General features: G+C 49.7%; 11 protein-coding genes and 2 long non-coding RNA genes across 22 annotated transcripts; 6 read left to right on the forward strand and 7 right to left on the reverse strand.

Moving 5' to 3' along the window:
- Positions 1–8,725: 8,725 nt before the first annotated feature.
- LOC130607946 (uncharacterized) lies at positions 8,726–9,563 on the reverse strand. Its single transcript, XR_008974396.1, has 3 exons — positions 9,518–9,563; positions 9,207–9,369; positions 8,726–8,962 (listed from the first exon to the last, which is right to left on the reverse strand). It is a non-coding gene; the product is annotated as an uncharacterized LOC130607946 (long non-coding RNA).
- Positions 9,564–16,478: 6,915 nt separating this feature from the next.
- Positions 16,479–39,741, forward strand: COPG2 (COPI coat complex subunit gamma 2). Of its 3 annotated transcripts, XM_057425444.1 has the most exons (24): positions 16,479–16,552; positions 18,162–18,214; positions 19,847–19,927; positions 20,952–21,023; positions 22,161–22,240; positions 23,352–23,427; positions 23,867–23,959; positions 25,073–25,159; positions 26,221–26,378; positions 27,268–27,401; positions 28,090–28,157; positions 28,991–29,179; positions 30,084–30,179; positions 30,588–30,831; positions 31,361–31,436; positions 32,112–32,215; positions 33,079–33,204; positions 34,522–34,584; positions 34,702–34,841; positions 35,401–35,572; positions 36,841–36,938; positions 37,625–37,763; positions 38,133–38,231; positions 39,229–39,741. In XM_057425444.1, exons 1-24 carry the CDS (start codon positions 16,516–16,518, stop codon positions 39,357–39,359), a joined length of 2,616 nt encoding a protein of 871 aa, XP_057281427.1. In that variant the 5' UTR covers positions 16,479–16,515; the 3' UTR covers positions 39,360–39,741. The 3 variants fall into 3 exon arrangements, with proteins under 3 accessions (XP_057281427.1, XP_057281428.1, XP_057281429.1); XM_057425445.1 differs by lacking the exon at positions 16,479–16,552 and having other exon boundaries at positions 18,200–18,339; XM_057425446.1 differs by lacking the exons at positions 16,479–16,552; positions 22,161–22,240 and having other exon boundaries at positions 18,200–18,339.
- A 1,185-nt stretch (positions 39,742–40,926) lies between these two features.
- MEST (mesoderm specific transcript) lies at positions 40,927–53,085 on the reverse strand. The gene is made up of 7 exons (XM_057425501.1): positions 52,932–53,085; positions 51,924–52,103; positions 50,625–50,724; positions 50,019–50,120; positions 49,821–49,955; positions 41,408–41,458; positions 40,927–41,060 (listed from the first exon to the last, which is right to left on the reverse strand). The coding sequence occupies exons 1-7, from the start codon at positions 53,083–53,085 to the stop codon at positions 40,943–40,945; spliced, it is 840 nt and encodes a 279-aa protein (XP_057281484.1). The 3' UTR covers positions 40,927–40,942.
- A 467-nt stretch (positions 53,086–53,552) lies between these two features.
- On the forward strand, positions 53,553–66,655 carry CEP41 (centrosomal protein 41; the record flags this gene model as incomplete). Its single annotated transcript, XM_057425480.1, has 10 exons — positions 53,553–53,640; positions 54,598–54,645; positions 59,580–59,641; positions 60,749–60,818; positions 61,266–61,407; positions 62,431–62,582; positions 62,893–62,960; positions 65,050–65,164; positions 65,359–65,574; positions 66,465–66,655. Coding segments are annotated over 10 exons (1,110 nt in total), but the record flags the coding sequence as incomplete, so codon positions are not given.
- A 775-nt stretch (positions 66,656–67,430) lies between these two features.
- Positions 67,431–70,489, reverse strand: LOC130607934 (carboxypeptidase A1-like). Its single transcript, XM_057425466.1, has 11 exons — positions 70,332–70,489; positions 70,064–70,145; positions 69,718–69,852; positions 69,536–69,637; positions 69,314–69,415; positions 69,122–69,223; positions 68,868–68,978; positions 68,603–68,693; positions 68,101–68,300; positions 67,825–67,909; positions 67,431–67,694 (listed from the first exon to the last, which is right to left on the reverse strand). Exons 1-11 carry the CDS (start codon positions 70,394–70,396, stop codon positions 67,507–67,509), a joined length of 1,263 nt encoding a protein of 420 aa, XP_057281449.1. The 5' UTR covers positions 70,397–70,489; the 3' UTR covers positions 67,431–67,506.
- A 668-nt stretch (positions 70,490–71,157) lies between these two features.
- LOC130607939 (carboxypeptidase A1-like) lies at positions 71,158–76,461 on the reverse strand. Of its 2 annotated transcripts, none has more exons than XM_057425475.1 (11): positions 76,376–76,461; positions 75,447–75,528; positions 74,038–74,172; positions 73,793–73,891; positions 73,215–73,316; positions 73,038–73,139; positions 72,819–72,929; positions 72,270–72,360; positions 71,931–72,130; positions 71,470–71,554; positions 71,158–71,384 (listed from the first exon to the last, which is right to left on the reverse strand). In XM_057425475.1, the coding sequence occupies exons 1-11, from the start codon at positions 76,438–76,440 to the stop codon at positions 71,197–71,199; spliced, it is 1,260 nt and encodes a 419-aa protein (XP_057281458.1). In that variant the 5' UTR covers positions 76,441–76,461; the 3' UTR covers positions 71,158–71,196. The 2 variants fall into 2 exon arrangements, with proteins under 2 accessions (XP_057281458.1, XP_057281459.1); XM_057425476.1 differs by having other exon boundaries at positions 71,470–71,584; positions 76,376–76,449.
- Positions 76,462–79,844: 3,383 nt separating this feature from the next.
- LOC130607935 (carboxypeptidase A2-like) lies at positions 79,845–89,952 on the reverse strand. Of its 3 annotated transcripts, none has more exons than XM_057425467.1 (12): positions 89,779–89,952; positions 89,401–89,489; positions 87,327–87,408; positions 86,350–86,484; positions 85,151–85,249; positions 84,501–84,602; positions 84,250–84,351; positions 83,275–83,385; positions 82,516–82,606; positions 81,929–82,128; positions 80,863–80,947; positions 79,845–80,633 (listed from the first exon to the last, which is right to left on the reverse strand). In XM_057425467.1, the coding sequence occupies exons 2-12, from the start codon at positions 89,463–89,465 to the stop codon at positions 80,446–80,448; spliced, it is 1,260 nt and encodes a 419-aa protein (XP_057281450.1). In that variant the 5' UTR covers positions 89,466–89,489; positions 89,779–89,952; the 3' UTR covers positions 79,845–80,445. The 3 variants fall into 3 exon arrangements, with proteins under 3 accessions (XP_057281450.1, XP_057281452.1, XP_057281451.1); XM_057425469.1 differs by lacking the exon at positions 89,779–89,952 and adding an exon at positions 89,576–89,594; XM_057425468.1 differs by lacking the exon at positions 89,779–89,952 and having other exon boundaries at positions 89,401–89,540.
- Positions 89,953–90,317: 365 nt separating this feature from the next.
- LOC130607945 (uncharacterized) lies at positions 90,318–94,075 on the reverse strand. The gene is made up of 3 exons (XR_008974395.1): positions 93,893–94,075; positions 92,853–92,913; positions 90,318–90,674 (listed from the first exon to the last, which is right to left on the reverse strand). It is a non-coding gene; the product is annotated as an uncharacterized LOC130607945 (long non-coding RNA).
- Positions 94,076–97,686: 3,611 nt separating this feature from the next.
- On the forward strand, positions 97,687–108,072 carry TMEM209 (transmembrane protein 209). 2 transcript variants are annotated; one of them, XM_057425462.1, is made up of 14 exons: positions 97,687–97,844; positions 97,958–98,016; positions 98,577–98,708; positions 99,655–99,890; positions 100,188–100,392; positions 100,906–101,081; positions 101,734–101,805; positions 102,530–102,626; positions 103,071–103,196; positions 104,306–104,403; positions 105,895–106,009; positions 106,714–106,811; positions 107,442–107,515; positions 107,687–108,072. In XM_057425462.1, exons 1-14 carry the CDS (start codon positions 97,705–97,707, stop codon positions 107,739–107,741), a joined length of 1,683 nt encoding a protein of 560 aa, XP_057281445.1. In that variant the 5' UTR covers positions 97,687–97,704; the 3' UTR covers positions 107,742–108,072. The 2 variants fall into 2 exon arrangements, with proteins under 2 accessions (XP_057281445.1, XP_057281446.1); XM_057425463.1 differs by lacking the exons at positions 106,714–106,811; positions 107,442–107,515; positions 107,687–108,072 and adding an exon at positions 106,302–106,441.
- A 2,966-nt stretch (positions 108,073–111,038) lies between these two features.
- Positions 111,039–117,694, forward strand: LOC130607928 (uncharacterized). Of its 2 annotated transcripts, none has more exons than XM_057425450.1 (20): positions 111,039–111,113; positions 111,696–111,842; positions 111,918–112,039; positions 112,150–112,258; positions 112,357–112,473; positions 112,601–112,668; positions 112,773–112,886; positions 113,032–113,217; positions 113,318–113,420; positions 114,047–114,188; positions 114,271–114,454; positions 114,564–114,663; positions 114,746–114,864; positions 115,012–115,049; positions 115,258–115,370; positions 115,464–115,612; positions 116,035–116,129; positions 116,401–116,479; positions 116,731–116,839; positions 117,189–117,694. In XM_057425450.1, exons 1-20 carry the CDS (start codon positions 111,053–111,055, stop codon positions 117,260–117,262), a joined length of 2,229 nt encoding a protein of 742 aa, XP_057281433.1. In that variant the 5' UTR covers positions 111,039–111,052; the 3' UTR covers positions 117,263–117,694. The 2 variants fall into 2 exon arrangements, with proteins under 2 accessions (XP_057281433.1, XP_057281434.1); XM_057425451.1 differs by having other exon boundaries at positions 113,035–113,217.
- Positions 117,695–121,229: 3,535 nt separating this feature from the next.
- On the reverse strand, positions 121,230–141,839 carry KLHDC10 (kelch domain containing 10). The gene is made up of 9 exons (XM_057425471.1): positions 141,697–141,839; positions 128,934–129,155; positions 128,283–128,437; positions 126,984–127,132; positions 126,283–126,367; positions 125,204–125,270; positions 124,573–124,620; positions 122,999–123,138; positions 121,230–121,790 (listed from the first exon to the last, which is right to left on the reverse strand). The coding sequence occupies exons 1-9, from the start codon at positions 141,815–141,817 to the stop codon at positions 121,581–121,583; spliced, it is 1,197 nt and encodes a 398-aa protein (XP_057281454.1). The 5' UTR covers positions 141,818–141,839; the 3' UTR covers positions 121,230–121,580.
- A 247-nt stretch (positions 141,840–142,086) lies between these two features.
- On the forward strand, positions 142,087–153,939 carry ZC3HC1 (zinc finger C3HC-type containing 1). Of its 2 annotated transcripts, XM_057425464.1 has the most exons (10): positions 142,087–142,356; positions 143,781–143,891; positions 144,211–144,362; positions 146,454–146,537; positions 147,045–147,172; positions 148,458–148,615; positions 149,944–150,160; positions 151,034–151,243; positions 151,911–152,120; positions 153,480–153,939. In XM_057425464.1, exons 1-10 carry the CDS (start codon positions 142,232–142,234, stop codon positions 153,546–153,548), a joined length of 1,464 nt encoding a protein of 487 aa, XP_057281447.1. In that variant the 5' UTR covers positions 142,087–142,231; the 3' UTR covers positions 153,549–153,939. The 2 variants fall into 2 exon arrangements, with proteins under 2 accessions (XP_057281447.1, XP_057281448.1); XM_057425465.1 differs by lacking the exon at positions 151,034–151,243.
- A 2,443-nt stretch (positions 153,940–156,382) lies between these two features.
- UBE2H (ubiquitin conjugating enzyme E2 H) lies at positions 156,383–207,815 on the forward strand. Of its 2 annotated transcripts, XM_057425478.1 has the most exons (7): positions 156,383–156,512; positions 183,175–183,251; positions 183,911–183,985; positions 195,865–195,904; positions 196,362–196,414; positions 201,101–201,229; positions 207,541–207,815. In XM_057425478.1, exons 1-7 carry the CDS (start codon positions 156,460–156,462, stop codon positions 207,663–207,665), a joined length of 552 nt encoding a protein of 183 aa, XP_057281461.1. In that variant the 5' UTR covers positions 156,383–156,459; the 3' UTR covers positions 207,666–207,815. The 2 variants fall into 2 exon arrangements, with proteins under 2 accessions (XP_057281461.1, XP_057281462.1); XM_057425479.1 differs by lacking the exons at positions 156,383–156,512; positions 183,175–183,251 and adding an exon at positions 194,963–195,099.
- The last annotated feature ends 13,406 nt before the right edge of the window (positions 207,816–221,221 follow it).

Here is a 221,221-nt window from a genome sequence, read left to right on the forward strand (position 1 = left end):
GGTGATGCAATACCCACCTGCCTTATGCTCCCTGACCCATAAAAACGGCAGCTCACTTTGTTATTAGCAGGTTTACTACAGTTAAGTTCTCAAAAGCAGAAGCAAATAAGACAAAGTTCTTCCTGGGACCTCAGGCTGCTTTCGTGAGTTATTGTTTCACACACTAGATTTTCCAAAGACATCTGTAAAACTTTCCTTTATTACTGTTATTCACACTTACAAGAAACTCCATTGGATGTAGAATCCCAGACTGGTTTGTGTTGGAAGGGACCTTAAAGCTCCTCCAGCTCCAACCCCCTGCCACAGGCAGGGACACTTTCCACTAGAGCAGCTTGCTCCAAGCCCCTGTGTCCAACCTGGCCTTGAACACTGCCAGGGATGGGGCAGCCACAGCTTCTCTGGGCACCCTGTGCCAGCGCCTCAGCACCCTCACAGGGAAGAGCTTCTGCCTAAGAGCTCATCTCAGTCTCCCCTCTGGCAGGTTAAAGCCATTCCCCTTGGCCTGTCCCTACAGGCCCTTGTCCAAAGCCCCTCTCCAGGTTTCTTGTAGCCCCTTTAGGCACTGTAAGGATTTGTGGGTTTGGAAAGGAAGGAAGGAATAACTTCCTCTGTCTGTTGTCAGAACTCCAGCCCAATCTCTCCCAGGCATTTGTATTTCTGTTTATTGTGTTCATGTTATCACTCATGGAAATACAAGTCAGATCTCAGGAAAGTGCCTGGTTTGGGGGCTTGGAGGCAGCAAAGGCTCCTTCAGGATTCTGAGAGTGTCTCTCCTCAGCTGCTCAGTAGAAGCTACAATGGGCTTTGACTCCCAAAGTGATTGCCCCATTTTCTGCTCTCTTTGAGCCTCACGCATGTTTGAGGAAACGTGTTTAAGCTTTACAGATAACCACCATAAATACTATTTTTCCTCTCTGCTTTTATATGCTGTTATTATGTGCTTCTGCAATTAAAGCCACGCATGCCAGGGTTCTCTTGGCAAAATGCTGCTGCCTCTCTTTGTCTTTCCCTTTCTAAGATGAGGATCATTTCTCTAACTCCTCATATTCTGTAAGTCTGAAATCTCCTTTGCTTTTCTGTCAGTTGGAATACCTGGAGGTGACCATGTCTGATCATATTCAGGTGGTTTTAAAGCCAAACTTTGCAGCAGCATGGGAAGAAGTGGGAGATGACTTTGAGAAAGAAGAAACCTTTGCACTTAGTTCCATTAAAACCCTTGATGGTGAGATGATCTCTCCTCTTGTATTGGTGACCCACATAGTAATCCTGGTAAATCTGGCATGCTGGGGATATATTTGGTGTGTAGGAGGAGAATTTGGTGCCTTCCAATGGAAAGTCATGTCCCAGCAACAAGGTTTTGTGTTGCAATGCTGGGATTATAGCGAGTGGAACTTTGGCATTGCTCTCCTGAAGCTGGGTGGAAGAAGGGGTGGGTTCCTAGGCTGTGCAGACATGGCAAAGTAGGAATATTGATGGGGCTGTGGTCAAGCTGCTGAATGGAAATGGTTAACCCACATGGGTGCTTAGAGGAGAAGAAAGCTTGGCACTAACCTGGAGGTAATTCTCTTCCTCAATCTCTGCATGCAGAAGCTGTCAATAACATCATCAAGTTCTTGGGCATGCAGGCCTGTGAGAGGTCAGATAAGGTGCCAGATCTGTTTCAGGAACAGCAACTTTCATTGTCCAAGCAGGTTGTTCCTTTATCTTCACTGCTGTAAAGGTGGTCAATAATATCTGGTACGGTCCTCTCCACTTCTCCTCCAGAGGTTCTCCTGAAAAATTCTTAACGTAAACCCAGTCTCCGGATCTAAAAGGGTGAATTGGATAATCCAGTCCTCTTACTCTTGTTCCTAATATTCTCTTATTTATTTCTTCTAAGTGTTTTCCCAGATTGACGAGAAACTCTAGGAGATAACCTTCTCCCACCTCCAGAAGACTTTCTCCTTTAAACTGGGACTGATAGGGTCTTCCATATAAAATCTTACATGGGATAGTCTCTTCTTTCGACCGAGGTTTAGTTCAAATTCTTAATAGAGCCAGTGGTAAGGCTTGGTATCAATATCTTGACATATTTTACTAATCTGTTGTTTGATCAGATGGTTCATCTTTTCTACTTGCCCACTGGCCTGAGGCCTGTACGGAACATGTAGTTGCCAACCCATTTGTAATTTTTGCTAATTTCTTGTAACTATTTTGCACTAAAGGGTGAGCCTCGGTCGGAAGAAATTGCCTCTGGTACTCCGAAACAAGGTATTACACTGTTTAATAATGTTCCAGTTACTTGTCTTGCATTATTTATTCTACAAGGGAATGCTTCTGGCCACCCGGAAAAAGTATTCGTTAACACCAACAAATATTGGTCTCAGACAAATTCAGAAAAATGTGTCAGTGCTGTCCCAGGTAACTTCCTCCCCAGATTTCTATTTTTAATTTTAGGATTGTTCTTGAGACAGAGCTGACATTGTCACTAATTGAACTATGTTACATAGATTCCTTCCTTCAATTTGTTCATCTAAGTATTTATACAAAGAGTTGCTACCCCAATGAGTTTTATTCTGTTCCTCCTGAACTAGCTTCCAGAGTTGGTTATAGGGGATTACAATTCGCCCATCAGGTATCTGAACCCAATCTTCTTTGTTTTCCTCTCCTTTGAGATCTCCAATCAATTTTCTATCCTCCTTTGAATATCTAGGTTTAGATTTCCCAATTGTTAGTTTGCCGTCAGGGATTAAGGGAATGAGTTTAGATTGTTCAGCTTCTCGTCTGGCTTCAAAATCGGCCAAATTTCACCTTGTTGATGCCCTCGACAATACATAATAGCTACTTCCTCAGGTAGCTGAACAGCTTTCAGTAGCCATAGAATTTCTGCCAGATGGAACTGTGTGCATGGACCACACCAAATGCATATTTAGAATCAGTCCAAATATTTATCCTTTCGTCTTTAGCCAATTCCAGGGCTCTCATTCAGCATGTTCCAGAGGTTTCGTTCAAATCTGTTCCAGGACTGCTGATACAACATGGGACACTAGCACAGTAACCTTTTGTCCCAAGGTAAATATGCGGGTCTCTTCAATCTTCATGACGACTGCTGCCACAGCCCTTAGGTATCTGGGCCATCCTTTGCTCGCTTCATCCAGCTGTTTTGAAAAAATACACCACTGCCCTCTTACAGGGTCCTAGTTTCTGAGCAGGGACCCCCAGAGCTATTCCTGTTCTTCATAGGAATATAGCCAAAGGATTTAGTCACATCCAGAAGTCAGAGCTGCAGCTCTCATTAGCTCTGTTTTTAAATTTCTAAAGCCCTTCTCTGCTGAATCAGTCCATTCCAAAGAGAGAGGGGTCTCTTGTAACACTTCATATAGGGGTCTTAACCAGAACACCATAATCATGCATCCAAAGTCTGCATCATCCAGTCATTCCCAGGAACGTCTGGAGCTCCTTGATGGTCGACAGTCATGGAGTTTGACAAATGGCTTCTTTTCTAGCAGCTCCAAGTTCTCTCTGTCCTGTTATTTCATATCCTAGGTAGGAACCCCGGGTTTGGATTAGTTGGGCCTTTTGTCTGGTTACCAAATAACCATTCACCCCAGAAAATTCAATAATCTCACCATTCACCAGACACATTCTTCCTTTCTTTCTGTGGCAATTAATAGGTCATCCACGTATTGTAACAGAGTCCCAGTCTGAGTGGGTGGTTTCCATGATTCTAGTTCCAGTGCTAACTGATTTTGAAAAATTGTTGGACTGTTTTAAAACCCTTGAGGTAATACTGTCCAAGTTAATCGGGTTTTCCTTACTGTGTCAGGATTTTCCCATTCAAAAGCAAATAAATTCTGGTTTTCTTTGGCCAACGGTAAGCAAAAGAGTCTTAAATCCAAGATGGCAAACAATTTCTGATTCAATTTAGTCTATAAGGTATACGGATTAGCTATTACTGGATGAATATCCTCTAAAAATTTGTTGATTCCTGAGATCTTGAACCAATCTGCAACTTTTCTTTATTGGCAAGATAGGAGTGTTATATTCCAATTCCTATTCAATTAATAATTTATATTTTAAAATTTATCAATTTTTTTTTTTAATTCCCTTTCCCGCAATTTTAGGGGATATTGTTTTATTCTAATTGGGCAGGCCCCTCCCTTTTTATTTCTATTTTAACAGGCAAAGCATTTTTTTGCCTTACCTGGAACTTCCATGCTCCCAGATATACCTGGATTAAGGATTTCTTCTATGTCAGGGAGGTCCTCCTGTTCGCTTTTTCTGTTGAATTAAAGATAAACTCAAAACTGCAATTAATTGATCGTTTTTAACTCTTAATTCCATTTTGATTTCTTTAAATGTTGCTTCTTGCCCTAATAAAGATTTCAAAGACTTTAGCATGCATAAAAATTTTATGCGTTCCTATTTGTTTTCCCATTTTGTACTTTAAGGGTTTCAGAAAGAATGCCTCTTGTTGCCTTTTTTGGTTTCGGGTTTTGTTTTTTTTTTTTCTTTTCCTTGGTGGGCAGTAGCTCCCCCATCTGTAACAAATTCTTTTCCCTCTGATTTAACGCCGAATAAGTTGCTCCTGTATCTGTAAGCGGCGAGGAGAAGCAGACAGGCCAACCCAATATGGGTGATAAGCAACTTCTACTTTATTTGTGACGCAGTTCACACATATATAGGAGTGGTATTCAGCCACTCCTTCTTGGCATAACAGTATTGGTTAGCCCCCACAGCTTCCTCCACATTCTCCTCCCAGGTCCGGTCTCCGGCCACCTGTGGGGGCCACCCCCTGCCTTGCTTGCACAGTCCTCCAGAACTCTATGGTCCTGCTCTTAGAGTCATTCTGCAACAATTCCCCCCTTTTTCTTTGTGCAAGCAAGGCATTATGGGTTATTCTGTTCACCTGTTTTATCACACAACTATAAACAAGTCTAACAGCTACGATGATTAACCTAATCCATGATACATAAGTGCAATACTTTAAACAGCAGTGTTTGACTCAACCTGTAATGCCCCGTGAAAACAACCATCTAATTATTCTTAGAATACTGCTCATTTACTATTGCTGGGTAAGCTGAGCCAGGGTTCTCAGCTGTGCGTGCATCGAATTAGCATAATCAGAGAGACTCATACAACACATTCCATCAAACTCTTCACATCCATGTCCCTGTTCCAACAACAAAAGGTTCTGCAGTGTTGCATGTCTTACAGAGTCAACATTAAAACAAATCAGGAATTGCCTTCGATGTAGAGTTGTCTGCTTAGCAACTCAGCAACCCAGTCTGCTTAGTTGAGCTGAAGCACTTACAGTGATTTGGCATATTATGATTGGATACATGTTTTGAAGACCCTTAGTGACTAACATATAATTGGTTAAACACAGGTGTGAGAACTCAACCTTGAAAGCTTGCCAACAGTCCACAGTTCTCATTAACTTGGTGAATTCCAGCCTCTTATCTTGCTTGCTTAAGCTTCTTCAGGCCTCTCATGGCCTTGCTGTATCTTTCAGGACTATTCAAAGTTTATGTACCAATTATGCATTCTCCTGTGAGAACACTGTCTCCACATCTCCCCCCTTTTGTTTTATCCAGTAACAAGTCGCTACTACAGCAAGGCGCACACACATTTACATTAGCAGAGTAACTATTACAGGGTGCAGCAGCATGTTGAAGATGCTGATGGCAGTGAAGGACTAGCCAAAGAAATTTCTTACCAGTGGAATTCTCCCCCCCTCTTAAATTTGTTCCATCACCTGCTTTATAACACTACCATTGTATTAAAACTTTTCTAGCTTTTGCCTTAGCATTTTCTAGCAGCTACTGCAAATTTCCATACTCTAACATCTCTTTTACAAGTGACAAATCTATACAATACAAGGTGCAGTTTCTTATTAGCAACTAGCTAGTAAGTACAGGTGGTTTTATACACAAAATCACAAGCTCTAATAATAGCTACTTTACAAGCACACGTATTCAGGATGTTACTTTTCATCTGCCCCCAAGTGATGTTTTGCAGTCATTCGTTTTTCTCTTTCTCTATCTCAGTCTGCTTGGGGTATTCACGGTCAGCTCCTGTAGCTGAGGCATCAGGTTTATCCATTCGTCTGTCCAGCTCATGGCAAGGCTTGACAAACTTTGCAGGCAGTCACCATGGACCTGTAGGCAGGAGGGCACAAATATACCCCCTCCCCCAGGTTATCAGTCCTTCAGAAGTAGACAGGTTAAAGTTAAATGTAACATCATTACTCTCTCTCTCTCTCCCCCCTCTTTTTTTTTTTTTTTTTTTTTAGTCCCTGCAAAAGCCATCATTACTCCCACTACAGTCCCACGTACAGAACGTGGCACAAGGACCCTGTGGAGACTAACAGCAAACCAGCTCCGAGAAGCATCACTGCAGTACGAGGTGGCAGGCTCAACCTTAGCAGGCATCCCCGCAGAGGCTCTGCCTCCCCCACATCGCATGAGGCTTGGGCTTTTATACTGACCAAAATGCACACTCATTCCGACACAGGTGGCCAGCCTGTGCTGGAAGAAGTGGCCAGCAGTATCTACAGAGGTCTCCAAGAGCTGATAGAAACCTGGACATACTTATATTTACCAACTTCTAGTACATGAGTATCACAGAGAAACTGTATGGGCTCTCCCTGTCAATTGCAAGAAAAAATCATAACATATACAGCTTGAGTATAAGAGGATTTTAACGCATACGTGGTCACTGTTTATCAGGCCTCCTTAACTATTTTGAGATCAAGAGCTTCCCACTGTTTAGCCCCCTGCTGTGTAGTAAACACACGATATGCAAAGATGCCCATTGCAGAAAATTCCCCAGTAATGATCAAATATTTGGTTACCCATTGTTACAACCGAGCGTCTCCAGGGCCAGTAAGTCTGAGCAGACCGACCCGGGAGACAAAGAGTCAGGGTCTGGAAGCAGAGGATATAAATCTGGCTCGGATTCAGGGGATTCGGGGGCTGATCCTGCGCCGAACTCGGGGTCTCCGTTGCTCGCAGCTGTGTCTTTCTTATCAGATGTCTCTCGTTCGGTATGTAGCCATCTGCAGACCTGGCTCCTCCGTGACTGAGTTACAATTTTTTTTTCACTCTAGGGCGTAGTGGGTTGGAGAGGCTCGCGGTTCCTTTAAATCTCCCGCTAGCGCATGATCCCTATTTTCTACTGCGTGCTTCACAGTGGCGCCGCAATCGATCGGGCGCCGAGGCACCGCCCTCTTTCTTTCGGATTTCTCGACATTTATCATGCGTATACCTTCTAATATACTTTCTCTGTCCTTTTCAAAGTCCCTACTTTCGGAACTGGGGTGGTGGGGGAGCAGGGGGGTTACACCTCCTCCGCGGCACCTTCTGATGGAGGGGGAGAAAAGGAAGGGGGGGGGGGCGGGGGGGGGGGGGGGGGGGGGGGGGTGCGGGGGGGGGTTGGGAAACCCTGTGCTCCCGCGAGTTGGGGGGGGGGGAACGAGTTGTAATCTTTCCCCGGTTTCAACCGACCGGGGACGTCTGTTCCTAGTTTCTCCGTTGCTACCGCGGCAGTTTTCTTTTCTGCCTTGTATCTTTTTATACAGTTCATTACTTCCCTCCGTGGTTTACCGAGTTTCTTTGCCTTTTTATAATCATTAAGCACTGAGTCAAATAGTTCATCACCAAACTTTCGCCACTCACTCTCCTCAAATATTGTATTAGGATCTGCAAAAAAAATCTCTTAGCCTTCCCTAGCCACTAGCTAGCTGCTTGAGAGTCTCAGGCTCAATTCCCCGCTTTTATAAAAAGCACTGTAAAAAGTTCAGGGCTCAGTTCCCCGCTTTTATAAAAAGCACTGTAATAAGTCCAGGGCTACCTCTCGGTCCATTTTCATGGCCAGCCTTTTCCGGATCGTCTTCTTCTGGGTCGTCCTGTAACCTCGGTCTCCGGATCGGCCTCCCGACGCAGCAGTGTCTGGTACGCCCCAGCGGCGGATTCTTTCGGTTAGTCCAAGCACCCGGGTCCGTCACGCCACCGCAGCAGCATTGCCCGCGCACCGCCGTCCAGCAGCATTCCGGGCCCGCGTCCCGGCCACACACACGGGTCCCCGCTACTCGGGGCCCGGTATCCCGCGTCCCCGTCTGCCAGGGCCCTGTATCCGGGTCCACGTCGACCGGGGCCGTGTATCCCGGGTCCCCGCTAGTCGGGGCCCTGTATCCCGGGTCCCCTATCCGGGTCGGGCCCTGTAATCCGGGTCCCCAGCGACCAGGGCCCTGTAGTCCGCGTCCCGGGCGCCATTTGTAAGCCGAGGAGAAGCAGTCAGGCCAACCCTCCTTTATTTGTGGGTTCACACTGGTATTCAGCCACTCCTTCTTGGCATAACAGTATTGGTTAGCCCCCCGCTTCCTCCACAGTCCCAGGGGCCCTGTATTGCCGGGTCCCAGAACGCTATGGTCCGGAGCCAACTGTAATTTCCCTAGTCCCCAGTGGACCAGGGATTCCCCAGGTCCCTTGTCAGTAGTCCGCGTCCCTGTTGCCCAGGGCGCCATTTGTACAGCGCAGCGGTCCCGAGGAGAAGCAGTCAGGCACCAACCCAACATGGGTGATAAGCAACTTCTACTTTATTTGTGACGCAGAAAACTAGAACTAATTGCAACAGATAGGTAGCCGCTTAGATTGAAGTCAGTTGTTTTACGTTAATTAAATATAGAGGTCCGTGAATTACACAAACATGCTCTAACCAACATACAGGCAGAGACGAGCAGTGGGGGGGGAAACGAGTTATTATTTATTGGCCCAAGAAAGCAGCCACAACAAGTGCAGGCTGCAGCATGACATCCTCAGCACAGCTCCCTTGGGCCTGGCGCTGGCAGCAGGGCGCTACTCCTCCACACGTGGGGTGAGGCATGAGCAAGTGAAAGCCTTGCGCAGAGCCCTCAGCACTCTCCTGAAGCGGGAGAGTCGTCGCCGTGGGGCCGCTCCTTGGTCTGGAAGAGTGGCAATGCCTGTGGAGGAAGAAGAGCTGTAGGCAAGGGACTTCCTTTGGCAACCCGTTCCAGTGCCTCACCACCCTTACAGTAAAGAACTTCTCCTTAACAGCATCCTCATTGGCCTCCTTCAGATACTGGAAGGTCTGCTAGGAGGTCTCCACGCAGCCTTCGGCCCATGGAGGGGAGGCTGGGACACACCCGAACTCACGCAAACACTGCTGCCGGTCTGGCCTGGGTGCCACCCAACTCGGGCAAGTACCTGGCTGGTTCTCGCTGTCCTGAACTACAGCAGGCGACGTTGACGGTGACTCCACATCCAAGCTTTGTGCCACGTCTGGCTCTTTCACCTGCTGCTGCCTTGTTCCCTGGATGACAGTCACAGCCTTGCCCAGGTGTTTCCTCACAAAGCGTCTGAGCCTACCCTGCAGGGTAGCAAGAGCACAGGCAGGGGATGGGGGCAATGTCAGTGGGATGACACAGGCAGCACCAGAAATAGCCCTGTCACAAAACCTGGGAGCTGCCGTCCAAGGCCTTGGGATCCCCGGTGCCAACCACACGCGCCTCACTCACCTGGCGCCGAGAGTCCCGACACAAGGGAGAAGCTGCTGCATCTCCACTATCATCTGCTCCTGGAGGAATGTGGGATGTTCCAGGCTCTGTTGCAGGGATCTCAGTCAAGAAAGCAGCCACTTCATCCTCAGGCACTGTTGGGGAGGCAGCGGCTGCACTGGCCTCTCCCTGAGGCTCCGAAGCCACAGCAGACTCAACGTGCTCAGGTGCTGCAGGCGTCAGTGCTGCCATTGACACACCCAGGATTTGGGTCATGTCCTGATACTCCACCAGCTGTTGGCTGGTTCCCTCTCCTGTTGCGTCCATGCCCATGCTGGTGGGGCAGCTGGATCCCTCCTGGGGATCTGCATGGGTGTCCTGGAAGTGGTCTGGGACTGAGAGGTTGACCCAGAGGTTGCGTATGGTGATCTCTTCCACTTCAGAAAGCTCTTTGTCCATGGCCTCTTCCCATTCCTCTTCTTCCTTTCTGTCCAACTCCTCATCGTCAGCTTCCTCGCCCAAGGTCCCTGGCGCTTCCTGTAAACACACAACAGGGATGCAGAAAATGAGTTGAGGGAGCAGTGGCTGGCCACAGGCAGAGGAAGGCTCATCCCGCTGTCCTGTCCCATCCTGTCCTTGGCACTCACCTGCCTGTGACTGGGCATCCGTCCCCGCCGCAAGGCGAAACGAGGCCTCTGGCCCTCCTGCTGCTGGAGCTCCCTTTCCACAGAGCTGCCCAGCAGCCAAGGCAGGCTGGCTCTCCTTTGCATGTCGAGCCTGTGACTGGTGTGGGCCATGCTGCTCCTCTCCGGCTCCTCCAGAGGCTCTGGCATAGGGAGCAGCAGGAATCTCTCTGCCACAGGTAGCCCATGCGAGACTCCTGCTTGAATCTCCACAGTATCTCCGGTGCCAGCCATATGTGCCTCGCTCACCGGGTGCCCAGATTCACGATCAAAGGCAGAAGCTCCTGCTTCTCCTTCGTTGGCTGCTTCTGGGGCAGAGTGGCATGCTCCAGCCTCTGGCACAGGCATCTCAGGCCATGAAGCTGCCACTTCCTCTCTCTGTGTTTCTGGCAAGACAATGGCTGTTTCAGCCTCTCCTTGATGGTCTCCACACACAGGAGACTCAGTGTCCCCAGTCCACACAGATGCCATTAGTGCCATTGCCTCATCTGAGTTTTGGGACATGTCCCGATGTTCCGCCAGCTGCTGGCTGGCTCCCTGGACAACGGCCAGGCTCATGATCAGGACCTCTTCAGAGATGGTCCTGGCCGTTTCTTCTACAACCACCTCACAGGCATCAGGGCTGAGCAGGGCAGGTACCTGCCTCTGTGCCTGTGGTGCTGCCTCCTGCTCGACGCAGGCAGGAGAAACTGGTGCCGGTTCCACCTCCTCCTGTGCCACTGGAGTGAGACGTGCGCGGTGCTCCTCTTCCTCCGCAGATGCAGCTAATGTAGAAGCTGTCGACTCAGTGGCTGTGGGTCCGGCTGGGATAGGAGACGTGTTCTGCAGGTCTCCACCTGCCTCCCCTGTCACTTCAATGTCCATGCTGCTGGGGAAGTCAGACCCCTCCTGGATATCGGCCTGGGGGTCCTGGAAGAGCTCTGGGACCGAGGGGTTGACCCAGAGGTTGCGTATGATGATCTCTTCCACTTGGGACAGCACTTTATCAATGTCCTCTACCCACTCTTTCTCCTCTTTGTCCACTGCCGCATCCAGCATTTGGGTCATGCCCTGAGGTTCCAGCAGCTGCTGGCTGGTTTCCTGATCCACTGCCACAGCCTGGACCAGAGGCTCCCTTGTGCTGAGCAGGGCTGCTCCCTGTGGAACCAACTCACAGGCATCTGGGCTGAGCAGGACAGATGCCTGACTCTCTGCCTCTGGTGCTGCCTCCGGTGCTGCCTCCTCATCACCATTGTGAGAAGAATCTGTTTCCTCTGCCTCCTCCTCGATCATATTCCAGAACTGGGAGCTTGCACCGACACTGGGTGTGACACGCACTTTTGCATCTCTTACTATGATGCTGTCGGAGGCAGGTGCATTGCACTGTGCTTCTGCTGCCAGAGCTTGACTGTCAAAGCCACAAGAGGCTGCGGTCTCTGCCTCCTCCTCAACAGCATCTCTGAAATGGACCTTCCTGAGGATGCTCTTGGGTGTGACCTTCATATCCATGTTGCTTTCTTTGTGGCTGTGCGGGGCAGGTGCCCGGCCCTGTGCTCGTCCTGCTGCAGCCTGCCTGCCGATGGCGGGAGAGGCTGGTGCCTCTATCACCTCGACACCAGCTCTGAAAGGAAGCTTCTTGACGCACCTGGATGGGAAATTCAGATCTGCGTCATTTTCTGCTGAGCTGTTCATGGCAGGTGCCTGGCGCTGGGCTTGTGCTGCAGCAGCCTGCCTGCTAAAGCCACGAGATGCTGGTGCTGGTGCCATGGGAACGAGAGGTGCCTGGTACTCCTCTTCCTCAGGAGCTCTGGCCAAGCGGCTCCTCCTGGCGTGTTGCAAAGCCTCGATGTTGCTGCGCAGGGCGGGCAGAGGCTTTGCAAGAACCTTCTTGTGCAGCCCCAGCAACTTGTCATTGAGGCTGCCCTCTCGCCCCGTCTTCCTGCTCTGGGAAGCAGCAGTGCTCGCACGGGTGTTAGGATCAGGAGCAGGCTGAGTGGCGGTGGCTTTGCTGCCGTTAGGTGCCCTGACAGTGTATCTTCTTGTCATTGCAGCCCTGCTGTATGCTGGGTCCTGGCATGCCACTGCCTGCTGGTAGGGTCCCCGGCTCTCAGCGCTGTTGTTGCGCAGGACCGCGCTCACATTTCTTGTGCCCTGCGCTGTGGCACAGGCTGTGGGCCTGTGTGGGGCAGGCTGCCAGCTCCGTGGCCTCGCAACAGTGCTGCCATGTGCGGGGATGTGGTGCTGCTGGGCAGCGGTTGTGCAAAGCTGCTTTTGGCTGTTGCTTGTCCTGCCGATGGCCATGTCAGTGAATCTGGCTGCAGGGGCAGAGGGTGCCCATGTCGGGCGAGGCAGCCTGCTGGCTTCTCTCACTGGCCGAGGTGGCGGCCGAGGTGTCCTTTCCACCACCACTGGCCGAGGAAGTGTCTGCTCCTCTGTCCTCATGCTGCGGGGCAGCACCGCTCTGCACCTCACGCTGCCCACCTGCAAGAGAAGTCGAGGAGAGAGGCTCTGTGATAGTGTCTCTTGCGCCCGTATCCCAGCTGTTGGGAGCTCATGCAGTTGGGCTCCCCTGCCAGCCCCACGGCAAGGCTCAGGCCCACAGGTGGCTGCTGCCTGCTCCCAGAGCTGGCTGGGGAAAGGGCTGGCCACCCGCCGGCCATGGCCCCAGCCCACAGCAGCCCCGGCATGCCCGTGGTTGGGAAGGTGTTTGGCCCTGTCTCCCTCGGGGTCCCTACCTGTTCCTGCTGGGTCTCGATGGGCTGATACCTTCGTTGGTAGGGCAGCTGTGGTACCGTGATCCCACGCCGCCCTTCCTCAGGCTGTGGCCTGTGGCCCACCTGCGGGCAGGAGGAGGAGGAAGAGGTGTGTGATGGAGGCGGCTGCCTTGGCACAGCAGCCCCCGCAGTGCCGGCAAGCCCGGCCCCGAGGCAGCTCCATGTGGCCCCGTCCCACCACCGGCCTCTCACTCCTGCCCCAGCCCTCACCTGGCGCCTCCTTTGCACTCCTGGCCTGCCCTCGGCAGGCTGGGAGCGGGCGTTCGATCCCTTGTCCACTGGCATCTTCTGTGTCCTCGGATGCAGACTTGCTGTGGATTCACAGGGCAACTGCCACCTCTAGGGTGCGCCAGGGCCTTAAATACCCCACATAAGAGTCGTAACAATGCCCCCGTGGTTTCCACGGAGACGCCGATGCCCTCACCAGTTCCAAAGGGTCCCAGCTCCTCATGGGCAACTCCACAGCAACCACTGAAGCTTTGTGACAGCGGCAGCATCGTGCCCATGGCCACTGGGCAGTCAGGGATGCACTTTTCTCCTCCCTGTTTTTTTCCTTGACAAGAAGAAAAGGGAACGGAGAAAAGAAAGACCGGTAAAAGAAGGAAAAAAACAACAAAAATAATGAAATCATTCTTGTGAGACCTCACCTGGAGTACTGTGTGCAGTTCTGGTTTACTCAACATAAAAAGAACATGAAACCAACACCCCCAAGTCCTTCTCCGCAGGGCTGCTCTGAATCTCTTCTCTGCCCAACCTGTAGCTGTGCCTGGGATTGGTCTGACCCAGCTGTAGGACCTTGCACTTGGCATGCTTAAACTTCATGAGGTTGGCATCAGCCCACCTCACAAGCATGTCGAGGTCCCTCTGCATGGCATTCCTGGTCTTCCTATTTCATTCTGCTTTATCTACCAAAACTATATTAACCCCAAAGCCTATCTTCTTGTGTATCATCTTCTTGTCATTGCACCCATGTGGGTTAACCATTTCCACTGCAGCCCCATCAATACCCCTACTTTGCCATGCCTGCACAGGCCAGGAACCCACCCCTTCCTCCACCCAGCTTCAGGAGAGCAATGCCAAAGTTCCACTCGCTATAATCCCATCATTGCAACACAAAACCTTGTTGCTGGGACATGACTTCCCACTGGAAGGCACCAAATTCTCCTCCTATGCACCAAATATATCCCCAGCGAAGACAAAGAGAGGCAGCAGTATTTTGCCAAGAGAACCCTGGCATGCGTGGCTTTAATTGCAGAAGCACATAATAACAGCATATAAAAGCAGAGAGGAAAAATAGTATTTACGGTGGTTATCTGTAAAGCTTAAACACGTTTCCTCAAACATGCGTGAGGCTCAAAGAGAGCAGAAAATGGGGCAATCGCTTTGGGAGTCAAAGCCCATTGTAGCTTCTACTGAGCAGCTGAGGAGAGACACTCTCAGAATCCCGAAGGAGCCTTTGCTGCATCCAAGCCCCTAAACCAGGCACTTTCCTGAGATCTGACTTGTATTTCCATGAGTGATAACATGAACACAATAAACAGAAGTACAAATGCCTGGGAGAGATTGGGCTGGAATTCTGAAAACAGACAGAGGAAGTTATTCCTTCCTTCCTTTCCGAACTCACAAATCCTTTCTCCCTAGGGCACAACAGGAGGAAGGTTTTGGGGAAGGACCTAAAGTTATGAGCTACAGTATTGTTGGTGTTTTGGGCAGGTTTGCTGCTCTCTCTTTACAGATTTAGATCTGAAAGGAAACTGTCAGCCCAATGGCCACCTGTATGAAACTAAAACAAGTTCTGAACTTACCACATATTCATCATCATAGCCATCCCCAGGTCAAAGAATTCACACTAGTTCTAATCTTCCCTGGTATTAAAGGGATAACCAAGAGACCCCCTTGCTAATGAGCTGAGTCATCTTAAATCAACTGCAAATGGCCTGACAGGCTGAGAACATTGAGGCTCTTGAGCCTGGAGAAGAGAAGCTGGGTGGAGACCTGGGAGCAGCTTCCAGTGCCTAGAGGGGCTACAAGAAATGTGGAGAGGGGCTTTGAACAAGGGTTAGAAAAAGAGTGAAATTTTACGTTAAAATAATTATGTAGAGCAACAGAAATGACTATATTTAAAAGTTTTCGAATCAATAGTAGACTTCTGTATATTAAAAGAATGTTGTAACTTTGCTGTGGTAGCCTCAACAGTAGAAACTAACATAACAAGGAGAAGGACACAGGATATCTGGCCTAAGACCTTGTAGTTTAGAACAAGGAAGCTTTGTCTAACTGTGCGTCTTGATAATACAGACGTTCATAATTTTGTATTGCTTACAAGGAAGCTTTGTCTAGAAATAGAAACCATGTATCTTAAGCAGCAGAAAATTTAATCTCTGCAATACTGGTAGCTTTGTGAAATCATTGCAACATAAAAGGACAAGCCAAGCGAGGAAGTGAGAATGCTGACATCCACATAATGGTTGGGGCCTGTCCAACGAAGAGAGAGGTGAAAAGAATAAGGGGAGGAAGATTCCTTACTTCATCGGACGACCACCAGAGGGGGCTGCACAAGCGTAGAAGAGGCTGATGTCGTAATGGACTAATAAAGTAATCCTTGATGCATATGTATTAGTCAATGAAGTAATCTGTGCTGAATATGTATTAGTTACGAAATTTTTAGTGTATAAATTGCGAACGCGATGTGACGGGGTCGAAGCCAGATTTGGGCGCGTGCAATAAGGCACGTCATATAACCATTCCGGTGGTCATGTGTCAGTTCTTACGCTAACATAGGGACAGGCCAAAGGGAATGGCTTTAACCTGCCAGAGGGGAGACTGAGATGAGCTCTTAGGCAGAAGCTCTTCCCTGTGAGGGTGCTGAGGCGCTGGCACAGGGTGCCCAGAGAAGCTGTGGCTGCCCCAGCCCTGGCAGTGTTCAAGGCCAGGTTGGACACAGGGGCTTGGAGCAAGCTGCTCTAGTGGAAGGTGTTCCTGCCCGTGGCAGGGGTTGGAACTGCGGGAACTTTAAGGTCCCTTCCAACGCAAACCATTCCATAATTCTATGATCCCTGTGCCCGGCAGTGATGGTTTCCAGCACGGCCAGTGGCTGCTGAGCAGCTCAGTGGCACCCACAACCCAATAGACCCCTCTGGTGCCTCATGGGTCAGCCATCGCTGTGAGGAATGGTACCACAATGGGGGATCCATACCAGCTCTGGGGATTTTCAGGGATCCTATCCCAAGTTTTCTGCTCCATTTGTAAGAAAGACCTGACCGAGGTATTAATGTCAACTACCTTCCACCTTTATTATTTCCATAAAGGACAATTAGGAGGGAAGCTGTGACCACCTCAGGGCGCAGCAGGAAGGCGCTACCACCCCCCTACAAAATGGCAACGCGGCTCCTTTAAGGAACGCCCTCACCCCCGGACCTGCCTCAGCCCCCATGAGGTCTTCCCTCACCTCCGCAGCCTATGGGCGTTGAGCGTCAGCTCCGCAGGCCAATCAGAACGCAGAGCGTGCCCTGAGGCGGCGGGACTTCCGGCGGGTGTCCCCGTGGCGGTGCGGCTCGGAGGGAAGAGGGTGACGGGCGGCGCCATGATTAAGAAGTTTGACAAGAAGGACGAGGAGTCCGGTATGGGGCTGGCGGCGGCAGGGCCGAGCTGAGGGGAGGGGGCACGGCGGCACCGCCCTGTGCGGAGCGATCGGTAGGCGCTCAGAGCGTCCCGCGGCTTGTAGCGGCCGCTGAGGTGAGGGAGGAAGTAAGTAAGTAAGTCATGGCCGCTGAGGTGAGAGGGGGTAACTGCTGGGGAAGGAAGCACCGTTTGCTTTCTGTGCCCAGGCGTTTGAGCCTCCCCCGGCTCTTCGGGACGGTCTGCGGGGTGCAGGGCCCGCACCGGCCCCTGGGGTCACGCTTGGAGGGAAGCTGTTCCCCGCAAGCCTGCGGGCTGCGGCTGGGTCTGTTCCTCCTTCATAGCATGAGAAGGAGAGGGTTTGGTCGGGGTCTGCACCTCCGCCTGGTAAGCTGGGCAGCAGCTGGCTGCGTGCACTGGGGTTTAGGCTGCGTTAGCACCGGCTGTAGTAAAGTACCCTGTGGGCGGGATAAAACCATCCCGTCAGGCAGAGTTGTTGTGGATGAGGCCATCGCTTGCACTTTTTCCCTCCATGAAACCTCCTGGAAATTAAGTTTAGGTTCCTGTAGTAACTGATGCTGCAGGTTGTGTGGAGAGCTGACGCAGAGCATCCCTGCGGAGAAGGATTTGGGCGTATTGGTCCATGAGAAACTGAACATGACCCGGCTTCAGTGTGTGCTTGAGCCCAGACACACACACCCCCCCCCCCCCCCCGTGCTGGGCTGCACCCCAAGAGCATGTGCAGCTTAAGATGATCTTAAGGTCCTTTCCAACTCCAGCCATTCTGTGATTCTGTGCTGTCTTGAGTTATATGTTGCTGCTGCTGATAGGTCTTCTGAGCCCAGCTGGACTGAGAGACATTTCGTTCTCAATTTCCTTTTGCTTTGGATGTAAGAAGTGAAGAATAAATGAGCTGAAAAGGAAAAATCTCTGCTGAAGGAAAAGGGTTAGAAGCAGTAGTGAGGGTTTGGAGGGGGTTATGTATCTGCAACAGTGGCTGTTAGGGCTGGTTTCACTGGGAATGGATTAGAAGGCTGCTGTCTGCAGCTGACAATAGCAAGTGTCATCACCAATAAGTTATTACTCTCAAGGGCTGGTTCTGGCCTGTTGAAAGGCTGAGGTGTTACAGGATGATGATACTCTGCTGCTAATGATTTTGTGATGTGTGGAAGCCAGACTCTATTTAGAGCTTGCTGAGTAGCCCATTTTAGTGGATAATTGATTGATGCACTTCTGTTTGAGATCCAGATCATTAGCTCTGTCCTGATGCCTTCAGTGCTTTCTGTGCCTGAAGGAATAAAAATAGGGGTACTAGGGAAAAATAGAGTAAATGGCTTTATGTAAAGAGGGAGTATTACACTGTTCTTCCTTGCCTTCCAGCTACGTTGGTACTGCTTCCTCCACACCTTTTCCTCCTGTACCTGTGAATATACCGCTGAGGAAAGTGGATTCAAAGCTCTTGGTGGAGAACATCAGGGATTTCACTGTAGCATGGGGTGGTTTTTTAAAGTTTAGGGACTGTTCCTCCAGTTCGTTTTTTTTGTTTTTTTTTTTTTTTTTTTTTTGTGAGGAATGCATTTCCTTAACTGAGAGGTCTCTTTTGTTCCTCAGGTAGTGGCTCTAATCCTTTCCAGCATTTGGAGAAGAGTGCTGTGCTGCAGGAGGTATGAATGGTCATCAGACTGTTGAACTCTTTTCCTTCAGAGTGTGTTAGCAGCTTGAGGAAGTTCTGCGCTGCAGCTCCCAAATTTGAATGGCTGTATTCAAACAGTTAATTTAAAAGCACGGGGTATGTAAATTAAATGCACATGGCTTGAGAGCAGCCCTGAGGGGAAGGATTTGGGTTGCTGGGTGACAAAGCTCTCCATGACCCGACTTCAGTGTGTGCTTGAGCCCAGAATCCCCTCTGAGTGCTGGGCTGCACCCGCACAGTGTGAGCAGCAGGTCAGGGAGGGTGCTGAGGTGCTGGCACAGGGTGCCCAGAGAAGCTGTGGCTGCCCCATCCCTGGCAGTGTTCAAGGCCAGGTTGGACACAGGGGCTTGGAGCAAGCCTCTCTAGTGGAAGATGTCCCTTCCTGTGGCAGGGGGTTGGAACTGGATGAGCTTTAAGGTTCCTTCCAACTCAAATCAGTCTGGGAGTCTATCAAGTTAGTCTCTGAGGGGTTTATCTGTAGTAACCCAGGCACAGCTACAGGTTGGGCAGGGAAGAGATTCAAAGCAGCCTTGCGGAGAAGGACTTGGGGGTGTTGGTTGATGAGAAAATGAACATGAGCTGGTAGTGTGCGCTTGCAGCCCCAAAAGCCAGCCGTATTCTGGGCTGCATCAAAAGGAGCATGATCAGCAGGAACTCTTGGAACAAGTCCAGAGAAGGGCCATGAGGATGATCAGGGGACTGGAGCACCTCCCATATGAAGACAGGCTGAGAAAGTTGGGGCTGTTCAGCCTGGAGAAGAGAAGGCTGCGTGGAGACCTCATAGCAGCCTTCCAGTATCTGTAGGGGGCCTATGGGGATGCTGGAGAGGGACTCTTCATTAGAGACTGTAGTGACAGGACAAGGGGTAACCGGTTAAAACTTAAACAGAGGAAGTTTAGGTTGGATATAAGAAGGAAATTCTTTCCTGTTAGGGTGGTGAGGCACTGGAATAGGTTGCCCAGGGAGGTTATGAATGCTCCATCCCTGGCAGTGTTCAGGGCCAGGTTGGACAGAGCCTTGGGTGATACGATTTAGCGTAAGGTGTCCCTGCCCATGGCAGGGGGGTTGGAACTAGATGATCTTAAGGTCCTTTCCAACCATAACTATTCTATGATTATCTGTGGCTTATGCCCTCCATGTGGACATGTGAGATCTCGGGGTGCTCTTACTGGTGTCTTCCATGTTTCCCTATGTTCATTCGACCTACTGTGTGTAGCAGGTTTTCCTGCTTCTCTTTGTGTTCTCCAGGAATAATTGCTAGTGATGAAGTGACTCTGTTGTGAAATAATGCTGAATTTTGTTGGTTGCAAGTAGCTAAAAGAAGTGTTCCTACTGTCAAGTAGTGTTTGGGCTACAGATGCTGTTGAAAGATGAAGTTGTTAGTTTGCTAGTTCCAGAGGGTACCAGTTGTCATTTGCTCAGGCTGCTGCCCATCCAGCAAACTAAATATGCCTGAGCTGGATGACAAGAATATGTTCTCTGGGACACATTTTTAGAATGAAAAGCTACTTGGTTGAAAACAAACGGCTTTACTTTTTATGATGAAAGAGAAATGATGATTGTTGAGTTACACTGTAATACTCTCTTTATGCTGTGTCTGTAGGCTCGTATCTTTAACGAGACCCCTATAAATCCACGAAGATGTCTGCACATCCTTACCAAAATCCTTTACTTGCTGAACCAGGTAAGTGTTATCATTTCTTCCCAGCCAGAATGAATATTCCCAAGGCTAATATAAGGAAGAAGTTCTTTACTGTGAGGGTGATGAGGCCAGAGAAGTGGTGAATGTTCCATCCTTGGCAGTGTTCAAGGCCAGGTTGCACAGAGCCTTGAGAGACATGTCTAGTGTGAGGTGTCCCTGCCTTTGGCAAGGGGTTGGAACTGGATGAGCTTAAGGTCCTTTCAAAGCCAAGCCATTCTGTGATGCTGTGATTCTAATTTCTGATAGCTTTCAGTGTGAAAGAAGTTTTGTACCTCTTCCTGACAGATTTGGGAGGTAGCTTTTTAAGGAGATCCAGAATGGGGTGTTTATGCTTTAGTATTATGTTCTTCCCTCTGACTTGCTGCTAACTGGAGTGAGATACATATCACTGAAGCATTTAATACTTTTTCCATGAGTGCCAAGTGAGAGCTGCTGCTTGATCTGTGGCCATCACAGCCCTGTGCAATGAAAGAGACACTTGTGTTTGCCCAGCTAAAGTGGGAATGGCTGAGACGAAGTGAAAACATAGGCCAAGAAGTGATGAGGTAGAAGGGTGTCTTTTTGTCTGGGGCTAAATTAGAAGCATGATAAGAAAGATTTTCTTCAGATGTTTATGTAGATCAGGTTTCGTGTGTGTCAGGTTGTATTTAACATCAAAGTAGGTTGGACCTCTGCTGTTCAGTCTTAATTCAGGCAGCAAGTAGATCCCTTTTAGGTAAGACAAAACCAAGGATGCCAGAAAAGGGAGCACAGGCTACTTAACAAACTGTTCCATTGCTGTACAGCTATGGATGGCATTTGTTGAAACCAAGTAGCTAGTAGTGGTAAATTTGACAGGTACTCCTCAGGAAACACGAGGTGAGGGAGGGATGGTTTCTAACATGAGAAAAAGCCTCAAAGCAAAGATCCTTGGTGTGTGGGTAGGTGTTAAAAATGGAGGCTGAAAGGTGGAGGCAGCTCAGTAACAATGGTGATTTTTCTCTTGCTTCTTATGTGCTGTTTTCAGGGTGAACACTTTGGAACCACTGAAGCCACAGAAGCTTTTTTTGCAATGACCAGATTATTTCAATCCAATGATGTAAGTACCTGGTTGTTTAGCACTTGCTGCCTCCCTGCTTTTGTCTGAATTTGTGGTAACTACAGATTACATCCAACTACAGTTGGATGTTGGGATGTGGGAGGTGAGCACTTCAAAGAACAAGCTGTGCACGCCAAGTACTAGCTGGAGGCAAGTCATGGTCTGGAAACAAGTGACTGAATAATAACACACAGTTACTTCTGCAGGTTGTATTTGGTGCTGGGTTTATTCTTTTCTGCATTGAATTACTGTTCTAAAGCATGTGAATCATGACAAAAGCCTTTAATATACAAATCAGTATCATTTTATGACTGTTTCTTACACTTACAAATAATCACCATCTGCTGAACTCAAAGTAGAATTTAAAAGTTGCCTGTAGACTAAATCCAGCTATTCCCTAGAACAGCTTGCTCTATTCAGGAATCACCATGGAGTCAAGGGGTGAGAACATCCTAAGAAAGCTAGATTAAACTTTGGATTTAGCCCAGTGTAAATTCCTTCTCTGATCTCTTTTGCAGAGTGTAAGAACTCAGAAGAGTTTTTATTCATTAATTTTTGTTCACTATAAACTGGCACCTCAGGTGTTTAGAGATTTGACTGAGGAATGTTGAACATGGAACTGTGTTGGAACTACAGAGTGCTTGGGACCTTTCTCATATCCATGTGTTGGAAGGGCGGGAGGGGTGGTTGATGTAAATGTGTTATTTGCTTTCCAAGAGTTAAAGTGTCAGTGCTCTTTGGATATTTGCTTTACAATAGCAAATAGATCAGAGGAAGTTGGGTTTAAAGCTTTTAAGTGATAACTGTGAGGCTTCTGCATTCAGATGTTTCACTTCTATCATGATTAACGTGGATTTTTGGTTTTAGTCTTATCTTACAAGATAGAGATATGTTTATTCTCCTGATTTGTTTGATAACTGACAGTAAGGCTATTCCCCAGTTATCAAACACAATTTAACTTGTGTGCTTTGTACACCACTGCTTTATCTTTGTATAGAAGTGGGGAAGAGGGTGTTCTATTTAAAAGCTTGCTCAAAATTTAAAGTTGAATATTTGAACTTTTATTTAACTTCAAAACTTGTAGGAAGTGTTTATTTATGCTTGCCATTAATAGTTTTCTGCACTACATTTTCACAGCAAACCCTTAGAAGAATGTGTTACTTTACCATCAAAGAGATGGCCAATATTTCTGAGGACGTCATCATAGTCACAAGCAGGTAGTAGAACCACAGACAGCACAGTATCAGAGCTCCTAAACAAGTAGCTCTATCTCTGTGTTTCTTTTAGCTGCTGTAATTCTCCGTTATGAAGGATAATAAAGGAAAGGAAAACAAACTGTCCTATGATACAGAGTATGTTACCACATGAAATGTTGATTTCTTCTTCCTGTGGTGTTACTCTTTACTAAAAAGGGAAGAGGCTTGCCTGCAGTTTCTCAGTTGGATGAAACTTTGGTTTCTTGTGGGTTTCTTGATAGGGGGGGAGTTGGTTTTGATTCCTTTTAACTGTTGGTTCTTGATGTTTTTTTCACACCAAGGCTGTGATATTCTGTTTTGCTTTGCTGTCAGAGCAGTTAGGGACAAGCAGAGCAAAGCCCAGTTCAGTCCTCCAGCTGAACTGTCAGGTTTTTGGACTGCAGGATAGATGTTATAGTTGCTGGAGAGCAAAATGGGATCTCTGATGTGTCTGTTTTATTTTCTATATTTTTTAAAGCTGCTCAGCAGCTGAAACTTTGCTGTTACCTAACTCAAAATGTCACGTGGTAGAAAGCAAGCACTTAGGAGAAGAACAACTGAGCTGAATGAACCAGGCATGTGGCAAAGGTGTATTATGAAAACTTGAACAAATTATTTTAAACTTAAACAGGGGAAGTTCAGGTTGGATATAAGGAAGGAATTATTTACTATGAGGGTGCTGAGGCACTGGCACAGGGTGCCCAGAGAAGCTGTGGCTGCCCCATCCCTGGCAGTGTTCAAGGCCAGGTTGGACACAGAGGCTTGGAGCAAGCTGCTCTAGTGGAAGGTGTCCCTGCCCGTAGCAGGGGGCTGGAAATGGAGGAGCTTTAACATCCTTTCCTACACAAACCAGTCTCTGATTCTCTGATTCTATGAACTGCGCATTTTGTAATGTTCTCTGTTTCCACAGAATCCCATGCTGTTAATTCTTAAGTAGCTGATTATTAAGAGGTTGTTTCTAGCCAGTACTAGAGCTCAGCAGTTAGGTGGTAACAGCTTGACCAACAGCTATGTGAGATGAGGCAAATGTCACAAAAAGACCAGGCATTGGGATGTTAAAGTGGTGTTAACAGAGTGTCTATGATTATTTCAGTTTGACCAAAGACATGACAGGGAAGGAAGATGTGTACCGAGGCCCGGCCATCAGAGCACTCTGCAGGATCACTGATGTAAGTCCAAATCACATCTCTGTCATGGGAGAGATGAGTGTGTTTAAAATAGAATAAAATAGAAAAGTACTAAAATAGAAAATTAAAATAGAAAAGCCCTCTCTTGCAGGGTGTATTCTTGTAGTGGTAATGGAATTTCTGCTGTAGGGAGGACAGCTCTGGAGCCTGCTGCAGATGCGAGGAGCTCTGTGGAGCTGGAGCACTGTAAACATGGAGTGAGAAGGCAGGAGCTTTGGAGCTCTGGTTTCTGATCTAAGATTGCTTTGCTGTAGACTTTGTTTCTGTCACTAAACCTCCAGGACCAGGCAATTGATACTAATCTCTCCCTTGCAGAACAGTTCATGATGCATTTTGAATATGCTGTGTGTGTATTTTTGCCTCATACTGCTTTTATGGTCTGCTTCCTAAGTATCAACACTTCTCTTTTTCCCCCTCACAGGCTACAATGCTACAAGCCATTGAGAGATATATGAAACAAGCCATTGTGGACAAAGTCCCCAGTGTGTCTAGTTCTGCACTGGTGTCTTCCTTAGTAAGTAAAGCAGTAGATGATTGGGAATCTGTGTGTTGTGTTGTGGGTAGGAGGCTACTCTGCTGCATTTGTAGCTCTGCTTGGCCTTTGTTTTGTTCTTTCTTCTTTTCCTTTTGAGATGTTTCTTTTCTTTCTCGTCTTCATCTGCTCACTGGAAAACAAGAAGCAGTGGTAGTGGAGTTTTCCTGTGACTCAGGCAGACTCTGTCCTCTCAAACTCCTTCCTTAATGTTCTCTTACCTTAGAGTACATCAGTTATAATAGCTAAGTGCAAAGTGCTCAGTCATCTCTCTATGCAGCCAGTGTAGGACGAGTTTCTCTGGGAAAGAGCCTTTAGAGGCTTGAGTTTAGAGTACTCAAGCACAGTGAAGACCATGAAAGTGTCTCTTGGTTTGGTGAGAGTAACTAAGAAACAGCCTGTGCTGTGGAAGAACTAACACAAGTGACTGTGAAGAAGTGTATGAATTCTGTGACAGGCAGTAAAAGCAGTTGGCTTTGTGCTCTGCAAAAGAAAAGATCCATGAAATTGCTGCCCTGCTGCAATTCAAGATCATTTTCGCTAATAGATAGAAGGGCAAGATGAAGTTCAGTCTGAAGGTGTTCCTCCCTTATTTGGGAGAAAAGGCTGGAAAATACCTTGCTAGGTTAATTCTTTAATAAAGAGGAGAATACAAATGAGAGCATGGGTAGTCTAAGACTGAGATGTAAGAAAACCAGTGGTTTATAGCTATACAGACGCTGGCTGCCTTGGTAAATCAAGAAGGCAGGAGGTAAAAGGTCCAGCTGAGGTGGAGTGAAGCCTCTGTTAGGACCCTGAGGGTGCAAAGTTGCATTAATACTAACAACTGAATTAATACTGACCTACTGGGATAACTGTAAGCAGGTGCATTCTCCTCCTATTGTCTTCAGTCCTGTTTGAACATAACTCTCCAAGTTACTTTTCTCTTCATTGAAACAAGTGCATCCATATAAACTATGGATGTGAGTTACTCTTTGTTACCTGTAGTACACAGCAAAGCTCTCAGTTCTCTCAAAGCCGGTAAAACAAGGCTTGTGGTACCTCACTGCTTCTGATTTTAGTTTGTCACCAGTCTCCATTTGTGGTTTCTTCCAGCATATGATGAAAATCAGCTACGACATAGTCAAGCGGTGGATCAATGAAGCTCAAGAAGCAGCTTCTAGTGACAACATCATGGTGCAGGTATGTTAGAGGGTGGTTGCTTCAGGAAGCAGTTAACACACTGGAGGGTTTTCACAGCATTCTGTGAGTTCTTAAAGTAAATTAAGGAGTAACTGGTTTTCCTTTTTTCTTTATTCTTTCAAAAATAACAGTGTTCAAGGCCAGGTTGGATGGGGCTTGGAGCAGCCTGATCTAGTGGAAAGTGTCCCTGCCTGTGGCAGGGGGTTGGAACTGGATGGTCATAAGGTCCTTTCCAACCCAATTCTATGATTCTGTTAGAATCATTGTATGATTCTGACTGTAACTTGAAGGAAACAACTACTTCAGAAACTCACAAGTTTGGTGATCCCAGTGCAAGATTCTTTTGAGGAGCTGGCTTTTCAGTACAGTGCTCTTGCCCTTTCCCTGCCAACCTTTTGATGGCTGGGATGCCACTGACTGTTTCACAGTAGTTGTCACAGAAAGGCTTTGAATCTGAGTTTTCAAAGAGCTTAAGAAATTATCTCTCTGCCACCCACAACACCAGCATCTCTTGCCTTGGCCTTCAGAACATTTGCAGTTACTATAGGCCCATGGAGATTAGCCCAGATATCAGTAAGATATCCATGTTAGTGAAATTATAATTGGTACAAATACTCTAAAGAGCTGTGGAAATGAAGGTGTTCTGTGTGTTCAGTCAGTGTTACAGACTAACCATCAAAACCAAGTCTGTTCTTATCCAGTGAGCAGCTTCATTAGTCATAGAATCCCAGACTGGTTTGGGTTGGAAGGGACCTTAAAGCTCATCCAGTTCCAATCCCTGCTACAGGCAGGGACACATTCTGACATTTAGTGGGGAGAAAGGGGAGTAAACTCCCTTCTTGGCTCTTTTAATCTTCAGGAATGCATTGAGCCTGTCTTATGGTGGACAGGAAGGGGAAGGAAATACTGCAGATACTTGTAACTTGTCAGGTTCATTTGAGGTTAGAGGGTATTTCAGCTAGGAAACACTAATTACCAGCACTCTTTTAGGTCTTGCAGTCTGGCGTTTCCCACTGAAGGGTGTATTCAATAGCTGCACATCTTTGTTTCTCATTTCCTAGTATCATGCTTTGGGGCTGCTCTATCACCTTCGCAAAAATGATCGTCTTGCAGTTTCCAAGATGCTGAATAAGTTCACTAAATCTGGCATGAAATCCCAGTTTGCTTACTGCATGCTGATCCGAATTGCAAGCAGGCTCTTGAAGGAATCTGAAGAGGGGTAAGTAAGAGGCAGTGTGTGTTACAAAACCTACTTATTATTTTGAGGTAAAGGGTAGCTAGGAAACTTGTGGGGTTTGAAGCTTGTGGAAATGTAAATATGGATAGAATCATAAAATCATAGAATGGTTTGGGTTGGAAGGGACCTTCTCTGTGCTGGAGAGGGACTTCATCAGGGACTGTAGTGATAGGACAAGGAGTGATGAGTTCAAAGTGAAACGGGAAGTTCAGGTAGGAGATAAGGCAGAAGCTCTTCCCTATGAGAGTGCTGAAGCGCTGGCACAGGGTGCCCAGGGAAGCTGTGGCTGCCCCATCCCTGGCAGTGTTCAAGGCCAGGCTGGACACAGGGGCTTGGAGCAAGCTGCTCTAGTGGAAGGTGTCCCTGCCCGTGGCAGGGGGTTGGAACTGGATGATCTTTAGGTCCTTTCCAACCTAAACTGTTCTGTGTGATTCTGTGATTTCAAATGCAATAAGGTTCCACCTATATTTTTGGGGATGTGAACAGAAGGATCTCTCCTATCCTGCCCTCATATTAGCAGGGGAGGATACAGTTATCTGATGAAATTCTTTTATCACTGGATATTTGTTGTAGAAATAACATATGACATGTGATAATATGATATATGATTCATGGTAAATGACACATGATTAATGGTAATGTATTTATATGTAGAAAGCAGCATTTCTAACCCAAAGAGGATAATGTCAAGATGAACAGTTTAACAATAAATAGAATAATTAGAGCTCAAGTATGAGTTGAGCAGTCTGATGGCCTAGGAAAAATGAAAGCCAGTGCATTAGCTGTGCGAGTGAAGTTCTCAGAAATGCAGTTTTAGTGGTTTGTAAGTAATTCAGCATTATTCCTGCTGTGAATCCTCTTTTGGTTGTAGCCATGAGAGTCCACTATTTGACTTCATCGAGAGCTGTCTGAGGAACAAGCATGAAATGGTTATTTATGAAGCTGCTTCTGCAATCATCCATCTCCCAAACTGCACAGCTAGGGAGCTGGCACCCGCTGTTTCAGGTTGGTCATGGAGTCCTTAGTATCCCTCAAGCAGCTGAAAGGGTGGTAAAGCACGTAAGAGACAGCACAACGTAAATACTGGACTCAAACTGTGAATTTCCTGTTTCTTCCCCAGTTAGAGGGCTTTGGGATGAGAAGCACAGTGATCCCTTTTCCCCATTTCCTTCAGAGCTTTTGGGAACAGGCAGTAGCGGTGGCATTTTCCTTTTTCCAGCTGCAGGAATTTGGGGTAAAGGGAAGGTAGATGAAAATTTGATAGCCCAGATGTGCCACAGACAGCTGTGCAAACCACCTATTACTGATGCAAGATTAAAACCAGGAGGGTATTTCGAACTTGCTTGTGAAGCCAATAATAAGTTATGGGTAGAGCCACATGAATGTTTAGCAGTGTGTAGCTGAGCATGGGTACGTTGGACATTCCTCCCTATTCCATTTCTTTCAAAGAGACATGATCTGATTTCCTGCTGCAGTGAGTTCTGACTGAACTATTTGCATTGCCAATATCAAAGTGCTGGCTCAAGGCAATTTCCCTTTCCTTATCTGGTTGCGAGGGCTCTCCCCTTCTGCTCCCCACACATTCCAGGTGCCTAGAGTTGCATTACTGGGAGCTGGCATTTGTTAAACAGTCTCTGCTCTGTAACATCTTGTTGTGAGTGACTTCTCTTATTTTTCTCTTCCTCTTTTTCAGTGTTGCAGCTGTTCTGTAGCTCTCCCAAACCTGTGTTGAGATACGCAGCTGTACGGACCCTGAATAAAGTGAGTGCTGCCAAAGCCATCTAAACAAGCAGAAACCTCTGAGCATCAGAGGAAGCCAGACTTCAGTTCCTAAGGGTGTGTTACCTACAGTAGAGTTACTGCTCTCATGATTACTTGCAGATACTCCATGATGGAGAATTGGTTTGTCCATGCCACATCTCCTGGTGTGATGGAAATGTTCTCTGCATCCAAGTTCTGTTTGCTCATTTCTGGACCACAGAGCTATGTGTAGGTTGATAACTTGTGAGCTGCAAGGAAGCAAAGTCTCAGATATTTAATAGTGCCAAAAGTGTGACTAGGATGTGTGTGAAGGAAATAACATTCTGATGTAAAAGCTGCACACAGCAGAAACAGTTTGTGACTGTCAAACTCATGAACTGTAACTTGGAGTTCATTTGAAACACTGAAACGAAAGAACGTGAGCTTTGATTGCATCCTGCCAACAGCAGTGTGATGTAGGTTTAGCTGCAATCCTTCATCCTTGCCTCATGAAAGTTTGAGTTTTAGATTTTATAAGAGCAAGTAGGACTAGAGCAAGGGGGAAAGGCTTTAAACTAACAGGGGAGATTTAGATTAGGTATTGGGAAGAAGCTCTTTAGGGGTTATAAGGCTCTGAACAGGTTGCCCAGAGAAGCTGTGGCTGCCCCATCCCTTCCAGTGCTCAAGGCCAGGTTGAACGGGACTCGGAGCAGCCTGCTCTAGTGGAAGCTGTCCCAGCCCATGGCAAGCGGTTGGAACTAGAGGAGCTTTAAGGTCCCTTCCAGCACAAACCATTCCATGATTCTGATCCTACATTATTGCTCCCATCTAGTTTGGAATTGCATTCCTTGCAGGTGGCCATGAAGCATCCATCTGCAGTCACTGCCTGCAATCTGGACCTGGAAAACCTCATCACTGACTCCAACCGCAGCATCGCTACTCTCGCCATCACCACCCTGCTGAAGACAGGCAGTGAGAGCAGTGTAGACAGGCTCATGAAACAGATCTCTTCCTTCGTGTCAGAGATACCAGATGAGTTTAAGGTGTGGCACTGGAGGCCTCTGCTCTTTCCAGCTGCAGGTTTTTCTCCCATTCTTGTTATTATGAAGCTTTTCCCATTTGTTAATCCTTTAGTGGCTTAGTCTGATAGAGCAAAGCCAGCTTGAAATTCAGAAGGTGTAGTGCTCTGCTTTCCAACTGAAATATGCTGTGTCATTTCCTTCCATCACTCCAAGGAAGGATAAATGTTTGGTCGATTTCTGGCTCTTGTGCAGTGTCTTGCAAACCATTGTACTGCCTTCTGGTTGTTCCTTTGGAGAGGAAGAGGGATTTTAACTGCTCTGATTGAGTCTGTATCACTTCAAGTGTGATAGTTAGGAAATAGTATGAATTACATGTTCCTATATTGACTAAACTTGGCTAAGAACTTGGTTAAGGGTGGTAGTTGACTTGTACTCATCCCTTTACACCACAGAGTTGCCTTGAGGAGCATGTCTCTACTAATTGAAGGCATGTAGTAGAGGATAGTATGTCTCTACCAAGTCAGTTTCCACTAGTGCACAGTGGCCGTAAGTTCTTGTGTTTATGAGAAAAGGAAATGGGGATTAGAGAAATTCCAAATTGCAAAGAGTTTTAATGAGAAAATATAACTACTTCAGGTAGAATTAGGTCAGGATCATCACTGGACAGAGGGAGGAAGTGAGGGGAAGCTTTGAATAAATGGAGTCTATTTTAAATTACGGTCCTCTAATAGAGCCAGGTCTTGCACCATGCCAGCCCAGGGGACTTAATGCTCATGCTGAGACTCCACCACCTGATTAGGATCCTTGTACATTAATTTCATCTGTCACTGTGACAGCTTGAGCTAGTGAGAAGTGTGTGTTCTTCATAGACTTCGTTCTTCATAATAAATGCATGTGACTAATGTCCTCCTCTATTGGTTTGCAGGTGGTGGTGGTACAGGCTATCAGTGCTCTATGCCAGAAATACCCTCGGAAGCACAGTGTCATGATGACCTTCCTCTCCAATATGCTCAGGGATGATGTACGTGGATGATGCACAAACTTTTCTTTGTGTAGTGATGGGGGGGAAGCTCTGATAATGTGTCAGGTGGAAGGAATAAGTAATCTGCAAGCATGAAGGGTCTTTTCTGTCTTATGTCAGTATACAGCAATGATGGGGTCTGAGTGATTAAGTAACCTCTCTTATGTCATGGGTCAAACTTGTCTGTACATCAGCAACTGATTGGAATTGATGCTCAGATGTGCCTTTGTGGGCATGGGGGCACTAGGAAGACCCTGTTAGGTCAACCAGCACTGCTCCTCTGTTCTCTTGATGCACAATGGTTGTTCTTCTTAATGGCAGGAAGCAGTTGAAGTGTGAGGGGAACTGAGCAGCACTGATGTCTGAGCTCTGCCTTCTGGGTCAGTGTCCTTGATTTTCCTTTCCCAGGGTGGCTTTGAGTACAAACGAGCCATTGTGGATTGTATAATCAGTATCATTGAGGAGAATCCTGAGAGTAAGGAAGCAGGCTTGGCTCACCTCTGCGAGTTCATCGAGGACTGTGAACATACTGTCCTGGCCACGAAGATCCTGCACCTCCTGGGCAAAGAGGGGCCGAGGACTCCATCCCCTTCCAAGTACATCCGTTTCATCTTCAACAGGGTGGTGCTGGAGAATGAGGCTGTGAGGGCTGGTGAGTTCAGTTTATGTTTGATGTTTTCATGTCTGCTGGAAATCTCGGGGCTGAAACTGGGTTTGGGAATGGGAGGCAATGGTTATTCCACAGGCATTGTGAAGGTCGAGCTCTTGAATGAGTGAGCTGTGAAGGTGTTTTTTTATCCTGCAGTGTGTTTCATCTCTTCACATAGAGTCACAGAATGGTTTGGTTGGAAGGGACCTTAAAGCTCATCTAGTCCAGTTCAAACCCTTTTCCAGTTCAAAAAGAGAGTTCTCATAGAACAGAGTTGCAATGCTGCTAAGCTGAAAGAGCTGGGCTGTTCATCCTGGAGAAGGCTCCAGGAGGTGTTAGAGCAGCTCCAGTGCCTAAAAGGCTACAAGAAACTTGGAGAGGGGCTTTGGACAAAGGCCTGTGTGGACAGGACAAGGGGAATGGCTTTAATGTGCCAGAGGGGAGACTGAGATGAGATGCCTTGAATCATGACTCTGAGGATGTGTTTGTGTATAGCTCTTGCACCTCTGACATCTTCCTGTTTTCCTCTCAGCTGCTGTCAGTGCATTGGCCAAGTTTGGTGCCCAGAATGAGAATCTTCTTCCCAGCATCTTGGTGCTGTTGCAGAGGTGAGTGGACACAGCTGTACCTGTGCTGAGCTTCTTGGTGACACTTGGTCTGGCTCCACAGAGGAATCAAGGTCCGGTCTGGTCAGAACTTGGACTGGGGTTGCCACAACATACCAGTTGAGGAGTTGGGAGATGGTTCCCTTCAGCCTTCCTGGCTGGGGGCAGCAAAGCACTGCCGGAGATGAGCAAGTGAATAATGTGATTGGAACACCTGATAGTAAACTCTGAGAACATTCCTCTGCAGGTAATAAATCTGCGTTCCTATAGGCACACATCTTTTTGCATCCCTTGAGGCAAGAAAACGTATTTCCAATGTTACTCATGAATAACATTTGTTTATGGCTGAGTAGTGATGCCATACACCATGTCACAAGTTCCTGTACCTTTCAGTTGGCTTGGTTGAACTTCGTAAGGTTTGGAGGTGTATATTTTATAACCTAGCGAGTGTGCATGGTGTGAACAGCTCGCACATCTCCTTTAATCTTGGTTTTCTGATGAGACACATTTAAATTTCAACTACTGTGTTGTAGGAACTATTTTTTTGTCTAATTAGAATAGCTGTTGAGGGATCTCAGAGCATCATTGCAGTATCAAGTCCAATCTTGATGCCATTTGTAGCTCAGCTCTCCTCATGTCCTCAGCTGCTGACTGCTGTCCTCTTGTTCCCCAACACAGGTGCATGATAGACAGTGATGACGAAGTTCGGGACAGAGCAACCTTCTACTTGAATGTCCTACAGCAGAGGCAAATAGCACTGAATGCTGCCTATATTTTCAACGGTCAGTGATGGAAAGGGTTATTTTATGAGCTGTTATTTAACTTTATTATGGGGGGGCTTTGCTGTAACAATTTTCTCTAATGTAACTTGGGTCAGAATAACTACAAAGGACACAACTTTTTTTTTTTCTGACCCAAGTTCTTTCCTTTTGAGGTACTGAAAATGGCAAATTTGCCAAAATATGGGAAGGATTGTGTAGGAAATGGAGGAAAAGTATGAATTAAGCTTTTTTCATCATTGCTTCTTCCATCACTCACCTGGGACAGGTTTCTTAATCTTGGCTTCCTCGTCTCCATTACAAAGTGAGGATGCCACATCTTGTTGCCAGTTTTGGTTATAAAACTGGATTATGGTCTGTAGTTGAGTCGATGGGAGCAGAGTAGTCAACACACGTGAGAGGACTGCAAAATGACTTTTCTGGAGTGAACTGTTCAGACTGCAGTTCAATCTGGAATAACAACTTCCTGTGTCATCTGCAGAGCAGTGTTTTTATCCTATCTAGCACTGTGAAGTACTTAGTGTGTGTTTGTGGTTACTGAGACACAAACGTGCTTTTGTTAGTTTTTTATTAGCTGAAGTCCAAACTGCATCTAGCTGTAAACTCTAGATTTCTTACAAGAGTTTCTCTGCAGCCTGATCCAGTTGACAGGCTTCAGAGGAGAGCTCTTTAAATAATCTTTCTTGCTTATATCTCAAGGCGGATGTAACTAAGACACCGGTAAATTTTCAGACTCGGGCATCTTACTGCTTTTGTTGCAGTGGGCCCTCCAAAATTCCCACTCTTCACATGTAAATCCTATTGCCATGGGCCTCTGACAGTTCCTGCTGTTAGAACTGACTTTTCTTGCCTGTGTTTATTTGCAGGATTGACAGTCTCTGTTCCTGGGATGGAGAAAGCCCTGCACCAATACACACTGGAGCCTTCTGAGAAACCTTTTGATATGAAAACAGTTCCACTGGCTACTGCACCAGTCTTTGAACAGAAAGCAGGTAACACTCAGGCTAACCAAGGCCAGGTTGGACACAGGGGCTTGGAACAAGCTGCTCTAGTGGAAGGTGTCCCTGCCCGTGGTGGGGGGTTGGAACTGGAGGAGCTTTAAGGTCCCTTCCAACACAAACCAGTCTGGGGTTTGATGTTTAAATAGGCCATGGACAAAGCTATAAGCATTTATGTTGCCATAGTGAAACTTCATGTCTGTAAATTGGCTCCATCCCAGTAGGCTCAGGCCAAGACATGTGGTGGCTCAGCTAAACAGGGTGCAGCATCACTGGCTTTGCCTCCTTGGTATTCGCAGATAAAGGAAGAGAGCGCTTCTTCCAAAGAAACATGTGTTGGCAAGAATGTGGTTGTTCTGTTAGTTTAGTTGTTAGAGAGGAGCTTGTACCTAGATCAACATTGGTTGGTGGATACATTCCAGGAGTGCTAACTCACTTCACTGGCTTTCTTCAGTGTTCTTGCTCAGTTCTTCCATTCTGACTTTGTGCAACTTTAATAAGAGTTTGAGGGGGTTTTCCCCCTTCTCCTCCTTCTTCCAGCTTTTTTTCTGAATATTTTGCACTGAAGTGTGCCTATGTCATAGAATAATAGAATCCCAGACTGGTTTGGGTGGGAAAGGACCTGAAGATAATCCAGTTCCAACCCCTGCCATGGGCAGGGATACCTTTCACTTGACGAAGTCTCTGTCCAACCTGGCCTTCAACACTGCCAGGGATGGAGCATTTATGACTTCTTTGGGCACCCTCTGCCAGTGCCTAAGCACCCTCACAGGGAAGAACTTCTTCCTTATATCCAACTTTAAATTTTCCCCTGTTTCAGTTTGAACCCGTTACCTCTTGTCCTATCACTACAGTCCCTGATGAAGAGTCCCTCTCTAGCATCCTTGTAGCCCCCTTCAGACACTGGAAGCTGCTCTGAGGTCTCCACACAGCTTCTCCAGGCTCAACAGCCCCCATGTTCTCAGCCTGTCTCTGTGTGGGAGGTGTTCCAGTCCCTGATCATCCTCGTGGCCTCCTTTGGACTTGCTCCAACAGCTCCATGTTCTTATGTTGGGGACACCAGAACTGCACACAGTGCTGCAAGTGGGGTCTCCTGAGACCCAAACACCTCTCCTCTTTTCTCCTTACAACCCAGTATTGCCTTGTGGTAAAGATATCTCAGTATGTATGTGTGAGGAACCAAATTGGCAATGGTTCATAGCAGGATGTGTGCAACACTACGGGTTAAGGAGTTTTTAGTGGAGTTATAGCAGCATTTAAAACTCCTGAATGATGTAGGTGACAGCACAAAGTCTTTGTTTCTTCTTCCAGAGATTGCCCTTGTCACCAGCAAGCCTGAGAAAGTTGCACCTTCACGGCAGGATATATTTCAAGGTGAGACAAGAACAGCGGGTCTCCAGTGCTTGAAGTGCTGGGAGGATGTTAACAGGTCAGGAGGGAGCAATGAACAAGCCTTTCACTAAGTGTCACCTTCTTTTCCTTTCTGCCTAGAACAACTGGCAGCCATTCCAGAGTTCAAGAGCTTGGGCCCATTGTTCAAGTCTTCAGAGCCAGTGCACCTCACAGAAGCAGAAACAGAGTATTTTGTTTGTTGTATTAAACATGTGTTCACAAATCACATTGTTTTCCAGGTAAGAGAAGCTACGTGCTTTTGCCTGGGTGCAGTTGGAGTTGCCCTTTAATCATAGAGTCACATAGTGATTTGGGTTGGAAGGGACCTTAAAGCTCCTCCAGTTCCAACACCCTTCCACAGGCAGGGACATCTTCTACTAGTGTGGGTTGCTCCAAGCCCCTGTGTCCAACCTGGCCTTGAACACTGTCAGGGATGGGGCAGCCACAGCTTCTCTGGGCACCCTGTGCAAGCGCCTCAGCACCCTCACAGGGAAGAGCTTCTGCCTTCGATCTAATCTAAATGAAGCATAAGCAGTGCCCTGGGGAGTACAGCTTCTCTCTTAGGGGAACTGCAGTGTAGAATTAAGGGTGTGTGTGCTGCTTTCCTCAACAGTCAAATAAGGATGGGGGTTATGATCCCATGTGTTAAGGATTTATAGTAAAACTGGAGAGAAAAGCTGTTTTTGTGAACAGCAGCTTGTTCAATGAAGTGGGAGTCTGCTTTATACTGTGGATTTGAGGGCAAAAGTCTTGATTAGGAATGTTTCTTCTCTAAGTCCTTTTCAATATGTTCTGCAGTTTGATTGCACAAACACCTTAAATGATCAGCTGTTGGAGAGAGTCACTGTGCAGATGGAACCATCAGATGCTTATGATGTGATCTGCTTCATCCCAGCACCCAGCCTGGCTTACAACCAGCCAGGCGTGTGTTACACCCTCGTCCAGATCCCGCAGGATGACTCCACTGCAGGTACCTGTTGGGAAGGAGTTGTTCTGCCCAACACTTCCCTCAAAGGAAGCTTTGGGAGAACAGCATGAAATGTTGAGGGGGTGGAGTTTGGGGAATACATTGAGATTCCGGAAATGACTGTTTGTCATGTGTCATGTGCTGGTTTTCATGTAGAACCTGTGTTTGTGCAAAATAATATACACAAGTTTTACAACATAGTGTAAACATTTTGAAATAATCAGCAGTATTTCTGCAAATGGGATGTTGAAGAGGATTGGAGAGGTAATAGGAATTGGTGCAGGTATTAGGAAATGGAATTTACTGCCTTCAATCAGTGAAAGGAGCAGATTTGAAAACATGGATTTTTGTTGTATTCAAGAGCAGAATCATTGAAAGGAAAATAAAATATCAGTAGTCTGGGCCTGCATAAAACTTCTCTTTATTACTGTTATTCACACTTACAAGAAACTTCATTGGATGTAGAATCCCAGACTGGTTTGTATTGGAAGGGACCTTAAAGCTCCTCCAGTTCCAACCCCTGCCACGAGCAGGGACACCTTCCACTAGAGCAGCTTGCTCCAAGCCCCTGTGTCCAACCTGGCCTTGAACACTGCCAGGGATGGGGCTGCCACAGCTTTTCTGGGCACCCTGTGCCAGCACCTCAGCACCCTCACAGGGAAGAACTTCTGCCTAAGAGCTCATCTCAGTCTCCCCTCTGGCAGGTTAAAGCCATTCCCCTTGGCCTGTCCCTACAGGCCCTTGTCCAAAGCAACTCTCCACATTTCTTGTAGCCCCCTTAAGTACTGGAAGCTGCTCTGGGGTCTCCATGCAGCTTATCTTCTCCTGGCTCAACAGCTGCAGTGTACTCTCAGCCTGTCAGCCCATTTTCAGTTGATTTAACATGCTCATCAGCGAGGGGGTTTCTTTGTTATCCCTTTAATACCACGGAAGATTAGAATTAGTGTGAATTCTCTGACCTGGGGGGTTGGCTCATGATCCGTTTCTCAGAAACCCTTTGCAGAGTTTCTCCTCTCAGAGCCGGCACTCTGGGAGGCCTGAGCTTGTTACATTATGGCCCTGGCATACACCTCTTCTGTGATCCTCCTTTGGTCTTCATCTTAAGCCTGGGGAGCCTGGTGGAAATACATATGCAGCTGAAGAGTGCTCTGACCACATCCGTGTCTCTATCTTCTGGGGCAAAGCTGAGGTAGATTCTTTCAGGTCTCTTTTTTGCTTGAAGAGAAGGAACTGCAGTACCCCTAACCTACAGGCTTTTCTCTCCTCCCCAGTTGCTTGTACTTTCAGTTGCACAATGAAGTTCACTGTTCGAGACTGTGACCCAAACACGGGTGTCCCAGAAGAAGATGGCTATGATGATGAATATGTGGTAAGTTCAGAACTTGTTTTAGTTTCATACAGGTGGCCATGGGGCTGACAGTTTCCTTTCAGATCTAAATCCGTAAAGAGAGAGCAGCAAACCTGCCCAAAACACCACAATACTGTAGCTCATAACTTTAGGTCCTTCCCCAAAACTTTCCTCCTGTTGTGCCCTATGGAGAAAGGATTTGTGAGTTCGGAAAGGAAGGAAGGAAGAACTTCCTCTGTCTGTTTTCAGAATTCCAGCCCAATCTCTCCCAGGCATTTGTACTTCTGTTTATTGTGTTCATGTTATCACTCATGGAAATACAAGTCAGATCTCAGGAAAGTGCCTGGTTTGGGGGCTTGGAGGCAGCAAAGGCTCCTTCAGGATTCTGAGAGTGTCTCTCCTCAGCTGCTCAGTAGAAGCTACAATGGGCTTTGACTCCCAAAGTGATTGCCCCATTTTCTGCTCTCTTTGAGCCTCACGCATGTTTGAGGAAACGTGTTTAAGCTTTACAGATAACCACCATAAATACTATTTTTCCTCTCTGCTTTTATATGCTGTTATTATGTGCTTCTGCAATTAAAGCCACGCATGCCAGGGTTCTCTTGGCAAAATGCTGCTGCCTCTCTTTGTCTTTCCCTTTCTAAGATGATCATTTCTCTAACTTCTTATATTTTGTAAGCCTAAACTCTCCTTTGCTTTTCTATCAGTTGGAAGACCTGGAGGTGACCATGTCTGATCATATTCAGAAGGTTTTAAAGCCAAACTTTGCAGCAGCATGGGAAGAAGTGGGAGATGACTTTGAGAAAGAAGAAACCTTTGCACTTAATTCCATTAAAACCCTTGATGGTGAGATGATCTCTCCTCGTGTATTGGTGACCCACATAGTAATCCTGGTAAATCTGGCATGCTGGGGATATATTTGGTGCGTAGGAGGAGAATTTGGTGCCTTCCAGTGGGAAGTCATGTCCCAGCAACAAGGTTTTGTGTTGCAATGCTGGGATTATAGCGAGTGGAACTTTGGCATTGCTCTCCTGAAGCTGGGTGGAGGAAGGGGTGGGTTCCTGGGCTGGACTTTTGCACATGGCAAAGTAGGGGTATTGATGGGGCTGCAGTCAAGCTGCTGAATGGAAATGGTTAACCCACATGGGTGCTTAGAGGAGAAGAAGAGCTTGGCACTAACCGGAGGTAATTCTCTTCCTCGATCTCTGCATGCAGAAGCTGTCAATAACATCATCAAGTTCTTGGGCATGCAGGCCTGTGAGAGGTCAGATAAAGTGCCAGAGAACAAGAATTCTCACACACTCTACTTAGCTGGTAAGTACTCACACTGCAGGACTCCATGGCCCTGTGTCCCCACAGGGCTTTACTAAAGGGAGGGGAATGGGTTGGGAGATTCTGCTCTTACTTTGAGAGGTTTTTCTCTGTGTTGATCAGAATGGATGTATTCTGCCTATGGGAATGGTAGTGAATCCTTTGAATGAAGAACTTTCAGAGCAGGCACCTGACTAAGTTCCTTGCCTGTGCTTATCTTGGAAGGAGGTTCTTAGGACCATCTTACAGACACATCCTGAATTGACCTGCAGTAGCCACAGCTTCTTACGGAATCCTAGAGTCATTTAGGTTAGAAAAGACCCTTAAGGTCATTGAGTCCAACTGGTAACCCAGCAGTGCCAAGGCCAACACTAACCCATGTCCCTAAGCACCACGTGTACACATCTTCCATATCCCTCCAGGGACGGTGACTCCACCACTGCCCTGGGCAGCCTGTTCCAATGCCTGAGCACCCTTTGGGGAAGGAATTGTTCCTCATCTCCATCTAAACCTGCCCTGGTGCAGCTTGAGGCTGTTTTCTCCTGTCCCATCCCTTGTTCCTTGGGAGCAGAGGGAACAGAGCCCCCTCCTGGCTCCATCCTCAGGACTATTTCTCCCTTAAGGGCAAGGGCACTGAGCCAGTGTACTAGCCTTGCAGTGTGTGTGGCCTTCTCAAACCAGAAGTGAGCTTCAGCTACCCACTTTTCTGCTTTTTACCTGTTTAAGTCACCCAAGCCCTCCAGCAGCAGTTGCTGACTCTCTTTCATTACAGCATTATCTGTTATCTTTGGTCTTGGCCTCAAGAGCTTAGGAGAAATTGGGGGTTTGGGTATTTGTTAGTCACTTCCCCCTTCTCTGCAACTGGCATAGACTCAGCATGTCTGTTGATGGCTCCTGGGTTAGGACTAGATCACTGAGCCTCTCCTGAAGTGGTGTCTACAAGAAAATCTCTTCAAGTCATCTCCTAAAGCCAATCTCAAACATTGCTTTGTCCCCTCAGGTGTCTACAGAGGTGGCTGTGATGTGCTGGTGAGGTCCAGGCTCACGCTCGGAGACGGAGTCACCATGCAGGTGACTGTTAGGAGCAAAGAAGAACCGCCTGTAGATGTCATCCTGGCTTCTGTAGGCTGAGTGTTCCAGCACAACTGTGGTGGAAACCCCCTTAGCAAACACTGGTTGGGTATTTACCAGCCGTCAAGCAGCCTGCCTGCCCTTCTGCATGTAGTTTTTACTCCTCCATTTGGTATATTTTGTACGTTACAGTAGTGGCAATAGGTGGCTGGAACTGAGCCTTTCCCATGTCCCTTCCCTTGTTGTCACTTACCCATTCCCATCTAATTTATTGCACCTCTGGCCACTTGCAGTAGAGCAGGGAAGGGAAAAGAGGCAGGTGGGAAGAAAAATGGCATCAGACTTTTGTCAAAATTGCTTTTTATTAACAGAAAATAAACCCTGGTCCAAGTGGTGGAATTCATCTGAAGTACTGGTAATAAAATAGACATTTCTTGTTCTAGTTCTGGCTGTTTCAGTACAGAAAAAAGTAGCCCATGATGGCTGCTTACTCAGAAAAAGCCCCTTATTCCTAAAGGGACACTAAGAAAGTTCAAACATAAGCAGTTAAAACCCACCCAGCCTCCAAGTTTATGGTATCCTGATGCTCATCTCCTCTGTTCCACACGGAAAAATCAGTGTACAGAGAGAGATTAACCTTCACCTCCAAAAGCATAGTCAGTGGCGAGCCTTACATTAATAATCCCAAACACTGGTGTGTGAAACATCCCATATCAAAAGCTGGGAAGAGACAGGGAAGGAGGGACCTTATGGTAACTTCCTTATGAGGGAAGTTCTGTATCTCTCTGCTGGTCTGCTGTTTCTTTAGTTATCAAGCCAGGGTGAGGAAGGAAAGAAGGAATAGCGTTCCAATACCACTTTAATTACCTGTCCTACATCCCTATGGCTTCAGTAGCTATTGCTCACAAGAGCACTGGCTTTTGCTAGGCCCCAGAACACTGCTTCTTCAGCTTGCCCTAGTGAAAGAGGCATGAGCCTGCCCTGGTGGAGCTACAACCAGGCTTCAGCAAAGCTCCTGGGTAGTCCCAGGGGTGCAGCATCACTGAGCAGCTCTGCTTGTTCAACTGAAGAGCAGAGAAACAAGGGAAGTAGTAAAACCGTTGAGGTTTAGAGCTTGCCTTTGGGTCATTGGCCATTAAAAAGAGGTTACTGAAGGTAATTACAGTCTTTAAATGCTCCTTTATGTGTGCAGGGCGTCATTGCCAGTACTTGGGGGATTACAGGTCCAGCTCTCCTGCTGTAGTTAGTGTAGGCAAACTCTACTTCAAATTCTTCAGGCCTGACAAGGTGGTCAAGTATTACAACTCTTAGCAGAGGGATATCATTTCAACTGCATCCATGGTGGGAGTGTAAGCATCAGATCTTGACTGCAAGTGGTCCTGGCTACCAGTGACGTGTAGCATGGCTTTACAGTGACGGCAAATAAGGACTCTTGCAACAGACATGTGTTCCTGTTGTCCTTTGAGCTCATCTGTTATCCCAGCCTCATCTTTTCTGGTGCTTCAAGGATTTACCTGCATCAATGCAGCAGTTTGGTAGCCAAAGATGAGGTTGTTAATGCAAAGTGCTGGATCTGGAGATAATCAATGTTTCTTCCTGTCCCCAAAGCCTGCCATGAGGTGCAAGAACTGAGGTGCAGCAGCTCAGAAGGAGTTGATCAAGTCGAGATAAGCATTCAGGAAGCCTGTTGGATCCTCCAGCTGTGGATAGTGGCTGATGTGGTCGTCCAGCACAGACACTGTGGACATGGGAGGCACCTTCCTGGTGGGAGAATACAGCAAGGTGCCACCACTGAAGCAGGACATTACCCACTCGTATTCTGCCTGTAACATGGTTTGGGGACAAAGCCTGTATCAGCTACATATGACCACTCTTCCAAGTGTTGGATTTACTTCAGGGTAGTCTGAAGGAGAAGACTACCTCAAGTCAATACATTTTACCTCTGTCTGCTGAGGGTTTCAAATACCTCATTGTTTTGACTGAGAATTCTGACTTTGATGCCTAAAAACCAGCCTCCCTGAAAAGGGAATTGAAAGCCCCAAGACAAAGTCCTCCCTCAAAATGAACCCCAGTTGTGCATTCGCACTTTGTGGTGGGCGTTATCTTACTTGTAAAGCTGAAGGAACTCTGGGTGTGGATTCACAGGGGGTGAAATCAGTCTGCTGAAAGCCCACACAGGGTCTTATGGGTTTGTGATGGCTCTGAAACCATTTCATTACCTTACAGAAGAAGAGTCAGCGCTGAACCACTGCGTGTGGAGGAATCTGAAAGGTCATCAGATTCACAATTTAAACACCAGATTCGAGTCCGTTGGGTTACAAGAAGCTTTCCAAGGACAGGAAGCTGCACTCAATAAATGTACCAATACTCTGACACATGGCATTTAAGGGGTTAGAGATATTTGGGCACTGGCTCTGCTGTCAGCAGAGGTGACGCTGCAAAACTGTGCCCCAAAGGGATGTGCCAAGTGGGGAGTGCATCAGCCAGTGCCTCCGTTGCTGGACTTGAGTGAGCATTCTTCATTATCAAGAGGCAATCAGTGAGCACCCACTGGAGAGGCTGAGCTCTGTGGTGTGCTTTGCCTGGAGGTTGTTCCCACTGGGAGCAGAGAGGAGTTTCCACGCTGGGGGAGAAGAATGCTTACAAACCCCACCAGATGCGGATACTGAGCTCACACCCACCAGCCCAAAATCCTTCCAGAGGCCCTGGAGAGAATCAAGTTTAGCTCCAGTTGTTAACAAAAGCCTATAAATTGCAGCCGCTGAGCTCCAAAGAAGCAAACTAAACCCCATGTTGTACATCTCCAGCATTGTCCTTCTCACACCATGCTCAGATCCTCCTGACTCCAAACTTGGGCACCTGCCTTGCATCACCCAGGCAGGAACCCCTGCTCCTACATCACACCCCAATGCTCTTTTGGGATGCGGGGATGATCCCAGATCCCAACAGAAGCAGCTGAAAGGTCTGGGGAGCAAGGATCTGTGGGGAGTGAAGGCGATAAGATTTGCATGAAAAAGTGTTTGGGAATGAGCTCTGAGGCCTTGGTGCTTGACAAGCCCTGGGTCGATGAGCTGGAACCTTGAAGGCCAGGGAAGGGAAAGGAAGCAGGCCTTGGGAGGATGGGCCAGGATGTAGTTGTGGGGGGAATCTCAGGTGGAGGCCACAGGCTGTGGGGGTTGTGAGAGGGTCTGCAGCATCGTGATTGGACTATTTACCTGGAGAGTTTTACAGGGGCCAATGAGATTGAACGTTGTCGTATGTGCAGGTTGGGAAAGTACCGAACAGGTGCACAGAAAGGGCTTGGTGGTAATAAATGAGGATTTGATTCTCTGCATCCCTTGTCGTGATTTAAACCCTAGCCAGGCAGCTTGCTCACTCACTTCCAGTGAGTGGTGCCAGGCTGAAAGCAATAAAGGCCCCCCACCCCGGGCCTCTCCCCTTTCCCACTCCTGGAGGAACGGGCAGGAGGATCGAAAGAGTGCAACTCCCACGGGTTGAGACAAGAACAGTCCAGCAACCAATGTACAACACAGATCACGACTGCTACTACCAACGACAACAATGATAAGAGAAAATAACAAGGAAAGAGAATACATTACCACCGGCCGAGAAACGAATGCCACCCGGAAGCCCGTGTCCTTCCGGGTAACTCCCAGTTACCCCCCACCCCGGGCATGACGTGCTGTGGTATGGAATACCTCCTTGGCTAGCCTGGGTCAGGCGCCCCGTCTCTGCTTCCTCACAGCTTCCCCTCCTCCCTGGCAGAGCATGAGCCTCACAAAGTCCTTGGTCAGGGTAAACATCACTTAGCAACAACCAAAAACATCGGTATCGCAGGCACTGTTCCCAGGCTGGAAGTCAAAACACAGCACTGCACCAGCTACCACGAAGGAGAAACATGACTGCTACTGCTGAACCCAGGACACCCCTTTAGGCACCGGAAGGAATTGTGGGTTTGGAAAGGAAGGAAGGAAGAACTTCCTTTGTCTGTTTTCAGACCTCCAGCCCAATCTCTCCCAGGCATTTGTACTTCTGTTTATTGTGTTCATGTTATCACTCATGGAAATACAAGTCAGATCTCAGGAAAGTGCCTGGTTTGGGGGCTTGGAGGCAGCAAAGGCTCCTTCAGGATTCTGAGAGTGTCTCTCCTCAGCTGCTCAGTAGAAGCTACAATGGGCTTTGACTCCCAAAGTGATTGCCCCATTTTCTGCTCTCTTTGCGCCTCACGCATGTTTGAGGAAACGTGTTTAAGCTTTACAGATAACCACCATAAATACTATTTTTCCTCTCTGCTTTTATATGCTGTTATTATGTGCTTCTGCAATTAAAGCCACGCATGCCAGGGTTCTCTTGGCAAAATGCTGCTGCCTCTCTTTGTCTTTCCCTTTCTAAGATGAGGATCATTTCTCTAACTCCTCATACTCTGTAAGTCTGAAATCTCCTTTGCTTTTCTGTCAGTTGGAATACCTGGAGGTGACCATGTCTGATCATATTCAGGTGGTTTTAGAGCCAAACTTTGCAGCAGCATGGGAAGAAGTGGGAGATGACTTTGAGAAAGAAGAAACCTTTGCACTTAGTTCCATTAAAACCCTTGATGGTGAGATGATCTCTCCTCGTGTATTGGTGACCCACATAGTAATCCTGGTGAATCTGCCACGCTGGAGATTTATTTGGTGCGTAGGAGGAGAATTTGGTGCCTTCCAGTGGGAAGTCATGTCCCAGCAACAAGGTTTTGTGTTGCAATGCTGGGATTATAGCGAGTGGAACTTTGGCATTGCTCTCCTGAAGCTGGGTGGAGGAAGGGGTGGGTTCCTGGCCTGTGCAGGCATGGCAAAGTAGGGGTATTGATGGGGCTGCAGTCAAGCTGCTGAATGGAAATGGTTAACCCACATGGGTGCAATGACAAGAAGATGATACACAAGAAGATAGGCTTTGGGGTTAATATATTTTTGGTAGATAAAGCAGAATGAAATAGAAAGACCAGGGGAACATGCAGTATGTGAAGGCAGACATATTTTTCCATCCCAGCATTCCCGGTCAGTTGCCAGTACCGATAATAAATGCTCGGAGCAATGTAGGGATATTGCAGCCACTCCAGCCGAGGAGCCGGCTTCATTTGGAGCTCTGCTCGGATGCCTCTGTACAAACACCCATAGTACGGGGAACAAACGAGGAATTAGGGATGTGTGCACGTCTACGGGGATATGATGTAATAGGCATCGCAGAAACCTGGTGGGATGGCTCCTATGCCTGGAGTGTTGGAATGGAAGGTTAGAGACTCTTCAGAAAAGACAGGCCTGGCAGATGGGGATGAGGAGCTGCTATTTGTTTTAGGGATAGGCTGGAGAGTATGGAACTCTGTCTGGGGACAGGTGAGCAGTCAACAGAGACTTTGTGGGTCAGGCTTAAAGGGAATATAGCTATGGGAGACATTAGTGTGGGGATCTGTCACAGAGCGCCTGATCTAGAGGACTCTGCAGATGAAGTGCTCTGTAGACAGATAGGAACAGCCTCAAGCTCTCAGGCCCTTGTCCTCACGGGGGACTTCAACCACCCTGATACCTGTTGGAGGGATGGTACGGCCCGGCACAAGCAGTCCAGGAGCTTCCTCGATTGTGTGGAAAACAACTTCCTTCTGCAAGTAATAGAGGAGCTGACAAGGAGAGGTGCCGTGCTTGACCTCGTGCTCACCAACAGGGAAGGGCTCGCTGGAAATGTGACGCTCCAGGGCAGCCTTGCTCATAGCAATCATGAGATGGTCGAGTTCGAGATCCTCAGGCCAGTGAGAAGAGCGTGCAGCAAGCTCACTGCCCTGGACTTCAAGAGAGCAGACTTTGCCCTCTTCAGGAGCCTGCTTAGTAAGGTTCCATGGGACATAGCCCTAGAGGGCAGGGGGACTCAAGACTCTTGGTTGATATTCAAGGATCACCTGCTACAAGCTCAGGAGTGTTGCGTCCCAGCTAGAAGGAAGTGCAGCAGGAGGGCCAGGAGACCTCCTTGGATGGATCAGGAGCTGCTGAGGAAACTTCAAGTTTGCCGATGACACCAAGCTCTGTGGTTCGGTTGATACGCTGGAGGGAAGGAATGCCATGCAGAGGGACCTCAACACGCTTGTGAGGTGGGCTGATGCCAACCTCATGAAGTTTAAGCATGCCAAGTGCAAGGTCCTACAGCTGGGTTGGAGCAATCCCAGGCACAGCTACAGGCTGGGCAGAGAAGAGATTCAGAGCAGCCCTGCGGAGAAGGACTTGGGGGTGTTGGTTGATGAGAAAATGAACATGAGCCAGCTTCAGTGTGCACTCGCAGCCCAGAAAGCAACCGTATCCTGGGCTGCATCAAAAGGAGCGTGACCAGCAGGTCGAAGGAGGTGATCCTGCCCCTCTACTCTGCTCTTGTGAGACCTCACCTGGAGTATTGTGCGCAGTTCAACCACAAAAAGGAGGCGGAACTGTTGTAACAAGTCCAGAGGAGGGTCACGAGGATGATCAGGGGACCGGAGCACCTCCTGTATGAAGATAGGCTGAGAAAGTTGGGGCTGTTCAGCCTGGAGAAGAGAAGGCTGCGTGGAGACCTCAGAGCAGCTTCCAGTGTGTTCACTTGAAGATGAATGTGGGATGAGGAGGAGAGGGAAAGGACCATGAGCTCCAACTGGCAGCGGAGCTGATGTGTCTTGGCCACAGCACCCTGACACCACGTTTATCCATTTGTAAGGTTGAAGCCGATACTTGTCCTCGTAGTCAAACTGCAGTGGAAAAGGCAACGGAGAAGGTCTGGTGTCAGCTGGAAGAGCTGCTAAAGCTGACCATAATACGGAAAAGTGTCCACAAATGTACTATTTAATTAATTCCAAAGTGCTTTTCTGTCATGTTATTCTCAAGATATCGTGCTTGCATCTATTGGCAAAACTTGAAAACCTGTATGAGAAAGTGCCAGTTACCAAGTAGTTTATTATTGTGGTTGTTTTTTTCCTTCTTTTACCCATCCTTCTTTTCTCCGTTCCCTTTTCTTCTTGTCAAGGAAAAAAACAGGGAGGAGAAAAGCGCATCCCTGACTGCCCAGTGGCCATGGGCACGATGCTGCCGCTGTCACAAGGCTTCAGTGGTTGCTGTGGAGTTGCCCATGAGGAGCTGGGACCCTTTGGAACTGGTGAGGGCATCGGCGTCTCCATGGAAACCACGGGGGCATTGTTACGACTGTTATGTGGGGTATTTAAGGCCCTGGCGCACCCTAGAGGTGGCAGTTGCCCTGTGAATCCACAGCAAGTCTGCATCCGAGGACACAGAAGATGCCAGTGGACAAGGGATCGAACGCCCGCTCCCAGCCCGCCGAGGGCAGGCCAGGAGTGCAAAGGAGGCGCCAGGTGAGGGCTGGGGCAGGAGTGAGAGGCCGGTGGTGGGACGGGGCCACATGGAGCTGCCTCGGTGCCGGGGCCGGGCTTGCCGGCACTGCGGGGGCTGCTGTGCCAAGGCAGCCGCCTCCATCACACACCTCTTCCTCCTCCTCCTGCCCGCAGGTGGGCCACAGGCCACAGCCTGAGGAAGGGCGGCGTGGGATCACGGTACCACAGCTGCCCTACCAACGAAGGTATCAGCCCATCGAGACCCAGCAGGAACAGGTAGGGACCCCGAGGGAGACAGGGCCAAACACCTTCCCAACCACGGGCATGCCGGGGCTGCTGTGGGCTGGGGCCATGGCCTGCGGGTGGCCAGCCCTTTCCCCAGCCAGCTCTGGGAGCAGGCAGCAGCCACCTGTGGGCCTGAGCCTTGCCGTGGGGCTGGCAGGGGAGCCCAACTGCATGAGCTCCCAACAGCTGGGATACGGGCGCAAGAGACACTATCACAGAGCCTCTCTCCTCGACTTCTCTTGCAGGTGGGCAGCGTGAGGCGCAGAGCGGTGCTGCCCCGCAGCATGAGGACAGAGGAGCAGACACTTCCTCGGCCAGTGGTGGTGGAAAGGACACCTCGGCCGCCACCTCGGCCAGTGAGAGAAGCCAGCAGGCTGCCTCGCCCGATACGGGCACCCTCTGCCCCTGCAGCCAGATTCACTGATATGGCCATCCGCAGGACAAGCAACAGCCAAAAGCAGCTTTGCACAACCGCTGCCCAGCTGCACCACATCCCCGCACATGGCAGCACTGTTGCGAGGCCACGGAGCTGGCAGCCTGCCCCACACAGGCCCACAGCCTGTGCCACAGCGCAGGGCACAAGAAATGTGAGCGCGGTCCTGCGCAACAACAGCGCTGAGAGCCGGGGACCCTACCAGCAGGCAGTGGCATGCCAGGACCCAGCATACAGCAGGGCTGCAATGACAAGAAGATACACTGTCAGGGCACCTAACGGCAGCAAAGCCGTTGTCCAGGGAGCCAGCCAGCAGCTGGTGGAGTATCAGGACATGACCCAAATCCTGGGTGTGTCAATGGCAGCACTGACGCCTGCAGCACCTGAGCATGTTGAGTCTGCTGTGGCTTCGGAGCCTCAGGGAGAGGCCAGTGCAGCCGCTGCCTCCCCAACAGTGCCTGAGGATGAAGTGGCTGCTTTCTTGACTGAGATCCCTGCAACAGAGCCTGGAACATCCCACATTCCTCCAGGAGCAGATGATAGTGGAGATGCAGCAGCTTCTCCCTTGTGTCGGGACTCTCGGCGCCAGGTGAGTGAGGCGTGTGTGGTTGGCACCGGGGATCCCAAGGCCTTGGACGGCAGCTCCCAGGTTTTGTGACAGGGCTATTTCTGGTGATGCCTGTGTCATCCCACTGACATTGCCCCCATCCCCTGCCTGTGCTCTTGCTACCCTGCAGGGTAGGCTCAGACGCTTTGTGAGGAAACACCTGGGCAAGGCTGTGACTGTCATCCAGGGAACAAGGCAGCAGCAGGTGAAAGAGCCAGACGTGGCACAAAGCTTGGATGTGGAGTCACCGTCAACGTCGCCTGCTGTAGTTCAGGACAGCGAGAACCAGCCAGGTACTTGCCCGAGTTGGGTGGCACCCAGGCCAGACCGGCAGCAGTGTTTGCGTGAAGTTCGGGTATGTCACAGCCTCCCCTCCATGGGCTGAAGGCTGCGTGGAGACCTCCTAGCAGACCTTCCAGTATCTGAAGGAGGCCAATGAGGATGCTGTTAAGGATAAGTTCTTTACTGTAAGGGTGGTGAGGCACTGGAACGGGTTGCCAAAGGAAGTCCCTTGCCTACAGCTCTTCTTCCTCCACAGGCATTGCCACTCTTCCAGACCAAGGAGCGGCCCCACGGCGACGACTCTCCCGCTTCAGGAGAGTGCTGAGGGCTCTGCGCAAGGCTTTCACTTGCTCATGCCGCACCCCACGTGTGGAGGAGTAGCGCCCTGCTGCCAGCGCCAGGCCCAAGGGAGCTGTGCTGAGGATGTCATGCTGCAGCCTGCACTTGTTGTGGCTGCTTTCTTGGGCCAATAAATAATAACTCGTTTCCCCCCCCACTCCTCGTCTCTGCCTGTATGTTGGTTAGAGCATGTTTGTGTAATTCACGGACCTCTGTATTTAATTAACGTAAAACAACTGACTTCAATCTAAGCGGCTACCTATCTGTTGCAATTAGTTCTAGTTTACACACAGTATGCTAGAGATTGGAAGAGACCTCAAAAGATCATCTAGTCCAGTCCCGCTTCCGGAGCAGGAACACCTACATAATGTTACACAGGAATGTGTCCAGGCGGGTTTTGAATGTCTCCAAAGATGTCACAGTCCACCTCACTACCTGATCATCCAGACCACACTTCCTCAATTTAGCTGTGAAAATAGTTTGATAATTCATTGCCAATGGATGATTAAGAGTCGTTTGCTGAGGTTTAGCAGCAATCAAGACATGTACCTAGTACGCAGGGGATTTACTATGCAGTAACTGGGTTGTTGAATTAAATTCTTATTGGAGACCTTGAAAGTGTGACCTGAGAAAACTTCTCTGCAGCCAGTGGGTCCTCTAAGGGCTTGCCCGTGCCCTCCTGGATCTGCTGCCATGGGAAGGGTTGTTCCTAAGAGGGGGAGGCAGTGTGGATCCTCCTGGCTCCCTGGGGGGAGTAACTTGCTTCCATCTGCAAGTTGAAGGTGAGGAAAAGCAGGATCTCAGGTCTTGGCTGTGTTGGTGGAGCAGCTCTGCTGACACAGGCTCCCAAATACTGTCTGTCTGGTCTGACAGTTGAGCACCCACTGGAGAGGCTGAGCTCTGTGGTGTGCTTTGCCTGGAGGTTGTTCCCACTGGGAGCAGAGAGGAGTTTCCACGCTGGGGGAGAAGGATGCTTACAAACCCCACCAGATGCGGATACTCAGCTCACACCCACCAGCCCAAAATCCTTCCAGAGGCCCTGAACTGGAGAGAACCAGGTTTAGCTCCAGTTGTTAACAAAAGCCTATAAATTGAAGCCGCTGAGCTCCAAAGAAGCAAACTAAACCCCATGTTGTACATCTCCAGCATTGTCCTTCTCCCACCATGCTCAGATCCTCCTGACTCCAAACTTAGGCACCTGCCTTGCATCACCCTGGCAGGAATCCCTGCTCCTACATCACACCCCAACGCTCTTTTGGGGTGCGGGGATGATCCCAGATCCCAACAGAAGCAGCTGGAAGCTCTGGAGAGCCAGGATCCAGGGACTGGGCTGCATTCTGGTTACCTTCCAGGCCACTCCCATGGCTCTGCCTGCAGACAGAGGGACACCAGAGGCATAAACCAAAGCTTATGCAGGAAGTAATGGGGATGTACCTGTCAACGAGGACATTCCCGTTGTTGGTCTGCACAGCCATCCACATATCCCAGTACTCTGCCTGTGAAGGCTGTGTGTAGGGCCCAAAGACTGCCCCGAGCCTGGACAAGAGGGAGTTCAGAGCAGCAAAGCAGTAGATCTGTTAGTGTATGGATCAAGAACTAGCCCTGAAAACCTGAATACATCCACTGGGGAAAACGGGGAAGTACAGCAATGCAAATGGACCCCCGAATGCACCCAGAGTTGGATTTTGCAGGCTTTTTTTTTTGGGGGGGGGAAAGGTGGTTTGAAACATCTGATAAAAATATAGAGGGATTGGGCACTGTATGTGCTGTGGTTTGGGATTTCATGGCCTCTGGAATGTGCACAAGCTCAGTACCCAGAGGACAGAGGATTTCAGCATACCGTGAAATCTGTGTCATTAATAGGTGCCAACCTGGAGAGAGAATGGCCTGCAGGATCAAAGTCACTTAAATCCAGGGGCAAATTCCTCCTGGGACAGCACTGGGGGATCTGCTCATGTGCCAAACACCCACTACTCCAATTCCTATGTGGCCCCCTCCCCATGTTGCTCATACCCCCTGTATGGGCTGTGACCAACTCACCCTCTGGAGAAGACAAAGAAGTTCATCAGGCACGTGATGATGGGGGACAGCAGCCCCCCATCCTTGAGGATCTTGGGCACAAGGGAAAAAGGAGACAGTGCTGCTCAGTATCATGAAGATGGGCAAATCCTGCTACCTTAGGGGGCTTTCCTCCCAGTTCCCCATAAGCTGAGAGAACTGGGCTGGTTCAGCCTGGAGAAGAGAAGGCTCCTGAAGGGGAGACCTTAGAGCAGCTCCAGTGCCTAAAGGGGCTGCAGGAAAGCTGGAGAGGGGCTTTGGACAAGGGCCTGTAGGGACATACATGTCCTGGGTTCAGCAGTAGCAGTCAGTTTTTTTCTCCTTCTTACTAGCTGGTGCAGCGCTGTGTTTTGACTTTCAGCCTGGGAATAGAGCTGATAACACCGATGGTTTTAGTTGTTGCTAAGTCATGTTTACTCTGACCAAGGACTTTGTGAGCCTCATGCTCTGCCAGGGAGGAGGGGAGGCCGGGAGGAAGCAGAGACAGGACACCTGACCCAAGCTGGCCAAAGAGGTATTCCATACCACAGCACGTCATGCCCAGGGAGGTAACTGGGAGTTACCGGGAAGGGCACGGGACTCTCTTTTGGGGTCGAACTTGTTTCGGCGGGTGGTATCGTATTCTCTTCCCTTGTTATTTTCTCTTATCATTATTATCATTGGTGGTAGCAGCAGTGATTTGCGTTATACCTTAGTTACTGGACTGTTCTTATCTCAACCCCTGGGAGTTACATTCTCTCGATTCTCCTCCCCATCGCCCCGGGAGCGGGGAGGGGTGGGGGGAAGGAAAGAAGGACGGAAAGAAGGGGGGGGGGGGAGTGAATGAGCTGCCTGACTGGTTTTAAACCACGACAGGACAGAACAAAGGGAATGGCTTTAACCTGCCAGAGGGGAGACTGAGATGAGCTCTTAGGCAGAAGCTCTTCCCTGTGAGGGTGCTGAGGCACTGGCACAGGGTGCCCAGAGAAGCTGTGGCTGCCCCATCCCTGGCAGTGAGAGCAGAAAGAGGGGACGTCTGTGGTGATGCTCAGCTATGGATGGCCACGGTCCCTTCCACTGTCACAGAAAGCACCTTCCAGCTTCAGGAAAACTGCAGGAGCTTGAAATATCCCAATAAACAGCAAGATCATCCCCAACCATAAACAGTTGTGAGTCCCTTTCTCCCACTTTGGGCTGGAGAAAGGGAAAGGATGATGCAAATAGAGCTTGGCTCCTGTGTAAGATATTGGAGAGGAACAAGGCTGATATCCTGGAGCACGGTGGTACCTCCTCTGCAGCATCACCCACCCCAGGCTGTCTCCTCATCCCCATGGAGGGAGAAGCCATGGGGGTTGCTGTCAGCATCCAACCCACATGCCCTCGCTGCCCTCACCTTGTACCAGTCGTACCTGGAGGTCAGGAATCCATGCAGGAGCACAATGATGTCAGAGCTGGGAAGGGAATGGGGCACCTCAGCATCAGCTTCCCCCGATTTCCTCCTATAGGAGACACACTTTGCTGTTTGATTCACTAGAACCCGAACCAGCATCATGATGTTGTCTTTCCCACTGCTCCTTTAAAAACCAAGGTGGGTTTGACTTGCACCACAGCTTCGGAAACCCAACCAGATGAGGAACCACTGGTACCAACTGCTTGATGCAAACAGGGATTTACTTAGCACAAATCAACTGCAGCTGCCTCTAAGATGCTACAACCGGTCACAACTGCTCCAGCAAAAAGGCCTTTCCTTGCTGTGACCATCAGAGGCTCTTGGGATCCTTCCCACTGGGAACAGAGCTTGTGCAGGGCCTGGAGCACAAGTGTGATGGGGAACGGCTGAGGGACCTGGGGGGTTCAGTCTGGAGAAGAAAAGGCTCAGGGGGGACCTTATTGCTCCCTACAACTGCCTGAGAGGAGGATGGAGCCAGGAGGGGTTGGGCTCTGCTCCCAAGGAACAAGGGGTGGGACAAGAGGAAACAGCCTCAAGCTGCACCAGGGCAGGTTTAGATGGAGCTGAGGAACAATTCCTTCCCCAGAGGGTGCTCAGGCATTGGAACAGGCTTCATGATCTTGAAGCTCTTTTCCAACCTGGTTGATTCCACGATCACCCCATTATGTGCTCTGATAATGAAGACCCACAGCACAGCTGGATCCACACAGCAGCTCCCCTTAAAGCCATTGTGGTCTGGGAGGCATTTGCCATCACTTTGCCTTGGGGACATCCCTGGGTGCACCGAGGGTACCAGAACCACCACCCCTCTCCCCACTGTGATGGACGACGTGTCCCTGGTATTGGTGCAGCCCCATCACCTCTATAGAAGATGTTCTGGTCCCGGTATGTGAAGTACCCTCCAGAGGACCTCCAGGAGAGGAGAGCTGGGGATAGCCCAGGGGGCGGGATGTGAAGGTACACGGTGAGGAGGGGCATAGTCAGCAGCCCCACCTGCACCCACCACTCCTTCATCCCGTGGGAATGAGGCACCACTCCATAGGGATCTGTCCCATTAACTCTCGTATCCCCTGCAGCGGGGACTGTGGTGGGTTGCTGGAGGCCGGGCCCCTGCCCTGAGGGGATGTGAGGGGTAACGGGAGGGTTGGCGGGGGGGTGTCGGCAGCTTGCAGAGGTGTGAGTGGGGATGGGGGGGTTTATGGGGTTAGAGCCGGGTGAGCTGTGGTGGAGAGAGGAAGGGAAATGGGCTAGTGGAAGTTGTCCCTACCCAAGGTAGGGGTTGGAGCTGGGTGAGCTTTAAGGTCTCTTCCAACCTAAACCGGTCCATGATTCTATGATTCTGAGAGCAGGGGATGTCTGAGAGGTTGCTTGTGGTCTTGCTCCTCTTTTTACTGTCTCTTAGACCTTTTCAGATTGCTTTTCCTGTTAATGGGAGAGGTTTTTTGTCTTTAAAACAAATAATAGCTGTATATTGACTTCCTTGTGTATTTTCTTTTGTAAACCAGTATTTAACCAGGCGCATCCCTCAGAATCCCAAATACCAACATATAAAAACCCGTCTCAATACTGGTAAGTGAAGCTGATGCTAGTGAGTGACGTTGTAGTGTAACAACACCAAATGTGGATGTAGGAGCATAGAAAAATATGCTGATTGTCTTCTGACTCTGTCCTGAGCTGCTTTACCCCACATACCAGCTATATCAGAACTCGCATCCTGATTATGATGTGTTACAGCTTAGAAACTTGGGCTCTGCAGTGACAGTTCCCATGGAAATTGCTGGCCTTGGAGTTTATTATTCTTATATTAGTTAATATCTTGACAATGGTGTAAGTCAAGATGGTTGTTTGGGGGGTGTCTTCAGGGAATGGCCAGGTTGGACGGGGCTTGGAGCAACCTGCTCCGGTGGAAGGTGTCCCTGCCAATGGCAGGGGGTTGGAATTGGAGGAGCTTTAAGGTCCCTCTCAACCCAAACCATTCCATGATACTTCTGCCCCCCCCCCTTGCTGGAAATCCTATAAAATGCACTCAGGTACATCTGTAGAACTGAAGCAGCACTGTAGGTATGTGTAGAAGATTTGAGCTCCTCCTGGTGTGGAGCATCTCTAGTGACTTTCACCTGGGCTTTAACCTAAGGGCCACCTCCTGTTCCCTGGGGTTCAGCAGGTCCTTTGACTTTGCTATTTAGTTTGGCTTTTCTTTGTGAGAGAAAATTTCTAGGAGGACAATTATGCTCTTGTTTATGGCTGCCTTGTGTTCTCATGGTGAAAGAGGATCTGCAGCAACGTCTGTTGTCATAGGCTGATCTTCTTATTTAAAAAATCCAAATTTAAGACTTAAAAGCCCTGAAGAAAAGCACTAATAAAATAAATCAAACTGATCCCTTCCCCCCCCCTTCTTTTCCCCCCATTTTCCCACCCGTCCTTCTTTTTCCCTTATTTTTTTCCCTCTTCTGCTTTTCCTCCATATTCCCCCCCTCCCTTTTCATCTTTTTCTCTTTATTTTTCCCCATTTCCCTCTTTTTACAGGGCACAGTTTGACAAAATACACTGAGAAGTTGGCAAAAGTCAAAAGAAGTGAGTGTCTGAGAGGAGCAGAATGTAACTGGTGGGTTAGTTCCAAACAGGAAGAGCATCAAGGAGCAGGGATTGAATCCTGGGCCCTCTATTTGCTTGGAAATCTCTACTCCGTTGATTCCCACAGCCATTTACAGGAAGGAATAGCAGAAACATGCAGCAGTACGATACAAAGATGCTTCTGCCTTGATTTTTGGATGCTTTCTGCTTTGTCTTGTGCCTTATTTCTCTGTCTCTCTTACTGCTTGACAGATATAACTTAAGAAACCAGGCAGGCAGTTCTAGGAGTCTTTCCAGATCCTTCTTAGTGCAACGTCTTGCTATTGAATGGAAACCAGATAGGAAGAAGTTTTCTGGACTGAGAAAACTAGACTAGATCCATCTGGAAGACTCAGACTGTGCTCCTGAGGCTTTAGTTTGCTTTTGGGTAACAAATTGAGATCTCTTACCTCTGTTGTTTTAACATGCTTGGATTTCTGTCAGAATACTCCAAGGTTCTGCTTATTCCTGTGTAACTCGTTGATTTTACCAGAGCCAAAGGCTGATGCTTGGAAGCCTCTGGCTTGTTTAGGCTGATGAAAACCTGACTGATTCTTATTTCACTCTCTTCTTCCACTGAAAACAGGCCTTTAAGAAAAACTCTTACTAAAAAGCAAAATTTTACTACTATTGTCCAGATTATTCTCTCACAGAGAGCCAAGAAAGCTCTTAAACCTAGAAAGCTGCATTTCTTTCTGTGGAAAACAAAACCCATCCCTGTTAATGAGGATTAATTTGATTTGGAACATTCAGGTTTAATTCTTGGACCCATTTATTCTGTCCCTCTGAGCTGGTGCTGTTCGCATTAGAAGGCAGGTCACTAATCTGTCACATGAATATATCAGAGCTCAGCTTTTTGCAGAATGGTCCTTTGTTGCTGGCTTGTTTGTTGTTTTGCTGTAAGCACCACAGGTCTGTGGGGAGAATCAAAGGAGAAATGACTTTTCTATCCAAAATCCTGTGTTGCCTGGCTAAGATTTCAGTGCTTGGCACTGGCTTGCCATCACTTGTTCTCTGTGCTTCAGATCTTGTTGTATGGCTCTAGTTGGTTTTCAATCTCTGCTCTGGGTCTGATTTGGTTCCATGTAGGGCTTCTTTTGTTGAACCACAGCTCTGGAACCCAACAGAAACTTTCCCATTCTCTTTGGGCTGAATAGACACCTTCTGTTCCCAGGCAATTTGGAAACTTCTTCCCCTTGGTTTCTCATGAATAGATGACACCATTTGGACACAACTTTAAATACCCACTACAGGCAACTCTCTGTCTCTTGTGTAATGTGAGAGAGAGGAATTTAAACCTGTGGAATTAAAATGAAGAGAGCTGGAACCATGATGATTTGTTCCTTTTGGAGGATTGACTTGAGGAGAGGCACCGAGTCTTTTCCTTTCCGAAGCCCTGAGGAGCACATCCTTGATTCCACAATAATTCCAGCCCCAAAGCAGTTCACTGAAGGGAAGAATGTCAGAAAATTCCAGTGGATCTTCCAGGACAGAACTGGGTACGTTGTGTTGCTTCTACAGGCAGGAGCAGCACTTCCTGCGACCTTCCTGATCACTGCTGGGATGTTCATGCAAAGCAGTCAAATTAGTTTGTTGTAATAACACCAGCTTTGGGCTGGTTTTCCTGTTGATAGGAATAATTTTGGGTGGTAAAGGTAAGATCTAGGTCATAAAGAGATAAATAATCCTCACTTGAGGTGGGCAGAAAGCATCCAGCAGCTGTTTTGTGTGAGCACTGTGATAGTTTGGTCAGTATTCATAGGCATCCAGCTCTTCATAAACTTTCTGCTTTTCTTTATCCTTGTAAGTTAAGTTGATTTCTTGCTCGTCACATGACTGAAGGGCTCTTTTTGCCCATGGCTGGGGTGGTTTAACCGTATGGACATGGGCTACATGTGGGTTTTGTGTCCAGCAGAGGAAATGGGCTGAATTATTGCTGGTATTTTCCTGTTAAAGTGAGACTTTAGCAACCTGAACCTGAGGCTTGAAGCCAAGTTCATTTTGAAGTGCATGGATGTTCTGAAATCTAGTTTATGCATAGGTCTTGTACTTGATTCAGCCCCATAGTTTGAAATGTATAGCGCACCCTGCAGTGCGCAGGGATGTTTTGGATGGGCTTCTTTTCCTTAGGTAAGCTGTTGAGTAGCAAGTAGGCACTTGCTTTGCTGCCTGATAAACATTGTATAGCATAAAATGTTGAATTTAGGAGCTCTGCTTGGTCTGAACACTGAAAAGCACTTGGTCTGCCTCTTCAGGAAGCACATTTAAGAAGGAAGGGATAAGAATAAGACCAAACCAGAGATTAAAACTCGCAATTTCTCTTTTTTTTTGTCTCTGTTTTGCTCTTATAAGGTTCCTTAGGTTGTGTATGGGGGGAATCTTGTCCAAGCATTGTCACCACTTGTATTGAGAAGAGATCTCAGCCTCCAGCATTCATGTGGCTCCTTCTCTAAACACATGTCATCTTGAGCATTTCCCTAAGCTAATCTGGCAGTAATTTTTGGTGTAGTGGATTCAGGTGTATGGATTTGAGACCTTCCTCCCCCTTTCTCCACCTTGCTTAAGCTAATGGAGCATTCAGCAGATGGTTATAGAGGATTTAAAATTGCTTAACTGGCTGGATTTGCTGAAGGTCCTGTTCTCTGTTGTTAAAGTCTGTTCTCTGTTATCTCTCTTAGCTGAAGAGAGACCACTTTGCAATCTCCTCCAACAGTTAGAAACATGCAAAGGATTTTTCTTTATTAAATATAAAAATCTCTTTACTTCAGAGCTGGAGCTTCATAAGGGAGGAAGAGGAGGAAAAGAGAGAGTTTAGATTCCTTAGTGTGGCTTCAAGAGCTTCATGCAGAGCTCTGTTAGAGCTGCAGTGCCTGACACAGGAGGAATTTTGTACATCTTTGCCTTTCCCTGCCAGTGCAGTACTGACCTTTCTTATTTTCCCTCACTTTTCTTTCGTATCTTCTTTGTAGCTGTAAATTTCCCAAAGGACAAGGCTTCTATTACTTCCCATGGGAGGCTTTTTTATATCAAGATGTTCCTACAGATACTAGTCTTTGCTTCTGTTTCCTCCTACATAAACCCTTTTGTTTCCCATTAGAAGGCTCTTCTCTCCCTTGTGTTTACACATCTCAAGTATCTGTCTGCAGTCTGCCTCTTGTCATTGCTTCGTTAGGGCTGTTAATCTCGGCTCTGGTTGTCTGTCAGTCATTCCAGCAGCTGTCTGGCTTTCCTTGCTACCTCAGCTTTGTCTTCAGGCTTAAGATTAAATTAGTCCAGTTTTTCTGTAGCAATTGTGTCAGCTTTGAGCTGGTATCCACACTGAGCTGCTGCTTTCTGCGTGAAAGAAATTCTTTCATTTATCTCTCCCTCTAGATATCCATATCAGGGAATTGTAGGGATTGGAATTTGACAGCTAAAAGTAAGAAAACCTGGAGCATCTGAAGATTAAATATGCATGTTTAGCTTAGTACCTGACAAGACAGAGTCTGACATAAGATGTCCTTGTGCTCTGATCCTCCTGTAACTTGCACAAAGTAAAAGTTCAATCCAATATCTAAAGGGGCTGCAGGAAACCTGGACAGGGGCTTTGGACCAGGGCCTGTATGGACAGGCCAAAGGAATGGCTTTGATACCGGGAAATAAAGGGTTAACATTGTGCCTGCTTCCTTAAGCAGTCGCTGTGCTTAGTGAAGCAGAACCTTAGGAGTCAAAGTTGCTAGAAAGGTGAATTGTAGGAGTTGCAGCTGCTAGGCAGAATTGTAGTAGGTAAGATTCATAGCTTAATGTTTAAGACATTCTTGTTCAAATAGTATCTTTAGAAAGAAAAGGAACAAAAGATAACCAGAGTAACAAAATTGGCAAACTTGACAAGTTTCTGCTTTAAGATACATAAAACCAGCTTGTACCAAACCTGAAGTCTGGACAGGAGCCGAAACCCTATTGAGTCTGCGTGAAAGCAAGAGGTTGCTCGCAGTGATGAAGAGGAACTACAGGCCTTCATCCCCACGACCCCCTAATGACCACCACCAGGAGGCCCTGCGCAGGCGCATCAATGGGACGAATGCCAGAAAACTAATTATAATACTAGACGGGAATAGGTTTTGCATATGTATTAGGTGTGAAGCAATCTCATGTTTAGGTAATCATTATATGTGATGTAAATGCACTGAGTGGCAAAGGAGGGTGTGCATGCTTTTGGAGGAGTAGCCCCCATGCGCCTCAGCTGAATAAAGCATACCTACTTTACAACTCTAACGAGTTGTGGAGTCAATCCGTGTATCAGCTTTAACCTGCCAGAGGGGAGACTGAGATGAGCTCTTAGGTAGAAGCTCTTCCCTGTGAGGGTGCTGAGGCGCTGGCACAGGGTGCCCAGAGAAGCTGTGGCTGCCCCATCCCTGGCAGTGTTCAAGGCCAGGTTGGACACAGGGGCTTGGAGCAAGCTGCTCTAGTGGAAGGTGTCCCTGCCTGTGTTAGGGGTTGGAACTGGAGGAGCTTTAAGCTCCCTTCCAACCCAAACCAGTCTGGGATTCTATGATTCCAGTAAACTTAATCTGGTTTAAGAGGCTTTGTGACATAGTGGGCTTCAAAGAACAGCAGACAAAGGTGCTAAATTCATGAAACTTTCTCCAGCAAGAAGAGAAAACACACAGTGATGCACACTTGACCCTAAAAGCAACTAAATCTGCCTTCTCCACTTTAACCATATCTGGACAAGATCTCTCTTTATAACTGGTATTACTTTTCACAAAGTCGTCAGGTTTTGGTGCCCCAAAATCCCGCTGCATTGGTGAAGAGAGTCTATGAGAATAGCTGGGACTCAGCCCATGAGCTGGTACAGCAAAAGGTGGGAATTAACTGAAAACTGACCTTGTTTTTCTTATGTTTTCTCTCTGAAGGTTACAGATATAGAAAGGATGAGCTGTTTAAAAGGCTGAGAGTGACCACTTTTGCCCAGTTGGTATGTATGGTTCCCTCTGTGGCCTCTGAAAGTTGTCATCTTTTAGGAGCAGCATTTTTTGTCTCTCTAAAACTTTCATGTTGTTATTTCCTGCAGTGTTTTAACTCGCTGTACCCTGTTCTCTCCCCAGTTACGTGGCCTTAGTAACTCCTGTACTGGCTTTGTCCTGCCCTTATAGATTGCCCTTAATACAAGGAAACCATTTAGGCCAATATTTTCAGAGTAGTAGAAATGGTTTTAGTTTCAAATTCAAGTTTTTGGTGACTCTATCTTTGAAATGTATTCCCTATTTTTTTTATGTCCCTTCACTTAAGAGGATTTTTAAGCCTCTTATAAGAAAAGAGGGCTACGTAAAGGAGGTTCAGATCTGATCTCCTCAAGCTTTATGTCACAGCCTGAAGCCCTCCCTACCAGGGGGTTTTGCTGCACATGATGGAAATGTTCTTGACTTCAAGGCTTTCTGTGTGTTTTTAAATCAAATGAATCCAAATATTAAAGGCTGGTAAATTTGATCTGTAAATGAAGAGCTGAGTGGTGCTTATGTGTTAGTTCACAAAACCTAATAAAAACTAGAAAAATACAAGCTCTCTTCTAAGGAGAGAATGTTAAAGTTGCAGATATTAAAGGACTGGGTTTAGCAGACTCCCATCTTCAGTTCCCCTGGATTAAGACCAGTCCTGTACCTCTCACTGGTGCAATGAACTGATTTACTATGAGAACATCCCAGGTCTTCTCTGTGGAATAATCCCATGTGTGATTTTAGCCAGTGCAGTGTATGCTCTGAAATGTTTTAGTGACTGAACTTGATAAGTTAGACAGCATTCTGGTATTTGATGTTACCTGTGTGGCACATGTGGCTTTTCTTTCCTCCAAAGTTGAGTGTTCTGGGGGTTTTCTTTGCTACAACTTCCACTTAATAAAAGGACAAACTTGCTGTACAAGCATCATATACACACCTATGTGTGACCTTGAAGTCCAGTAGAAGTTGCAATGAGTTAAATGCGTCTTGGCTTGAGGATTGTTTTTCCTTAAGCTGATCCCTGCTCTCTCGCAGTGACATCAGTGCATGTGTATCAAGGTATTGTTGCTCTCTTTTGTCTCCCGCAGGTCATCCAGGTTGCCTCTTTATCTGATGAAATCTTAGAAGTGACAAACGAGGAGATCCCCAAGCTGGAAGGTAACAGTATTTGTTGTAAGCACAAAGAGAGGGAGCTATAGATCACTGTCATGTGGTGAGCTGGGTCCTGACAGACAGAGTTGGCTATTCAGCAGGGGAAAAATAACTTCACTTTTGGCCTTCAGCCACTTCACTTTGTGGACAGCAACACTCCTAAACAAGAAAGGCTGCAAGTAAGAAAGTCCTCATGCTGCCAAGTTTATTGTAACTCAGTAGATATCATGCCTCAAGAACTACATATTCATTCTTCAAATTAGATCTTCAGCTCTTAAAAATCCTATGGCTCTTTATTATTAATATGAGGCTGTTAGTAAAACATCCTTATAAGAGGATGAAATAAGGCTGTCTTTGAGAGACACACTTTCTCCTAAGACTAGGAACTGGCTTAAAACCTGCTTGCTTATTTCCTACAGCATTTTAACTCTTTGCACCCTGTTCTCTCCCCAGATGGTGATTCTGCTGCTCCACATCCAGATGCTGAAGTCACAGAAGGGACAAATGGGAAAGGAAGCCCTGATAGGACACCCAGTCCAGTCCTGTTCCTAAACAATGCAGGGGCTGGGGTTTCCTATCGCTCCACACTGCAGAGGTGCCTGACAATAATACACCATTTCCTTCCTGTCATAGCAGATAATTCCTTTTATCCAGCTAGGTTTTTTTAATTGCTGTTAAATAGCTTTATATTGTATTTCTCATTAAAGCCTGAGTTTGGAGGTCTGGAAGTGTGAGCAAGAGAGGGCTTGGCAGATTTTCCTGTCTGAGCTAGGTTTGAGGCTGTAACCCAGCCCTCTGGCCACCTGAAATGGGTGACCAGGAAATGTATTTGTGGGATTTGATCCAGGTCCCTGGGTTGAAGAATCCACGTTATAAACTGCTCTGGTAAACTCAGTAATGTGCCTTGCTGACGATAACACATAGTTCCATGGTTAGAATAAAAGGCCAGTTTCCAAACCCACTACATCACTAATCAAGGTCAGAGGTACCAGAAAGACATTGTAAGAGGAAGCTTTGTCTGGGCTCTTCCCTTGCAAACGCTAACAGTTGAGATGCTCACCTGACAGACCTAGTGATCATGTATTCAAGCTGTCAATTTAGTGACCACTAAGGGCATCTGGAGGTTTCTCTTCATGTCCTGTACCCAGTGTAGTGGTGAAATGGGAAACCTCTGCATAGCACTGGTGCCTGACAGTTATTCAGTGTGTTTGACTTGCTGAGATCTTGGGTCTAGTGTAAGGTATCCCTGCCCATGGCAGGGGCTTGGAACTGGATGATCTTAAGGTCCTTTCCAACCCAAACCATTCTGTGATTCTATGATCTTGGTGTTGGCAGTTTCTTAAGTATCATTCTCCCTCGCTTTATGATGTAAACCACCAGTAACTGATTGATCCAGAAGAGTATGGCATTTCACATAGCAAGGCTGTACTCTGTTTCATATCATGACAAAAGCAGTCTCTTCTGATGTCCTGGAAAGTGTGAAATAGAGCCTCTCCATTTCCATGTGGTGTATGGTGGTACTGGGATGGCAATGGACTATTGGAACTGTGACTGGTGGCGAGGTATGGAAGCATTCAGAGTGAGAGCTGGTATCATAACCTCCTCTTTCCTCTTGCAGTGTGATAAGTGGTATTGGTGAACTGAGTATACAGGAGGACACTCCAAAGAAAGAAGAAACTGAGGCTAAAGACACACCTTATCCTGATTGCCCCTTCCTGCTTTTGGATGTACGAGACCGCGACGCATACAACCAATGTCATATTATTGGAGGTGAGGAGACTACAATCCCACAGCAGGCTCAGCTGGGATCATCCTGCTCCATCTCATATCCTGGCTGGCTTCATTTTAACCCCCAGGATGGGACATTCTTAAGTGCAGAATGCTCTCAGCACTCACCCAGTACACCCATCTTTCCTGGAAAGGGATAAGGGTGTGGAGCTGATGCTGATCCCTTATTCAGTGGATTTCCGTGTCTGCTGAACCTCAACAAGTCATTGTCACTTGTACTGCAGGTTGTGTGATGGTTGATGTTCGGCTGCTGTATGATTTTTCTCTCTTTGTCTTTTAATCTCTTCTGCAGCTTATTCCTACCCTATTGCAATGCTGTCTAGAGCCATGAATCCATACTCAAATAGTATTCTGGAATATGTATCCTTTACATATGAAGAGCTGACCTAAAACAAATAAGGGGGGGGGGGGGATGTTGGGGGAGGCTTTCAAGACCAGTTGGGGCTGTAGCAGTTGCTGTCACTGGGACAATGCTCAACAAAATCCAGGGATTTCAAAAGGAAGATGGGAGAGGAGGTCCTTTATGCTGACTGTGTTTACTTCGTGAGGCTCTGCTGCCACCATCAGATGCCAGATTCTAGTTCCTCAAGGCTGTAACACCTCTTGACTCCCGTGGGAGCTGCCTGAATTTGGCATTTCATGGGGTTTTGGCTGCTGGAAGGCAAAGCCATACTTGGGCTCCCACCCCTGCAGTTGGTCCACATTCATCAAATCTTTTGGCTTCTTCTCAGCACATTGATGGGGATTGGCTTTTCTTTGAGGTTAGAAAGAGGATTATCAGGCAGGATTAGGCTGATAATTGTTCTCTTGAGAGGGCTGCAGGGGAGAGGGGAGGTTGTAAATGAAGGTGCTTCATGCTCTTGCCTGTTACTAACCAGTGTTAGAACAGTGGTGGACACTTGCTGCAGGGGCTGCACTCCAGTGGGGATTAGGCTGTGTCCTTTGTGTCTGTCAAGCCTCATCACCCAGAAATCAGATTTAAATCACAGATGCAGGGAAGACTTGATTTAAATACTGATACTTGCAGATCAAGCGGGGATTCTCTCAGTCACAGTATCACAGTATCACAGTATGTTAGAGATTGGAAGGGACCTCGAAAGATCATCTAGTCCAATCCCCCTGCCGGAGCAGGAACACCTAGATAATGTTACACAGGAATGTGTCCAGGCGGGTTTTGAATGTCTCCAGGGAAGGAGACTCCACAACCTCCCTGGGCAGCCTGTTCCAGTGTTCCGTCACCCTCACTGAGAAGAAGTTTCTTCTCAAGTTTAAGTGGAACCTCTTGTGTTCCAGTTTGTACCCATTACCCCTTGTCCTATCACTGTTTGCCACTGAGTAGAGCCTGGCTCCGTCCTCGTGACACTCCCCCTTTATATATTTATAGACACTTATAAGGTCACCCCTCAGTCTCCTCTTCTCTAAACTATAGAGACCCAGCTCCCTCAGTCTTTCCTCATAAGGGAGATGTTCCACTCCCCTAATCATCTTCGTTGCCCTGTGCTGGACTCTCTCCAGCAGCTCCCTGTCCTTCTTGAACTGAGGGACTGGACACAATATTCCAGATGCGGTCTCACCAGGGCAGAGTAGAGGGGAAGGAGGACCTCTCTCGACCTACTAACCACCCCCCTTCTAATACACCCCAGGATGCCATTGGCCTTCTTAGCCACAAGGGCACAGTGTTGGCTCATGGTCATCCTGTCGTCCCCTAGGACCCCCAGGTCCCTCTCCCCTGGACTGCTCTCTAACAGGTAGTTTCCCAACCTATACTGAAACCTGGGGTTGTTCCTGCCCAGATGCAGGACACTACACTTTCCCTTGTTATATTTCATCAAGTTACTCCCTGCCCAACTCTCCAGCCTGTCCAGGTCTCGCTGGATGGCAGCACAGCCTTCTGGCGTGTCAGCCACTCCTCCCAGCTTAGTGTCATCAGCAAACTTGCTGATAGAACACTCAATTCCCTCATCTAAATCATTGATGAATATATTAAATAATACCGGTCCCAGTACTGACCCTTGAGGCACTCCACTAGTTACAGGCCGCCCCATAGACTACAACTCTCTGGCTTCTCTCCTTCAGCCAGTTCGCAGTCCACTTCACTACCTGATCATCCAGTCCACACTTCCTCATTTTAGCCGTGAGGATGCTGTGGGAGACTGTGTCAAATGCTTTGCTGAGGTCAAGGTAGACCGCATCCACCGCTCTGCCATCATCCATCCACTGTGTTATTTCCTCATAAAAGGCTAAGAGATTGGTCAAACATGATTTCCCCCTGGTGAAGCCATGTTGACTGCCCCTCATAACCTTCTTATCCTTGATATGCCTTAAGATGGTACCAAGGATAAGGTGTTCCATCACTTTTCCCAGTCTCCAGTCCCATTTGTCTCCTTTTTCTCTAAAAGGGTATTAAGAGTTATGTGAAGTTTCCAAATGAATCCTTAACTCTTAGCAGAAAAATGCCCATGGGAAGATGATAATTCTGTATGACAATGATGAGAGATTAGCCAGCCAGGCCGCAACATCTATGTGTGAGAGGGGCTTTGAGAACGTCTTCATGTTATCTGGAGGTAAGTGGGGATGGGCAGGACCCCTTGAGACCTCAGGAGGGTGGATCAAGAGCAGAGAGCATGGCTTTGTGTGAGCTGGAACTTGGCAAGAGCTGGATATTCAGCTCTGCCAAGTGTTTTACTTGGCACTGGTCCACTCACTGATCCCATCCTAGCTGGTGGTCACTGGTAACATGTGACATGTCCATCTGCAGGTCTAAAGGTCCTAGCACAGAAGATCCCAGAAGGACTCATCACAGGCTCGCTCCCTGCATGTTGCCGCGTAACACCTCCCTCTGGATCTGCCCGGAAGAAGACCTCTCTGCAGGTGCCATTCACACCAGCTGAGAATAGATGGAGATTTTCTGAAGATAATCTACAGAAGATTAAATACTACCTTGAAGAGGAGCACATTCCTTCAGACACTACCAGTAAGAGTCCGGAACAAACGCTGCAGCCCCTTGCTGTAGCTCTTGAGCCTGCCCTGCAGCACTTTCTCTGTCATAATCTTCCCATGAGAGAGCTGGGAGAGGAGTTTGATTTCTAAACAGACTGAGAGGATCCACTAAAACCTGTGCTATGCCAATCCCAGAGGATTTAAATCTTGCATAGCTACACAGTGGTAAAATTCTGGGACTGCTGGGGGTTGGCATATGCCATTTTACCCACTACATTTAAATGTCTTTAGGTTTAAATGGTGATTAATAGGGTCTTCAGGTGCTTAGGCCTCCGTAGTTAGATAGAAACTCTGCCCAAACCCTGCACTGAATTATCCATGGGTCTGTATGTTTACAGGGACAGCTGGAGAGGCAGCAAGGGACAGCAGATCATAGAATCCCAGCCTGATCTGGGTTGGAAGGGACCTTAAAGATCATTCGCTTCCAACCCCTGCCATGGGCAGGGACACCTTCCACTAGAGCAGCTTGCTCCAAGCCCCTGTGCCCAACCTGGCCTTGAACACTGCCAGGGATGGGGCAGCCCCAGCTTCTCTGGGCACCCTGTGGCAGCGCCTCAGCACCCTCACAGGCAAGAACTTCTTCCTTATCTCCAATCTGAACTTCCCCTGTTTCAGTTTGAACCTGTTGCCCCTTGTCCTATTACTCCAGTCCCTGATGAAGAGTCCCTCTCCAGCATCCTTGTAGCCCCCTTCAGACACTGGAGGCTGCTCTGAGGTCTCCACGCAGCTTCTGTTCTCTAGGCTGAACAGCCCTCATGTTCTCAGCCTGTCTGCATATGGGAGGTGCTCATCCATCATTTGTGTGTCCTTGTGCTCCATCCCACACTCAGCTCCTGACCTTTGGGTTGTTTCTTTTCCCCACAGGCCGTTTTAGCAGTGGCTCTTCAGGATGCAGCTTCAAGGCAACAGCCATGAGGAGCAGCCCCAGTCTCCCCAGCACTGCTGGCAATGGGGGAGTCCTCAGTGCCCACTCGTTCGGCAGGAACAGCGTCCAGAACAGGCCATGGAAATAAGCAGCAGTGTCTTATGCCACTGAATAAATCTGGAAACAAGAGCTGGGAAAGTCCTGATTTTGCTGTGGGAGACTGATCCAAAACCCACAACTGCTCAGGGCTGTGTGAAAACCTCCTTCTGCCATGGGCAGACCAAACTAGCCTGAGGAATTTGAGATTCTCCAGATCCAGAACTGAATGTACTTTCTGGTTGTCTTGATGGATTTGTATGCTTTGGGGCTTCTTGACTTGATGTTCTTTGGAGGATGAAGTCAAACTCTAGGAGTTTTAGTTGTAATTTAGGTTTTATTAAATTAAACACCTTGTGGTTGAGTGCTTCTTTCAATTTGAGAGCTATCAGAGAGCCTGGAGTGGAAGCTGGGAGTCAGCAGGGGCTTGGCTCTCCCTCCCCTAAGGATCACAGCAGGTGAGGAGGGACCTTTCTACCACAAATTGATGTTCAACCACACAAAGACACAGAATCCATCATGTCCTAGGTCTCTGCTTGCCCAGTAAGTGTCAAACTGAATATCTTCCCCTTCCAGAAGCAGAGGGCACCTTCCTTTCTCTTGTGTCCCACTGTTTCCATGCCAGGCTTTAAGGCCAGGTTGGACAGAGCCTTGGGGCATGGCCTAGTGTGACGTCCCTGCTTATGGCAGGGGTTGGAACTGAGTGATCTTAAGGTCCTTTCCAACCCAAACCATTCTACGTTTCTATGCCCATTTAATCCCCCTTTTGGGCCAGCACACTACTCATGTTGGCTGATTAGCACCAAGCTGGTCTCCAGAAAGGCTTTTTACCATGATCAGGGAAAACAGAAACGAAGGAAAGGCATTGCTCATCCTTCTTTACATTGATTTATTGCATTTTCCCCCCTCCAGCTCATTCCATCACCACTCAGGACCTGCTCCTGCTTAGTAGGGATGATCCAGCGTGTACTGCATGATGACCTTCAGCGCCAGCCACGTCTCTTGGGCCGTTGGGATGATTTGGCTGGCAGGGAGCAGGAATCCATAGCGCCCTGTGTCCCGCAGCTCGAAGGTGAAGGAGTATTTAATGCCCTGGCTGTATGTCCAGTCAACAGTAGATCCACTGGCTTGATCTGGGTGGAGAAACAACAGGAGGACACTGCTGGACAGGTATTTCATGGGATCTTCTGTCTAAGCTGAGGTGTGAGTGATGATTTGGGTTTATTATGGGAGAATCACTGCTGTCCCCTCCCCGTTACTTACAGATGGTGGTGTAGATGCTGCCATACTTGTAGCTAGTGCCATACAGAGAAGACAGAGCTGCAACTGCCTTCTCGGATATCTCATGCTAGGAATACACAGAAGGGAGAAAGATGAGCCAAAGAAAGGGTAACTGTGTGGGATACAACCTGCAGGAGAGGCTTTTCCTCATGCCACAGGCAAAAAGGATGTCAAAGCTCAATAGGTGAGTTCCTCCTAGGAGGAAAAGAGCAGCTTCACATCATCCCAGCCCCCTTCTGCCCCCCACATCAGCCCTACCAGTTCCTCGTGGTCAGGCGCTGGGGTGTTGGTGTAGCCATAGGGGTAGAGCAGGAGCTGGGAGTAGCTGTGGATGGAGATGAAAGCCTTGATGTTCCCGTGGTTGTTCACAAAGTCCACGATGGCCCTCACCTCGGGCTCCGAGTTGGCGTAGGGTCCGTGGTATGTCTCTGAGCAGGGGTTCCTGCTGGCCCCAGCCTCTGTGGAGCAGAGGACAGGGAGCACAGGGTAAGTGAGTGGCAGCTGGGCAAAGGGTCTTTTCCATTTCCAAGCTTCTCCCACCCCTCAGCCAGCAAGGAACACTCTGGGGCTCCTCCTGGATAACTCTATGATGACTTTCAGTAGTGATCCCCATCAACACCCTGGTGCAGCCCAAACTCTCATCTGCCACAAACCAAATCACATCTTTTCTCCAGGGGCCATCTCTGGATCTTTCTGAGCCAGAGAAGGCCTCAAAGCTTCCACCTTGATGGTGGAACCTAATAAGTGGGAGGGCTCTGACCTCCAAACCCTGCGTTCCAGTTGCGGTTGGGGTCCACACCAACACAAAGGGAACCCGAGTTCCTGGACCTGGTCTTGCGCCACATGCGGTTCTGGAATGGCAGAGACATCTCAGCTGGGGGCCGGGGCTGCAGCTCCACCAGCACTGAGAGAATGGGGAGGATAATGGGTTGTGGTGGTCCCCTTCCATCCCATGGAAACGTGGACAAGGAGGTTTTGATGTGCAGCAGCCCCATCCAGCATGGCTGTAGGGGCCAGGGCAGTACCTGTGTGTGGGTGTAGACAAAGCCATCGGGGTTGGTGACGATCTCCAGGAAGATGTCCAACTGGTTCAGGATGGAGGCCAGACCCTCATCATTCTCATGATCCTGGACAATCTAGAGAGTGGATGGTGGTTTATGGTCCCCATTGCTCCCAGAGCACCATCCTCTCTATGGGGTTAGCCCTCTGGCACCCATAGTTGGCTGCAGGACCTTGTGGCCCATTGGGGACCTCAGCCATGTCCTGGGGGTGTCTGTACCTTCTTGGCAAACCAGACCCCGCTGGCCTGTGTCACCCACTCCCGGGAGTGGATGCCGGTGTCAATCCAGATGGCTGGGCGGTTTGTGCCCCCTCTGCTGAACTGGAAGAGCAGAAAGGGGGGTGGGGAATGTTGGCTTTGTCCCTGGCCCCATTGCCCCCTCGGGTCACCCCATGGACTCCAAGCCCTCACCCTGAGCACATAGAGGGGACGGTCCTCTGTTGACCGGCCGATCTCAAGCTTGCTGACCAGGTTGGGGTTCTCAGCCACCAGCAGGTCCATGAAGGCATAGATCTGCAGGAGAACAATGTGGGGGTCACAGCCAGCTCCCCACCTGCTGCACATGGAGCAAAGAGCAACCGCAGAATGTGGGGTTTTTACCCCCAAAATGCCCCAAATCTTGTGCTTTCTCACCTCATCCAGGGTATGGTAAGCAGCAAAGTTGAAGCTGTCAGTGGAGAGCATCAGTTGGCGGGGGCGATGGAGCATCTCCATCTGCTCGTGTTCCACCAGTGCCTGGGAGACAGGGGACAGGATGAGACCTTGTCCCACATCAAGACCCACATCTTCCTTGCCTCCCCTCCGCCAGCACTGACCTGTACGTCCTTGATCATGACAGAGTAGGAGATGTCGTTGTCCTCGAGGTGCTCTTTGACAGGCTGGAGACTGGGCAGGGGTACACGGATGTCCACGGGGTGCCCGGGGCCACGAGGTGCCAGCCAGAAGTCCAGCTATAGGGGGAGGGAAAGAGATGGGGGGTCAGATCCCACCTCGGGCTGCCCCACAAGCACCAGCTTCTGTCTTGCTTTTCACCATTTGGTCACCATCACCCCACATCCAGCACCCCCAGCCCTGCTCTACAGAGTGGTTTCGGGGTGCAAAACAAGGAACTTGGGGGTCTTAAGGGTGTCCCTAAGACCCCCGCTGCCATTGCACCCATACCTGCAGCTCCTCCACATCCTGCAGCTCATGCACCTTCTGCAGCTCCTCCTCAGTGGTGGGGATGATGCGCAGCACTTGGTGCCTGTGGGATCAGTGGGCCACCGCCATGGGTCCAGCCTAACCACCTCCCAACCATCCCACCACACTGGGGTTTGCTCTGAGCCTCTTCCCAGGAGTATTTGTGCCCCTTTGGAGCTGAACCAGCTCCTTCTGCCCCAACTGGTGCCACCATCCCCATCCCAGCCTCCCCTCTCCACCCAGATCCTACCCAGTAAATGTCTCAGTGCTGGTGGCCACTGCCACTAGGGCAGCCAGGAGCACGAGGACCTTCATTGTCAGCCTGAAGAGCCTCTCCCGTGTCCCAGCAGCACCACAGAGCTCTTAAATCCCATGGGAATGGTGGCCCCACCCCGGCCCCACCAGCTGTCCCCTTTCCCAGGGCAAGGGAAACCTCCCCTTCCCAGGGAAGGTTCTGGCTGGCACCAGACAAGGTCGGGCACTGCAGCACCATTGTTCCCTCCTCCACAGCATTCCCAGTGCCAGCCAGATCTGTTCTGTGAAGTGGGTGAGTCACCCATAGGCAGGGTTGAGAGATGGGGAGGTGCCAGAATCCCACCCCACTGGCTGCAGCACATGGCACTAGGGTGAAAAAGGGTAAATTTGGGTTGAGAAAGTGCAAAATGCAAGTTTTTGTGCAGAGGACTCGGTGCCCTCGATGCCTAAACCATGGTTGTGGTGGTGGCAGCAGCAGAATTGGTTTGAAGCCCAGCACAGGACAGAGATCAGAGTGAGTGATGGGCATCCCAGGTGCCTCAAAGCACTTTGGCCCCACCTATGGCGCTGAGGGTGCCCAAAGTCCCTCCTTGCAGCCCCCAGGGAAAGGATAATGGAGCAGTGCTGCCCAAAACCCCACAAATTTGGGTTTGGCAGCCCCAAAACCACTCATCTCCTCCCAGGTTCTTCAGGGCTGTTGGCTCCAATGGATGGGACATGTATGGCCAAAGTCACGAGGAGGGAAACAACTGTCTGCAGGTCTGAGAGTCCTTTTTCACCCCTTTTGGGGGGTCTAGCACAGAAACATAAAGGTGCCAGCCTTAAATCCAGGTCTGTTTATTGATATGAGGGACATGGGTTCAGTATGGATGCTCCAGGACATGGACCATGATGTTCAGCAGCGCTGCCCAGGTCTCTGTAGCAGTGGGGATGATCTGGGTGCTGGGCAGGAGGAAGCCATAATACCCCATGTCCCTCAGCTCCAATGTGAAGGAGTATTTCACCCCGTGGTCATAGGTCCAGTCAATGGTGGTGCCATCGGCCAGGTCTGCAGGGAGAGGAGGGGAGGTGTGATCCCAACACCGAGCATTCCTGATGGACACAGCACTGTGGGATGGGGAAGGAACACTAACAGATGGTGTTCACGATGCTGCCATAGGTGTACTTTGTCCCATACACAGCAGCCAAGTCACTCACTGCCTTTTTAGCCACTTCATTCTGCAAGGGAGACCCCCAAAGTGGTGAGACCTGGGGGAGCAAGACCTTGGGGCAGCAGAGCCTAGATCCCAGCATTTTTCCAACCCCTCTGCTCCTGCTTTTCCCCAAAACACTCTAATTTTTTGATGGATGGGAGGTACATCCTGTTATCACCCTCCCTTTTTTTTAGTGGTGGCCTTGGCAGTGCTGGGCAATGGTTGGAATAGATGATCTTAAAGGTCTTTTCCAACCTGGTTGATTCTATGATTCCAAGAACCAACTGATGGGCTTCAGGTCGGCTTTAACGAGAAGAGCAGGGTCCTGGAATGATCCAACCGGACTTTTCCACCAAGGCTGGTGCTCACAGCCCCGTGTCTACATGTTGGGACCATCTCACCAGCTCCTGGTGGTCGGGTGCGGATGCTGTCTTGTAGCCATAGGGGTAAAGCAGCATCTGGGAGTAGCTGTGGATGGAGATGACCAACTTCACGTTCCCATGACCAAGGATGAAGTCTGCAATGGCTTTCACTTCCCTCTCGGAGTGGGCATAAGGACCACGGTAGGTCTCAGAGCAGGGGTTGCTGCTGGAGCCAGAGCCTGGGGCATGGTGGAGGAGGCACCATGCAGAGAAGCTCCCCTGGGGAAGGGCTTTAGCCCCCAGGTTTCTCCCCTATAGCAGGGAGCTTTGAGGCACAAGTGATGCTCAGTGTGGGGACCTGGTGGCCCCAGCTCTCACCTCCAAACCCAGCGTCCCAGTTCCGGTTTGGATCCACACCGATGCAGTGGGAGCCAGCATTGATGGACCTCGTCTTGCGCCACATGCGGTTCTAGGAGCAGATGGGGTGAGACCATCGCAGGGACGTGAATCCCACCTCCTTGTTTGGACAGATGCCACCCTCCTGCCTGAGCAGCAAGAGGAAACGGCCTCAAGCTGCACCAGGGCAGGTTTAGATGGAGCTGAGGAACAATTCCTTCCCCAGAGGCTGCTCAGGCATTGGAACAGGCTGCCCAGGGCAGGGCTGCAGTCACCGTCCCTGCAAGTGTTCACACAGTGTGGAGACGAGGCCTCAGTGCCATGGGTTAGTGGTGGCTTTGGCAGTGCTGGGAATGGTTGGGCTGGATGAGCTTAAAGGGCTTTTCCAACCTGGTTGATTCTATGATCTTCAGGGAGAGGAGGAAACCACCCATCCACCATCCCACACGGAAGGAACATTCCTCCCCTCCCAAAAACCCTGCCCAACCATGGTTGCTGGAGACAAGCATTAGGACAAGTCCCTGTACTCACAGAGCTGTGGGTGTAGGCAAAGCCATCCGGGTTGGTGATGATCTCCAAGAAGATGTCCATGCTGTCCAGGATGGCAGTGACAGAGGGGTCCTGGCCGTACTCCTCAGCGATCTGCATGGGAAGAGGAGCAGGAGCTGCCTCAGTGTCCCTTGGGCAAAAGGGATGTGACCACAGGGAGGTGTGAGGATTGATGTCCCATATCCCAGGGCATGTGGGTACCTTGTTGGCCGTCCAGGCACCAGTGGCTTGTGTGATCCATTCCCGGGAGTGGATGCCAGTGTCCAGCCAGATGGCCGACCGGTTGGATCCCCCGGTGCTGAACTGCATGGAAAGGGAGGGATTTCATCCCTGTGTTCTCCCAGGACTGGGCAAGGAGAGGATTCCCCCTGTACCCACCTTCAGCACATACAGGGATCTGTTCTCATAGCTCTGCCCGATCTGGAGCTTGCTGACAAGGTTGGGATGATCAGCCACCAGCATGTCCATCCAGTCGTAGATCTGAAAGGAGGAGCTGCTGAGGCTCACCCAGGCTTTCCCTTTGGGTTTTAGAGTATCCAGCACCAAATGGAACATGCAGAGAAGATGTGGTGCTTCCCTAGAGGCCAGGTTGCTCCAGCCAGGGAACACTGCCAGGGATGGGGCAGCCACAGCTTCTCTGGGCACCCTGTGCCAGCGCCTCAGCACCCTCACAGGGAAGAGCTTCTGCCTTATATCTGACCTGAACCTCCTTCAAGCACAGACTTTGAACCCCAAAACGATATTGAAGTTGTCTTCCAGCAAGCTGGGAGATGCCAGGAGAGCCCACACTGCTCATGGAGGGATTCCCAGCCTCCTGGCTCAACTAAAACCTCTGTCCAAGGAGGAGTTTCATGTGCTGGGGGGCACCTACCACCATGAACATCACTGCATGGATGCAAGCATGGCCTGAGTGTGTCCCCACCAAGGTGAAGTGAATGCTCTACAGAGCAAAGTACCTCATCTATCGTGTGGTAGGAGGCAAAATTGAACGTGCTGGTGCTCTTCTTTGTCCTCCTTGGCTTTGCCATGGCTTTCTTCTCCTCATCCACTAGTTTCTGTTCAGGAGGAGAAAAGCCATCCAACAGGCTACAGGGAGCAGGGAGTGGGTTCTTCTTCCATCTCCTGCTGGTTTCCAACTTTCTGGACCTTCCATTTGGGATTGAACTGCAGGAATTCATCCCGCTCCCACCGCAGCTCTCACCTGCAGGTCCTGGATCATGATGCTGTAGGACATGCCATTGTACTCCAGGAGGGTTTTGACTGCCTGGAGGCTTCGGAAGGGCACCCGCAGGTCGGCCGGGTGGCCAGGGCTGGCGGGGTGGCGCCAGAAGTCAACCTGGTGCGGAGGAGAGAGCTCAGCCTCATCCTGTGCTGGTGCTCATCCACTGAGCTCCACAGCACCAAAAGGGGTAAAAAGGTCTTGGGACAAGTTTTGGGGACACATGAGACAAGGAGGCAGAAAAGCACAAAATGGAATCAGTTCTCAGTAACGTTAATTTTGATGGCTTTGTAATAGAAAATAACCACAGTGCTTGAAGGTAATTGACATAGTTTTAGGACCTCAGTACAAAAAGTGTATGAAAAGCAGAATAGAAAAACTGGACCTGGGGATGGGGAGTATTTGGGACTAGCAGATGTCCAGGATGGGCACAGTTAAAACTAACTGGTAAGTAGAAGGACGGGATGATTGCTGTCTGTGGTGTTAATAAAGCCATTAAGCTGGTGTAAACATCTACTGGGGAGTATCCCGGACTAGCAGATGGCCAGGATGGGAGCAGTTTAACTAACTGATAAGTAGAAGGACAGGATGATTGCTATGTCTGTAATGTTAATTAAGCTGGTTATGAAGATTGTTGGGAAAAGTAAATGACCCTCAAAGACCACCACCACATTTCTGTATGCAAAATCTCTGGGAAATAATGTAATTCAGGTGTAGCCTCATGAATATGTATGTATGCCCAGTGACCATATAAGGATGGCCTGAGGGGGACACACATTAGGAGGAGCTATCCCCAGTGTCTCAGTGTCAGTATAAAGAATACCTGCTTGTCAACTTGAAACTCTGCTGGCGAGTTTGTGCCTGGAGATTTCTCCGAATCACACACATGGGTATCGGGTCAGGGGCATAGAATCATAGAATCCCAGGTTGGAAGGGACTAAGGATCATTGGATCCAAGCTTTCTAGGCAAAGCATGACCAAGACTGGGTGTCCCAGCACCCTGACCAGCTCAGTCTTCAAGTTCATTCCAGTCAAAACCAATGCAATGACATTTTTGACAAGGATTCTCAACGTGGAGGTGACAGTGCTGCAGGAGCCGGGGTGTCCCTGCTTCATGTGAAATATGGTTAGTGGTGGCCTTGGCAGTGCTGGGAATGGTTGGACTGGATGAGCTTAAAGGGCTTTTCCAACCCAGCTGATTCCATGATTCTATGAAACAGAACGGCCAAGCTCAAGGTCCCCCAAGCTAAATATTATATTTATATAGTTATGAATTCTTTATATATATAAAATGGGAAGGAAAATAGGATGTGAAGTCATAAGGAGGTCCTGGGTGTCACCAGGGTCTCTGTTTCACATCAGGGTATGCTCAGGGCCCCACCACAGCTCACCTGCAGCTCTGTCTGCTCGCCCAGCGCCCTAAGCAGGGCAATCTGCTCCTCATTGCTGGCCATGATACGGAGGACCTGGTCCCTGCAGGGAGACAGAGCCATCAGCACGGGATGGAGTCACTGGAAGGGGAAAGGAGCTAAGCTTCCAGTGTTGATGTGGTGCCATTGTGGTCTGGGTGGAGCCTGTGAAAGGTCTGCACTGGCTCAGTAGGTTGGAAAGTCCATCAGCGGTTGGAGGTTGGAGGTTGGAAGTGAAAAGTGCAGGTTCAGAACAGCCAAGATAGGGAAAAGAAGCAAGTGCTGGAGAACCTGAGGTGGTCTCCATCCTTCTTTTGATCATAAGAATGCCCAAAGTGTTAGGAGATACCCTATATATCAATATATTCTGCCTATATCATAGTATCATGGAATCCCAGACTGGTTTGTGTTGGAAGGGACCTTAAAGCTCCTCCAGTTCCAACCCCCTGCCACAGGCAGGGACACCTTCCACTAGAGCAGCTTGCTCCAAGCCCCTGTGTCCAACCTGGCCTTGAACACTGCCAGGGATGGGGCAGCCACAGCTTCTCTGGGCACCCTGTGCCAGCGCCTCAGCACCCTCACAGGGAAGAGCTTCTGCCTAAGAGCTCATCTCAGTCTCCCCTCTGGCAGGTTAAAGCCATTCCCCTTGGCCTATCAGAGGCTGTTGATATGTTTAGGTACTTCCCAATACAGCTTCCACTCCAGCCTGGCTGGGCTCCACAAGGGTGGGTTAAGCTACACCACTGCCGGTGTCCCTATAGCAAAACCTGCTGGATTTCACCCCTTTGGGATGTCATCCTTCCTGTCTGATCCCAAAGGAGAACAGATAGGTCTGGGTATCTCTCACCCTGGTCCCCATCCCCATCCGTGGTGTCGTCCCCCCCCCCCCCCCGGCTTCCAGCAGGACTCACCCCACAAAGAGCTGCTCACTGCAGGTGGCTGCCACAAGGGAGGCAAAGACCAGGAGGATTTTCATGGTGAGCAGACACAGACGAGCCTCAGCCGTTCATGGACCTTCTCAGCAGGGCCGCATCTGTCCCACGGCGCCAGCAGTGACAAACAGGTTAGGAACAGCTCCAGGAGCCCAGATGTTTGCTTTAGCTGGACAAGAGCAGCCAAAACAGGGAGGATCTGGTAATGTCTTCCTCAGTGCAGGCAGCCAGGGAGGATGTGTACCCATGCACCCAGTTTGGGGTGAGTTGCTGTCACACCAAGTGTGACATCCCATGGGTGTGGGATGGTGGCAACAGTGAGGTCCTAGAACCCCGGGGTACACAAGGACACGGTGCTTTGTTCCCATTAATTCCTTTATTACTGATCACTATCAGTAAGTCAGTTACGGTGAGTAAAGCGAGTGTGTATTACAAGTTACTACAAGATTACTACAAGTTACTACAAAATTACTACAAAATACCAGCAGAAAAGCATATAAACATAATTTATATTTACGATTAACTACTTATATGCACACATATATATAGACATACATTATAACTCAAAATCTACCATTCAAGTTATTACCGGTGCCGATCCTCCAGGAGTGGGGCCAGCTGATGATGGATGAAGTCTCACATCAAAGCTGATGGATGTCACAGAGCCCAAAGCCAGACGTCCCCAGTGAGGCTCCAGGGGTCACACAGGGATGATCACCTGGAGGTAATGCTCAAAGAGAGAGAAAACAATGAGTTGGTTTTGGGTAGAAAATGAGTTATTTTATGTCTTCTCGTTTAGATACAAGAGTGGGTGCAGGACAGCAGCTCCTGGGTGCCCGTGGCTGACTTCTGCTGCTTCAGGAGGTCAGTTCCTTACAGAGGTTTCTTTGTTCCTCAGGTTATAGTAGCCTCTTTGTTCCACAGGTTACAGCAGGGTCTTTGTTGTGCGTTTATCTGCAGTGTCCTGAGCTCCTGTCTGTGCTTGTCAAGGATGCTCTGGGTTCCTGGGCTGGCTTCCCAGCCTGGCAGACGTCACCTCAGTGAGGTTTGTAGCTGGCATCCGTTGTTTTTCTCAATAAAACCAGGTTGTTTTTCCAATTGCACCAACAGCAGTGTGTGCGGCAGGGACAGAGCCGCAGCCGGGGGGTCCATTGCGGTTTCAAAATGCAGAACCAGGACAGAATCCCAGCCTGGTTTGGGCTGAAGGGACCTTAAAGTTCATCCAGTTCCAACCCCCTGCCATGGGCAGGGACACCTTCCACTAGAGCAGCTTGCTCCAAGCCCCTGTGCCCAACCTGGCCTTGAACACTGCCAGGGATGGGGCAGCCACAGCTTCTCTGGGCACCCTGTGCCAGCGCCTCAGCACCCTCACAGGGAAGAGCTTCTGCCTAAGAGCTCATCTCAGTCTCCCCTCAGGCAGGTTAAAGCCGTTCCCTTTGGCCTGTCCCTACAGGCCCTTGTCCAAAGCCCCTCTCCAGCTTTCCTGCAGCCCCTTTAGGCACTGGAGCTGCTCTAAGGTCTCCCCTTCAGGAGCCTTCTCTTCTCCAGGCTGACCCAGCCCAGCTCTCTCAGCCTGGCTCCAGAGCAGAGCTGCTCCAGCCCTCGCAGCATCTCCATGGCCTCCTCTGCACTCGCTCCAACAGCTCCAGGTCCCTCTTGTGCTGCTGCCCCAGAGCTGGATCAGGACTGCAGGGGGGGTCTCCCCAGAGCACAGAAGAGGGGCAGGATCCCCTCCCTGAACTGCTGCTCATGCTCCTTCTGATGTTGGTGAGCTGGTCCTGGCCAGTGGTGCCAGGTAAAGGTCAATGTGTCCCATTGCTGGCCTGTCCTCCCAATGGAAGAGCATATTCTCATGTCCAGCCTGTCCCTCTCTTGTTTCAGTTGATGCTGTTGTCTCGGTTTCATGTTCTCAATAACCTATTTCTATGGATGGGAGCGTTCTCATTAGGTCCCCCCACCCCAAAGCTGTCTCATCTCCAGGTCTCATCTCCAGCCCATCTCAGCATCCCACCAGGGGACACATCCTCCTGTTCCTCTTGGTGATCCCCACTGGTCTTCCTTCCAGTCTCTTTGGTGCCAGGAGCCCAAAAACTGGATGCAGTTGTCACCAAAGCACACATTTAGTAGAAGAGGGGCTGGGTGGCCTCAGACCCGGATGATTGGAATAAGCTTTAGGTCTACAACACCAGCTGCGGCTCCTCAGGCTCTGCAGCTCCTCCCCACTTACCACAAAGTCCCTGCTCTGGTGGCAACAGGTTGGCCAGGACCAAAAGCCAACATGGGCCCTGGACCCTCTCCACCAGATGGGATTTACCAGTGTTGGTTCTAATCCCCATCTGGAGGACGGGATATCGGAAGTGTGGGTCAGTTTGGGAAGCAGATGCCAGGAGCAGAGGGGATGGGGACACACATGGGGAAGCTCCAGCTGCCCCGTGCTTGGGTTTGCTTTTGAAAACATCGGCACTTAACCCCAAACCAAACCCACGTGGCTCTTCTCAATGCCTCAGACTCACCTTCACCTTCCTTTCCCTGCCATAATCTCATGTCCTTCAATCTGAACCAACATTTCACCCACTACACCAGGTAGTTTTGCCTCCTGCCAAGCTCACGGAGCAGTGAGTAACTCACCAGCTGCTGGGAGATCACAAGACATGGAGATAAACCTGTTAGAGCTGATTGATAATCACTGCAGCAGCAGCAGCAGGGATTGCTAAACTCTGCCCTTTCCATGGCTCCCGTGCACAGCCCTGAGCTGTCCGCTCTTAATTCCCAAGAAATGAGCAGCATGAAGAGCAGGATGAGGGGGACTCCTGAGGGATTGCAAACTGGCTGTGCTGGATGAGAGCAGGAGTCTGCCCATCTTCATCCTCCTTCTAAGCATGGGCAAATCCAGGAGGGAGGCAAGGGACAGGACAAGTATTTGGGGGATGTTAGGCCAGGATTGCTCCTTCCCACCAGGCAGCATCCTGAGGCTCATGACAGGAAACAAAATTCCTTTAATCAGTCTCCTAACCTGGATTATGCTGCTGATCATCATCATGTCTACAGCAGCTTGTTCTGCTTCCAGAAGTGAGCTCTCTCAGAGCTTTGGCTTACAAGAGCAGCAACGTGGAGCTGTTATATATGAAATAAATAGAGACGTTCTTCCATGTCCTCTCTAAACACCACTGGAGCAGAGCATGAGGCAGGCTCAGGTAACCCCCCCTGTTCTCCTTGTTTATCCAGGTGGGAAAGACCAGATCTCTTCATCTCACTGGAGGTCACTCCTCTGAAATCTCAACAGCCACACAAGTGCTCACACCATCCATCCTCCTCTTGTCACTGTTCCTACTGCGTCTCACTGAGGTGGGCCACAACTGCATCCTAAAATCTTCTAATGGATCTACCATGCACATACAGTGGGAGTGAACACGACAAGCATTAAATGCTTTTCATATGCAGACACGTGTTGCTGTAGGAGGAATGCACACAGGGGTTTTATTCAGCCAGATACCATAGTGCCATGTGAGCAGATCCAAAGGAGGCCACAGAGATGCTGTGAGGGCTGAAGCAGCTCTGCTCTGGAGCCAGGCTGAGAGAGCTGGGCTGGGTCAGCCTGGACAAGAGAAGGCTCCTGAAGGGGAGACCTTAGAGCAGCTCCAGTGCCTAAAGGGGCTGCAGGAAAGCTGGAGAGGGGCTTTGGACAAGGGCCTGTAGGGCCAGGCCAAGGGGAATGGCTTTAACCTGCCAGAGGGGAGACTGAGATGAGCTCTTAGGCAGAAGCTCTTCCCTGTGAGGGTGCTGAGGTGCTGGCACAGGGTGCCCAGAGAAGCTGTGGCTGCCCCATCCCTGGCAGTGTTCAAGGCCAGGTTGGACACAGGGGCTTGGAGCAAGCTGCTCTAGTGGAAGGTGTCCCTGCCCATGGCAGGGGGTTGGAACTGGAGGAGCTCTAAGGTCCTTTCCAACCCAAACCGTTCTATGGTTCATATCATTACAGCTGTCACAAGCACAAAAAGGGAAGAGGATTTATGAGCTTGCTCCTTACAGAAAGCTCAATCCCACCCCAGATTTCAGTAGGGATTGTCTCGCACGTGTTCCATGATTGTTTTCAGGCCCAGCCAGGTCTCCTCTGCAGTTGGAATAATCTGGTTGGCTGGCAGGAGGAAACCAAAGCGACCTGTGTCTCGCAGCTCAAAGGCAAAGGAGTATTTGATGCCATAATCGTAGCTCCAGTCAATGCTGCCTCCACTGGCTTGGTCTGAAAGAGAAAGGGAGAAGATTCAGAGGGTGAAAAGAGGATTGACTGAGTTCTGGTGTCCTATCTTTTATATTTGTGAGGGATGAGTACTGGCTTCTTATGTGAAGCTTCAGCTCTAATGTTTGACTGATGGTGCTGCTCTACAGAAGCATCACTGCTTCCAAGAGGGAGAGACCTAGAATGGGGGACAGAGATAGCCCATAAAGGCTCAGACCAGCAAAATACTCACAGATAGTTTTGCAGATGCTCCCTACTTTAAAGGTGGTGTCATAAATGGACCGGATAGAATAGGCAGCAGCTCTTGCCAAGTCATCCTGGAGAGGAGGAGATGAAGGACAAGTCAGAAAGAAGCCACACGTAATGAGACTAAATGGTAAAGAGTTCACCAACCAGAGAAAGCTCCAAACTGCTTTACAGCCTGTTTTCATCCCCCCAATGAACTAGTGCCAAATCAATCCACTTCTTAATTACTCTTACTGCCAACAGCAATTAACTTCCATAGTATATTTAGGAGGCGCCATTGCAGGTGAATTAGATCATGGCAGGCTCTGTATCTTACCATCCAGTGTTTCATCTCACTGACTGTCTCATCAAGAAAAGGTTCAAGAGGTACCAGAAAAATTCCAAGGCAGTTGGAGATCTCCCAGTGCTCAGTGATTGGCTTTGTGCTCACTTCAACTATGTAATGGGTGGTTGTAGAGCCAGGCTCTGCTTGGAGTAGGGCAAAAGGACGAGTGGCAGCAAACTGCCACATGGTAAAGTTGTGTTTAGCTATTAGGGAAAAAGAAAATCCCCACGAGTGGGGAAACTTTGGGATGGGCTTGAAGAAGCTGTGGGGTTTGTCTTTAGAAGTATCAACACAATTAATCAACCTCAGCTGGGCAAGGCCCTAAGCAACCCATTCCAACCTCAACACTGCCTCTGACTCCAAAGCCTGCCTGCTTCCAGCAGAGGGTTAGACTGAAGACCTTCAGAGGTCTTCTCCTTTTGTGTTATGGTTGTGAAATCCATAGCATGTCAAAGATACTATTTACAGCCACAATGCTGTCATTAAAGGAGAAAGAAGGAAATATGGATGACCAAAGAGGGCTGAGAATGGGTGGAGATGGCACGTGTTTGGATATGACCAATATTTCTCTTTTAAAGGCATTGCATTGCACCAGGTTTTTGTTCCCTCTCATGGATGGTTGCTGGTGTGGATCATAAAGTTCAGCCTGATATCTCACTGCAATACTCGAGACTGGAAAGCTGGCTGGACAGAACAGAGGAGCTGAAACCACAACACTGTGTCTCACCAGCTCGGCGTAGTCTGCTGGTTGAGTGCATTTGTAGCCATAGGGATACATCAGAAGCTGAGAGTAACTGTGGAGGGTGAGGAAGGCCCGGATGTTTCCATGATTCCTTATAAAGTCAACAATAGATTTAACTTCCACCTCCGAGTTGGCACTGGGCCCACGATAAGAGTCAGAACAGGGATTATTACTGGCTCCAGGACCTGTTGGTGCAAAGAGGGAGCAAAGGCAAACCTGTAAGAACTGAGATCCATGAGAAGTCAAAGCAGACCAACACAAAGCCAGGCTTTCCTAAGAACAGGTCTTCAGGCAAAGGCAAAGCCTTAAATGCCATTAAATACTCAAATAGCAGTGACAGAGCATGAGTACTCAAGGGACATACTCCTAGATGATACAGATTATTCCCTTCATCTTGTGCTCACTGGTAATTAATCAATGTGAAATTATCTTTACAAAAGATAGCTCCCACCCTATGTGACCATTTTCTTTCTGAATTCCCTGTATTAAGGCAATTGCTGGTCCAGGATCCAGGGACATGAAAGGGAATTTTCTTCTTAGCGACAGCCAGAATCCAGAAACTGTATTCGTACCTCCAAAACCTGCATCCCAGTTCCGGTTTGGATCAACTCCAACACACAAACTGCCTTTATTCCTGGAGCGGGTCTTCCTCCACATGCGGTTCTGCAACAGAAAGACAGAGACTTCTTACAAGGGCCTGCAGGGACAGGCCAAGGGGAATAGCTTTAACCTGCCAGAGGGGAGACTGAGATGAGCTCTTAGGCAGAAGCTCTTCCCTGTGAGGGTGCTGAGGCGCTGGCACAGGGTGCCCAGAGAAGCTGTGGCTGCCCCATCCCTGGCAGTGTTCAAGGCCAGGTTGGACACAGGGGCTTGGAGCAAGCTGCTCTAGTGGAAGATGTCCCTGGCCGTGGCAGGGGTTGGAGCTGGAGGAGCTTTAAGGCCCCTTCTAACACAAACCAGTCTGGGATTCTAAGATGCAGAATAAAACACTATGGCTTGAAAAGGGAGCAAATCTTGGTCCTTGCATTAAAACCGCTCCCCAGAAATAGTTGCTATTCACAAGGAAGCAATCCTAGGCAGGAGCCTAAGATTGTTCCTGATGGGCTGACTTCCAAGATGGATTTATGGTCAAAAAAAGGTCTGGTGAACTTCAAATGGGTTAAGTTGGGTTAGACAAGTAATTAGTATCTTTGGTTGCCCAACTCCTTTGTAACCCCTTCTTACAGCGTTAAGAAATGGACTTTCCAAGCCTACTTTCCTCGCATTTATTGCTTGTTTGGAAGAGCATGACAGCTTCCTAAATCAGCTTAGACACACAACAGCTTACTCACAGTGGTGTGAGTGAATACATATCCATCAGGGTTTGCAACAGGCAGCAGGAAAATGTCCATTTTGTTCAGCAGAGAGGTGGTGGATGGATCCTTCCCATAGTCAGAGGCAATCTAAGCAAAGAAAAAATAGTGCACTGTGATTATCAGCATATTTCTTATCCACTCAAGTACAGAGACAAGTCTGGCTTTCAGGGCAGGGAAACAAGAAACATGAATTATCTGCTGGCCATAACTGTTCCTTGTTAAACTTGGAGCTTGGAGAGAGCAATGAATTTGTTTTATTCTGAAGATAGGAAGGTAATGGAAGAGGGAAACAAAATCTTCTCCTGCCCATCCCACAAAATGGGTCAAGGCTGACTCTAAGATTGAGACGGATTAGCCAGGCTGGGAATAGCCAATTGTGCTGCACTTCTCCAGTAGCTTAGTCATTGTCAGCAGAATGTAAATGCTCATTTATATAGAGCTGGAAGCTTGGGCACTTTCGTGGAAGGTAACTAACCACTCAAGGTTTCTCTGTGTTGGCAAACTAATCTCAAAGTCCTCAGTTACTATCAGCCCTGCAGTCCCCAACAATCTCACCTCAACTACTACAGTTTGGCCACAGACCTGTTAGAGTGAGTCCAAAGGAGGCCACGGAGATGCTGCATGGGCTGGAGCAGCTCTGCTCTGGAGCCAGGCTGAGAGAGCTGGGCTGGGTCAGCCTGGAGAAGAGAAGGCTCCTGAAGGGGAGACCTTAGAGCAGCTCCAGTGCCTAAAGGGGCTACAGGAAAGGCAGAGAGGGGTTTTGGACAAGGGCCTCTAGGGACAGGCCAAGGGGAATGGCTTTACCCTGCCAGAGGGGAGACTGAGATGAGATTTTAGGAAGAAGTTAAGGAGAGTTAGAGAAGCTGGGTGAACACATATAGGTGTGATACAGTTTTAAATAGCCCCAGGCATTCCCAAAACAGAAGAAAACCCAATCCCTGCTGGATTAACCTGTTTAGCTATCCACATTGCACTCGCTTGGGTAACCCACTCCCGGGAATGGATACCAGCATCAAGCCAGATTGCAGGTCGGTTGCGTCCTCCAGTGCTGAACTGTGAAGCAAAACAGAGTTTTAACACTTCCACTGACACCTTTTAGTCAAGAACATCCAGCATAGCCTGGGATGCTTCTAAATTGTGCTGTCTGTAACACATGTGTATACTGGTGTTATGTCACATGTGTTCTGTGATGTACGTCACACCTTAAGCACAAACAAAGGCCGCTTTTCATAGGATTCCCCAATCTGGATCTTCTGGACAATGTCGTTAAAGGCAGATGCAAGATGATCTAGTTCTGCATAAATCTGAAATGAGAAGTCAAGAAGACATTCTGATTCCATTTATGGCTAGTACTGATCAGAACAACTGTAAGACCTGATGAAATCTACTGTTCTCCCTTTTTGACTTCATTACTGACCTCTTCAAAGCCCCATTTCACCTTACATCAGTGTAGCTGGTGCCGTTCCTAACATCACAAAGTATGTCATCACTGCTATGTCATCAAGACTTCAGGGATAAATTTAGACCCCTCTTTTAGAACTTCTGGTAATAAAATACCTTACCCCCTGCACTGTTTGACAGCTACTGGTCTCTTATATTTCTCTATTTCAAGATTCACTTATTTCTCAATCTCTTTTGAGGTCAGAAGAAGGGTTTTGACAGAAAGAGTATGACCAACACTTACCTGTTCAAAGACTCTGGCTCATTGTTCTGACCACAAAATCAATACATTTAAACCCAAACCCACGTGCCAATAGAAGCCAGAAAGCTATTTTAGCTCCTCATACAGGACATTGAAGACATCACGAAAAAAGGCCAGATAAAAGAATCCTCTTCCCCAAAAGGTACTCACGGAATCTAAGGAGTGGTAAGTTCCATAGTTAAAGGTGGCAGTGCTGCGATCCTTTTGCTGACTTTGGGCCATATCTTGCTTCTCTTTATCTAGAACAACCTAAAAGAAACCATTCAAGTGTTGAGAAAAGCCTGTTTAGTTTGCAAACTTGTGACCAAATGTTTATCTCAAATAAAGAAATGGTGGCTCTGGAGCAAAGAGGTGCTTCTGCTGAATGTATCTGTAGCGAAGTGGGCAAGAACAGCAGTGTTTGAACAGTCAGTTTAAACTTTAAACACTTCTTAAGATGAATAAGAAAGCTTTAGGGGGAAGGAGAAGGAAAAAGTCAGTGTTTCTGCTCATATGTGGTATTTTAGATGCCATTTGGGGATTACTGCTCACAAAGAAGTGTCAAATTAGTGCCCAGATGAGTGCCTTTTCTCTCGCACAGTGGAGTACAGTTCTTGCAGAGTATGAGTCTGAACCACTCTTAACACACGTCACTGAATTATGAGTAACTTCAGTGTTGTGATTCCAAATGTTTGAGGCCAAAAGAGCACATGGAATTCCTCAGGGGTTATAAGAAAACTATTCAATACAGTTTTAGATGTCATCTGCAGAGTGATCCCCACAGCTTCCCAGCACAGCAGTGATCCACAGAGTGCCTCTGAGAAATTAATTCACAGACTACAAAAATAAGGGGAGGACTCATGGAAAGCAGAGTATGGAAGAGTGTGTTAATGAATGAGGCCAGACTGTGGATCACTATTTGTTTTCAAAGGATATAAAAGCTAACAGGCTGAGAAAGTTGGGGCTGTTCAGCCTGGAGAAGAGAAGCTGTGTGGAGACCTCAGAGCAGCTTCCAGTGTCTGAAGGGGGCTACAAGGATGCTGGACAGGGACTCTTCATCAGGGACTGGAGTGACAGGACAAGGGGTGAGGGGTTCAAAGTGAAACAGGGGAAGTTCAGGTTGGAGATAAGGCAGAAGCTCTCCCCTGTGAGGGTGCTGAGGCGCTGGCACAGGGTGCCCAGAGAAGCTGTGGCTGCCCCATCCCTGGCAGTGTTCAAGGCCAGGTTGGACACAGGGGCTTGGCGTAACCTGCTCTAGTGGAGGGTGTCCCTGCCCATGGTAGGGGGATTGAAACTAGGTGATCTTAAGGTTCTTTCCAATCCAAACCATTCCATAATTCTATGAAATATGTGTCAATGGCATTGCCTACTTGCAGGTCTTTTATGAGAACGGAGTATTCAAACCCATGGGATTCCAGGAAGGCTTTGACTAACGGGACTCTTTTAGCAGGGATTCTCACATCCGCAGGGAAGGATGGGGCAGTGGGATTCTTCCAGAAATCAAGCTGAAAAAGGAAAAGGAAAATGGATTTGGTTTGGGGAAACCGTTCTGCAAACTGCTCTTCTAAAGCTTTAGAAATGCTGGCTGCTCCCAGACTGAATGTCTCCTGCAGAACTGTGCTTACAGCACGCTCCATTCTTTCCCTTGGCCTTGCCACAACCTTGTAGCAGTGAAAGTAACAAACTCACACAAAAACCCCCAACAAAGGTCCACAGGAGACTAAAATAAGCATTTTCAGTGACTTCAGAGCCTCAGTCACATAAGGAGGAAACGTTAATCTTCTATGATGATTATTTTACTATCCTCCATTTTAAGATAGTTTAAAGAAAATCTCTGTATTACAATACTAGATAACACTGGTTTTATTTTTCCTTTTATTTCCCCTTTGGTAGGTCTTTTCTACATTTTCATTCCGATACTATTCAAACCAATAGTTTTCAAGATAACAATAGTAACAATTCTCACCAATGGCAATAAGAACAGCAATAACCTGGAATTTTATAGTGTGTTTTCCTGCTTCAGTACAGTGTAGACTAACTAATACAGTCCTCCCACAATGCTGGGAGACAAGTACAGGAACATTAGCATCCCCACTTTAAAGACAAGCTTTCCAATATTAAGAGCAGATCACTTCAGTTATGACTGTAAGCCCAGTAGGAAGAAAATATGATAGCAGGCACTCCTGAATACCAAGCTGGCACCAGAACCTGCAGATCAAACACCAAGTTTTGAGGCAGTAAATCCGTTTATTACAACTGCCACAGTATGGCACAGACCCTTCACGTGTAATGCAAAGTCCTACCCCTAACTAAAGCATTAACAAATGTCTTTGTGGCAATAACATACCTCAAGGTGTCCCATCGTTTCCAAATGCTGTAACTTCTTAATCTCCTCCTCATTTTTTGGCTTGATTCGGAGAACCTGGTGCCTGCAATAGAGCACTAAGACTTCAGAAACAGGCTAAAAAAGGGGTATGATTGAAATAGCTGCTTGTTGGCATCATGGATTTGGTGGGTAGTTACTTGAATGTCACCAGCTGATACGAACTTCTTCAATGCACTTGACTTAAGGTCACCCAAGAGTTCAACCAACAACCTGCTAGACATGCACTAGATTAGTAACTACTTAAATGACAGTATTAAGGTTTCATCATAAGTCATCAAGTGGATAACTTTTTAATTGCTAAAAGGATCAGTCTTGCATCTATTAGTTATTTTTTGTCAACAATTTGCAGAAAGACAATATTCTGGTTGGGTTTGATCCAAATGTTTGGGGAGCACTATTCAACCAAGCAAAGCAAACACTAAATAAAGGATTAGTTTCATCTTTCTTCGGTTCAGATGAAGACTGTTGACAAACTTCCCTGTGTTGTCAGAAGCTGGTATCATCAGAGGGTGGCCTGCACCATTCCAGGAGGAATGAATCACCATCAGGAAGTTCCTCACTCCACTTAACTGTGCATTGTACAACATGCAGTGACCACAGCCTACAGTCTCCAGATAGTTTGATATCCCTAAAAACATATGTCCCATTCAAGTACACAATGTTGCAGGCTGCTTGGTAAAAAGAGGTACAAGAAAACAGTACCATGAGGACAGGCTGCTGAGGTCAGGGTTGTTCAGGCTGATCTAGCTGCAGCCTACAACTGCTTGAAGGGAATTACAAAGCAATTACAAACTCTTCTTGGTAAGGGTGGATGATAAAAAGAGGAAGCAGCTCCATGCCCTGAACAGAAGGATGGACTGAAAACTTCTGGAAGCCTCTTCTACCCAGTGCTTTTATGAAATGACAAAAAGATCTCTAAGAACAAGTGTATGCAACAACTGGGAGACAGAAGATCCTATTCTGGATAACCAGGGGGGATTCTGAAGGAAACCTGGAAGCCAGAATGAATTAACAACTGAAAGTAGAGCCTGGGGTCAATGTCGTAGCCAAAGTACCAACGTGCTCCTTAGCTGTAGAGCCTGAGGGGTTTTGTTGAATCAAGTTAAATCAACACTGAAGGCACTTTACCACAGTAGTAACTTATTACTAGATTCTCCATCATCATAAGCTTTATGTCTGGATTGGATTCTTCCACAAAGAAATGAGGCTCGTTCACCACAGCTACTGGACATGACTGAGGAATTAATTCATGAGAATTAGACTACATTATGCCAAAGCCCAGATTAAATGGTCAAAATAGCTTTTCCTGGTTTTACAAATCCCAGAGTTTTAGTAAATTATGTATATTACTTCTTATTCTTAATCCTTACATCTTCATGTACAGATTTACTCACAGGAATCTAGTGCTGACTTACTACATCTCAGGGAGTATCTATTAGTTTTTTATCATCTTCTATTAAGGTTCTTACATGGTCAGTAAGGCTGTAAGGAAACACACCAGGAGGTAAGTTTTGCAATGCAACACAAGGATAAATCTTTAGAATATAATCATTGGAAATAAGGATCTGAATTGCTTAGCGCTCTGAAGAGGATAAAGCATTTAAAAAGAAATAAGAAACTCTAAAACCAAAGGGAAACTAGTGAGTTTTCTGACCTGAAACCAGGTTCTGGGCTTTCAGCTCTGCTTTGTGCCACACCAAATCTGTCAAGCTGCACACTTGAGTTGCGCAGTGAGGTTCAGCTCCACATCAAGGCTCCAGATGGCTCCCATGGCACAGTCAGAGCCCCAGAGTCACAGCCTTGGGTGGAGAATAATTTAGGAGCTCAGCATGCAGACAGACCCTTCTCCTCAGAAAACCCAAATGAAAGTAGAGAAGGGTCCTGTCAGACACCAAAATACTGAAGCAACAAGAGAAGTCAGCCATAAATAACAAAGAATGTGCCCCAAGCAGATTTCATAAAGCTAAGACGATGAACAAATACAACTGGGTCATAGAGCCTGAAATGAAAAGGCTTCCACAAAAGCATTACTCACCCAACAAAAGTTTCCAGGCACAAGGAAACCCCGAAGAGGGCACTGAAGATCAAACCCAGCTTCATGTTTGATGAGGAGCTCAGCTCAGCCTAACAAAGGTGAATTTAGACAAGACTTGTTAAAAAAAACCCACCCTTCTTCCACATGCCTGCATTCCATGTGACTGAGTTCTCACATTTTATCAGAGCTTTCAAGGCAACCAGCAGATAGGAGGCTGATTTCACCTCCAAAACGTTTCCACTGACACACTCAAACCTGTCAGGGAGGAGTTGTTTTCAAAGCTTTGCCCACAAAGCTCCTCAGTGTCCTTTTACACACTTTACTAGGGAGAGGAAAATAAGAGTCAAACCAGCTCCCACTGGGGGTGAGGAGCTCTACCTCATGGACTTTTGGTCCTGGGTTTTCCTCCCATAGATTTCTAGTAGCTAATTCCTTGTTCCAAAGAGGCAGCCAGCAGAAAGATCCCTCTCCAGCAAAAATACTCTATTTGAGTGCTTGTTTTGAAGGACGAACTCTGCGTCCTGCCTGTGATGCAACAAGTTCTCTCTGATAGACAAGGCCATGCTATAAATTCACTCTTACACACAAGTTACACATTCTAGATACAAGCCAGATGATAGTTTAAATATTCTTTATTGACATTACTAGCACCCCCTCAACCTCCAGATGGGATGTTCCATACAGATCCAGCCACTCCTTCAAGCGAGTTAAGGTTGCAGCAAGGTTCACATGAAAGCATGTTTATTAGGAGCAGGAAAAAGCCTTTGGTGAACAGGAACTTAGAGGAGCTCCACTCTGCAGCTAGACCCTCCTCCTTGGACAGGATTCCTCTCCTAATGAAGTAAGCTTCTCAGGAAGAGCTGGCACAGGTTGGAAGAAGTGCCGGGACAGCCACTGCTGGCTCCTCTCAATTTTACAATGCCCACAGGGCTCTTCCCTGATCCAGCAGCTCTCTGAGTCCCTTTGCTCTTGTCCTGGTCTCTGTCTACGTCTTGCTCCACAGGGAATAGCCTTCCGCTTGTTTACCTTCCGTGAAGGTGCCAAGATGTTTGAGCTCCTGTAGGAGTAACGGTGCCGGGCAGGCTTCTGGCTGAGCTTTGGGAACCATCTCTCTTGCCTTTGGCTGCAGGAACACCCAGCTGTGGGTGTCCCAGAATGCCTGGGAGGACCGGAGAGCTGCTGGAAACACCTTTTGCTTATCCCATGAAAAATGTTACTGAGGAAGAGCCAGGTGCTGACCCTGCTGTAATAGCTGCAGATGGGGTTCCTGGGAACTAAAATGAGGCAGAAGGGAAACGGTTCAGCTACTCTGGAATCAACCTCAGGACACCAAGGGAAGGAAGTCTGACAATCCCCAGTGGAAGCTCTCAATAACCGTCTCCCCAGTGACAGCTCTCACTGTCAGGGTTTGTCAGCACTTCCCTGAGGAGCTTCCCCTGTTCCCTGCTCCCACCCTACCCTTCCACAGCCAGGGCTGGGGCTTCCTGTCATGTGTTCCAAGCAAGTGTTTTGTAAGGCTCATGTTTTGGGAACAAAGGGAGCCTCAGGCAGGGATTCTGCCTGTTCTGACATACAGGAATTAGTCATCCTGCAATTGCTGTATCTTGGGGGCACACTCTGGAGAACATATGCTCTGCGGGAGGTGAGGTATGTTCCTGTAAGTGCCCAGGTCCTTGAGGCTTAACCTAACCCAGTCTTTGAGAAATGAGAACATCTCCACTCTCCCCAACTCAGATAACACAAGTGGATCCTAAGAGACAGGAACCACCATGAGAACTTCCTGCTTCTAGCACTGCAGTAATTCTGATGGAAGACATTCCACCTATAGCTTATGGCCTTCAACATTTCACAAGGAACCAACACAGTGTCCACACCACCTCTTGTGAATCGTTGAAAACAGGAAGGAGGGACTTAATTTAGGGCAAAATTACAGCTTGCTTAATTACTCATGTTACACCCTACATGGATTTAAAGGCTGCCAAGACATCCCGCCAAGCATGATGTCAAGGTCTAAAGTACACCAGACAAGCTTCCAGTGTCCTGACCAGCATCATCTTGGGCCTCCACCCACTGATTTTAAGGAACTGCATTTAAGCCCAAAGCTCTGTACCCAACCCTAATGCCCATTAAAGGGCCTACAGAGGCTTTGCAGCACTGTGACCTTCTCCTGTAGCCATGAGGTCCTGCAGGGTTTGGGGATCAGCCTTGAACTACCAGTAAGTCTAATGGATGAAGATGAAAGCCTCTTAGAGTTCAATTCAGTGCCCAACACCCAAGCACATTAGAGAGCAGCAAGAGCAGGGGTGCAACAGCAAGTCAGAAGCCAAAGGTGACAGCAAGGCAGGGCAGGCAGAGGACTCACCACAAGCAGCACAACCCCACAGGACCCAAATAAGAGGAACAGAGAGGTTTAGTGGCACTGACCAGGAACAGTCACAGTCCAGATCCTCAGGGATGTCACACAGTGGGTCCAGAGCCAGGATGTCAAGAGCTACAAGTCCATCGCGCACCCACTGCAGCTTAGACAAGGACCAGATCAAATGGCCTCAGCTTAAATGCAGCTTCCGTGCCAAGGGGCGGAGGGTGCCTGGGTGGTGGCCCCACATGAGGCTGGTCAGGGTAATTAGCACTGTCAGGGCCCTGGCACACTAATGTGAGCAGGGTGGGACAGTCCTAGAAGCTGTGGTATCATGGAGTGACTCAGGAACACCATGGTGACAGGTTAAGAAATGAAACGTTCAATGAATCTCATCTAACCATAGAATCATGAATTGTTTGAGTCGGAAAGGACCTCAAGATAATCCAGTTCCAACCCCTTGCCACAGGCAGGGACACCTTCCACTGGACCATGTTGCTCAAGGCCCTGTCCAATCAACCTTTGTTGCTTAAAATCACCATATTAATAGTAGAAAATGGCTTTAACCTGCCAAAGAAGAGACTGGGATGAGCTCTTAGTCAGAAGCTCTTCCCTGTGAGGGTGCTGAGGCGCTGGCACAGGGTGCCCAGAGAAGCTGTGGCTGCCCCATCCCTGGCAGTGTTCAAGGCCAGGGTGGACACAGGGGCTTGGAGCAAGCTGCTCTAGTGGAAGGTGTCCCTGCCTGTGGCAAGGGGTTGGAACTGGAGGAGCTTTAAGGTCCCTCTCAACCCAAACCATTCCAGGATTCTATGATCCTATCCTGTGTAACAGTCTCTTCTATCACACAGAAGAAGAGGCGGCCGAGACAAGCCCCTTGTCTCCCATCTTCTCAAAACAAACATTCAGCAATTCCATAGGAATAGGGAGGAGGGAGGAGATAACCTGTAATGGACTGAGCTCTCCTTGTGCTCGTGTGATCCCCTTGTCCCCTCTGCCCTCTCTGTGTTCTGCATCTCCTTCTCTCCACCAGGGTCCCAAGCACTTTCTAAACTGATCTTTTGAGCCTTGGGCATAAGGTCACAAAACTCATATTTACCTGTTGAATTGCTCTCCCTTTTGTCAGAACATAACCATTTACTTTGGACTTTCTGGAGGACCTGTTTCAGGGAAATACCATTGTACAGATGTTACTCAGACCAACATGTAAATTTTAATTCCTTACATAATGCTAAATTCTCACTGCACAGGTGAGCTTGTGCAGAAGCTCTGGGACATGAGGCTGACTGGTCCTTGCACAGCTACAGCACAGGGAGCAGAGCCAGCTCCTGCCCCAGGAACACACCTCCAGGAGGGGAATGCTCATGTCTTCCATTTATACCAATCCCCCATTCGTCAGAAATCCCATACCCATTCCACCTTTGGATAGAAATGTTTCTTTTCTCATCTTCTAATCACACTGACACGGCAAAGGGCTTCGTCACAACTCTTTTGGCTGATCAAAGTTAATTGTCTATAACACAATTCATTTGGGATTACTGCTGAGAGAACTATTATTTCTGTAAATAATGGATCATTCCCATGTTCCTAATCCACAAGGCACCTTGGGAATGCCCTGGATAAAGAATGAGTAGGGATTTCAGTATGTGGCTCACCATTTATAGATGCGACTGGCATCATTGTAGAAGCAGAATCATCATTTTGATTCTCTCTAGAAAATCTGTGGAATAACACTGGCTGCAATGGAGTTACTTGTTCCCAACTCAAATTTCCTTATATTAGGAAATGGAGACCTTCAACTGGCCAGGCTTATTCCCAGATTTTACATGTTGAGTCATGTAGCACCACACACTCCATCGGATCATGTTGGAGCTTTGCATTTTAGGACATGGATGAATAGTAACTGGGAATAACAAGAAGGGGATGGGAAGGGTACTGAGAGAGATACAATCAGTTACGTACACCTGGGGATTAATGACTGGTTCTAACAGTGACATCATCCCATGAGATAGTTATAATAACAACAACTTCCAAGGTTGGGAAAGCCTTTTAGGCAGGAAAGTTGTGTAGAAGTCAAATATCCTTGTGCTGAGGGCCCATAGGTGTCAGCAGAAAACACGGAATTTATGGATATCTTACTTGAGCACAGCAGACAAGGCAGATGACCACAATACCAGTGCAGAAGCAGAGCAGCATCTTCCCTTTGATCCCCCCAGAGCTTTCCTCATCCTCATCATATTCCCACTCATCTGTTTTCTGACTAGTGCCAGAGACAAAAGGGTCCTTTTGCCAGTGGCACCGCCACAGAGAGGGAAAAGGGAATCCCATGGAGCCTCGTTACTGACCATGGAACATGGGGCTGTTTACTCTCCAAGGGGTGAACTGCAATGTTTGGAGCAGTGCCTTGGCAACCCCATTGTCCAAGCGACACTGCAGGAAGCACCGACATGTCGTGACTGCTCATGGCCTGGGTGAGTGGGTTAAACACTGGCAGATGACACTGGGCTGGGTGGGAGTGTTGGTCTGTTGGAGGGCAGAGTGATCTGGACAGGCTGGATCTATGGGATGAGGGCAATGGGATGAGGTTCAAAAGGCAAAGTGCTGGGTCCTGCACTTGGGCTGCATCAACCCCCTGCAACGCTCTGGGCTTGGGCAAGAGCAGCTGGAAACCGCTCATGGGAAAGGATCTGGATTGATGGAGCTGAACATGAGCAGCTTGTGCTCAGGCAGCCAGGAAGCCACCAGCATCCTGGCCTGTACCAGCACCAGTGCGGCAGCAGGGCCAGGGCAGTGACTGTGCCCCTGCACTGGGCACTGGTGAGGCTGCACCTTGAATCCTGTGTTCAGTTCTGGGCCCCTCACTGCAAGAGAGACATTGAGGTGCTGGAGTGGGGCCAGAGAAGGGCAGTGGAGCTGGTGCAGGGCCTGGAGCACAAGTGTGATGGGGAAGGGCTGAGGGACCTGGGGGGGTCAGTGTGGAGAAGAGAAGGCTCAGGGGGGACCTGATGGCTCCCTCCAAGTGCCTGAGAGGAGGATGGAGCCAGGAGGGGCTGGGCTCTGCTCCCAAGGAACAAGGGATGGGACAAGAGGAAACGGCCTCAAGCTGCACCAGGGCAGGTTTAGATGGAGCTGAGGAACGATTCCTTCCCCAGAGGGTGCTCAGGCACGGGAACAGGCCGGAGGCAGACATGAACCATCACAGAATCCCAGACTGGTTTGTGTCGGAAGGCCCGCAGCACCCGCCATAGCCGCCATGCCTGCCACTCACAGCCCTCCCCCCGCGCCACAACATAGCCGCCGCTTCGCGCCAAAACACAGCTGCGCGCGCATCCGCCGGCGCAGGCTGTGGCGTCACGGCGTTGCGACGCTGCCGGCGGTCGGGGTCGGTCGCGTGAGGGAGGCGGGCGCTGCTCCTCTTCCCGTGTGGGGAGCGGGAGGCCTTGCGCTTCCTGAGGGAATTCCGTGCCCGTTCAGCTCCGCCGGCGCTCAGAGCAGCGGCAGGTACTATGAGTGATCCCCCGCGTCGGGCTGCGAGGGGCGGCGGCCTGCAGGCGGGCGGTGTTCGGCGGTGAGGGTCGCTCTGTGTGGTATGGGGCTGTGGGCAAGAGGCCGCTTCCCTTGCAAAGCCGTGTGGATGAGGCCCTTAGTGACATGGGGGACTTGGGGTAAAGGTTGGACTTGGTGATCTTAAAGGTCTTTTCCATCGCGTTGGGTCTGTGGTTCTGTGAGTGATGCTCAGAACGGGGGGGGGGTGGAGGGGAAGTAGGGCCGCTTTGGTGTGATGGGGTCAGGATGGGGGGCAGATGCGGTTTATGAGAGCCGCCCGTGTATGGCAGGGCGCTGCCTGTGTGTAACGGTGAGGTCGGGGGGGGGGAGCCCTGATGGTCCCTCTGTGTGTGGCAAGGGGAGCTATGGGGGTGCAGAGTGAGTGTCAGTGAGATCTGCATGAGATCTGGATGGAGAGGGCTGTGGGGTCTTGGACAAGGGTTCTGTGTGGCAGGGGCAAGCTGGGAGTTTGGGTTAGGGGAGAATGTGGGGACTTCCGTGTGTGGCACTTAGGGGTTGTCGAAGTGAGACCCCACTTGCAGCACTGTGTGCAGTTTTGGTGTCCTCAGCATCAGAAAGACACGGAACTGTTGGAGCAAGTCTGGAGGAAGCCACGAGTATGATTGGGGTTGGAGCACCTTCTGTATGGAGACAGGCTGAGAACATTGGGGCTGTTGAGCCTGGAGAAGAGAAGCTGTGTGGAGATCTCAGAGCAGCTTCCAGTGTCTGAAGGGGGCTACAAGGATGCTGGACAGGGACTCTTCATCAGGGACTGGAGTGACAGGACAAGGGGTGAGGGGTTCAAAGTGAAACAGGGGAAGTTCAGATTGGAGATAAGGCAGAAGTTCTTCCCTGTGAGGGTGCTGAGGCGCTGGCACAGGGTGCCCAGAGAAGCTGTGGCTGCCCCATCCCTGGCAGTGTTCAAGGCCAGGTTGGATGGCGTTTTGGGTGACATGGTTTAGTGCGAGGTGTCCCTGCAGGGGTGTTGGAACTGGATGATCTTAAGGTCCTTTCCAACCCAAACCATTCTATGATTCTGTGATTACTGTGCCTCAGAAGAGGGCAGGGGGTATGGGAGGATATATTTCAGTCTACAGGTGATGCCCTCTTAAGTGAGTAGAAAGGGACCAAATCTCCCTTTTATTTCAGTGCCCCAACAGTGCAACTTCTGCTTAAGCAGGAGGACATGGTTCAGGGAGAGAAGTTGGGAGTGTGAGGATGGCAGAGAGGATTCCTCCTTGGGGCTGCTACTTCCGTCAGCATGGGAAGGGAGGTTTTGGGGCTCAAAGTGTATGAAAAACCAGTCAGAAGGATTGCCCGCAATGTGTTCTTGTATAATTTTTCCAGTACCCCTGATGTTATTTCACCATTGAATCATTGTGCCAGGAAGAAGCAGATTATGTGATTTGGGGTTTGTGTGTTTTTTTCCCTAAAAGAAAACTATTTATGTTCCCATCTAGTGAAGAACGATGTGACAAGTGTTGAAGTGAGCAGAAGGAAGGGACAGTAACATATTTTGATGATGGCAGTGGAAGAAAAAGTCGCCAGGATTAGTTCTTTGACATAAGGTGTTACTGGGTATAAAAGCTACTACTTTTCAGACGCACTGAACCCACAGGAGGTGTTTGTACACTCTCAAAATCCTGTTGGCTACTTAAATGACTGGGAATGTTCAATAAAAATACTGCAGAATAGTGCTAGGCCTTTCTTTCTTGTGGCTTCCTTTGCCTGGAGAAGGCAGGAACTTTTCCTCTCGCTTCTGAAGGAGGTTCTTTTTCAAATATGAATCTCAGAATCACAGACTGCTTTGGGTTCTTCTGCTTAAGAGCTCATCTCAGTCTCACCTCTGGCAGATTAAAGCCATTTGCCTTGGCCTGTCCCTACAGGCCCTTGTCCAAAGCCCCTCTCTAGCTTTCCTGTAGACCCTTTAGGCACTGTAGCCCCTTTAGGCACTGGAGCTGCTCTAAGGTCTCCCCTTAAGGAGCTTTTTCTTCTCCAGGCTGACCCAGCCCAGCTTTCTCAGCCTGGCTCCAGAGCAGAGCTGCTCCAGCCCTCGCAGCACCTCCGTGGCCTCCTCTGGACTCACTCCAACAGCTCCAAGTTCCTCTTGTGCTGTTGTTGCCCCAAATGAGGTTGGAATCTTTCTCTGGCCTCTTATTTGCACCTCCCTGGAGAAGATGGGTGCTGCTCCTCAGTAATGAGGTGACAGAAATGTCATTGAAGAAATAACACCTATTTTTGCCGGTGAAAAGAATCTGCTTTCTTTTATAATACACTGTTACTTAGTGCCTAAAGGTAAACCCTGTTTATAGAGTTTTGGATAACTGCTTTTTCTTTCATCTTCTACTGACCAAGATTTACTCTATAAAAGTTGACAGATGTTGTCTCTGTGTTTGGTATTACAGATGATGACATCAGAACAGAGTCCAGAGACTTCCCTCATCGACAAAACCTTCCAGATAAGGAAGGAGGTTGAAGCCCGGAAGGTCATCTTGGCCTGGGGCCTCCTTAATGTGTCTGTTGCAGGCATGATATATACTGAAATGTAAGTTAGTTGTTACATCAGCTTCAAACAGGCAAAGCATCCTACTTTCTATACCCCTGAATATTTCCTGGGGCAGAATTATTGCAAAATAACTTCATTTTTATTCCTTTTAGGACTGGGAAACTCTTAAGCTCCTACTACAACATCTCATACTGGCTACTGTGGTATATTGGTGAGTTGCTGCAGCATTTACAGGAGTTTTTAGGATTCTTTACTTTTTTTGCTTGCCAGTTTTTTGTTGGTTTTTTTTTTGGGGGGGGTGGTGGTGTCATTTTTCAATGAGATTTTTTTCTGTTTAAATTCAAACCAAACCTTTGGTTTACTTTCTGTCATCTTCCTTGAAACTGTTGGAGTTTCATCCTCTTTAGTGACAGATAAGGAGTTTTATTAGCTTTCCTAGATAATATCATGAAAGGGCATGAAGAACTTGTTTGGAGCATTGAATCTGAAATGTGTGGAGTAAGGCTTTGTAGAACACTCTGGGTTTTACTACCACATTGTACTGTGGGTGTAGATGCCATTTCACAGTACTTAAAAATTGTTTCAGAGGAGTAGACTCCACACTGACTGTAAGGAAAACGAGCTCCAATGGTTCTTGCATAAGAAGGGGAAGAAATCCTAGATAGTTGCCCAAACTGGTGCTCACTGGTAGCACTAATAATGACCTGGTTTTGATTCCTGATTTTGCAAATAATGCACCTTCATTGGTAAAACCATCTGTGTCTCTTCCAGAACTTGCCTTTGCATCTGTGTTCAGCCTGAATGCCTTGTTTGATTTCTGGTTGTACTTCAAATACACAGTGGCACCGACAACCGTGGTCATGAGTCCTGGCCAGAGGAGACTGCTGGGCTTGCAGAATGCAGGTGGGTGGGATAAGTATCTCTGGCAGTCTTTTTACTTTTATTCCTATTTTTTTCTCCTGTTTTTCCCTTTATCGTACTCTAGTGCAGGATTCTTTAGTTAAGTGAGTTCTGAATTACCTCTCCGATATGAGTAAACCTGAATTACCTGCTGTGTATTAAAGTTCACAACATCAAGTGTAGTGTGTAATGTCAAGTGGTAATTTGATGAGTGCGTGTGGGGAGAACAGCGGGGAAACAAACACTCCTGGTGTAAAAGGACTGGGTAGTGAGATACTTCAATGTCATGAGGTTGGGCAAGGAATATGTAGCCTATAAATATAATCATAGAATCAATCAGGTTGAAAAGACCTTTAAGATCATCAAGTCCTGATCTGAAAATGGCAGCCTAGAGTGCAGTCACTCTGAAAGCTTTTGAGGATCACAGCAGAGTTCTAACATACACCAGAACCTGACAAGGTAAATACACCAGCAGCAAAATGCTGGCACAGTAGCACTGCACTTCATGAGTCTGCCTCAAGAAAATGAGAGGCAGACAGGAGTAATGCTGTATCACCAAAGTTCAGGGATTTTATATAGAATCATAGAATGGTTTGGGTTAGGAAGGACCTTAAGATTATCTAGTAGGTGATGCTTGAAGTAGGCAGGTAGAGTAAGTGAAGAGATGAGTTAGAGAAGCTACCCAGGGTCATGCAGGTGCCTGTAATATTTAACTGAAATCCAAAGCTGTAGGATTTGTACTGAGTCTTGTGCATGTCTCTCAGTCTCTTCCATCCATTGCTTGACCACTGAATTCTGTAGGGACCAGATTTTTCTCATGTCCTTTCTAGCAGCTTTATAAAAGAGCCATAAGATAGCACCATGTATGTGTTTTGTTGTGTGTTTAAAGCCTGAGGAGAGTTTGGGGCTGCTCCATCCTCGGTGCTAATCCTATTTTTCCTTCTTGCAGCTGTACAAACAACTCCACCACGTGAGCTGGCAGCAAAGAAGGACCCATCTTCAACACCTTCTCCTCCAATCCAGGGTCAAAGTGTGCTGAGTTACAGCCCATCCCGCTCCCCTAGTGCCAGTCCAAAGTTTACTACTGGTTGTATCACAGGCTACAGTCCTCAGCTACAGGCTCTGTCAAGCACCAGCAGTTCTCACAGCAGTATGACCTATTCACCAAGTGGCAGCTACAGTAAGGTAACGACCAAGACACCTCCCAGGGGTACAGTTTGGTCTTTGTTTTGTGTGCTGGGCCGTTGAATGGGAGCAGCAGCACTTGGAGAGATTCTGTTGGGAGACTTGTGCATTTGTGCATTCACTCCTGTTGCAAAGTAGATGTAAATGTGTTGTATTGGGATTTGCCCTTTCTCCCTAGTGACACTTCCTTTGGTTCAGAGCAGCTCATTTGTTTCAGAACAAAGCAAAACTAAGAAACAAAAGTGTAAGTGCAAAGTCGAAGAAAGAAAATGATGTGTTTGGTTTTCTTCACCCAAGGTTTCTGGCTCTAGCCCCTTTCCTACTGGATCCATGTACAACACGAGTATTGGGACAATGGAAGGTGGTGGTCTGAGGTCTCGTTACCGCTCTTCACCTGTGTTCTATAGTTCTCCTACTGGCAAAGAAGACTACATGACAGACCTCAAGTCCCTGGATACCTTCCTTCGAGGTGAAGAAGAGAAGCAGCAGAGGGTTCAGCTAGGTAAAGAAAACTGATTCAGTCAGAACAGCTTGGCAATGAGAAGGTGACGGGTTTAATCACATTTAGCTTTTGTGGGTGGGGAAAGCTGCAAAGGATTCCTGTGTACTCGCACTAGTAACCTGTGACTAGTAAGTTGGCTTAGGATTCTCAGAAAGTTTTCCTCCAAAGTATTCCTTTGAATAGGATACATGCCTGTGTGGAAATGGGTGCTGATAGATTGTCTCTGTAGTGTTCATTGGCTGTAGAGGGCCATGATAAGATAACCTTGTCCTTGATGAGAGGGATATCCTGTGGAGAAGGTATTTCAGATAAAGGGAATTACCTGCAGGCAGTTTCTGTCCTGGATAGGGACAATCAAGATAAGGGTGATTATACAGACTGACTTCTGCCTCTATTCCTGGTAATTCCTGTTCCTGTCTCTTATCAAAGCCTTAAAAGCCCAGTGTGCCTGTACTCTTGCTTCCAGAGTGACTTGGTAGTAATTCTACGTGACTGTTTAATGAATTCTTTCAGGAAGTTCAGATTCGAGCTCTCCTTCCAGCAGCCCGACTTTCTGGAACTACAGCCGTTCCATAGCAGACTATGCACAGATGCTCAGGAAGTTCCAGTATCAGCTGGCTTGCAGGTCCCAGGCTCCATCAGCACACAAGGACGAAGCTGATATGAGCTCAAAACAGGCTGCAGAAGAGGTAAATTGGGCAGCAAGGTGGACAAGAGGGAGAAATAGCCTTTAAAATCCACAGCTTTGTACAGAGGGTTGGACTTGACCTGCATCAGAAATGAGGGAGAGACGATTCTTCAAGCATTTAACCATCTTTGTACAGCTTGAAAGACTCTGTGTCGCTAAAAATGGACATTTCATATTATGAGTTGTAATCGTAGAATCATGGAATGGTTTGGGTGGAAAGGCACCTTAAAGCTCCATCCAACCTGGCCTTGAACACTGCCAGGGATGGGGCGGCCACAGCTTCTCCAGGCACCCTGTGGTACCGCCTCAGCACCCTCACAGAGAAGAACTTCTGCCTTATATCCAACCTCAACTTCCCCTGTTTAAGTTCAAACCCATATACCCCTTGTATACCTCTTACATCAAGCCTAGAGTTCAGACCAGTTTTAACCTAGTAGAGCAGAGAGCTTAAAACTGAATTTGGGCTCACACAAGATGATTGTACCATGAATACAAGTGTTGTATGTGAAGCTGCTGCAGAAGTCACACAGAATGGTTTGGGTTAGAAGGGACCTTAAAGCTGTGATGTAGTTAATGTCAGAACTTGTCATAGACCCCCAAAAGTCTTGGTATTTGATTAAGTTCTCATATGTGCTTACTAAATCTTTCCATAGGTTTGGGCACGGGTGACAATGAACCGACAGCTCCTTGATCACATGGATTCCTGGACCGCCAAGTTCAGAAACGTAAGTGCCACCTTTGAGGAATGCCCAGTTTTTGAGAACAAGGTGAGTTTGTGAGAACTCCAGCAGAGTGGAAAAGCACCTCAGTGTCCCATGGGTGCTGGAAGAATTGCGGTGTCTGAGTCTTGGGGTGGCACACGGAGGTAAGAACACAGGAAGAAGGGATTGCAGAGGTTCCTTTTCCACCTGATCTTGGTGGTTTGTATTCCAAAAACTACACAGTTGTAAATTTCATCTACCTTTGAATGACAAACAAAAGCATCTTGGCCATGACAAATTACATATGAGGACAGGCACATGACATATGAACAGATATGTCAGACATATAAGTGGCATATGAAGAGAGAGACTGAGAACATCGGGGCTGTTCAGCCTGGAGAAGAGAAGCTGTGTGGAGACCTCAGAGCAGCTCCTAGTGTCTGAAGGGGGCTACAAGGATGCTGGAGAGGGACTTTTCATCAGGGACTGGAGTGACAGGACAAGGGGTGATGCATACGGGAGGTGCTTCAGCCCCTGATCATCCCTGTGGCCTCCTCTGGACTTGCTCCCACAGCTCCATGTCCTTCTTGTGTTGAGGACATCAGAACTGTACACAGTGCTGCAAGTGGGGTCTCACCAGAATAGAGGGGCAAATGGTGACAATTAGTAGGATGTAAAACTTGGGTTGGAGTTTTTAAACATTTTTATTGCTTCTGACATCCTGAATTTTCACCTTTTCTGTTCCTAGTGGATTAATGAGACTATTCTAGTGCCACTTGTCCAAGAGATTGATGCTGTGAGCACTCAGCTGAGAAGAATGGGGTGTCCAGAGCTGCAGATTGGAGGTAAGAGCTGGCAGTAGCTTTGGAGTTCCTGGAGGTGGATAATGGTGGTGTCAATGGGTGCGTGTTAACCTACAGTACCTTTGTTGAATATTGTTCCATTTCCACTCTGTATTGGTGGGGTCACCTTTTCGGGGCTGTTTCATCTGGTGTCTCTTCAAGAGCTGTATCTGTTGCAACACCCATATTAAAACAGGTCAGTGCTGGTCTTGTCCCCGCTCTTCTTCTGCTCTTCAAAGTGGATATTGATTCCTTGTATCTTTTATGTTCTGTGATCTAAAGGAGACATCTGGTACTTCACTGTAACTGAAATGAGCATTTGGGGTAGTGTCACCTCTTAAATGCTTTGGGGACTTTAAATGGTGCACCAGAAAGGACCAGGTCCTCTTTGGAATGACACTGGAGGAACAGCTTTGGCTGACCAGCTCTTTCTCTCTTGTGTTGCAGAAGCCAGTATCAGCAGCCTGAAGCAGGCAGCACTTGTTAAAGCTCCTCTCATTCCAACCCTGAACACTATTGTGCAGTACCTGGATCTTACACCCAACCAGGAGTACTTGGTGGAAAGGATCAAAGGTAACACGGTGCCACCACACTGACTTCAAACCACTTCTGTTACTGCAGTCAAGTGATGGTGGTGTCAGACATTTCCTTAGTGGAGATGTTTGAAGAGTCACACAGGGATGAGAGCTACTCTTCAGCTGGAGAGATGCTTCTTCGCAACTTTATCTTTTAAAAGTGATATAATGATGCAGGACTTGGATGTAACCTTGGGAATGGTTTTAAAAGACCTATTTCTCAGTTTCCTCCTGCGTGCTCAAGGTGCAAAGTGCTGGATTTGATCTCTTCATTCACTACAGATAAAAATCATCATTTAAATTTACCTCCCCATATCGTATATCAGTATCATAGAATCCTAGAATGCTTTGGATTGGAAAGGACCATAGAGCTCATCCAGTTCCATAGAGCTCATCCAGTTCCAACCCCCTGCCATTCCACTGGAGCAGCTTGCTCCAAGCCCCTGTGTCCAACCTGGCCTTGACCACTGCCAGGGCTGGGGCAGCCACAGCTTCTCTGGGCACCCTGTGCCAGCGCCTCAGCACCCTCACAGGGAAGAACTTGTGCCTAAAATCAAAATCTGCCTTCTTTCAGTTTAAAGCCATTTCCCCTTGTCCTGTTCTTACAGGCCCTTGTAAAAAGTCCTTCTCCAGCTTTCTTCTCATCCCCCTTTAGGTACTGAAAGACTGTAATAATGTCTCCCTCAGCCTTCTCCAGGCTGACCCAGCCCAGCTCTCTCAGCCTGGCTCCAGAGCAGAGCTGCTCCAGCCCTCGCAGCATCCCCATGGCCTCCTCTGGTCTTGCTCCAACAGCTCCACATCCCTCTTGTGCTGCTGCCCCAGAGCTGGATCAGGGCTGCAGGGGGGAAGGGGGGGGGTTCTCCCCAGAGCACAGCAGAGGGGCAGGATACCTTCCCTGAGCTGCTGCTCATGCTCTGGGGGTGCAGCCCAGCACACGATGGGGTTCTGGGCTCAAGCACACACTGCTGGGCCATGTCTTTACAAGCATTTAATTAGTTGGATGTTTCTGATTTTGTACACTGGAAACATACATGAAGCCCCTGAAATTAGCACAAAATACCTCTCATACACTTTGAACCGCCATTAACTGAATCCTGTTGCTTTCAGAGCTTTCCCAGGGAGGATGCATGAGTTCATTCCGATGGAACAGAGGAGGGGATTTCAGGGGCAGGAAGTGGGACACGGACCTGCCCACAGACTCCTCTGTGAGTATTCAAAGACATCTTGAGCTGACAGCTCAGAGTGGGCTGCCTTTGAGCACAGGGGTTTGGAGGGAGTAACCAAGAACTGTTGAGGAACACAGTGAAATCCTGTTTGCATCACTTCCATGGATAATCCCATTGTGGGTGGTGAAATTCCCTGGGGAGTAATGCAAATGGGATTGGACATTGCATAGACCATAACAATGTAATTGTATATCTTAGTCTTAGGCCAGGCTTTTACTTCAGCTCATCTGAAACATCTGTCAGGTAACTATAGGGAGCAGCCAGAGACGAGGGATCTTGTTGGGGCAGCTCTTGCTGTATGTTTAAACCCAATAATTCTATTCAACTGAATAATTATAATAAATGATTTTCAGTTACTTGGGAGAATAAAACCCAGGAGATCAGAATGTCAGAGGTTCATGCCTCTCCTGAGAAAGGTGTAATGAGACACAGTCACTGGGAGCTGAAGTTGTACAAAATCAGTCTTGAAATAGGATTTGATGTCCAGTTTGTGAAGGTGATTAAGTACGTGGTAGTGACTGGCCATGGAGCAACTTGTAGTGTCTTGCAGTGCAGCAGGGCAGACAGCTCAGAGGTGTAAATACACATTTGGGAAGTTCTGACGTTAACTTAAAACAGTTACTATTAGCAAAAAATAAACACAATTTCACATTTGTGTTAATCACACTGTAGAAAATAGCTGTGATTTCCAGGGTGCATCTCCCACATTTCTTGACTTTTGGCATTTAGTCTGGAAAAGCTCTTTTGTCTGTTAAAAAGATCCTGTTATAGTCACAGAATACCAGACTGGTTTGTGTTGGAAGGGACCTTAAAGCCCATCCAGTTCCAACCCCCTGCCATGGGCAGGGACACCTTCCACTAGAGCAGCTTGCTCCAAGCCCCTGTGTCCAACCTGGCCTTGAGCCCTGCCAGGGATGGGGCAGCCACAGCTTCTCTGGGCACCCTGTGCCAGCGCCTCAGCACCCTCACAGAGAAGAGCTTCTGCCTAAGAGCTCATCTCTCAGGGTGCAGCCCAGCACACAGGGGGGTTCTGGGCTCAAGCACACACTGAAGCCAGGTCATGGGGAGCTTCTCCTCACCCCGCGGCCCCAAGTCCTCCTCCTCAGGCTGCTCCATCCAGTCTCCCCCAGCCTGTGTTTGTTCTTGGGATTGCCCCAACCCATGTGCAGGACCTTGCACTTGGCCTTGTTGAACTCCATGAGGTTCACACAGTCCCACCTGTCCAGGTCCCTTTGGATCCCATCCCTTTGAACACAGAAGTATCAGATCACAGAGAATTGGTGATGTTGCCCCCATAAAGTATTGAGAAGTCTCCATGAAGGTTTAGAACACAAAGATGCTGAAGTGTGGTTTTCTGAATACTTATTTTAGGACTTTATTTCACAATTATGGTATTCTTAATAAGCTAAGCATGGGAAGTAAGATCCCAAACTAAGGAAGCTCAAGTGGGATTTGGTTTTGTTTGCCCAGATCATTATGCATGTGTTCTGCACTTACCTCGACTCCAGGCTCCCGCCTCACCCCAAGTATCCCGATGGCAAAACCTTCACTTCCCAGCACTTCGTTCAGACACCAGATAAACCAGGTACCAGCATCCACATTGAGCTACTCCTTGCCTCTTGGCTCACATCAGTGCCCTTGAAATCATAGAATCATGGAATGGTTTGGGGTGGAAGGGACCTTAAAAGCTGCTCCAGCTCCAATCCCCTGCCACAGGCAGGGACACCTTCCACTAGAGCAGGTTGCTCCAAGCCCTGTCCAGCCTGGCCTTGGACACTGCCAGGGATGGGGCAGCCACATACTGGGGAAAGTTTAGCTAAATGTAGATACTTCTTTTGTGCTACTCATTCAATTCTAAGCTAATTTGGCTATTTTAGCTAATTTAAGAAGGAGGAGCAGCTCATCTGCGTACTCCTGGCAGCGTTACGGTCATTCAAAGAGAGTGAAAAGTAAGAGAAAGGGAGAAGAGAAGGGAAGGAGGGGAGACTGGCAAGGGAAATAGGGAAAGGAAGAGGGAGTGGGTGGGAGAGTCTGGGAGGAGAGGCATTGGGTGGAATAACTGGGAGGGCAGCTGGGAAGCTGTATGATGAGTGCCAGAGAGGAGAGTGGTGTGCAGGGGAGAGGTTTGGGGAGTGAGTGTGTGTTAAAATGAATTTCAACCCCAGAAAAGCTGTCTAAAACGTGTAACTAAAGCAAGACAAAGGGAATTTTTAGTTGCAAAAAGATCTGGAGCTGGGGAACCTTAGGAAAAATGGGAGTTGGGTGTAAGCCAGCACTTCCTCCTCACAGACACTTCAAATGAGAACGTCTTCTGCATCTACCAAAGCAGCATCAATCCACCTCACTATGAGCTCATCTATCAGGGCCAGACCCACAACCTGCCCAAGGTACGATGGTGTGGGTGGTCTCTTTCCATCAGGAAACCATCCCTGAATCAGATTTGGAGTAGGATTTTCATGTCCCAGCCACATTTATGGACTGTTTACACATAGGCTGAGCAAGTGCTCATAAACAGGAGCTTGGTCTTTGACCACAATGCACTACTTTGGCTGTGCTAAATAATACCTTTAGTATCTACTTAAGATACATAACTACCTCAGTAGTAGCTTCCTTGTATCTCATTTACTGATAGTTTATGTTAAAATACCATGTTGTGTAGTTGCTGATGCCTGTTGTCACCCCAAAGACCAGCAAACCCTGTGTTGTTCGTAAGGATTCCAGGGCAGAGGAATCTTCCAGTCTGAAACCAGCAAAATTCTCCTGTGACTTTTAATGCTGGATATCTGTGTTCAGAAAAAGCTCTGGAATTTAAAGTATTTGGAGATGATTTTCCAGCCCAAATCCCAACATTTGGTCTATTTCTAGTGTTCACCTCATTGAAAAATGGGAAGTATTGAGGGGAAAAGCACAAGGAGCCATTTCATGACATCTACAGTTGCTTATTCCGCCTGAAATAGAGCTGTGATTGCTCATCAGTGACTCCATTCCTTAATTCTTCCCTCTTTCCATGGATTCAGGGCAGGAACAACATGTTCCACACCTTGCTGATGTTCCTTTATATCATAAAGACAAAAGAATCCGGGATGCTGGGGTAAGTACATGGTAGTATCCATCAGAGCATGGGGCACAAGTGGAGCCCTTCGTCCCTCACTCCTTTAACCAAAACGGCTCCAGTGGGATAATATTAATGGTGCTAAAATCACCTTCTCATTGGGAACACCAGCAGCTTTTCCATAACATTGGGTAAATCTTGGTTTTGCAGGCGAGTAAACCTGGGATTATCGGGAGTCAACGTCCTGTGGATCTTTGGAGAGTAACCCTTCTGGTGGGACTCTGCATCCGAGGAATGATGCTCCTCTGGTGAACTGAATCACTACCTTGTTGATTTAATCATAGACTTAGTAAGATGGGCTGATTTAAGCTCAGCTTTGTGGGCAGAGAGGGGAAGATGTGTAATTCCTACCTTATTTTTTTAAGTTTTTATATTCTTTTATTATTTAACACATTTTTGCTGTTGAAACACTCATACTTCCCAGTGCCAGGTGGGGTTTCCCTTTCCTTCACTGAAGGAATCCTGGTTCAAACTCCTGGTCTGCTGTTCCTGTTTCACATACCCCGTGGTGTCATCACCTGAGCCTGGGACTGAACCACAACTGGACTGAAAACCACAACCACCTTTGAACTACAGCCTTACGAGAGGCTGTGTGCAGCCAGGAGTGAACCCTCGCCCGGAAACAGGAATGATTTAACAACTTTGGGATCCAGGAAATTCCAGATGGGGATAAGAAGCGCCAAATCTAAAAGTTAAGACTCATTTTGGTTCCATTTAGTGCATGTGAGAAGAAAAATGTTACTGGTTTCAAGCCTGGCTCTTGCTGTAAGCAGGCTTTCTGCCCCCAGGAGATGGAAAAAGGAAAGACAAAAGTCTTTGATTTGTTGGTGTCAGTAAAAAAGAGTTTGTAAAGTTAGTTTTAGTTTTAATTTTTAAATTATTTGCAACTTTAATTTGAAATCTGGGGGTTGCTTTTTTATTTTGTGCCTTTTCTTTGGCTTTTCCTCTTCATTTTGAGCTTTGTTTTCTTGGCATTCACCTCTGGCTGTCTCCTGAGCACTGACACACCATCCACCTCCCCAGCATTACCCTGCCTTTGCTTTTAGCTGCTTGTTACTCCTCCCATCAGCAGTTTCTCCTCCAAACCCCTTATTCCAGGATTCTTAGGGGCTGCCACGTGGCCTCAGCACCTCGGGGGGAGACTGGGCTGCATAAACCCACAGCCTCCTCCAAGTCCTGGCTTTTGGGGGCATACCTTTGGGGAGAAACCACTTGGATTTGCTTTGGAAGAGAAGTCCCTCAATATTTGCCAAAAAACTGCTTATTGAAGGGGCAGGGAGGGAGGATCTGCTCCAAGTTCTGAGCCTGGAGTGTTTTAATCGTATAAAACCAGTGTTAGAAGCTGTTTGCTTTTAAAGGGGTATAAAAGCTGAAGATCCTTGAAGATCATTCCCCTCATCATAAACTGCCCCAAACCCCACTCACGGGTGGGAGGAGGACACTGGGTTCTCACCAGGGCCACCACCACCCCCTGAGCAGGGGGTTTTGTGCCCTGTTCCCATAGATGGGAAGGAAAAGAGGAATTGGGGCTATGCTTGGGACAGAGATAAAGCCCCTTTTGGGGAGGGGGGGTGGTGGTGGTGAACTGACTGCTTTGGGCGAGTGGGGCTGGTACCAAACTGGCTCCTTTGGTTCCTGTATGAATGAGTTTGGTTTATCCAGCACTTGGGTGCGGTTTTGCCGTGGTTCAGTATCGGAGGTACCGAGGCGGGATGTTCATAAACCAGGTTTAGTTGGGCCCTATCCCAAATCTCACCGCAGGAGGTCGCCTTTCACCCCACAGTCTCCAGGCTAAAGGCTTCTTACATGCAGAAACTACTTTCTTTGACCCAAAATTGGGTGTTTCTCTAGAAGATCCCAGCCCCCAGGGCACCCTCAGGCCCTGTGCACCCCAATACACCATGAATCCCAGTCTTTGTGCATCCTGGATTCTTCTGTCCCCTGGTGCACCCTAGATTCCTGTGTACCTCAGTCCCTGTTCACATTGGTAACACCACAGGCACTGGTCCCTGTGCACCCAATTTCCTGCATAGCCCAGCTGTGTGCATGCCCCCCACGTATCCCCGTGCTTGCATACCCCATACACCACATGCTCTCATCCCCATGCACCTCAATATACTGCACACTGGTTCCTGCATAGTGCCCCAGTCCTTGTGCACCCTGATGCACCATGCATCTGGTCCTTGTGCACCTGAATTCACTGGGCACCCCAGTCACTGGTCATGTTGATACACCATGGACCCTGGTCTCCATGCACCCCCATCCTTGTGCACCCCAGTACACCACACATCCTGCTCCCCATGCATCCCAGCTCCTGCATGCCTCAGCCCTGTGCACCCCAATACACCATGCTCCCCAGTCCTGCATCCTCATCCTTGTGTACCCCAGTACACCATGCTCCTTAGTCCTGCATCCTCATCCTTGTGTACCCCAGTACACCATGCTCCTTAGTTCTGCATCCTCATCCTTGTGTACCCCAATACACCATGCACCCTAGTCCCGAATCCGCATCGTTGTGTACCCCTATACACGCCATGCACTGATCACTGTGCACCCCTATCCTTGTGTACCCCAATACACCATGCACCCCTATGCACTGTGCACCCTGGTTCCTGCATGTCCCAGCCCTGTGCACCCCAATACACTGCACACCCTGCTCCCTGTGCGCCCTGAGCCCCCTGCACCTTGCTCCCAGTGCAGAGCCTTAGGTCCCTGGTGCACCCCAGGTTCCTGTGTGCCCCAGTCCTTGTGCACCTGCTCCCTGTTCATCCCAGTCTCTGTTCGCACTGGTACATCATGGACCCTGGTCCCTGCACACCCCCATCCCTGTGCACCCCAGTTAATGCATACCCCAGCCCTGTGCATCCCAATACACCACGCACCCCAGGCTCCTGGGGCAGCATCCTGTGTGTCCTGCTGCGCTGTGAGCCCCGGATCCTTGTGCACCGCGTTCCCTGCACACCCCAGTTCGCTGGGCACCCCAATCCCTGCTCACACAGATACACCGCGCACCCTGGTCCCTGCGCACTCCGTTTCCTGCAGAGTACAACTCCATGCACCCCGATGCGCTGCACACCCCGGTTCCTGTGCACCCCAAAACAGCGCTCACCCCAGTCCGCGTGCACCCAAACACACCGCACACCCCGGTTCCTACACGCTCCAGCCCCGTGCAGCGCGATACACGACGCACCCCGGTTCCCGTACATCCCCATCCCCGGGCACCCGGACGCTTTGCGTGTCCCAGTCCCTGTGCACCCCCATTCACCGCACCCCGCGGTCCCTGCGCACCCCCGTGCACCCCGGTTCCCTCGCACTCACCTCGCTGTCTCCGCACCGCAGCTCCCGGCAGGCGAGGCTCCGGTCGGGCCGGGGCGGGGCGGGCGGGGGGCCCTCCCGGTGTGAACGGGGCGGCTCCCGGGGGCGCGCCCCGCGCATGCCCGGCACCTCCCGTTAAATCCCGGCTGGCCCCGGTGGGGGGAACCGGCCCCGAGACCCCGGCACCGCCGCTGCCCCGTCATGGCCAGCGAGACCGAGCCCGGCCGCCGCCGCCGCTGCTGCTGCGCGCAGGACGCGTCCGGTGAGCGCTTGGGGGGGGGGCGGGTCCTTCCCGCCCCGTTCTGGGCACCGGCGGGGTCCCCCTTTCCCGAGCATCGCTCCGGGCACTGGGGGTATCCCCGTTCTCGGCACCGCTGGGGTCCCTTTCCCAATCCCCGAGCATCGCTCTAGGGTCCTCCTTCCCTTCCCGTCCCGTCCCGGGCACTGGCAGGGTCCCTCCATCCCCAGCATTGCTCTGGTCCTGGGGGCTCTTCCTGTTCTCAGCACTGGTGGGGTCTCCCCCAGCTACTTAGCATCACATTGGGGTCCCCCCACCCCATCCTGGGTACCAGTAGGGTCCCCCAACTCCTGAGCATTGCTCTGGGGACTCTCCCCATTCTGGACACTAGTGGGGTCCCCCATCCTGAGTATGGCTCCAGGAACCGGGGTCCCCCCTCCCCATCCTTGGCACCAATGGGTTTCCCCTTCCCACCCATCCCCTGGGAGCTCCATGTATCCTCCTTGTGTGTTCTGGGGGCCAGGGGGATATCCCCTCACAACATCACCCTGTGACCCAGGGTGCTGAGCCCAGGCCCCTGTGTGACCCTGTTCCACCCCCCCACAGATGGCCCTAAGGCCACCGAGCCCCGGGGTGACAGCGACGGCCCCCGCCGGGGCTCGCTCTGCGACCGGCACTGCTCCACCATCAACAACGTGCAGGGAGACGTGAGCGACCTGGGCTGCCACCTGCACCGGCCCCGCATCCCCACAGGTAGGATGGGAATGGGTCAGGAATAGGGGGGGGGGGTCACCCATTGTCACCCGTTGTCACCCATTGTCGCCGTAGCTGTGTCCCCCCTGTCCTGCTGCCACCAGCACTCAGAGGAGGTCTGTGAGAGCTGCATGGTCAAAACCACCCTCACGGCCGAAAATGCTGTGGAGGCCAACAAGCTCTCCAACAACTACAAGGTGGGTGCCTGCGGCACGGGAGGGGGCACCTATGGGTGCTCCTGGGTGGCTGTGTTGGGTCCAATGGGTTTTCTTTTCCCCCTTTCACCCCCTATAATGTCCCTCTACAGTTTGGCTTCAAGAAGTGGAAGAGCCACGTGACGGCACGGCCATGGGAGGACCGCTCCGAGATAGTCAAGGAGCTCTACTCCGACCTCAACGTTATCCGGGGCTCTGGAGGTGGGTGCCCATGGGGACAGCCCTGTGGTGGTGGTGGCAGCGTGGGTTTGGGTTGGTGTAGAGGAGAATGGACCTATCTTGTGCCTGCCCTTCAACAGGGTCCATGGTGACGTGTGGGAACATCCTCTACCTGCTGCTCTTTGGCTGGTGGCTCTGGCTCTTCTATGGCATCGTGGCTGCTGTGATGTTCATCACCGTTGTGGGGGCTCCTTATGGTGAGCCCCAGATTGGGACCCCCATGGGAAGGGCTGGGTGAGCTGCGGGCCTTCTGGGTCCCTTCTCTATGAGGTGGCCCTGGAGCTGATGGTGTCCCCACCAGAGCTGATTCTCGTGTCCCCGCAGGGCAGCTCTGCTGGGACCTGGCTGGGTATTTCCTCTGGCCCTTTGGCAAAGTGATCCAGAAAGTGGAGGTAATGGCACATCCCGATTGGAATCCCATGGCGGGGGGGGGGGGGGGGGGGGGGGGTGGTTGGGGTATCCTTTTATGCATCCTGACATCCCCATCTTCCCCCAGGCCCCCAAGTCCCACCGGGTGCGTGAAGCTGGCGCAGAGGAGAGCTCACCCCTGCTCGGTGGCCCCGTGCCCCACCGCTGGCACCCATGGTGCTGGGGGGACACTGGATACTGGGTGAGCCCTGTACTGGATGTGCTGATACCCCCTTCCTTAGCATGGGCACCCCCCTCATGGTGTGGATAGCACCCACAGGTGCTCCCCTAGGGTAGGTGTTTGGGGTGGAACCCCCAAACTAAAGCTGTACCCCCCCCATCTGCAGCAGCGCACAGGCACCGTAGTGTGGCTGTGCCTGGGTTACCCGGTGCTGGTGGTGGCCCATGGGCTGGTGAGCGTCGCCGCGTGGCTCCTCGTGTTCCTCATCCCTGTGGCCAAGCTGAGCGCCCGCACCGCTGCCTGCGTCCTGCTGCTGCCCCCGGAGCGGGTGCTCGTCCGGCGCCTCCGCATGGTGGGTGCCTCGGGGCAGGGGTGAGGGTCCCGCATCCCTGCTCCAGGTGGGGTTTGGGATGGGGGGATCAGATCAGTGTCACCCACTTCTGCCTCTGCAGACGGAGGCCCCACTGGAAGGGGAGGTGATTCTGTGCTGCTACAGCGCGGTCAACCCCTACTACTACAAATATGCAGTGGATGGCATCAATGTGTTTGCTGTCAGTATCCTTCCATAGAATGGGTTGGAAGGGACCTTAAAGCTCCTCCAGTTCCAACCCCCTGCCACAGGCAGGGACACCTTCCACTAGAGCAGCTTGCTCCAAGCCCCTGTGTCCAACCTGGCCTTGAACGCTGCCAGGGATGGGGCAGCCACAGCTTCTCTGGGCACCCTGTGCCAGCGCCTCAGCACCCTCACAGGGAAGAGCTTCTGCCTTATCTCCCCTGTTTCAGTTTGAACCCCTCACCCCTTGTCCTATTACTCCAGTCCCTGATGAAGAGTCCCTCTCCAGCATCCTTGGAGCCCCCTTCAGACACTGAAAGCTACTCTGAGGTCTCCACACAGCTTCTCTTCTCCAGGCTCAACAGCCCCGATGTTCTCAGCCTGTCTCCATACAGGAGGTGCTTCAGCCCCTGATCATCCTTGTGGCCTCCTCCAGACTTTCTCCAGCAGCTCCGTGTCCTTCTTACATTGAGGACACCAGAACTGCACACAGTGCTGCAAGTGGGGTCTCACGAGGGCAGAGGAGAGGGGCAGGATTCCCCCCTTTTGATGCAGGGAAGGGTGTTGCAGGGGGCAGGGAGAGGATGACCCCAAAGCCCGCTTCATTCTCCTTGACCAGCCACCCCAGACCTGCTGCCACTGGTGCTGGTCACACTGGTGCTGGGTTACGTGGACAGCCACAACCGCCTGACCAGCTCCTCCGTCAAGTTCACACTGGCCTTGCTCTCCATCATGCCTCTCTCCTACTACATTGGGATGGCCATCGCCAGGTGAGTGGTGATGGGGGGGAACCTTTGGTGATGGGAGACACTTGTTGGCCCCACTGACACCATCTTTCTCCTCCTCCTCCAGCATCTCGGCCCAGAGCACCTTCGCGGTGGGAGCGGTGGTGAATGCCACGTTCGGCTCCATCACGGAGCTCACCTTCTACATCACTGCCCTCATCAAGGGCTCTCGCGAGGGCAACCGCTGTTACACCGAGATCGTCAAGTCCGCGCTGACGGGGACGCTGGTCGGCTGCGTCCTCTTCGTCCCGGTGAGATGGGGTGTGTGTGGGGGGGCACAACAGCCCCTGGTCCCTGCAGGGAGCTCGCTGCAGAGCACTGATGGGGTCTGGCACTGATGAGGGCTTTTCCACCCCAAAGGGCCTGTGCATGGTGATCGGGGGCATCCGGCACCAGGAGCAGCGGTTCAACAGCCGCTCAGCGGGTGTCAGCTCAGCCCTGCTCTTCCTCTCTGTGGGAGGTGAGTTGGGGATGGGGTGTCCCCAGGTCTGGGGAGGCCCCACCACTGCGGGTGCTCACCCCGTGTCCCTCCATCCCCACAGGTGTTTTTGCCCCTACGCTCTTCTCCAAGGTCTATGGGAAGCTGGTCTGTGGGGAGTGCCACAACGTCACCCAGAACCCACTGGGGCACTACCTGTGCCACAACTGCCACTTTGACCTGGTGAGTGGGGACATGGGCCCCCAAACACAATGGGTTGAGGTTGGGGATGCTCTGAGCCCATCCAGCTCCTGCTACCATGCTGGGCGGTGGCACCGGGGCTGTCCCTTGTCCCCTGCATCCCCAGTGACAGGCACTTTGTCTTTGCAGATGGATAACAACGGCACCCTCTACTACAGCCACGTCCAGTGAGTGCCCATTGGGATACGATTGTCCCCACATTAGGGTGGCACCTCCTGGGTTTGGCTGTGGTCCTGCACCCATCCCAGGTCCCCTCTTTGCCCCCAGTGAAGGGCTCTGATCCAGCATCCCACCCGCTCCATCCCAAGGGAAGCCCTTTGGGGTCTCCATGCCGGACACTGGTGGCACTAAGTGTGTGTCACCCGTGTCCCACAGACCCCTGGTGTACACCGTGTCCCTACTGCTCCCCGCTGCCTACCTCATCGGCCTCTTCTTCACCCTGAAAACTCACTCTCACATCTACGACATCCACATCAGCGACTGTCACAGTGAGTGTCCCCAAGCTGGAGATGCCCTGGCTGCAGGGGCTGACTTTTGTCACTGTCCTGGTGTGTCCCACCATGTCACTGCTCTGTTCCCAGTGCCTGGCCACCACCACAGCGCTGTGGTGCACTGGTCCCGCTGGCGGGCCCTGGTCATCCTCCTGCTCTCCACCCTCTGCATGTCAGCCTGTGCTGACCTGGCCACAGAGCACATCAGCCCCATCCTCACCAACTCCACCATCTCGCAGGTGAGGATGGGGATGTGGCAGGGTTGGGTGGTTCTGAGGACTAGGATGTGCTGGGAGCCTGTCCTGGGTGCAGTTTGAGCCCCAAAAGCAGGGAGGGAAAAGGTGCCGAGATGCTCCATGCACTAAGGAGCTTGGTCGTGCAGGGTTGGGATGTGGTCAGGATGAGTGCTGAGGGTGGACTGAGATGAGCTCTTAGGCAGAAGCTCTTCCCTGTGAGGGTGCTGAGGCGCTGGCACAGGGTGCCCAGAGAAGCTGTGGCTGCCCCATCCCTGGCAGTGTTCAAGGCCAGGTTGGACACAGGGGCTTGGAGCAAGCTGCTCTAGTGGAAGGGGTCCCTGCCTGTGGCAGGGGTTGGAACTGGATGAGCTTTAAGGCCCCTTCAACCCAAACCATCCCATGACTCTGTTGCCTCTCCCCTGCAGTACTTCATCGGTGTCACGGTGCTGGCAATGGTGCCTGAGCTGCCAGAGATTGTCAATGGCATCCAGTTTGCTCTGCAGAACAACCTGAGCCTGAGGTGAGGTGGCTCAAAGGATGGGGTTTGGGATGTCCTCTGGTCCCATAGCTGTGCCCTGGTGCCAGTGATGGGCTCCCCGGCTTCATGCCACTGGTGGGTCAGATCCTGCCAACTTCCCTAAAAAAGACTTAAAGTCACCCCCAAAATGGGGCCAGAACCAGGTTGGACTGCGTGGTTTGGTTCCTTAAGTTGGGTGTTTCTTACCCTGAGCAACCCAAGGACTGCTGAGGAGCTGGCACTTGGCAGCTCCTAATTCCTCTGTCCTCTCCAGCATTGAGATTGGGAACTGCATTGCTGTCCAGGTCTGCATGCTCCAGATCCCCATCCTGGTGCTCTTCACCATCTTCTATGTGAGTAGCCCCTGGGTGAGCTCCTGCAGTGGGCTTGGGCACACAGAGCTCTCCATGAGACGTGACAAGGGTGCAGCCACCGTCCTCGCTGCAGGGAGCAGTGGGGTCAGATGCCTCCTACCTTGGCTGATGCTGTTCCCAGCCCTAGGGACATGTGGCACAGGGGGGCTAAGGGGTGACATTCAAGCCCCAGCCACAGTCAGTGCAGGGCTGTCCTGGTAGACCATAAACCCCAAATCTCTGCTTTGCAGCCCACCAACTTCACACTTGTCTTCAGCGACCTCCATGTCTATGCCAGCATGTTCAGCGTGGTGCTCATGAACTACATCTTCATGGATGGCAAATGCGACTACTTCCAAGGTGATCACTCACCCATGAGGTTGCTGTGGGACTTGGTGTGACCATGTTCCTTGTGCTGGATATGGCCCTAGGGTCATCTTCTTACTGCAGCTCTTGGCCTGTGGTGGCTTGAGCAATTCTGAGGTCTTGGTTGACCATGTTGGAGGTGCTGGGTCAGGGATGGAGCTGCCACCCTGCAGTAGCTCCGAGGGGGATCACTCCCTTTCCATCCCCTTTTAATTGAGGCTTTAAAGTGGTCCATGGAAGTCCTCTATGGTGGGGCTAATCCAGACCTCACCAGAAGGTTTTGAAAGCAGCCTCCCTCCTTGCTCCAGGTTGTAACCGTTTCACCCTTCTTCGTCTCCCCTAGGCACGGTGCTGGTGATGGTTTACTTCATCCTCCTGGCTGTGTATTTCTTCGCCCCATCGCCCAGTGGTTGCTGAGGTTTGGACTCTGCTCTCTCCCACCCTCTCATTGGGTTCAGCACCTCTCAAGGTGTGATCCAGTGTCTCAGGGACTCGGCTGGGCTGGCTCCAGGCTGGAAGCATCATCTGCTGAAGCTCCTGCTGCTGTTTGGCTCCCCCCCGCTGCTGTGGGTGTCAATGGGGCTTCAATGATGGGAAGAGTGGTGGCAATGGAAGCACTCCTGATCCAAGAAGGAACTGTGATGTCGGAGCACTTCACAGGGGTATTTCCAGCCCACACTGGTGTGGTTGGAAGGAAAATGGTCCTTAGTGGAGGGTCTTGAAGGGGGTTTATGTGGTCTCAAGGACAGATCCCTCCCTTAGGATGTGTTGCACTGGGAGAAGGTGACTGAGAAGAGCCTCTTGCCCTTCCATGCAGTTGGTGATCTGAGGCCTGGAAGGGACTTGGGTCTGGGGCCCACACGGGGCTTTTGGTGGCACTAGAAATGCACCAAAAAGTGGTTTTCAGCTCTTTTGTCACTAAAGCAGTTTTGTATAAATCAGGAACAAGTTTGTTTCTTCTTACGTGAGCCCTTGGTCACTTGTCCAGGTCCCTACAACCCAGGTTAGGAATGGTCTTGGGTTGGTGGCCACTTGGTGCACCAATGATGTAGTGGGCACTGGGCAGCAGTGACAGCTCAGTTGGAGCCAGCATCTCTGGGAGCAGAGCAGGAAGCACTCAATGTCCCCCCCTTGCAGCACCCAAGGGAGATCCACCCTGATGCCATGGGGACAGGGCCAGCAGTGGGGTGGCTTTGGGCTCCAGCTCTTGTTTCCAGCCTGGTCCAGGGTCATCCTTGCTCAGAGGCCTCTTACAGGCTCCTGGGAAGGGTCAGGGATGATACCTGAACACAGGCACTGAGCTTCCTGTGCCCCTTGTCCCTCCCCAGCCTAATGTTGGCATAAAAACCAGGAAGGGGACCACTGCTCCGTGCCTCCAGTGAACACTGGACTCCAAAACATCCCACAGTCAAAAGTGAGACAGGACTAGACATGGAACAGCCCAGAGAGAGGTGGGCAGCAGCTTGATAGCAATCAATGGTGCTGCTTTATCAAGCTCTTTTCCTGGTAGAGCGTCAGTACGGACAATCCAGATGGCTGGGAATGTTCCTGGGTGAGTATCCAAAGTTTGGCTGATGGCTCAACAGCAATAGGAGATGGAAAAGGTGTGGAATGAGAGGGCAGAGGATGGCACTGAGCAGGTTCTCCTACAGCTCAGCTGAGGCCAAGCAGAAAACATCTACCCAGGGCTGAGGGATGCTTTGGGAGTCTCTTAGAGCCAGTCTTTGTGTCTATGGAAGCAGGCCCAGCTCAGCATTACCTGCTGGTTGGCTACAAGGATGCCCTGAAGAGGGCCCACATCACCCCAAGCTGCTCTGCTTGGGGCTGGCAGCAGGGATAAGGTGTGGGTGAAGGCAAACCCCTGTTCTAAGGTGGATTTCTCTGTCTTAGTGTGTCCTGTCCCATCCCCAGCAGCTTTCTGGATGTGAACTCCTCTCCCTCTATGAGTTGCTGCAGATGCTGAATCCTTGGTCCTCTCCCTTAGGGAAATCATGGTGCTGCCCTGGCAGAGGCAGTAACTGCTGGTTTGCTTTCACATGGAATTGCACAGAGAGAATTAACTTGCCTTTAAAAGAAACTAGCACTTGGGCATCACCTGGGATGCAGGTGAAGACAAACAGGAGATGGAGCAAGAAACACTGGAGCCATGTATCCTTCAAGCTGCACCCAGAGCAAAGCCTTTGCCACCATGAGCGAGAAGTAGCTTTAGCTATTCAAAAGCTCAACACAGAGTGGAGCAGCAGGAACTCAAACCCTTAGAAGGGGGCTGGGTGCTTTGCAGTGCTTAAAACAAGGCAGTTTTAGGAAGGAGCAGCCTCTGAGGTCTTGTACCCATCATACAGGTGACTGGGATGGGAGAGATGGGCTCTGGGCTTGCACTTACAGTGGTCCAGCACCTTGAGTGTTTGGGTGACCCAGCAGTGACTTGGTGTGTCAGAGGGATGTCAAGGGTTGTATCATCCTCCCTGGGTGGCTAAACACATTCCATGTTAGGCTTTGAAGGTAAGATTAGGGGACAGTGTTACAGGTGTCAGTATAGAGCCATGCTGAGGCCAGATGTGTCCTTCCCTGTGTTCACATCTGGGGGAAAGCTTCTGTTGCCCCCATAGCCCTGCCAAAGTGAGGAGGACACAAGAGCTCAAGGACATACTTGCTCAGAGACCCAGGCTTGGATGGATTAATATCGCCTTGGTGCTGATGGGAGATGCCCTTTAAGATAAGTGAAGAATCAGCACATGTATGATCAGGTTGTTGCAGTACAAAGGTCCCAGTAGAACTGGAGGCCAGGAGGCAAAGCTGAAGTGCAGATATTCAGCCTCTGCAAGAAGTGAGAACCACTGAGCTCAGGTCAGAAGATGGAGAAAGGACCCACTGGCCCAATGTGGTCCTGCAGAAGATGACACCCCAAACCAGGGGCAGGAGAGCAGGTACCCTATTCCCCAACTGCCTGCAGGGTCTGGGCTCACAGCTGAGCTGCAGCGAACAGTCAGGCGGCTTGGAAGGGTTGCAATAGGGTGATGACACTCTCCAGGAGCACAGAAACTAGCCCAAATGCAGACTGGGGCCTGTCAAAGCCATGTGGCACAGCTGAAGTTCCCAGCTCTGCCCTTTGAGCTGCAAACGTACAACAAAGGGGACATAAACCAGAGCTGCAAACCACTGCCACCAGTTTGGGTGGTCCAGAGCACCAGCGAATGCTTCAGGGGGATGCCCAACCTTTGTTTTCTTGGGATTTGGAGGGGAAAAAGCAGCAAGTGAGGCTATAATGGGGGGAAAACTATCCCCAAGAACAGGGAAAGCTTAATACTGGGGTAAATCAGTAGGAGAACTTGACCCCTAATGGTCAGTTGGGTGCTCCCTAAGAGGGGTAGCAGGGATGGATGAGGCAGTGCTGTTGAAATAACAACACAAAGCCAATGCTATGGTTTATTTAAATGTAATCTCTTCAAAACCCCCAAGTGACCCCTTTGTCTCTGATGGGAGGAAGGGGAAGGGACTTAGAAAAGCTGATTTAAAAGAAAAGGCACTTAAAAATGGTCTTCAACTGAAAAGGACTTTGCACAAATGTGATGCCAGCCAGGTGGAGCTGCTCCAACAGCCATTAGTGTGGGCTACAGAGCCAACATCACTGTATATGGAGCACAGCAACACAGGGGCCAGCCTCCTGCCTGTGTGGCCATGACCACTGCTTACAGCAAGAGGGAGAGATCTTCCCTCTCCCCTTCTTTTGATGCTGTGTTTCCTGGGATAAGCAATCCATGAGCTTCCAGGAAGCCACCTGGGAACCTTGGTTAAAACCACACACAGCAATAACATCCCCACCCCAGGGGAACATGAAGCCGAGTAGAAAAAGGCCAACATGTGCTATATGGGAGGAAGGAAAACACAAAGCTCACACCCAGGCACTGGGTCTGATGTGCTGCAGGTTAAAAGCGAGCTCTGACAGCTCCAGGGTGAGTTTTTGCTGTTGCAAGATGAGCAGCAAGAGTTAAAACAGCTTCAGCACAAACCTTTCCCTCCCCTCAGCACCCTGAGTAAACTACACAATAGTCCAGGAAGTGGCAACTTTTAAGCAGTCTTCCAAGCAAACATTTCCACATGAATAGGTGAGGAACACACAGACAGGGGGTGGTTCAAGTCACTGCACTGGAAAAGCTGCACAGGCAAAGCTTCACTCGCTGCCCCATGCGACGTTCCAGCTGTCTTCTGAAGCTCCAAGAGATGGGAACATGCCCATGGAACACATGCAAAGCCTTCAAAAGCAGGAGCTCTTGGGTTTAGAGAGTTCAGCTGGGTGGCAGGGGATGAGTGTTCTCCAAAGCAAAAGAACAGGGTGGCTGTTGCTCTACACTGAGCATCCTCTGTTAGATACAGCCTGTGGAAATAAAAGTGCACCACATGTAAGCATGGGCTTGGACATTCCCAAAGCTCCCACCCTCCCCAGTTTAATTGCAAGCATGTGCTGACACCAGATTGACGGCTGGATGTTATGAAACAGTACCAGAGAACAGTTTTTTGGATTAATGGTGTAATTTAGAGATCCATAAATAAAAAGTGGCTTTTCAACAACTGAAAGTAACAATCTCTAGGAAGGCATCGATGTAGTTGCTGAATAAGGCGCTGAGCAGGTTCCTCCATGTTCTTAGCAAGACCATCCATGGTATCCATAAATAAGGGGAGGTGGGAAGGGGGCTTCTGGAACGTAGTATGTCTTGGACGGAAGCACGAGCTGGTCTTATTTTAGTCGCTCAACAAGTCCCTGTGTCAGTCCAAGGTGCAAAAGCTGAGATCTGGAGAGGATTGCTAAGTGAGGGAAGTATTCCAGGAGCTTCTCCCAGGACAGTTCCAGCAGGCTGGGCACCACCAGCCACATTTTAAACAGAGAGCCAGTTCGTTTGTTCTCATGGATGTTGACCACCCCTCCATGAACGTACATGCAGCCAGCCTAGGTGGGAAAAGAGGGAGTTACACAGGGCACAGAAGGTGCTGAGGGGTAACACAGGTAAGAAAAGCAGGATTTAGCTCTCCAGATTCCCAGATGGTTAAATCACAGTGAGATTCAGCTCACACACCTCTGTGTGCACATAGAAATGTCACTGCCTGAGCCAGTCGTGCTCCTCTCATAGCCAAGGGGAGGAATCAGTGCTGAAGGGCTCATCCCAAAGCATGGATCTGCTATTCTGAGAGCTCTGCTCCATATTTAGGTGAATTCTACCCCCAAAAATACATTTTAAGAGTTGGGCAAAGCATTAATAAATTAGTATGGAACCATGCTTGGGTTTCAGCTAAAAAGAATGTGCTCTTTTAAACTAAACCCCCACCATACATATGCTGCATTCCCTCTGCTACCTCAGCACAGGAGTGACACGGGAAATGGGAGAAGCTCAGCTGCTAACCTATTTTGTGAGTGGCATTTCTTCAATATACAGGAAAACAAAGGGCATTCCAGGCACCCACCTGCAGTTCCCTGCTTGGGAAACACCTTGATCAGACCAGTTTCCCAAGAAGCTGCATTTATAGCTATATCCAAATGAGGTGAAACCTGCACTTACAACCAAAGAACCTGATTTCTGCCCTCACCCACTGCCCTAAGGTGATGATGAGCTGAAATCACAGCTAAATGTCTTTCTTGCTGCCTGCAGCCTATCAGTCACAGGTTTCTAAGCTTCTGGTTAACACAAACAGCTCTGGCAATACCTTCCTATACTTTGTTATATATATAAATACTTCCTATACTAACCTATATTTTGTTAGCAGTGTCTTCCAAAGAGAGCTACTCACCTGTAATCCTTCACCTCAGGCTGTTCTCAGTAAGCAAAACCAGTTTACTTAGGGCACTATTTGTCCTTTTTCCTTCTACAAACAGGAACTGCTACTCATACATGGAATTAGTCCTCAGAGCCGATACAGTTTAAAAGCTAAAATGCATCACTGCTTTTAGAGAGCAGAACATACTGCGTGTTCCAGCTCTTCAAACAGCAGCAGGAGTAAAAGCAGTCAATGCAGTGACCTCACACAAGCCTTTAGCTCCTAAAGTGGAGGTCACCTCCTTGGTAACCCTGCTTCAGCTCTATCTGCAGCCCACACAAACGTCACAGTGGTTGGATGAATAGTTTGAACTTCAGATTCGTAGGAAACAAATGAGTCACTTACTGGTGTGACAGCAGCACAGTGAAAATACACTGGCTCTGGCATGGCAGCCGGCAGCTTGACCCACTGGAAAGTTTGTAGATTCAACTTCCAAACGTCTCCCAGAATCGCTTCTCCATTGTAGCCTCCACAAACAAACACATCTGTAAGAGAGGAAAGCCAAAGTGCTTACAGACCCAGCCATCCTTGGTGCAGTAACTGCAGAACATGCTGGGACTAAGTCAGTGATCACTTTTCCAGAGGAGTTTTAGGATCAACAATTGTTCTACCTCAACAGAAGATCTCAGAACCTCCCAAACTGGTCCCAGCACAGAAGCCACTTACAGAATCCCAGCCTGGTTTGGGTTGGAAGGGACCTTAAAGTTCCAACCCCTGCCACAGGCAGGGACACCTTCCACTAGAGCAGCTTGCTCCAAGTCCCTGTGTCCAGCCTGGCCTTGAACACTGCCAGGGATGGGGCAGCCACAGCTTCTCTGGGCACCCTGTGCCAGCACCTCAGCACCCTCACAGGGAAGAGCTTCTGCCTAAGAGCTCATCTCAGTCTCCCCTCTGGCAGGTTAAAGCCATTCCCCTTGGCCTGGCCCTACAGGCCCTTGTCCAAAGCCCCTCTCCAGCTTTCCTGTAGCTCCTTTAGGCACTGGAGCTGCTTTAAAGTCTCCCTGGAGCCTTCTCTATCTTCTGACATTGATCAGGAGAAATCATAGAATCATAGAATAGTTAGGGTTGGAAAGGATCTTAAGATCATCCAGTTCCAACCCCCTCTACCATGGGCAGGGACACCTCACACTAAACCATGTCACCCAAGGCTCAATCCAACCTGGCCTTAAACACCGCCAGGGATGGAGCATTCACAACTTCCCTGGGCAACTCATTCCAGTGCCTCACCACCCCCACAGTAAAGACAGAATCACAGAATAGTTAGGGTTGGAAAGGACCTTAAGATCATCCCTGAACAATCTCATCTCAGAACTTGGATTCCAGGACTTGGCCTCACTTTGACTTTCAGTAAAGACTATACAGCCCTCAAGCTGTAGCAGTAGCATCATTCATACCTGTTCAGGAGCTTGTAACCAGTAAGTTGCAAAGCACCACGGATACTCATGGCTAATACGTGGTATTTTACACTGAGGTGGCCATATGAGCTTTAGATGTTGCATAAAATACCACAGAATTCCAGGAAGTGACTGTTCAGGGCAGAAGTAAATTCACCTACAGCAGCAAGATCCCTCATAGAATCAAGGGATCAGCCAGGTTGGAAAAGACCTTTAAGAGCATCAAATCCAAGCATTCCCCAGCACTGACAAGGCCACCACTAACCCCTGGCACTGAGGGCCTGAGCTACATGGTGTGTGAACGCTTGCAGGGATGGTGGCTCCAGCACTTTCCTGGGAAGCAGAGTGGTGCCAACTGGGCAGCTTAAGGCCTGTTAATGAGAAAGAAATCCTCTTCCAGAAAAGACACATGTGCCCTGCAGTAGTCCCAAATGTGTGCTGGAGGCCAGCAGCTCTCAGGCTAGAAGGATGAGGTTCTCATTGCTAGGTTGTCTAAGACACACCAATACTCAAGGTAGCTCTTACCATTTTTGATCTGAACACAGCTATGGCATCTTCTGGCTGCTGGGAAGCCTGAGGAGAATGAAGAGAAAAATCTGTTATAGTTGCTTTAAAGTGCTTGGGCAAACTGGTGATTATATTTCAACACATAGTCATGGATAGGAGGCACTTGCTTCCTTTATAAGGGGCTTCTTCCTACAATCCCAGGTGTAACATTTCTAATTGAGCAACTGCTGTTTCAGGTTTGACTCCTACTTGCTCTCCAGAGAAGGAGGAAATGTGCTGGAATCTCATTCCCCACAGACTCCAGCTCTCAGCTCTGGCCTGGTGAAAGCAGCAGCCAAGGTTCCAGGGAAACCCTTACTGCTACCCAGGCCAGCATGTGGTCCCTCAGAGGGAGCAGAGGTGATGTGTATCTTCTTCTGGGAGGAGAGCCAGCCACTGTCATCCTTCCCAGCCAGGGAGGGAGAGAAGCCAGGCTGCTAAATATGCTTCAGATGGGTTTAAGCTCTAAACAAGCAGGACCTTGAAGCCAGTGCTGTCACACGCTGTACAACAAGGTTATGAAGAAGGCTTTTAGCCTGCCAAAAAACTGCATCTTCAAGCATCTTGGCCACTCTCTAAGGGAAATTCCAGGGGGAAATTCCAGACTCACCAACTTTTTCATGAGGTTTTGTGGCAATTTCCTCCCAGGTGTTGGTTTCAATGTTGTAGGCATGGATCTGAAGAGATAAAGAGGAGCCATTAGTTCCTCCTGGCCCTCCCATCACGCCGATGACGCAGTTTCAGGCTCTGACCCAGGAAGCCACTATAAATACCACCTCTTTCTCGTTAAGTGTAAAACCAAAAATAGCTAATCTCAGCCAGTGACTAAGCAGGTATAAAATCACCTTCAAAGAATAGCAGCTTCCTAAAGTTTTCATCTCAGGCTTTGCTATTTGAGCCCTACAGCTGAAGAAAAAGAACAGTGCTTCTAAAACCTGAAGACATTAAACCCACGCCCTCCAGTTCTCAGAAGTGTTTAGAAGTGCCTAGTTCATACTGCACGTAAGGAGAAAAGAAATGCAGAAAATGGAGAGATAAAAAGTCATTTCCCTGCTGCAGTTTCAGCTTATTTGGAAGCAGAGCACTATTTGAAGTGTCCTCATTTATCATTTTGGTGCTCAAGATGATTTTGTTCTTCCCTCCCCAAGTTGTATCAGAGAGAAACGTGTACCACAAGAAAGGAAATTAAAGCTTACAGTTAAGGGGGAAGAGAAGAAAAGAGTCACCATATCAATATATGAACAAGGAATTTCTTCATTTTAGAATCATGGAATGGTTTGGGTTGAAGGGACCTTAAAGCTCCTCCAGCTCCAACCCCCTGCCACTGGCAGGGACACCTTCCACTAGAGCAGCTTGCCCCAAGCCCTGTGTCCAACCTGGCCTTGAACACTGCCAGGGATGGGGCAGTCACAGCTTCTCTGGGCACCCTGTGCCAGCGCCTCAGCACCCTCACAGGGAAGAGCTTCTGCCTAAGAGCTCATCTCAGTCTCCCCTCTGGCAGGTTAAAGCCATTCCCCTTGGCCTGTCCCTACAGGTCCTTGTCCAAAGCCCCTCTCCAGCTTTCCTGCAGGCCCACCTTTAGGTATTTGCACTTTCCTGTTTTGGCACAAGTACAACATTTAGAAAGATGTCCTAAATGTTTTAAAAGGAGAATCTTTGATAACAGATGTGCAAAATGAAGCTGATTACCTTATCTAAGGAATAAGCTGTCCAGGAAGTTCCACCTCCCAGGATATAAATCCGTTGACCATCGTGGGCTATTTCATGTCTGTACCTGGAAGTATCAAAAAGGACTTTGCAGCACAAGCAGTCAGTGCAACAACAAAAGCCTTCTGTAAAATACCATTACATTGTAGTGGTTTAAGCAGACACCCCAAGCCTGGCCATGCTGCATCAGCCCCTCAGGTTGAGAGCATTCAGATATGGCAGCTTTCAGGAGCAATCTAAGCTGCACCCCACAAGCCTGAAAGGCATCTTCTGAGAGCAGAGCACCACAGAACTTAAATACAACGATTTATGGAGCACCATGATAACCATCAATATTCCAACCTAAGATGGTCACAGATTGGTCTCCCTGCCCTCCTTCCTCCACGCCTTGGTACAGAACAGGACAAGGGACAAGGAGCAACTGGAACCTCTTCCCTTCCTCAGCACTCACCAGCTGCTGCAGGTCCCCAGCTCTGTTCTGGCACCACAAAGTCCAAATCAGCATCCTGGCAAAGGCTTCACATCCCCTTGCACACCAGACTGCTGGAGCACTGGCTGTGGCAGGTTCACAGCCAAAAACACTGCTCTAAGAGCACCCTGCCTGTGTGTTCTCAGCCTCTCACTCCCAGTAAAGGTGGTGAGTCCCCAGTGCAAAAGCTCTTTGAGACTGCCCAGCTTCTCACCTCTCCTCTGGCATGTCACAGGACATGTTGTTTGGTTTCAGCTGGATCCACTCTCTAGTGTTGAGGTCAAGCTTATGGAGGTCAGTGCTGTAAATATAACCAGTTGTTCCTCCAAACACATAGAGACAACCATTGATGATGGCCATGGCCTGGCAGGTAACAGAGAGAAACCAGTTAGAAAGGACACGTGACATCCTGCGTCTGAGAGAGGGTTCCTGCCCTCCCAGAGCAAGACACTGCCTGAAAATCTCTACCTACAGTTCACAAAGTGAGCAACATGAAGAGCAAACAAAGATGATATACAACAGATGGGGGGCAGGAGGTGTTTGTAAGAGTAGAAAGTTAACTCCGTGATCACAAGATGAAGACCTAGAAGTGGAGCTGCTGAGTTTTAGGCATCACACAAGGCAGATCAGTGCAGCAGGGGCTCTCAGGAGCTAAACCCAAAGCACAGTTAACCCTAAATCTCTTCCATGCTGACCTTATATAGATACTGTTACAGAGATTCTTATAAAACACCTACCAGATAGCCAGTGGCATTAAGGGTAACAGGGGAAACCCCACAGTGGGCAATTCAGACTCAACAACAGAGAGAGTGTGCAATTGGAAAGCACACAGGACTATTACCCTACCGAAACTGTGAAGGCACCATTCCCTGGTGCAGTCCAAGGTGGAAGCAGAGACATTCTGCTCCCACCTACCTGTTTGCCCAACGCCAGCTCAAGCTGAACTGAGAAAAGGGAATGCTGCTTTCTTTATCCAACCATCTGGTACGCATCTGAAGGAGACATTAGATGGGTTATAAATGTCTGCACCACAAGTACATTGGGAGTATTATTGGAAAGCACAGCAAAAGGTAGCAGCCTCCTGTGAGAGTCAATCTGTTGTTTTGTACATCATGTTTACCCAGGATATTATGGAAAGTCCTCAAAGTTGTTATTCTATTACAAATAAGATCTACTGGCCACTGTTTTCATTTATAATTTGAGTTTTAAAGGCTTTAAGGAGGCTGCAGCGCAACTCTAGAACCTACCTAGAACTCTAGAACCATTTCTTAAATCAGGCATACTTTTGCATTCAACTGCATCTGGCAGCTAGTGAACAAATTCTGGCTTTTCTAACTACAAGAAAACTACTCCTTTGAAAACCTAAAGAACCAAGGCTGCTCTATTTATGAGTGAACCTGCCTGTATTTACATACACAGAGAACAACTAGCAGAGAAGACAGCTCTGTGCTCTGTGGCACACAGCCCAGTGTACACAGGCACAAAGTGCCTCACAAGGCTCTGTCCTTCATACCTGCCCATAGATTCGATTTGGTTTCTTTCCTCGGCAGCTGAGTAGAGCCCATCTTTTGTACTTGACATTGCAGACATGGACGTCGTTGCCATTGCTCTCCCCAAAGGGGATCCCAGTACCCCCAAACACCAGCAGGTTGTTGCCATGAAGCACAACTAGGGGAAAGAGACAGAGCAGTGAGAGTCGTTGCTGTGAGATGCAGTGAAACAGAACAAGACTGCTCTGGAGACAACAGAGAGTTCAGTATTGTTCAATACCCTACAATTCACACTCTGCATTTATGGCTTTGAAATGCCCTAAAGGAGAAAGAAAGCAACCTAAAACCATGGAAACCAAAGGCCTACTTTTAAAAATGGGTAGTGAACAAAGAGATCTATTTTGGGATGCTCTGGGATGTCTGAGTGCACTGAGCATCAACCTGCTGGAGGTGCAGGTGCAACGCAACTGTTAAATACCTGAGGACAACCTCTTGCATTTGAAATTCTTTGCCTTAACCTGAGCAAAGGGGGAAAGAAAAATCACAAAAGCAACCCAAACTCAAGGCCTACAGCTGGAAATAGGATCCAGATTGCCCAGTTTTGCATTCCACAAGGGACACCGATTAAAATAGCTTCAGGAGAGGGTGCACAGGAATTGAGTTTCCATACGTACGTGACATGGAGGCCAGTTCCCTGGGCATGTAGCCTTCAGTGCTCATCTGGTGCCAGGTGTCTGTAGCAAAGTTGTACCGCCAGAGTTCCCTGAAGAGGGGGTAGTCCTCATTCTCTGGCCCTCCAGACTCCTCGTAGTCAGGGTTGTAGCCTCCAAACACATACAAGTTGGCATTATCCGCCACACAACGATGGCCACTTCTTGCTGGTGGAGATCTGTTGCCTACAACAAAACAAGAAGTTGAAAGATCTTCCACAAATGGACAGCAGGGGAGCTGAGCTTGCATGTGAGGGTCAGGAATACATCAGCTAGTGGCTCTTACAGGCACTGGGAGCTGCTCTAAGGTCTCCCCTTTAGGAGCCTTCTCTTCTCCAGGCGGAACCTGCCAAGCTCTCTCAGCCTGGCTCCAGAACAGAGCAATTCCAGCTCTCTGGTGGTCCTCCAACAAGAGTGTCTGGTGTTTAGCCACAGGGAAGCACATCTGCAGCCAGGAGGACACAGCTCTGTAGTGACAGATCCACTTCTCCAAGTAGAGCCTTGGGTGGCATGGTCTAGTGTGAGGCATCCCTGCCCATGGCAGGGGGCTGGAACTGGATGACCTTAAAGTCCTTTCCAACTCAAACCATTCTGTGATTCTATGTCGCCATCTCATTCATGTCTCCAGCCCCTGGACCACAGCAGCCTAGAGACCTGCCTGCAGGGTGATGCACAACAAGCCTTCCATGAGACCAATTTATGAGCTATCTTACAAATTCCCCTTCTGCCACAATCTGTGGCAGATTTCACTTAGGAAACAGTTCCAAAATGTTTATATTTGAGCTGCCAGATGGGAATAAAGAAGAAAAGTAATGATTTGCTCTGCCCTCCTACAAAAACCTGCTCTTAGTTTCTTCTCGTTTGCTCCTGGCACCTTGTATCTCAAGTAGGCTCTTTCACCTTGGACACCCTTCAGCTACCTAAACATTAAGCAACACAGGTCTGATACAGCAAGTATCTGGGACAACAGCACAAGAGGGACGTGGAACTGTTGGAGCGAGTGCAGAGGAGGCCACGGAGATGCTGCAAGGGCTGGAGCAGCTCTGCTCTGGAGCCAGGCTGAGAGAGCTGGGCTGGGTCAGCCTGGAGAAGAGAAGGCTCCTGAAGGGGAGACCTTAGAGCAGCTCCAGTGCCTAAAGGGGCTGCAGGAAAGCTGGAGAGGGGCTTGGGACAAGGGCCTGTAGGGAAAGGAGAAGGGGAATGGCTTTAACCTGCCAGAGGGGAGACTGAGATGAGCTCTTAGGCAGAAGCTCTTCCCTATGAGGGTGCTGAGGCACTGGCACAGGGTGCCCAGAGAAGCTGTGGCTGCCCCATCCCTGGCAGTGTTCAAGGCCAGGTTGGACACAGGGGCTGGGAGCAAGCTGCTCTAGTGGAAGGTGTCCCTGCCCACGGTAGGGGGCTGGAACTGGATGAGCTTTAAGGTCCCTTCCAACACAAACCATTCCATGATGAAAATCTGCTCGTAGACAAAGGCACTTTCACTGGGAGGATGCATAGAGGGAACCCATCTAAGATCCTACAGATGCTTCACTACAGGCAGACACAGCCCTTCCCAAAAGGGCTGCCCACCCTCTTTACTATAAGCCAATGGGAATAAAAGCAGGGAGGACAGGCTCAGGACTCAACTGGAATAGACAATAAAAGACTGATTCATCCCAGGAGAACCTACAGAGCAATATTCTTGTCGGAGAACAGCAATTGATCCAAAAGCAATTCCAAGCTTGCTCAAGTTCGATGCACAGCAAGAGCCAAGCAGAGTGTCAGACATGGATGTTTTCCTACAAGATACAGGTCCACATAAGGAATTAAAAAGATGAAAGGAACAGAAAATTATCAGGTCCCGAACAAAGAAGCTGGTCTGAGACAAGTGTAGAAAACAGGGAAGTTTCAAAAATCATGTTTTCTATGCAATACAAGTATTATGGTGAGAGTAACTCCAAGCTTCATCTTGAGAATACATAATAGTCCCCCGAGCTGTACAACTTCAGTGCGTAACCATCACTCCCTCAAGCACATCCTCTGCTTGTGGCACCTCAAGACCTGCTTTGGTTCAGTTGACAGTAAAGAGAAACCCCCCAAAATCGTATCCGAGGCTGGTTCGTGTTAGAAGGGACCTTAAAGCTCATCCAGTTCCAACCCCCTGCCATGGGCAGGGGTAACTTCCACTAGAGCAGGTTGCTCCAAGCCCCATCCAACTTGGCCCTGAACCATCAAAAGAAGTTCATGGAAGACTCTTCACCCAAACAAACCAGAGATCTTCACCACCCAATTGCTCCCACAGCTCTTTTACACACTTCTAGGATGGAACAGGACCCAGAGAAACATCAAAGTAGGACCCATGTTTGCTTCTTAGAGGCTGTTACAATTCTCAGCAACAAATCAGACAACAATGAACAAGGCATCAAGAATCTTTCCTACAGCAAAGGTGAAATAAATGCTTTGTCCAGACTCAGTAATAAACTTTAACTCAGCACAAACAGCTTTGCTTCATCATGTTCCCCATTTGCTGCTTTAAGCCCCAACTCTTGTCCAGAATTCAGCTGCTCTGCAGGGTTCAGACAAAGTCCTTGTGCCTGTTTTGACAGATTTGGGTTGTTTCCAGTAATAATTGTGTCTTGCAGCAATTCCCACATTAGAAAATTAGCACTGGCTGAAAGAGAGGGCAAGAAAGTTTAGGAATTAGTGGAAAAATCTGGAGTCTTTGGCCTGGCTACTGAGACAGAGCAGTGCCATCAGACACATGGTGTGGCATGGACACTGCAGCACAGAAAGGGTGGGTGTTACATGTACTCATAGCGGCAGCCAGGAAGCTACTGGCCTAAACTATTAAACAAACATTACGTGCTTTAGAGGTGATTCACAACTGGAAAGAGAAACATCCATCCCTTTGGAACTTCTTTATTCGAAACTCTGAAGCTATCCAAAGAGATGGATTCAGTTTGAAGTGAATACATTGACAATAAAGGTATTTACAGTCAAGGTGATCCTTCAGACTCTTGAAATTGGAGATGCTTCAAGAGGGGAATTCATCTGATGTTGAGGATCTGCAAACAAAACTGTGTTTGAGAAGCGCCCATGCCTCTCTGCAGCCTATAGAGGATCTCACGTGTCTACACTTGGCCACAGGCAGCTCCTCCTCCTTGTTTCTTCTTCTATGTTTGCCTCGAAGGTCTCAAAGAGAAGACTTGGAAGAACTGGAACAGGAGCTTAATTCCAGCAAGGATTAGGAGCACTGATGTACATGTTTTGCAGGGGAGTGAGGATTTAATTCAGTCACTCACTGAATTTAAAAGGTGACAGGGAATGAGGAGTTCAAATGTTACATCAACTATAGATCCTATTTCCCTCTAGTTATAACCCTTGCCATGAGAATATCCCAGATGGAAGAGAAGAGAATAATCATAAACTCAAGGAATCCCAGGTTGGAAAAGACCTCAAGGATCATCTGGTCCAACCTTTCTTGGCAAAAGCAGAGTCTAGACTAGATGTCCCAGCATCTCGTCCAGCCTAACCTTAGAAGTGCCCAACATAAATAAGGCTGAGTTCTATATAATGCCAACAGACTGAAAAGGAAGAGGCATAATTCAAAGAAAATAGATTAAAGAACAAAACCAAGGAGACCTTCCCTGCCATTCACCTCCCAGAATCAGAGGGACTTTGCCATAAAGCTCCAGAACACTGAAGTTTCAACGGAAAGGGATCAATGTTTGATGCTTGCAGGTCCTTGAGATAGCAAGACAGGTACATTAAGCCCACAGACATCCCAACTGGTTTCACCTCTTTCCATTTACCTGCAAATGCATCTCCTGTCTTTAAAAGATGCTTTTTGGAAGATATTTTGAAGACACAGAAAGGGCATCAGAAGCTGGAGCTGCTGTCAACCAGGTAATTCCAAGTACCCAGCTGAGATAGTCTGAAAGGCCCATCCTTCCCCTGCAGCATTCCTGCTGCAAACCACATCTGCCACTACTTCCCTGTCTATTCCCATCAAACCCAAGAACTCTGTGCAGTACAGGAACGAAGTCCACTAACCACTCACTCAGTAACTTTGTCAGAAGCCATAGATCCTGGCCTGTCCCTGGCCATGAGTTCACAACTCAGGGGAAATCCACTGTCTTCAGCGTTGAGCATCAAACTGGGGATGGCAGCAGCCAGAATGTTTCCTCCTGCTGTGCTTGCTACATGGTGGTGACTCCCAGGGAAAGAAGAACTGGAAAGGCCAACCAAAGCCCCTGTTGCTACAAACACAACCAATTTCCTTTTGCTCTTCTCAAGAATAATACATTCTTTGATCTATTCAAGCTTTGTTTGCTCAACCCATGCTCCACATGAAGGACTGACTTCCCTCCAAAGGTTTCCCAGCTTGCTGGATTTAAGTTTCATTCTTCAGTCAGTGTCCCCTTCATCTCACTGGACTAGATCCTCCCACTTGCAGAGGCTCAGAGAAGATGACTTATCTACTCATTAAACAGGGAAAAAAGTTTAGTACATCTTCTGAGTCACCTAAGCAAGCAATGGACAATGTTAAACCAAGTTAAATTGTCACTAAACTCTTCTATTAAGAATTGAAGTGATCTTAACTGCCCCTCCATTCTGCTTTGGTGAGACCCCTCTTTTGCAGCACTGTGTGCAATTCTGGTGTCCTCAACATCAGAAGGACATGGAGCTGTTGGAGAAAGTCCGGAGGAGGCTACAAGGATGCTCAGGGGCTGAAGCACCTCCCGTATGAAGACAGGCTGAGAACATTGGGGATGTTCAGCCTGGAGAAGAGAAGCTGCGTGGAGACCTCAGAGCAGCTTCCAGTGTCTGAAGGGGGCTACAGGGATGCTGGAGAGGGACTCTTCATTAGGGAGTGTAATGACAGGACAAGGGGTGATGGGCTCAAAGTGAAACAGGGGAAGTTCAGGTTGGAGATAAGGCAGAAGCTCTTCCCTGTGAGGGTGCTGAGGCGCTGGCGCAGGGTGCCCAGAGAAGCTGTGGCTGCCCCATCCCTGGCAGTGTTCAAGGCCAGGTTGGCCACAGGGGCTTGGAGCAAGCTGCTCTAGTGGGAGGTGTCCCTGCCTGTGGCAGGGGTTTGGAACTGGATGAACTTTAAGGTCCCTTCCAACACAAACTGTTCTATGATTCTAATTCACTTTAGAACAAAGTCTTAGAAAAAGATTCCTCAGTTCTGTGTTCTTAAAGAAGACACCTGCAAAAGCTGAACCTATTTAATTCAGATTGATTTCTTCAGCAGACAAGCTCTGTTACCTGCCCTCCAAGGAAGGGCTGCCTTTCCATTTAATGATGTTTTATCAGATGATTCACATCTCCTACTGAAATTCTTCATCCAAGTTTTGGATCAGTTTGTGCTTGAGGATTACTGGTGTGCAATGAGCCTATTACACAAGTGCAAACTTCAGATGGGGCAGGAAGAGGGAAACACCCAAGGGCTTGCTAACTTCCTCCTTGAGTTACCAAAGCCCAGCTCCCCAGGAGCTGATTCTGCCACAGATTGAAGATGTGCCCAACACTAAGTAAAGCACAGCAAGGCTCTGTCACCATGAAAAGCTGTAGGTCACAGGCCCTGTTATGAATTCCCTGATGCCAGACATGGAAAGCAGCAGCACAGTGTCAAGACAGATCTGGTCATGAAGCCAGTTACAGAAAATGGCTTTCAAGTGGATGGATATAATCTGGAAAGCACTTGTTATCCCAGTTCAAGACTCCAGAGCAAAGCAGAAAGGAAGGATAGGAAGGTGATTTCACAAGGAGACTCCTTTTCCTTGGTCCTGAGGGCCAAAGTGGGAACAATAAAACTTGCAGAGAATAAGAAGCTCCACAAACAGAATGAAGTTGAAACATCACAACAGGGACATAACTAAGGCAGGACCTAATTCAGGACTAAGCTATCCTATAGAAACCTGCTCGCTGACTATGCACTGACCTGTTAACACCCTTTTTAGGTGATTCATAGGGTGACTTCAGAGGGAGCTGATGGGATGTCCCAAACTGACTTTGTTTAAGTGGATTCCTAGTGGAACACCTTTCCTGCAAGAGGTATCATTAGAAAGGATAGTAAGCAAAAAGGTGACATGAGTATCTGTTCCTGATGTGATCCAGCACAGCAACCAATGCATGAGGCATCTGTTTCTTATCTCTCCAAATACTTTGAACCCAGAATAGGTCTGTGGTGAGACGGAGGAGAAAACAAAGATGTTCATTAAGAAAATGTACAGAAACCCTTTAGTTTGGAGGAGAAAATGGAATGGTCCTGAATGGTGTCCAACAAGACACCAGTGGTGTCAAAATGTCCCTCTTTAAGGGGAGGACGAAGCTGGATTGCACCTGCTGGTTCATAAATACTGCTCCTATTCTGACTAACACAAGATTCAAAGTTTATTAAATTCCAACTCCGGGACCTTGACAGCAACAGAAATCTATAAATAGCCAGGAGTAACAAAACAAAACAGCACAAAGATTCCTTGGCATCAGCAGGTTACCTGAAGTTATAGAATCACAGAATAGTTAGGGTTGGAAAGGACCTTAAGATCATCTAGCTCCAACCCCCCTGCCATGGGCAGGGACACCTCACACTAAACCATGGCTCTGCCCAACCTGGCCTTGAACACCGCCAGGGATGGAGCATTCACAACTTCCCTGGGCAACCCATTCCAGTGCCTCACCACCCTCACAGTAAAGAACTTCTTCCTTATATCCAATCTAAACTTCCCCTGTTTAAGTTTTAACCAGTTACCCCCTGTCCTGTCACTACAGTCCCTAATAAAGAGTCCCTCCCCAGCATAGGCCCCCTTCAGACACTGGAAGCTGCTCTGAGGTCTCCATGCAGCCTTCTCTTCTCCAGGCTCAACAGCCCCAGTGTTCTCAGCCTGTCTCCATACGGGAGGTGCTTCAGCCCCTGATCATCCTCTTGGCCTCCTCTGGATTTGCTCCAACAGCTCCATGTCCTTCTGATGCTGGGGACACCAGAACTGCACACAGTGCTGCGAAGTGGGGTCTCACAGAATCCATTTCATGTGCACCTCAAATTCAGATTTAAAGACTATGCTAAAGTGTTTTAAACCAAGCCCTTCTTTCCTCCTCCAGACCATGCAGAACAAAGCATGGGTTTATTTATTCCTGGAGCATAACCTAGAGATATCCAGGTATAGCCTCAAACACAACCCCAACACTGCTTTTTATAACCTCCCTTTCTTCCCACTCTATTTTAATCACAATATCCACAGGAAGGTCATCAGTAAAGGATCAAGCAGTTAACGCAACAAAACCCACTGTGAGGTCCTGGGGAGGGTTTGATTTTACAAAATAGTTAAATAAGCTGGTTCTGATCACTTACACGCACAAGAACCAGATATATCCAAATGACCCAGCCAGGATCACTTATATCCAACACAGACAGTGAAAGGGTGATGGTTGCCAAGTTCTCACTGTGATTCCTAGGTTGTTCTTCATTCAGGGCAGACTCATTTTGGGCAGGTCTCTTACATTTCGACTCCTACAGCAAGATGCTTTGGCCTCAGTGTTTTGCTTCCTTCTGCTTCCATAATAATTACAGATTCAAAACTAATAAAAGCCACAAAAGTGGCTCTTGCTTCCTAAAGTAACAAACCAGTGGTGAACAGCTAAGGTGCATGTGTGCATCCTCTTCTCTGCTTCTTAAAGCTCTCTCAAGATGGTACCAGTGTATTTTCCCTGGTACCTGTATTTTCAACATCTGGAAGAGCAGGTTTCAATATCTCCCTTTCCATTTATGCTTTCCGCAAGGCTTCTGAAGGACATTTAGGTCAAGCCAAAGTGCTGCTAGCTCATAGGACAGAGAATGTGACAAGTCAATATTGACTTTGACTCCAGTCTTCAAAGCTTCATCTTTCTCATACTGGCTCATGTAATCAGAGTACTTTACAAACGTTTGGATAAGGAGGATGTAAATGCAACACTAAGGAGAAGGTTTAAAACCTGTTTGTTCCTCCAGCTGTGTTCAGCCTCCCCAGAACACGCAGCTCCCTTCCAAAACACCCAAGAGAGAAAGCAGCTGAGCCTGGGCCCTCAATGCCTGAGTGATGACTCTGCCCAGCACCAAGGACAGCCAAAGGATCCAGCCAAAGATGCCAAACACAACCCTCAGGCTACTGGCCAAGAGCCTTTCAAACATGTGAAGTCCCTAAAGCTGTGTATCAAGGAGAATGTTCATTCTCACATTCAGCTGTGAGAGGCTTAAGGACTGGATCAACATCCAGAGCTGGTCTGCTTCTTCATCCTGCCTCTGCATCCCGCTTCTTGGGAGCTTCTGGTTTCAAACCTCTTTGTAGCAATCACATACTTCAAACATTTCTACAAGCATCCAGCTGTATTTCTCATGATTAGTGAAACAGGAATGGGATTGTAACATGAGAGAACATCCAGTGCAGAGAATAAAATAAGGAGTTCTTATGAGTGAACTGTTTTTACTGAGAAACCAGAGCAAAAGAGGAAACACTTGCCACAGAAATGGATATATTACAGATTTCACACCACTAAAACTGAGTGTTGTTTGGGTTGGTTGTGGTTTGTGAAAATCTAAAAGGGAAATAAGGAAAGGAATTCTGGATATGAGAACCATATGACAGCCCAGGTCAGAAGAGACCTGGAAAACTCATCTGCTCTATCCTCTTGTGGGAAAGGAGGCCAAGATGAGATTACTCAGCACCTTGTGCAGTTGCATCTTGAAACCCTCCAGTGATGGGAACCATGTCCCTGGAGAGGCTCTTCCAGTGAATGATTGTTCCTACTGTAAAAAATGTCTTTCTTACATTGAGACGAAACCTTTCCTGGTGGAACATGTACCCATTGCTCCTTGCCTTTTCCATGTGGCTCCTTGTGAAGAGAGATCCTCCATCCTCTTTATGGCCACCCTTTAAGTGCTAGGAAATCATGATGAGGTTCCACCTGAGCCTTCTCTTCTCCAGACTTATTCAGCCTCTCCTCACAGGGCAGGTTCTCCAGACCTTCGACCATATCACAGAATCACGGAATGGTTTGGGTTGGAAGGGAGCTTAAAGCTCCTCCAGTTCCAGCCCCCTGCCACAAGCAGGGACACCTTCCACTAGAGCAGCTTGCTCCAAGCCCCTGTGTCCAACCTGGCCTTGAACACTGCCAGGGATGGGGCAGCCACAGCTTCTCTGGGCACCCTGTGCCAGCACCTCAGCACCCTCACAGGGAAGAACTTCTTCCTTATCTCCAACCTGAACTTTCCCTGTTTCACTTTGAACCCATCACCCCTTGTCCTATCACTCCAGTCCCTGGTGAAGAGTCCCTCTCCAGCATCCTTGAAGCTCCCTTCAGACACTGACAGCTGCTCTGAGGTCTCCACACAGCTTCTCTTCTTCAGGCTCAACAGCACCAATGTTATCAGCCTGTCTCCATATGGGAGGTGCTCCAGCCCCAATCATCCTAATGGCATCCTCTGGACTTGCTCCAACAGCTCCATGTGCTTCTGATGCTGAGGACACCAGAACTGCACACAGTGCTGCAAGTGGGGTCTCAGAACAGAACAGAGGGGCAGGATCCCCACCCTGAGCTGCTTGCTCAAGCTCTGGTGAGTGCAGCCCAGCACAAAGCGGGGTTCTGGGCTCAAGTGCACACTGAAGCCGGGTCATGGGGAGTTTCTCATTGCTCAGCACCCCCAAGTCCTTCTCCTCAGGGCTGCTCTCAATCACTTCTCCTACCAACCTGTCCTCTGAACCCTCTCCAGTTTGCCCTTGTTCTTCTTTACTTGTAGGGACCAGAACTGGATACAGCATCCCAGGAGCAGCCTGACAAACACTGGATAGATCAGGATGATTCCATCCCTCTCTGCCAGTAATGTCTCTGTGGATGCAGCCCAGGACCCAATTTGCCTTTGCTGCTGACTCACACACAACCTTTTGTCCACCAGGACCCCCAGGTCCCTCTTAGCAAGGCTGCTCCCCACACCACACAGATCCCAGTCCATACTGGGATACCCTTGGGATGTCATGTTCAACTTCATCCTGCTCTTGCTTGCCCACCCTTCCAGGCTGTCCAGGTTTCTCTTAAGGTAAGATTAAGGCATCACATGGACATTGCTCTTCAACCAAATGGCTTTCAGCTTGATTCCAACCAGGACACAGGGACTTGGGATGCCTGGGGTTTAAAACCTGAACCTCTCTATACAGAAAACCTCTTAATGTGACTGCTACACTGGGAAGTGATAGCTCCAGGCAAGGGCATAAATGGGAGAGGCAAAGATATATTTTGGTCTTCAGATTATTTCTATTCTCTTAACCACAACAGTCTGTTGAAAACACTGAAAGTTTAAATGTGGACATGGATGAGAAGAATAAACCATACACCACCTACAGTTGACATTTTTGGTCTTTCCAAAGCTTACAAACACCTAAAAATTGCTCTTCCCTTTTCTTTCCCCAAAGTATGATTTTAGATGCATAAAGAATCTTCACCCATCATGACAAAGCAAAACCACAAATTGTTTGGGTTTTTTTTGAGCCGTTAAGTCATGGTTTGCGGATGCTGCTTGAGAAATGTCCCTCTGGAGAAACCCTCAAGAGAAATGCTCCTCTTGAGAAAGCAAATGGAGCGGCACAACCCTGGCACCAGCTCCCACTTGCTGCCTGCTCACTTTTTTGTGGTCATTTCTCCATGCAAATGAAATTCTCCACAGTGAACAAGGTGACAAAGGTCTAAAATCTGTTCTGCAAGTAGGTGGAAAAGGAGAATGTGACAGGAGCAGCACCTAATTCAATGTGTATGCTCTTGTGTTCAACCAAGAGATAGTTCAGATCTACTTCAAATGACACACAGGAGCAAAAAGAGCTCTCCAGATAGGGATGTAGCAAACGCATTCATGTAGCAAACACATCCAATGCCAAAGCGTGCTGCGAGTTCTTCACATGCTTTCGCAACAGTAATTTCTTATAAAAGTGGGATTAAAAGGAGATAGTGCTCCTTATGGAAAGAGTCTAAGGCATTGGATGGTGGGGGGAAATGAAGCAATGCTCCTGGAAACTCTGGAAGAGAACTGGAAGGTAAGAAAGCAAACCTGGCTGGAGGAAATGGAAGGAGGGGGGGTAAAAACCCCATTCCTCTCTCCCTGTTTCAATGGTTACATAAAGGCTGCTGCTGCTGCTGGAGCTCTAGAAATAGGGCATTATCAGGTGTCAAATGGGGAGAAAACTCCAGGAATTGGCTCAAATGTTTTTTTTTCTATCAATAAGCTTTTCAGGAAGGTGGACAGTCAGCTTTGGGTTTGCTCAGGCTGGATTCAAGTGCTAAGGCTGAGCTGAATGGGGGCAGCGTGTCACCAGGGCTGCAGCATCTGCCCCTGTGTGCAGTATTCCACACTGGCACACAATCCAGAGGTAAAAGTGGGATCATTACAGCTGTACCAGGGGGATGCGCTCTCAGTTCACTCAAGCCAATGATTAAATTCAGGAACATAATCAGATCCTGTGTTCCAAAAAAAGGCCTTTATTACAGAAGGAAGGAAACATGCCTGAGAATCTGCCCAAAAATAGAAGGTGTGGAGCCACTCAGCACATTCACAGCAGCCTTGTGGGAGAGTCAAAGGGATTTGCTCATACTTGCAGCAGATCCAGCTTGAGACAGGCTCCACATGGATAGAAACACAGACACTGGTCTGAAAGCCCCTTCCCAGCTGCTGTGGGTGCTCCAGACATTCCTACCCTACAGGCAGTGAGGGACTTCATATCCCCCAGTGATGAATCTGAGTGGTGGGTCCAGGGCAGAAAATGATGCCTTGAGCCTGGGTAACCCCATGCTGGCTGGCACCCCCCCAGCAATATGTGGTCCTTGAGGACTGGGGTGCTGTGGAGATAAGTGAGGGGACCCCAAACCAACTGGATACTCCCCCAGTCACATCACCATGGGGTGCCTCATATCCCTTCCAATATCACAAAGCTCTTGGGAAGGGGGTGATCTCCCCAGTGCTGTGATTAGGGGGTAACCTCAACTTCTTCCCCCTAATATCCGGGGGCTCTTGGAGTTGGGGGTCCAGAGTCATGGGGTAACCCCCCAGCATACCAAAACTGCTAAAAGGAAGGTGGAAAGGGGGAAGAACCATCTTTCCTAGGGCACAAGACTGGGCTGATGTCTCATTCAATGGCCCTCTGCTTGCCTGGACCCAGCATCCCAGCATCACCCCTCCAACGGAGGGGACCCCTCACCCCAAACACCTGATATATTGGGACCGGGGGGGAAATGTCACCAGAGGCTCATACAATCCCATTCAGGATCTCAGGGTGACTGTGATGGGGCTGACCCCAAATGGGACTGTGAGGTTCCCTGTCCCCACTCCTCCCTTATCCATGGGCATATGGAGCATCACCATCTGCATGGAGACTGCTGAGTTAGGGAGGGAAGAACCACCACCCTTTAGGGGCATAGGAACGGGGTAACCCCCTTCCACCCCCGAACCTGTGGGTCCCCTTCAACATCCTACGCCCATTTATAAGGGGATAATCACCCCCATTCTCACTGTACCCCCATATCCCAGGCCTGTTGGGCCGGGAACACTGCAGCCCTTCCCACAGAACCCCCTCCCCATCCCATACCCATGGAGTACCCCAAATCCCCCCAGCATGCTCCAGAGCCGCGGGGCCGATGTCACCCCCCCAGCCATGGGGTCCCCGTCCCCTCAGCGCCTTGGGGTGCCCCCGGCCCCCAACACCCGAGGTCGGGGGTTGCCACTCACCGGTGAAGCGGGGCCTGCCCGGTAGCTGCACGAAGCGGTTGAGGAGGCCGCTGCCGCCGGCCCCCGCCGCGCTGCCCGGGCCCTGCCCGCCGCCCTCCCACCCTCCGGCCGCCGCCGACATGGCCCCAATCGCTCTCCTCAGGGCAAGCTCCCGTATCCGCCCCCGCCTCTAACCAATCAGCGGCGAGCTTCTTCCTCCGCTACCTATGAAAAGCGGGCTTATTGGCAAGTGGGGGAAATCCAGGCGAGAACGCAGTTGTTGTGGGTGCTGAGCTGATCGATCGAGCCGCCGCGGGGGCAGGCTGGAGCAACAGAGCGACGAAAGTGGGAGCTTGCAACGGGGGTGAAGCGGCTGCGGCGGGACGCGGGGCCCCGCGGTGGAGGCGGCAGCGCTCCATTAGCCCTTCGTGGGGACGAGGGGGCCGTGCGGGAGCTATGTGCGGGCATGGCGAGCCCCGCGGCGGCGCCGGAACGCTGCTGTGAGGCCGCGTTTCCTGCCCCCCCTCCCCGGGCCGTGAGGTACTGAGGGACCAAGATGGCGGCGCCCAGCGCCGAGGCGGCGGCGGCGGGGGCCCGGAGCAGGCCGCCCGCGGTCACCCCGCAGCAGATCCGCGACCTCATCGGCGGTGGGATCGCTGCGGAGGGCGCCGGCCCCGAAGGGTGAGGGGAGCGGCGGGGCTGGGTGGTACCGGGGATTGGGAGGGGGGAGGGCGGCCCGGCCGAATGGCACCGGCGGGGGTGGGGGGGGCGGGAGCACTTGGGGTTATTGGGGGGGGGGGGGAATGGGAGATGCTGAAGGGTCCTGGGATGGGGCTGGAGTCACTGGGGGGTGATGGAGAGCGCTGGTGGCCATTGGGAGGTGTTATGGAGCGGGTAATGAGAGAAAAGGGGGCTGGGAGGGACTGGGAAGCGCGGGGAGGGGGAAGTCTGGAAAGTGCGTGGCGCTGGGAGGCGATACGGGGAATTGGGAGTGAGGGTAAGATGTGTGGGGAGGCAGGAGTGCGAATTAAGGTGCTGTGACACTGGAAGGCAGTAGGAGGCAGTAGTGGGCAGTAGGAGGCAGCCCTGGGAGGACAGGGGTAGTAAATGACCGGTAAAGTACGAATATCCCTGCAGTCTGAGCGAGCTGAACGGGGTAAGTGTGGGGTCGCTGACCCAAAGAGTGTGTGGCTGCACCGCGGGGTGGCACAGAGGTGGGCACTGGGGAGTCTGGAAGGCACTGATGGGCAATGGGTGGCAGAGCTTTGAGGGTATCTCACTGAAGCCAAGCAGCTGTGGCCACTGTCAGAGGCACTGTTCATTCTTGAACCAACCAGCCTTGGATTTTGGTCCATGGAGGAGTGTTAAAGAGAGGCCAAAGGGCAGGGCTTGTGACAGGGATGGTGTTCCAGCCATGGATGTTGGTGTTGGGAGCTTGGGAGCAGCCCCAGTGTCAGAGACAAGCTGCAGTTGTCAGTCTGGCTTTGCCAGGCTCAGAAGTTCTAGTCATCTACTTGTCACAAGCAATCCCTATCTTCTGCTGTTGATCATTGTGGAATGCTTAATTTTTTTTAATGCTTGCTGCACTGCTTTTAAAATGGATTTATTATTCCAGGGAGACCTCAGAGCAGCTCCAGTGCCTAAAGGGGCTATAAAAGACCTGGAGGGGGGGTTTGGACAAGGGCCTGTAGGGACAGGAGAAGGGGAATGGCTTTAACCTGCCAGAGGGGAGACTGAGATGAGCTCTTAGGCAGAAGGTCTTCCCTGTGAGGGTGCTGAGGCGCTGGCACAGGGTGCCCAGAAAAGCTGTGGCTGCCCCATCCCTAGCAGTGTTCAAGGCCAGGTTGGACACAGGGGCTTGGGGCAAGCTGCTCTAGTGGAAGGTGTCCCTGCCTGTGGCAGGGGGTTGGGACTGGATGAGCTTTAAGGTCCCTTCCAATACAAACCAGACTGGGATTAAAGTAATTGAAAGTTGGGGATTAGGAGCTCTGGAGAAAGGGTTTTGCAGGATGAGAAGTTAGAAAGTGGTTTGTGCATTTTCTGTGAATGGGGTTTTCCCAGCACAGTGCAGATGCTTCACTTGCTGACTTTACTGTTCCTTTCAGGAAGGACATGTCCAACTGGTCAGAATCAGCTAATGGATCTTCTGAAAAGGATGCTCTCTCCTTGGAGTCTGCCAGCAAGGAAGCCTACTTCAGCAGAGTGGAAACATTCACCATATCCTTTCTGATGCTGAGCTTCCAGCCGTCCCCACCCTGCTTCATAGAATGGTTTGAGGTGGAAGAGACCTTAAAGCACATCCAGTTCCAACTGCCCTGCGATGAGCAGGGACACCTTCCACTAGAGCAGGTTGCTTCAGGCCCCATCCAGCCTGGCCTTGAACACTACCAGGGATGGGGCACTCCTTTGCTGCCACCTTTCCTGTGGTTTCTCTGCAGACTTCATATTCTTGGAAGCTTTTCTTTGCCCAAATAAACCCTGGCCAAAGCACTGCCTGGTCAATCCACTTACTGGGTTTTATCCTTAACGTGAGCACCCATTGAAGTGGGCAGGCAAGCCTCACGAGCTGTCTCCCCTGGTTTGTGCCAGGTATGGCTGGGTCAACGTGGAGTGTGACATGCTGAAGTGCTCCAGCTGCCAGGCCTTCCTCTGCATGAGCCTGCAGCTCGCATTTGACTTCAACAAGTGTATGTATGCTGGTGCCTCATGGGTATGGGGTTGGGCTGTGGGGTTTGGGGGTGTACACACATCATCGTGTGAATAAATGATTTCTGGAGTCTTGTCATAGAATCAGCCAGGCTGGAAAAGCCCTTTAAGCTCATTCAGCCCAACAGTTCCCAGCACTGCCAAGGCTGCCACTAACCCATGGCACTGAGGCCTCGTCTCCACGCTGTGTGAACACTTGCAGGGACGGTGACTGCAGCCCTGCCCTGGGCAGCCTGTTCCAATGCCTGAGCACCCTCTGGGGAAGGAATTGTTCCTCAGCTCCATCTAAACGTGCCCTGGTGCAGCTTGAGGCCGTTTCCTCTTGTCCCATCCCTTGTTCCTTGGGAGCAGAGCCCAGCCCCTCCTGGCTCCATCCTCCTGTCAAGCAGTTGTGGGGAGCCATCAGGTCCCCCCTGAGCCTTCTCTTCTCCAGACTGAACCCCCCAGGTCCCTCAGCCCTTCCCCATCACACTTGTGCTCCAGGCCCCGCACCAGCTCCAGTGCTCTTCTCTGGCCCTGCTCTAGCACCTCAGTGTCTCCCTTGTAGTGTCTTTCTTGTCATGGGATGTGCTGGTTGCTTGTTCATCAAAATAAAGCACAAGTTGAATAAATTTCCTTTAGTTTGTGAGGAAGTGGTAAAACTTTCTGCCTCCATTGCAGAGATGACTTCGGATAGAATAGCTCCAGTTGGGAAGGATCTGCAAGGATCATCTAGTCCAACTGGCTAACCAAATGTTAAATAGTATTTCAAGACCAGGTTGGATGGGGCTTGGAGCACCCTGCTCTAGTGGAAGGTGTCCCTGCCCATGGCAGTGGGTTGGAACTTCATGAGCTTAAGGTCCTTGCCAATCCAAACCGTTCTATGATCTACTTGTACTACCAGCAGTAAACCTCCCCTTTGTGTTGCCCTCACTGAGCTCCCTACCCAGGCCCAGCACCAGTTTCCTTCCCGCGTCTGCGGAGCATTGGCCTGTCCTGACACTATAATGTACAAGTAATGAGCAGTAAGAGCTCCTTTGTCTCCTATGTTGGACAGCATGGGACTGGGAGAGCAGCAGGAACTCCAGCCTCCATGGAATGCTCCTAAGCCACAGGGTAGTGATAATAAAGCCTGTGGTTTATCATATGCCCAGACCTTCACTTTCCTTTACCTGCTTCTGCCCTCTGCAGAAAGATGTCTGTTGTCCCTCTGTAAGTAAAAGTCACCTCCACTTCCCATCTTCCTAGACTGCAAGTCCCAGTTCTTGTTATCTGGAAGGTAGCAGAGAGCAGATCCCTGCTGTTTAACAAATGCAGCCTGGGCCATATGTAATGGGAGCTGCACGAGCACTTTGTTTTGACTCACTCTGCATATTGACCTGTGTTTGTTCAGACTATCTTTTTACAGTAAACCTTGGCCTGATGATTCTGTTGTTGATCACACTGGTTTAGGAAAACAACAATCAGAGGTTGAAGGCTTGAAAATACATTTAAAAATTAATTATTTGGTTCAGAAAGGTGTAAGTTTAAATATGAAATGTTTTGGGGGGATGCTTGATTTCCAGACATGGATGTGATTTGGCTCCTACAGCAAGAATGAAGGGGTCAGGAGAATTAGCTAAGGACTGGTAGCAGACCTAAGAGGTAAAACTGGCTAAAGCAGCTGGTCCCTGTGCCCATGGTCTGAGCTGCTTCCACTGCACTGCTGTGCAATGTGGCTGGCTCTCCTGATCCATGGCTGCTGTGCCTGGGAACGGGAAGGGATTTTGGCTGCAGGGAGGTGGAATTGCTCTGGTGATGCCTGTTGTGGAGGAGGTAACCCCTTGAGCCAGCTTGACTTTACTGCCACAGGAACCACTGCTCTGTGGTTTCCTGCAGGGAGGCTGGAAGTGGAACAGCTCTTCTTGGTGGGAGGCAGATGAGTCTGAAGAGAACTTCAGGCTCTGCAACCTGCAGCCTCAGGTTGTATCCATCACCCAGGAGGAGCAGGGAAGCCCTCATAGCCTGGTGCTTTCCTCTCCTGGTTTGTTTTTTCCAACCATTCCCTGAGGGGATGGCTCTGCAGAGGAGTAGACATGAGCTTTGCCTTGCAGATAAGGAGCGCTGCATGGAGCTGAAGAAGGCCTTGTGCGCTGCTCATGAGAAGTTCTGCTTCTGGCCAGACAGTCCGTGCCCAGGTTGGTGTCTCAGAGCCCATGTCCACCATTATTCCCTGCTTTTTCCTCCCTTTCTATCACTGCTCTTGTCATTCTTTGTAAGAATTACAGTTACTCTTCAGGCTGTCAAAGCAGTGTCATCACAGTCCTCTTTTTCCTTATGGGGACAATAAAACATACAATAGCAAAGCAGTGTCTTTGAGCAGCCTCAGCAAACTGAGCCATAGCTGGGCTGTACCCATCCTCTCTTAACCCTTGTGTGCCTCTAGGGCAGTTAAAGTGCTTTTGGGGTTGTAACTGGGAGGGTACAGGGGGGTCTGCATGACACAGGGTGCTCATGGGGTCATAGAGCTCATCTTCAGAGCTATACTGCAAGGGTGGTTGCAAAGGGAAAGGGCTCAGCTTCTCTTTTAAAAGCCAAGAGGCTGCTATGGGGAGACCTGGGCTCATCTCTCTTGTCCTGTGGGATCAGGAGGTGGTGGGAATGCTGGTGGCACAGCTCAGGCTTTCCATATTTGCTCTCACCAGACCGCTTTGCCATGTTGCTGGTGGATGAGCCCAGAGCCCTTCTCCAGGACTTCCTGGAGCGCTTCCAGAGCCTGTGTCAGCTGGAGCTGCAGCTGCCCTCGCTCAGACCAGAAGACATGAAGAATATGGTGAGTTCCCATCTACCCTGCTCTGGGTGCATTCAGGTCCCCTGTGAGGGTGCTAGGCACCCCTGTGCTGTGCAAACCCAGACTGAAAGAGTGGAGAGATTAAAACCTGAGACTTGTATATGTGAGTGGTCTGCCATCACCATGGCTTTCTCCTTGTGTGTTCTCACCATGGTGGTTTCACCTGGTATCTCTGGAAGCATGGAAAAGAGTGCTTGGAAAGCCGCCTTCTCTCTGACCAGTGCAGGCACAATGGGCTCACATCACCACAATGGGAGGTGGGCTGTAGTGTCAGGTTCCCATTCTGCACCTTTCCCAGTGTGTGTGGTGCTCTTTGGTGCCTGGCAAAAGTGGTTTGGGGTCCCACAGCCTCCTTAGGGAGAGGAGCTCTCCCTGGCAGCCCTCATTCCTGTTTGTTGTATCTAAGCACTCCATGATCTGTGGCAGCCCTTTAACTGGGATCCCACAAGACTGGCGACAGTCATTGTATTAGGTGGGATCAGGAGTTTGGGGTGCCAAAGGCTGCTGTGGAGCAGAGGTACAGGCAGAAGCCCATGAAGGTGAAGGAGTCCAGGGAGTGTGGTACAGGGGGGCTCAGCAGGCAGGAGGGAAGAGCAGGAGCTCTGACACACAAAGCTGAAGTGTAGCTACAGCTAGGAGCAGGTGTGGGATTGCCTTCTCATAGGGACCTGGCCAGGCCCTGCTCTACTCCAGCCAAGTCTGGCTTCTTGGGCACTTGCTTGCTGGGAAGCAGATGGCTCTCAGCAGCAAGAAGCCATGTGGGAACTGGGGAACTCTTCATCCATTCAGGATGTTTTGTGGGCTGGCTGAGCTATGAAACCCATCAGAGCCCTCTGAAGAGGAGCCTCATAAAGCCAATGGATGTATGTCATCTCCACATCTAACTCCCCAGCAGCAAGGCTGGAGCCTGTCTGAGCCTTTGCGGACTCTCTTTTCTTGCTGTGTCTCAGGAGTGGCCCCAGAAGTGCTCATGGTTTGCCTGAGGAAAAGCAAACACAGCCCCTGCTGCCTCCCTGGGATAGGAGGGATGGGTGAGGAATGTTGAGGCTTGTGCTTGAACAGGGACACATAATGGGGAGAGTCAGATGGACACAAGGCAAGAGGAAGCCATCACACTGTTTTGCCTATTAACCAGAGTGAAGTGTTGGCTCTCCAGCTGTTTTAGGAGAGACAAAGGGATTCTCCTCCATGTAGGACATGATCTGTGAGTAGAAGCAGCAGATTTCATCAGGCTGCCTCAGCTCTGCCCCGTTTCTCTGCCCCACAGTCCCTGACAGAGGAGAGGATCAGCCTGCTCCTCCAGCTGATCGGGGAGGAACTGGAGCACAAAACAGAGGGAGAGAAACCACCAGTGAAGTTTGCCTCAGAAACCCTGCAAGTGCAGGTTCCTGCCTGCATCCTGGCTCTGTGTGGCTGGACTTGCAGGTGAGTGGTGCTGTAGGACTGGTGCTGAAGTGGAGGCTGCAGAAACCTGTGAGAGGCTGGAAGGATGTGGCTGTTCCTCCTGTGAAATGCTCAGTATCCCCGGTATGCTCCTCTGCTCTGCTCTGTGAGACCCCACTTGCAGCACTGTGCAGTTCTGGTGTCCTCAGCATAAGGACATGGAGCTGTTGGAGCAAGTCCATAGGAGGCCACGAGGATGCTCAGGGGCTGGAGCACCTCCTGTATGGAGACAGGCTGAGAACACTGGGGCTGTTGAGCCTGGAGAAGAGAAGCTGTGTGGAGACCTCAGAGCAGCTGTCAGTGTCTGAAGGGGGCTACAAGGATGCTGGAGAGGGACTCTCATCAGGGGCTGTAGTGATAGGACAAGGGGTGATGGGTTCAAACTGAAACAGGGGAAGTTCAGGTTGGAGATAAGGCAGAAATTCTTCCCTGTGAGGGTGCTGAGGCGCTGGCACAGGGTGCCCAGAGAAGCTGTGGCTGCCCCATCCCTGGCAGCGTTCCAGGCCAGGTTGGACACAGGGGCTTGGAGCAACCTGCTCCAGTGGATAATGTCCCTGCCCATGGCAGATGTTGGAACTGGAGGAGCTTTAAGCTCCCTTCCAACCTAAACCATTCTGTTTCTAGTTCAGTGTTTTACAATCTCCAGCTGTTAGAAACTGATGGACTTCCAGAAACCCCAGTGCAAAGCTCCCTAACCTGAAATGGATGTCTCTCTGAGATAGCAAAAAGCCTGAAACAACCAAGCTGCTGGTTGCCCCTGTGTTGCTCATGTAGATGTTGAAGTCAGTCACTGTGATATCATCCTCAGTAACGCTTTCATTGCTCATCAGGCCTGCAGGAAGGGAGGGAAGGTTTGTGACCTGAAGGTTTTCAGCTTCCCAAAGCTGTGAGCAGAACAGCCACAGTGTTCGGGCCTGAGGCAGCTTGCTGAAGGTGAAGAGAGCTCTTACGGTGCAGGCTGGGAAAGGGCTTATGTTGAGAAAGAGCAATGCTACCACTGTGGCTGGGCCAGTGAGGATGGGGACATGGCTGTTGTGCCATACCTGGGTGTGCTCCTGCTCCATGGCAAGCCAAAGTGTAACAAAGCTGGTTTAAATCAATGCTACGGATGGGGTTTAATGTTTTTTTTTACTTCTTAGCACAAGCAGCTGAGTCTGTGCCTCAACCCAGGGGCACTGATGTCTTGAAATGTGCTGGCAACTGAAACCATCCCCGTGTTCTGCCAAATACCTGCATCTGTTGTGAAAGCTGTGGTTGTGGGCCTAGATTCATCCCTGACCTTCTTTCCTGCCTTGGCTCTGTCCCTGCAGTGCTGGCTCTGGCTCAGTGCACCTCTCGGTGATCTCCTGCTCCCGCTGCATGAGGAAGGTGGGACTGTGGAGCTTTCACCAGCTGGAGTCTGTGGGGCTGGAGCTGGACTCCTGCAGCCCCAGCAGCGGAGCCGCTGAGCGCTTCCAGCTCCTGCCCACATCTCCGCGCAGGATGCTCACACGGAGCCAGGACATGCTCCCGCCAGGCTCTGAGCAGGTATAGCCCAGGGAGCTCAGGGTGTCTGGGTGGTACAGGGGCACACCGGAGGCAAGGCTGATGTAGTTTGGGTGCCTTTTGCCTTGAAAGAGGCTCATTCTAGTCCTGTGTCTCCAGCTGTAGCCATTGTACAACAGAAATGGGTTGTTGCTGCCTTTGCCCTTTGCTTTCTGTCCTCCTCTCCATCAGCCCTCCTGTAGGAGGGCACAAAAAGGGCCATTCCAGCTAGCATCCTGCGGCTTGTTCAGCTTGAGGTGCTCTGACTCAGGGGTATATCCGTATCACCCATATATGGCTGAGAACACTGGGACTGTTGAGCCTGGAGAAAAGAAGCTGTGTGGGGACCTCAGAGCAGGTTCCAGTATCTGAAGGGGGCTACAAGGATGCTGGAGAGGGACTCTTCATCATGGACTATAGTGATAGGACAAGGGGTGATGTGTTCAAAGTGAAACAGGGGAAGTTCAGGTTGGAGATAAGACAGAAGCTCTTCCCTGTGAGGGTGCTGAGGCGCTGGCACAGGGTGCCCAGAGAAGCTGTGGCTGCCCCATCCCTGGCAGTGTTCAAGGCCAGGTTGGACACAGAGGCTTGGAGCAACCTGCTCTAGTGGAAGGTGTCCCTGCCTGTGGCAGGGGTTTGGAACTGCAGGGGCTTTAAGGTCCCTTCCAACCCAAACCCTTCTTTGATTCTCTTTCTATCTAGACAAATCCGAATGCCCATGGTATTAAGAGAAGGTGGGATGGCTCCTACCAGAATGTCTGAGAAGGCTTTGATCTCTTGTTTGTGCTGGACAGGGCCCCCCTGTCCCTTTCAAGCAGAGAATGTGCTGGTGACCAGAGGAGTTCTGTTAATTCCCTCTTCTTTCCCCACTGGCAGCAAGAAAAGAGCCCATCCCCAGCGATCTCTCGTCCACCACGGGGCTGGGACTCTCCCATCCCCACGGACCGGAGTGAGTTGGAGGTGCCCAGTCCCACCCCAAGAAGCCGCCCCATCACACGCAGCATGGGGCAGGGGGAGAACATGGAGGTGCCATCCAGTCCCCTCCGTAAAGCTAAGAGGACACGGCTCTGCTCTTCCAGCAGCTCAGTGAGTGACCTGGGGCAGGGAGAGTCTGGTGGGGCGGAGAGGGATCTGGGCAGGGTGCTCTTCATACAGTTTTGGTGTCTTCAACATCAGAAGGACATGAAGCTGTTGGAGCAGGTCCAGAGGAGGCCACAAGGATGCTCAGGGGCTGGAGCACCTCCTGTATGGAGACAGGCTGAGAACACTGGGGCTGTTGAGCCTGGAGAAGAGAAGCTGTGTGGAGACCTCAGAGCAGCTGTCAGTGTCTGAAGGGGGCTACAAGGATGCTGGAGAGGGACTCATCATTAGGGACTGTAGTGACAGGACAAGGGGTGATGGGTTCAGGCTGAAACAGGGGAAGTTCAGGTTGGAGATAAGGCAGAAGCTCTTCCCTGTGAGGGTGCTGAGGCGCTGGCACAGGGTGCCCAGAGAAGCTGTGGCTGCCCCATCCCTGGCAGTGTTCAAGGCCAGGTTGGACACAGAGGCTTGGAGTAAGCTACTCTAGTGGAAGGTGTCCCTGCCCACGGCAGGGGTTTTGGAACTGGATGATCTTAAGGTTCTTTCCAAGCCATTCTATGATACAGGACCCAGGCTGATGTTTAGGCACAGGGAGGGTTTTATCATGTCACTGGAGTCTGTTTTTAAACCATTGTCGCTGTCCTCATTCATTTTCTCTTCCTCCCCTACGTAGGACATGTCTTTGAGGAGCTTCTTTGACCCCAGCTCTCAGCATCGTGACTGGTGTCCCTGGGTGAACGCAGTGGATAGAGGGGAAGTCCTGGAGGATACCACGACCCCCATGGAGAAGGAGCCTGTAAAGGCAGAACCAGGCTGGCGAGTGGTGCTGAACATGCTCCTTGCCACCAGGAAGTGTGACAGAGTGCCTGAGACAGAGCCTATGGTGAGCCTGAGGGACCCCAGTCCCATACCCAAGCACTTAGAACACTGCCCCAGCCTTGCCTAGCGCTGAAAGCTTATGGGGTGAATTTAGGGTAGATGGGCTTGCTTTGGGCTCATTGCAAACCTAGTTGGGTGGCCAGGACCACGTTTGTTTCTGCAGAGCCCCAGCTTCCCCTGTGTCTGTGCTGGTGGCCTCTCAGCCTGGTCTCATCCATTACAACGATGTTGTGCTCAGATCTGCTCAAGGGCTGCTATAAATAACAGCCTTTCCCCAGCAGATCAGCACTGCCCAAGATCCAGTTTCATTTCACATCCCCATCAAGAGCTCCTGACCCTCTCTGCACACACTGTGATTGCAGCCCCAGGCTGCTGCATGGTGGGTTTGCTGAGCCAGGGGGGCAGAGCTGAGGCCATGGCCCCTGTCCCCAAATGGCTGTGGAGCAGCCAGTACCTGCTGCTGCCTTGCTGGTCCCCCTAAGCTCTATTAGCCACTTGGATTCCTCCTCCTTTGCTTGGGGCTGAGCTGCAAGGACCAGTGAAGCAGTCCTGCTTCAGCATTTGTCTTGGGAACTTTGTGTGAGTTGTGGCCCCTTGTGGCTGTGCAATGCACTGAGAAAGCACCAGCAGGTCCTGTAGCACGAGATGCAAGTCAGAGGTGTGAGACCCACCAGGAGCAGGGGATGGTTTGAATCCCATCCTGCTTCTTGGAACTGTAGAATCAACCAGGCTGGAAAAGCCCTTTAAGTTCATCCAGTCCAACAGTTCCCAGCACTGCCAAGGCCACCACTAACCCATGGCACTGAGGCCTCATCTCCACAGTGTGTGAACACTTGCAGGGACAGTGACTGCAGCCCTGCCCTGGGCAGCCTGTTCCAATGCCTGAGCACCCTCTGGGGAAGGAATTGTTCCTCAGCTCCATCTAAACGTGCCCTGGTGCAGCTTGAGGCCGTTTCCTCTTGTCCCATCCCTTGTTCCTTGGGAGCAGAGCCCAGCCCCTCCTGGCTCCATCTTCCTGTCAGGCAGTTGTATGGAGCTATCAGGTCCCCCCTGAGCCTTCTCTTCTCCAAACTGAGCCCCCCAGGTCCCTCAGCCATTCCCCATCACACTTGTGCTCTCTTCTTGCTTGCAGTCTCCTTGCTCTTCTCCCCTCTGGTTGTGATAAATAGGGCTAATGAAGAAGAGGAGCAAACTGATGTTTTGCCAGCAATTAGGGTGTTTCAGATTTTTTTTTTTTTTTTTTTTTTTTTTTTTTTGCTACTTGAGTTTCTCCTCATGTACTTTGTAGACAGGTCAGGTGCAGTTGCAGCTCCTGTTGTGGTGCCTTAACCTCTGCTTGTCACTTTGCTCCCCTCTCTCACAGAGCCTCTTGGAGAAGTCCTCCAAGGTATTCCGCATTTTCCGGCAGTGGGAGAGCATGAATTCCTCCTGAACAGGCCTCTGCCTTTGGGAACTGGCATGGAGCATCACATCAGACAGGCAGAGATCTGCTTCAGGCTGCTCCCATGGCAGATCTGTGTCCTGAGGAAGGGGATGCTGAGGAGCCTCCACACCAGATGCAGCCCACAGCAGCTGCTGGGCCCCCTCCTCCCTGCCTGCCTGCCTTGGAAGCCCCCTGCCTTCACAGACTGCTGCTGGAGCCCTGGGCCCCAAGGGCTTCCATAGTCGCAGCCAGAACCAGAATGTGCTGTGGCCACATGGGGTGAACAAGGAGATGTGTCACCTCCTGAGGGTGATGGTCCTGTCCAGCTATGACCTACCACCAGCAGCACAGGGAGGTGATGCCAGGTGGGAATAAACATTTCAGTTTTGTTTTTTCTTTATTCTTAGTGCTTCTTCCTGGGGTGGGATGAGCTCTGGACCCAGAACGTGGCTCCTGTATCCCTCAGGATGCTTGTCTTTGTGGGATCAGTGTTTAATTGCCCCATTTTCCTGTTTTCCACTCGTGCTTTTGCTGTCTCCCATACCTGATGTGTAGAATCAGAATGGTTTGGGTTGGAGGGGACCTTAAAGCTCATCCAGCTCCAGCCCCTGCCATGGGCAGGGACACCTTCCACTAAAGCAAGTTGCTCCAAGCCCCTGTGTCCAACCTGGCCTTGAGGCCTGCCAGGGATGGGGCAGCCACAGCTTCTCTGGGCACCCTGTGCCAGTGCCTCAGCACCCTCATAATAAATCACTTAGGCTGGCATGCAGTGGAGGCTGGGATCCAACCAAAATCCAGGAAGAGGTGGATTAGAGCTTCCCATGGCTTGGGGCCACAAGGCTGGGTGCTAGGGAGGAGTAGGTCTCTGTGGAATGGGAAGGAGAAGCTGGAAAGGGAGACCCTGATCTTTCATCTCCATCCTCTGGGATGGTGGGGAAGGCATTTGGAGAGGGCTGAGACCCCACAGGCAACTTGGGCACAGTGGGACCTCCTCATCCCAGGTCTGCCACAGCTGCCCTTTGGAGAAGGAGCCTCCCATGCCTCAGTTTCCCAGCTCCAGCATCCTTTTCCCTGCTGGCTTCTTGGGTGGGTGCTGCAGGGCTTGAGTGTGGGTAAAGTCCTTTTCCTTTCTTAAGTGGGTGCTAATTGTGTGGCCCTAAGGAGGAGCTCCTTCACCCCTAGGGGAGCTGGGATGGAGATGGGGTGTCATTCCCCCAAACGCCCCCTGGTACCCCCAGCCCTGGAAGGGTGAGGGTGGGGCATGGAGGAGCCCCTTGCCCAGCTGCCTGGACCCACAGATGTCCCTGTCCCAAACAAGTTCCCCATAGTTTCCTCTGGTTCCCCTTATCCCCAATAGGTTTCCACTACCCCTTATAGCTCTCCAGTACTTGTTAGGCGGTCCCTGTAGCTCCCCAGAACTCCTCTGGTTCCCCATAGCTCCTCCATTTCCAATGGTTTCCTATCATACCCTATGGCTCCCCTTGCTCCCCACATCTTTCCTGTTTCCCCATAACTTCTGTGTTCCTCCAGCATCATCTCCACTTTGTCTTCCCATCCCTGCCATGGTCAGGGAACCACCCCACAATCCATAGGGTGCATCCACACCAGGAAGGATCAAGTCCCCATTCTGCAGTGGACAACACCAGCCACCCCACCCCCCTGGCTGTGTGCCCTGATTTTCAGACCCAGGAGGGCTCGGAGGTCCCCAAATCCTCTCCTCACCCCTGCGCAAGGGGTCTGGGTGCAAAACCTGTGGTATCACACAGGTGAAATATAAAAATTTAAAGAAATTAAGAAAAAATCCTGATTTTTCCCACTCCTGTTTTCCCAGTTACTTGGGACCAGTCAGGGAGCATTAAGAGTGTGGAGTGGGGGACCCTCTATCCCAATTTTTCCAGCTGCTTTGCTTCCCCTGCTGTAACTCACCTGGGGTGTGTTACCTCCTGTCCCAGCTTTGGGCTTGAGGGGTGTGTTGGGACATTAGAGGAAATCACCCCACAAGTGTGGGGGGGGGGGGATGGGGGTGAGGTTGTCCCTTTCCTTGGGCATTTGGGGGTTCTTTGGCTGTGTCACCTCCCCACACATGGAGGAAGTGTTGGGATAACTGATGGGGTGATGCTGCGGTCAGGAATGCAGGACATCCACCCTGGGGTGTGGAGGCTTGAGAGGCACCCATTAGCACCATCACGCTCCCCACTGTCACCTCCGGGGTGCTGGTGGGGACCTCCCCTGCCCCATCCGGTTGGGGAAACCGAGGCACCAGGACGTGCTTCGCTGGTGTCACACCGGAAAGCCGGTGTGATGACTAGTGCTGTGAGGCCTGGTCACCTGGCACATTCCCGGTGTGTGATCCAGGGAGGTTGTTGGGATTTAATGGTGTTTTTCCCCCTGTGGCATTGGCATCACCCCTCATCATCACCTCACCTTAGGGGTGACCCCATCTCTGCTGCTCCGGCCGGGCCTCGAACCCACGGTCCTTCCATCACCCCCCTGCCCCTTCCCTACCGCACTACAACTCCCAGCGTGCCGCGGGATGGGCGGGGTTGCCGGCGCAACCAATGGCGGCACCGGGAGGTGGTGAGGTCACTGCGGGTGACGTCAGGGGTCCAGAGAGAGGCTTCGGTAGAGGCCACCGGAGCGGCTGAGGAGCGCAAGGCAGCAGTTGGGGCGGGGGGGGGAACCATTGGGGGCCGTTCAGGGGGCGGCGGCGGCGCCGGTGGCACCGCGGCGGGACGACGACGACGACAACAACGAGGAGGAGAAGGACAAGGGACAGCGGCAACACCGGCGGGGGGGGTCCCAGCGGCTCGGAGCCCGGCGCCCCCCCTCCCCAGCTCTGATCTGCCGGGCGTCCCCGGGCGGCGGCGGCGGCGGCGGCGCTGACAGCCCGCCCGGAGCACCGGGGGCGGCCGCGGCCACCATGTCCTCCCCCAGCCCGGGCAAGAGGCGGATGGACACCGACGTGGTCAAGCTGTATCCTTACCGAATTCCACCCCCCCACCCCCCCTCCCATTCTCCCCACCCTCCACCGGGAGCCGCGGGGGGTAAACCCGGCTCTTCAGCCGGGCCTGCACCGGGGGCACCAGGGACACCCTCCGGTGTGGCTCCCCCCCAAAGCCCCGAGCGGCGGCAGCGCCCCTTTCCGAGGCCAGGCCTAGGCCTCTCCACAGAGCTGGGATTGGATTTACCCCTGCCTTAGGGTCAGGGCCCCCCATTACCGGCGAGAGGCCTAATCCCCCTTTACCTTATTACTGGGGGGTTTATCCCCCTCCGTGGCTTGACAGCCACCCCCGCGGGGAGCTGTAGGGGTGTTCCTGCAGGAACCCCCCCTTTGGTGAGGGTCCCCAACCCCTCAGCCTGGCTACCCTGCATCCCCCCTGCCTGCCGTGGCCTGTGGCCCAACCACCCGGGGGAGGATGAAGAAGGGGAGAGCAGCTCCAGCAGCCACAGCCCAAAGAAAGGCTTTTGTGGTGTGTGCGATATTGACTCCCCCATTCCAGCCTCTGCTTCACGAAGCTTCGGGTGCTGCCTTAAGGGCTTTAATTTGGGGGGGGGGGGGGGGGGGGGGGGCTGGCTTATAGCAGACCCCTGGCTGGGTGACAGGGGGGTGGCTGAAGGGCAGCAGGGCCCAAACCCCCTCACCTCACAAGAGGTCCCATTTATGTAACACTCCAGGTTTGAGTAAGCTTTATTATTTCTGTTTTCCCACCTCCTCTTCCCCTTCTTCCATGATAATCTGTTTATATTCCTCCTTATTTTGATTCCTGGTCCTTCCCAGGGTGGCGAATCCTCTTTCTTTCATGTCCGGAGTGTGGGTGGCGTTGCGAAATATCATTGGGAATTGGTGCTGGGATTCTATTATTAATAGTTTTTTTTTTGTTTACAAGGTGCCAGAAGGGGGGGGTTCGTACTACCCAAAGTGTCACCCAAAACCGTTTCCCAGCTGTGTTGTCTGAATGTGCTTGATCCTCCCTGAGCAGGACTTGGATCTTGGTGGTGTTGGGGGTCCACAACCGGGTTTGATTTAGTTTCCAGAGCGAGATAAACAAACTTACTTGGATTTGGGGTTATTTTGGAAGTGGGTGGGAGGAGCGACACGGCTCCTGTTTGTGCCTTATCGAAGGGAAACTTCTGTTTGACGTTCAGCCTCAGCCTTTTTCTCTCTCCGAAGCTGCTGCTTGGTACACGGGTGGGTTTTTTTTGCTTTGTTTTGAAGCAAATAGGAAATGACTCCTGCTCGTGCTTCAATCGGGAGCTATTTTTATCCAGAGGTTTAAAGTTACACACATGTCACACTCTGCCGAACGCCGATCGCGATCGATGCTGCACCGCACCGGGAGAAGGGTTGGGAATTCAGCTCTTTGGGGAGGGGAGTAGAATAAACCCAGTCTTAGGGATAGCATGGGAAGAGGTTTGAGTTAGAGAGGGGCTGAGGCCCAACCCGATACAGTGCTGCTCTCCTTTCCCCTCCCCCTTCTCTTTATTTATGTCTTTTCCCCTTTTTGTTCGGTTTGGAGCTGGAATCTGCAGCATTTTAGGAGACAAAGAGCAGGTTTTCCTCAAGTGGCTTCATTCTGGATCCCTAGCAGCAGCCAGGCTGGGTGGTGGTAGGTAGAAAGCCCCAAATCCCTGGCAGTCCTCCCCATGCTGGCTCATTTCCACTTTGCTCTTTCCTTCCCTCCTTGACAAAAGAAACCCCCAGCTTTTCCAAGCCTTTTCCCTTGTTCCTGTAGGCTTAGCCTTCCCGGTGTTATAAGGGGTGAGGGTTAGAGCGGTCGGTCTCCTGTGGACAACAAACTTAGGAAGTTGGATGTGTCAGATGACTCCTCACCGCTCCTCCTCCCTCCCCAGCCTTTTTTGTTTGTCTGCCTCCCTTGCCTCGCCTGCCCAGGCTAGGCCTAAGCTCCCGGAGACGCTTCCCAAGGGAATCTGCCTCTCTGGAAGCTCATCTGAAATCAGGATCTGGCTTGAGACGTGGGAGCGAGCAGGGCCTCAGTGCTGCCCAAAGGAGAGGGGGCTCATCTGAAGGAATGTACTTGAAGGCTGCTCCTCCCCAGGGTTTTGTTGTTGTGGAGGGGTTTCCTTTTTATCTCTTTTCCCCCATTTTGCTGCCATTTTTATTCCAGTTTCCCTCTTCAGCCCCTTCTCATGTCTCCAATGGAGACTAATGGCATGGATTTATGGCCTGCCAGGAGCTACCTTTTTGAGCAGGGAGGGGGTGATGGCCAGAGTGAGTAACGCTGCTGCCTTCTGCTCTGACAGGTTTAGGAGCCGAGTGAGCTCTTTTTATTATTCCTATTTTCAATCCTCACACGTCCCTGTCCTTTTGTGGATGCCTCTTTGTGAGCAGGGAAGGGGAGAGGTTGCTCAGCTCTCTCTGGGGCTGGAGGGAGGGCAGAGCTCTGTGTGTGTGTGTGTGTGTGTTAATGTGTTGAAGTGATGTTTAATAATCGCCTGGACGATTCTGTGCTGAAACTCTGACTCACTCATTGTTTCTCTCCTGATCGTGCTCACAACGCTGTGCAAAGGCTGAGGAAGGGCCTGCAGTGGGAGCCACGCTGCTTCCCTCTCCTCTTAGGGGGCTGCAGCCCCTGTGTACCCACAGATGGGGGGCACTTCCTGCACCCCACCTGCGAGCAAGGCTTTGTAGGAAGCTTCATACCCCCCCCCCCCCCCCCCCCCAAAAAAAAAAACCCACCTCCAGACCTGCTTGCTTGGAAGCACAGGGATATCCTATGGACCCACTGAGAAGCGCTTAAGCTCAAGACTCAGGAAGAGAGGGAAGCTGCGGTGTGCCAAAGCAGGGGATCCCCTCCCTGGTCCCCCCCCAGTTTTGGCCTTGGAGCTGTGTTTGCAGGCAGGAGGCCTCGGGCAGAGCTCACAACTCTGCGGATTGGCTGCTCTGTTACTACCCGGAAACCGGGGCCGGGGCGGAGCGAGCCGGCAGCTGATGGGGTGCCCCAGCCAGTGTGTGTATCCCATGGCGGGGGGGGTGGTGGTGATGGTTGCGGTTGCACCCCAACACCCCCAGTGCCCACGGGGCTGTTTGCCTGCTGCAGTTCCAACCTGGGGTTCATTGTTCTGCACCGTGGAGCAACACGGAGAGAACAGGGTGAGCTCCCCACAGCCTCCTCTCGGTGGGGAGTTTATTCTGCGATGATGTATTTTCCTCCTTTGGTGGATTACAAGCTCCTGGCTGGTTGTAGTCCCCTGGGCTCTATTTTTAAGCATGGTAGCTGGAAAAGGGAAGTGTCACCCTGTTTTGTGCATGAAGGGAATTATAAATAGCACACAGCTTCATTTGAATCTCCCTGTTCTGACCAGTTTACCAGAGCTGAGTGTTGGTAACGCACCTCAGAGATACCAGGGAGTGTAATACACAGAGCTAAGTCTAATTTTAGGCTCATCCTGAGTCAAGGAGAATAAAGGTACAAAGCTCCTTAGTTTACCTGTGGAGCATTTTGTAATTGCAAAACTCCCTGGTGTTTGCTCCACCGGGATCAGCTGAGGCAAAGGGTAGGACACAGTTTACATTTGGGCTAAATTCCTTTTTCTCCTCAGTGGAGGCTTACACCGCACTTATCATCCGACTTGAACACCTTCCAAGAGTGGTGTTGAGCAATAGGGCTGTCACGTGGCTTTGTTCTCTTTGGCCTGTCCCCAGGGGAAGAGCATGTGCACTGGAATGTCTTGTTTTGGTAGGGTTTTGGTGGTGGCTCGTTGTTGTTTTTTGTGAGTTTCTTCCTAAAGGACAGCCATTTCTGGAAAGTTTTCCAAGTCGGAATGTACGTTTTCCAATGTTATGTTACGCTTCTCTCTGCTCTGCTTCTGGGGCTCTGTTTTAATGAAGTCTCCAGGGATGAGGGTAATGGTGTGGTGGTACTTCAAAACCCACAAAGACATGGCAGCAGCCCCGTTGCAGAGCTGGGAGAACCCCCCTCTCCTGCCCCCAAAGCAGCCAGGAATGCTGGCACAGGTTGTGGCTTATAAATAAAACCCAGTTAAACACAGCTCAGGACATCCAGTGGTACCTGCCGTGAGGAGAACTTGAAACCCAGCCTGCCCAAACCAACTGGAGCTAAAACTGAAATAAGTCATGTTTGTTGCCTAAATAACAACTTCCAAGGCTGTCATCCTGCTGCTTTTAGAGCTGAATGTGGCATCTTTGCTGGAAGCTGGATTTTTTTTCTCCCCCTCCCCCTCCTTCCATAAGGACGGGTTCTTGGCTGGAGCTGTAAGTTCACTCTTCCATTGTTGCCTTGTCAGTTTGATGGTGGAGGCTATTGAAGCTGGGGCTTGTGGAGCAGACCTGAAAGCACAGTGCACCTGCTTAATCATATAATTGCTCTGGTCATTGAGATGAAACTGTAGAATATGAATCTGGTGCAGCTTGGAGCAGAGAGCCTGTTGTAGCTTGACATCCTGGCCCCTATTTAAAGTAAGCAAAATAAAGCCTTTGTGTGACTCTGCATTTGGGTAATTTTAACTGTTTCTCCATCTCATTCCCCACATTCAGAGCAATGATTTGGGTATTCTGAATAATACAGCACAGTCATCAGTTAAGATTATCCTTATGGTACCCAGTTCTTAAGACTCAACTGGCACAAATGACTAAACTGCTGATTAAACAAATTGTGGAGGCTCCTTTATTTGTGGTAACAGTTTGAGGGAGAACAAGTGGCTTGCCTGGTAAAATGGTGTCCCTGCTCTCCTTCCTGCTGCTGTGTCTGGTGATATTTCTTCTGTCTTGTGTGCTGAAGCTCTGCTGTGATCCAGGCAGGCTTGGATTTGTAGTAGGTGATTGTTTTTGAGTGTCATCACAATATCTTACAATCCCAGCAAGCTCTGTGAGTGCACTCCCACGTGTTCAACATTTCTCAGCAGCAGCACCAACCAATAATGTTCCCTTTGAGCCTGGCTGCGAGTCTCACCCTCTTCAAGTCTTCATGGGTAGGATTAAGCAGGAGATGCCCCCTGACGAGGCTCTGCATTGTCTCATTTGCCAGAGAAATAGACCATTTCAGCTTCACGGAGGTACAGCTCATGTTTTTTCCTGGTTCTGTGCACTGGCATTCAAATTATGTGCTTTTATTCTTATAAAGAATCTGATGGAAAGCTTAGAAGCAAAGCCTTGAGGTTGCTGGATGCTTGCTTTGTGGTACCCAAGCGGCAAGCGGGAGCTGCCCTGTGTTGTGCTGCTTCCTTCCTCTCCTGAGCTCATGGCAGACAGAGGTGTGCTCTTTCAGAGTGTTTTCTTTGTTTTTAGAAGAACATCAATTGCTCCTTCAAATACACACTTAATCACTGCCTTACCTTGTGCCTACCTATAGTACCTGGAGCAGGTTGAGCAGACATAACCTGGAAGCCAGAGGAGTAAATCCTGTGAGATGCTGAGCGCCTCCTTCAGAGGTTTGGGTGCATGAGGAGCTCACACCTCACTGCTGGATTGTGCTGGGAGGAGGTGGTGGCAGCTCACTCTTTGGAGGCTCCAGGTTTGCTGGGAGATACCTGAGGGCATTGGTGGCCCTGAGCAGACCTCCTCCCCTCCCAAAGGACAACTCACTGCACAGGCTTTCCCTTCTTTCCCCTCCTGTTTTTGGAGCCCTCTTCCCTTCTCCATCTGGTTGGAAGCAAAAGCTTGAATTAAGAGTCCTGGTAGGCTTTTGTCCTCAGTTATTTTCTTCAAGCAAGGAAAAGCAGTAGGGATTGGGCTGTCAGGAAGGGAAAGGTGCATCTGGAACCTTCCCAGCACAGAGCCATTCCTGGTTGTAGTATAACTTCATGTTCTCAGCACCTGTTGGTACGCGGTGCCCTTCTTAAGCCCTGGTTTATTCAGAGTCATAATAAACACATAACAGGTTGTTGTTAAGGCAGGGAATTGCCACAGTTAAAGTGACAGCTCCTGTATGGAATGGGTTCCCAGCCAAATAGCTGTCTGGTTTACTGTCTGCTTAAATTGGAGGGGTTGTGGTGCTGAGGGAGAGGTGTCTGAACTCTCTGCTCTGCTCTCCTGCCATTCTGGGCATCATTCTGGCACCAAAAATGAGAGGTTATAACAATATATTCTTAATATTGAATGGAATTTTTTATGTGGGTGTGCGTATAGGAGTTGAGTGTGTTTCTTTGTGTGTCTTATGGTGTACATTCAGCTTCTCTCCGTTCCCTCCTTCCATTTCGCTGTGGATTTTGTCCATGTATTCCTGGAATAATGAACATAGGGAGTCTCTCTTTGTGTTTCTTCACCAAAATAGAGCTTGTGTGACTGAAGGATCATCTCTTGGCCATCTCTAGTGTCTCCTGGGTCATGCATCCTGGCTGGCAGCTTGCAGCCCTCACTGTTAGCAAACACCCTGTGTGATGGATCTTCTGCTGCATCCCAGGGAAATGGTCTGAGTCACTTTTATTCCTGGCAGAGCCATGTGGTTCTCACTTGCCCCCCCACACTAATTCTTCATTCCTTTTTTCCACCTTCTTGGAATGTTCAGAATTGTCTCTTCCTTGAGGCTGATATACTTGGAATACTGCTCAGCTGTTGCAGGGAGGTACAGGGACTCATTTCCTCATTGCTAAGGCAGTTCTCTGCTTAGTCTTGGCCAGGCTCTTCCCTCTCCTGTCCCTTATGAGCACTCACCTCTAAATCCTATCTCCTTCCTCATCTTCAGTCTCCATCTTTTTCCAGTTCCTCTCTGATAATCATCTGTCTGAGATCGAAGGTGGATTTAGTCTCTTGGGAAAAGGTGATTTCACAGCTTGGCTTTGTGTAACCATTAATGATTCTCTGCACACTGGGGCTGGTACCAGGTCTGGATTCACTCCTGGCTTCAAGACTGAGATACTCTATTTTTTGTTACCACTGCAGCTTCCAAGAGCTGTCCTTTAGTCTTAAATCATTTGCCTTATTCCCTGAAGCAAATTGATGCAACCTTCCAAGAAAAGCCAAATCACTCACAGTCCATTTTCTTGGCGTTAGGTGTTTCAAATCAGGTAGAGGGCTGGATCTGTGGGTATTGGTTTTAAACAGAGGTCGTGGTGGTCTGTTGACTCCAATCCCTTATAACTTGGGAATTGTGGAGCATGCCTGTGTATTCTGCATGAGCCGTGGACAGGAAAGCACGGGAGGTGGAGTAGACTTCCAGATAGCAGTGACTCAGTGGCAGGAAGGGATAACCATTTTCGAGCTTTCCCAAGCTTTCCAGCAATGATTGCATTTCCCTGGTGCATGCTTTCCTGGGATTAAATGCTAGAAGAAAGCAGCAGCATGTATTTTCTTGGAGATTGTACCAATAGAGTGGTTGGGTGGATTATTCTGTAGCATTTTGCACTGTCTGCCTGTAGCTGCCTTTAATTTGGGGGTGGCTGCTCCCTTAAAAATGAACATTTCCCATTTGTGTTCATGTTTTCATTAAGAAAAGGCTGCGTTTGACAGTTGCTGCCCTTTAGGGGAGCTTAACCCTGGAGGCATTTGTCATCTCCTGTGAAAGGTTGAGGTTAAAAGCTGACAGTTGATTGTTAGATACATTTTGCATTATTCCCAAATTCCAGAGGGTTTTTTACCTGGCCTTGAGCTCTTTTCTCTTGTGAGAGCAGCGATGGGGGACTATGCATGTGAATTACAGATGTGCAAATCATTGCTGCCTTCATACTCTCTGTGTAACTGCTGATTGTTTCCAGTCAGTCGTCTGTGGACATTTTATAATGACTGCATTGGGCTGGACTATGTTGGAACGGAGGTGAAGAAGAAGGGATGAGGTGGTGCTATGAATAATGAATCACTGGTATTGAGAGAGGATGAATAGTGCCCAGCCTGCCTGCTCCTGACCCCTGAGCAAGGTGTGACATTGAAAGGTAAGGTTAAGCATGTTTGCACTGGAGACACACTCTGACAGGCTGTAAATAATGAGATTCTGACTGGAAGTCCAGACTGGCTTTGAGATAGGATCAGGTATTTGTGCAGTTACCAAGCACACCCCCTGAAGAAGGTAAAAATCATTGTGTGGTGCTAAAGCAGGCCTGAGTGTCCCTGATTAACCTCTGGTGTGGTAGATTAATAGATGCAAAGTTGGAAAGATGGATAAATTGTTAACTGGAGCACTCTGGTGGTTCTTGGTGGGCTTTGCTGCTTTGGTCTGGCTTCATGGTGGCAGGACCAGGCGTGCTCTGGAGCTGCAAAGCAGGGCAGGGACATATGTGCGATGGGACACCCGTTCCTGTGCAGCAGGAAAGCTGGGTGAGAACAGAAACCCAGGTTGTTTGCTGAGGTCTAAGCAGAGGTTGAAAATCCTTTAGCTCTTCAAGGTGTTTCTAGATCAAAATGGTGTTTTAAATCCATAGAAAGCTGTTCAGTCACCAGTATGGATGTGGTTGAAGAGTTAAAACCAAGTAAGCTTAGTTTTAGGGGCAGATGAAGCTGCTCCTTTAAGTCTTGCTCAGTCGAGTGTGAATGGTTTGCATTTTTATTTTGAAGAGGACCAGGTTTGGCTTTTAAATGCATTTGGGGAAGGGGACTCTTGGCTTTTTAAAGCAGAGGATCAGCCTCAGGAAATCTGCACTGAGAGGAACCTGGTGCTTTTGAAACCTGGAGTAGCAGAACATGGCCTGGAGTTGGTGGTAGTTGAAGTCCAAAACTTGCCTTTGTGTCCTGGCTGGTCCCAAGCTGTTTTGTTTGGGGAAAGACCTTTATATCACACACAACCCCCCTCTTCTTTTCCTTTTTCTTTTTAGGGATAGGGAGAGGTTTCTCTCTGATGCTACATTCAATGAAAGCTGCCTCACTGGGGGGAGCTGGATGAAGCGAATGCTCTATTACACCCACCACTCTGCTGAAGGCAAACGAAACACTTCTGTTCTTCTTCCACCTAATACCATTAATTCAAACCCACTGACCTTCCCCCTCCAGTCTTGAAAGCCAACCCAGCTGAATGTGTGCAGAGTGCTAGTTTCACATAGCAAGTTTGAAACCTCAACAACTGAGCTGAGCTCATGTTCTGCATGAGATGTGTCCATGTCAGTGGTACTTGGGAGCAGTCCTCCATAGCGGTGTGTTCTGATGCTTCATCTGTTTCATGCTTGGCTATGGCAGTTACAGTCTGCTTGGACAAGAATGACATGATTTCCTTAAAAAAGGAAAAGGTGGTGGCTTTGCTTTGTAATCCTCCAATTTGTATGATGGGATGGTAAACTAAACAGGGGCGAAGTAAAGCAACAACCCTTCCAGGAGTGAAGCATTCACTCTGGGAATGTCAAATCCAGCTGTGATGTGACTCAGCATGGTTATACTGACCTACTCTGGAAGGCACCTCCTACTTTATTCACCTTTCTTTTTCTTTTAAGGCTTTCAGCCTACCCCCTGTGTCAGTTGTGAAGTGAGGGAAGGAGTGAAAAGAAGGAAGCCAAATGATGAGCGTTCTGTTTAACAGGCCTGCCACTGTAGGTAACTCAATCCTCCTGGCCTAGAGGAGGAATCCCTGCCCGGTAATTGGGGTAAGCTTAGATCCCAAGAGGGAGAATGTGGTTTTGAGAGACTGGGGGGGGGAGCACACCACTCAGTTGAAAAGTTGAGATGTCAGAAATCAGATCTGTGTAACCCGGCACCAGCGTCTACGTTCCTTGAAAGGGAAGGTATGTGGAGAGGTGTTAACTCACCCTTCTCCTGCCTCATAGAAGTGACTGCACCCTGCAAGGGAGCTTAGTGGTGCTTCACGCTGGTTTAAAATGTGGGGGCACCAGAATGAACTCCTGTTTTCTGTGTAAAGCTCCAAGGTCTTGGATTTAAACAGATCCTGGCGTGCTTGCAACTGCTGAGACAGTGATAAGTTAGTCCTAATCCTTACTTCATGGTTTCTGCCATGATTTCTTTTGTTTGATATTGGCAGTGTGACTAGAAGGTTGCTATGAAAAGGTAAATTTAAACACTTGCCTTGTTTGGCTCCAAAAGGAGATTTGGTCAGTAAATAGCTATGCTCTGCTAACTCTGCTAAGGCAAAGCAGTGCATTTCCACACAGAGAAGAGCTCCAGCACCTGTGACTGGAGTAGGGCTGAAGATCTCAGCTCACTACTTGTGGTTAAGTGCAAGACTGAAGGAATAGCCCCCTGTGGTTTCAGCAGGTCATTTAAACTGCAAACCCTGTTTTAGTTATTGGTCACCACTTGAATTTCCTCAGCATAATACTGAGACTCGCATCTGGCCAAATGAAACAAAACCCACTGTAAACCTGACCTGATTAGCAGTAATGTGTTCATAGCGTGAAGCCTCTGCATCCCTGAGAAGGCACTGCTTTGCATTTCAAAGCATCCCACAAATGTGCATATGCTCAGAAATAGAGAAGGAAATTTGCTGACCCACTGTGATGGACTCGATGGCCAGCCCTGCAGAGCTTATTGACCCCTGGACACTTAAGCCAGTGCCCATCCTCTGCTGCTAAGATCAATTTTACAGATTTAGCATATAGATTGCTAAGGAGAGGGTTATGTTTGGTTCTTGGTATACATTGAAGCTAAAGGATTAGCTTCTTGCAGTGGGATGCAGAGATCAAATGCCACCAGGAGAGTTCCTCTCCCTGAGCTGCTTTGCATTGGTTCCAGCAGATGCACATTGATTTGTGCAGATCCTTACAGGTCCATTGCCTCATCTTCTGCTTGCTGAAGGTTTGTCCCTTCTCTCTGACCTGCTGTAGCTTTTGAAATGTCAGTTCTCTGGAAAAGGAAGAAACACTCCTCATTTCAGTGGGATGCATCAGAGAAGAGTCAGGGGAAAGCATAGATTTGCCTGTTCAGTCATAGCATGAAATGTGCTTTGTGGGATTTTGTCTGCGTGGGGATTCTAGTGAAGGTGATCCTGAATGTTCAGGATCAGGAGCTGCATTAGTGTCTTTTTGTCTCAGAGTGTCCAGCTCAGCAGAAAGTGAACTCTTAAATTGCCCTCTGTTTGTCTTGGCTTCAAAAATCACAGATTTTTTCACTGCTACCTGAAGTTCTGTGTAATCAGGACACTTCAGGATATCCTGTGTGCAGTTCTGTCTCACCAGTTGTCTACAGACTTGGAAAGCACAAGAAATGAGTCTTAGAATAGGTGAGCTTCATAATCCTTGGTAGGTTTTGTTTTATTTCACGTAGCAGCTGGGGATCTGTTGCTGTGAGCACCCAGAAGGCTGCCCAGTCAGGTGTATGATGATGAAAGCTTTTATTCTCCTTTACAAGGTGCTTCAAACAGCAGAAAAGCCCCTTAAAAGAAAGAGGGTCCTGAGCTGGCAGGTTATGTGCTTCTGGAAGCATGTGCCTTGCCACTCGTGGTAGTTTTCTGCTGCTGGTTTTCCTTTAAAACACCCAAGAGCATGGGTCAAGAGCATGGAAAACACCCAGGGAGGGGGTAGTGTTCCCCTAATTCTTGCAAGATATAGGATGCATCAAAAGCTGAACCCTCTTGGCTCAATCAAAGCTGTTGTATGTAAGTGTGAATCAACTATTTCTCACCATTTGGTTCTCCTGAAGTCACCCAGGAGGCATCAGGACTTTGCAGTGTGCATGTTCTTCTCCAAGGAGCTCAGTGGAGCTGAGCAGACTGCCACATGTGTCACAGAAACCCACATCAACTGGTTTTAGGTCATTACCAGACTGGTTATATTTAGTGCATGAATCAGAAGTGTGAGGCTTTGTATCCAGTGCTGGTCCCTGTTCCTGTCTGCTTGGGCTGTGCCCCACAACCAGTCACACATCTGCTGAAGATGAGGGGTGAAATCCCTGCCTGCTTTTCCTTTTAATCGCCCAGAGCAGGGACACCACTGAGGTTTGTTTGCAAAGAACCATGGAATAGTTTGGGTTGGAAGGGACCTTGAGGCTCCCCCAATTCCAGCCCCCTGCCGTGGACAGGGACACCTTCCACTAGAGCAGCTTGCTCCAAGCCCCTGTGTCCAACCTGGCCTTGAGCCCTGCCAGGGATGGGGCAGCCACAGCTTCGCTGGGCACCCTGTGCCAGTGCCTCAAGCTCAGTTATGTGCCTGCCTGTTTATTCTGTCTTATAAAAACTGGTTTATTTTATATGTAAGCCACTTCAGGCTGATGTTCATGAACTAATGGTGCCAGAGTTAAAGCAGCCAGCAGGAGACGAGGGACAGGAATAAACTTCCCTATTGTTATAGAATGGTTGTTTGGTCTGAGCCCACCTTGTGTTGAAACATCTAGGATATAGCAGTGGAGAACTGTCTTTTGTTGTGAAGCAGGCTGTGGTTTACTTAAATTTGGTGATATTTTGAGCTATCAAGTTCCTTAACAATACTGTATGAAGTGGAGATGGAGCTGTGAGGAAGACCACAGGCAGTTTGCTGAACTAGTAGTGGGACATGGAGCTTCTCAGCTTGTGGATGATGGGTTTGAGTCCCATCTAGGGTCTCCAGGTGGTCGAGAGGAGAAGCCTGTCCAGTTTTTGGTTGTTTATGTGTCAGTTGTCTGCCTCCATATCCCAAAAGCTGTGGATTGCTGAGCTCTGGATGCTCTGAGTAGTTTCAGGGGTAGGAACAGCACATGCTCAGAGTGAAAGGGAGAAGCACTTTCTCATTAACCTTAAAATACATCTTGAGCAGGGGATGTTCCCACCTCCTTCCTTTAAAGCCCCACATCCCTGCTAAAACTGTCAGGGTAGCAGAGATGAGTAAAGGGGGAAATAAGTCACTGTGACAGCACAAGGGAACGTTTCAAGGCTGCTGGAGGAGAGCTCTAGCTTGGCAGTTCTGAGCTCTCCTTTATTTTAACTTCCTTGGTTATTGCAGGATTCTCTTTACTTTGCAGTAACACAGTGGTTAATTGGGGGGCTTTCTGTGCATTCGGAATGCTGTCATCCAGAATGCCTTCAAGTGTGTCAAGTCTGCTTAATTCTGCTGTATTAAAGAGGGCTGTGATAGATGTGTGTCTTTGAAACTCTGCCTGGGGTCACCTGTAATTCAGAGCATCTGGTGGAGGTCAGCACGAGCCTGCTTTGTTCTGCAGCGGTGGAAGCGTTGGGTTTTGTGGCTTTGCTCAGCTCATCTCTGAAGGAGGAGATAACTTCAAACTGGGGGGCAAAATATGTCTTCTCATGCAGCTGCACCCACTAACAACGAAACTGTTAATTGGGTTTTAGTGCAGTTGCTGTGCTGTTCCTTTGTCCTATAATGGTGAGCAACCAGATGATGTCAAGGAATCTTCTGTTTCAGCTGCGTTTAACTAAGTATGAGCAAGCGCTGCCTTCACCTTCCCAAAGCTCCATAACCCAGTCAAAAAGCTGGCTCTAACAGTAGGATTTATATTGATAGTGTTCATTTTATCATGGTGATTTATGCAAAACCTAATTACAAAGTTCAGCTGTAAATTGACTGTGCTGGGTTTTGAGCCATGTAACAAACTTCATGTGTCGTTATTCCTGCAGGAAACCTTGAGGCAAGTGTTATTCCTGCAGCTATCAGGAAGCTGTGGACATAAATTGGGATGGCTAATGTGTAAAACTGCCATGGGCTCTGTCTTCAGATAAGTGATGTGCCTCATCAGGTAGCTGAGAGGGAAGGGGTATAATGAACCCAGAGCAGATGTGCTACAACAAGCTCCTAGACCAGAAGCAGAAGGGCTGAGTGATGAGGAGCTCCTGTCTCCAGCAGGTACAAACTCATTCCTTAGTCCTGGAATCAGGGACTGTAGTGATAGGACAGGGGGGGTGATGGGTTTAAACTGAACCACGGGAAGGTCAGGTTGGAGGTAAGGCAGAAGCTCTTCCCTGTGAGGGTGCTGAGGCGCTGGCACAGGGTGCCCAGAGAAGCTGTGGCTGCCCCATCCCTGGCAGTGTTCAAGGCCAGGTTGGACACAGGGGCTTGGAGCAAGCTGCTCTAGTGGAAGGTGTGTCCCTGCCCATGGCAGGGGTTGGAATGGGAGGAGCTTTGAGGTCCCTTCCAACTCAGACTGCTCTGTGATTCTCCTGGGCAGGAGCCTTTGCTTCAAAGACCTTTAAAGTGTCCAGCTTCCTTCCAGTGTCCCAGTCTCCCTCCAGCCCTTCCATCTGTACATCTCCAGAGGTTGTTTTAGAGGAAGCTGCCTGGCCACAGTGACCAGGACTCCATGTTCCTGGGTTTTAGCAACACCCTCTGCTGTTCTGCTGCTCGTGTTATTAACAACCCTACTTCTTCCCCTGCTGCTCGTGTTATTAACAACCCTACTTCTTCCCTTCCTCTCATTGTGGTGGTGTCGCTTGTGCCAGAGCAGCATTAATGAACCTTCCTGTGAGATGCTGAGATTGGAGCCTTTGTATAGCTAGAGTAAGCTTGAAACAGCCTGCCTGACTTCCTCTTGCTTCTGCTGCAGCTGTTGAGTGAAGGCCTTGTCTTGAAAGCCTGGAAACCATTAAAGAAAGGTATTTGACATGCCTGACAGCAGCATGGCGGGTGTCTCAGCGGGAGGGCACCCTCTGTTTTGGGCATCGGTGCCACCCCGGCTCTGCCTCGCTGTGGTTTTGTTGGTGGCTGGTGAGCTCAGGCCTGCTGGTGCATTCAGCATCTACAAACAAAGCCCCAACAGCTTTGTGAGGCTCCTTCCTTGGCAACCTTTCTGCTGTGTCCCTGAAGCTTGCCTTTCCTTTGCACAAGGAAGCTCGTGTGGGGATCATTGTTAGCCTCCAAGTGTGGCTCTTTCGTGTTTTCCTTTCCACATAATATAACTTTATACCTTAAAGAGCAGTGAATCCATTGGGAAAAGCCAAAAACCCCCTCGGAAGCACTTGAGACTTTTAAAGATACTTGTTCACAGTCAAGTGTGTAACTTCTTGGTGTAAAAGCTGATGGTAGGAGCTGAATGCAAGAGGAATTACTGAGACTAATGGAAGCACCAGCTTGATTTATTAACTCCATGGCTGATAAAGTGAACTTCTTACAGGTTCTTTGGTGATGCCCATGGCAGGGGGGTTGGAACCAGATGATCTTTAAGGTCCCTTCCAATCCAAACCATCTATGATTCTATGAACCGACAGAGCTGTGCCACATTAGCAGGTAGTTAGTTAGCTTGATGGATGGGAAATGGCAAGTATCAACCCTCTGCCTCACCTTGGAAACGTGTGTTTATCAGGATCTTCTCAAGACCTGAACCAGCCTGACTTGGAGTAGGCTGAAAGCTGAGTGTTAGACCCACTTTATAAACTAACCCCACAAATACAGGTGGCCAGATGGACTGAATACAGTCAAGCTGCAGCAGAACTACTTGCCTTGTGCATCTCTTCTGTTGACAGCCAGCACCAGGGTGTTGGATCTGTTTATGGGATCTATTGAGGCAGCACTGAATAGGCTACAGGGCCCCATTGCTCTCATGACACAGTAAAAATAAAGGGCATAACTGATTTAATAGCAGTGACAGTGGCATATTGGATTGTTGTAGGTGTTTGTACAAAACTGTGGCGTGCAGAAAGCTCCTACATCTTTCCTTCTAGCAAAACTGAACTGCGGTTTCCTGCTACATGGGGCTGTTTGTTCTTTTCATATTGGAGGTGACCTAGAAAGCAGGAAAACTCTGTCTGTAAGTTTTGGCTGCTGTGTGTAACCGAGGTCTGAGGTGCTTCTTCCTAAGTCACTTGTTTTTTTCTGCTTTGGTTTGAGAGAAAACAGTGTATGGTCTGTGTTGGAAGCTGTGGTCATGGTTGTCGTAACTTCACCAGGTCTGTGATTCAGATATAAAGTCATGTTGAGCTCTGTCCTGCAGATTATTTGGGTTAAAAACAATCCCCCAACATTGTGTGTGAAATCCTGTCTGAACTGGCCCTTTATAATCATTCCTGAAGTGCCTTTTAACATAACCAAGGGGGAGAGAAGCAAATCTGATCCCTCCAGAAGTTGTGTCAGGCTCTGGCAGGAGTCCTTGTGGCAGCACAGAGAAGGGGACACATCTGATCCTCGTGGTTTTGCAAGTGCTCTATAAAAGGTATAGTGCCCTTGGGTTCCCCATCTCTGTTTTCAGATGTGTGGGTGCTGTATCCATGAACTTAATGACAGCATTTTGTTAATGAAATAACAAAACCCTTTTGTATAGGCAAGAAGGAGACAGCCCCAAAGGTGATGTTCATCCAGATGACTTTTCACCCTCAGGTGAGCTGGTCTGGGTTTTGGCTGCTGAACCTGACAGCAGAAGAGCAGAATTTAACATGTTCTTGAAAACAGCTATTTCTAATCAAGTGGTTTGAAAGGAACAGAAATCCACACGTGTGGTGAGGTCTGATCCACCCTGAAACAAACACCTGTATCTGGTAGAGCCTTGTGTGTTCCTTCACATTGGGCTGCTATAGGCAGTGGGATTGAAGCCATGCAGTGACTAATCCCCTGTGTTACTTTAGGAGCTTTACTAATCTCTAACTTAATTTCCAGATTCACTTTGCTTTTCTTTCCTACACCCATGCCGTAGAAATCCTGATGGGGTTTGAGATGTGCTTTAAAGCTCATTTCTTTGAGGATGGGCAGATAACAAAGCTGCTGGCTCCAATAGCAAAGCATTCTGTAACCAGCAAATGTCACTTGTGCCCTGTTCCTCAGAGGGAGAAACCACTTCCAAAATGTCTTTGAGGGACCTTATTGCTGTTCTTGGTACAGAAAACACCCAGATGGGTGGCAGTTCACTGTTAGGATTTTTGATATTAAGCCCGTAAACTCAGGACATTAATTGTTTGTTGAATGCTTGAAGTCGAAGCTTCACGGGGACCAACACTGCTTAATATCTGCTGGCACTGTCCATTCCAATGCTTGCTCTGGGCTCCGAGTCTTAGTTACAGTTTAAGCACAGCTTGCTCTAGTTGGCATTTCACATAGTTGCTGCTGGCTCAATTCTAAAGACTATGGATTAGAAAATCCTTTAATACACCACTGAGCATTTCCAGGTTCTCTTACATCTGCTGGTGTGGGGATGGAGAAACTCCAATGCTGTAAGGTAGCTCCATGTCCTTATTGCAGAGGTACTTAAGAAGCAGCTCTGCCTTTTGGTTCTGCTCTGATGTTTCAGATGCTCTGCTTCAGTTTTTGGCTCCATGAGGTTTATAGCAAAGGTCAGCGAAGCAAAACCTCTTCCACAGATCCCATTTTAAAGCCATCAGAGGCGATACATCCCAGTAGGTGCCCCACAGCTATCTTTCCAGTCACGTTGCCAGACCCTTTTGTACTTGGTAGAAAGGCAGCCCCAGCAACTAACTGACTTGCTCTCATCACATATGCTTATCACATGGACCAGTTCTTGGTGTGTTGCCAGGGTTTTTGTGCTAAACCAGCACTTCCTGGTGAGTCTCACCTCCATTGTGCCTGTTCACAAGAGAAAGGGGGAAAATCCCCCTGAATTTCAGTCCTGGCAGGCCATGGAGAGCTGATGTGATGTGCTACCCTGATTCAAGGGAGCAGGATCCTAGATAGGACTTGGTTTCCTCCGCCCCGTGATGCTTTAATAGTTCAAGGTTAAGTCTGTGCACAGCCTCTTCCAGAGAGGACTTCAGGAGTTTTGTTGGAGAGGCATCCTGCTGTGGAGTGTTTATTAAAGCAATGCTCAGGATTCCCATATTAAACACTTTGTTAATTCAGTGTTAGGATGTAGCTCAAGACGACGCAGTGCATCAGCATCTGCTAAGTGAGTCTCTGCAGCCCTTGGAGGCAAGGAAAGATCCTGGTAAAGGAGAGCAAAGAGAATGGAGACTCTGGTTCCGTAACTGGTAACTTCTGTCTGTCAAAGCATGTTGATATTAAGCTTATATTCAAGAGAATATAACTGTGGATTTAGAAGAATGAAAATCCTTTCTCCCCCCCCCCCATTAAACTCTTTATCTTGCTTAAAATCAAGAACTTGAGGTGCTTCTAGATGTGTTTTCCTAACTAAAAGCTCTCTCTGCTGCTACCCTTCCGTGCATCTGTGTGCTGTGACTACAAACATATCCTGTCCTCGGGGCTTCACAGTCCGAGGAGCTGGTTGGTTGTACTTTGGGGTTTTATGTTGCTGAGGTAGATAACGTGCTTGCAGTTTCTAAATGACTGTGGAGCTTTCTTGGAATGAAAAAGCATTTCAGTAAAGTCTACAGAAACCTAAAACTTCACTTGAGGGAAGAGGCCACATCTTAAAGTAATCCAGGTCTCTGAGAAGTCTGAAGTAGGGAAGTGTTTGAAAGCATCTTGCTTTGAACAACGTTCTTGTAAAGCATGTGATGGGCACAGCCCCAAAGCACTGTTAGACCTGACACGCAGCCTCAGATTTAGCATACATTTGGGGTCACGCTCTCAATTCTGTGGCTTTACAACCAGTTTCTCTTTCAGAAGCATTGTGGCACTTCTTGAATCCTCACAAAGAGGAAATCAGCATTACCCAACACAACTGGGAAAAGAAATGGTTGGATTTTCTCCTCCTGATGTTTCACTGAAAACACACTTGAAATTTCTCCCTTGTTTGAGAAGTTTCTTATTTGCAATGAAATAGTTTCCAGCAGGATGTACAATCACCATGGCAACAAATTCCTCTTGATGGGAGCTGTAGTTATGTAAATATTACATCTAGTGGTTTAGCTCAGAGACAGATGTATGGCCATGTAAGCTACACTGCCATGGCCATGTAAACTACTACCGCTGTCATCTTCAGTGCTTCTGGATCTGACTCTGGCTTCACCCATGACTGACTTTAATGTAGTGAATTCAGTGGCTTCTGGCTTGGTGCTGCCTGAGAGTACAAGGTTATTTCCACTTTGTTCACACCAGGTGAACAGCCTGTATTGAACTCTTCAGGCCAAAAGAGACCAGTGCAGTCGTGCCATGGGACATTGCCACCTCTCCTGTTATCCCAGGGACACCCGTGGCCTTACGCTCCTGCATCATGGCTCTGCACATTGTCTTCCTTGCTAGTTCTTTCTGGTAGGATGCCTTCCTCAAACTCATCTCCAGGTAGGATCCATTTAAGGAGTTTGCTCATTGAGAGTTGCTTACAATTATGGACTAATTGCACTGGAATTCTCTTGGATCCTTGTCTGCCTTTTACTGAGATTCAGAGGAATCTTGTGTTTGTGGAGACGACACAATGTTATGGTCACACACCAGAGCATCAGTTAAGCTATACTGATCACAACATCATTCCACCTCCCTTTCATCAGGTCCAGTCCCTTCCTTTCATGCATAAAAGCCTCATGTGCCAGTTTCTTCTGACCTTGCCTAATGCATCTCCATGCCTTTCTCAAGCAGCACCTCAGCAACCCTTGTGCAAGTCAGAGTTCTGAGTGATTTCAAGCTGTTTCCTTCCAATGTGCTGCTCCTGCGACTGACCAGCACCAATTCAACATTCTGCTGCTGGCACTGGCTAACAGTACTTGGTAAAACCAGGGCCTGATGCTTGTACATGTTGTGTTCTTCCTTGTCTGTAAATGAAAATGAATTGCACAGGAATCAACACCACAGAAGTTTGGCTGCAGCACTTACCTGCTGTCAGAATGACCCTGATTGTGAAGGAGCTTTTGGAGCCACCACTGCAATTAAATGTTGACCCATCCAGAGGGTCTCCAGCTTGAGAATGGGTTTTAAACACATTTATTCCAGTTTATTTTCTCTGTGGCACAACCGTATCTGTCTGCTATCTTTTTCTGAACAAGTTGGAACTTCTCAAGGGAACAGCATGGAACTGGGGAGGACAATGAATTCATTTGTTTTCTGAAGGACAAGGGTGGTATTATTTAATCCAGCATGGTATGAGATACACCTTGTTGTTGTCTTCTGGTGGTTCCCTTCACTTCTGGAGAGGGAAGACTAGGTTGGAAACCTTGAGTGTAAGGAAAATGCTGATTTAGCTTCTAATCATTCATAGCAGGCACCTTGTATGCAAACTGTCCTATGGGGAAAGCTGGCTTTTCCTTCTGCCTCTTATTACTCCAGTGTCTTGGCACAAAGCTGGTGGAGAGTGGCCAGACTTAAATCATCAAGAGCTCCAAAGAAAGCAAGCCAGGCTGGAGGGTTTGCTGGAGCAGCAATTCCTTCTTCTCAAAACCCTCGTAGCACCCACAAGGCACCCTTCAGCACACATGGCTGCAGCATAAAAGTGCCTTTTGATGGGCTTGCTATGACCAGGGTGTCCATCTTGGGCAGATTCGATGTGAAATGGGGAAGGGTGTGTGCAGAATAACTTAAGGATGCTCTAGCTGGTTGAGGAGCAGGGAGTAAGTTTTGGGCCTTTTTTAAAGCAAAAGTGTATTTCTAACAAGAAAATACTTGTGTGCAACAAAATAAAACCTCAGCAACCAAGCCCAGGTTGCTGTGCAGTTATTCATTCACTATTCCCTGCTTTCAGAGCATTTTCAGCTGCAATCATGACTGGCCATCAGCTTGTAAGGAGTGAAACCATCTCTGTGTAATGCAGCCACTGGTTTGCTTGTCAGAGCAGCAGGAGGGTGAAGGGATGGAAAAGCTGGATGTCTTCAGAGCTGTCCGCAACTGCCTGTGCGTGATTTGCTTCCTTTACACTCTAGGATTTGAGTTTTATGTCTTCCAAAGCTGTGGAATTCCTGGGCAAGCCCAGTTCAGATGAAGAAAGGCTGAGATTTGCCTCAAGGATGTGAAGATAAACTGCAGATTGCCCCCGTTGTGTCTTCCCTTCTTGGAGCTGGTGCAGGGAGCATGGGGCTGTGGATGCCAAAATGAGAAACTGTGCAACCCAGCAGCCTTGGCAAGTAGTGAACCTGTTTCTGGTGCTAGAAAACCCCTTTGCTTAAAGCTAGAAACTGTGAGGGGTTCCCTGTGGCAAGGGGAATCACTAGCTTGGGGGAAAATCCATGGGTTTTAATAGTCTGAATGGGTTTAGCCTGGTCTTCTCAAGAAGTTTGCTACAAACAGGGTGACTAAAAAGTGCTGCCTCTTTTTGCTCAAAGAAATCACGAGAGCTTTTTGTTCTTTGTAACCTTATCCACTTCTGAGTGTCCTTTCTTCTGGTGTGCTGCACGGATAGACAGGAGAGTGTGGAGAACACGAAATGTGGGTAAAGGACAGGGGCTTTCACATGGGGAAAATAAGAATACATATTTCTAATGGTTAAAGCATCGAATTGCAGATGCTGGGTGTGGTTTCATGTGCACAACTGGCACCTCAGGTAACTTTTATCAGGGAGTTTAGAGGAGGTGAGGAAGGTTTGGAGGCAGGGAGGTGATGGAGCTGAACCTGCCCTCTTGCTGCCCACGTATCAGCAGAACCAGTAACGCTGCTTGATCGTAAAGCTCCTTACAGATGACTGCAGGTTGAGTGTTTCTTACAGCGTAACACACTGCCTTTGTAAGAAAGTAAACAGAATAACCATCAGTCCCGATAGTAGAGGCTGTTTATGTTGCAAAACTCTGCTTGTAAATACTTCAGGATTCACACCTCTGATGCCTTAAAGAAGCAGAGTGGTGCTTTCTGAACCACAAGCAGCTGGAGTGGCACTCGCTGCCTGCAAAGCTCATCACAAAGGAAAAGATCAGCTGTATTAATCTCATTTTAAAACACCCTTTGTCACAAAATACAGCTGATTATTTTCTCAGAGATGGGTTCTCAGTGGCTCAGGTGGCAGAGCTGATTATATTGGGCTGCATCAAAAGGAGTTGATCCTACCCCTCTACTCTAGTGAGACCCTGCTTGCAGCACTGTGTGCAATTCTGGTGTCCTCAACATCAGAAGGACATGGAGCTGTTGGAGCAAGTCCAGAGGAGGCCATGAGGATGATCAGGGCCCGGAGCACCTCCCATATGGAGACAGGCTGAGAACTTGGGGCTGTTTAGCCTGGAGAAGAGAAGCTGTGTGGAGACCTCAGAGCAGCTTCCAGTGTCTGAACGGGGCTCAAAGGATGCTGGAGAGGGACTCTTCATAAGGCACTGTAGCGATAGGACAAGGGGTGATGGGTTCAAACTGAAACAGGGGAAGTTCAGGTTGGAGATAAGGAAGAAGTTCTTCCCTGTGAGGGTGCTGAGGCAATGGCACAGGGTGCCCAGAGAAGCTGTGGCTGCCCCATCCCTGGCAGCGTTCAAGGCCAGGTTGGACACAGAGGCTTGGAGCAAGCTGCTCTAGTGGAGGGTGTCCCTGCCCATGGCAGGGGTTGGAACTGGATGAGCTTTAAGGTCCCTTCCAACACAAACCGTTTTGTGATTCTGTTTATATTTTAAAGATACATAAGTGTGGTCTTCTGATTTTTTCCCTCAAATTCAGAGTGTTTTATTTGATGAGGTTCTTCACCTGGAAGAATAGCTGTAACCAAGCCTCTACGTAGCAGAAAGCATGGCAGAGATCCTAGAAGGTAGAAACTTGCTTTCTGGTAATGACCATTGACCTGTCTGTGACTTTGAGATGCACACAGATAAATATACAACTTTATTTTTCCCTTGGGCATTGCCTTTCTCCTCTGCCTCTTTCGGCTTAGGACAGGGTGCTCATGGCTATTTGTGTTGCTAGGCTTGCAAGAATGTTGTCAGTGAAGTATTTTTAGCTGGAAAACTGATGTATCCAAGCTTATAACGTAGATTAATTTAAAAGGAACTTAATGAAGGGTTTGTTGGAGTTGTTTTGCAGGCCATGAAAAAGCCACTCAACCCTGCGGACAGACCTGTATCTGTTGGCTGCGATGTTTAGCTGGGATTTGGGGAGATATGGGTGTGAAGTTGTATCCTACCATTACCTTTTTTATTACTACAAGGGAGACGCAGCTCTATAGTGGTGGGTGGCCCTGCACAAGGATGAGGGAATGGGAACTCATCCCTGGAACAGGCAAATCCACAGTGGCCACTCTCTTCCTGACTGATGGTCAGGCAGTCTCTCACTCTCCACATTTGAAAGGGTTTTGTCCCAAAGCAGAATAGGCAAAATGCTTTAAATCACTTCTCATTCTCACTGAAGAAACAATTTCCTACGAGCTCAAGCCTGAACAATAGAGCCTTGATCTTGATAGGGGGCTGTGGATGTTACTGTAATGCTAATACGTGCCACCGTTGGCCTTTGAGCTTCTGGCATATTTCAGGCACTATATAGGGAGCCTGTAATCAGCTACAGAAAAATTCCCTCCTGTCTCTCTCCTAGGAACCCCTTCTGAACTGATACTGGAAAAGAAGCTTGCTTTCCATATCAGCATCCAAGTATTTTCGACACTTGCTGTCATTGAAATTCTCATTAAGAGCCTTGGGACTAAGATAATTTACCTTCAGGTCCTCGGGATTCCTTTGGTGTTAAGGTAAAGCTTTTGAACTTCTAATCCATTAGAAACCTGACTTGTATTCCAGTTTTCCTCTTTTCCCTTGACTTCTACACTGGCTGTATCTGACACCAAGTCAAATTAGCATCCTGAGATGATAAGGAGATAAAAGCAGCAAGGCCAGAAGTCACTGGACTCGTAGGAGCAAGCCGAGAGTCCCGAAAGGGATTTGGCTGTGGTTTTGTTAAAACATTTTAGCACTTGTGATGTGTTACAGACTGGATTTGTAGCTCTATAATTTTGACCCCATATACGCCCAGTGTAGCTCATGCCCTGCTGTGGAAATAAGACAGACTGCTCATACCAGTATGAACCACTGGATTGCCACTGGAATTGAGAACGTTGAAGTCTTTAGGGAAGGGAAGTTCGTTGTGCCCTAGGCACAACCTGGTTCCTTAAGTCTCGTGGGTCTCCAAACTGGCAGCTCTTGGATCTGAGACGGTTGATTTACTGCTGTTTGAAACGTGTTTGGAATGGGATTCATTTGGGATTATGGAAAGTATTTGAGCTGAGAAAATTGTTGAGTCGGGGCCTGTGTTCTTTACTCAGATACATTCCATGAGCTGTGGTGGTAGAGCTTTCTCTGGGATCAGGATTGGAGTCCTCTGAACTTGTCAGGTCCCTTCTGCTGTTCCTCTGTGCTCTTCCCTTGTGCTGTTAGAGAGTTTCCTGTCTAGCTTTGTGGGATGGGGAAAGCTTGAGCTCTTCCTCTGGTTCCTGGTCTTCCTGGAGTCCCAAGTGCTTACTTTTGTGAAGACTTCTTGGAGAGGGAAGGAGCTCCTAGGGTGTAAATGTTCTTTCTGTAATTGCTTCGTGTACTTCCCTGACTAGTGCTCTCAATCACTTTGTTAGTGGGATTTTTGAGATGCTGGCACATGGAATTCACCTTGTGCCCAGGAAAAAAGGACTTCCCCAGCTACCTTATTTCTGCTATTGCATTTCCAGAGACTTCCCCTGGGTAGATACAAGAGCTTTATTGCTGAAAATTACTTTGTTTGTCCTTAATCTCTTGTATCATGTCAGTAAACAATGTGGTTGTTCCCAAACCTCCCATCTGCCTCCCAATACATTTCCCTTTTGTCAACTTAACTCATTTACTACTTCATTGGGGTATTTTGTAGGACTTTAGGCCCTTGCCACAGCAGGGCCAGTAGTCAAATATGGCACCACGTTGCTTACTAATAGTCTTCTGAAGTTGGGAACACCAGGAGTGAGCCTGAGTGCAGAAAGCTCTGCTTTAATTTATGGTCAGTGTTAACTTGCAGAGCATCACAGCCTTCAGCTGCTCAGGAGCTGGCTCTGAGGACCAGGCTGGGAGAGCTGCTTTTTATTAAGTGGGACTTGATTTAGTCCTAAGTCAAACCATTTGTATTTAACCTGATCCATGGTGCTGCTGAAAGTGTTATCATACTTCAGCACTAAACGTTTGTGTAAGAGCCTGTTTCTCAACCTGGAGTAGTTGTCCCTTAGATGAGTGTGTACATTTTAACCTCAGTTGAGCCTATATTTAAAACCTCCTATCGTAGCACTGGCTGACATGATCTGGTGACCAGTGTTCCTTAATGCCAGCTCTGAAGCACGCTGCAATGCTTGGTTGTATATATATGACACTAAGCTCCTCTCTGCAAACCTGGAGGGATGGAGCTATTCCCAGAGATGCCTGTTGGCTTTTAGGGAGAGAAATGACTTGCATTTGGGGCATTTAGGCATGGATTTGCCCTTTGTGAGCTGCTCTTGGGTTACTGCCAGATACTTGCTGCCATTTCACTGTAGGGCAGAGCAGCTTATGCTGAACCAAGAGAACTCTTGAGCCAAACCAGACTCTTTTCCCTCCCCATGAGAATGAGGGGAAGAAGGAGGTTGTTGCATCCAAACTCTCTTGGAGCTGGCACTGTGGGGAAACTCCATCCAATCTGGGAGCCATTGTACTTGAGGAACTGTAATAAATCCGGAGGAGCACACACAGAGACTGCTGGGATTGAATTGGTACTTTGGGATACAGAAGCCTCTTCTTTTAGTTTGTGACGCACCTTAAGCAGATTTAATGGATCATCATGTGAGTTCAGGGATAGACCAGAGCTGAGATTTGCTCCTAGGAGTCGGTCCTGGGCAGTTACATTCCTGATGGATCAGGAATATTCAAGTGAGTGTATGTGTGTGTGCCCAGTGCCATGAAGGCACACAGAGGAGAGCTTTGTGGGCAAATCTTGTGCCTTGAAAGCAGAAAACCTTTTGCATCAGTGAAAAGTCTTGGTTGTTAAAGGGAACCTGCCTTCAGTTCCTCTTAGCCTGAGTGTTTCTGCCAAGCTCACTGCTGTGATGTGAAGGATCTCATGTTTGATATTCTCTGTTCTTGCTCCCTTCCCTCAAACAGGGGCAGAGCTGCTGCAGTCTGAAGTTCAGGTGGGAATAAACCTTTGATTTTCCTCCTGCTCCGTGTTTTTTCTGATGCTTCCCTCATAATTCATATTGAGATTATTGATTAAAGGCAATTGCTGTAGGATATTATTCACAATCCATTAACCCTGATTTAGAGCAGGATTCTTCAGCAAGCTCAGGTGCTGAAACATCACCTTTAATTGTTTTCACTGAACCTTACTTGAAATGAAGATTTCTTGCCTCTCTGTTCATATTCCCCTCTTCCCAAAGCACTGCTGCTTTGATTCTTGCCTTTCAGTGTTGAGAAATACACTTGTTCTTCTCACACTGTGCCTCATAATCTCACCCTTCTGCCATGTCTCCAAAGACACGGAGGTTTTTGGTCTCACAAAGTCAGATTAACATGAGATTGTCATCATTTGCATCGTAGCTGCGGGAGGCCATCTGACAGTGCCGAAGGCAGCCAAGGAGAATTGAGTTCATCAGCTCTTGCGTTTGTCAGAGCATAGTTCTGCTCCTCTCATCAGGGCAAGAGAGGAAAGGTTTCTATGTGAGTGGTCTGTGCTTTGTGGCTCAGCTCCTGAGCACTGGAGAGAGGTCTGAGTCCTCACCTCACCTCCAAGCCTTGCCCCTTGGGTTCATGTCTGTGTGTGGTGAGGCTTTGGGGCTAGTTCTAGACTTTTAGCTCCCTTTCACAGTCCAAATACATGTCAAATATGCCTCTGACAGGGACTCATTGTCCTCTTAAATCGGAGTTTATGCTGCATGCAAGTAGATGGAAACACTGAGCAGCTCGGAGAGGAAGGGAGAAATCATCTCAAGATTGCTGAGCACAGGGGGAGGGATTCTTTATCCTTAGAACAGGCTTTTACTAATGTCATTGTGGTGGCGTGGTCACTTGCATGTGTCAAGATGCTTAAACTGCACGTTGTAGCGTAATCTGAAGATTTGTGTTGAAACTATTTGGTTTGACAGGCTTCTGGTTGCCCATATCTGAGTAAATGGGTTTTATTTCCCAGCCAGAATGTTTTCCTTTACTTAATACATCAGTATTGAGAGCAAGCACGAAGTCACAATCTTAGGAGGACTCAATGAATTTGTTGTGAAGTTTTATGGACCACAAGGAAGTAAGTGTATGACCCAGCCCTTCTATAAAAACAAGCTAATGGTGGGGAACACTGAAATGACACATTCCTTGGGAGTGGAAGAAGTGATGAGCAAATCTAAATGGGGCTGAGAAATCAAAGGGTAGCAGTGTTGGAAGGCTATTCAAGGGCGGGGAGAAACACAGCAGTGAGCAGTAATGCAGATGAACCATCTCCCTTGGAGCTGAGCAGAGCCTTTGGACAGCTAAGCCCTCTGCTATGGCCTTCAGCATTGTTCCATTGATTCTTAGCTTTTCTAGACCTGGCTCATAAATTTTGCATCAGTCATCGGAATTTTTGGTGGAGTTTGTAATACAAATGGCTTTTCTAATGCCAAGCTCACAAGTCAGGTCTCCAGTGTGCCCTAATATAGTTAACATCTCTAAAAGTAAGTAGATTATTCCAAAGTCTGTGTTTTGAAGAAGCTCTTGTGCCTTTGTGCTGAGATCTGCTGCAGTATCAGTTAAAATCATGGATTTCCTGTCAGGCAGCACAGGAAAAAGGCTTTTACCGTAGGAGGTTTGATATAAATCTTAGCCCCTGATGGAGCCAAGTATTCATCCAAAGCTGTGTTTTGCTTCATGTTGCAGTTCTGTTTCTTCTCTATGAAGTGTCTAACACCTGCATTTCTTTCTTTGCAGCACCATATGAAGGTGGAGTGTGGAAAGTTAGAGTCGACCTTCCTGATAAATACCCTTTTAAATCGCCATCTATAGGTAACTAATAACCACTTCTAATCAAAATCATGTTGCTGTTTGTGCAGGAGAGATCACTGCTTGCAGCACTGTTGCAGGTGAAGTTGTATCAACCCTCAGTGCAAGCAGAAGATCTTTACTTTAGGTCTGCAGAATGCTGTATCATAGATAGCCAGATACCACATGCTAAGCAGAGAGGAAGTTTGGTCTTTTGGCTGAACGCTTAGGAGCTGGAAATGGGATTTGGTCACACATTTATGTGTGGATGAACTGAGTCTCTCGCCATGTGTGGTTTTAATTATAGCTCCATTCATGGGAAAGGTTCAGGATACCACAATGTGTGGTAGAGCCTGTTTATGTAAAATGACTCTCTTAGTATGGAGAACAAAGACCTTGGTGCATGTTCATGGTTTTGGGGTGAACCTAGCTTTTGGCATGTCCAGAAGTGGATGGAAGTGAACCTTCTGTACTCTTGGACTGGATGAAGCATATGTGGAAGAGCATGAAGCAGGGACCTCTCCCAAGAAATCTGGCAACTGGCTGGACTGGTCAGCCGTGTTTCACTTCTGAGTTTGATAAGGAAATGTTCTTTAGCCTGTATCCATGCTGCCTTTGTCCTTGGGTAATGGTGCTCAGATGTCTTCGGTAGACAGCTTTATTGCAGTCACTTAAGCTCTAAATAAAATAGCAAACAGTGCTTGAAAAACTGGAGCAGATGCATGAAGTTCCAACATCTCTATTCTGGCTTATGAAGTAAGTGCTGGTAACTCAGTGACATGGCACTTCTCCATCAGAAGGGTGTGCTTGTGGTTCAAGCCACAGAGGACTGGAAAGAATGGAGAAGACTGCCTGAGGAGAAATGATGTGGAAACTTGACTAAATGGGTTGGACAAGATGGGTCCCTTCCAATATCAACATCCTGATTTGGAGTTGATAAGTATTAGCTGCTTTCTTAAAATACTCTTCCACTGAGAGTGCCTTCTATTTAAGCTCTCTGGTGTGAAAAATAATCTGGCTAGTTCCAAATATGAACTGTGCCTTTTTGGAAAGAGCAACACTGGGTTTACACTATCCTTTAGCTTTGCTTACTGCTGAGACTTTAACTGAACCACAGAGACAAGCACACAGCTGAGTAACAACACAGTGGTGCTGTAACTATGTGAACCCTTTTGCCCTTCCTCTTGAGTCAACTCTGAAATTTGCTATAGACCTCTTGGGTTAGAGACCACTTATGAGATCCACAGCGTGTTATTTGGTGCCAGTCATTTCCCTGCTGCGCATCAGGGTACTGTCATATTGGCAATCTGAAATGTGGGCTGGCTACAGACAAACTCACCATTTAAACCCAGTTTCTTGCTGTTCATTGCTTTGGTGCTGGTCTACTCAAGATGTGTTTTTCTCTCTCCTGATGTTCTGTCTGTGCGTATTAGAAATGAGGGTTGCTGCCTTAAAGCAAAACCAAACCTTCTTTCCAGTAGCCTTTGAAGGCATTCAGCTGAACATTGGCCAGGCTCTTGTAACTCCATTGTGCTGTTGATTTAGGCTCTGGTTAGCTGCATGGAAGGTGGTAGCTTTGACCTTTGGGTGGTTTGGCTTGGAGGCTGTTTCGTGCTGGTTGGGAGTAAACTGGGATCAGAGTGAACCCAGCTGCACTTTCAGAACGGACACCACGAGGATGGCCTTTCCTCTTGTGAGGTGGGGTGGGGTGGATGTGCAGGGAGTTGTTTTCTGCTTAAATGATCACAGAATCACAGCCTGGTTTGGGGTGGGAGGGACCTTAAAGCTCCTCCAGTTCCAACCCCTGCCACAGGCGGGGACACCTTCCACTAGAGCAGCTTGCTCCAAGCGCTTGTGTCCAGCCTGGCCTTGAACGCTGCCAGGGATGGGGCAGCCACAGCTTCTCTGAGCACCCTGTGCCAGCACCTCAGCACCCTCACAGGGAAGAACTTCTGCCTAAGAGCTCATCTCAGTCTCCCCTCTGGCAGGTTAAAGCCATTCCCCCTTTTCACTGCATTGCTCTGGCCCTTTTAATGTTGCTTTTGTCTTCTTTCAGTACAGCAGTTTTCTGTTATACCCACTGTGTGGCAACTGTTTTATTCTGGACTCATAAGACCTTTTCGCATGCTTCCCTCTCTCTCTGTGAGTCTATTTCAGTGGCTGGAAACCACCTCTTTTCTTTCTAAGCTGCCCAAATGCTGGCTCTTGCTCTGGGGCTTTGCCTTGCTCTGTGCTGGGCAAGGGCTGCTGGAAGTGCAGGTTCACTCCCAAGTGAAGCAGTGTGCAGCTGAGGTTTCAGGTTGAATAAACAGTTGTTGCTAGACAAGAACTGGCTTAGCAAAGCAGGGCTCAGCTCTGCTGTGAGGAGGAAGGAGTGGAAGTGCCAAGGAGAGAGCTGGGACCTGTGGGAGCTCCCAGCCAGCTGCAGGAAGAGGTTTGTTTTGCTTTGTCTGGTTCCCATCTCTGCTGCCCCAGCCCAGCTTATCTGGAGGGGCCAGGGCTGAGTGATGTCTCAGCCCCTTCCTCTGGGACAGCCTGATCTCCACACCACTGCTCTGGGGGCAGGCTCAGTGTGCAGTGCCTGATACTGCTGGATTTGGCATTACAGATAGCTCCAGAGCAAGGTTTCATCCCAGCTGCGCTGGGAGCATTCACAGGCTTGTAAATGACGTGATCCTCTCCTAGATCTGCGTGTTCCAATGAGCAAGGGTGTCCTAACCTAGCAGGAGTTGGGATTGAGCTCCGGATAACGCAGGGGTAGGAATTGGTAGGGAAGAAACTTGCTGTGACAATCTCTGATGCGAAGGAGGTAGAAGTGAAGGATTTCAGAGGTGGTAGATTCTGTAAAGAGACAGAAGGTCATCTAAAGCACTCATGGAGCTTGTTTGCAAGCCTTGTCTTCTCGCCACCACATAGCTCCCACTGTGGTGATGACATGCAGAGTTCACATTGTAGAAGTCACTCACTAGCTTGTATAAAGTATAGAATGCAGCAGATTCTTTTCCTTTCATAAATTACAGTTTTATGCTGAAGCTTAAAGCAGAAGTGATGCCCTTGCAGCTTTCCTTGTTCCTTTTACTGTAGGCTAACGTTTTCTTTCCATCCTAATGCAGTCTTGAGCATGGTATGGGCTTTTTGCAACAAGGAACATGATGGGTTGAAGCATATCCATGAGTTCTAGAGAGCTGCTTCTGACAAATAACTGCTAATAGTTGCTTTCTAGTCTGTTCAAATTGCCTTTATCCCACCATAAGTATAAGGTACATGAAAACTTGGTGTTCTCTTCTAAGTGTGACTGACAAACCTGAATAGAAAAGGGTTTTAAAGTGGGCTTCAGATTTGTCATCTGGAGAGGTGAGGCCCTATTCTTAAACCCTAAATGAGCGGTGGTCTTCTTCACTATTGAGGGTCTTCAGCAGAAGCCTTTGCTCAGTGTGGTGGCTCTTCTGCCATATCTTAGCTCCCTTTCCCCATCCATAGCTCCCTTCTCAACTACGTGTGGCATTCACTTCCTGCCCTGCTCAGGTTGGTAGTTATTGCTGTAGTCTGTTAAATGGTGCTGCTCCAGCGACAGCATTCTCCTGGCAGTGTGGGTAAATGTCTCTGCTTAAAGACCTAAACCAATCCTGGAATCTCTGTGAAAAGAGCCATTCCTGGGAGAGGTTCTGGTGTTTCAGCATGTCCTGCAGTATCTCTCTGGTGTTTCTGGCACTGCCTGTTCCTTGCTTCCTCTTTGCTGTGTAATCTGACAGATCCCATATTGGTGCAGGGTGATTTTTTTGCCTAACAAAATCTATACAACATAGAGGAAGAAGGGGAATATGCATCCTGGAAGAACACAGATCTAACCAGAGCCAGATGTGGGGCTGTCATCTTGGCTCTGGGCTCGAGTGCTCCTGTTGAGATGAACTAACTCCACTCATCATACCTAAATAGCCACATCTTCAGGTTGGAAACAAAACTGAACTTGAGCGCTTTGGTAAAACAAACCCAATTCCTGAAGCCAGGGAATGCTGCTGTTCCCGAGCCTTTTATCAATGTAAAGATCCCTGTGTGCTTATGAGGACCCAAAGCACTCCCCTGCTAGATGTTTGGTTCCATTTCTGCTGTCACCCAGACAATGTGTTTTGAGCTGTTGATGATTTCAGTAACCCTCTTGGCACAGCTCCGCTGCTTTTCCCTTTCCTCTGGGACTGAATATCTTAAGGGGAACTTTCTGCTTAGTCTGTTCCTGCTTTTCCAAAGGGGAGTTGTGAAGTACTTCAAGTCCTGTTCGGAGCTCCCAGGTCATGAGAAGACTTTGTGTAACTCCTGCATGTTTTTAATCAGTCCATATTCCTGCCAAGAGCCGGAGATTAACGCTCTTTGATGCCATAAACATGGAAAGAAGCACAGTGGGAATGTCCTGCTCTGCTCAGATGATAAGAGCAGTAGTAACATACGAACCTGGGAGCCTGGGCTCTTACCTGACAGCACGGTGGCGCTTATTTTATTGCTCAAATCTACAGGAATATTAGGCCAACACTGGCTTCTTAATAATCAAATGTCAGAGCTTGTGTACAATATGCTCAGAGCCTCCATTTCTCAAATCACTTCTGTATATTTATCCCCAGCTCTCATTTTCCTTCCATCTCTGTCCCAGTTAGCTGCAGATAGCTTGCATTTAGATTTCACCTTTCTCAAAGTGTTTTGCTGAACCAAATGGTCAGTATACGCACAAAACACATGGAAGTATGTGTGGATGTGTACATCTATCACAAGACACTGTGGCAGCCAATAGAGGAATGAAGAGGTGTTTAGCTCCAGCCAGGATTTAACGGATCTCTCCTGGCCTGTGCTTTTGAACTGCAGCTATTTTTATTCCAGCTCCTCTCTGGATTGCCTTACATTTTGCTGCGTAGAATTTCATGAGTCACTTATTGCCTGTGACCATTCTGAGCTTGCTCTTCCCTCTCTGTTGCCCCTTAGTCTGACCTATAAGTGATGGGAAAACGCTGCTGCTTTCAAAGGTGCTTTGGCTTTGTCTGAGGGGAAAAATGAGACACCTAAAGGTAGTTTGTATCCCTATCTCCACTCCTGTCTGACGCACAGCTCTGCCCCCTCTGCAGACTCCCTGCTACAGTCAGAGAATGGGAAGATACTGATAAAATGGGGTAGGTGTTTTCAGCCTGACTTGGCACAAATTCACTGTGTTCTGGGCCAGACTCTGAAGCCTGGGTGATGGTGCACCTAAGCAATGAGATGAACTGATAGTGGGCAATTGCTGTGTGCTAAGATCTGGATGTTCTTCCAGAGACTGCTGCTCTTAGCACCAGTGTGAGTGTGTGGATGCAGCTTTTCAGCTTCCAAGGACCACTCAGTGATTGACTCTGAGCAGGAGGTCTGGAGTTTACAGCTCTGCCGCTATTTTCCATCAGCTGCAGCTGTGGTTTTCTGTCCTGATCTTTGCCTCATGAAGCTGCCACGGAATTATTTATGGTATTGTTTTGAAAAGCTGCAAGAATTTGAGTGTGGTAATAGAAATTGTTCTAGTTCTGTTAGCAAGCTGATGTTACACAGCACCTCACACCACTGCCATGCAGTGAATGCCTCTGTGCTGAGCACACAGTGTTGTATTTGACTTCAGAGTCCTAACTCTGAACCCAGAGTTAATGCTCTGAATGGATTCCTAACTTCCAAATTTCATTAAGAAAGGAATCTTTGCTTTTGTCAGTGAGATCTTAGTGACCTGAGCACTGGACAAGGTGCATACCGCCAAGGTAGGCAGATCCTACATGTGGGCATGGTGTACAAGGAGGTTGGAGAAGGACTTTGGATGAGGGCCTGGGGGGACAGGACAACGGAATGGCTTTAACCTGCCAGAGGGGACACTGAGATGAGCTCTTAGGCAGAAGCTCTTCCCTGTGAGGGTGCTGAGGCACTGGCACAGGGTGCCCAGAGAAGCTGTGGCTGCCCCATCCCTGGCAGTGTTCAAGGCCAGGTTGGACACGGGCTTGGAGCAAGCTGCTCTAGTGGAAGGTGTCCCTGCCTGTGGCAGGGGCTGGAACTGGATGAGCTTTAAGGTCCCTTCCAACACAAACTATCCTGTGATCTATGATCTTGTGCCCTTCAGATGGTGAACAGCCACGTGCTAAACCAGTTGCTCCACTGCAGAGGGGAACAGGTATTAAGTTGAGTACTGGGGGCAGAGGTCTTGCTCTTGTGCCCTCTCCCTATACCCTACCACAGTTTCTCAACCCATGGTGCGTGGCAGGCTCATGATCACAAGAACTTTGTCCCTGAAATGAGTGCAGTGTGTTTTTAAAAGTAATAATTAAATGTATGTTCCCCTGTAGGCTTTGGGGTGTTTGGGGAGGGGGGAGTTAAAAACATCAAGTTTAGACCAATCTTATCTGGCCATTTGGCAACACTGCACAAGTACATGGGTGATCTTTTTCCATTAGGCAGGTTGTTTGGTGGTTTAAAAGCAGCAGAGGGAAAGGCCTGCTCTTGACCTCTCTGTGCTGTACATAAGCTTTTTGTGTGCTGATCTCTCTGCATATAGTTCTGCTCCAAGCTTCAGGTGGTCACCTAAGCCACACTGATTTGGTGTGGCATTTAAAACTCACTGCAACCACCTTCCCACCTCACCAGCCAGCCAGTCTGACCCATTTCCTCAGTTGGCCTTAATCTCCCATGGAAAAGGAAACTTAGAGGCTGGTCAGTCTTGCCCCACTGAAAAGTCAGGAGCTGTGACATAACACTTGTCCCATCAACTGTTGGCACCATAGTGTCACACAGATGTGAATGTGCTGTCAAAGTTGTTCAGGTAGAGAAGTGCCCAGCTGGCTTTATTATGTGAGCAATGAGAGCCAACATGTGGGCAAGCAGTGGTGAGTTTGGGAAGGGTGAATAGATAGAAACCAGCTCCACATTCCCCAGAGCCAGTGGGAAGTCCTCTTGCATTGATTGTTGGTGTGGGTTGGTCCCCCTGAGCAAGAAGAGGCAATGCTGGGAAGTTGGGATGTACTGAATTGCTGCTTTTCCTCCCTCCACGTGCTTCCACAGGGCTAGCAGCAATAGCATCACTTGGATGAGAGAAAAAATGTCCCTTTTGGGGACCTCTCACCCTAACCTACCAACTCAGCTGGGTAAGATGAGCACCAGGCCACCTGCTGAAGTGCTGCTTGTTGGATCACAGCGAGCTCCTGACTCGGACGAGAAGGACGTAGGAGTGCAGAGAGGGTTCCGCTGCTGCAGAACAGTGTTGTGCAGATGGAGCTGTGGAAGGAGCGAGTAGGAAGTCTCCAGCCCAAGACTTTGATCCCTCTTATCTCCAAGTTTTGAGTCCATTTTGCCTGAATGGAAGATGAGCAACCTGCTCTAGTGGAAGGTGTCCCTGCCTGTGACAGGAGGGTTGGAACTGGATGAGCTTTAAGGTCTCTTCCAACCCAAACCATTCTGTGGTTCCATGGAGTCTGTACCAAGGTAGGGAACCTGACTACAGGACAAGAGGTGCCTTGGGAGTCCTCTGTGTTCCCCAAGTTATCCTGGGGCTCTTGCTCTCAGAGAGAAACTTGCTGGCAAAGCAGCTTATGACAGCAGGTTGGTTCTCAAGTGCTTTCAAGCCATTTCTTGGGAGCCTTAGTCTGGAGTTGTCCAAGAGTTGGTCCCTCACTACAAGACAGACATTGAGGTGCTGGAGTGGGGCCAGAGAAGGGCACTGGAGCTGGTGCAGGGCCTGGAGCACAAGTGTGATGGGGAAGGGCTGAGGGACCTGAGGGGTTCAGTCTGGAGAAGAGAAGGCTCAGGGGGCACCTGATTGCTGCCTACAACTGCCTGAGAGGAGGATGGAGCCAGGAGGGGCTGGGCTCTGCTCCCAAGGAACAAGGGATGGGACAAGAGGAAACGGCCTCAAGCTGCACCAGGGCAGGTTTAGATGGAGCTGAGGAACAATTCCTTCCCCAGAGGGTGCTCAGGCATTGGAACAGGCTGCCCAGGGCAGGGCTGGAGTCACTGTCCCTGCAAGTGGTTCTTAGACACACCAAAGTCTGCAATTCCTCCCTATTTCTGCTCTGGTTTTGCTCACCGGGTGTGTTCAGCTGTCACCCAGCCACAGGACTTGATCCTCAGCTACAGGTCAAGGCCCTTGATGTTCAGCCCCATCCATGGTTGATGTGCAAGCACAGTAAGAGAACTTCATCTCACCCTGGAGCACATGATGCTGCTGGAGCTTTATGCATGTCCCTGTGTTTGCAGCACCAGGCAGATTGACAGCCTTTCAGTGAGCTGATTTTTATTTAGAACTACTATTCAAAGGTTTTTGTCCACCCAAGGACTCATTTCTGCAGGGCTGTTGCTGAAATACCAGCCTGTTTGAAGGTCAGCATCTGCATATTGGCCTCAGCATCTTCCAGTGTCAGAACAGGTGCTTCCCTCTCTGGTGTGTAACCCCTTTGTGGATGTATAGGGGTTTTTACCCTGTTATCACCCCAGGGCAGTTTGTCCATATAGATTTTAGGCAGTCTTGCTTTCTACCTTTGAAACCAACCCTGGAGCTCAGTGCCTCTATGGAAAGGGTGGACTGCAGCCACTCTGCTGCTCAGATTCCTCCTGAGCTTTGACTTTTCCGCAGTTCAGTGTGAACATTGGGTTTAAATGTTAAATAAGGGTTTACAACCAGTCCTGCAGACAGACTCACCACTGCTGAGTCTGTGACCTTGACTCCATGCTTCAGGCCATGGTGAGAGCCCAAAATCAAGCGCCTGTCCCTTGGCACCCGTTATGGACCCCTCGCCTTGAGTTGTGCACAGTGTATTAACTGGGGTGTGCTGTGTTCATGACTGGCAGTAAACCTGCTCCAGTGTTTATGCTGGCTTGGGAGTGCTGGTTTTCCTTACTCCTGGCTTCCTCTTTAAATTGGAGTTTCATTTTGACATGGATGTTTGTGCTGCTTTGTCTTTTGTGGGTGTAAAGCTACATATCAGAGCAAGCTGGGATTACTGGAGCGATGTTGGTGCCTTACTGCTGCAGGAAGCTTTACACTTCAAATACAGGAGGAGATAATGGTTTGGGCTTATTTCTAGGTCAGGAAAAAGAAAGATATGAACAGGAACATAGCTGCTTTTCGCCTGGGCAGTTTATATCTGTAGGAGAATGAGACTGGGAGGACCTTGAAGAGTTGCAAGGTGTAACAACCTATGAAGTAGGGAGTACAGGGAGAGGATGTTTGTGTTCTTTCTTGAAGAACAACTGTTTCTCACTGTCATTGGTCTTAAGCTTTCCAAATGAAAGAAGGGATTGTGCCTTGCTTGGGTGGATGCAAAGATCACGGAGAGAGAATTACAGATCTCTAGCACAGGAGCTGCTCAAGCAGACACCATAATCTCTTCTCCATGGGTATGGAGCGCAGCTTAAATGCCAAAGTGTGTGAAGGAGGAGTTGACCCAGACCTTACAGGTGGGTTTCCAGCACAGCTGCAGGTGACTGTGGTAGAGGATACTGAGAAATAGGTGAGATGATCACAAACCCAAAATGAGAGAAGGCAGAGAAATGCCTGTGTCTGGCTGGATTAAAGACAGACACTCTGTGTTCCAGATTACCAGAACAGAGTGTGTTTAATTCAGCAGGTCTACACATTGCCATCCTATTCTTGTTACTTGGTGTCTTCCCCCATCCTCTCTTCTGTTCTGCTTTAGCAGAAGCTTAACTTTTCCTTCCTGTTTTCTCCCCTAAGAGACAGCCAGGATTTAGAATCGGGATCAGTGCTCTCTGCAGCTCTCCAGTGCCAGCATAATGGATCCATGACCTGATTTAAACTTGTGAGAGCTGCCATAATGTAAATATTTGATGGAACTTCCTGTTTTGAGCCTGCTTTAGTGTTTCAAGCTGAATGATGGCAAGGTAAAAAGATGCTTGTTAGCATGGGTTTATTTATGCAGGTTTTGGTGGTTCCTGTAGAGATTGTTCTGGCTTCGGGCAGCGTTTCAGCCCTCTGTTGTATTTATGCAAAACCCAAGCAGAACAAGTAAACATGGAATGATATTTGTGTCATAATACGTGGAAAGAAAGGGAGTTAAATCCATATGTCAGCTCTTACCCCAGATGGGAACCATGCTGTTCCTCAAATCACGATTGCTGCTTGTTTGGGCAGAGATGGTGCATCAGTGCTAGTGCCATGTCTCGTCTGGAATGGCTGGATAAAGGAAGGGGGGTTCCTGGATGACACACAGGGATGTATTTCTTCTGGAGAGATTTCTGTGTGGTTTTGAGTCCTGGAAGGAGCTTTGGAAATGGATTGAGTCAATACCCAGACCTAAATTTCTCACCCATTTATATAAACATGGACCTTTGTGAGAAGAAATCGTTGCTGTTGGCTTAAGTAGATTATTCCTTGTTGCAGGAAGGTACAGTTCCCACGTGGACAATGTCTGTAGGGCTTTACAGGCTGCAGAATGGAGGTACAACAGAGGAAAGAAGGTTTTATTTTTAAGTTCTGGATCTGGAAGCAGCTGAACCTGGTGCTGATCCAAGGCTGCTGCAGCCCTTCTGGGCAGAGCCCAAATGATTTGGCCAAGCCAACAGAAGTGTAGGAATACTCAATCCGCTTGACAGTGAAATAACTGGAAAAGCCAGTTTTCCATCCCTACTGCATGTCAGTTGTGCACTGGGGATGTGTCCTGCACCCAGCTATTTATGTTCCTCCTACTGAAAGGAAAGGGAAGAGTTTGGAAGCCAGATTCTGCATCATCTGAAACACTGAGCTTTGCTTTTGGAGTTTATGTGCTTTACCTCTACACAGACTGTGGTGCCAAGTGTGGTGTGTTATAACTCCTTGAGTATCTTTGTTTTATAAGCTCTGTTTGTGGGAGAAGAGGGGAGTGTTTTGGGGGTTCCATACTTGAACTTGAGGTTTAAGTAGGCAGCTGGAAGACACAGGTTATCACTAGCTGCTGTTATCAGATACAGTCCTTCAGGTGTGAGGCATCTTCTGCCCTGATGTTGTCCATCTTGAAACCACAGGATTTATTTAACAACTTAATTTGCAAGTCAGAACAGAGAAAGCACTGTCAAATCTGCAAGTCTGAAATGTGGACAAAGCCATGGAGAACTCTCTTATTGTAGACCTTGCAACTGAGCTATTTTGTAGGAGACCAGAGGTACCAGCTGATGAATTTATTGCTGTATTGATGCAAAACTTGAAGTATTCATTCTCTGCTCCTGGGTGGGTCTCTGCTCCCAAGGAACAAGGGATGGGACAAGAGGAAACGGCCTCAAGCTGCACCAGGGCAGGTTTAGATGGAGCTGAGGAACAATTCCTTCCCCAGAGGGTGCTCAGGCATTGGAACAGGCTGCCCAGGGCAGGGCTGCAGTCGCCGTCCCTGCCAGTGTTCACCCACCATGGAGACGAGGCATTTAGTGCAGTGCTGGGAGCAGTTGGACTGGATGGGCTTAAAGGACTTTTCCAGCCTGGTTGATTCCATGATTCTATGATCAGTGGTGCAACTTCAAGTTCATAGAAAGTCTTTGTTGGGAGATATTATCAACCCTTTCATCTTAAAGCAAATATTAAACTTCAGTTTGTGTGCAGTGTTTGTTCATAAGATCCTTACAGCTTTTAAGAACACTTCCTTGGATGTGGCTGCTCCATTGTGCCGATGGGCAGCTCTTTTCAAGGTAATGCTGAACCACAACGCCTTTGTGGTGCTGCTGCACTGGAAGCAGAGGGTTCTGCTGAATTTCAAGGGGATGGATAAGGGCCCTGGGGTCAGAACGTTGCCTGTGTATTTTAAAGGTTACCTTGCTATATATAGCTAAGGCTGGGTTCTCTTTGAAACCAGTCAGATGGGTCCTTGTTCAGTGAATTCCAGACTTCTCTTGTACAAAAAATAAAGGAAAAAAAATCTTTGTTTTCTTCTTTGCAGGATTCATGAATAAAATTTTCCATCCCAACATTGACGAAGCGTAAGTAAATCCCCAGTGTGTGGGCTTCCTGAGGAGTTACCTAATTGTAACTGCATTTTGGCTTCACAATAATAATGCTGATGAGTTGAATGATGCTTTCATCAACCTAAGAATCCAGCCTGGGGGATTCGATAGATGTGGATGTTGTCACAGCTTAACTTTCAGGAGTGGGTCAGGCCGTGGGTAACAGCAGGGAGCTGCATGCTGCAGATTCTCTTGCAGACATGGTCTTTGTATTGCAATGGGCTTCACTTAAAGAAAACTCAAGGTTGTAGTCCCTCTCCTTGTTGGCATCATGTATTTAAAGGGTGCCCCTCCTCTTAACCACAAGATAGGAGTAAATCACAGCTTATCTGAAAAACTGGCACAGGGTAAGGGGGGGGAGTAGAGGATATTAAAACCCCGGAGTATTTCTGAGTGTGACTGTGTTTAATTCCATCCTTTCCATATGTTTCAGGTCAGGAACTGTATGTCTAGATGTAATCAATCAAACTTGGACAGCTCTCTACGGTGAGTTTGGCATTGCCCTGAAAGCACCTGACATGAACATCTATGTTTGGTGTGTTAACATAACACTGCTTACTGGAGACACATGAACTTAGGCCAGCTTTGGTTGTTTGGGTTTGGTGGGGGTTTTTACTCAAGTTTTAGGCTCCTCACTGAGGCAGGATCACCTGAAAATGAAGGTTTTCACGTGATGGTACTTTTGTAAACTGTTTTTATGCCAGAAAGGCAAAAATATCCCATAAGCTTCACCAAGGATTGCTCAGTCCATTGCTTGGCATTGTCTGTCAACTGCACAACAGCACCCCACCATGATTCAGCATTGAAAGAATGACTGCATCTAAAGTAAACCTAGTTCCAGCTCCCCCATCCATGTTTTGCACATGCATTTGAGCTGGCATTCTTTGTGCACAAGTCTATGATTCTACTTGTGCAGAAGCTGGCACCAAAAACCATTCCTGTTTGTGATGGCAGCATCGTTTCCTTGCAGGCTGAGATGTGGGATTGCATCTCATGACTGTACTGCTTGCTGCAGGATGTTTTGGGTTTCCCATTAGGTCGTTTCTGGTTATAACTCTCCTTTTTAGAGGCATAAAAAGACCAGTTGGTAGCTGAAGGCCCATTAAAACAGCATTGAGGGCAAGCTGGATTTGTTCAAGGGAGTACAGCTGCATATCTAGCCTAGGTTGGCTTCGTTTAAATGCGAACTTCTTCAGATCTTCCAATTCCGCTTTTTGGAAGACAATCTGGGGAACGAGCACGTAAAATCCTTCCCCTTCTTCCATGAAAAGCTGATTTTACCTATGTATGTTGAAGCTTTGAAGCAGTTGCTAGAGAGACAAGCTGCTTTCCCTTCCTCGCCAGCCCAGTTTGTAAGGGAATACCAGACTTGGTGAATCCTGGGTGGGAAATTGCTATAGCAACTTGTTGAACTTTACTCCTCATCTGAACACCTGAAATCCTCCTGTGGTAGATGCATGGCACACACTTCACATGGGTTTGTTATGAGAGACCAGCTTAGCCATGACCCTGGTGGTGTTGCTAATGGACGAAGAGGATGCTCTTGTGTCCTGGAAGGGCCTGAGGCAGTTGTTAGCAAACCAAGCCCTCTGCTGGGGTTGAACCTGCATGAATCCAGCTCACTGCAGCTGATGCTGCTGTTCCACAGCCTTAAATGCCACCTGCGCATCATGGGGATGGCTGGACAGAACAAAATCACCCCAGTACAACCAGTGTGATGCTGGTTTTGTGCTCAGTTGGGTTCTGCTTTGGAAGCCATGCATAGATAACCTCCCTGTGCTGCAGCACGCTCTCACAGAAGGCCACAGTGGGGTTTCTGCACTATTGCCAAACAGTTCCATAGGAAGGCTTCCTGTGAGAGGTTTCCTAATGAGTGCTACTGTATTTTTGTCATCATTGCTCATAAAGGTAGAAGAAAACAGCTTGATATTTGCTGTGCTTGGGATGTATTCATATCAGCAAGCCTGCAAAACCCTCCTGCGTTTCTCCCTGTGATAGGTGTTTAGGCAGCTTGAAGGTAGAGAGCACTTTCCAAAGCAGCTGGTGAAACATGGCATTAGAAAGTGCATCACTTGACAGTCATCTCATTGCAGACATCCCTTGCCTTGCTGCAGGATGCCTTGAAGCTGCAGGGAGGGCACTGGGGTGACTGCATTCTCTCTGCCCCTGCTCTTGGAAGACATTGACACTAGGGTACCTGTATCACCTCTTCACTTCCAGGGGTTTGCATCCTTATGTGACGTAAGGAAATGACCCATTTCTGAACATGAAATGAAAATTGTAGAATAGTTTGGGGTGTAGGAACCCTCAAAGCTCATCTAGTCCAGTCCCTGCAATGAGCAGGGACATCTTCAACTAGATCAGGTTGCTCAGAACCACATTCAGCCTGGCCTTGAATGTCTCCATGGATGGGGTTGATTTCTCCGGGCAACCTGGGCCAGTGTTTTATCACCCTCATTGTAAAGGGGGAAATAATATTCCCCAGTGCCTCTCAGCACAGCTCTGTTTTGGAGAGTCACCCCTTCAAAACAGAGCACTCCTGTGCTTGCAGAGGGTGCGGGTCACATAATTCAAGGAGCAGTTAAGATGGAAGAGACCCAGAATAACCACTAATGAATTCATGAGGACCTCATGGTTAGATCCCTTGTACTTCCCTAATGAAGTCCTTAGTGCTGTGGCTGGGCTTCCTGCATGTGTTCAACTCGTTCCTGCTAAACCAGTGCTACTTTGGGGGATTTAAAAAGAGAATTATGAAGTCTCATAAAATCCCTGCAGTGTGTCCTGTGAACTGTGATGTCCTTCCAGGGCTTTGCTTGCTCAGCCTATATGAGATCTTAGTTGTCTAATGGCCACAAAGAGGTACTTGATTTAAGCCTGCTCTGTGCAGAGGCTTGTCCCAAAGCAGGTGCTGTCACAAACTAAAGTCAACTTCTTGCTGACAGTGTCTGAACCCAATCCTAGGAGGCCTAACTGGTTTACCAAGGGCAAGCCACTGCCACAGCAGAAAATGTTCTTATATACTCCCCATTTTTTGAGGCTCCTTTTTGCATTAGGATCCTTCTTACAGTTGCTGTAGTGCTTCATTGTAGAATGTGTGCTCTAAAGTGCTTCATCACTGTCCTCAGCCAATATTGGGTGGGCAACAGTTTATATATAGCAGAGATTTCAGGGTAAAATGGCCTAATTTCTTAGTGGTGTACCTGTATAGTGGAGACCAGCTGATCTCTCTCCATAGCAGTCAGTGTCATTACTTCTTGGAATTGGGTGATGCATGCTCCTGAGTACATAAAGCCATGGTCTTTCCTCCTGCTCAGCAGGGTTGATGCTGAGTGGGTGACTGAAGTAGTCATAGCATGGTGTCTGATGTGTTGATGGAGGAGGGAGGAACTCACAAAACATCAAGTCTCCTTTGATCCTCTTAAGTAAGATCAAATAAGCACATCCTTTGGTAGATCTCTAGAGGTGGTAACATGGGGCAATAGCAAAGATCTATCTGGACTTACTGTGCAGCTCTTTTGAGGCTGTATCTTCACTGGTGATGGAGTTAGCGCCTGGTTTTCTATGACTGCAGCCCAGAGCTGGACTAAATGCACTTGGAGATCTCTCCCCACCAACTGCCCACCCATTTGTGCCGACTCCTTTAGAATGTTAATGGCTCTGAGATCCCTGCCCACCATCAGAGCTGCTTGAATTTAGCAGCTCCAGGAGCTCAGCATTGTCTGGGCTTGGGAATAGTCACACAGCCTTGTTCCTGTCAGAGGTAGGTTGAGATGGCTGAGCTGCTCACATGGTGGATCCTGGGCAGTGTTGGGCTTCCCTTCTGATAGTTCCCTTTAGATCCATGCTGGATGGGACTTGTGATGCTCATCCAAAGCAGGGTTTCTCTGCTACCATGAAAGACTTTTTAATTAGGGAGGAAAGGGGGAATCCTGATAGAAAAATGTGTAGAATATCGATGAAATCCATTAGAAAACCCCATACAACAGAAGCTGCTCTGTCTCCATCAGCAGTTATCCAGAAGCTAAAGGGAAACCTGGCCCACAGCCCTGCCCTGGGGGTTTAATCTCAGCTCTGTGTGGGTGCCTGTGGTCCTCCTGAAGGCCCTGAGGAGGAATGATGATGCAGGGCTTCTTTCTGAACACCCCCACAATTCAAGTGTGGCCCTTCTCATCTTAGGGATATGGGAAGAGGGTTTCATGTATCCACAATTACTCAGCACCAGAAGTAAGTTTCCTGCTGTGGATTATTTATTGACTGGTGCCAACTGGCACCAAGGTGTTAATGTGAGCCCTTCACATTCTGAGAATTGTTTTGAGTTTGGGGGGGACTTGTTGGTTGCTCTTTCTAGTAACACAGTTATCTAAAGCACTCTGGAAGATGCTTTATGCTCAGGATACATCAGTTTAGTCATCAGTACATCAGTGGTGCAGAAGACACGTAAAAACTTAATAGAAAGAAGCAGAAGACGTCAATGAGGGATGAAGCACAGCACTGCTTGTTTTACCCTTTTTTAAAGCTAGGACTGAGCTTCAGTGGAAAAACAGGATACAATTGTGCCCTTCTGCTGCTTTGCTTAACCCCTAAATATCTATATTGACCTCATAGCAGCCTTCCAGTATCTGAAGTGGGGGGGCTACAAGGATGCTGGACAGGGACTCTTCATCAGGGACTGTAGCAATAGGACAAGGGGTGATGGGTTCACACTGAAACAGGGGAGATTTAGGTTGGAGATCAGGAAGAAGTTCTTTATTTTGGTGGTGCTGAGGTGCTGCACAGGGTGCCCAGAGAAGCTGTGGCTGCCCCATCCCTGGCAGTGTTCAAGGCCAGGTTGGACACAGGGGCTTGGAGCAAGCTGCTCTAGTGGAAGGTGTCCCTGCCCATGGCAGGGGTTGGAACTGGATGAGCTTAAGGTCCTTTCCAACCCAGACCAGTCTGGGATTCTGTATCTCCATTGTTGGGATGCTGAGTTCGGTACAGTTAGCTGAGGAGCTGCAGCATTCCTCCAGCAGCAGCAGCTCTCTTACCAACCATGTCTGTGCTTTCCAAAACCATTTCCTTTCTTTCTGACTTGTGCCCAGCTTTTTAGTGTGCTTGCAGCTTTGTGCTGCTGTGTCAGTGCAGGCTGATGGATGAGGCTTACTCTGAGGCTATGTCTGTGTCTTTTGCTTGCAGATCTCACCAATATATTTGAATCGTTCCTGCCCCAGCTGCTGGCCTATCCCAACCCTATAGATCCTCTAAATGGTGATGCTGCAGCCATGTACCTCCACCGACCAGAAGAGTACAAACAGAAAATTAAAGGTAGGTGCATAAATGGCACATTGTGGTGTGAATGGTATTGCTGTGATTCCACCCTGAGGGAGTGAGAGCTGTCTTTGCTGCCTGTTTGTGTGTCAGTGCCCATTCCTTCCCATTGCAAAGGTCTCATCCATTTTATATGGGGTAGTCTGAAGTAAGGGGTAGATGAATCACTGCAGTATGTGGGGCAGGGGTTTAAATCATACCAGACCCTAAGCAGGAAAGGCTGTGAGCAAACTGGGTTAGAATTCAACATGATTTTGAAAGATGGAAGAAACAATTAGGAATAAGAAGTATGTGACTGAAGAAGGGACAGGGGAGAGGGCTGAACTTAAATGGGATCATCCACCTGCACAATTAATGGATAGAAAGTGGCATGGAAAGTGATCTGAGAGCAGCAATAAAGGAACTGGTGGTGCTGTTGCAGAGAGCACTTTTGTACTGTGACAGAGCAGGTGTTTTAGGTAAAAAGCAAGTAATCATTCCTTAGTACTTCTAGTCCAGCAAGGGCTCACCAGGGCTGTGCCCACTTCAGGGGCTGCCATTTAAGAAAGCTGCAGAGCAGTGAAGTCTGGTAGAGTGTAACAATTAGAGAAGGGTTCATGGAAACCTCAGAGAAGCTTCCAGTGTCTGAACGGGACCTACAGGGATGCTGGAGAGGGGCTCTTCATCAGGGACTGTAGTGATAGGACAAGGGGTGATGGGTTCAAAGTGAAACAGGGAGATTTGGTTTAGATATAAAGAAGAACAGAGCTTGGAGCAACCTGCTCTAGTGGAAGGTGTCACTGCCTGTGGCAGGGGGTTGGAACTGGGTGAGCTTTAAGGTCCTTTCCAACCCAAACATATAAGAAAGGCAGAATGTCTTGAAGATGTGTCTTAAGAAGACAGAGGGAAAGAATTGGAGGGGTTTAATCCAGGGGATTGAATAGGGTTATGAGCTTTGGTGTGTCAAATGTGCCTTCAAAGAGGAAGGGAATGATTTATCCTGTGATCAGTGTGAGCAGGATGTGGTCACAGGTATTTAATTTAACTCAGCTGGGGGAACCCAGGCTAAACATTAACAGTGACTGGTGAGGGCAGGTGAGTGCTGGCAGAGCCAGTGAGGGTACTCCATGTCTGCTACTACAAGAATTGGAAGGGCATGTTAGACAAGTCACTACCTCCTTGGGGTCAGGCAGTGCTCTCAGTAAGGACTCTCAGGTACTTTGGATAAGCCTGGTGATAGGACAGTCCTAGTGAGCTGGTAAATGAGAAACAAATTAGTCTTGCAAATGTAAGAAATAAGGTAAAAAATGAGAATTGTGTTTTAAATTTGTGCCTTCCCTAGAATCAGCTGCCTGCAGAGAGGAGCAGGGCACCAATTCTCACAGCCTGAGAGAGCTGGGCTGGTTCAGCCTGGAGAAGAGAAGGGTCCTAGGGCCCTGAAGGGGAGACCTTAGAGCAGCTTCAGTGCCTAAAGGGACTACAGGAAACCTGGAGAGGAGCTTTGGACAAGGGCCTGTAGGGAAAGGACAAGGGGAATGGCTTTAACCTGCCAGAGGGGAGACTGAGATGAGCTCTTAGGCAGAAGCTCTTCCCTGTGAGGGTGCTGAGGCGCTGGCACAGGGTGCCCAGAGAAGCTGTGGCTGCCCCATCCCTGGCAGTGTTCAAGGCCAGGTTGGACACAGGGGCTTGGAGCAAGCTGCTCTAGTGGAAGGTGTCCCTGCCCATGGCAGGGGGTTGAAACTGGATGAGCTTTAAGGTCCCTTCCAACCCAAACCAGTCTATGATTCCTTTATGTGGCAGCTTGTGGCAAAGCCATGGACTTTAGTTGCTCCCTGATCCAGTGAACACAATCAGCATTTCATGTAGTGGTGGGAAATTTACACCCTTTGGCCCACATTTAGGCTTCCACTAAGTTTTTAAGGGGCCATGACTGCCTGATTCTTGTTTCTGTTACTCAATAACCGTAAGGGTTGTTTGCCCACGGGAGCCCTGCCAGGAGGGTTTGTAGATCAACAAGTACAGCCTCCATGAGCCACACAATCCCATAGTCTTCCCAGTGTGAGGTGGGATAGCAGCTTTCCTACCAGCATTGTGTTTGGAGAACTCGGGTATCCCAGGAAGAAATGGGATTTGGTGATGGAGGCCTTCCATCAGCTCTGCCACGTCACTCTGGAGTGATTAAACCTTGGGTCACTCTGTTCTGATGCAAAATGACTCTTCAGCAGTAGCAATTTGTTTGTGGGTGGAACTCCAAATGAGGCCAAGCAAAGCTGTGATTTAAAGGCTGAGTTATTCAGCCCACTTTGCTTGACTCCTCTGACAGCTGCATGACAGGAGCATGAAAACCACCCTGCAGATCTGGCCTGCTCAGTGTCCTGAAGTCCACTGCTGCTTGTTCCATATGAAGACGCTTCCAGGCAGAAGGGTTTGTCAGATAAAATCCCTGGGGCAAACACAAGGGACGCTTTGGGTGTCCTCTCTGCTTTAATGAAACAGGGATAAAAGAAGATATACCCCTAAATAAGCAAATCAACTGATGCTAGCAAGAGCAGAAGCTCGGGGCAGATCTGAGGACATCCCTCAGGGAGGCTAAATGGGGTAGTCTGCTCCATCATTTCCCTCCTGACAGCCAGGTATAGGCTCTGAAGATAATCTGGAAGGAGCTTTTAAGTGCTTGCAACATGTCTTGTGTTCCATATACCCCAGAGTCCTGCCTCTTCTGTCTATTCCCAAGCTTGCGTGCCAGGAAGAAGATAGAGCTCAACACCGTCATCCCTCATCTTGTAGCATGTATAAAAATAGCCTTGGACATGCTAAAATTGATGCACTGGGTTGTAGCAGCTTCTCTGCTCAGGGAAACTCAGTAGTGCAAATACATAATTTATTGCTGCTTTTCCTCATTTTTTAGTGATGAGCACATAGAGCAGTTGTTTGACATGGTTGTTTGATGGGTAGAAGCTTAGAGATGTGGCACGGGATTTGTAGTTGCTGTGATTGTTGTTGATGTGAGACCCAAACAAGTGAGGATTTGCCATGCAACTTGTAAATGTCCATTAATATTACCAATACAAACTTTGATTTGGCTTCGACTACATAAAACCAGCTCAATATTCATGTTGAGCTGTTGGGAATTGGTGCTTAACTCCCATGTCTGCTGCTTTGCCTCCTCTTTGATAGATCCAACATGGAAACTTCCCTTGGGAGGGTGGTGGTGGCAGCTGAAGGGTGCTGAGGGGCAGGCTGGGTGTTTGCAGGGAGCAGAGGGCACCTCTGGGAGCAGTCCTCCTGTCCCATGTGCCAGCTGTGGAGTTCCAGTGGAGTCCTTTGAGACACTAGTATGGCTCACTGGCACGTACCAGCCATGGGGCATAACCACAGCTTGTGCTTATTGCTCCAGGGTTCTAAACCAGCTGAATCCAAGTGGTGTTTCCCTGGGAGGAATGGTTTTATCAAGGCTTTCCCTTACTGAGCCTGCTTCTGTAGAAGACAGTTTATCAGTATTTAGATGTTTTGGTTTTCTTAGAATCCTAGAATGGTTTGGGTTGGAAAGGACCTTAAGATCATCCAGTTCCAACCACACACACAATAACCTTCCCTGGATAAGCAGAAGATCCAGGTTCAGCACAACATTCAGCACAGAAGCTCCCTGGAAGTTTGATGTTTCCCACTCTAAACCTTCTTAAAAACCCAGCCCAGGAGCTTGTTGCTTTCCTGGGTAGAAGATAGCACTTCTAAAGTGCTTCAGGTTGTGGTTTAGCTTAGGTTCAAGCAGGCCTTTTCCAACAGAGACAATGGCTTCCAAATCTCCAGTGGCCCAGAGAGCACTTGAAGCAGTCAGTGAAGAAGTCTCTTGTGCCAAGGTCATGGCTGTGTCTAATGTGTTGGGGGGGGTGACAAGGCAGCTACAGCATTTGTTTTGGTGCCTTTGGGGTAAACATACAGGGAAGGTTCCCACTAAGGGGTTGTCTTTGTCATCTGAGGACATCTAGAGTGTTGCAGCAAAGGCACTTGGGTTCCCTTTGCTTTACTGTGCAAGGAATAAACTTCTCTGGGTAACCAGCCCTTTTCCAGAGGGAAGATCAGAAAACTGTGGGAAGGGAGTAGCCTCTACAAGGATATGTCATCTCAGCATCCCATCTCCTTAGCTCTGCTTGTCGCCTACTGCCAACCCAGCTTCCCATGTAAATTCTCTGAAGACATGCTGCTTTTTGGGATGCCTCCTTCAGTTGGTTCCTCTCATCTTTAAACCATTGGGTCTGTCACTCCAGTTCCTCTCACTTTGCAGTATCCAATGCTAGGCAGATGTTTCCTGCCCCACACTCTGCAACGTCTGTTCTCCAGTACAGGCAGGAGGTGGGATCGGGCTCAATGGTGACATGGGCAGCACCTTCCAAAGGGGCTCTCAGTGGCCAGAACCTGAGGATGGAGCACAGAGGTGCTTTTCTGTTTGATACTGCACTGCAGCCTGAGAGCAATCCAAGACCTTGAGCATTCCATGCTTCCCAGTGTTTACATAGCTGCCTTCAGTGCTTTATCAGTACTTAACAAGTTCTTGGAAACCGAATTTGAGCAGCTGTTTCTGTGGTCGGAGTGAGCAGGTCAGTCGTGTAGATCAACCACTCCGACCAAGGCCAAGTGTGTCAGCAGATGGAGAAGCTGAAGCTCAGAAACACCTTCCAGCTTTTCCAGGGTGGAGCGGCTCTGCCAAGGCCACCAGCTGCTGCATCCTGGGAGCTCCTCCATGAAGTGCTGCCTTTGGGTTGCTTTGGCCACGCTATGCTCCTGAAGCTGGATTAACACATCTGGGCTCCGAGTCCGTACATCAGCTCCAGAAATGTGGGAAGACTCCATGGTGATGCAGACCTATTGGAGAGTATCCCGTAGGCTGAAGGATGGAAGGGCAGAGGGAAGGAGGGACAGCTTTAGGCTGTGCAGCGTGCACTCTTTAAAGCCTGTGTTGTAGCACTTGGTTATCTGGCATTAGGTATGCCCTCCTGCAGCTTTGTCAGTGCATCCACATGCTGATAGAGTATGGAATGAAAAATGCAGTGATCTGTGCTCCTGGAGGAGAGGTGCTTGCTCCTTGTGGACCTCATTCCCTGGGAGGAATTAAAGAGCATACAGTTGAGATGGCTGCTGGGCTGGCGGTGGGATGTGACACTGACATTTCCATGCAGGGGCTCATTTTCAAGGGCTGGTGCTATTCCCTTTCCCCCCAGTGAGCCCAGTTTTGTGCCAGGTTTTCCCTCTCACTTTGTTCTGCAGGCCTGCATGCATGTAAGAAACAGGCTTTCTTTGCTCAAGGTGGGATCACCAGCCCCTGCTTGGATCTCAAAGGGGACACTGGGAGCTTCCTGCAGCCACAAAGGGAGGAAAGGGATTGCCAGACTCACTCTGACCTGACCCACTTTGTGGTGCCTCTTTGTTCTGTTCCTCTGCACAGAAGTGACCACACAAGCCACACTTGGCAGCAGTTACTTTACCTGCTTCAGGAATCCCAGTAAACCAGTTTTCCTGCTTGCTGTACAGCTTCCTGCTTGTGCCTGGCTGGAGTTCAAGGTGTTGAAGTGGGTGCCCAGAGCCAGTGTGGTTTAGACCCTGCTGTGAGACATGGTTTCCATGGGTCACCTGCAGTGAGGTGGCCCTGGTTCCCTGCAGGTTCTTCTCAGCTAATCCTATTGCTGCTCTCTGATGTGAAGCAGGTTGCAAGAGTTGTGCTTCGAAAACAGAGCCTGGGGCAGAGCCATGTTTATTTGGGGGCTAAATAAATAAATGCAGCTATTCCTGCAGTAGACATCATCTCTGCTTTCTGTGTCCATCCTTCTTTACACTCTGCTTATGCAGACTTTAGTCTGGAAGCTTAGTCTGACTCTCAACTTGGTTTCAATGATGGTTGCTCTGCCCTATCAGTTTAAACCCTCAGATACTCATATCTGAAAGTCAGGCTCTATAGTGACACCTTGCTGGCTTTTAGGCTTGTTCTGTAGGTTCCCATTGTAGCTCCTATTTTGGCAGTAAATCAGATGCTGTCCTGTTAAGTGAGATAACACCATCCCAGGGAGGACTTAGGTTGTGTCTAGCTACAATTATACATGATGCTGATGTAGGGGCTTTGGGATCATATTTGTTCTCAAGGGTCTTGCATGTCTTTAAGGTCTCCATCAGCTGTTTTCACATGTTGCTGTGCTGCCTTTGGTCTAAGAAATATGGGCATCTGTGACCTATCAAACACGATGTGCCCCAGCCCAGCTGTTAGTCATAGTTCACTCATCCTCTGACTGTTGAATATATGCTGCTTACGTGTGTTTTTTGTCTTCTGTCACACACAGAATACATTCAGAAATATGCAACAGAAGAAGCACTAAAAGAACAGGAAGAAGGCACCGGGGACAGCTCATCTGAGAGCTCCATGTCCGACTTCTCGGAAGATGAGGCTCAGGATATGGAGTTGTAGTAAAAGAGGCAACCTGATTTTTGGAGAGACTCTTAATTTCCTAACCATAAGAAGCAGACTATAATATTCATATTTAAACAAAGCAATTTTTTTTATTACTAAACAAGGTTTTTATGAATAATAGCATTGAGATATATATATCACCCTTTAGATCTTGATTTTCTTGGTCATTTCTCGAACCCGAGGTGCATAGCATATTCCCACATTCCATTTTGGTAGCAATATGCAGCCCGAATGCATGCATTCAGATTCCGTTTGGCCAAGTCGACTTGTGTGCTACTAAACTGTCAGCTAAAACAGCTGCCCTGGTAGGTAGGGAGTTAGTCAAAAGAGATGTTTGCTTTCTTTATCAGAGGTTTCCAAAGACACCACCTTGGATGCTAACGTGGAGCAGCATTTTCTCAAAGCCTAAAGTTTGGGGGATGATACACTTAAGCGTGTAGATCAGACAGTGGAATCAAAAGGTGCTCCTTCAGGTCAACCTTGCTGATCCTCGCATTAAAAACCCCATCAGAGAGAATACAAATGCGTGGAGCTATTGAGAGCATTGAAGCTTAAATTAAGTTGACTTGGATTTGAAGGCTGTTTTTTCCTCTGTGGACTCCTGCCTGCCCTTCGGAACTGTAGGGACTGACAACCACTGGTCTGTTTGCTTTTTGGGGACTTTAGAAAGCCTTTCGTCTGGATGTTCCTCACTTCCTTGGTGTGGATTACCAGCTGTTCCCTTTGTGGGAGGAAGAAAAGCAAGAAAGAACAACACAAACCATAAGTGATGCTCTCTGAACAGTGCTTTGATTTAGCTGGAGCACATCTGAAGTCAAAACTCTTCCTTTGTCATAGTTTTGGAACTGCTGCCCTTTAATGGCTTCGAGATTGCTTTTTTTTTTGGGGGGGGGGGGGGGGGGGGTGGTGGTGGTTTATTTTCTTTCTCTTGCTTGAAGTATGGTTAAACACCTCGCAAGCACTCTCCATCTCCTAAGAGAGGGTCCTCTGACCAGATGGATTAGCCTGGCTGAGAGCTTCGGATCCACGGCGATTGGCCCCATTGGCTGTAGTCCATGAATCCATCGGCACTGGTTTCTGTTTTCCTTTTTGCCTCCCCCTTCTGCACCAGCTTGGTAGCCATCTGCTTGTGTGTGTACAACAGGATTAAAGTTCCTTTAAGAGTTAACAAAAGAATATGATCTAGAAAGATAATTGAGATGAATAAAAGAGCCTAAAAGCACCCGCTGAGGAAGCAAAGTGAATCTGCTCTGGTTTGTTTTGGGGTTTGGTTTGTTGTTTTCTTCTTTATTCCAGGATGCTTCCGACTTGGAATGTTTTGAGTTTCTCCTGGTGTCTTGCAGCAAGCTGAGATTTGTGTTTGGTTTAATGCTCTGAAATCTAATCTAGTAAATATCTACCTGGCATGCCAGTGTAACTTGATTTTGGATCATTGTACACTGGAGGTTGGAACTGAAGCTGGATTCCTTTAAAGCCGAATGTTACCTGCTGTATTCTTTTGGGGGGTGTTGTTTTGGACAAGGTGTTTTGATTCGTGGCGCAACCAGCATGGAGAAATGAACCCACCCACCCTGAGCAGCTCTGGAGCAGAGTCTGGAACGTCACATTTGTTTCTTTGTTGTTCTCCCAGAATGATTGGGGGTTTGTTTGGGATTTTTCTTTAGGAATGCCACCAAGTCGGGGTTGGAAGGTCACAATCCTATTCCTGCTTCATAAAGCACAATCAATTCCTTTTTCTTTGGGGGGGGGGGGGGGTTGAGTTGGGAGGGAAGAAAAGAAACAACTCATAAAGTACCACTTTTGCTTTAGCATGGTTTTCCTTAATAAAACCCTACAACCAAATCCTTTCTGTTAATGATGGGCATGAAGCAAAGGTTTTTATTTCTCCCTTTCGCCCCCCCCTCCCCTTTTGATTTTAAAGCAGTAATGTTAGGGCTGTGGCTAGTGACTGTGCTGAAGTTTTCTATCTAGCATTTGTGGCTTGTGGGAAGGGTAATATTAACTATTTAACATGTTATGGTGTCCTTAACTCTTATCTAGCACGCTGTTGTTCTCATTACTTTGGGGAGGGAGGGGCCAGGGTTTGCTGGCACTGTTTAACTTGCTTACCTGCTGCCCTAGCAGTTTGCTTGTGCTATAACCTTTACTTGTAGGTGCTACTTAGGAGTAGAGTTCAGTGCTGGGTGGTGATTGCAGTTTCAAAGATTAAAAAGGACAAAAAACCACAATAAAAATTTGTATTTTTTCAATATTGTATAAAAACAGTGTTCTAATTACCCCCTCCTTCCCCCCCCCCCCCCTTCCAGGTTGTGCTTCCCCATGGCAATGGCCACGGGTTTCCTGCCTGTGTTTGGGACCTATCGGGTGATGCTTGAAGAGATCCCTGGGGTGTTTTGCCCTTTAGGCACCTCTTTGAGCTTCCTTTTATCCTCTTCTTCTTGTGTTGGTGCTGTAGCGTGGGCACATCAGCCACCCTACAGCAGCGTTCCGTCCCCTAATGTGGAGTTATCCACTTCCTGCTGGGGTATCCATGCTCTGCTGAACAGGGATTCCTCCAAAATAAACCCACCAGGAACGCTGCAGCTTTGCCAGGATTCCTGCTCCGGGTGCACAGATGCAGCAGGGATCATTGAGCTTGTCCAGGCACTGTGGACTGGGGGCTCAATAGGTCCAGAGTCACAAACATCCCGGCTCCTCCCAACATTCCCAAGTGCTGGAAACACGGCAGCGGGTAGTGTGGGGTAATCTCAGCTACCCAAATGCTGCTTGTGAAGGATGTCAGTCCTGGATGTAAGGTGTTTTTAGGGAATGGTGTGGAGTGGGCTTCATGTTGCAAGCTGGGAGCGCTGCTTCCAGCCCCATTGTGCCTTCTGCTGCTTCTCCATCATTTCCCACCTCTTTTATCCCCGAATTGTCTTTCTCCCAAAAGAAACTTCCCTGTTTGTAACTCCCAGCTGCACTCACATAACCTGGAATGGAAGGTGGAGCCCTGCTGCAGCAAGGTAGCTGCTCTTTTGGGTCATTTGGGGGTTTTCTCCTTCAGACAACAGTGTTGGTGTCACCCTGTGCCCTGTCTGGTGATGGGGCACCCATGGTGGATCCCAGGTTGAGTTGCCCATTACCACAACTTGTCCCAGCCCCTCGGTGCTGGTTGGAAACAGCCTTTGGCTTCTGTTCCTGTCGTCTCTCCTTTGGCATTGAGGTTTGTGGGTGCCATGAAGAGCTGAGCACCCATGTCCCTCAATGGTGGGAACTGGTGCTTTGGGGCTGTGCAGAGGTCTTCCTCACCGGTGGGCACTGAAGGATGCCGGTGTGCAGGGCTGGAGCAGAGCTTTGCCATTAGCCCAGTGTCCGTGTCCATGGTTGAACTCAACCCATCCTTTAACACACACCATTGAGACAGTGCTCCCCTTCCATCCCGTTTGCTGCGTGTCCCCCATCAGCGGGGACCCTCCTCAGTGACCATCAGGGAGGCATTTGATGACTTCTGCTTCTATTTCATCCTCCTTTCACCCTTCTCACCCAAGTCCTGCTGGTGCTTCCGCAGGCTGCCAGCAGCAGAGCAATGGCCATGGGTTCCCTGCCTGGCTTGGGACCTGTCCGGTGATACTCGAAGAGATTCGGGGTGTTTTGCCCTTTGGCACCTCTTTCATCCTCTTTCTCTTGCATCACTGCTGCAGCGTGGGCCCCGCAGCCGCCCTGACCCCATCAGAGGATAACCCCCAGCAGCAGTGTACAGTGAAAGACCTGTAACCCTTTGCTGTGTAAAACGTCTATACCCTGACACCTGCCTGGTGTTTGGCCACTGGGGCTTGCAGGGGAGACCCTGAACCCCGTGGCGTTGACTCCGCATCCCATGGCCCGTGAATTCCCGCTCGAAGCCTGCCTTCTGCCTGGAGATGGAAGTAGAGGTGGTTGTGCACACCCAGTGTGGGGCTTGCGGTGACCAGCTCCTTCTCCAGCCACCTGCAAGCAATTGGGTGCTGTCCTTCCATGCGCCATCACCACGGCCCTGGCACCAGAGCTGAGTGTTAGGGTGTTGGGCTGGAGATGAGGGATCAGCTCATCCGTGAGCATCCATCCTCCACCCACGGCCTCCCAGGCTGGGTTCCTCTCCATGCAGCGGGACAAGTCATTGCAGGGAACGCTGCCTGAGATGCTGCCGTCATGGGAGCCGTGTCTGGGGACTGCGGCAGAGGTGGCTGCTTCCTGTGCGATCACACATCCTTTCGGCTCGCTGTTGTTGGGGATTGGGATCACGGATACACGGGCAGTGGGAACAGCCCCAAGGACCCCCGAGCTGCAGTTCTGGGGCTATGGCTGAGCCAGGGAAGGGGCCAGCGCCCTGCCATGTCCCTCGTTCCCATCCTCCTCCCCGCCTAGGGCCGTTTGTCCCCACAGCACCCAGCCTGGGGACAGGGCGGCGGCTCGGCGCGGTGCCAGTGCCATCTGCTGCCAGCACCCAGCCTGGCACCCAGCACCCCCGGGGATGCCGGGGACAGGGGATGGGGACGTCCTGGGGCCGCCATCGCTATGGGGAGGGAGCAGGCGGGGGGGGGGGACGGACACCCCTTTACCCTCCATCCCTGCATCCACCTCTTGCAGGGGGCTCTCAGAGCCAGCGGGGGGTGGCGCTGCCCCCTCTGCCCAGCAGGTGGCCCCCGTGCCCCACCGCAGCCTCCCGCTGCCCAGTGCGGGGTGGAGCAGGACCCGGCTCTGGGTGCCCTCTGCAGCGGCCCCATCGCTGCTCTGCCCCTTGTCCCCTGTGTGCTCGCCGCCAGCCGCTGCCCCAGACATCCTCCCGTGGGCCTGGCCAGGCTCACACAGGGTACAGGAGGTGGGGGCTGCTTGTGTGTGTGTGGGGCGGGCAGTGCTGGGGTGATGGGGGAGACTGGGACCAGGGTGCTGCTCCCTGGAGCATCCAGGGGCCTCACCCTGCCGTTTGTGTTGATGCTGAAGGGCACCAAAGGGCAAAGCCCTGAGCCAAGGGACCCACCAGGGGCCCAAGGCACCACCAGGCGCTGGGTGCCATCTCACAGGGTTCTGAGCACCCTTCCCCATGGGGGTTTGGGTGCCGTCACTGTGGGGCTCTGGTTACCTTCCCCATGGAAGGGGCTTTGGGTGCCATCCCCAAGAGACTCTGGCTGCTACCACCGTAGGGCTCTGGGTGCCATCCCCAAGGGTCCTGGGTGACATCCCTGCGGAGCTCCACGTACCTTCCCTGTGAAGCTCTGGGCGCCATGCCCAGGGGGCTTTGGGTGCCATCTCAAAGGGGCTCTGGGTGCTACCCCCCCATAGAGGTCTGGGTGCTATGCCAATGGGCCTCTGGGTGCCGTGCTCCAGAGGCTTTGGGTGCCTTCATTGCAGAGCATAGGGTGGCATCCCTATGGAGGTCTGGATGCCGTTCCCAAGGGCCTTTGGGTGCAATTCCCATCCGACTCCGGTTGCTCTTCCCAAAAGGCTTTGGGTACCATTCTTGTGGGGCTCTGCGTTTCATCCCCACAGAGGTCTGGGTGCACTCCCCAAGGGGCTCTGGGTGCTAAACCCCATCACGCTCTGGTTGCCCTCACCACAAGGCCTTGGGTGTCATCTCCAGGGGGGTGTGGGTGCCATCCCCAAGGGGCTCTGGGTGCCATTCCCAAGGGACTATGGGTGCCCTCATCACAAGGCATTGGGTGGCATCCCTGTGGGGCTTTGGGTACTGCCCCCATCATGCTCTGATTGCCCTCACCAAAGTGCTTTGGGTGCCATCCCCATGGCCACGCAGCCCCTGTGACGGATGGGGACAGGCGCTCAGGGCTCTGGTCCATGGGGTGAGCGGGGTCTTCCCTCCCATCCCGGCGTTATCCACTGCAGGAACCACTGCAGGGGACCCAAAGGGACCTTGTGGGGTGCAGCACATCCCTTGGGACACCACCACCGCGGGTTACAACCCTGGGGGAGGGATGGAACGTGCACCTCTGAGCACCGAGGTGGGGCCATGCTGGTGACCCCAAGGCCCCGGGGGACACCTGAGCCCGCTCCGGCTCCGGTTACGTGCCGGATTGTTCCTCCCGGCTGGAAGAAATGGCGTCAGCGCCGGCGGATCGGTGGCCATTACTAATGCATGATGCTCCCATGGGACACGGCTGCATCCGACCCCTGCAGCGGCTCCCCCCCCCCCCCCACCCCCGGGCTCTCTGCACCCCTCGGGGAGGGCAGGAGGGATGGAGCCAGGGCTGGGGAAGGGTCTGGCTCCCTCTTTGCTTCCTGCAGGCCCTGAGCATCACCTTATGCTGGTGCTGGATGTGCCTGGGCAACACGGGAGCGTGAACACGGTGTCGTGATGCCAAATGGAAGGGTCCTGGTACCCCTGCAGCATCCCAGGGGACCAGGAGCGGTCCTGCAGAGAACAGTCACAACTTGGTGCATGTTTGCTGGCAAACCCCTCTGGTTTTCCCCATAACCCGTGATTTTGACCCATTCTTCTCACTTTGCTCCTTCCCAGTTTTTAGCTCTTTTTCCCAAACTCCCAGTTTTCCTCTCCCCATCTGAGCGCGATGATGCCGACCCAGCAGCTCCATCCCAGACCAAGATTCCCCACAAAGCCAGGGTTATCCAGCCGACCGGGGTGGGATGCTCATCCCTGCACATCCCACCTCGGGATGACAGCCACCAGGATGAACAACGGCGACAACCTCCCCACCCCTGAGCTTCACCTCATGGGGTCTCATGGAGGGGGGGATTTAGCCAGCTCCAGCCTCCCCAGTGCCATAAACCATTCCAAGGAGGTCTCCTTGACTAATGTGCTCCGGCTGCGCTCCCGCATCCCGACACATCAATATTGCATTAGTGTTTCCATCCCCCTCTGAGCCCAGCCCGGCGCCATGGAAAGGAGCTGGTCCAGGTCCTCATGCCAGCGGGACGGCTCTGCCCAGCCCCCCGACCTTTCCAGAGGCTCTTCCAGGTCCATCCACATCCAATATTCGGGTGAGGAACAGAAGAAGTCGATGTAAATGTTTAAACAGGGCCATTTGCGCCACTCGGTTTACGCAGGATGAGGCCTCCACCTGGTTTGGCTCCATGAGGAGCCCAAATATCGATGGTGCTGGAGAGAAGGATGAGCTCAGTGCTGGGAGGGGGGGCCACATCGTGCTTGGACCTTGGACCCCTGGTCATGGGGACCATCCCAGGTGCCTCCTTGCTTGGGGACCATCCTAGCTCAAGATGTCCCTGCTCACTGCAGGGGGTTGGACTGGATGGATGAGCTTTGAAGGTCCCTTCCAACCCAAAACGCTCTATAATCCCTGAGGATGGGGACCATGCAGGGTGCTTTGCTGTTTGGGGACCATCCTGGGGTCTTGTAGATGATCCTGGCTCCTGGGGACCATCTGGGGCTGTTCCCTTCTTGGGGACTATCTCAGAGTTACAGGAACCATCCTGGAGTCTCCAGGATCATCCTGGGCTCTTGGGGACCACCTGAGGCACCTCCCTGCTTAGGGATCATCCCAAGGTCTTGGTGCCCATGGGAACATCCAAGGAGGCTCTCTGTTTCAGGACCATCCCTGACTCTCAGGGACCATCAGGGCTCCCGGGGACCACTCACCCAGGGTGCTTTGTTGCTTGGGGACCATCCTGGGGTCTCAGAGACCATACCAAGGGGTGGGGAACATCCAGGGTGCCTCCCTGCTTGAGGAACATCCCAGGATCTTGGGAAACCATCCCAAGGTCTTGGGGACCATCCCTGGTCTTCAGAACCATCTGGGGTACCTCCCTGCTTGGGGGCCATTGCAGGGCTTGGGAACCATCCCAGGGTCCCTCCTTTCTCCAGCAGCACCCCAGGGTGCCACAGACGTCACCATCCCAAGCACATCCCTATCCCCCATCCCCATTGCAGGGCTGAACTCAACCCCAGACCAATAGCCACCCCAAGACCTGACACCTTCAACCCCAACCTGCCCCTCTCCCGTGTTCTATTCCCCCTATCTCCTTGGGGGGCATGGGGGGGTGGGGTGCGCTCCCCACATTCCCCCTGTGTTCCCCATCCCCAAACTCCTCTTCCCAGTGGATTTGACCCCCCAAAACCGTCAGGGAGGCACCAACCGGCTTCTCCCACCTCCATCCCGAGGCCTCCGGCAACCCGATCCCGGTCCCAGCGGGCAGCCCGGCCCCAAACTGGTCGGGCTGGTTTCCTGCACTGGAGCCCAGCGCTGCACAAGCACTTTGGGGTGGGGTGGGGGGGCTGAATCTGCAATGACCCCCCTTTATCTCTCTATATATTGTTATATATGGTTTGCGTCGATGGGGGTGCATTGGGGGGTGTTCGTGTGTGATGTGGGAGCGGATTTAATGGGGGGGTATACAATTGGGAGGGGGGGGAGTGTATCTTAAAGGGAGGGGTGTGCGCCGGTGCGGGCCATCCTCGTAGCTTCAGGGCTAAATACAAGGGTGGACACCCCCCGCCCCCTCCCCCCAACACCCCAGGGACAAACAGGGAGCCCCCCCCGTCCATTACACACAGTGGGGTCGTACCCCCTCTTTTCCCCATCCCCGGCGCCCATCCCCGTCCCCTCGGGGCGGGCGGCGGCAGCTGCGGGCGCGGCGGCGCCTCTCGAGTTGCGGTGTTGGGGGGGGGGGGGGTTGCGGGTCGGGATCATTTTCAGTGCCCCCCCCCCAATCTCCCTCCCGGGGCGGGGGGGGCTGTTCAGGGCTCGGGAAACCGGATCGCGGTCGGCGGCGCAGGGGCGGCTCAGGTGCGCGGCCGCGCTGCCGCCTCCCGCCGGTGTCCGGTGTCCCGACAGCCGGCGAGCGGCCCCGACGGCGGCCCCGGGGCGGGACGGGACGGCACCGGCTATAAAAGTACCCCCCAGGGGGAAGGAGCCGCCGGTTCGGGCTCAGCCTTCACCCCCCTCCCCGCCAGATCCCTGCCCGCTGCCGCCGCCGGGACGGAGCCGCCCGCGCCCGAGGCCGCGGTGATGGGCGGGCACCGCCTCCCAGCCCATTAACGGAAGGGATTGGAGCAGGAGGTGGGGGGGGGGGGGGTCGCTCCGGTTTAAGCCCCCTCCCCTCCCCCCCCCCCGAGCTATGGGAGCTTTAGGAGGGGTCCCACCACCAGCACCCCTCGGGGTATCGGGGAGCAGCCTCAGCGGGGCGGCCCCGGGGGTGGGTACGGGGGGTGGGTGGCCCAAGGTGAGCCCGTCCCCGTCCCGTCCGTCCAACACCCCCCCCCCCGCCCCGGTCCCGGCTCCACCTTCCGGGGCACCTGGGCCAATTGGGAGCCGCAGGGGGGGTCCCCCCGGCCGGGCTAAGGCCGCCGCCGCCGCCACTCCCCGCCACTTGGGCGAGCGCCGGGGCTGCGGGAGGCGGCGGGACCCCCCCCCCCCCCCCCCCCGGGGTATGGAGGGCGAGTGGGGGGGTCCCGTGTCCGTCCGTGCCCTTCCCAGCCCCGGGGTGCCCCCCCCGTCGGGTCCCGCTGTGGCCGCTCGGAGCCGAGCAGCGCCCGGAGCTGAGGTAAGTGCGGCGCCCCCGGGAGGGGGTCGGGTCCGGTTGGGGCCCCCCCGGGGCTCAGGGACCCCCCTTTAGCCGTGTCCTTCCCCACAGGTCCTGTTTCCCCCCCTGTCGCCCCTTTGCGGCGTTTCCCTCTCCTTTCTCCCCTCTTTTCCTCTACGAGGGGTCCCCCCATTGGGGCCGAGCCCCCCCCCCCACTTCACACCCCCCATCCTCCTCGGCCACCCCAGACCTTTGCCGTCGGGGGGGGGGGGGTCGCAGCAATCGCATCGCACCGGGGTGAAGCGGGTGACAACGAAATGTGGGTCCAGCGCCATCGTTGCCCCTCGGCCTGGGGGGGGGGGGTATTTGGGGGTTCAGGGTCCCCTCCCCTCACCCCCGCCATTGCAGTGTGGCCGCTTTGCAGCCCCGATGGCAGCTCCGGTGTCACTCAATAGAGCCCGTAACGAAAGCCCGGCGGGGGGGACACTGAGCCCTCAGTCGGGGGGCAGGGTGGGGTCCTGACCGGGCTGGGAGGTGCTGGGGGGTAGAGGGGGGTCCCCCCGTGCTCCGGGGCACCTGTGGGGCCATGGGGGTCCCCGATCAGCCCCAGATGGGGCTCCAGGGTGCACGCGGCAGCGCTGCCACTGCCCCCGACCCCATCCTCGGTTCAGTCTCCATCCCTGTCCCCATCCCAAGCCCCACGCTCGTCGTCGTCATCTCTATCCCTGACTGCATTCCTGTCTCCGTGCCCATCTCTGTCCCGATCCCCATCCCTGTCTCTATTCCTGTCCCTGTCTCTGTCTCTGTCTCCATCCTTGACCCCATTCCTGTCTTCAACCCCATCCCCACCTTTATTCCCATCCCCACCCATCTCCGTCCCCACTTCCATCTCCGTCTCTGTCTCCATCTCCATCCCCATCTTTATCCCTGTTCCCATTTCTATTCCTATCTCTGTCTTCATTCCCATCCCATCTCCATCCCCATCTTTATCCTTTTCCCCATCCCTATCTTCGCCACCATTCCCTTTCCTTCTCTGTCTCCATCCTCAGCCCCATTCTTGTCTCCATGCTCATCTGTATCCTGATGTATCTGTATTCCTATCCCCATCTCTGTCCACATTACCATCCCCGTCTCCATCCCCTTTCTTATCCCTGTCTCCATCCCTATCCCCTTCTTCATCCCCACCTTCATCCCCATCCCTGTCTCTGTTCCCATCCCTCCTTCACCTCCTTGTCCTTGTCCCCATCCCTGTCCACACCCCAGTGCCCATCCCCTTCCCCATCCCTTCCCATTCCCATCCCCATCCCCATTCCCACCTGTGCTCTCCCCAGCTGCCCTTGGCGATGCCCACAGAGGTGGGACCCGCACCCCTGGAATCGGGGTGTCGAGCACGGGCAGGTGCCCTCTCCCTAAGGAATGGTGGGGAATCCATCGGCAGTGCCCATGTCCCCAGGCCACCACAGAGCCCGTCCCCCATCCCTGCCCATGGCAGAGCCAGCGCCCCAGCCCTATCCTGGAGCCGCCGATGCCACCAGGATCCCCAGTGGCCTGCTGGGGATGGGGTTTTGCCCCGTTGGGCCCCAAAACATGTCCTGAGGACCATGACCCCCCCCCCATCCCCGTTCTGGAGCTCCTGGGCCTTGCGGCAGAGCCTTTGGAGGGGCTGCAGGAGCCGGGGGGGGCCCGGGGGGAGCCGCATCCGCAATGCGGCAGCTCCCAACGTCACGAGCGGGCTCCTCTGCAGAGGGGCAGGCTCAGCCCTGCCGGGGTCCCTGGGCTGCTGCAGCGGCCTTGGGCGGAGGCAATGGGGGGGGACGGGGACAATGGGGGCACCCCCAAAGCTGCTGTCCCAGCTCCATGCATTGGGGTCAATGGGGAAGGGCCGGATCCTGGCCGGCGCTGCTCCGGGGCCACGCGGGGATTGGGCGAAGCCATTGCTGTCAATGTCACCCCAAGGATGGTGGTTGGGCTCCATGACACCTATGGCCTCCTGGGGACCCCACGGTGAGGACATCACCATGGCCTTGGGGGGCTTCTCTTGCTTTTGGGCTGCTTGGATGACCTGGGGGGGGGGGGGGGGGGGGGGGGTGGCCAGCAGGGTTTTGGGTTGATGGAGCCCATGGGCGGGTGTGGATGGGGGGCACACGTCCATCCCCACCAGCAGTAACCGCTCCATGCGGAACCCTGCCCAAGCCATGGCATGGCCGAGCCGTGCCAGCGCCGCTCATCTTCGCCCCCAGATCCGAGGCTGGATGTGATGGAGGGGCCGGTGGCTGCATCCCCAATGGGGTTCAGGTCCCGTTGACCTGATCAGGGGCTCCCGGAGCTCATCCCGAATCCGCTCGGGCTCGATAGGGCCTCGGCTTCACGGACACAAAGGAGACTTTGTGCTTCCTCCTGCACTGCTGCCATGGCCACAGCGGCGCGGCCTGGGGGGGGGTCACGGCCACCCGGGGGGGGGGGCTTGGCAAGCATCTGAAGGGCTACGAGCCTCTGGGAGGGTTTGGAGCCATCAGTGGGGTCTGCAGCGCTGTGGGTGCCCTTTGGGGGGGGGGGGGGGGGGGGGTGTGTGTTCCACCTTCCATGGGGCTGTTTCCAATGTGTTTTTTTGGGGTGGGGGTTGGCCATTCAAGGGGTTTGGAACCATCCGGGGGGTTGGAACAAGCTCTTGGGGGCTCTGCAGCCATCAAGAAGCTTGGTTGGGGTTTGCCACCATTCAGGGGGTTGGCAGTGATGTGGGGGCCATCAGGAGGGTTTGTCCCGTGCAGAGGGGTTGCAGCTTTTGGGGTCGCAGCCACCCCGGTTATGTGCAACCTTTGGGGGGTTTGGAGCGTTTCAGGGGGGTTACATCCGTGCGGATGGTTGGGAACATGAGGGGGGTGAGAGCTTTTGGGGGCGTGCATCCATCCGAGGGCTTTGCAACCATCGGGGGGGTTGGGGCTGTTTTGGGGGCCTCAAGTCATGGAGCGGGGCTTGAAGCCGTCCAGCAGCACCTGGGGCTGAGCCCTCTGCAATGGTGATGGCTGGGAAATGGCTTCCAAAGGCAGATCCTGGCATTCCCTCATCCCCATCCCATTGTGGAGCATTCCCCAAAACCCAGCACCAAACCAGCCACGCTGGGGACCGGCTTTTCCCCATCCTCCCAGAGGTGCAGCATTGGGACCAGCATCTCCCTTCACTGGCAGCTTCCAAAGCTACTTTATCCCCATTTTATTTCCACTGACGTTTCAGGCTGGGGACATTCCCTGTATCCGGGCCGGGGGGGAAGGGATAACGGGAGAAGGTGCGAGCTCGCTACTCCTGTTCTGTGTATGGCACTGGTAGAATTCACTGTGCAACCCCGCGGTCAGTGAATTACCATAGGGCCATAAACAGAGCAGAGACAGACCCGCGAGCGCCACGGGGCCGCCGCCGCCGCCGTCCCCTCGCCCGCTTTGGCACTAGCACATTTTTGCTTCTGTTTGTAGCCTTTGAGCAATTATGTGTAGTGCCAATATGGGAGAGGGTGGAGAGAGCAGCACCGGGAAGGGGGGGACACACGCGGATGAGCATCGGTGCTGGGCGGTGGGAGCGGTGCGAGGATGCTGAGGGATGGTGGGAACCAGCCCGGTATTGGTGCAGGGATGGACGTCAGACCCCGTTCATGGGTGCTATTACGGGGTGTCCGTCCCAGTGTGGTGTCCCAGCTTGTGGAGGCATCTAGGCCATGTCCCCATGGTGGTTGTCACAAGCAGGATGGGATCCTTGCTCCTTCTCCGCTCCTGGACCACACTGATGGCATCTCCCTGGGGTTGAGCCAAGCATCCCCCTGGGAGATCTGCTGGGGCCATGAACGGGTGTTTCTGGCTATGGGGGTGGAATTATGTGTTTTTCCCTATTTCTTGCAGCTTTCCAGGCCTGGCACCATGTCCGTGTCCGCCCCCTTCCCCATCCCCACACTGAGACCTGGCTGCAGAGACGGGGCCGGTGGTGCCCGGCCCTGGGGCTGCCTTTGGCAATGGTAGAACTCACACTGGTGCGGTAGCAGGATCCGGTGGTTCTAGACTTGCCAACTACAGCCCTGGGGAACTGCCGCGGACATGCCC

The sequence above is a fragment of the Pezoporus wallicus genome, unplaced genomic scaffold (assembly GCF_028554395.1).
Source record: "Pezoporus wallicus isolate ANWC-B61680 ecotype Strahan unplaced genomic scaffold, APGP_CSIRO_Pwel_v1 contig_4722, whole genome shotgun sequence".
Classification (NCBI taxonomy): domain Eukaryota; kingdom Metazoa; phylum Chordata; class Aves; order Psittaciformes; family Psittacidae; genus Pezoporus; species Pezoporus wallicus.

What these genes read in the sequence shown, in the direction of transcription:
- COPG2 (XM_057425444.1), top strand. Translation starts at nt 16,516, where the DNA reads ATGATTAAGAAGTTTGACAAGAAGGACGAGGAGTCCG. An exon ending in AGAGTGCTGTGCTGCAGGAG is followed by an intron (nt 18,215 to 19,846) that starts GTATGAATGGTC and finishes CTGTGTCTGTAG; the next exon opens with GCTCGTATCTTTAACGAGAC. An exon ending in CACTCTGCAGGATCACTGAT is followed by an intron (nt 23,428 to 23,866) that starts GTAAGTCCAAAT and finishes TCCCCCTCACAG; the next exon opens with GCTACAATGCTACAAGCCAT.
- MEST (XM_057425501.1), bottom strand. Translation starts at nt 53,085, where the DNA reads ATGAAGGAGTGGTGGGTGCAGGTGGGGCTGCTGACTATGCCCCTCCTC. An exon ending in CCAGAACATCTTCTATAGAG is followed by an intron (nt 52,104 to 52,931) that starts GTGATGGGGCTG and finishes AATCGGGGGAAG; the next exon opens with CTGATGCTGAGGTGCCCCAT. An exon ending in GGGAATGTCCTCGTTGACAG is followed by an intron (nt 49,956 to 50,018) that starts GTACATCCCCAT and finishes CTCTGTCTGCAG; the next exon opens with GCAGAGCCATGGGAGTGGCC.
- LOC130607934 (XM_057425466.1), bottom strand. Translation starts at nt 70,396, where the DNA reads ATGAAGGTCCTCGTGCTCCTGGCTGCCCTAGTGGCAGTGGCCACCAGC. An exon ending in CTTACCATACCCTGGATGAG is followed by an intron (nt 69,416 to 69,535) that starts GTGAGAAAGCAC and finishes GTTCTCCTGCAG; the next exon opens with ATCTATGCCTTCATGGACCT. An exon ending in TTGTCTACACCCACACACAG is followed by an intron (nt 68,694 to 68,867) that starts GTACTGCCCTGG and finishes CTGCCATTCCAG; the next exon opens with AACCGCATGTGGCGCAAGAC.
- LOC130607939 (XM_057425476.1), bottom strand. Translation starts at nt 76,440, where the DNA reads ATGAAAATCCTCCTGGTCTTTGCCTCCCTTGTGGCAGCCACCTGCAGT. An exon ending in AGTGAGCAGCTCTTTGTGGG is followed by an intron (nt 75,529 to 76,375) that starts GTGAGTCCTGCT and finishes GTCTCCCTGCAG; the next exon opens with GGACCAGGTCCTCCGTATCA. An exon ending in TTGCCTACACCCACAGCTCT is followed by an intron (nt 72,361 to 72,818) that starts GTGAGTACAGGG and finishes ATCTGCTCCTAG; the next exon opens with AACCGCATGTGGCGCAAGAC.
- LOC130607935 (XM_057425467.1), bottom strand. Translation starts at nt 89,465, where the DNA reads ATGAAGCTGGGTTTGATCTTCAGTGCCCTCTTCGGGGTTTCCTTGTGC. An exon ending in TGCCTGGAAACTTTTGTTGG is followed by an intron (nt 87,409 to 89,400) that starts GTGAGTAATGCT and finishes GCTCTATTGCAG; the next exon opens with GCACCAGGTTCTCCGAATCA. An exon ending in CAGCAGACTACGCCGAGCTG is followed by an intron (nt 80,948 to 81,928) that starts GTGAGACACAGT and finishes CCTCCTCTCCAG; the next exon opens with GATGACTTGGCAAGAGCTGC.
- TMEM209 (XM_057425462.1), top strand. Translation starts at nt 97,705, where the DNA reads ATGATGACATCAGAACAGAGTCCAGAGACTTCCCTCATCGACAAAACC. An exon ending in CAAGTGGCAGCTACAGTAAG is followed by an intron (nt 99,891 to 100,187) that starts GTAACGACCAAG and finishes TCTTCACCCAAG; the next exon opens with GTTTCTGGCTCTAGCCCCTT. An exon ending in AAAGAATCCGGGATGCTGGG is followed by an intron (nt 107,516 to 107,686) that starts GTAAGTACATGG and finishes TTGGTTTTGCAG; the next exon opens with GCGAGTAAACCTGGGATTAT.
- LOC130607928 (XM_057425450.1), top strand. Translation starts at nt 111,053, where the DNA reads ATGGCCAGCGAGACCGAGCCCGGCCGCCGCCGCCGCTGCTGCTGCGCG. An exon ending in CGTTGTGGGGGCTCCTTATG is followed by an intron (nt 112,474 to 112,600) that starts GTGAGCCCCAGA and finishes GTGTCCCCGCAG; the next exon opens with GGCAGCTCTGCTGGGACCTG. An exon ending in TGCTCTTCACCATCTTCTAT is followed by an intron (nt 116,480 to 116,730) that starts GTGAGTAGCCCC and finishes TCTGCTTTGCAG; the next exon opens with CCCACCAACTTCACACTTGT.
- KLHDC10 (XM_057425471.1), bottom strand. Translation starts at nt 141,817, where the DNA reads ATGTCGGCGGCGGCCGGAGGGTGGGAGGGCGGCGGGCAGGGCCCGGGC. An exon ending in GGAACTGGCCTCCATGTCAC is followed by an intron (nt 128,438 to 128,933) that starts GTACGTATGGAA and finishes TCTTTCCCCTAG; the next exon opens with TTGTGCTTCATGGCAACAAC. An exon ending in CAGCTTATTCCTTAGATAAG is followed by an intron (nt 125,271 to 126,282) that starts GTAATCAGCTTC and finishes TTATCTCTTCAG; the next exon opens with ATCCATGCCTACAACATTGA.
- ZC3HC1 (XM_057425464.1), top strand. Translation starts at nt 142,232, where the DNA reads ATGGCGGCGCCCAGCGCCGAGGCGGCGGCGGCGGGGGCCCGGAGCAGG. An exon ending in AGCAGAGTGGAAACATTCAC is followed by an intron (nt 143,892 to 144,210) that starts CATATCCTTTCT and finishes TTAACGTGAGCA; the next exon opens with CCCATTGAAGTGGGCAGGCA. An exon ending in CTGTGTGGCTGGACTTGCAG is followed by an intron (nt 148,616 to 149,943) that starts GTGAGTGGTGCT and finishes CTGTCCCTGCAG; the next exon opens with TGCTGGCTCTGGCTCAGTGC.
- UBE2H (XM_057425478.1), top strand. Translation starts at nt 156,460, where the DNA reads ATGTCCTCCCCCAGCCCGGGCAAGAGGCGGATGGACACCGACGTGGTC. An exon ending in CATCCCAACATTGACGAAGC is followed by an intron (nt 195,905 to 196,361) that starts GTAAGTAAATCC and finishes CATATGTTTCAG; the next exon opens with GTCAGGAACTGTATGTCTAG. An exon ending in AACTTGGACAGCTCTCTACG is followed by an intron (nt 196,415 to 201,100) that starts GTGAGTTTGGCA and finishes TTTTGCTTGCAG; the next exon opens with ATCTCACCAATATATTTGAA.